General features: G+C 46.5%; 8 protein-coding genes and 2 long non-coding RNA genes across 10 annotated transcripts; 3 read left to right on the top strand and 7 right to left on the bottom strand.

Annotated features, from left to right (window-relative positions):
• Window positions 1-5221: 5221 nt before the first annotated feature.
• Window positions 5222-85881, bottom strand: LOC149441630 (uncharacterized). Its single transcript, XM_089657120.1, has 6 exons — window positions 85727-85881; window positions 85513-85610; window positions 85146-85433; window positions 83081-83222; window positions 80945-81724; window positions 5222-6765 (listed from the first exon to the last, which is right to left on the bottom strand). Exons 1-6 carry the CDS (start codon window positions 85809-85811, stop codon window positions 5222-5224), a joined length of 2937 nt encoding a protein of 978 aa, XP_089513246.1. The 5' UTR covers window positions 85812-85881.
• A 335-nt stretch (window positions 85882-86216) lies between these two features.
• Window positions 86217-90247, bottom strand: LOC149441629 (gastrula zinc finger protein XlCGF66.1-like). Its single transcript, XM_089657103.1, has 4 exons — window positions 90167-90247; window positions 87792-87920; window positions 86911-87078; window positions 86217-86824 (listed from the first exon to the last, which is right to left on the bottom strand). The coding sequence occupies exons 2-4, from the start codon at window positions 87885-87887 to the stop codon at window positions 86546-86548; spliced, it is 543 nt and encodes a 180-aa protein (XP_089513229.1). The 5' UTR covers window positions 87888-87920; window positions 90167-90247; the 3' UTR covers window positions 86217-86545.
• Window positions 90248-104321: 14074 nt separating this feature from the next.
• LOC149441628 (uncharacterized) lies at window positions 104322-113407 on the top strand. The gene is made up of 4 exons (XM_089657119.1): window positions 104322-104484; window positions 104571-104774; window positions 105267-105519; window positions 113172-113407. The coding sequence occupies exons 1-4, from the start codon at window positions 104389-104391 to the stop codon at window positions 113405-113407; spliced, it is 789 nt and encodes a 262-aa protein (XP_089513245.1). The 5' UTR covers window positions 104322-104388.
• Window positions 113408-122108: 8701 nt separating this feature from the next.
• Window positions 122109-242236, top strand: LOC149441625 (uncharacterized). The gene is made up of 5 exons (XM_089657118.1): window positions 122109-124664; window positions 135664-135832; window positions 144538-145513; window positions 214926-215686; window positions 240771-242236. Exons 1-5 carry the CDS (start codon window positions 122176-122178, stop codon window positions 241695-241697), a joined length of 5322 nt encoding a protein of 1773 aa, XP_089513244.1. The 5' UTR covers window positions 122109-122175; the 3' UTR covers window positions 241698-242236.
• Window positions 167289-173551, bottom strand: LOC149441627 (uncharacterized). The gene is made up of 3 exons (XR_016307321.1): window positions 173469-173551; window positions 167503-167589; window positions 167289-167386 (listed from the first exon to the last, which is right to left on the bottom strand). It is a non-coding gene; the product is annotated as an uncharacterized LOC149441627 (long non-coding RNA).
• Window positions 223994-226638, bottom strand: LOC149441626 (uncharacterized). Its single transcript, XM_089657106.1, has one exon. It carries the CDS (start codon window positions 226636-226638, stop codon window positions 225490-225492), a length of 1149 nt encoding a protein of 382 aa, XP_089513232.1. The 3' UTR covers window positions 223994-225489.
• A 9064-nt stretch (window positions 242237-251300) lies between the features above and the next one.
• Window positions 251301-252836, bottom strand: LOC149441624 (uncharacterized). Its single transcript, XM_089657100.1, has one exon. The coding sequence runs from the start codon at window positions 252510-252512 to the stop codon at window positions 251706-251708; it is 807 nt and encodes a 268-aa protein (XP_089513226.1). The 5' UTR covers window positions 252513-252836; the 3' UTR covers window positions 251301-251705.
• A 2913-nt stretch (window positions 252837-255749) lies between these two features.
• On the bottom strand, window positions 255750-260980 carry LOC149441623 (uncharacterized). The gene is made up of 6 exons (XM_089657117.1): window positions 260921-260980; window positions 257128-257331; window positions 256811-257038; window positions 256535-256741; window positions 256293-256434; window positions 255750-255844 (listed from the first exon to the last, which is right to left on the bottom strand). The coding sequence occupies exons 1-6, from the start codon at window positions 260978-260980 to the stop codon at window positions 255750-255752; spliced, it is 936 nt and encodes a 311-aa protein (XP_089513243.1).
• A 2629-nt stretch (window positions 260981-263609) lies between these two features.
• Window positions 263610-264343, bottom strand: LOC149441622 (uncharacterized). The gene is made up of 3 exons (XR_016307320.1): window positions 264278-264343; window positions 264117-264182; window positions 263610-263745 (listed from the first exon to the last, which is right to left on the bottom strand). It is a non-coding gene; the product is annotated as an uncharacterized LOC149441622 (long non-coding RNA).
• A 1116-nt stretch (window positions 264344-265459) lies between these two features.
• Window positions 265460-280751, top strand: LOC149441621 (uncharacterized). Its single transcript, XM_089657115.1, has 4 exons — window positions 265460-265484; window positions 276743-276840; window positions 276952-277093; window positions 277300-280751. Exons 1-4 carry the CDS (start codon window positions 265460-265462, stop codon window positions 278376-278378), a joined length of 1344 nt encoding a protein of 447 aa, XP_089513241.1. The 3' UTR covers window positions 278379-280751.
• The last annotated feature ends 7607 nt before the right edge of the window (window positions 280752-288358 follow it).

Here is a 288358-nt window from a genome sequence, read left to right as displayed (position 1 = left end):
CTTCTCCACTCACATAGTTTGCTTTTGTAAATGAAGTGAGTACAGAATTGAGGAAAGCGAGGACACCCGGCAACAATGGGATTCTGTCCTATCTCCTGCACCCGGAGCAAATGAACAACATGTACCAGCCTTCCCAGCCCCATCAATGTACACTGTGGAGGCATCTTGTATGTAGACTCTGGATTCAACAAACCAGCAGCCTGGCCATTCAGGAACGTACCATTGTTCAGCTCTGGGGGGGGAACAAACATCTCTCATGGAAAGGAGCTCTGGGGAGTCAACAGACCAATCTCTCATCTATACATATGTTTCCATCTCTCCACATCACTCCATTCTTTTTCTGGACAAAACCATTATAAATATCAGCGACAGATTTACAAATCTAGGATTTTACAATGAGAACACAATGTCACAAGGGATCTATAAAAGATTTTATCCGGACACAAGATCCCATTGTAAGAAAGGAATTCTGAATATGAACAGCGACTGTTATGTGGGATCCCATTATATTCAGTGCGGGGAAATGTATCTTTTATATTTTACTGAAACCTTAGATAATAAATTACATTTATGTCCCAGAAATTAACTTTACTGTATTTTTAACTGAAATTGTACCTTTCATAAATCATTGCACTAATATTGTGTAAAATAATAAATCATAAAACATCAGAACTACTAACAATTTATCCTCTAGTGTGTCTGCTGTTGTGAAGAAATATATATAATATTTGGGGGATTTAAGTAATTTTAAGGTAGAAATGGTTTCTAATACATGTAAAAAAAAATTAAAAATGTCTCCAGGACTCCATGGACCCCTTCATTCCACACAGTCTCCAGGAACCGGGAAACCACCGAGAAACCAAGTGTCCCCCGACTTCCTCTCCAGGCTGGGATGTCCCCCTGGTTGGGTGCCCCCTACAGTAGAAGAAGCAGACTGCACCTGCCTACATCTTCTTTATGTTTTGTCTGATCAGGATGGCGGTCATTTCTCCCTGAACACGGAGCGCCCTAAACATGAGGTAAACGTGGTGCAGCATTGAGCCCCGTCCAGCTGTAGTGTAGACTTTGACAGGCTGCAGGCAGCGGGGCTGGACGCTGTACCTGTGCCTACCAGGTGTATTATAATGCCAGCATTGCACCCACAGGGGCTGGACCCCCCATGTACAAGGGGCCTAAGAGATACCATCAGCTGGTGTCCCATTCCACCAGACCCCTATAACTGGAAGAGGACATGTTTGGGGGGATGTGTTGTAGAAGAACTCAGACCACGGTATTGTGTGATGAAATTATAATTCAACTTTATTAATCATATATATGTGACACTTTAACAACAGAAGGAAAGAGATAAATTGTTTACATTTCAAGGATCTATTTATACCATTTATATCATCTATGCTAAGAAACTGATTAACATATGACACACCCCTCATTAATACCAGCCCCGCCCACTTATGTAACCCTCTAAACATCCAAATCCCTGTAAATTCCCAGAAGACACTTTCATCTTTTATCCACAACAAGCTGATTGGGTACAAGAGAACCCCGAGCCCCTCCTGCTCATTCCCACACAAGTCCATGTCACCATCTACAAGGTGAGAGGACCTGAAGGAGAACAAGACCAGGACCACCAGGACCATCGCCTGACTGAAGCCATGATCACATTTCTTTCTAATGCTGCTTCTATGGTCTCCTCAGATACAGATTTGGCAGATGTACATTAGTGGAACCCTTTCACTCCGGCCAACGTAAGGTTTCCATCAGCAGCAGCACGGCCTTATAGCTACAGCACCCGGGGGTTGTCTATATTTGTTAGGCCAACTGTCAGCTTTCTGGTAGAAGTGATTCAGCCGCACTGAAAGTCCTCCCCCCCTGTCATGTATACCGGGCTCAGCTGTCCCTCCTGCAAGCCCAAGACAGGCATGGTGGGTGTCAGCGGTGAAAGCAGAAGGAGATCAGCAAACATCTGATCTCTGATCTCCCCTTCAGTGAATGGATGTGGGAGGTGGGAGATTATGTCATTTCTGGGTTCAGGGCTGTCATTCTCCAGTCACTATGGTTTGGGAAGGAGCTGATTAGGCATGATCTGTGCTTGAACATTTTTTTCTTGGGGTACAGAGGTGACATTAGGGTCTAATAATGCTCTGATGTCTCTTTAAAGAGGACCTGTGACCAGAAATATGTATCACGGGATGCTATCAACCCCCTATATGACAGAAGCCATGTTAGGTGAAAAAAGAGCTGAACAAAAATTAAAGTAACACTATAAAAAAAAAAAAAAAAACACAAAACAAATCACACGACACATTTTATATATCATTGCACAAGTGAGAGTGAGAACAATCATTCTAAGGCCATCGTTCACGGATAACTATCTGAACTGATAACCTATAAAGGCTCTTAAAGCGTCACCTTTGAACAATTTTTGGTACTGATGTTTGTCACCATTTCACAAGTTTGCACAATTTGTAAAGTTTGACATGTTTGGTATCTATATACTTGATGCCAGCCCCATATTTTATATTTCACCAAACAAATTGGGTCATATGTTGTGTTCTTTGTGCACTAACGTCTTTAGTGTTTTTTACAGAAAATATGTATTTGATAAACAGCTGTAATAATATTGTGACATGAAAAATGGCAACTACCACCATTATATTCTCCAGAGTCTCTGCTTTCAGATAATAAAAGAAATGTTTGGGGTTTTAACTAATCATATGGCCTAAAATGTGAAATTAGCTAAAAACAAAAGCAAAATAAACTCTGGCAGTGAAAGAAAATACAGCAATATATAACATTTCAAAACCAAAACTAGGATAGCAACTAATGGCTTAAGAAGCAAACCCACCATATTACTCAACCAGGTTCCAACTAAACCCACCCAAAACATTGGATCCCACCTCCTCCCACCCAGGTTCCTGTTGGAACTCCTTTACCTTGTGTAGATATCTCCTTCTGAGATCCTCATGATCTAATATAAATGTACAACACTCTCCATCTGACACCATTTGTAGACTCCACCTTGGTCTGCCAAGAGATAGTCAGCTGCCATGCAGTTCTGTGACACCACCTTAGGTGGTGGAGCCACTTCTGCTGTCAGCTCTGCTATAACATCAATGGTGTCATTGGTTATCTGATCCATGACTCCAGTACTCCGGTCCATCTTACTTATCTTAGATTCCCCATCCCGTCTATGAAGGGCTCACTGCATAAAGCATCTCCAATCCAGAGAAAATGTTTCTTCTCACTGGAAGGCCAGGGGAGTATTGGGAGAAATTGAGGCTTTCCCTTACAGATATGGGGGGGGCCAACATAACCTAAAGTACAGCTATGGGTGGAATTGAAGGGAAGACATTTTAGGGTGCTCCTTCTACAAAAGAAGCAAATGTTATCTGGAAGGACTAGGAATCCATTGGACCAATGGGGATTAATCATTCTGCAATTACATTGAGAAACCATGAAATGTTACTGGCCTGTGATTGGCTCTCCTATTGTTAGTGAAGTAAATGAGACTCCCTTTGTCGGTGCCATTAATGGAATTAAATGTTTCTTCCAAATCCAAAAAGGTGACCCCCTTGCATAAGTACCCATCCTACTATTCCTGATATGAGGTTGTAGTCCCTGCTACTACAGGAAACATGCGGGCAATCATTTACACCTTTTACAGCAGGACAGTAAATATCAGAACACAATTCAAACAGAAGACCAACAGCAGGAAGTCTCCTAACTGAATGTGTAATGCAATCTGTCATTAGCATTCCCAGAGTTCCCTCTGCAACATAGTTGTATCAGCTGTTGGTCCTGTCTGTAGATCTGTTATTTCCCCACCTTCTGTAACAGGGTGACAACCCTGATCATTCTGCAGGAACATTACACAGCAGTGTTGTCACCCTGTACAGGGAAGTCTTAGATAGATTATAAGTAAGACACACAACAAGTAAAGTCCAACTCCAGCTAACGCTTCTACAGCAGTTACAGCAACAGGATTTCTATAAGGTTTAACCCACCATATGAATGGAAGATGACAGCTGTAAGCACCCCCAGCAGTCTTATATGGTGTTTCCCAACCCCCCAACTTTCATTTTTGCCAAATAGCTTGGCCTTCTACAGGAAGCAGAAAAAATAAATCTACTGGGAGGGTAAACAGGTAATAAAAATGTTACGAGGGGAGACTCAGAAAACATAAAACATTTATGCTAATGACAGATTGCACCATTTATATAATTATTGATTTTGCCCGTTGTTACACTTTAGTGTCGATGTCTTAGCATTTCCAGGAATAATTAGCGCTCTTTGCACACTTTGCCCCAAAAAGGGACCCGTTCATTCAGAGTCATTAAGGTGAACCCCAATAAGAGGAATTTCAGTCCCCCAGAAGAAGTGGTAGGAATATGACCGCACACTTAGCACTTTGTAAGTTCAGATCTCTTGCAGTTGTACCGTGTGAATAGTTTATGGAGATGAGCAATAGCTGGACAGAAAAAAAAGATAACAAGAACATCCAATCATCACCTGATAGAATCCCTTTTGAGAAAACCAGATGAAACATAAGTGGTCAGCTGGGATTAGGTGGTACTGTTGAATATGTTCCCTAAAACAGCATTAACTCCATGTTGGAAGGCCTACACCAGCTTAAGAAGTTACTCTCTAACCAAACAGAGACGTCTATCTGGCTGGTATCTCAGCTACAGACCTGCCTGCAAAGATGTCATCCATGAGAGGAGATGGAACATGGAAAGGAGGCATTGATCATGGGAGAGGAGGTGGTACATGTAATGGGAGGTGTGGACAAGGTGGGCTTAGCTGGAGCCCTCAAGCCTAGCTTATGATGTATCAATTCTCAAAAGAACATGGAATTGACTCTCCTAATGAGGTTTCAGAGGCTTGGCAAGAAGCCATTGGACCCATCCTAGACTCTGGTACTGAGGCAATGTTGGTCATGTATTGGTTGGTCAGATTCTGGCAATGAAGAAAACACATGGGAACATAGCTCAGTGAATGATGAAAATGCATTACATGTTCAGTCAATGCTCCATAAAAAAGGATAAAGATGAGAATGATGAGGAATACAGTTCAGTCATTGCTGCTTATCTGAAGAAATGTCCAAAATATTCACAGGCCTTCTAGTTGTGTTTCTGATGGACATAATCACTAAACCCAATGAATCCGATCATTAGAGTCCTGTTTCTTCAAAGTTTTTTTTTTAAGTAGCATCATGTCTTCCCTAGTTTGTGGGAAGACATTGGGCCTGTGAACCTAATGGGACAGCTGCAACTTTTTTAATATTGCCCCTTCTTCTGGAGTTTCCTTTATGCAGCTCAAGCTTGTGAATCCTCTGGTGATAGATTAGCCCGGCATTACCTGTAAAAGCTTTGTCACATTCTGAACATTGATATGGATTCTCTCCAGTGTGAATCCTCTCATGTATGACAAGGTTTCCTCTCCATTTAAAAGTTTTATCACATTCAGAACAATGATATGGCATCTCTCCAGTGTGGACCCTCTGGTGTGCTATGAGAACTGACTTCTGTGTAAATGTTTTATCACATTCAGAACACTGATGTGGTTTCTCTCCAGTGTGGATCCTCTGGTGTGTGATAAGATCTGACTTCCATGTAAAAGCTTTGTCACATTCAGAACACTGATATGGCTTCTCTCCAGTGTGAACCCTCTGGTGTATGATAAGCTCTTTCTTGGTTAAAAAAGCTTTGTCACATTCAGAACATTGATATGGCTTCTCTCCAGTGTGAACCCTCTGGTGTGTGATAAGATGTGACTTCTGTGTAAAAGCTTTGTCACATTCAGAACACTGATATGACTTCTCTCCAGTGTGAACCCTCTGGTGTATGATAAGCTCTTTCTTGGTTAAAAAAGCTTTGTCACATTCAGAACATTGATATGGCTTCACTCCAGTGTGCATCCTCTGGTGTATGATAAGATATGACTTCCATGTAAAAGCTTTGTCACATTCTGAACACTGATATGACTTCTCTCCAGTGTGAACCCTCTGGTGTATGATAAGCTCTTTCTTGGTTAAAAAAGCTTTGTCACATTCAGAACATTGATATGGCTTCTCTCCAGTGTGCATCCTCCGGTGTATGATAAGATGTGACTTCTGTGTAAAAGCTTTGTCACATTCAGAACACTGATATGGTTTCTCGCCAGTGTGAATACTCTGGTGTGTGTTAAGACTTGACTTCCGTGTAAAAGTTTTGTCACATTCAGAACACTGATATGACTTCTCTCCAGTGTGCATCCTCTGGTGCCTGATAAGACTTGACTTCTGTGTAAAAGCTTTGTCACATTCAGAACACTGATATGACTTCTCTCCAGTGTGAATCCTCTGGTGTCTGATAAGATATGACTTCTGTGTAAAAGTTTTGTCACATTCAGAACATTGATATGGCTTCTCTCCAGTGTGAATCCTCTGGTGTATGATAAGATGTGACTTCTGTTTAAAAGCTTTGTCACATTCAGAACACTGATATGACTTCGCTCCAGTGTGTATCCTCTGGTGTATGAAAAGATTTGACTTGTGTGTAAAAGCTTTGTCACATTCAGAACACTGATATGGCTTCTCTCCAGTGTGGATCCTCTGGTGTGATACAAGACTTGACTTCCGTGTAAAAGCTTTGTCACATTCAGAACACTGATATGACTTCTCTCCAGTGTGAATCCTCTGGTGTATGATAAGATGTGACTTCCATGTAAAAGCTTTGTCACATTCAGAACACTGATATGGCTTCCCTCCAGTGTGGACCTTCTGGTGTGTGCTATGTTTTGCCTCCATTGTAAAATCTTTGTCACGTTTCAAACAATAAATCACTTGAAATGACTCCTCTTATGTATACATGGGTTGGACTTTACTGTAAAGCAATTGTCACTTCCAGAACACTGAAATGACTTTTCTCATGTTATCTTCTGAGGTTGGATCAGTGTTGAAGAGGACACAAAGCACTTATGACATTTAGAACACGGATATGACTTGTGTCTGTGTGACTCCTCCAGTGAACTGCAATAAAAACTTTCCATCAATTAAGACACCCAGATATTTGGTTTCCCATGTGACTGAGTTGTATTCATGAAGACCAGCATGACCAAAAATGTGATTCGTCAATCCACCTGTACAAAAAAAATAAAAATCAGAATTCTATATAAAGGGCTAAAGTTTTTTTTAATTTTTAATGATCATTATTAACTATATCTTATATATCATCGCAGGCTGTGTCAGCATTATGGTTGTCCTCAAAGGGCCAGTTGTAACTGTAAGACTAGATGTCCAGAGCACCTCACCCCCATTACATCAGATGCCAAGAACCCCACACCCTCCCTAACATCACCGTGCACCTCCTTTGGGGGCAGAGCGGGAAAGCAGAAAGTGCAGGGTCTGGAGGAGGACCAGAGGAGGAGTGGAGTAAATTACCAGAGTCTGCTGAATGCTGAGACCAAGGGAGGTGAGGATGAGGGGATGCTGCAGCTGCACTGAGAAGTACAGGATTTGGCAGAGGAGTTCTTTTCTCCTCTCTGCTGCCGACTCCTGAGACAAGGTGGGGGAGGAGACAAGGGGGTACCTGCAGGAGAGGTGCAAGGGCCACATGAAATAACCTGGATGGCAGGATCCGGATACAGGTGTTTGACACCTGTGTTATATATATAGAAAGCATATGTACATCATCATTTGTATATATATATATATCAGTGATGGCGAACCTTTTTGAGCCCGAATGCCCAAACTGCAACACAAAACCAACTTTTTTATTTCAAAGTGCCAACACTGGAATTAATCACTTGCCTACCGGGCACTTCTACCCCCTTCCTGCCCAGGACAATTTTCAGCTTTCAGTGCTGTTGCACTTAACAATGACAATTGTGCGGTCATGCAACACTGTAACCATATGCAATTTTTAGCATTTTTTTCACACAAATAGAGCTTTTTTTGGTGGTATTTAATCACCACTGGGTGTTTTATTTTTTGCACTATAAATGAAAAAAGAGCAAAAAATTAAAAACATAAAAGGTTTCCTTTGCTTCTATTCTAAAATTTTGCAAGCAGGTAATATTTCTTCTTTGATGTGCTTTGGTGAGGCTGCACTGATAGGCAGCACTGATGGGCATTATTGAGGCGGCACAGATAGGTAGCACTGATGAGGCGGCACTGGTGATGCACTGATATGAAGGAAATGATGGGCACTGATAAGCGGCACTGACTGATAGCACCAACTGGAGGCACTGACAGATGGCACTGACTGGCGGAACTGATGGGCATCATTGATGGGTGGCACTGATGGGCAGCACTGATGGGCGGCACTGACAAGTGGCACTGATGGGCAGCACTGATGGGCGGCACTGACAGGCGACACCGCTGGGCACTGATGGGTGACACTTCTGGGCACTGATGGATGACACTGCTGGGCGGCATTGCTGGGCCCTTCTGAATGGCACTGATAATCAGTGCCCTGATTATTAGTGCAGATTTCCCGTCACATTTGCTGGTTATCTGCAGTACTTTCTTCAATCTGTGACAGCGTGCAGCCGATAACCAGAAACTCTATTTACACTGTGATCAGCTGTGTCATTGGATAGAGTTGATCACGTGGTAAAAGGCTGCTGTGATTGGCCTTTTACCTTATCACGTGTTTAGCTGTATCCGTAGGACACAGCGATCACTGGCAGTGCAGGGTGTGTGCCACTGGGTTCGCGTTGTGGGACGCCCTCCCAGAACTAGACAACCGTGCTGTAGCCATCTTTTGGCTTTAGCATGGTTGGCAAGCAGTTAACCACTTGCCTACAGAGCACTTCTACCCCCTTCCTGCCTACCGGGCACTTCTACCCCCTTCCTGCCTACCGGGCACTTCTACCCCCTTCCTGCCTACAGGGCACTTCTACCCCCTTCCTGCCTACCGGGCACTTCTACCACCTTCCTGCCTACCGGGCACTTCTACCCCCTCCCTGCCTACAGGGCACTTCTACCCCCTCCCTGCCTACAGGGCACTTCTACCCCCTTCCTGCCTACAGGGCACTTCTACCCTCTTCCTGCCTACCGGGCACTTCTACTCCCTTCCCGCCTACCGGGCACTTCTACCCCCTTCCCGCCTACAGGGCACTTCTACCCCCTTCCCGCCTACAGGGCACTTCTACCCCCTTCCCGCCTACAGGGCACTTCTACCCCCTTCCCGCCTACAGGACAGTTCTACCCCCTTCCCGCCTACAGGGCACTTCTACCCCCTTCCCGCCTACCGGGCACTTCTACCCCCTTCCCGCCTACAGGACACTTCTACCCCCTTCCCGCCTACCGGGCACTTCTACCCCCTTCCTGCCTACAGGGCACTTCTACCCCCTTCCTGCCCACCGGGCACTTCTACCCCCTTCCTGCCTACAGGGCACTTCTACCCCCTTCCTGCCTACAGGACACTTCTACCCCCTTCCTGCCTACAGGACACTTCTACCCCCTTCCTGCCTACAGGACAGTTCTACCCCCTTCCCGCCTACAGGGCACTTCTACCCCCTTCCCGCCTACCGGGCACTTCTACCCCCTTCCTGCCTACAGGACACTTCTACCCCCTTCCTGCCTACCGGGCACTTCTACCCCCTTCCTGCCTACAGGGCACTTCTACCCCCTTCCTGCCCACCGGGCACTTCTACCCCCTTCCTGCCTACAGGGCACTTCTACCCCCTTCCTGCCTACAGGACACTTCTACCCCCTTCCTGCCTACAGGGCACTTCTACCCCCTTCCCGCCTACCAGGCACTTCTACCCCCTTCCTGCCTACAGGACAGTTCTACCCCCTTCCCGCCTACAGGGCACTTCTACCCCCTTCCTGCCTACCGGGCACTTCTACCCCCTTCCTGCCTACAGGACACTTCTACCCCCTTCCTGCCTACAGGACACTTCTACCCCCTTCCTGCCTACAGGACACTTCTACCCCCTTCCTGCCTACAGGACAGTTCTACCCCCTTCCCGCCTACAGGGCACTTCTACCCCCTTCCTGCCTACCGGGCACTTCTACCCCCTTCCTGCCTACAGGACACTTCTACCCCCTTCCTGCCTACAGGGCACTTCTACCCCCTTCCTGCCTACAGGGCACTTCTACCCCCTTCCTGCCCACCGGGCACTTCTACCCCCTTCCTGCCTACAGGGCACTTCTACCCCCTTCCTGCCTACAGGACACTTCTACCCCCTTCCTGCCTACAGGACACTTCTACCCCCTTCCTGCCTACAGGGCACTTCTACCCCCTTCCCGCCTACCAGGCACTTCTACCCCCTTCCTGCCTACCAGGCACTTCTACCACCTTATTTACCAGGCCAATTTTCAGCTGTCAGCGCTGTCGCACTTTGATTGACAATTGCGCGGTCATGCAAGATTGTACCCATATGAAATTTTTATCATTTTTTTCTTACAAATAGAGCTTTCTTTTGGTGGTATTCAGTTGCTGCTGGGAACTTTACTTTTTGTGCTATAAGCAAAAAAACTGCAAAAAAAATTGAAAAAAAAAAGTTTCTTTGTTTCGATTATAACATTTTTCAAACAGGTAATTTTTCTCCTTCACTGATGTGCGTTGATGAGGCAGCACTTATGGGCACTGATAGGCGGCACTGATAGGCAGCACTGAAGGGCACTGATAGGTGGCACTGATAGGCGGCTCTAATGAGGTGGCACGGATAGGCGGTACTGATAGGCAGCACTAATGAGGTGTCACAAATAGGTGGCGCTGATATGCGGCACTGATAGGCTACACTGATAATGGGTACTGATAGAGAGCACCGATAGGTGGCACTGACTGACATCACTGCTGGGCACTGACTGGCGGCACTGACTGGCACAACCACTGGGCATTGACTGGTGGCACTGACTGGCAGCACTGCTGGGCTGCACTGATGGGCACTGGTGGGTGGCACTACTGGGCACAGGTAGGCGGCACAGGAGGGCACAGGTGGGTGCATTGCTGGGCACAGGTGGGCGGAACTTGTGTGTGGCACTGCTGGGCACCGATAATCACTGATGATCAGTGCCCTGATGATTGGTGCTGATCCCCGCTCTGACAACTGCCGGTTTTCGGCAGTACTTTCCTCACGATCTGACACCGTGAGGAAAGTGCAGCCGAAAACCGGCATTTGCATTTCCCGGTGATCAGCGTGTCATTGGACACGGCTGATCACGTGGTAAAAGGCAGCTGTGATTGGCCTTTCACCACGTAACGTGATCAGCTGCGCCCGGTGCGCGCCCCTAGGGGCGCGCAGGAGAGCGCGTTCTGGGAGGACGTCATATTACGCCCTCCTAGAACTGGCCGGCCGCAGTGCAGCCGTCATTCGGCTATCTGCGGTCAGCAAGTAGTTAATCTCACCTCTGGCAGTATCTGTGTAGCTTCCAACCCAGCAGCTCATTCCCATCCACGCTGAACACGTCGCCCCTGGCCCGGAGCAGTGTGGGAGCCTCTTCCTCTCTTCCACGCCCATCCCCAGCTACATCACCCCTGGTGCCAGATCCGCATAGGAGCCGTTTCCTCTCATCCATGCCCACCCTGGCCCCAGAGACATGTGGGAGATGTAGTTCGATGGGGGTCCAGTGTGGACGAGATCTGGATGGCCGGTCACTGTGCGTGGTCCGTGTGTGCTCATCTTCCTCTTCTTCCTGGCGTGCCCACTGAGATGGCTCTGCGTGCCATAGGTTCGCCATCACTGATATATATATATATATATATATATATATATATATATATATATATAAAATATTTTTTTTTAATTAAACTAAATTGTATTATTTAAGTTTTTAAGTGCACACAGTATATCCAACATTCAGCCCAGACAATGGAGTCATACATTCTAATGTATAAGCAGTTGTGGCAATGTTACAGATCATACAGAACAATAACTTGCTTTGTCTCTGGTGTCACTTTTACTTTCTATAAACAAATGAAAAGAGAAAAAAGAAGCAACGTAGAACAATTCACCTGTACATGGCAAGTAACTCTCTCCAGTACATACATAGATAGCTGACACCGTTCAAGTAGGCCTGTGTCTACAGGATCATACACCAAGTATCGGCCTCCAATGTAGTTACCATTTAGTAGGGTACAATTGGCCGGGTCCATTTTTAGGGGCCTAAAAAAGTTAAACCTATAAAAAGCTATGACAAATGAAGTATGGGGAGTGAGTACCGGAGTATCCAGCCAGTTCTGCCAGAGAGCCATAAGTCTCCTAGGAGAAGTTAGGTTTTCATGTATTATTATGGGGTTCACCTGCTCAATCCATGCCTGGTGGGAGTATGAGTTGATAACCAGAATGCTTGGATTCGATTTGCAGGTTCGTTCAGAAAGTACATCTAAGGATCCAGAAATTACAAGCTTAATCTCAGCTAGGGAGAGACTTTGTTCAATTAAAAGAAAAACTTCAAAGACAAGTGAGAAAATGTAAATGAGCAGCTGAGAGAGGAGCTAAAAACACTAAAAATACCCCACAGATCTATCCTAGAAATTCAGTCTAAAATGTAACAATTACACCAAGAAAACCCTCAACTGAGGGAAGAGATAATGACACCAAAGATACAAATGGAGCTCAACAATCAGGAAAGAGAATCAAAGAGGATGATTTATACAAAGTACCCATCAAGGAACAACAGACCGGTGAGACCAATCAGCTTCCGAACTGTAACAAGACAAAGACCAGCAATAGCCAAGACAACTCTACTAATCCTGAGACCACAAATAGTGATGGCCGAACACCCCCCTGTTCAGGTCGCGGTCAAACATCCGAACCTACAGAATGTTCTACAGTGAATGTCGAACACGAAGGACTGAGAGGTGTCTTACCGCATCTGAGTATGAAGATCCCGCTCAGTTACTAATATCCGGCATGAGTTCTATGATGAAGTCACGCCGTATTTTAGTAGTGAGACATTCATTCATGCTCCTGGTGTCAGTGGGGTTTCCTGCCGACAGCTGAATGTCAAAAGAATTGTCAGCATTGTCCAACAATTAAAAAAAAAACAAGCCCATCGAGACTGGTATGGATTTTGAGAGGAACCTTCCATGACAATTTTTTTTTAACCATTTCCATATCGGACACTTTTCCCCCCTTCCTGTCCAGGCCATTTTTCAGGTTTCAGCGCTCTCACACTTTGAATGACAATTGCGCGGTCATACAACATTGTACCCAAACTAAAACGTTATCATTTTCTTCACACAACTAGAGCTTTCTTCTGGTGGTATTTAATCACTGCTGCGGTTTTTGTTTTTTTGCTAAATTAACGAAAATTTTTTTTGAAAAAACACATTTTTCTTTGTTTCTGTTATAAAAGTTTGCAAATAAATAATTGTTCTTCATAAATTTAGGCCGAGATGTATTCTGCTTCATGTCTTTGGTGAAAATAACCCAAATTAGGATGTATTATTTAGTTTTTAGGAAAGTTATAGAGTTTACAAACTATGGTATAGATCTGAATATTGATCAATCCTGAAGTACTGACAGCCAATCTAATTTCTTGAGGTCCAAGAATGTCAGGACAGGACAGATATCCCCCAAATGTCAGAACAGTACAGATATCCCCCAAATGTCAGGACGGTACAGATATCCCCCAAATGTCAGAACAGGACAGATATCCCTTAAATGTCAGGACAGTACAGATATCCCCCAAATGTCAGGATGGTACAGATATCCCCCAAATGTCGGGACAGTACAGATATCCCCCAAATGTCAAAACAGTACAGATATCCCCCAAATGTCAGGACAGGACAGATATCCCCAAAATGTCAGGACAGTACAGATATCCCCCAAATGTCAGAAAGGTACAGATATCCCCAAAATGTCAGGACGGTACAGATATCCCCCAAATGTCAGAACGGTACAGATATCCCCCAAATGTCAGGATGGTACAGATATCCCCCAAATGTCAGGACGGTACAGATATCCCCCAAATGTCAGAACGGTACAGATATCCCCCAAATGTCAGAACAGTACAGATATCCCCCAAATGTCAAAACAGTACAGATATCCCCCAAATGTCAGGACAGGACAGATATCCCCAAAATGTCAGGACAGTACAAATCCCCCCAAATGTCAGGACGGTACAGATATCCTCCAAATGTCAGGACGGTACAGATATCCCCCAAATGTCAGGATGGTACAGATATCCCCCAAATGTCAGGACGGTACAGATATCCCCCAAATGTCAGGACAGTACAGGTATCCCCAAATGTCAGAACAGTACAGATATCCCCCAAATGTCAGGACGGTACAGATATCCCCCAAATGTCAGGACAGTACAGATATCCCCCAAATGTCAGGACAGTACAGATATCCCCCAAATGTCAGGACGGTACAGATATCCCCCAAATGTCAGGACAGTACAGATATCCCCCAAATGTCAGGACAGTACAGATATCCCCCAAATGTCAGGACAGTACAGATATCCCCCAAATGTCAGGATAGTACAGATATCCCCCAAATGTCAGGACAGTACAGATATCCCCCAAATGTCAGGACGGTACAGATATCCCCCAAATGTCAGGACGGTACAGATATCCCCCAAATGTCAGGACAGTACAGATATCCCCCAAATGTAAGGACAGTACAGATATTCCCAAATGACCCCTTTTTGCAGAGTAGACAGTCCAACATACTTCATAAGAGGAATGGCGAGTTTTGTGAAGTTGTATTTTTTTGTCAAAATTTTTCAGAAAAGGAAAAAATGAAAAAAAAATTATTTTCACTATTTTTTTTTACATACTGTCACCAGTGCAGTACAGCGTCATCATATAACTCGCATGGCGGTGATCAGGGACACTGACTGGTGACAGTATGAAAAAAAATATATATATATTTTTTTATTATTATTTTTAATTTTTTTATTACTTTTTTTCTTTTTTAATATTTTTTTTATATTTCACTATGTCCAAAGTACTATAATGTTACCATAGTAACATTGTACTACTTTGGGGAAGTGATCAGTATTTTTTTTTGTTACACAATTTTCTTATAGCAAAGAATTACTTCCCTATAAGCAAGCATTTACCTGAATGACATCGATTCATTTAGGGGATTTTTTTTTGTGCTTAGCTGTGATTTGGCCACAGATAATCACATGACATGTGCATGTGATCGCTGTGACTAGAGATGAGCGAATCGAAGTATCCGAAGTGGAATTCGAGTCGAATATCTGAAAAATTTCGATTCGTGCCGAATCCGAAAAATAGCCTAATTCGGACGCGCGAATCGAAATTTTTCAGAAAATGGCGGCTGACATGTGCGGCGACGGAGCGGGGATGTCTGGGAAGGCGCGCAGACAAGGCGCGCTGACCCATAATGCATGCCTCAACTACATGTGATCGCATCAGCCTATCAGCAGCCAGCCAGCCAGCACTGTGTAATGGTCGAGCTATAAATAGCGGCCATTTTGGAATTCCTCATTTGCCTGCAGTTATTGAACAGAGGCAGACCGCTCTGTACTAGGGACAGGGACAGAGTTAGGGCCACAGAAACGATAATTGGGGACAGAGAAAAGTTACTTAGGGACAGAGAACCATTACTCAGGGACACAGACTTGTTAATGAGGGCCACAGAATCGTTATTTAGGGACAAAGAAACGCTAGTTAGGGCCACAGAATTCATAATCAGGGACAGACAGAATTGTTACTCAGTGCCAGAGAATTGTTACTTAGGGCCACAGAAACGTTATTAGGGCCACAGAATTGTTACTCAGGGACAGACAGAATTGTTACTGAGTGCCAGAGAATTGTTACTCAGGGACAGACAGAATTGTTACTGAGTGCCAGAGAATTGTTACTTAGGGCCACAGAAACTTTAATTAGGGCCACAGAATTTTTACTCAGGGACAGACAGAATTGTTACTCAGTGCCAGAGAATTGTTACTCAGGGACAGACAGAATTGTTACTGAGTGCCAGAGAATTGTTACTCAGGGCCACAGAAACTTTACTTAGGGCCACAGAATTTTTACTCAGGGACAGACAGAATTGTTACTGAGTGCCAGAGAATTGTTACTCAGGGACAGACAGAATTGTTACTGAGTGCCAGAGAATTGTTACTTAGGGCCACAGAAACTTTACTTAGGGCCACAGAATTGTTACTCGCACAGACACAGAATTGTTACTCGCACAGACACAGAATTGTTACTGAAGGCCACAGAACTGTTACTTAGGGCCACAGAATTGTTACTCGCACAGACACAGAATTGTTACTCGCACAGACACAGAACTGTTACTGAGGGCCACAGAACTGTTACTTAGGGACAAAGAAACGCTAGTTAGGGCCACAGAATTCATACTCAGGGACAGACAGAATTGTTACGGAGTGCCAGAGAATTGTTACTCAGGGACAGACAGAATTGTTACGGAGTGCCAGAGAATTGTTACTCAGGGACAGACAGAATTGTTACTGAGTGCCAGAGAATTGTTACTTAGGGCCACAGAAACTTTAATTAGGGCCACAGAATTTTTACTCAGGGACAGACAGAATTGTTACTGAGTGCCAGAGAATTGTTACTCAGGGACAGACAGAATTGTTACGGAGTGCCAGAGAATTGTTACTCAGGGACAGACAGAATTGTTACTGAGTGCCAGAGAATAGTTACTTAGGGCCACAGAAACTTTAATTAGGGCCACAGAATTTTTACTCAGGGACAGACAGAATTGTTACTGAGTGCCAGAGAATTGTTACTCAGGGACAGACAGAATTGTTACGGAGTGCCAGAGAATTGTTACTCAGGGCCACAGAAACTTTACTTAGGGCCAGAGAATTTTTACTCAGGGACAGACAGAATTGTTACTGAGTGCCAGAGAATTGTTACTCAGGGACAGACAGAATTGTTACGGAGTGCCAGATAATTGTTACTCAGGGCCCCAGAAACTTTACTTAGGGCCACAGAATTTTTACTCAGGGACAGACAGAATTGTTACTGAGTGCCAGAGAATTGTTACTCAGGGACAGACAGAATTGTTACGGAGTGCCAGAGAATTGTTACTCAGGGACAGACAGAATTGTTACTGAGTGCCAGAGAATTGTTACTTAGGGCCACAGAAACTTTAATTAGGGCCACAGAATTTTTACTCAGGGACAGACAGAATTGTTACTGAGTGCCAGAGAATTGTTACTCAGGGACAGACAGAATTGTTACCGAGTGCCAGAGAATTGTTACTCAGGGACAGACAGAATTGTTACTGAGTGCCAGAGAATTGTTACTTAGGGCCACAGAAACTTTAATTAGGGCCACAGAATTTTTACTCAGGGACAGACAGAATTGTTACTGAGTGCCAGAGAATTGTTACTCAGGGACAGAGAGAATTGTTACTGAGTGCCAGAGAATTGTTACTTAGGGCCACAGAAACTTTAATTAGGCCCACAGAATTTTTACTCAGGGACAGACAGAATTGTTACCGAGTGCCAGAGAATTGTTACTCAGGGACAGACAGAATTGTTACTGAGTGCCAGAGAATTGTTACTCAGGGACAGACAGAATTGTTACTGAGTGCCAGAGAATTGTTACTTAGGGCCACAGAAACTTTAATTAGGGCCACAGAATTTTTACTCAGGGACAGACAGAATTGTTACTGAGTGCCAGAGAATTGTTACTCAGGGACAGACAGAATTGTTACGGAGTGCCAGAGAATTGTTACTCAGGGCCACAGAAACTTTACTTAGGGCCACAGAATTTTTACTCAGGGACAGACAGAATTGTTACTGAGTGCCAGAGAATTGTTACTCAGGGACAGACAGAATTGTTACTGAGTGCCAGAGAATTGTTACTCAGGGACAGACAGAATTGTTACTGAGTGCCAGATAATTGTTACTCAGGGCCCCAGAAACTTTACTTAGGGCCACAGAATTTTTACTCAGGGACAGACAGAATTGTTACTGAGTGCCAGAGAATTGTTACTCAGGGACAGACAGAATTGTTACTGAGTGCCAGAGAATTGTTACTTAGGGCCACAGAAACTTTAATTAGGGCCACAGAATTTTTACTCAGGGACAGACAGAATTGTTACGGAGTGCCAGAGAATTGTTACTCAGGGACAGACAGAATTGTTACTGAGTGCCAGAGAATTGTTACTTAGGGCCACAGAAACTTTAATTAGGGCCACAGAATTTTTACTCAGGGACAGACAGAATTGTTACTGAGTGCCAGAGAATTGTTACTCAGGGACAGACAGAATTGTTACCGAGTGCCAGAGAATTGTTACTCAGGGACAGACAGAATTGTTACTGAGTGCCAGAGAATTGTTACTTAGGGCCACAGAAACTTTAATTAGGGCCACAGAATTTTTACTCAGGGACAGACAGAATTGTTACGGAGTGCCAGAGAATTGTTACTCAGGGACAGACAGAATTGTTACGGAGTGCCAGAGAATTGTTACTCAGGGCCACAGAAACTTTACTTAGGGCCACAGAATTTTTACTCAGGGACAGACAGAATTGTTACTGAGTGCCAGAGAATTGTTACTCAGGGACAGACAGAATTGTTACGGAGTGCCAGAGAATTGTTACTCAGGGACAGACAGAATTGTTACTGAGTGCCAGAGAATTGTTACTTAGGGCCACAGAAACTTTAATTAGGGCCACAGAATTTTTACTCAGGGACAGACAGAATTGTTACTGAGTGCCAGAGAATTGTTACTCAGGGACAGACAGAATTGTTACCGAGTGCCAGAGAATTGTTACTCAGGGACAGACAGAATTGTTACTGAGTGCCAGAGAATTGTTACTTAGGGCCACAGAAACTTTAATTAGGGCCACAGAATTTTTACTCAGGGACAGACAGAATTGTTACTGAGTGCCAGAGAATTGTTACTCAGGGACAGACAGAATTGTTACGGAGTGCCAGAGAATTGTTACTCAGGGCCACAGAAACTTTACTTAGGGCCAGAGAATTTTTACTCAGGGACAGACAGAATTGTTACTGAGTGCCAGAGAATTGTTACTCAGGGACAGACAGAATTGTTACGGAGTGCCAGATAATTGTTACTCAGGGCCCCAGAAACTTTACTTAGGGCCACAGAATTTTTACTCAGGGACAGACAGAATTGTTACTGAGTGCCAGAGAATTGTTACTCAGGGACAGACAGAATTGTTACGGAGTGCCAGAGAATTGTTACTCAGGGACAGACAGAATTGTTACTGAGTGCCAGATAATTGTTACTCAGGGCCCCAGAAACTTTACTTAGGGCCACAGAATTTTTACTCAGGGACAGACAGAATTGTTACTGAGTGCCAGAGAATTGTTACTGAGGGACAGACAGAATTGTTACTGAGTGCCAGAGAATTGTTACTTAGGGCCACAGAAACTTTAATTAGGGCCACAGAATTTTTACTCAGGGACAGACAGAATTGTTACTGAGTGCCAGAGAATTGTTACTCAGGGACAGACAGAATTGTTACGGAGTGCCAGAGAATTGTTACTCAGGGACAGACAGAATTGTTACTGAGTGCCAGAGAATTGTTACTTAGGGCCACAGAAACTTTAATTAGGGCCACAGAATTTTTACTCAGGGACAGACAGAATTGTTACTGAGTGCCAGAGAATTGTTACTCAGGGACAGACAGAATTGTTACCGAGTGCCAGAGAATTGTTACTCAGGGACAGACAGAATTGTTACTGAGTGCCAGAGAATTGTTACTTAGGGCCACAGAAACTTTAATTAGGGCCACAGAATTTTTACTCAGGGACAGACAGAATTGTTACGGAGTGCCAGAGAATTGTTACTCAGGGACAGACAGAATTGTTACGGAGTGCCAGAGAATTGTTACTCAGGGCCACAGAAACTTTACTTAGGGCCACAGAATTTTTACTCAGGGACAGACAGAATTGTTACTGAGTGCCAGAGAATTGTTACTCAGGGACAGACAGAATTGTTACGGAGTGCCAGAGAATTGTTACTCAGGGACAGACAGAATTGTTACTGAGTGCCAGAGAATTGTTACTTAGGGCCACAGAAACTTTAATTAGGGCCACAGAATTTTTACTCAGGGACAGACAGAATTGTTACTGAGTGCCAGAGAATTGTTACTCAGGGACAGACAGAATTGTTACCGAGTGCCAGAGAATTGTTACTCAGGGACAGACAGAATTGTTACTGAGTGCCAGAGAATTGTTACTTAGGGCCACAGAAACTTTAATTAGGGCCACAGAATTTTTACTCAGGGACAGACAGAATTGTTACTGAGTGCCAGAGAATTGTTACTCAGGGACAGACAGAATTGTTACGGAGTGCCAGAGAATTGTTACTCAGGGCCCCAGAAACTTTACTTAGGGCCACAGAATTTTTACTCAGGGACAGACAGAATTGTTACTGAGTGCCAGAGAATTGTTACTCAGGGACAGACAGAATTGTTACTGAGTGCCAGAGAATTGTTACTTAGGGCCACAGAAACTTTACTTAGGGCCACAGAATTGTTTCTCGCACAGACACAGAATTGTTACTCGCACAGACACAGAATTGTTACTGAGGGCCACAGAACTGTTACTTGGGGCCACAGAAACGTTAATCAGGGACACAGAATTGTTACTGAGGGCCACAGAACTGTTACTTAGGGCCACAGAATTGTTACTCGCACAGACACAGAATTGTTACTCAGGGACACAGAATTGTTACTCAGGGACACATAATCGTTTAATTAAAGAGTATGTCAGACAACATGCAGAGGAGTGGCAGAGGAGGCAATGTTTTAGGAGCGAGCAGACGTGGCAGCAGAGGAAGGGGTCGAGGCAGCACTATTCGCAGCCAGAGGCCAGTGCTCCCGGTGTCATCCAGCGGTCGTGTCTCCACCGACAACCCTGCCGTCGTCGATTGGTTGGCTCGGTCGTCTTCCTCTTCCCAGGTCACCTCTGACACCTACAGCCAACGGTCGGTGTGTACGTCAGACACAACTGTTAGTTGGCATGGCCCGGGACCAAGCCCACTGAAATCACGTGTCCTCTACCTGCCCCTGTCCTTTGGTGTTCCCTCACCAAGCGAAGTATCGCATGCTGTGGGCTCAGCCCCACTGTACAGTGAGGAAGAGCTAACAGAGGGCGGTCAGGAACGGGGGGAGACATCCGCCTTTTCAGCAGCCAGGCGAAGAAGTAGTGGCGAGGAGAGTGGCTCGGTAGCCGGTCTAGAGACAGGTCTGTCTCCTGACCCAGACGCAGCCGAGGGGGCTAGTAGTGAGGCGGAGACCCTACTTGATGATGAGGAGGTTGATCGCACTTGGCAGCCTCGTCGTCATCAGGCAATTTCTTCCGCATCATCAGGAGAAGAGGGTGGCAGCTTGGCAGCGAGCAAAACAGTCGGTGGGTTGCCCAGGAGACAGCAGCAGGGTCGCAGCAGTGTCAGTGGAGCCAAACGGCCACTGAGTAGAGCACCAGCTCCACTGCAGCCTACCACCACGGCCAGTAGTGGTGCCGGTGTGCACGGAGGAAGCAGCAGTCAGCCAGTGAGGAGTATCGGGGGCAAAGTTTCCTACTCGGCGGTGTGGCAATTTTTCGTCAAGCCGCCCGAGGAAGTAAACGTAGCCGTATGTCGACTATGTGGCCAGAAAGTCAAGCGTGGCCAGGGGGCCCATGTTGGGACTACAGCGTTGCGGCAGCATATGCAGCGTCGCCATTTGGTGGCCTGGGAAAACCGTGATAAAGATACGGCGGTTCTGCCCGCCCCAGCCCCCGCTCCATCACCCGCTCCGTTACTTGCTCCGTCACCCGACGTCAATCGCCCTCCATCAGCCAGTCAAGGCTCCAACACCTCTGCTGAGGGGAGTTGTCGCTCGTTGGCATCTTCCGCTCGTTCAGATGCTCCTTCTCCTGCTACTCCTCTTCACGGATTCCGTCGGCAGTCTTTCTTGGAATCCGTTTCCAAGAGACAACAGTTTGCGAGCACGCACCCGACGGTGCAAAAGCTGAACGTCCTCCTGTCCAAGTTGCTGGTGCTGCAGTCCCTCCCTTTCCAAGTGGTGGACTCAGCACCTTTCCGAGAAATGATGGCTTGTGCCGCGCCGCGGTGGAGAGTGCCAAGCCGTCATTTCTTCGCCAAAAAGGCAGTGCCAGCCCTGCATTCACATGTAGAAGAGATGGTGGGCCAGTCTTTGAGCATGTCGGTCTCTGCCAAAGTGCACGGCAGCGCCGACGTGTGGAGCTGTAACTACGGTCAGGGACAGTACATGTCATTTACGGCCCACTGGGTGAACGTGGTGCCGTCACAGCCGCACCAGCAACTTGGACAGGTCACGCCGCTTTTGCCTCCACGTTTGCACGTCCTTGGTCCGGCAAAGATGTCCGCCTCTACCACCTCTTCTTCCGCCGTGTCCTCAGCCGCCACCCCCGTGCCAAGTCCCATTACCCGACCGGCATATCACATGTGCAGGGCGCAACGGTGTCACGCTGTTCTGCACCTGGTATGCCTTGGCGAACGTAGTCACACAGGGGAGGAACTTCTGAGTGTAATGAACAGAGAAATCGACAGATGGCTGTCTCCGCGCAAACTGAAAATCGGAACCATGTTGACCGACAACGGAAAGAACATGGTGTCTGCTCTGCGTCAAGGAAGGTTGTGCCATGCGCCATGCATGGCTCACGTGTTCAATCTGGTTGTCAAGCGGTTCCTAAAATCCACCATCCCACTGCAAGACATCCTTAAAATGTCACGTAAACTTTGCATGCATTTCAGCCATTCCTACACCGCAAAGCACACCCTCCTTGAGCTGCAGCGGCAGAACGGAATTCCACAGCATCGCCTGATCTGCGACGTTGCAACAAGGTGGAATTCAACCCTACACATGTTAGACCGCCTTTACGAACAGCGAAAGGCCATCACCGATTTCCTGATGTTACAAGCGGATAAAGGTACTCCCCTGTGTAACTTAGATGTCAGCCATTGGCAGCTCATGCGTGACACCTGCCGCTTGCTCAGGCCCTTTGAGGAGGCCACGCTATTCGTGAGTCGGCAGGACTATGGGATGAACGACGTCATTCCTCTGTTGCACGTCCTTGAACAAATGCTGTTAACAATGGCTGGTCAGGGTGCGGTAGACGTGGCGCACAGATCTCAACGCCACATGACCCCTGTGGGGGCAGGACAGGAAGAAGAGGAGGAGGTAGAGGAGGACATTTGTGCTCAGGAATTATTGAGTGAAATGGGTGGTTTTTCCACTCAGCGGACAGGAGTGGAGGAGCAGGAGCATCTGGTAGAGGAGGAGGAGGAGGAGACAGAGGACCCAGACGCACCGTGGCAGTATGCTGTGGAGATGGAGGCAGGGAGTCCCTCGCATTCCTTGGCACAAATGGCCCATAGCATGCTCGGTTGCTTGCGTAGCGACAGCCGAATAATAACCATCAGACAGAGGGATGACTTTTGGCTGTCCACCTTGTTGGACCCTCGCTACCGTTCCAAAATGGTGGCCTTTTTCACACCTGCTGAGAGGGAGGCCAAAATAACGTACTATAAAAACCACCTATGTAGTCAGTTGGTCTCTGCCTTTGTGCGCCAACGTCCATCCTCAGACACTGTGGGCCCTGTGCGCTCGCGTTCCGCTGCCATGGCAGCAGGGGAGGGGTGGGGTGGTAGGAGCAGTGGCAGCTCCACCAGCAGCAGCTGCCTCAGTCTGCAGTCGATGATGAGTAGCTTTCTTCACCAGCGCAGTGAGGAAACTAGTAACCAGCCGCAGCAGCAGCAGCAGCATCAGGTGGACCTGGAGCAGGACCTCAAACAACAGGCTTGGGCCTACTTGGACAGCACCCTGCCAACCGAGGTAGACAATCCCCTTGACTACTGGGCAACGAAACTTGACCTTTGGCCCCAACTAGCTGAATTTGCCCTTGAAAGGCTGTCATGCCCAGCCAGTAGCGTGGCATCGGAGCGCGTGTTTAGTGCGGCAGGAGGTATTGTAACTCCGCGGAGGACACGACTGTCCACCCAAAGTGTGGAGAGACTCACGTTTGTGAAAATGAATCAGGCGTGGATTAGTCTGGATTTCAAACCACCAGTTCCTGACACAACTGACTAAATCCGCCATGAATCATGCCTCAAACATGTGCCACTTTGAGGTCTCCTCACACACTGCTGGTGTGTAGAATTTTTTGACATAGGGTGCTGGCAGATTATGGGCCTCCTATAGCTGCTGCCAGGCCCCTAATCTGCCATAGGCCCCTATATACCGCTTCCTCATGCTGCTGCCAGGTCCAGAGTCTCTCATGCCATGTGCCACTTTCAGGTCTCCTCACACTGCTGGTGTGTAGAATTTTTTTGACATAGGGTGCTGGCAGATTAAGGGCCTCCCATAGCTGCTGCCAGGCCCCTAATCTGCCATAGGCCCCTATATACCGCCTCCTCATGCTGCTGCCAGGTCCAGAGTCTGTCATGGGTCCCTGTACGGCCTCCCATTGCTGCTGTCTCCATCGCCACACTCTGCCATGTGCCACTTTCAGGTCTCCTCACACACTGCTGGTGTGTAGAATTTTTTGACATAGGGTGCTGGCAGATTATGGGCCTCCCATTGCTGCTGCCAGGCCCCTAATCTGCCATAGGCCCCTATATACCGCCTCCTCATGCTGCTGCCAGGTCCAGAGTCTGTCATGGGTCCCTGTACGGCCTCCCATTGCTGCTGTCTCCATCGCCACACTCTGCCATGTGCCACTTTCAGGTCTCCTCACACACTGCTGGTGTGTAGAATTTTTTGACATAGGGTGCTGGCAGATTAAGGGCCTCCCATAGCTGCTGCCAGGCCCCTAATCTGCCATGGGCCCCTATATACCGCCTCCTCATGCTGCTGCCAGGTCCAGAGTCTGTCATGGGTCCCTGTACGGCCTCCCATTGCTGCTGTCTCCATCGCCACACTCTGCCATGTGCCACTTTCAGGTCTCCTCACACTGCTGGTGTGTTGAATTTTTTGACATAGGGTGCTGGCAGATTATGGGCCTCCTATAGCTGCTGCCAGGCCCCTAATCTGCCATAGGCCCCTATATACCGCTTCCTCATGCTGCTGCCAGGTCCAGAGTCTCTCATGCCATGTGCCACTTTCAGGTCTCCTCACACTGCTGGTGTGTAGAATTTTTTGACATAGGGTGCTGGCAGATTAAGGGCCTCCCATAGCTGCTGCCAGGCCCCTAATCTGCCATAGGCCCCTATATACCGCCTCCTCATGCTGCTGCCAGGTCCAGAGTCTGTCATGGGTCCCTGTACGGCCTCCCATTGCTGCTGTCTCCATCGCCACACTCTGCCATGTGCCACTTTCAGGTCTCCTCACACTGCTGGTGTGTTGAATTTTTTGACATAGGGTGCTGGCAGATTAAGGGCCTCCCATAGCTGCTGCCAGGCCCCTAATCTGCCATAGGCCCCTATATACCGCCTCCTCATGCTGCTGCCAGGTCCAGAGTCTGTCATGGGTCCCTGTACGGCCTCCCATTGCTGCTGTCTCCATCGCCACACTCTGCCATGTGCCACTTTCAGGTCTCCTCACACTGCTGGTGTGTTGAATTTTTTGACATAGGGTGCTGGCAGATTATGGGCCTCCTATAGCTGCTGCCAGGCCCCTAATCTGCCATAGGCCCCTATATACCGCTTCCTCATGCTGCTGCCAGGTCCAGAGTCTCTCATGCCATGTGCCACTTTCAGGTCTCCTCACACTGCTGGTGTGTAGAATTTTTTTGACATAGGGTGCTGGCAGATTAAGGGCCTCCCATAGCTGCTGCCAGGCCCTTAATCTGCCATGGGCCCCTATATACCGCCTCCTCATGCTGCTGCCAGGTCCAGAGTCTGTCATGGGTCCCTGTACGGCCTCCCATTGCTGCTGTCTCCATCGCCACACTCTGCCATGTGCCACTTTCAGGTCTCCTCACACACTGCTGGTGTGTAGAATTTTTTGACATAGGGTGCTGGCAGATTAAGGGCCTCCCATAGCTGCTGCCAGGCCCCTAATCTGCCATGGGCCCCTATATACCGCCTCCTCATGCTGCTGCCAGGTCCAGAGTCTGTCATGGGTCCCTGTACGGCCTCCCATTGCTGCTGTCTCCATCGCCACACTCTGCCATGTGCCACTTTCAGGTCTCCTCACACTGCTGGTGTGTTGAATTTTTTGACATAGGGTGCTGGCAGATTATGGGCCTCCTATAGCTGCTGCCAGGCCCCTAATCTGCCATAGGCCCCTATATACCGCTTCCTCATGCTGCTGCCAGGTCCAGAGTCTCTCATGCCATGTGCCACTTTCAGGTCTCCTCACACTGCTGGTGTGTAGAATTTTTTTGACATAGGGTGCTGGCAGATTAAGGGCCTCCCATAGCTGCTGCCAGGCCCCTAATCTGCCATGGGCCCCTATATACCGCCTCCTCATGCTGCTGCCAGGTCCAGAGTCTGTCATGGGTCCCTGTACGGCCTCCCATTGCTGCTGTCTCCATCGCCACACTCTGCCATGTGCCACTTTCAGGTCTCCTCACACACTGCTGGTGTGTAGAATTTTTTGACATAGGGTGCTGGCAGATTAAGGGCCTCCCATAGCTGCTGCCAGGCCCCTAATCTGCCATGGGCCCCTATATACCGCCTCCTCATGCTGCTGCCAGGTCCAGAGTCTGTCATGGGTCCCTGTACGGCCTCCCATTGCTGCTGTCTCCATCGCCACACTCTGCCATGTGCCACTTTCAGGTCTCCTCACACTGCTGGTGTGTTGAATTTTTTGACATAGGGTGCTGGCAGATTATGGGCCTCCTATAGCTGCTGCCAGGCCCCTAATCTGCCATAGGCCCCTATATACCGCTTCCTCATGCTGCTGCCAGGTCCAGAGTCTCTCATGCCATGTGCCACTTTCAGGTCTCCTCACACTGCTGGTGTGTAGAATTTTTTTGACATAGGGTGCTGGCAGATTAAGGGCCTCCCATAGCTGCTGCCAGGCCCCTAATCTGCCATGGGCCCCTATATAACGCCTCCTCATGCTGCTGCCAGGTCCAGAGTCTGTCATGGGTCCCTGTACGGCCTCCCATTGCTGCTGTCTCCATCGCCACACTCTGCCATGTGCCACTTTCAGGTCTCCTCACACACTGCTGGTGTGTAGAATTTTTTGACATAGGGTGCTGGCAGATTATGGGCCTCCCATTGCTGCTGCCAGGCCCCTAATCTGCCATAGGCCCCTATATACCGCTTCCTCATGCTGCTGCCAGGTCCAGAGTCTCTCATGCCATGTGCCACTTTCAGGTCTCCTCACACTGCTGGTGTGTAGAATTTTTTGACATAGGGTGCTGGCAGATTAAGGGCCTCCCATAGCTGCTGCCAGGCCCCTAATCTGCCATAGGCCCCTATATACCGCCTCCTCATGCTGCTGCCAGGTCCAGAGTCTGTCATGGGTCCCTGTACGGCCTCCCATTGCTGCTGTCTCCATCGCCACACTCTGCCATGTGCCACTTTCAGGTCTCCTCACACTGCTGGTGTGTTGAATTTTTTGACATAGGGTGCTGGCAGATTATGGGCCTCCTATAGCTGCTGCCAGGCCCCTAATCTGCCATGGGCCCCTATATACCGCCTCCTCATGCTGCTGCCAGGTCCAGAGTCTGTCATGGGTCCCTGTACGGCCTCCCATTGCTGCTGTCTCCATCGCCACACTCTGCCATGTGCCACTTTCAGGTCTCCTCACACACTGCTGGTGTGTAGAATTTTTTGACATAGGGTGCTGGCAGATTATGGGCCTCCCATTGCTGCTGCCAGGCCCCTAATCTGCCATGGGCCCCTATATACCGCTTCCTCATGCTGCTGCCAGGTCCAGAGTCTCTCATGCCATGTGCCACTTTCAGGTCTCCTCACACTGCTGGTGTGTAGAATTTTTTGACATAGGGTGCTGGCAGATTAAGGGCCTCCCATAGCTGCTGCCAGGCCCCTAATCTGCCATGGGCCCCTATATACCGCCTCCTCATGCTGCTGCCAGGTCCAGAGTCTGTCATGGGTCCCTGTACGGCCTCCCATTGCTGTTGTCTCCATTGCCACACTCTGCCATGTGCCACTTTCAGGTCTCCTCACACTGCTGGTGTGTTGAATTTTTTGACATAGGGTGCTGGCAGATTATGGGCCTCCTATAGCTGCTGCCAGGCCCCTAATCTGCCATGGGCCCCTATATACCGCCTCCTCATGCTGCTGCCAGGTCCAGAGTCTGTCATGGGTCCCTGTACGGCCTCCCATTGCTGCTGTCTCCATCGCCACACTCTGCCATGTGCCACTTTCAGGTCTCCTCACACACTGCTGGTGTGTAGAATTTTTTGACATAGGGTGCTGGCAGATTAAGGGCCTCCCATAGCTGCTGCCAGGCCCCTAATCTGCCATAGGCCCCTATATACCGCCTCCTCATGCTGCTGCCAGGTCCAGAGTCTGTCATGGGTCCCTGTACGGCCTCCCATTGCTGCTGTCTCCATCGCCACACTCTGCCATGTGCCACTTTCAGGTCTCCTCACACACTGCTGGTGTGTTGAATTTTTTGACATAGGGTGCTGGCAGATTATGGGCCTCCTATAGCTGCTGCCAGGCCCCTAATCTGCCATAGGCCCCTATATACCGCTTCCTCATGCTGCTGCCAGGTCCAGAGTCTCTCATGCCATGTGCCACTTTCAGGTCTCCTCACACTGCTGGTGTGTAGAATTTTTTTGACATAGGGTGCTGGCAGATTATGGGCCTCCTATAGCTGCTGCCAGGCCCCTAATCTGCCATAGGCCCCTATATACCGCCTCCTCATGCTGCTGCCAGGTCCAGAGTCTGTCATGGGTCCCTGTACGGCCTCCCATTGCTGCTGTCTCCATCGCCACACTCTGCCATGTGCCACTTTCAGGTCTCCTCACACACTGCTGGTGTGTATAATTTTTTGACATAGGGTGCTGGCAGATTACGGGCCTCCCATAGCTGTTGCCAGGCCCCTAATCTGCCATGGGCCCCTATACCGACTCCTCATGCTGTGACGTTGCAACAAGGTGGAATTCAACCCTACATATGTTAGACCGCCTTTACGAACAGCAAAAGGCCATCACAGATTTCCTGATGTTAAAAGCGGATAAAGGTATTCCCTGTGTAACTTAGATGTCAGCCATTGGCAGCTCATGCGTGACACCTGCGCTTGCTCAGGCCCTTTGAGGAGGCCACGCTATTCGTGAGTCGGCAGGACTATGGGATGAACGACGTCATTCCTCTGTTGCACGTCCTGGAACAAATGCTGTTAACAATGGCTGGTCAGGGTGCGGTAGACGTGGCGCACAGATCTCAACGCCACATGACCCCTGTGGGGGCAGGACAGGAAGAAGAGGAGGAGGTAGAGGAGGACATTGGTGCTCAGGAATTATTGAGTGAAATGGGTGGTTTTTCCACTCAGCGGACAGGAGTGGAGGAGCAGGAGCATCTGGTAGAGGAGGAGGAGGAGGAGGAGACAGAGGACCCAGACGCACCGTGGCAGTATGCTGTGGAGATGGAGGCAGGGAGTCCCTCGAATTCCTTGGCACAAATGGCCCATAGCATGCTCGGTTGCTTGCGTAGCGACAGCCGAATAATAACCATCAGACAGAGGGATGACTTTTGGCTGTCCACCTTGTTGGACCCTCGCTACCGTTCCAAAATGGTGGCCTTTTTCACACCTGCTGAGAGGGAGGCCAAAATAACGTACTATAAAAACCACCTATGTAGTCAGCTGGTCTCTGCCTGTCTGCGCCAACGTCCATCCTCAGACACTGTGGGCCCTGTGCGCTCGCGTTCCGCTGCCATGGCAGCAGGGGAGGGGTGGGGTGGTAGGAGCAGTGGCAGCTCCACCAGCAGCGGCTGCCTCAGTCTGCAGTCGATGATGAGTAGCTTTCTTCACCAGCGCAGTGAGGAAACTACTAACCAGCCGCAGCAGCAGCAGCAGCAGCAGCATCAGGTGGACCTGGAGCAGGACCTCAAACAACAGGCTTAGGCCTACTTGGACAGCACCCTGCCAACCGAGGTAGACAATCCCCTTGACTACTGGGCAACGAAACTTGACCTTTGGCCCCAACTAGCTGAATTTGCCCTTGAAAGGCTGTCATGCCCGGCCAGTAGCGTGGCATCGGAGCGCGTGTTTAGTGCGGCAGGAGGTATTGCAACTCCGCGGAGGACACGACTGTCCACCCAAAGTGTGGAGAGACTGACGTTTGTGAAAATGAATCAGGCGTGGATTAGTCTGGATTTCAAACCACCAGTTCCTGACACAACTGACTAAATCCGCCATGAATCATGCCCCAAACATGTGCCACTTTCAGGTCTCCTCACACTGCTGGTGTGTTCCATTTTTTGTCATAGGGTGCTGGCAGATTACGGGCCTCCCATAGCTGCTGCCAGGCCCCTAATCTGCCATGGGCCCCTATACCGCCTCCTCATGCTGCTGCCAAGTCCAGAGTCTCTCATGGGTCCCTGTACGGCCTCCCATTGCTGCTGTCTCCATCGCCACACTCTGCCATGTGCCACTTTCAGGTCTCCTCACACTGCTGGTGTATTCCATTTTTTGTCATAGGGTGCTGGCAGATTACGGGCCTCCCATAGCTGCTGCCAGGCCCCTAATCTGCCATGGGCCCCTATACCGCCTCCTCATGCTGCTGCCAGGTCCAGAGTGTGTCATGGGTCCCTGTACGGCCTCCCATTGCTGCTGTCTCCATCGCCACACTCTGCCATGTGCCACTTTCAGGTCTCCTCACACTGCTGGTGGGTTCCATTTTTTGTCATAGGGTGCTGGAAGATTACGGGCCTCCCATAGCTGCTGCCAGGCCCCTAATCTGCCATGGGCCCCCGTACCGACTCCTCATGCTGCTGCCAGGCCCGTAATCTGTCATGGGCCCCTGTTGTCGCTTGTTGGCATATTCCGCTCGTTCAGATGCTCCTTCTCCTGCTACTCCTCTTCACGGATTCCGTCAGCAGTCTTTCTTGGAATCCGTTTCCAAGAGACAACAGTTTGCGAGCACGCACCAGACGGTGCAGAAACTGAACGTCCTCCTGTCCAAGTTGCTGCTGCCAGGCTTGTAATCTGTCATGCGCCCCTGTACCGCCTCCTCATGCTGCTGCCAGGTCCAGAGTGTGTCATGGGCCCCCGTACCGACTCCAAATGCTGCTGCCAGGCCCGTAATCTGTCATGGGCCCCTGTACCACCTCCCCATGCTGCTGCCAGGTCCAGATTGTGTCATGGGTCCCTGTACGGCCTCCCATTGCTGCTGCCAGGCCTGTAATCTGCCATGGGCCCCCCTACCGACTCCTCATGCTGCTGCCAGGCCCGTAATCTGCCATGGGCCCCTGTACCGCCTCCTCATGCTGCTGCCAGGTCCAGAGTGTGTCATGGGTCCCTGTACGGCCTCCCATTGCTGCTGTCTCTATCGCCACACTCTGCCATGTGCCACTTTCAGGTCTCCTCACACTGCTGGTGGTTTCCATTTTTGTCATAGGGTGCTGCATGGCCTCCCATTGCTGCTGCCTCCACCGCCACACTGTGGCTCCACACTCTGGTTTTGGCCCCGTGACTGGCCAAATGAGTGAAGTGTGCGGTGATTCTAAGATCGACGGCACTCATCTGCATGTCATACTGCCTGACAGTATTATTTCTCTTCCCCAGCAGACTCCAAGGGCATTTAAATTAAAGGTACAGTGTTCTGCACTAATATTAAGTCTCTCTGAAGCCTAGAAACACCCTTTTTTAAGTTAAATTCACAGCGAATATATTCGACTCGAATCGAATTTTTTCTACGAATTCGCCGAATCAGTCGAATCGAATTTTTGAATACTTCGCTCATCTCTAGCTGTGACCATTCACAGCTAGACACTAGTATACAATGAATGGCACGAATTAAGCCATCCATTGTATACAACTGTCATGTGACCTGCTGTGATTGGTCACAGCAGGTCACATGGTACCAGCAACGGGGGCTGGTACACAGATCTGTCATCGGCCATGTTCGAGGTACACGGCCAGTGACAGATCACGCTGCTGCGCACTCTGCAAGTGCGAAAACTGTGCATGTGTGGGAGGACGCCATATGGCTTCCACCCGGAAATCTACAGCCTTTTCCTGGCCACCAAACAGCTATTGGCCGGATGGCTATTGGTTAAAAATGGCATGGGGGTCCCCCCAAAATCCATACCAGACCCTTATCTGAGTATGCAGCCCGGCAGGTCAGGAAAGGGGTGGTGAGCGTCCCCCTTCCTGAACCATACCAGGATACATGCCCTCAACATGGGGGGTGCTTGGGTCGGGAGCCCCCCAAAGCACCTTGTCCACATATTGATGGGGACAAGGGCCTCTTTCCCACAACCGTGTCTTGTGGTTGTGGGGGTCTGCAGCCTGGGGGCTTATTGGAATCTGAAAGCCCCTTTTAACAAGAGGACCCCAAGATCCCAGCCCCCCGCCTATGTGAATGAGTTGGCGGTATATGATACTGCTACCCATTCACAAAAAAAAGTGTAGTGTAAAAAGTGATAGGACAAAGTCTTTGACAAGTCCTTTATTAAAAATAAACATTTAAAAAAAAGTCCCCCAAAGTAGATGCAACATCAATCACGATGCCGCCACCACCGCTACCCAAAAAAGGGGGAAAAAAAGCTCCGCTTGCGATACTGGCTCCCGGCTGTCTGACAGTTTTTATATACCCCACCCCCTTATGACATCACCACACACTGTGATTGGTCAAAGTATTACACCTGACTTGTGGTTAGGTGTATTGCTTTGTCCAATCACAATGCACTGTCAGGGCGCATTGCATTGTGGGGCATGGTGGGCAAACACCCCACTGAACACCCGTACTATTTGTGTTTGCCGAACACATGAACGGCCCATGTTCAAATCAAACTTAGGTTCAACTCGACCATGAAGCCCATCCCTACAAACAAACAATCATCAAACCACAAGAACAGCCAACAAACTCCGGATTCTTTTTGTTATTAATAGACTCCAATGGGAAATATCTAAACACCAAACGGCTCTTCCCAGGAACAAGAGACAACAAAATTCAAGTACAACAACTGAACAAACGATAGGAGTCATCAATGATCCGTATTTCACCAACCCCAAACATATCATCATACACACCGACCCAAACATATCATCATACACACCGACCCAAACGTATCATCATACACACCGACCCAAACATATCATCATACACACCGACCCAAACATATCATCATACACACCGACCCAAACATATCATCATACACACCGACCCAAACGTATCATCATACACACCGACCCAAACGTATCATCATACACACCGACCCCAAACGTATCATCATACACACCGACCCAAACGTATCATCATACACACCGACCCAAACATATCATCATACACAGCGACCCAAACATATCATCATACACACCGACCCAAACATATCATCATACACACCGACCCAAACGTATCATCATACACACCGACCCAAACATATCATCATACACACCGACCCAAACATATCATCATACACACCGACCCAAACGTATCATCATACACACCGACCCAAACATATCATCATACACACCGACCCAAACGTATCATCATACACACCGACCCAAACATATCATCATACACACAGACCCAAACATATCATACACACCGACACAAACATCCTCCAGGGACAAAAGGAAGCCTCTGAGAATAAACTATTACAACTAACAGAGACCGCACAACAAAAATGTCCTCACTCCAACATCATACTGTCCTCCCTAATTCCAAGGATGGACATAACAAACAATAGAAAACTCAGCGAATCAACACAGAGCTGGCAGATAAAACCAGGTCAGAGCCTACCATTCACCTGACACAACATCATTCCATCATGACCCAACACCTCTATGACTACAAACACCTCAACTAACAAGGGGGCAGTCAACTAGCAAGAGAACCCAAAGACATTGTACTGAATGGAACTCACAACCCGGGATCTGGCACAAACCATCTCAGATGGACACAATGGGGCTGATTTACTAACACTGGAGTGTGCAAAATCTGGGGCAGCTATGCATGGGAGCCAATCAGGGTCTGACTTCAGTTTGTTCAGTTAAGCTTTGACCAAAAACCTGGAAGCTGATTGGTTCCTATGCAGAGCTACACCAGACTTTGCTCTCTCCAGTGTCTCATTGTCATCACATGCTGTGTCCATAATGACCACCCATCCCCCTTATCAGCTGGCTTCAGTGTTATATCTCCCCTTGCTGCTAATGAGGGCAATGCACCTTTCTCCTCAATGGTCCCATTATTAGGATATGACCCCAGAGTTCCTGATCATAGACTGTCATACTTCACCATCTTTATCATCCACAGAAGAAACATTTCTGCTGCTGAATATGTAGTGGGTGGTGGAAACTTCCATTTTGTCTGTAAACCTCAGACAGACCTACTCAGTGGTGTGACTACAGAGGTTTCCTCAATATCACCTCTCCAAGAATAATGTCCCTTCAATCTAATATTCCTAAAACATCTATACAAGTCCTGTGCCAACAACAACTTCTTCATGATACCTTTAGGGCTAAAGCCCAAACCTTTCCCCAGAAGGTCCATCTTACCCGATGTCAGTCCAGCTGAGGAGAAGGTGAGAATTCCGTCTATTTCTGTTGATGATGAATCATCTGTTGGGATGGTTGGATGAGTGGGAGATCCCTTGTTGCAGTATTGATGTTTCCTACCTCCCCTGTGGCCGGATCTCTGCTGTTTCCTTGATTCTGATGTACAAAACGAGGTCGGTGTTGTCCCTCTATAGATCCTAATAAAGTGCCTCCAGCAGAGGAGGGAAGTGATGGGTCAGAGGCTGTAGAAGAAGCTCTAGTGAGCAGTCTAGATGGACGAGGTGAGTCTTGTGTAGGTGGTGCTCCAAGATTAGTAGATGGTTAGATGTTGGACTCCTTCAGCTGCTCGGCTGACAATGCAGACTGCAGTGTAGACTCCACCTATGTGATCTGTACAACCAGAGCAGCTTCTTCCTTCTGGAGAAATGAAGCTTGGAGAACAATGGAGCTTTTGTTTAGGACTTGTGTAAACAGACCACTGGACCCCTCCCTGTAGGCAAACAAAGCTGGGGTCAGTTTACCTCCTAGCCCCTTGGAATAGGCTGTGCTTTCTAAGATTCAGCTAAAGTTCTGCCATGTCACCCCAATGACCGTTGTTTTTTTTAGGAACTTCTCAGGAGGATTTAGATCTTGTGTTATTTACCCAAAAAACCCTTCCCCCTCCTCCACTAAGAAAACCCTTCCACAGAGGGCACCCCTCCCCCACTAAAGACACCCCTTCCCCTCTTTTCCTCCTCTGAAGACACCCCTCCTTTCCTGCACTGAGGACACCCCTCCCCTTCTGAGTACACTCCTCTCCCCTAGTGTTGACACCCCTCCCCCACTCAAGACACTCTTTCCACTGAGATCACCCCCTCCCCCTTCTTTCCTGAACTGAGGATCCCCCTCCTGCTCTTACATGGAGCTGCAGCCAGAGACAGACAAGAAGCTGAAGGAGAAATGTCTGGGGAGGTCAGGATGTGAGGAGCCATAGAGGGAGACTACTGGGGTGACAGCAGCTATTGTAGTGAGAGAGGAGAATCGTGGGGGGCAATGTGGAGTCACTCAGAGGTGAGGAGACAGGAACCATGGGGGGCAATGTGGAGTCACTCAGAGGTGAGGAGAGAGGAACCATGGGGGCAATGTGGAGTCACTCAGAGGTGAGGAGAGAGGAACCATGTGGGGCAATGTGGAGTCACTCAGAGGTGAGGAGACGGGAACCATGGGGGCAATGTGTAGTCACTCAGAGGTGAGGAGACAGGAACCATGTGGGGCAATGTGGAGTCACTCAGAGGTGAGGAGACAGGAACCATGTGGGGCAATGTGGAGTCACTCAGAGGTGAGGAGATGGGAACCATGGGGGCAATGTGTAGTCACTCAGAGGTGAGGAGACGGGAACCATGGGGGGCAATGTGGAGCCACTCAGAAGTGATGAGACGGGAACCATGGGGGCAATGTGGAGTCACTCAGAGGTGAGGAGACAGGAACCATGGGGGCAATGTGGAGTCACTCAGAGGTGAGGAGACAGGAACCATGGGGGCAATGTGGAGTCACTCAGAGGTGAGGAGACGGGAACCATGGGGGCAATGTGGAGTCACTCAGAGGTGAGGAGACGGGAACCATGGGGGCAATGTGGAGTCACTCAGAGGTGAGGAAACAGGACCATGTGGGGCAATGTGGAGTCACTCAGAGGTGAGGAGACAGGAACCATGTGGGGCAATGTGGAGTCACTCAGAGGTGAGGAGACATGATCTATGGGGGGGGCAATGTGGTGTCACTAAAAAGGGAGGAGAGAGGAACCATGGGGGGCAATGTGGTGTCATTAAGAGAGGAGGAGAGAGGAACCATGGGGGCAATGTGGTGTCACTAAGAGAGGAACCATGGGGGGTGTTGTGCTTTTTAAGAATTATTAATAATTCATCCAGCAGTGCCTCTAAAAATAGTATGTTCTGCCAGGTAATGCCTGGGCAAATAAAGTCAGCTAAAGGTGCTTGCAAATATAATAATAATTTATAAAATAATTTATCTGACTTAATAATTCTGAGTAATTTAGAGCCAACCAAAATCATTTAAAAACACAGATTAGATCAGTGGAAATATGGACTAAATGATTATTTATTTACAATAAGGGACTGCGAGACTGTGGCAGACATTCTGACACTGGGGGGGCTGACTTGGTGTCACTGACATCCCCAGTGACACCAATACATTTAAAAGCACTGACTCTGTACTAATAGCACTGGGCAGGAAGGGGTTAACATGAGGGGTGAACAAAGGGTTAACTGTGTGCTGGGAGTGTTTTACTAGGGGGCGGGGGTGCATTATTGTAAGCGCACTGTTCTGGATGGCTGTGCTGTGCAGTGTGCCCGAGCTGACAGGGAGGAGGATTGTTAGTAAACAAAACAGTCCTCCTCCCCATCGGAGATACTCGGTAATCACTGGGCGCCGGCGGATAATTACTGTCCGGGATCCGGTGACTGACAGCCACACACACTATTTCTATCGCTCCTGATTGGTGGGAGATATGACATCACACGCACACTATTTCTATCACTCCTGATTGGCGGGAGATATGACATCACACACACACACTATTTCTATCACTCCTGATTGGTGGGAGATATGACATCACACGCACACTATTTCTATCACTCCTGATTGGTGGGAGATATGACATCACACGCACACTATTTCTATCGCTCCTGATTGGTGGGAGATATGACATCACACACACACTATTTCTATCACTCCTGATTAGTGGGAGATATGACATCACACACACACACTATTTCTATCACTCCTGATTGGTGGGAGATATGACATCACACGCACACTATTTCTATCGCTCCCGATTGGTGGGAGATATGACATCACACGCACACTATTTCTATCGCTCCCGATTGGTGGGAGATATGACATCACACGCATACTATTTCTATCATTCCCGATTGGTGGGAGATATGACATCACACGCACACTATTTCTATCACTCCTGATTGGTGGGAGATATGACATCACACACGCTATTTCTATCACTCCCGATTGGTGGGAGATATGATATCACACGCACACTATTTCTATCACTCCTGATTGGTGGGAGATATGACATCACACGCACACTATTTCTATCACTCCTGATTGGCGGGAGATATGACATCACACGCACACTATTTCTATCACTCCTGATTGGTGGAGATATGACATCACACACACACTATTTCTATCACTGCTGATTGGTGGGAGATATGACATCACACACACACTATTTCTATCACTGCTGATTGGTGGGAGATATGACATCACACACACACTATTTCTATCACTGCTGATTGGTGGGAGATATGACATCACACACACACTATTTCTATCACTCCTGATTGGTTGGAGATATGACATCACACACACTATTTCTACAATCAGATACATTTCCCCGCACTGAATATAATGGGATCCCACATAACAGTCGCTGTTCATATTCAGAATTCCTTTCTTACAATGGGATCTTGTGTCCGGATAAAATCTTTTATAGATCCCTTGTGACATTGTGTTCTCATTGTAAAATCCTAGATTTGTAAATCTGTCGCTGATATTTATAATGGTTTTGTCCAGAAAAAGAATGGAGTGATGTGGATAGATGGAAACATATGTATAGATGAAAGATTGGTCTGTTGACTCCCCAGAGCTCCTTTCCATGAGAGATGTTTGTTCCCCCCCCAGAGCTGAACAATGGTACGTTCCTGAATGGCCAGGCTGCTGGTTTGTTGAATCCAGAGTCTACATACAAGATGCCTCCACAGTGTACATTGATGGGGCTGGGAAGGCTGGTACATGTTGTTCATTTGCTCCGGGTGCAGGAGATAGGACAGAATCCCATTGTTCCTGCACTGAGGTGTCCTCGCTTTCCTCAATTCTGTACTTGTCCAATAGATACTATATACATGACAATCAGAGGACAATCTCCTAGACTTCATGTGGGGAGAGATCCATTGTTCTAGATGAGCTCCATAAAATAGCTTTGTTTGCAAAAAAACAAAAACAAACAATGTAACTCTGACTATTGGGAAGGAGATTGTATCCGGCTGGAACTGACACCTGGAAGTCACTTTGGATATTTGGGCCTCTTCAGTGTAATACAATTCTAGTTGGAGAGATGATAAAATATCATTTCTCTCATAGAAATTCTGGCAGAATAAATGAGTTTCTGCTTTAGAAAGTTCACGCTGGAGAGTAAACTTCTGATGGTTATTATCCCATTTAAGATGGGCTCCAACAGAAATACATGGACCCCTAAAGAACATCTTGTGTGCCCCCCACAGCGTGTCCACCCTGTCCACAGTACCAGTGTTCAGTCTACACCATTCCTCCAAAGAAGCCTGCAAGTCATATTGGATTTCCGGGTGTTGAAGTAAAATGTCGATAAGCCGACAATAACATGTTCTACTAGACGTATCGGGAACCAGAAAATCCAATGATGTGGCCGTGTGATCAGACCAAGGAAATGATTTCAGAGGAGACGATATTCTTTATCCATGGAGCTGAGACAAATCAATCCAGTCCAGAGTGGACCCGATGACCCCCGGAGAATAAAGAATATTGTTTGTGGGGAGGGTGTTTGGTCCTCCACCAGTCATATAGGTGATATTCCTCGTAAGATCGGGAAAAGACATAGATAAAGCAATCAGACGTTTAGACGGTAATCCTCCAATGGCTGAAGGTCTGTCCCTATACAGGACATATGTGCATTGATGTCCCCACCAACCATAATATGTGGACTAGAAAACTGGTGGAGCTTTTCCAGGGTTGGCTATAAAACTGAATTTGTCCAGAATTGGGAGGACAGATAATCAGCAATATTATCATTTTGCCAGCGTAGGTGCAGTTCAATAAGATACAGTGGATATAAAAAGTCTGCACACCCTGCTGAAATGTCAAGTTTCTGGGATGTAAAAAAATGAGACAAAGATAAATAATTTCAGATTTTTCCACCTTTAACCACTTGCCCTCCAGAGGATTTACCCCCTTAATGACCACGCCTCTTTTTGCTACTCGGCGCTGCACTAATTCCACTGATAATTGCGCGGTCATGCAATGCTGCACCCAAACAAAATTTACGTCCTTTTTTCACACAAATAGAGCTTTCTTTCAGATGTATTTGATCACCTGTGCGCTTTTTATTTTTTGTGCTATAAACAAAAAAAATATTTTTTTTGAAGAAAAACAATTCTTTTTACTTTCAGTTATAAAAAAATATACAATAAACTCAAAGTTAGTCATAAATTTAGGCCAAAATGTATTCTGCTCCATGTTTTTGGTGAAAAATCCCAGTAATTGTATATTGATTGCTTTGTGTGATAGTTATAGCGTCTACAAACTATGGGATAGATACTGCAATTTACACCATTTTTTTGCTATACAGCGCTGCGCTAGTTTAACTGACAATTCCGCGGTCATGCAACATGGTACATAAATGAAACTTATGCACTTTTTTTACACAAACAGAGCTTTCTTTTGGTGGTATTTTATCACCTGTGCATTTTTAATTTGTGGCGCTATAAACAAAAAAATTTAGAAAAAAAAACGATTTTCTCATTTCTGTCAAAAAAAATCCAAAAAACTCAAATTTCATCAAATTTAGACCACAATGTATTCTGCTCCATGTTTTTGGTTAAAAAAACCCCAATAAGTGTATATTGATTGCTTTGTGTGAAAGTTATAGCGTCTACAATCTATGGGAGAGATAATGGAATTTTACTTTCTGACTGCCCATCACATTTCTTGAGGTGCTAAAATACCAGGACAGTACAAACACCCCCAAATGACCCCTTTTTGGAAAGTAGACACCCTAAGCTATCTACTGAGAGGCATGTTGAGTCCAAAGAAGATTTATTTTTTTTCCACAAATTTTTGGAAAATTACAAAAACTTTTTTTTTTTACACAAAGTTGTCATTTAAATTGTATATTTGTCACACAAGCCATGGGTATACACCGCGTTCCAAATTATTCTGCAAATTCTATTTAAGTGTCACAAAGAATAAATATGTTGTTTTTCAGTGTAACTCATGGATGGCATTGTGTGTCAGGGCTCTTTTGATCACTGAAAATAATCTTGGACATCTGTGATAATTAGATTGGCCGGTGAGCCCAATTTAAGGGAAAAAAACTAAAGGACGGCGTTCCACATTATTAAGCAGAGCGCCATTTTCAAGCAATATGGGGAAGAAAAAGGATCTCTCTGCTGCCGAAAAGAGTGAAATAGTTCAATGCCTTGGACGAGGTATGAAAACATTCGATATTTCATGAAAACCTAAGCGATTTGTGGCAGATTCCGAGTACAGATGGGTTGGTGCAGATAAAGGCACATTGAGGAAGATTTCTGCCAGATCCATGCATCGGATCAAGAGAGCAGCTGCTAAAATACCATCACATAGCAGCAAACAGATATTTGAAGCTGCTGGTGCCTCTGGAGTCCCACGGACATCAAAGGTGTAGAGTCCTCCAGAGTCCTGCAACTGTGCAGAAACCTTCTATTCGGCCACCACTAACCAATGCTCACAAGCAGAAACGGCTGCATTGGGCAGAAAAATACATGAAGACTCATTTTCAAACAGTCCTGTTCACTGATGAGTGCCGTGCAACCCTGGATGGTCCAGATGGATGGAGTAGTGGATGGTTGGTGGACGGCCACCCTGTTCCAACAAGGCTGCGATGTCAGCAAGGCGGTGGTGGAGTCATGTTTTGGGCAGGAATCATGGGAACAGAGCTGGTCAGCCCCTTTATGGTCCCTGAAGGTGTAAAGATGACCTCTGCAAAGTATGTGGAGTTTATGACTGACTACTTTCTTCCGTAGTAAAGAAGGAAGAACTATGCTTTCCGTAATAAAATCCTCTTCATGCATGACAATGCACCATCTCATGCTGCAAAGAATACCTCTGCATCAATGGCTGCTATGGGGATAAAAGGAGAGAAAGTCATGGTGTGGCCTCCATCCTCCACTGACCTCAATCTTATTGAGAACGTTTGGAGCATCCTCAAGCAAAAGATCTATGAGGGTGGGAGGCAGTTTACATCCAAACAGCAGCTCTGGGAGGCTATTCTGACATCTTGCAAACAAATTCCAGCAGAAACTGTCCAAAAACTCCCAAGTTCAATGGATGCAAGACTTGTGATCTGCTATCAGATAAGGGGTCCTATGTTACAATGTAACGTGACCGCTTCAAATGTTTACAAAGTTACAATGTTGTTAAAAGTTTGATTGAAATAGCTTTTGATTTCAGTAAATATGCTGCAAACACAACAAATGACAATTTTCAGTTCTTTACAACCTAGAAAGTGTTTTGAAACTTACTGTGCGGAACACAAATCCTGTTATCATTAGGAGGTTTGTTCAATAAAATGTGAATTGTACTCTTCTAGTTGTAACCTGTGAATTCTGCCGACTGTTTACATCAATTATTTAGGGAAATGAGAAAAATATCATTTGCATAATAATTTTGAACAGGGTGTATGTGGAATTACACCCCAAAATACATTCTGCTACTTCTACTGAGTATGGGGGTACCACATGTGAGACTTTTTGGGAGCCTAGCCACATACAGGAGCCTGAAATCCAATGACCACTGTGAAAGCCTGAAGGTGTGTAACTTCCTCATTACCTATCACAGTTTCAGAGGCCTTGAAATGCAAGGATAGCACCAACCCCCCCCCCCCCCCCCTCCAAATTACCCTTTTTTGGAAAGTAGACACCCGAAGGAATTTAAAAAGAGGCATGGTGAGTATTTTGCAGATCTCATTTTTTCTCACAAGGTTTTGAAATATAAAAAAATAGAAAAAATATGTTTTTGTTTTCTTCATTTTCCAAAGAATTGTTGCAATAAACGAGATCTGGAAAACACTCGCCATGCTTCATTTCCCAAAAACGTTTGGTAAAAAAATTAATTCTTCTATTGACTCAACATGCCTCTCAGAAAATAGTTTGGGGGTGTCTACTTTCCAAAAATTGGTCATTTTGGGGGGGTGGGGGCATTCTATGCCCAGCAGTAGAAGTTTATGCCACACATCATTCACTCTTCTAACCACCTGAAGACCAAGCCTTCTCTGACACTTTTGGTTCACATGAACCATATTTTTTGCTTTTTTTTTTGCATATTTTTTGCTAGGAAATTACTTTGAACCTCCAAACATTATACATTTTTTTAAAGCAGACAACCTAGTGAATAAAATGGTGGGAGCTGCAATTTTTTATGTCACATAGTTCTCACGCAGCGATCTTTCAAATGTAATTTTTTTAAAAAAATACACTTTTTTCACTTTTAATGCACAAAACAAAATATGTTTGGTAAAATATAAAAGATGATGGTATGCCGAATAAATAGATACCAAACATGACATTATTTAAAACTGCGCATCCCCTGTGCAATGGCGACAAACTTAATATCCATAGGCAATGCTTTAAAAGCCTTTACAAGTTACCACGCTCGAGGGGGCTTTTTTAAACGTTATTTTGATTTGTTTTATTATTTTTACATTGTCCCTTTCATTTTTTTATATCCCTTTTAATGCTATCACGGGTTCCCCTGATGGCACAGGACTGCCCAAGAAGACCGTGGAAGGAAGGGGCATCTACTCCACTGCTTGTAAAAGCAATCTTGCAGCTAATTAGCCACTAGGATTGCTTTTACATGAAGGCTGATTGCCGGATGAATAAAATGATACCAGGATGATGCCTGCCACTGTAGGCATCATCCTGGTATAACCATTCAAAGTCCTCTGATGTACCAGTACGTCTCTGGTCCTTGTTGGGTGTATATGATATGTTCTTTTTTATGTATGCAGCCTGTGGGCTGAATGAAAAATAGAGAAGAAATCTCTGGCAGAAAAAGTGTTTGGTGTGCCCACCATTAGAATATACCGCCCTGCATCCACCCACTTCTAATGGTGGGCACACATTAGGTCACATGGTGCCACATGTGCCAATTCCAAGATTGTACAAATGTCTAAATAGTGGCACGCTTGAATAAAAATTATCCACGTATAAGTGGTACCCCATATGGAAAAAGGATGACACCAAGTCCCAAACTATCTTGCCACTGCTCCCCATGTATTCTAGGCATCCGAGGGGCTCCATGTGACTATCTTTTCCCTCATAAATCTGAAACATATGTATATCCTGTTGTCCTCTCACAGGTCTTCTACATCGTGAGCCCATATCTGGCACGCTTGCTGGGGAGAAATTGTTTGTATGCAAGGCAGCCAGAAAAACGAATGAGGGACTCATCAACGCAGATGTTTTGCTGGGGAGTATAGACAGCTGCAAATTTTTGGTTAAGGTGATTTGCGAGGGGCTGAATTTTGTGGAGTCGGTCAAATTCAGGGTCACCCCGAGGATGATAGTGAATTGTCGTTGAAATGCATAAAACACATTATACTCTCATATCTATGCCTGGCCATGGAAGCAGAGAACACGGCATTTGATGAATCGGGTCTGCGGACCAATATAATCGCAATTCATTTTTTTAGTAATGCCCATGTTGAGGGTTAGTCCCAAAAAACTTTACATTCAGGAACTGTAATGGGTTTCCATGCGAATAGTCTGGCAAGGTTAGAATTTGGGTTGGAGGCCATATATTGTTGTGCATATAAAGTGCTTTGATCCACAATCATTGCATACAGATATTCCGTGAAAAACAGTTCCAAAAAATCAAGGGGAGGAGTTAAATTTGCTGTTTCCATCTTAATTCCAGGTTTGGCAGTGAATGGGGGAAGTACAGATGCTGCAGAATTTGTAGGCTGCCAATTGGGATTTGCAAGCACGTCCGGAAGGATACTAGGTGCTCTACGGGCCTGTGTGCAAATTCTTGGTGGTTGCAAGACAATACTTGTGCTCGTCACCGCACCAGCTTGTACTGCACTTATGGGACTCGCCTCATCACCAAGTGATACTGCAGTGCTGGTATAAGAGAGACCAGGATGTACTAGACTGCTGGTGCTCACCAGTTTACCAAAAGGTAGTGTGGCACTAGTACTGGCACTCTGCTGCATATGAGAGTCGTCATGCAATTGTAACATCTCAGCAACCTGAGAACGGGGTTGGGTATGCCTGACCTTAGTAGGGACCTCTTCCCCATTGTCTGAGCGATCTGTCAGGGTGCCGCAGCTGTCTACAGGTTCGTATTGTGAGACAGATTCCGTCAGTAAGTCTTCCCCTTCACTCTCATCTGACATACTAAGAATCCTGTAGGCCTCTTCACTAGTGTACCTTTTGTTGGACATATTGGACACTAAATTTATAGGTACCTAGTGTGACTCAAGGATAAAAGAGCACTTGGCTTTCAGGGACTGCATGAACCCCTACAAGCAAATGTACCTGCAAGTGCTAGCAGAGATCAGGCTTGATTCTGTGAACACTGCAGTTTTGTGTGCAATGTATCAAGTGACAGTGACCTACTGACACTGCACTTGCTGGGGGAGAAGGGGGGGTAAGTGTAGGGGCTAAACACAGATGCTGGCAGGTGTCAGGGCTGATCCCACTAATGCTTCATTTTTGGGGACACTATACTAATTTGAATGCTGGTATGGTGTTGATCTGATCAAAGATATTGATCCGTTCAGACACTATACTAGCAGCGGTGGTTTATTGTGTATGTGAGCATGTTCCTGGCAATCAAGGGGTTAAATGTGATGAGTGGTGTACTGACGGGCAATCTGACTCTATCTGAAAGGGGCACTAATGCTATGTGAAGTCGCCGGCGTCACTAACACAGCGATCAGCAAAAAGCTGTGTACTGTACTAATGACACTGGTGACACGACAGTGAAGGGGTTAACTGGGGGGGGGTCAAGGGGTTAAATGTGTCCTAAAATGTTCTAACTGTGTAAGTGTGCTGTTTTACTCACTGTCTGCTTTCTTCTCTCTCTGGGACGGAATGGGCTTCTTGTGAATCTCTTTTCACAATTTCTTTGTTGTTCTTGTGGGCCCTGGCACAATGCTGTGGTTGTTCTTGTGGGCCCTGACACAGTGATTGGGGTTGTTCTTGTGGGCCCTGACACAGTGATTGGGGTTGTTCTTGTGGGCCCTGGCACAATGCTGCGGTTGCCCTTGTGGGCCCTGACACAGTGATTGGGGTTGTTCTTGTGGGCCCTGACACAGTGATTGTGGTTGTCCTTGTGGGCCCTGACACAGTGATTGTGGTTGTTCTTGTGGGCCCTGACACAGTGATTGGGGTTGTTCTTGTGGGCCCTGACACAGTGATTGTGGTTGTCCTTGTGGGCCCTGACACAGTGATTGTGGTTGTCCTTGTGGGCCCTGACACAGTGATTGGGGTTGTTCTTGTGGGCCCTGACACAGTGATTGGGGTTGTTCTTGTTGGCCCTGGCAAACTGATGTGGTTATTGTGGCCCTGACATTTGCTGGGGTAATTTAGTAATGCTGCCACTGACACCAACAATGGGGCTTATTTTACTCCCACACTCTCTTCAGTGTACCCCAAGGACAAGCTGTTCAGTGTACCCCAAGGACAATCTCTTCAGTATACCCCAAGGACAATCTCTTCAGTGTACCTCAAGGACAATCTGTTCAGTGTACCCCAAGGACAATCTCTTCAGTGTACCCCAAGGACAATCTCTTCAGTGTACCCCAAGCACAATCTCTTCAGTGTACCCCAAGGACAATCTGTTCAGTGTACCCCAAGGACAATCTCTTCAGTGTACCTCAAGGACAAGCTGTTCAGTGTACCCCAAGGACAATCTCTTCAGTGTACCCCAAGGACAATCTCTTCAGTGTACCTCAAGGACAATCTGTTCAGTGTACCCCAAGGACAATCTCTTCAGTGTACCCCAAGGACAATCTCTTCAGTGTACCCCAAGCACAATCTCTTCAGTGTACCCCAAGGACAATCTGTTCAGTGTACCCCAAGGACAATCTCTTCAGTGTACCTCAAGGACAAGCTGTTCAGTGTACCCCAAGGACAATCTCTTCAGTGTACCCCAAGGACAATCTCTTCAGTGTACCCCAAGGACAATCTCTTCAGTGTACCCCAAGCACAATCTCTTCAGTGTACCCCAAGGACAATCTCTTCAGTGTACCCCAAGGGCAATCTCTTCAGTGTACCCCAAGGGCAATCTCTTCAGTGTACCCCAAGGGCAATCTCTTCAGTGTACCCCAAGGACAATCTCTTCAGTGTACCCCAGGGACAATCTTTTCAGTGTACCCTGAGGTCCTATTCCGCCTCTACCATAGCAATACACCAGAAGGGAAGGTGGCACCATACCAACCATACCATGTGAAGCAACACCCAGTTTACTGACTATGGCCACTTTTTCAGTCATGTCCACAAGCATGTATAGGAAGCATGCTATGCCAGCCAAATGTTTTCTTGCTAATACCTTACAAAGCAGTGGGCAGCAGCATGCATAGGGCACCACATTTCTCTTGTCAGTTCCTTCAAGGCGTTGCTCTTCATCCCATCAATGTTAGGGATGCTTTAGACAACTGCCCTCGGCACTCACCTAACAATATTCAAGAGGGACCGTCTTCTCATTGCACTGTGAATGGTTTCTACATAACATTGCTTTGTTCATTTCTGACTAAGCCTTTCCATGTATTCTCCAAGCACCAGCATAGCACCCCCCAAAAGATGCCTGGAGCCCCCCCCACCATGCACAAGGCTCTATGCTGCAGGAACCAACTTACATCTCCTGATCTGGAAATTCCACAACAACCTGCCAAGCCCTTTCCATTGTCAGCAATGTGTACCTGTAAGGTGAGCCCCTCCCCCCTTCACCAATCAAACATTTATCCCAAATGACTCCTATATTCTGTTCACTACACACCCTGAGAGAAACATGTGACCCCCCAGAGAGAAACATGTGACCCCCCCCAGAGAGAAACATGTGACCCCCCCCAGAGAGAAACGTGTGACCCCCCCAGAGAGAAACGTGTGACCCCCCCAGAGAGAAACATGTGACCCCCCCCAGAGAGAAACGTGTGACCCCCCAGAGAGAAACGTGTGACCCCCCCAGAGAGAAACGTGTGACCCCCCCAGAGAGAAACATGTGACCCCCCAGAGAGAAATGTATGACCCTTATAGAGAAACGTGTGACCCCCCAGAGAGAAACATGTGACCCCCCCAGAGAGAAACGTGTGACCCCCCCAGAGAGAAACATGTGACCCCCCCAGAGAGAAACGTGTGACCCCCCAGAGAGAAACATGTGACCCCCCCAGAGAGAAACGTGTGACCCCCCAGAGAGAAACGTGTGACCCCCCCAGAGAGAAACATGTGACCCCCCAGAGAGAAACGTGTGACCCCCCCAGAGAGAAATGTGTGACCTCCCCAGAGAGAAACGTGTGACCCCCCCAGAGAGAAACGTGTGACCCCCCCCAGAGAGAAACATGTGACCCCTATAGAGAAACGTGTGACCCCCCCAGAGAGAAACGTGTGACCCCTATAGAGAAACGTGTGACCCCCCCAGAGAGAAACGTGTGACCCCTATAGAGAAACGTGTGACCCCCAGAGAGAAACGTGTGACCCCCCAGAGAGAAACGCGTGACCCCCCCCAGAGAGAAACGCGTGACCCCCCCCAGAGAGAAACGTGTGACCCCCCAGAGAGAAACGTGTGACCCCCCCAGAGAGAAACGTGTGACCCCCCCAGAGAGAAACGTGTGACCCCCCCAGAGAGAAACGTGTGACCCCCCCCAGAGAGAAACATGTGACCCCCCCAGAGAGAAACGTGTGACCCCCCCAGAGAGAAACGTGTGACCCCCCCAGAGAGAAACGTGTGACCCCTCCAGAGAAATGTGTGACCCCCCCAGAGAAATGTGTGACCCCTAAAGAGAAATATGTGACCCCCCCAGAGAGAAATGTGTGACCCCTATAGAGAAATGTGTGACCCCCCAGAAACGTATGACCCCCTATAGAGAAACATGTGACCCCCCCAGAGAAAAAAGTGTGACCCCGATAGAGAAATGTGTGACCCCCCCAGAGAGAAATGTGTGACCCCCCCAGAGAGAAATGTGTGACCCCTATAGAGAAACGTGTGACCCCGATAGAGAAACATGTGACCCCCCCCAGAGAGAAATGTGTGACCCCGAGAGCTTCACTACCACAAATCTTCATCTACAGAGATACTTCCAGAGATAAAGAGACTGAAAACCACAAACATTCTTCAGGTAATACTGATCTCTGAGCACAAATACAGTTATATATACATATACCAGAGCGCTGTACAGAGAACACTGAGCCAGAGGAGCTTACACTCTAATGTCCCCCCCAAATCATATCAATCTCTGTACCAGAGGAGCTTACACTCTAATGTCCCCTCCCCCGCAGTCACATCAGTCTCTGTACCAGAGGAGCTTACACTCTAATGTCCCCTCCCCCAAAATCACATCAATCTCTGTACCAGAGAAGCTTACACTCTAATGTCCCCTCCCCCAAAATCACATCAATCTCTGTACCAGAGGAGCTTACACTGTTCCCTCCCCCACAGTCACATCAGTCTCTGTACCAGAGGAGCTTACACTCTAATGTCCCCCCCCAAATCACATCAATCTCTGTACCAGAGAAGCTTACACTCTAATGTCCCCTCCCCCACAGTCACATCAGTCTCTGTACCAGAGGAGCTTACACTCTGACGTTCCCTCCCCCACAGTCATATTAGTCTCCGTACCAGAAGAGCTTACACTCTAATGTCCCCTCCCCCACGGTCACATCAGTCTCTGTACTGGAGGAGCTTACACTCTAATGTCCCCTCCCCCACGGTCACATCGGTCTCTGTACCAGAGGAGCTTACACTCTAAAGTCCCCTCTTTCATGATCACATCAGTCTCTGCACCAAAGGAGTTGACACTATAATGTTCCCTCCCCCACAGTCACATCGGTCTCTGTACCACAGGAGCTTACACTCTAATGTCCTCTCCCCCACAGTCACATCAGTCTCTGCACCAGAGGAGCTTACACTCTAATGTCCCCTCCCCCACAGTCACATCAATCTCTGCACCAGAGGAGCTTACACTCTAATGTCCCCTCCCCCACAGTCACATCAGTCTCTGTACAGAGGAGCTTACACTCTAATGTCCCCTCCCCTGCAGTCACATCAGTCCCTGTAAAGGAGGAGCTTACACTCTAATGTCCCCTCCCCCACAGTCACATCAGTCTCTGTACCAGAGGAGCTTACACTCTAATGTCCCCTCCCCCGCAGTCACATCAGTCTCTGTACCAGAGGAGCTTACACTCTAATGTCCCCTCCCCCGCAGTCACATCAGTCTCTGTACCGGAGGAGCTTACACTCTAATGTCCCCTCCCCCACAGTCACATCAGTCTCTGCACCAGAGGAGCTTACACTCTAATGTCCCCTCCCCCACAGTCACATCATTCTCTGCACCAGAGGAGCTTACACTCTAATGTCCCCTCTTTCATGATCACATCAGTCACTGTACCAGAGGAGCTTACACTCTAATGTCCCCTCCCCCCACAGTCACATCAGTCTCTGTACCAGAGGAGCTGACACTTGAATGTCCCCTCCCCCACAGTCACATCAGTCTCTGTACCGGAGGAGCTTACACTCTAATGTCCCCTCCCCCGCAGTCACATCAGTCTCTGTACCGGAGGAGCTTACACTCTAATGTCCCCTCCCCCGCAGTCACATCAGTCTCTGTACCGGAGGAGCTTACACTCTAATGTCCCCTCCCCCGCAGTCACATCAGTCTCTGTACCGGAGGAGCTTACACTCTAATGTCCCCCCCCCACAAAATCACATCAATCTCTGTACCAGAGGAGCTTACACTCTAATGTCCCCTCCCCCACAGTCACATCGGTCTCTGTACCAGAGGAGCTTACACTCTAATGTCCCCTCCCCCACAGTCACATCAGTCTCTGCACCAAAGGAGTTGACACTCTAATGTTCCCTCCCCCACAGTCACATCGGTCTTTGTACAAAAGGAGCTTACACTCTAATGTCCCCTCTTTCATGGTCACATCAGTCTCTGCACCAGAGGAGCTTACACTCTAATGTCCCTTCCCCCACAGTCACATCAGTCTAAGTAACCAGAGGTGCTTACACTCTAATGTCCCCTCCCCCACAGTCACATCAGTCTCTGTAGCAGAGGAGCTTACACTCTAATGTCCCCTCCCCTGCAGTCACATCATTCCCTGTACAGGAGGAGCTTACACTCTTATGTCCCCTCCCCCACAGTCACATCAGTCTCTGTACCAGAGGAGCTTACGCTCTAATATCCCCTCCCCCGCAGTCACATCAGTCTCTGTACAGAGGAGCTTACACTTTAATGTCCCCTCCCCCACAGTCACATCAGTCTCTGTACCAGAGGAACTTACACTCTAATGTTCCCTCCCCCACAGTCACATCAGTCTCTGTACAGAGGAGCTTACACTCTAATGTCCCCTCCCCCGCAGTCACATCAGTCACTGTACCAGAGGAGCTTACACTCTAATGTCCCCTCCCCCGCAGTCACATCAGTCTCTGTACCAGAGGAGCTTACACTCTAATGTCCCCTCCCCCGCAGTCACATCAGTCTCTGCACCAGAGGAGCTTACACTCTAATGTCCCCTCCCCCGCAGTCACATCAGTCTCTGCACCAGAGGAGCTTACACTCTAATGTCCCCTCCCCCGCAGTCACATCAGTCACTGTACCAGAGGAGCTTACACTCTAATGTCCCCTCCCCCGCAGTCACATCAATCTCTGTACCAGAGGAGCTTACACTCTAATGTCCCCTCCCCCGCCGTCACATCAATCTCTGTACCAGAGGAACTTACACTCTAATGTCCCCTCCCCCGCAGTCACATCAATCTTTGTACAGAGGAGCTTACACTCTAATGTCCCCTCCCCCGCAGTCACATCAGTCACTGTACCAGAGGAGCTTACACTCTAATGTCCCCTCCCCCGCAGTCACATCAGTCTCTGTACCAGAGGAGCTTACACTCTAATGTCCCCTCCCCCGCAGTCACATCAGTCTCTGCACCAGAGGAGCTTACACTCTAATGTCCCCTCCCCCGCAGTCACATCAGTCTCTGCACCAGAGGAGCTTACACTCTAATGTCCCCTCCCCCGCAGTCACATCAGTCACTGTACCAGAGGAGCTTACACTCTAATGTCCCCTCCCCCGCAGTCACATCAGTCTCTGCACCAGAGGAGCTTACACTCTAATGTCCCCTCCCCCGCAGTCACATCAATCTCTGCACCAGAGGAGCTTACATTCTAATGTCCCCTCCCCCGCAGTCACATCAGTCTCTGCACCAGAGGAGCTTACATTCTAATGTCCCCTCCCCCGCAGTCACATCAGTCACTGTACCAGAGGAGCTTACACTCTAATGTCCCCTCCCCCGCAGTCACATCAATCTCTGTACCAGAGGAGCTTACACTCTAATGTCCCCTCCCCCGCCGTCACATCAATCTCTGTACCAGAGGAACTTACACTCTAATGTCCCCTCCCCCGCAGTCACATCAATCTTTGTACCAGAGGAGCTTACACTCTAATGTCCCCTCCCCCGCAGTAACATCAGTCTCTGCACCAGAGGAGCTTACACTCTAATGTCCCCTCCCCCACAGTCACATCAGTCTCTGTACCAGAGGAGCTTACACTCTAATGTCTCCTCCCCCGTAGTCACATCAATCTCTGCACCAGAGGAGCTTACACTCTAATGTCTCCTCCCCCGTAGTCACATCAATCTCTGCACCAGAGGAGCTTACACTCTAATGTCCCCTCCCCCGCAGTCACATCAGTCTCTGCACCAGAGGAGCTTACACTCTAATGTCCCCTCCCCCACAGTCCCATCAGTCTCTGTACCAGAGGAGCTTACACTCTGCACCAGAGAGGTTGTGCTGCAGTTGCTCTCCCTCTCCAGGCACTAGGGGGCCAGGCCTGCTCGCCTGGCCCCAGAAACATGGCCTCTTCTGGGCTAGGCTCAGGCCATGCTCCCCCTGAGGGACCCAGCTTGCCTTCCCATACTTTACCAGCACCTGAAGACCTTGGCTGTGGCCCTAAAAGTGGGGAATCCCTCCCTGTCTTTAGAGAGCGGGTTGCTGATTATCTGGTGAGAATCGCAAAGGAGGAGGAAAAGTTGGTGAGTCTGAAAACTGACTACAAGAAAAAGAAAGTTCTCCATGACAAGTCATGGAGCAGCAAGAGGCAGAGCATGAAGCCGGAGATGAAGGGTTTGGAGGACGTCATGGAGCAGCAAGAGGCAGAGCATGAAGCCGGAGATGAAGGGTTTGGAGGTCGCCATCAAGAAGCAGCAGAATCTGGTAAAGACGCTGAAGGAGAAGAGCGGAGCTTTCAGAGAAAAGTTCCGGAATGAGGAAAGGTTCCGGAAGATGAAGGGAGACTCCGGTAAGGATCCAGCATCGGCGGTGGCAGTACGGGTGGAGAGTGAGGAGGGGGTCCTGGATGCTGCCCCTGCTATCCCATCCACCTCAGGATCTGCTTCCCTGGAGGAAATGTCAGCCTCTGCCCCCCTCCCTCCACAGCAAGCTGGAGGAACAGCACAGGAGGTAGAGGAATATGGCGGAGGGCTGCTAAAATACATTGAGGAATTGGAGTCTTCCCTAATTGGAAGAACTTTCCGTTTTTCTGAGGACTCTGAGGATGAAGATGACGGTGAGGACTCTGTACCTGGTCCTGTAAAGGAGAAAAAAACAGAAAAGCCGCGCTTTATTAAAAGTGCCATTTTGGACTCCAGTGTGGACAGCCATGTGCACTGCAGTGTTTTGGAGGGAAATCCTCCTGTGTGTGCACAGAGCTCTGCAGGGAAGATGGCTGCTGTGCCTGCAGGACTGCACTCTGCTGGGACTGAGGACTCTGATACCAGGAACCCTGGGACTGTGGACTCTGCTGGGGGGAAGGTAAAGGGGGGATCTGAGACTATTGCTGGACAACCTCTGCTGATGGCTGCAAATGCAGCAGAAAATGGTGGGAGGGAAATTGTCAGCAGCACTCTGAAAGGGGTTGCTGAAACCCAGGGGAGAGTGACCAGGAGTGGAAGGCTTTTGCCTAAGAGGAGTATGTTGGGGGAGGGGGAGACAGGAGCATCTGCTGTGAGTGAGTCTGCTGGGAGCAGTAGTGCCACGAGTGAAAGGAAACATATGGATGATAAGAGTGCTTGCAATGCTGGAAAGGGGAATGCCTGTGTGTTGGTGGATGGAGGGACTGCTGCTGCCTCTGATGGTGGTCTGCAGAGCGGGGGCTCTGAGGTTCCTGCAACCAATGGGCGGGGTGCAGCTTTAAGGTCCACTACATCTAATGCTGCAAATAAGACCTATGCTGGGGCTCTGGCTGGGAGGAGGGGGTCACATCATGTTGTCAGCTCTGGGGGGAGGTCTGCTGCAGGTCTGCCATCTGCACCCCTGTCCTTCAGGAGGAGGAATTTGGTGCAGCTCAGATGGGAGGGTGGGGGTGCTCCCCCGGTCAGGATGTCGGTGGTGGACAGGATTTTGGAGATGGGGTTTAGGGCGGATGACATCTTCGCCTTGATCAGCCCTGTAGGATCCTATGAATATGACTTGTCCTTTGTGCGCCCCGAGTCTCTGGATATATTCTGGGAGAAGTATGAACACATGTATAAGGGTCTGCCGGAGTGGAAGGGACTCGTCCCAAAGGTTGTCTCACGCCAACCTCTAGTGAAGACGGTCACCATTCTAGTACGGAATGAGTCAATTCCTTCGGCTGACTTGGCTGTCTGGCTGAGGAGATTTGGGGAGCTACTTGCACCCCTGAGGAAGATTGTGGATGAGAGAGGGATATGGACTGGTGGGTGGTCGGTGCAGATGAGGTTGTATGTGTGTGGGAATGTGGTCCAGCATCTGCCCTCCTCAGCCTTCATTGGGAAGGACAGGATTGTGGTGTTCTACCCTGGACAGCCCAAGCTCTGCAATAAGTGCGGTTCTCGGGGTCACTTCGCCTCCTCATGTCCAGAGATGAAGTGCTCCCTATGTCAGGATCTGGGGCATCTGGTTCTCGGGGTCACTTCGCCTCCTCATGTCCAGAGATGAAGTGCTCCCTATGTCAGGATCTGGGGCATCTGGCTAAGGATTGTAATATCATCAGGTGCAATCTGTGTGATAAGGTTGGCCATTCGTACAACCGGTGCCCTGAGGCCATGCACAACCAGTCAGCTTTGGTGGAAGAGTTTTTTCATCTGGACATGGAGGAGGCAGAGGAGAGGGGGGCTGGGCCAGGGGTCCCCAATGTCTCTGTCCCTGTGGTCCCAGTGTCTGATGGTCCCTCTAATGTGTCATCTCCTTGTGTTGTGCCCCCTGAGTCAGTGTCCGTGGATGTTGTGTCTGATCCTCCTGTGTCAGTTTCCCCAGAGGTAGTGGGGGCTGTGGAGGGAACTGGACCAATGTGTATGGTTGCACCAACCCCCCCCTCCCCGGCGTCGGAGGGTCAGAGCGCGTGAGGCGCTGGGGGGTGGAGTGAATGATGGTGGGGGTATTGGGGTGAAGGTTGGGGGGACTGCTGTGGTGAGTGGAAAGAGTGGGGTGGATGATGTTGTTGGTGATGGTGGAAGGGAAGGGGAGGGGGCTTTGCGGTCCGGTTTATCAAATGATGATATGAAGTGGTTGGAGGCAAAAAGGAAGTCTGGGAAGAAGAAGCGGAAGAAGGATGTGCCTGTACCTGACCCTGGGAGGGTGGAGGTGTCAAACACTTTTGATGTGTTATCTGAGGTGGAGGATGAGGGATCTTCAGGTGATGAGTCTGTGGTTTCCATGGAGGAGGAATCACAGAGGACTATGAAGCGTGTAGGGTCTCCAAGTAGGGAGGGGGGTAAGCAGGCTAAGAAACGGGTACCTCGATCATCCTGATGGCGGTTCCCACTCCTTTGAAGGTGGCGACCATTAATGTCTCCAGCATAAAATCAGTAAGCGCTCGTAACATGGCCTTATTTTTGCTCAGCAGGTTTGATGCTGACATTTTCTTTTTGCAAGAGACCAGGTTGTCCAGTTTGGGGGATGTTCATATGGCGAAGAAGGAGTGGAGGCGCGGCCCCTCCTTCTGGTCTCTTGCGGCCAAGCCTTACACTGGAGTTGCGGTACTTTTTTCCGGCATGGTAACCTGTCGGCGGATTATTGAGGTAGAAATGGGGAGATGCATGGTCTTAGACGTCTCCATGGGGGGGCAGGACCTGCGCCTGATTAACATCTATGGGCCCCAGACAAAATGGGACAGGAAATGCCTCTTCATGAAGATCAAGCCTTTCCTTTTTACAGCCCAGCAAGTTGTCTTCGGTGGTGACTTTAACACCGTCACTAGGACTAAGGACAGGAGAGGGACCGGAGTCAGGCTGGACTGTGACGGGTTTTTTTTTAAACAAAATAGCTAGAGAGGCAGGTCTGGTTGATGTGCACATTCATTGCTGCCCAGACGACACGGGATTCACTTTTCAGAGAGGTTCCAGTCAGAGTAGAATAGATAGTTTTTTTTTAAAGGGGAACTCCGCCTTCTCGGCACCAGTGTGTCAGGCGGTGGAGTTTTCTGATCACTGTATTCTGTCTGTGACTCTGAGTGGCCCCGATACACCACCTAAGGGGAGGGGTACCTGGAAGCTGAATTCGGCACTCCTGGACGATGAGAAGGTGAGTCAATCCTTTGAGGATTTTTTTCAGGCACAGGTATCAATCATGGACGTTTGCAGCAGTAAGTCTGAGTGGTGGGAGCTTACAAAACGAAGGATCGTTGGGTTTTTCAAGGCCATAGGAAGGAATAAACAGCTTGATAAGTATGTCGCCTACCAGCGTCTGCGGAGGAAGCTCGATCGGCTTGTCTCGAATAATGGAGATCCAGAAGCGATCTCTGAGGTTAAACTCTTGCTCAGGCAGTGTCAATATGACAGGCATGCCTCTTTGGTTCTGGAAAGGGATTATGGGAAATATCACTCACCCGACCCTTACCAGAACTGCAAACAAGGTAGAGCAGTTAAGTCGGTTGTAGGCCTGGTTGATAGTACGGGTTCCCTGACAAAGTCCAAGTCAGGGATCCTGGAAACCTCCAGGTCATATTATGCTGACCTCCTGGGTAGGAGGGACCTCGATCGGGCGAGCGTGTCGGGTTTTCTGGACTCTACTCCAGGACTGGGAAATGGCAGTTCTCTTGTGAGTTTGACAGAGGACATCACGGCAGATGAGGTGGTGAAAGCTATTGATCAGCTTGCCATGAAGAAGTCGCCTGGGCCAGACGGATTGACAGCCGAGTTTTATAAGCACTTTAAGGTGACTCTGGCCCCATATTTGGTGGAGGTGTTTAATGGCTGTCTGAGAGAGGGTTCGCTCTCTCCCTCCATGCGACAATCTGCAGTGATTCTTCTGTCAAAGGGTAAGGATTCCTCGAGAATTGAGAATTGGCGGCCCATTAGCCTTCTCAATGTTGATAGGAAGATATTGGCAAAAATTATTTTCTGGCGTTTATCGTCTGTTGCAGGCAATTTACTTTCTCGCCATCAGCACTGTTCGGTTCAGGGAAGAAGCACTTTTTCAGCGGTGTTAGCTGTCCGGGAGGCCCTGGAGCGGTGCAGGGCTGCAGGCTGGGGAAAGTTCCTGCTGGCATTGGATCAGGCCAAAGCTTTTGATCGAGTCAATCATGAGTACCTATGGCTGCTTCTTGGCAAGTATGGCCTGGAGGGGGGCTTTATCGATTGGCTAAAGACCTTATACAGAGGGGCTGAAAGCTTCATGCTTGTGAATGGTTGGATTGGACGACCCTTTGGGGTTGGCTCAGGTGTGCGTCAGGGATGTCCTTTGAGTCCTCTGCTATATGCGTTTGTAATCGATCCCTTCATTCGGAGGTTAGAGAGCGGACCGTTGTGTGGAGTTCCTTTGGGCATTCCTGGGGAGCCCCCTCTGAGGGTCGTGGCCTATGCTGATGACGTGTCTGTTTTCATCTCCGGGACGCAGGAGGCGGAGGAGGTGGTCTCGGTGATGGAACAGTATGCTGAGGCAGGAGGCAGAGGAGGTGGTCTCGGTGATGGAACAGTATGCTGAGGCATCTGGCTCAAAGATCAATCAGGATAAGAGTGAGGTTTTCTGGATGGGAGAGGAAGGCGAAGGCTTTACCCTTCCGGACGCCTTCCCAGAGCCCCAGCAGGAAATTAAAGTTTTAGGCATCAGATTTGGTCCCGGTGATTACGGCCTTGCAAATTGGGTAAGCAGGCTACAAGATGCCGATGCCAAGGTGGCCAGCTGGAAGGATTGGAAACTCTCTTACAGGGAAAGGATTGACCTGATTAAAACTTACCTGATCCCGGTATTTCTGTATGTCAGCTTTGTCTGTGTTTTGCCAGTGTCTCTCTATGCGAGGATCTACAGTTGTTTCTTCCAGCTGTTATGGGGGCACAAACTGAACCTCATTAAGAGGTCTGTAACCTACCTTCCCAGGTGGATGGGTGGCCTAGGTATGGTCAACCCGGTGGTTTTCTTTTCTCTGATGTTTTTGAAACATAATTTTGGTAGCATGCTGGCAGAGGAACCGCCTGGGTGGGTTGGTATTTTTCAGTCCTGGTTTAGGCCTTTTCTACGGAGCTGGGAGAATGGTGGGCCAGTGAAAAGCCTGAGGGTCCAACATGGTAAGCTCCCGGCTTATGTTGCCCCGTGTCTGAAAATGCTTCGGCAATGGCGAGTGACGGCGGAGGAAATTAAATCTCTTCCTAGGAAGGCCCTGGAGAGGAGGGTTGTTGAATCTGCCTTTAGCGAGCCATTGGCCTTGAGGGATTGCCCAGGCCCGGTTATGAGGGAGGGATTGCCCAGGCCCGGTTATGAGGGAGGGTCTGCGTTTGATGAATCTGGAGAGAATCCCTTTAAAGTTTCGGGATTTGGCCTGGCTCTCGTTCCATGGCAGACTCTATGTGAAGGGCAACCTGAAGCATCGCTCTGCGGAGAACCGTGGTTGTCCAAGAGTGGAGTGCGGTGGGGTGGAGGAGACGATGGACCATTTCTTGCTTCAGTGCCCCTTCAATATAGAAGTCTACAAGCGGGTGGGTGGGGCTCTGGGGATCCCTTTCCTTTCCCGCTTGAGTTACGCGGAGTGGTCTTACGGAGCCTTTCAGACTCACCGGGATTTTGATTTTGAGACACGTTTTCTAGTTAGCTTAGTAGTCCGTTACATGTGGAATGCACGGTGTCAGGTTTCCATTCGCAAAAAAGTCCTTCCTGTCGAGGGGGTGGTGAACAACATTCTGGGTGAGGTTGGGAAGATTCGGGGTCTTGAGAAGGACAGGTGGTGGCCGGGAGCCTGGACAAAGGCGTGGAGGAATGTCAGGTCCCCGTAGCTGCTGTCTGTCAGTCTCTGGGGGCGTGGCTTCTCTTTCTGTCCTTTCACGTCCCCTAGATTTTGTAACATCAGATTTTTGAAGAAAGGCTGCATGCATGGGATTGATGTATGGGATCAATGTGTGGGATGAATGTTTAATCGTTTCTTAGCCTGAGGGGGTGTTTAGGTGACGGTCAGGATTTGTTATTTTGCTGAAGTAAGCTGGTTTTGTTTAATTATATATATTTTATTCTGTATATATGTAAATATGATTTTTATGATGTTTTTTGTTTGCAAGATTTTAATAAACAAAAAATTTACACTCTAATGTCCCCTCCCCCACAGTCACATCAGTCTCTCTACCAGAGGAGCTTACACTCTAATGTCCCCTCCCCCACAGTCAAATCGGTCTCTGTACCAGAAGAGCTTACACTCAAATATCCCCTCCCCCACAGTGAAATCGGTCTCTGTACCAGAGGAGCTTACACTCTAATGTCCCCTCCCCCACAGTCACATCAGTCTCTGCACCAGAGGAGCTTACACTATAATGGCCCCTCCCCCACAGTCACATCAGTCTCTGTACCAGAGGAGCTTACACTCTAATGTCCCCTCCCCCACAGTCACATCAGTCTCTGTACCAAAGGAGCTTACACTCTAATGTCCCCTCCCCCACAGTCACATCAGTCTCTGCACCAGAGGAGCTTACACTATAATGGCCCCTCCCCCACAGTCACATCAGTCTCTGTACCAGAGGAGCTTACACTCTAATGTCCCCTCCCCCACAGTCACATCAGTCTCTGTAACAAAGGAGCTTACACTCTAATGTCCCCTCCCCCACAGTCACATCAGTCTCTGTACAGAGGAACGTACACTATAATGTCCCCTCCCCCACAGTCCCATCAGTCTCTGTACCATAGGAGCTTACACTCTAATGTCCCCTCCCCCACAGTCACATCAGTCTCTGTACCAGAAGAGCTTACACTCTAATGCCCCCTCCCCCACAGTAACTTTAGTTTCTGTACCAGAGGAGCTTACACTCTAATGTCCCCTCCCCCAAAGTCACATCAATCTCTGCACCAGAGGAGCTTACACTCTAATGTCCCCTCCCCCGCAGTCACATCAGTCTCTGTACCATAAGAGCTTACACTCTAATGTCCCCTCCCCCACAGTCCCATCGGTCTCTGTACCAGAGAAGCTTACACTCTAATGTCCCCTCCCCGCAGTCACATCAGTCTCTGTACCATAAGAGCTTACACTCTAATGTCCCCTCCCCCACAGTCACATCAGTCTCTGCACCAGAGGAGCTTACACTTTAATGTCCCCTCCCCCACAGTCACATCAGTCTCTGTACCAGAGGAGCTTACACTTTAATGTCCCCTCCCCCACAGTCACATCAGTCTCTGTATCAGAGGAGCTTACACTCTAATGTCCCCTCCCCCCACAGTCACATCAGTCTCTGCACCAGAGGAGCTTACACTTTAATGTCCCCTCCCCCACAGTCACATCAGTCTCAACCAGAGGAGCTAACACTCTAATGTCCCCTCCCCCACAGTCCCATCAGTCTCTGTACCAGAGGAGTTTACACTCTAATGTCCCCTCCCCCACAGTCACATCAGTCTCTGTACCAGAGGAGTTTACACTCTAATGTCCCCTCCCCCACAAATACATCAGTCTCTGTACTAGAGGAGCTTACACTCTAATGTCCCCTCCCCCACAGTCACTTTAGTCTCTCTACCAGAGGAGCTTACACTCTAATGTCCCCTCCCCCACAGTCACATCAGTCTCTGTACCAGAGGAGCTTAAACTCTAATGTCCCCTCCCCCACAGTCACATCAGTCTCTGTACTGGAGGAGCTTACACTCTAATGTCCCCTCCCCCACAATCACATCAGTCTCTGCACCAGTGGAGCTTACACTCGAATGTCCCCTCCCCCACAGTTACATCAGTCTCTGCACCAGTGGAGCTTACACTCTAATGTCCCCTCCCCCACAATCACATCTGTCTCTGTAGTGACTTTTGGACTATTTATTAAGGAAAATTATATTATCCCAAAAAGGAAATTCTAAGCTGACTCTTATGGGTTAAAATAGTTGATGAACTTCAGGTGACCTTCCAGGAAGCCACCATAAACCATGAGTGGAGGAGATCTGTGTGACATACAATGGGGACCAAATACAGTATGTGAGGCCTGCAGATGATCAAACACAAGATACCGTACAATGACAATGGTGGGACTGAACCTTAGTGACTGGTTCTCACAGGACCTCGCAGATGATCAAACACAAGATACCGTACAATGACAATGGTGGACTGAACCTTAGTGACTGGTTCTCACAGGACCTCGCAGATGATCAAACACAAGATACCGTACAATGACAATGGTGGACTGAACCTTAGTGACTCTGGTTCTCACAAGACCTCGCAGATGATCAAACACAAGATACCGTACAATGACAATGGTGGACTGAACCTTAGTGACTCTGGTTCTCACAGGACCTCGCAGATGATCAAACACAAGATACCGTACAATGACAATGGTGGACTGAACCTTAGTGACTCTGGTTCTCACAGGACCTCGCAGATGATCAAACACAAGATACCGTACAATGACAATGGTGGGACTGAACCTTAGTGACTCTGGTTCTCACAGGACCTTGCAGATGATCAAACACAAGATACCGTACAATGACAATGGTGGGACTGAACCTTAGTGACTCTGGTTCTCACAAGACCTCGCAGATGATCAAACACAAGATACCGTACAATGACAATGGTGGACTGAACCTTAGTGACTCTGGTTCTCACAAGACCTCGCAGATGATCAAACACAAGATACCGTACAATGACAATGGTGGGACTGAACCTTAGTGACTGGTTCTCACAAGACCTCGCAGATGATCAAACACAAGATACCGTACAATGACAATGGTGGACTGAACCTTAGTGACTCTGGTTCTCACAAGACCTCGCAGATGATCAAACACAAGATACCGTACAATGACAATGGTGGACTGAACCTTAGTGACTCCGGTTCTCACAAGACCTCGCAGATGATCAAACACAAGATACCGTACAATGACAATGGTGGGACTGAACCTTAGTGACTCTGGTTCTCACAGGACCTTGCAGATGATCAAACACAAGATACCGTACAATGACAATGGTGGACTGAACCTTAGTGACTGGTTCTCACAGGACCTCGCAGATGATCAAACACAAGATACCGTACAATGACAATGGTGGGACTGAACCTTAGTGACTCTGGTTCTCACAGGACCTCGCAGATGATCAAACACAAGATACCGTACAATGACAATGGTGGACTGAACCTTAGTGACTCTGGTTCTCACAGGACCTTGCAGATGATCAAACACAAGATACCGTACAATGACAATGGTGCACTGAACCTTAGTGACTCTGGTTCTCCCAAGACCTCGCAGATGATCAAACACAAGATACCGTACAATGACAATGGTGGGACTGAACCTTAGTGACTCTGGTTCTCACAGGACCTTGCAGATGATCAAACACAAGATACCGTACAATGACAATGGTGGGACTGAACCTTAGTGACTCTGGTTCTCACAAGACCTCGCAGATGATCAAACACAAGATACCGTACAATGACAATGGTGGACTGAACCTTAGTGACTGGTTCTCACAAGACCTCGCAGATGATCAAACACAAGATACCGTACAATGACAATGGTGGGACTGAACCTTAGTGACTCTGGTTCTCACAGGACCTTGCAGATGATCAAACACAAGATACCGTACAATGACAATGGTGGGACTGAACCTTAGTGACTCCGGTTCTCACAAGACCTCGCAGATGATCAAACACAAGATACCGTACAATGACAATGGTGGGACTGAACCTTAGTGACTCTGGTTCTCACAGGACCTTGCAGATGATCAAACACAAGATACCGTACAATGACAATGGTGGACTGAACCTTAGTGACTGGTTCTCACAGGACCTCGCAGATGATCAAACACAAGATACCGTACAATGACAATGGTGGGACTGAACCTTAGTGACTCTGGTTCTCACAGGACGTTGCAGATGATCAAACACAAGATACCGTACAATGACAATGGTGGGACTGAACCTTAGTGACTCTGGTTCTCACAAGACCTCGCAGATGATCAAACACAAGATACCGTACAATGACAACGGTGGACTGAACCTTAGTGACTCTGGTTCTCACAGGACCTCGCAGATGATCAAACACAAGATACCGTACAATGACAACGGTGGACTGAACCTTAGTGACTGGTTCTCACAGGACCTCGCAGATGATCAAACACAAGATACCGTACAATGACAATGGTGGACTGAACCTTAGTGACTCTGGTTCTCACAAGACCTTGCAGATGATCAAACACAAGATACCGTACAATGACAATGGTGGGACTGAACCTTAGTGACTCTGGTTCTCACAGGACCTCGCAGATGATCAAACACAAGATACCGTACAATGACAATGGTGGACTGAACCTTAGTGACTCTGGTTCTCACAGGACCTTGCAGATGATCAAACACAAGATACCGTACAATGACAATGGTGGGACTGAACCTTATTGACTCTGGTTCTCACAGGACCTCGCAGATGATCAAACACAAGATACCGTACAATGACAATGGTGGGACTGAACCTTAGTGACTCCGGTTCTCACAAGACCTCGCAGATGATCAAACACAAGATACCGTACAATGACAATGGTGAGACTGAACCTTAGTGACTCTGGTTCTCACAGGACCTCGCAGATGATCAAACACAAGATACCGTACAATGACAATGGTGGGACTGAACCTTATTGACTCTGGTTCTCACAGGACCTCGCAGATGATCAAACACAAGATACCGTACAATGACAATGGTGGGACTGAACCTTAGTGACTCTGGTTCTCACAAGACCTCGCAGATGATCAAACACAAGATACCGTACAATGACAACGGTGGACTGAACCTTAGTGACTCTGGTTCTCACAGGACCTCGCAGATGATCAAACACAAGATACCGTACAATGACAACGGTGGACTGAACCTTAGTGACTGGTTCTCACAGGACCTCGCAGATGATCAAACACAAGATACCGTACAATGACAATGGTGGACTGAACCTTAGTGACTCTGATTCTCACAAGACCTCGCAGATGATCAAACACAAGATACCGTACAATGACAACGGTGGACTGAACCTTAGTGACTCTGGTTCTCACAAGACCTCGCAGATGATCAAACACAAGATACCGTACAATGACAATGGTGGACTGAACCTTAGTGACTCTGGTTCTCACTGGACCTCGCAGATGATCAAACACAATATACCGTACAATGACAATGGTGGACTGAACCTTAGTGACTCTGGTTCTCACAAGACCTCGCAGATGATCAAACACAAGATACCGTACAATGACAATGGTGGGACTGAACCTTAGTGACTGGTTCTCACAAGACCTCGCAGATGATCAAACACAAGATACCGTACAATGACAATGGTGGACTGAACCTTAGTGACTCTGGTTCTCACAAGACCTCGCAGATGATCAAACACAAGATACCGTACAATGACAATGGTGGACTGAACCTTAGTGACTCTGGTTCTCACAAGACCTCGCAGATGATCAAACACAAGATACCGTACAATGACAATGGTGGGACTGAACCTTAGTGTCTCTGGTTCTCAGAGGACCTCGCAGATGATCAAACACAAAATACCATACAATGACAATGGTGGGACTGAACCTTAGTGACTCCGGTTCTCACAGGACCTCACAGATGATCAAACACAATATACCGTACAATGACAACGGTGGACTGAACCTTAGTGACTCCGGTTCTCACAAGACCTCGCAGATGATCAAACACAAGATACCGTACAATGACAACGGTGGACTGAACCTTAGTGACTCTGGTTCTCACAAGACCTCGCAGATGATCAAACACAAGATACCGTACAATGACAATGGTGGGACTGAACCTTAGTGACTGGTTCTCACAAGACCTCGCAGATGATCAAACACAAGATACCGTACAATGACAATGGTGGACTGAACCTTAGTGACTCTGGTTCTCACAAGACCTTGCAGATGATCAAACACAAGATACCGTACAATGACAATGGTGGACTGAACCTTAGTGACTCCGGTTCTCACAAGACCTCGCAGATGATCAAACACAAGATACCGTACAATGACAATGGTGGGACTGAACCTTAGTGACTCCGGTTCTCACAGGACCTCGCAGATGATCAAACACAATATACCGTACAATGACAATGGTGGACTGAACCTTAGTGACTCTGGTTCTCACAGGACCTCGCAGATGATCAAACACAAGATTCCGTACAATGACAATGGTGGACTGAACCTTAGTGACTGGTTCTTACAGGACCTCGCAGATGATCAAACACAAGATACCGTACAATGACAATGGTGGACTGAACCTTAGTGACTCTGGTTCTCACAGGACCTCGCAGATGATCAAACACAAGATTCCGTACAATGACAATGGTGGACTGAACCTTAGTGACTGGTTCTCACAGGACCTCGCAGATGATCAAACACAAGATACCGTACAATGACAATGGTGGACTGAACCTTAGTGACTGGTTCTCACAGGACCTCGCAGATGATCAAACACAAGATACCGTACAATGACAATGGTGGACTGAAACTTAGTGACTCTGGTTCTCACAAGACCTCGCAGATGATCAAACACAAGATACCGTACAATGACAATGGTGGACTGAACCTTAGTGACTGGTTCTCACAGGACCTCGCAGATGATCAAACACAAGATACCGTACAATGACAATGGTGGACTGAACCTTAGTGACTCTGGTTCTCACAAGACCTCGCAGATGATCAAACACAAGATACCGTACAATGACAATGGTAGACTGAACCTTAGTGACTGGTTCTCACAAGACCTCGCAGATGATCAAACACAAGATACCGTACAATGACAATGGTGGGACTGAACCTTAGTGACTCTGGTTCTCACAGGACCTTGCAGATGATCAAACACAAGATACCGTACAATGACAATGGTGGGACTGAACCTTAGTGACTCTGGTTCTCACAAGACCTTGCAGATGATCAAACACAAGATACCGTACAATGACAATGGTGGACTGAACCTTAGTGACTCCGGTTCTCACAAGACCTCGCAGATGATCAAACACAAGATACCGTACAATGACAATGGTGGGACTGAACCTTAGTGACTCTGGTTCTCACAGGACCTTGCAGATGATCAAACACAAGATACCGTACAATGACAATGGTGGACTGAACCTTAGTGACTGGTTCTCACAGGACCTCGCAGATGATCAAACACAAGATACCGTACAATGACAATGGTGGGACTGAACCTTAGTGACTCTGGTTCTCACAGGACCTTGCAGATGATCAAACACAAGATACCGTACAATGACAATGGTGGACTGAACCTTAGTGACTGGTTCTCACAGGACCTCGCAGATGATCAAACACAAGATACCGTACAATGACAATGGTGGATTGAACCTTAGTGACTCTGGTTCTCACAGGACCTCGCAGAAGATCAAACACAAGATAACGTACAATGACAATGGTGGACTGAACCTTAGTGACTCTGGTTCTCACAAGACCTTGCAGATGATCAAACACAAGATACCGTACAATGACAATGGTGGACTGAACCTTAGTGACTCTGGTTCTCACAGGACCTCGCAGATGATCAAACACAAGATACCGTACAATGACAATGGTGGGACTGAACCTTAGTGACTCTGGTTCTCACAAGACCTTGCAGATGATCAAACACAAGATACCGTACAATGACAATGGTGGACTGAACCTTAGTGACTCCGGTTCTCACAAGACCTCGCAGATGATCAAACACAAGATACCGTACAATGACAATGGTGGACTGAACCTTAGTGACTCTGGTTCTCACAGGACCTCGCAGATGATCAAACACAAGATACCGTACAATGACAATGGTGGACTGAACCTTAGTGACTGGTTCTCACAGGACCTCGCAGATGATCAAACACAAGATACCGTACAATGACAATGGTGGGACTGAACCTTAGTGACTCTGGTTCTCACAAGACCTCGCAGATGATCAAACACAAGATACCGTACAATAACAATGGTGGGACTGAACCTTAGTGACTCTGGTTCTCACAAGACCTCGCAGTTGATCAAACACAAGATACCGTACAATGACAATGGTGGGACTGAACCTTAGTGACTGATTCTCACAAGACCTCGCAGATGATCAAACACAAGATACCGTACAATGACAATGGTGGACTGAACCTTAGTGACTCTGGTTCTCACAAGACCTCGCAGATGATCAAACACAAGATACCGTACAATGACAATGGTGGACTGAACCTTAGTGACTCTGGTTCTCACAAGACCTCGCAGATGATCAAACACAAGATACCGTACAATGACAATGGTGGGACTGAACCTTAGTGTCTCTGGTTCTCAGAGGACCTCGCAGATGATCAAACACAAAATACCGTACAATGACAATGGTGGACTGAACCTTAGTGACTCCGGTTCTCACAGGACCTCACAGATGATCAAACACAATATACCGTACAATGACAATGGTGGACTGAACCTTAGTGACTCTGGTTCTCACAAGACCTCGCAGATGATCAAACACAAGATACCGTACAATGACAATGGTGGGACTGAACCTTAGTGACTGGTTCTCACAAGACCTCGCAGATGATCAAACACAAGATACCGTACAATGACAATGGTGGACTGAACCTTAGTGACTCTGGTTCTCACAAGACCTCGCAGATGATCAAACACAAGATACCGTACAATGACAATGGTGGACTGAACCTTAGTGACTCCGGTTCTCACAAGACCTCGCAGATGATCAAACACAAGATACCGTACAATGACAATGGTGGGACTGAACCTTAGTGACTCTGGTTCTCACAGGACCTCGCAGATGATCAAACACAAGATACCGTACAATGACAATGGTGGACTGAACCTTAGTGACTCTGGTTCTCACAGGACCTCGCAGATGATCAAACACAAGATTCCGTACAATGACAATGGTGGACTGAACCTTAGTGACTGGTTCTCACAGGACCTCGCAGATGATCAAACACAAGATACCGTACAATGACAATGGTGGACTGAACCTTAGTGACTCTGGTTCTCACAGGACATCGCAGATGATCAAACACAAGATTCCGTACAATGACAATGGTGGACTGAACCTTAGTGACTGGTTCTCACAGGACCTCGCAGATGATCAAACACAAGATACAGTACAATGACAATGGTGGACTGAACCTTAGTGACTCTGGTTCTCACAAGACCTCGCAGATGATCAAACACAAGATACCGTACAATGACAATGGTGGACTGAACCTTAGTGACTCTGGTTCTCACAAGTCCTTGCAGATGATCAAACACAAGATACCGTACAATGACAATGGTGGACTGAACCTTAGTGACTCTGGTTCTCACAAGACCTCGCAGATGATCAAACACAAGATACCGTACAATGACAATGGTGGGACTGAACCTTAGTGACTCTGGTTCTCACAAGACCTCGCAGATGATCAAACACAAGATACCGTACAATGACAATGGTGGGACTGAACCTTAGTGTCTCTTGTTCTCAGAGGACCTCGCAGATGATCAAACACAAAATACCGTACAATGACAATGGTGGGACTGAACCTTAGTGACTCCGGTTCTCACAGGACCTCGCAGATGATCAAACACAATATACCGTACAATGACAATGGTGGACTGAACCTTAGTGACTCCGGTTCTCACAAGACCTCGCAGATGATCAAACACAAGATACCGTACAATGACAATGGTGGACTGAACCTTAGTGACTCTGGTTCTCACAGGACCTCGCAGATGATCAAACACAAGATACCGTACAATGACAATGGTGGACTGAACCTTAGTGACTCTGGTTCTCACAGGACCTCGCAGATGATCAAACACAAGATACCGTACAATGATAATGGTGGGACTGAACCTTAGTGACTCTGGTTTTCACAGGACCTTGCAGATGATCAAACACAAGATACCGTGCAATGACAATGGTGGACTGAACCATAGTGACTCCGGTTCTCACAAGACCTCGCAGATGATCAAACACAAGATACCTGACAATGGTGGGACTGAACCTTAGTGACTCTGGTTCTCACAGGACCTTGCAGATGATCAAACACAAGATACCGTGCAATGACAATGGTGGACTGAACCATAGTGACTCCGGTTCTCACAAGACCTCGCAGATGATCAAACACAAGATACCGTACAATGACAATGGTGGACTGAACCTTAGTGACTGGTTCTCACAGGACCTCGCAGATGATCAAACACAAGATACCGTACAATGACAATGGTGGACTGAACCTTAGTGACTCTGGTTCTCACAAGACCTCGCAGATGATCAAACACAAGATACCGTACAATGACAATGGTGGGACTGAACCTTAGTGACTCTGGTTCTCACAAGACCTCGCAGATGATCAAACACAAGATACCGTACAATGACAATGGTGGGACTGAACCTTAGTGACTGGTTCTCACAAGACCTCGCAGATGATCAAACACAAGATACCGTACAATGACAATGGTGGACTGAACCTTAGTGACTCTGGTTCTCACAAGACCTCGCAGATGATCAAACACAAGATACCGTACAATGACAATGGTGGACTGAACCTTAGTGACTCTGGTTCTCACAAGACCTCGCAGATGATCAAACACAAGATACCGTACAATGACAATGGTGGGACTGAACCTTAGTGTCTCTGGTTCTCAGAGGACCTCGCAGATGATCAAACACAAAATACCGTACAATGACAATGGTGGGACTGAACCTTAGTGTCTCCGGTTCTCACAGGACCTCACAGATGATCAAACACAAGATACCGTACAATGACAATGGTGGACTGAACCTTAGTGACTCTGGTTCTCACAAGACCTCGCAGATGATCAAACACAAGATACCGTACAATGACAATGGTGGACTGAACCTTAGTGACTCTGGTTCTCACAAGACCTCGCAGATGATCAAACACAAGATACCGTACAATGACAATGGTGGACTGAACCTTAGTGACTCTGGTTCTCACAAGACCTCGCAGATGATCAAACACAAGATACCGTACAATGACAATGGTGGGACTGAACCTTAGTGTCTCTGGTTCTCAGAGGACCTCGCAGATGATCAAACACAAAATACCGTACAATGACAATGGTGGGACTGAACCTTAGTGTCTCCGGTTCTCACAGGACCTCACAGATGATCAAACACAAGATACCGTACAATGACAATGGTGGGACTGAACCTTAGTGTCTTCGGTTCTCACAGGACCTCACAGATGATCAAACACAATATACCGTACAATGACAACGGTGGACTGAACCTTAGTGACTCTGGTTCTCACAAGACCTTGCAGATGATCAAACACAAGATACCGTACAATGACAATGGTGGGACTGAACCTTAGTGACTGGTTCTCACAAGACCTCGCAGATGATCAAACACAAGATACCGTACAATGACAATGGTGGACTGAACCTTAGTGACTCTGGTTCTCACAAGACCTTGCAGATGATCAAACACAAGATACCGTACAATGACAATGGTGGACTGAACCTTAGTGACTCCGGTTCTCACAAGACCTCGCAGATGATCAAACACAAGATACCGTACAATGACAATGGTGGGACTGAACCTTAGTGACTGGTTCTCACAGGACCTCGCAGATGATCAAACACAAGATACCGTACAATGACAATGGTGGACTGAACCTTAGTGACTCTGGTTCTCACAGGACCTCGCAGATGATCAAACACAAGATACCGTACAATGACAATGGTGGGACTGAACCTTAGTGACTCTGGTTCTCACAGGACCTCGCAGATGATCAAACACAAGATACCGTACAATGACAATGGTGGACTGAACCTTAGTGACTCTGGTTCTCACAGGACCTCGCAGATGATCAAACACAAGATTCCGTACAATGACAATGGTGGACTGAACCTTAGTGACTGGTTCTCACAGGACCTCGCAGATGATCAAACACAAGATACCGTACAATGACAATGGTGGACTGAACCTTAGTGACTCTGGTTCTCACAAGACCTCGCAGATGATCAAACACAAGATACCGTACAATGACAATGGTGGACTGAACCTTAGTGACTGGTTCTCACAGGACCTCGCAGATGATCAAACACAAGATACCGTACAATGACAATGGTGGACTGAACCTTAGTGACTCTGGTTCTCACAAGACCTCGCAGATGATCAAACACAAGATACCGTACAATGACAATGGTGGGACTGAACCTTAGTGACTGGTTCTCACAAGACCTCGCAGATGATCAAACACAAGATACCGTACAATGACAATGGTGGGACTGAACCTTAGTGACTCTGGTTCTCACAAGTCCTTGCAGATGATCAAACACAAGATACCGTACAATGACAATGGTGGACTGAACCTTAGTGACTCTGGTTCTCACAAGACCTCGCAGATGATCAAACACAAGATACCGTACAATGACAATGGTGGACTGAACCTTAGTGACTGGTTCTCACAAGACCTCGCAGATGATCAAACACAAGATACCGTACAATGACAATGGTGGGACTGAACCTTAGTGACTGGTTCTCACAAGACCTCGCAGATGATCAAACACAAGATACCGTACAATGACAATGGTGGACTGAACCTTAGTGACTCCGGTTCTCACAAGACCTCGCAGATGATCAAACACAAGATACCGTACAATGACAATGGTGGGACTGAACCTTAGTGACTCTGGTTCTCACAGGACCTTGCAGATGATCAAACACAAGATACCGTACAATGACAATGGTGGACTGAACCTTAGTGACTGGTTCTCACAAGACCTCGCAGATGATCAAACACAAGATACCGTACAATGACAATGGTGGGACTGAACCTTAGTGACTCTGGTTCTCACAAGACCTTGCAGATGATCAAACACAAGATACCGTACAATGACAATGGTGGACTGAACCTTAGTGACTCCGGTTCTCACAAGACCTCGCAGATGATCAAACACAAGATACCGTACAATGACAATGGTGGGACTGAACCTTAGTGACTCTGGTTCTCACAGGACCTTGCAGATGATCAAACACAAGATACCGTACAATGACAATGGTGGACTGAACCTTAGTGACTGGTTCTCACAGGACCTCGCAGATGATCAAACACAAGATACCGTACAATGACAATGGTGGACTGAACCTTAGTGACTCTGGTTCTCACAAGACCTCGCAGATGATCAAACACAAGATACCGTACAATGACAATGGTGGGACTGAACCTTAGTGTCTCTGGTTCTCAGAGGACCTCGCAGATGATCAAACACAAAATACCGTACAATGACAATGGTGGGACTGAACCTTAGTGACTCCGGTTCTCACAGGACCTCACAGATGATCAAACACAATATACCGTACAATGACAATGGTGGACTGAACCTTAGTGACTCTGGTTCTCACAAGACCTCGCAGATGATCAAACACAAGATACCGTACAATGACAATGGTGGGACTGAACCTTAGTGACTGGTTCTCACAAGACCTCGCAGATGATCAAACACAAGATACCGTACAATGACAATGGTGGACTGAACCTTAGTGACTCCGGTTCTCACAAGACCTCGCAGATGATCAAACACAAGATACCGTACAATGACAATGGTGGGACTGAACCTTAGTGACTCTGGTTCTCACAGGACCTCGCAGATGATCAAACACAAGATACCGTACAATGACAATGGTGGACTGAACCTTAGTGACTCTGGTTCTCACAGGACCTCGCAGATGATCAAACACAAGATTCCGTACAATGACAATGGTGGACTGAACCTTAGTGACTGGTTCTCACAGGACCTCGCAGATGATCAAACACAAGATACCGTACAATGACAATGGTGGACTGAACCTTAGTGACTCTGGTTCTCACAGGACCTCGCAGATGATCAAACACAAGATTCCGTACAATGACAATGGTGGACTGAACCTTAGTGACTGGTTCTCACAGGACCTCGCAGATGATCAAACACAAGATACCGTACAATGACAATGGTGGACTGAACCTTAGTGACTGGTTCTCACAGGACCTCGCAGATGATCAAACACAAGATACCGTACAATGACAATGGTGGGACTGAACCTTAGTGACTGGTTCTCACAAGACCTCGCAGATGATCAAACACAAGATACCGTACAATGACAATGGTGGACTGAACCTTAGTGACTCTGGTTCTCACAAGACCTCGCAGATGATCAAACACAAGATACCGTACAATGACAATGGTGGGACTGAACCTTAGTGACTGGTTCTCACAAGACCTCGCAGATGATCAAACACAAGATACCGTACAATGACAATGGTGGGACTGAACCTTAGTGACTGGTTCTCACAAGACCTCGCAGATGATCAAACACAAGATACCGTACAATGACAATGGTGGACTGAACCTTAGTGACTCTGGTTCTCACAAGACCTCGCAGATGATCAAACACAAGATACCGTACAATGACAATGGTGGGACTGAACCTTAGTGACTGGTTCTCACAAGACCTCGCAGATGATCAAACACAAGATACCGTACAATGACAATGGTGGGACTGAACCTTAGTGACTCTGGTTCTCACAAGTCCTTGCAGATGATCAAACACAAGATACCGTACAATGACAATGGTGGGACTGAACCTTAGTGACTCTGGTTCTCACAAGACCTTGCAGATGATCAAACACAAGATACCGTACAATGACAATGGTGGACTGAACCTTAGTGACTCCGGTTCTCACAAGACCTCGCAGATGATCAAACACAAGATACCGTACAATGACAATGGTGGGACTGAACCTTAGTGACTCTGGTTCTCACAGGACCTTGCAGATGATCAAACACAAGATACCGTACAATGACAATGGTGGACTGAACCTTAGTGACTGGTTCTCACAGGACCTCGCAGATGATCAAACACAAGATACCGTACAATGACAATGGTGGACTGAACCTTAGTGACTGGTTCTCACAAGACCTCGCAGATGATCAAACACAAGATACCGTACAATGACAATGGTGGACTGAACCTTAGTGACTCTGGTTCTCACAAGACCTTGCAGATGATCAAACACAAGATACCGTACAATGACAATGGTGGACTGAACCTTAGTGACTCCGGTTCTCACAAGACCTCGCAGATGATCAAACACAAGATACCGTACAATGACAATGGTGGGACTGAACCTTAGTGACTCTGGTTCTCACAGGACCTCGCAGATGATCAAACACAAGATACCGTACAATGACAATGGTGGGACTGAACCTTAGTGACTCTGGTTCTCACAAGACCTCGCAGATGATCAAACACAAGATTCCGTACAATGACAATGGTGGACTGAACCTTAGTGACTGGTTCTCACAGGACCTCGCAGATGATCAAACACAAGATACCGTACAATGACAATGGTGGACTGAACCTTAGTGACTCTGGTTCTCACAGGACCTCGCAGATGATCAAACACAAGATTCCGTACAATGACAATGGTGGACTGAACCTTAGTGACTGGTTCTCACAGGACCTCGCAGATGATCAAACACAAGATACCGTACAATGACAATGGTGGACTGAACCTTAGTGACTGGTTCTCACAGGACCTCGCAGATGATCAAACACAAGATACCGTACAATGACAATTGTGGACTGAACCTTAGTGACTCTGGTTCTCACAAGACCTCGCAGATGATCAAACACAAGATACCGTACAATGACAATGGTGGACTGAACCTTAGTGACTCTGGTTCTCACAAGACCTCGCAGATGATCAAACACAAGATACCGTACAATGACAATGGTGGGACTGAACCTTAGTGTCTCTGGTTCTCAGAGGACCTCGCAGATGATCAAACACAAAATACCGTACAATGACAATGGTGGGACTGAACCTTAGTGACTCCGGTTCTCACAGGACCTCGCAGATGATCAAACACAATATACCGTACAATGACAATGGTGGACTGAACCTTAGTGACTCCGGTTCTCACAAGACCTCGCAGATGATCAAACACAAGATACCGTACAATGACAACGGTGGACTGAACCTTAGTGACTCCGGTTCTCACAAGACCTCGCAGATGTGTATTATCTAAACAAGCACCATTGTCTATGGGAAGCCAGGAGATATCTGGATTAAAGTCAATTGTAGGTCTCCAGGAAACTCAATTATAGTGAGTCAAACTTCTCACTAATCTCCATCTGGATGTGTTCTCTAATGATCACACAATAGTTCTAGTACCTAGAGGCTTCCTATGTCATCTCTCCTGGAACTTTGCACTCGGCTCAAAAGAAAGATTTGCTTCATTTAATTACAAAAAAAAATTACAAAATAAGTGTGGCATATATCTAAACTGAAATATTATCCCAGGTATATACCCACACACCAAGATCCAGTTACCAAAGTTGGGTCCTGCATATCACTCAACTGAAGATCATGAAGTCATAGAATTTAAGTTTTTGGAAAATGACAAAATTTTTTTTTTTACATAAAATTGTCATTTAAATGATTTATTGCTCACACAAGCCATGGGTATACGTGGAATTACACCCCAAAATACATTCTGCTACTTCTCCCGAGTATGGGGGTACCACATGTGAGAGACATTTTGGCAGTCTAGCCAAGTACAGGACCCCAAAATCCAATAAGCACCTTTAGGCTTTTAAAGTTCTTTATTTCCTCATTACACTTCCAGACTACCTATCACAGTTTCGGAGGCCCTGAAATGCCAGGATAGCACCAAACCCCCCCCCCCCCCCAAATTACCCCTTTTTGGAAAGTAGACACCCCAAGGAATTTAATAAGAAGCATGGTGAGTATTTTGCAGATCTCATTTGTTGCCACAAGTTTTTATAAAATGAAGAAAAAAAACAAAAACATATTTCTTTTCTTTTTGAATATTTCAATACCTTGTGAAAAACATGAGATCTGAAAAATACTCCCCATGCCTCTTTTAAATTCCTTGGGGTGTCTACTTTCCAAAAAGGGTTCATTTGGGGTTGGGGGGTTTGGTGCTATCCTGGCATTTCAGGGCCTCCAAAACTGTGATAGGTAGTGAGGAAGTGAAATGAGGAAGTTACGCACCTTCAGGCTTTCAAAGTGGTCATTGGATTTCAGGCTCCTGTATGTGGCTAGGCTCCCAAAAAGTCTATATATATAATTCCACATATACCCATGGCTCATGCCAGAAATATATCACTTAAATGACAATTTTGTGTAAAAAAAATATATATTTTTGTCATTTTCCAAAAAGTAGTGGAACAAAAATAACCTTCCATGAACTCAATATATCTCTCAGCAGATAGCTTAGGGTGTCTACTTTCCGAAAAGGGGTCATTTGGGGGTGTTTGTACTGTCCTGGTATTTGGGGGTGTTTGTACTATCCTGGTATTTGGGGGTGTTTGTACTGTCCTGGTATTTGGGGGTGTTTGTACTGTCCTGGTATTTGGGGGTGTTTGTACTATCCTGGTATTTGGGGGTGTTTGTACTGTCCTGGTATTTGGGGGTGTTTGTAGTGTCCTGGTATTTGGGGGTGTTTGTACTATCCTGGTATTTGGGGGTGTTTGTACTCCTCTGGTATTTTAGCACCTCAAGAAATGTGATGGGCAGTCAGAAAGTAAAGCTGTGTAAATTCCAATATCTATCCCATAGTTTGTAGACACTATAACTATCAATATACACTGATTGGGATTTTTTTACCAAAACATGGAGCAGAATACATTTTGGCCTAAATGTATAACGAACTTTGAGTTTACTATATATTTTTTTATAGCCAAAAGTAAAAAATATCCTTTTTCTTCAAAAATTTTGGCTTTTTCTTGTTTATGGTGTGAAAAATAAAAATCGCACAGGTGATCAAATACCAATGAAAGAAAGCTGTATTTGTATGAAAAAAAGGACGTAGATTTCATTTGGGTACAGCATTGCATGACTGCGCAATTGTCAGTTGAAATAGTGCAGCGCCGAACAGCAAAAACAGGAAGGGGGGTAAATCCTCAGGATGTCCAGTGGTTAAATATATTTTAAAAATATTCTTCCAAAATGTATTGAAATACTACAATTTTGGTCATATGCAATATATTTCTAAAGATATTTCAATAAATATATATATATTGTATGTTGAAATGCATTTGTATTACAAAATATAGGAAACATATTTTTAAAAATACATTTACATATATACTGTATGCCTTTGTAAATACATTTAATCTACATTTTTGGAATGCATTTACAAATATATGTAAAAATATATGTTAAAGTTACTTTTTTATATGTTAAAAAAAATCTGAAGAATACATTTTAAAAATATATATTTTTAAAGATATTTTTAATATATTTTGGAATATATAAAAAACTCATTTTAACATGCAGCATATATATACGGCCAAAATTGTAGTATTTCAAATATATGTCAAAATATTGGGAAGAATATTTTTAGAATATATTTAAAATATATCTTACCTCCATGTGGGTATAAAGTCTTTAGCTGTTAATCTTCCCTTCATATACAGATTAATACCTGCTGGAGGGATTTCTGATTTTTTGACCAAACATCTAATCATGAAAATGTTAATTGCTGAAATGGACAATTGTTTCCCACCCTGGTCACCCAGGACAGCACAGTATACTATTCTCCATTGGACCCATTACCATTTCTCTCATTACAGTCACACAGATTCAGCTTGCCTTTTAAATAGAATTAGCACCAGAATAGTCCCCATAGTCTATCACTCTTCAGGAATTCCCTTTTAATATGTAAATGGACTTGTCACCAGTCTATGCATGGATATTCAGGACTGTGTGTGTATACGTTACCTTTGCATGTACTCTTTTTATTTCTTATAAAATTTGTTCCTGTTTATTAATTTTTCTTTTTTTATTATTTATTTCCATTACTTATATAGCGTCATCAATTTACGCAGCTCTTTACATATATCTTGTACATTCACATCAGTCCCCACCCCTCAAGGGACATACAATCTCAAGTCCTTAACTTACATTCATACACTATATTAGGGCCAATTTTAGACAGGATTCAATTAACTTGCCAGCATGTCTTTGGAGTGTAGGAGGAAACCGGAGTCCCAGAGGAAACCCATGCAGGCACAGGGAGAACATGCAAACTCCAGGCAGGTGATGCTGTGGTTGGGATTTGAACCAATGATCCTAGTGCTGCCAGGCAGAAGTGCTAACCATTTAGCCACTGTGCAAATATTTTTATTAAATGCAAAAAAAAAAAATGAAAATACCATTAAAAATTGTTCCTATTTATTCATTTTTTTTTTTTTATTAAATGCAACAAAAATTAATGTGTATGTACTCTCTATTTTTTTTCAAATTCTTTATTTATAGAGACAATTCCACACTCACAGAGCAGTTCAATATTTCCAGAGTACACAGATTAGAAATGGGTAACATGGGTAACATCCCCAATGCAGAAAAGTCATCTTGCAAAATACAGTCAAAGGTATAAACTTTAACACTGTAATAAAATGTGTTCCTATTTGTTCATTTTTCTTTGTTTTTTACTGAATGCAACAAAAAATACACTGTAAGTTTTTTTTTTACATCTGTGCACCATTGTGCAGATTTCCCTTCACTTCTTGTGTCAGCCAAACAGGAAGTGAGAGAAAATTCTTCCAAATTAAGGAAGTTCCTTGGTGACCACCAGAACCAGCGTCCCCATTGGAAGATTTCTCTTCTATTACTTTTCTGGGGACAACCCAAAGTGTGGGATTTTTTTTATGTTCACAATGAAAACAGGACAAATAGAGACAGTGAATCTCCCTAATGGGGACACAGACAGTAACCGCAATTTCTATTGGGCATAGCTATCATATACACATGATTTTGTGCAGGGAGTCCGCCCTGTGGCAGTATTTCTATTATAGGGGGGACTTAAAGTGGTTAAGGAAAGCTCGGCGCTGTATTTCTATTTATTGACATTTTTGCACATTTATATGAGTATGTTTAGGTGTGGGCAGCGTTGTTTTAGTTGAATTCACTGATAAGTTGGTTTATTGATTATTGATCACCTTTTTTAGCTGCTTGTGGGAATACTTTGTATTATTTGTGCTCCTCTTCACTAGTGTACCTTTCCAGTTCCTGTGTTTATAAATATGGACACAGAATGATCTCTGATTCTGTACAGGTGATCAGCAGGTCCAGGTGATCAGCAGGTCCAGGTGATCAGCAGGTCCAGGCCAGAAATCATTGGCCTGGACCTGATAATCGGCTTGTGTTGTACTGAATGACAGCACAGTCAGGGCGGTGGGCTCACACGTGTACATGTACTGTATGTGATCTGGAACAGAGGGGCTGCCCTGCCGCAGTATAAGTGTGGTGGTCGGTCCTGAACTGGGTAAAGTCAGATTGTTTGCCGATGATCTTTTACTTACTTTGGTCCAACCCAACACCTCCCTGCCAGTCCTATTCTCTGTACTCCATACATTTCCCTTTCCTCTGTAAAACAGAATGATGGTTTCCTTGGCCCACCTCCTACCTGGATTATTTGGGCATTCATCTCCCTCGCTCGTACAACACACTCCATGAGGCCAACTACATCCCCACTTTCAAATACTTGAGAGTCCTACTTCTGTCCTGGACTCATCTTCACCTCTCCTGGATAGGGAGGATCAGTGATGGAAAAGTGGCAATTTTACCAAAACTCCTTTACTTGTTCTGTACTCTTCCCCATCCCCACCCCCATCAATCCCCATCTCCTCCTATACTCTGAAATCTTTTTAAAAATCAGGTCTTGTGATTCAACTGAGCAGACAAAGGGCCACGAATCCCAAGACATGCTATGTATATACATAAGGAACAAGGAGGTTTGGGTGTTCCAAATGTTACTAAATATTTCTTGGTGCCCAGATTACCCCACTAACCTCCCTTTACACCACAATACATGGCTCCTTATGGGTGACTTAGAAGCATTGCTCTGTTCTCAAACTTCTCACCATTCACTCCCATGGAGTCCTCCTAAATCCAGACCTACGTCTATCAGCCTCTTGATGGGTCACACACTCTGCACCTGAAACTCTGATAAATATTCCAGCAACTTCATATCCCCTCACTTGCCTCTCTGTCCTCTTTTGGGTGATCCTAAAACGGTTACAAACGTTACTAATCTGCGCTCCCCCCGGAACCCTCGGTACATCTTAATGCCTTTGCAGCCCCCAGGCCTCACAAGTTCCCAATATAATTGTCACACATTCCATACCCTGGACTTTGTCTGCCCTTGTACTACATAGCTGGGGGGAGATCTAGAGGAGATTGTCCAATCAGATTGTATAGGAAGGTATTATAATGAGGGAGGTGTGGTCCCAAGCGGTGAACACGCCCTGTCACACCCCCTTCTGTGATGCAACAAGGAAGTGAAGGATTCTGGGATGTGGCCTACAGGAAGTGAATGCTAAGATATCATGGACAGGAAATGATGCAATCTGAAAATCCGTTCCAACGATCCAATAAACTGACAGACAAGTGATGGTCCTGTGGATGAGGGGAGAGGAAAGCCCATCGGGACGGCCGGGCCAGAGACGGCATCAGAGAACGCTTCTGTGTATTATGGGAGGGAAATTCTGCCCAAAAAGGGGAACTTCTCCTTCAAGTATGGACCAAACTGGTCACGTCTGGGTGAATGACGGCTCATTCAGTCAACAATTTATAGACTCAGCCAATCACAGGGCAGGACTCCATTGTTATTCTTCTCCTGCCATCAATGGGCAACCTGGTCCCACACTTCATCCATGGCTTTGGGGACCTCTGATCTCCTTATGAACTGTTCCTTCCATGATGAAGATCAGCCATGGAGTATATCTGAGGTGTATATCAGGGTGTGCTTCTTCCCCACATGAGAGCTGGGATGTCCAGCAACATTCATCTAGAAAACATTTCCCGCACTCAAGGCACTAATACACCTCCAGGGTTGTGTGGGACCCCTGATGTACAGGAAGGCAGGACTTCAGTGAGGAACATTTCCCTCACTCAGGAGAAGAAAGTGGCTTCTCCTCTGTGTGAGATTTCGTATGCCTAGAAAGATTGAAGCTCCTTGAAAAACATTTCTCAAACTCATGATAGGAATACGGCTTCTCCCCCGTGTGACATCTCTGATGTTTGTAAAGACTAGACTTGTCTGAAAAACATTTCCCGCACTCAGGACAGGAATAAGGCTTCTCCCCTGTGTGAGATCTCTGATGTACATAAAGACTAGACTTCTGTGTAAAACAGTTCCCACACTCAGGACAGGAAAATGGCTTTTCACCCGTGTGAGATCTCTGATGTCTGGAAAGAACGGACTTCTCTGAAAAGCATTTCCAGCACTGAGGACAGGAATACGGCTTCTCCCCCGTGTGATATCTCTGATGGCTGTAAAGACTGGATTTATGTGAAAAACATTTCCCACACTCAGAACAGGAATATGGCTTTTCCCCCGTGTGAGATCTCTGATGTGTGTAAAGATGGGACTTCTGTGAAAAACATTTCCCGCACTCATGACAGGAATTTATTTTTTCTCCTGTGTGCAGCTTTTGATGTATGACAAGATGTGATTTTGATACAAAACATTTCCCGCACTCAGCACAGGAATACGGCTTCTCACCTGTGTGAGATCTTTCATGCCTATTAAGTCTGGATTTATAACGGAATCCTTTCCCGCACTCAGTACAGGAGAAGCTCTTCCCTGTTGGAAGGCTGGCCTGGTCCCGCACAGTCTGAGGTTCCTCAGGATACGAGGAATCCGATGGTCCATCTACACTGGGTGGTGCCGGATGGACATTGGAGGGAGCCGGGTTTTCTCCTGGACTATACTGTGTGATGTCCTCATTTTCTACTTTCCAGTCTGGAGACAAAGTGAGACAATCCTCGGAGGTTTTCCTCATCTCCCGGCCATGGACTAAAATACAAAGACAAAGAGGATTACTAGACAGGAGCTGATTGGTTCCCCCAAACCAGGACTCCGCCCACATCAGGCAGCTTGGTCTCTGAGGAGCTTACAATTCCACCCTCAAGGGAACTAGGAAATGGCTCCTCTGATCTCCTACCAGGTCATTTCTTTATTCATGGACCTTAGTCAGAGAGTGAGGAAACAACCAGAACTGTCTTTTATAGGAGGGACAGTGATGAGGGGATTATAGGACGAGGGTCCCCACCCCCTCTATCACTCATCGCCATCTTCCCAACACAAGAAGTACTGCACTTCCTTATTTAGTCCATGATTTAGTCATGAAGAAAAGCGGGGCTGAGCCCCACCAGAGGTCAGAGAGTGAGGATGGGGGGAGAACAACCAAGATGAAGACTAGACTGATCCTGAAGACCACCATCATTGGGGGATTGACTCCTCCCTCATTATCACTTTCTGTTTAAGGGTCCAAAGTTGGAGGATGTTATCACATTATTATCACCATGTAAAAGTCTGTGCTCCAATCACATCGTCCGATATAAAATGTCCAGCTGGTAGAACAAAAGATAATCCATATTATGTGTATATATAGCAGTGGGGGGAGGGGGAGAGCAGAAGTCAGGACTATGGAATGTACAACATAGAGTATATAGTGCAGGGGTCAGGAGTATGTAATGTACAACATAGAGTATATAGTGCAGGGGTCAGGAGTATGTAATGTACAACATAGAGTATATAGTGCAGGGTCAGGAGTATGTAATGTACAACAGAGTATATAGTGCAGGGGTCAGGAGTATGTAATGTACAATATACAGTGTAAGGGTCAGGACTCATAATATTGGTATTCAGTAATCAGTGGAATATTAAATGTTTACTGTAGACAAGTTGCAGAGATCCCACACCGCTGCCTCCCATCTCCTGAGACTGCACTCAGTGACTTGGGTCTGAGACACTACAGACATATCCCTCCACCCGGCACAGCCAGCAGACCACAGAGCAAGGAACCCTGGGAGAAATGTTCTGTCAGAGATCTTAATAGATCTGGACATGAGGAAGGACACCCAATACACACACCCCAGGTGCCTAGGTCTAGTAACACTTATGGTGAAATGAACATTTTGCTGCCAGCTGAACCCCAGAACCTCCATAAATCCAGTCTAGAGACATAAATTGTGTCTGCAGCACAGAGAAGGAAGATTATCCGAGAGAAATCCAGGAATACAGGACGGGGAACACAGCTCAGGAAAGTGACCAGGGGATTACAGGCTGATATCACCCAGTCCCCGCCCTACTCTGGACCAATCAGTGAGCAGTATGGGTGGAGGAATGGATTTAGTGTTCATGACCCACCTGTGCTGATCTCTGTAGGAGTGTCCTCCTCTATAAATGTCCCCGTTATTCCATCCTCCTCCATAGACTGCTGATCATCCCTCACATACGCCTCTTCTTCTTCTGCTTTCACCTCAAATTCTATATCGATTGGATCTCCACTCTAAATCAAGGAAATGAGAGAAAATATCATCTGTAAAATGTAAGATTTATGATTGTGACATCACACACAAAATCCACACATTGTCTCCCTTCACAGAAGCAGATCACATGTGATATGTCGGTACATTTCCCCTAAATACCGCATGCCATCCTGAAACTGTCCATTTCCTATCCCGTGTTGCGGTATTGACCACAAACACTGAACACGCTCAGTAAATACCGCATGAACAGGCGTTACATTCACAGAAGGAAATAAAGAATGAAATGCATGCGGTCATTAATTAGTGGTGGAGACATGCGGCATTCAGGAAATATGTACTGCTTGGTAAAGAGTGGGCGGCCGCTGGCATCCTTAACAACCAGTAAACAACATGGTTGTTAGGGAGCGAGCGGCCGCTGCGTCCTAACCAACCGATAAATCACGAAAAAAAAAAAAAATTACCGGCAACAAAATATTAAGAAAATGTTGTAAGGTCCCCCCCCCCTGGGGTCTGGTAAGGATTTTGAGGTGGACCCCTTGCCTAAATGAAAGAAACACATACCAGACCCCTATCTGAGCATGCTGCTGGCAGGTCAGGAAAGGGGGGGATGAGCAAGCGACCCCCCTCCTGAAACATACCAGGCCACATGCCCTTAACATGGAGTGGATGCTCTGGGGCGGGGGGGCTTTGCTCCCCCAGAGCACCTTGTCCATGTTGATGGGGACAAGGGACTCTTCCCCACAACCCAGGCTAGTGGCTGTGGGGGTTTGCAGGCAGAGGACTTACAAAATGTAACAAGGGGGCCCTCAGATCCCTCACCCCATGTGAATGAGTATGGGGTACATGGTACCCCTAATTATTCACCCCCAAAAAGTATTCTGTTAAATAGACAGCAGGCAGTTTTTGACAAGTCCTTTATTAAAAAGCAAAACTAAAGCAAAATGTCCCCCCCGGTGTAGATCCATCATCAATCACGATGCTCACTGTCACCGCTGACTCGGAAAGAAAAGCTCCGCTCCCAATGAAGACTCCCCTCTGCCTGACAGCTCTGCTGCCTCCTGCCACTAAATATACTAAGTGACGGTGCCACTCGGTGACGTCACTGACCGGGGCATGTTGTATTGGTGATGTCACTGACCAGGGCATGTTGTATTGGTGACGTCACTGACCGGGGCATGTTGTATTGGTGACGTCACTGACCGGGGCATGTTGTATTGGTGACGTCACTGACCGGGACATGTTGTATTGGTGATGTCACTGACCGGGGCATGTTGTATTGGTGACGTCACAAGAAGGCAATGACAGCGAGTATCGTGATTGGATCATCGATGGATCTACATCAGGGGGATATTGTTCTTTATTTTTGTTTTTTCAAAAATTACTTCGTTTTCTCTTAAACTACTTTTTTTGGTGAATGAATAGGGGTACTATGTACTCTATACTCATTCACATTGTGGGGGGCCGGGATCTGGGGGCCTCCATGTTAAAGGTGACTTCTAGATTCCAATATGCCCCCCACAACCACTGGCCAGGGTTGTGGGGAAGGACCCTTGTCCCCATCGACATGGGGACAAGGTGCTTTTGGGAGGATAGAGCGTCCCTGCCCTGAAGCACCCACCTCATGTTGAGGATATGTGGCCTGGTATGGTTCAGGAGGGAGGTGGGCACTCACTAAGGGTCTGGTATTGATTTTGGAGGGGAAACCACGCCTTTATTTTTATTATTTTGGCATCGGGGATCCCCTCAAAATCCATACCAGACCTGTCACAGCTGTCAGCGGGGAACTTGGTGGCCGTTCGCTCCTTGTTTACTGGTTGCTGAGGACACTGGCGGCTGCCCTCTCCTTAACAACAAGCTATTTACAAGTGTTGCTATGGACACCAGTGGTAAATTCCCCGCAGGATTCACTACTAAAAAACAGAATGCAGCATCTTACTACATACTGGGATACGGGAAGATACCGCTTTGTGATTGGAGCCCATAGTCTCTACAAGTCCATGTTCTAGATTCTCCATCCCACCAACCTTGTAATAGTGAGGGATGGTGTGACCTCCCTGTGTGGAATCCCGGGAATACAGAGGACGGGGACATCTCTCTGGTGGGTTCCTGGTATTAGGTGGCTCCATCATATCCTTGTGTCCTTCTGAAAACTCCTCCATCACTCCATACTCCTCATCCTCCTCTTTATACTCTTCTTTAACATCAATATTATCATCCTCGAGGATTCCACTCTGAAAGATATAATAAAACATTCATTGTAACAAACATGCTGTGTATAAATCACAACTACCAATAATTGTCATCATCTACCTGATGATGGTGAGGGATGGTGTGACCTTCCTGTGTGGAATCCCGGAAATACAGAGAACGGGGACATCTCTCTGGTGGGTTCCCATGACTGGATCCATCTGTAGGAAACACACACACTGACTGAATCCATTGTTTCTATGTGTTTATCAGATGATGGGGGATCTAGGTGGATCCTCCGTACTGCTCTCTCCTTTACAATAAAGTCTCCTCTTACCCGGTGATGTGAGGGGCGGCTGATTGTCCATCATGACGTCCTTGTAGAGATCCTTGTGTCCTTCTAAATACTCCCACTCCTCCATGGAGAAATAGACAGTGACACCCTGACACCTTATAGGAACCTGACACACACAATGATACAGTCACCATCCAGACACATCCCTTGTCTGTTACTGGAGAATGTCCCAGAATTCCCGGCACCGCTCACCTCTCCTGTCAGCAGCTCCATCATCTTCTTGGTGACTTCTAGAATCTTCTGTGTCTTCTGTCTTGTAGGGATCAGGGATGGAGGTGGGGGGATGGTGATGGGATTCTGGATTCTCGAGGATCTTGTGGTCATACGATGAGATCTCCTTCTGGTGTCATTGTCGGTAGATTTCTTCATGACTCCTGTACAGTTCTATGCGATACAAAGATAAATCTCACTCTCCCATAATCCCTCACTTCTATGGTCAGCTCTAGATTTATTCTCCAGGGATTGGCCACAATGTGCCGACTCAGAAAAGGACAGACATCTCCATCCAATGATATGATGACAATGGGGTCAGATTTATAGCTCCTTCTAGAAGTCATATAATAGAGTCACTAATGGTTTACTAGTAAGGCTCACTGACCCACCAGGAAATGTCACCCATGGATTTAGTGGTCAGTGGGCGTGGCATGCTGGTAATCATGGGTCTCCCTGATTGGACTAAAGCTGAGATTGTTCTCTTCTATAACCAATGCCGCCATCTTGTGCTATAACCAAATCTCATAGAGTCCGGACACTTTATGTATTCATAGTACTTGTGTGGATGTCGTTATTGATTACAGATCATCAGAAGACTTCAAGTGACTCTGAATACCTCCCAGTGTACAGCCGAGTCAGATTTAACCCCTTCATTACACTCACCTCTCCAGTCAGCAGGCTGAGGATCTCCAGGGTGAGCTTCAATATCGTCTCATTCCGGGGAAATTCCTTCCTTACAATCTTCACAAAACCCAAAGTCTGCTGATTGTCCATCATGACGTCCTTGTAGAGGTCCTTGTGTCCTTCTAAATACTCCCACTCCTCCATGGAGAAATAGACAGTGACACCCTGACACCTTATAGGAACCTGACACACACAATGATACAGTCACCATCCAGACACATCCCTTGTCTGTTACTGGAGAATGTCCCAGAATTCCCGGCACCGCTCACCTCTCCTGTCAGCTGATGGACCATCCTGGTGGTCAGTTCCAGAATCTTCTGCTCTTTCTCCCTCTCAGCTATCAGAGAATGAGATGGAGGCACCATGGTGAGGCTCGGGGTTCTGCTCCATCCTCCTGAGATTGGCTCCCCACTAGACTTCTTCTTTACAACATAATCCTACAGATCAGGAGACAAATAAAACAATATCAACCACCTGACATCATCTAAATGTGTGCAAAAATAAAATGGTCTATTGACCAGAATAGACAAGAGTGATGTCATGTGACCTCCCAGAATCCTCCTCACCTCTCCGGTCAGGTCTGTGTTTTATTAATAGAGATGAGAGTGACGTCATGTGACCTCCCAGAATCCTCCTCACCTCTCCGGTCAGGTCTGTGTTTTATTAATAGAGATAGAAGTGATGTCATGTGACCTCCCAGAATCCTCCTCACCTCTCCGGTCAGGTCTGTGTTTTATTAATAGAGATGAGATTGATGTCATGTGACCTCCCAGAATCCTCCTCACCTCTCCTGTCAGGTCTGTGTTTTATTAATAGAGATGAGAGTGATGTCATGTGACCTCCCAGAATCCTCCTCACCTCTCCGGTCAGGTCTGTGTTTTATTAATAGAGATGAGAGTGATGTCATGTGACCTCCCAGAATCCTCCTCACCTCTCCGGTCAGGTCTGTGTTTTATTAATAGAGATAAGAGTGACGTCATGTGACCTCCCAGAATCCTCCTCACCTCTCCGGTCAGGTCTGTGTTTTATTAATAGAGATAAGAGTGATGTCATGTGACCTCCCAGAATCCTCCTCACCTCTCTGGTCAGGTCTGTGTTTTATTAATAGAGATAAGAGTGATGTCATGTGACCTCCCAGAATCCTCCTCACCTCTCCGGTCAGCAGGTAGATGATCTCCAGGGTGAGGTTTAGTATCTTCTCAGTCATGTGACTCCGGTCCTCCTCCATCCTCATTGGTGCCATCATGTGATCTATACAGGTCTCCTTGTAGACGGATAACTTTGGGAAATGAAAGTAAGAATGATTTGGATGGTATTGGTCACACAATAATAGGATGTGGATGTGAGGGGGGAATAGGAGGGTTGCTGGACATTGAAGAACTACTCCCCCCATGGGAAGACATTTTGTTTGGACTGTTTAGTGTTTACTACAATTTTGGGGTCCGGGGCCCCTTTTCTCTGTTGGGTTTGTTTGGTCTCTGAACTGGTTTTGATGAGTTTTAGATCTGCAGACAAGGAATGATAAATCTGATCCTTCCTATGACTAGTTTGCTCTGAGGCAGTGCTGTGAGGTCAATGTCGGCTCATCATGCAGGGATGGTCACTTTACATCACCCGACGCCCGGGACATGTAGTTCTGGGTGCCGGGCAAGTATTGTGTTTAATCTTTATCCCTGCTGAGGGCAAGCCGCAGGGCTCTCCTTTCAGGTGCCAGCCTCTGCCACCCCGTGTGTGTGAACCTCTCCTGTACCTACTATGCTTCCGCGGCTCTGCTTGCCCATCTGTGGGCCCAGGTCAGCGGGTGTCGGAGGGTAGAGGGGGTGGAGGAGAGCGGACACATTCACTCCCTTCTTGTCCTGACCCAGAAGTGACGTTATGACAGATTTCCCGACCATCGAGGACGGCAAAGAATGTAATGCGGTGCGATGTGCTCTACATTACATCCAATGGAGTACAGGGGAGACATTGGGGGTCTTTTAGACCTTGGATGACTCAATAAAGAGAACCTGTCATCAAACGTCATCTCATAGAGGACTTTGTCCCCTTAAGTAAAAATGTTTTTTTTAAATGCAAAGAATTAAAGTTATAACCAACTACATAACTCCTCCCTTTAAAAAATTTTAAGGCCCCCCCCTCCCCCACATATATGCACACCCAAACCTAAGAGCACACGCTGGAGCGCCTACACGTGATAACATTGATTGTGATACACGTTACATATCGCCGGTCACACCAGAATGAGAGGATAATTCTAGGAGCAGACCTCCTCCGTACTCTATACTGATGACCTAGAAGGGGCTATAAATGTGTCCCCTATAGATAATACCGGGGACTAAAGGTTGTCACCATTTCAGCACACACAACTTAAGGTTTGACATGTTGGATATCTATTTACTCGCTGCAACCTCGGCTTTTATATTTTTACACATAAATGGGTCATTTATTGCTTTTTTGTGCCCTGAAATCAGCTTAAGAGTATTTTTTACTGACATTTGGCATTTCATAGACTTTGTGATAATATTTTGTGACATAAAAATTAGAACTGCCACTATTTTATTCTCTAAAGTCTCTACTTTCAGAAAATTGATATTTTGGGGGTTTTGTGTCATCTTCAGGATAAAATGATTTTTTAAATGTGCAAAAAATGCCAAAATGGCTCTGGGAGTGAAAGGGAGAAAGGATAAACAGGACACTCCCCTTTCCTGAGGAGCAGCCAATCAGTTCTCATTACACTGCAAGGAATCTCCCCTCCCTGCTAGTCCCCGGGTGTGGTGCTGGAGACAGGCGGGGGAGGGGAGGAGGAGATAAACAGAACAATGTTACACATATGAAATGTTTTAGTCCCTATAAAGCCCCTTTCATTTTGGATACCCCCGGACATTCCTAAAAGTGCCTCAGATTTATATACATTTTCTGTTACAAAGGAATGTTTCCTTCCTCCTGAGCAGCAATGTAAGGGGCTCTATGCTCCATACTCCTGACCCCGGCACTCCATCATTGTGTTGGCTGCATAGTGTAATGATTGCCCATTGGCTGCCTGTGTAGTGTCATCATTGCCCTTTGTAGGCCATGTATGGTCAGGATGGTCCTTGTCTTGTCTATTTATTGTCAGTGCTGTTTGTTTAGAGGACCATATTACTAGAATTTATCTCCACAATGAGGAGAATGTTCCGGCCCCGGAAGTGGGGGAATGTTCTGCCCCTGAAGGGGTTCATCTGGGTTCCCACACTATATATGTGTGTATCATCATCTGCTGGAGATAAAAGACGTCACAGTGACTATGGAGGAAGAGGATGGACGTGACTATGGAGGAAGAGGACAGACATGACTATGGAGGAAGAGGACGGACGTGACTATGGAGGAAGAGGACGGACGTGACTATGGAGGAAGAGGACGAATGAGACTATGGAGGAAGAGGACGGACATGACTATGGAGGAAGAGGATGGACGTGACTATGGAGGAAGAGGACAGACATGATGGGGGGGGGGGTTACTGGGTGTAAATAGGAAATAACATCTTATTACCTCCTCTGCTGCCACTTCCACCAACGTCTCCAATCTGCTTCCTCCCAACTCACCTCTCGGAGTGTCCTGTCTGTACCTGACATCACTTCCTGTCTGTACCTGACATCACTTCCTGTCTGTATTCCATAGAGAAGTCCTGTCTAGGGAGAAATGAGATCACCATCTTGTGGAGTTCAGAGGAACTGCAGCCCCGAGAAGCGTCCCCTAATAACCATTCCTGCATTGTATCTACCTTACAGGGATACCAGGAAAGATCAAAAAGATCTAAAAAACAGTAAGAAACAATAAACCTAACTCTTATGCAACCAACTGTTTATATAATATATTTTACTACAGATAGAAAAGTTTTAAAGAGACAGAACACAAGATAAAAAGAAAATACCTAATAAAACAGAGACCTCCAAAACAGATCTTTTTGGGTAAAAAAAAATGCAAAAATACATCCTAAAGTATAAAAATATTTATCAATCCACTCATAATGAAGATGTTAGACATAAATGACAAGGATGTAATGGTCACAGAGGAATGGTGGTGGAGATCTCTCAAAGTAAGAACACTTCCTTGAATGGTTCTATAAATAAAGAATGAATCCTGGAGGGAATAAAGCTGTAAAGCAATAAATAATATATAAACTGGGCCATCCACTTCATCCATAAAGACATTGTGATTGAAGATCTTCTAGATCACATAGAAGGAGGACTCATCCATGATTTCATACATTTGTTTGGAAGGATAGAACAATCCTCAGAAGGGAACATGTAGGATGACAGGAAAGGCTCCTGACTGGTGAGATCCTCCAAACATAATGATGACATCCATGAACTGGAGCGAGCTCGTTGGGGTGATAAAGCCAATCTGGAAACACTGCGCAGACGTTCTCCAAGAACTCAGCACACTCCAGGTGTGGAGAAAGTCTCCAGGTGGGTTTAGCCTGTCATTTATCATAGGTAGAAATGTCCACACATGGACTTCCACAGGGACCCCCGAGACTACATATAGAACCTGTACAGTGTCCCCTGTAATGAACTGCTTCCCACCAGGCCTATAGCAGAATGACAGCTGAGCGGGATCTCTCCCATCCTGGGTGGACATCATATGAAGTCCTCCAAGTCTAGTGGCTCTGCTGTATCTTGATATGTCACCTGCTGTGTCCACCAGATGACAGATCATTGTACCAGGCCAGCCCAGTACCATGTGATTGCTGTGACCAATCACAGTGATCACATGACAGTTGTACACAATGAATGGCTTGCATTCATAACCATCCATTGTGTACTATTGTGATGATCTCTGTGATTTGTCACTGGCTCACTGCCTCTGCTGGAAGTTTACTCCAAGCATCAACTACTCTTTCAGTAAAATAATACTTTCTGAGATTAGTTGTGAACTTTCCTCCAGTTAGTTGGAGGTCATGTCCTCGTGTTCTTCATTTTGGTTTCATATTGAAAATCCTGCCCTCCTGAACCTTATTCACTCCCTTGTTGTATGTAAAGGTTTCAGTCATGTCTCCCCTTTCCCTTCTCTCCTCCAGACTGGACATGTTACGTTCCTGAAGTCTCTCCTGATATCACTATTTGTATTCCCCGTCTCTGGACTCGTTCTATCTTATCAATACCTTTATGTAAGTGAGGTCTCCAGAACTGGACACAGTATTCTACATGAGGTTGCTGGTGACCCCTCTAGTGATAGATCTATATAGAGGAATTGGGACCTCCTTCCTCCTGCTGGTGACCCCTCTAGTGATAGAAAGATCTATATAGAGGAATCGGGACCTCCTTCCTCCTGCTGGTGACCCCTCTAGTAATATAAAGATCTATATAGAGGAATCAGGACCTCCTTCCTCCTGCCGGTGACCCCTCTAGTGATATAAAGATCTATATAGAGGAATCGGGACCTCCTTCCTCCTGCCGGTGACCCCTCTAGTGATATATAGATCTATATGGAGGAATTGGGACCTCCATCGTCTCGCCAGTGACCCCTCTAGTGATATATAGATCTATATGGAGGAATTGGGACCTACTTTCTCCTCCTGGTGACCCCTCTAGTGATATATAGATCTATATGGAGGAATCAGGATCTCCTTCCTCCTGCCGGTGACCCCTCTATTGATATAATGATCTATAGAGGAATCTGGACCCCCTTCCTCCCACTGGTGAACCCTCTAGTGATATAAAGATCTATATAGAGGAATTGCGACCTCCTACCTCCCGCCGGTGACCCCTCTAGTGATATAAAGATCTATATAGAGGAATTGCGACCTCCTACCTCCTGCCGGTGACCCCTCTAGTGATATATAGATCTATATGGAGGAATTGGGGCCTCCTTCCTCCTGCCGGTGACCCCTCTAGTGATATAAAGATCTATATAGAGGAATCAGGACCTCCTTTCTCCTGCCGGTGACCCCTCTAGTGATATAAAGATCTATATAGAGGAATCAGGACCTCCTTCCTCCTGCCGGTGACCCCTCTAGTGATATAAAGATCTATATAGAGGAATCAGGACCTCCTTCCTCCTGCCGGTGACCCCTCTAGTGATATAAAGGTCTATATAGAGGAATCGGGACCTCCTTCCTCCTGCCGGTGACCCCTCTAGTGATAAAAAGGTCTATATAGAGGAATCGGGACCTCCTTCCTCCTGCCGGTGACCCCTCTAGTGATATAAATATCTATATAGAGGAATCGGGACCTCCTTCCTCCTGCCGGTGACCCCTCTAGTGATATAAACATCTATATAGAGGAATCGGGACCTCCTTCCTCCTGCCGGTGACCCCTCTAGTGATATAAAGATCTATATAGAGGAATCGGGACCTCCTTCCTCCTGCCGGTGACCTCTCTAGTGATATAAATATCTATATAGAGGAATCGGGACCTCCTTCCTCCTGCCGGTGACCCCTCTAGTGATATAAACATCTATATAGAGGACTCAGGACCTCCTTCCTCCTGCCGGTGACCCATCTAGTGATATAAAGATCTATATAGAGGAATCAGGACCTCCTTCCTACTGCCGGTGACCCCTCTAGTGATATATAAATCTATATAGAGGAATTGGGACCTCCTTCCTCTCGCCAGTGACCCCTCTAGTGATATACAGTCATGGCCGAAATTGTTGGCACCCTTGATATTTCTCCAGGAAATCATGTATTTCTCACGAAACGTATTGCATTAACACATGTTTTGCTATACACATGTTTATTCCCTTTGTGTGTATTGGGACAAAACAAAAAAAGGGAGGAAAGAAAGCAAATTCGACATAATGTCACACAAACCTCCAAAAATGGGCTGGACAAAAGTATTGGCACCCTTTCACAACTGCGGATAAATAAGAATGTTACAAGCATGTGATGCTCCTGTAAACTCACCTGGGGCAAGTAACAGGTGTGGGCAATATAGAAATCACACCTGAAAGCAGATAAAAAGGAGAGACGTTCACTTAACCTTTGCATTGTGTGTCTGTCTGTGCCACACTAAGCATGGACAACAGAAAGAGGAGACGAGAACTGTCTGAGGACCTGAGAACCAAAATTGTGGCAAAATATCAACAATCTCAAGGTTACAAGTCCATCTCCAGAGAACTAGATTTGCCTTTGTCCACAGTGCGCAACATTATCAAGAAGTTTGCAACCCATGGCACTGTAGCTAATCTCCCTGGTCGTGGACGGATGAGGAAAATTGATGAAAGATTGCAACGCAGAATAGTCCGGATGGTGGATAAGCAGCCCCAAACATGTTCCAAAGACATTCAAGCTGTCCTGCAGGCTCAGGGAGCATCAGTGTCAGCGCGAACTATCCGTCGACATTTAAATGAAATGAAACGCTATGGCAGGAGACCCAGGAGGACCCCACTGCTGACACAGAGACATAAAAAAGCAAGACTACAGTTTGCCAAAATGTACTTGAGTAAGCCAAAAGCCTTCTGGGAAAACGTCTTGTGGACAGATGAGACCAAGATAGAGCTTTTCGGTAAAGCACATCATTCTACTGTTTACCGAAAACGGAATGAGGCCTACAAAGAACAAAACACAGTACCTACGGTAAAATATGGTGGAGGTTCAATGATGTTTTGGGGTTGTTTTGCTGCCTCTGGCACTGGGTGCCTTGACTGTGTGCAAGGCATCATGAAATCTGAGGATTACCAAAGGATTTTGGGTCGCACTGTAGGGCCCAGTGTCAGAAAGCTGGGTTTGCGTCCAAGATCCTGGGTCTTCCAGCAGGACAATGACCCCAAACATACGTCAAAAAGCACTCAGAAATGGATGGCAAAGAAGCGCTGGAGAGTTCTGAAGTGGCCAGCAATGAGCCCAGATCTAAATCCCATTGAACACCTGTGGAGAGATCTTAAAATTGCTGTTGGGAAAAGGTGTCCTTCCAATAAGAGAGACCTGGAGCTGTTTGCAAAGGAAGAGTGGTCCAAAATTCCGGGTGAGAGGTGTCAGAAGCTTATTGATGGTTATAGGAAGCGACTGATTTCAGTTATGTTTTCCAAAGGGTGTGCAACCAAATATTAAGTTAAGGGTGCCAATACTTTTGTCCAGCCCATTTTTGGGGTTTTGTGTGACATTATGTCATATTTGCTTTTCTGCCTCTGTTTTATATTTGTTCCAATACATACAAAGGGAATAAACATGTGTATAGCAAAACATGTGTTAATGCAATACCTTTTTTGTGTGAAATACTTGATTTTCAGGAAAAATATCAAGGGTGCCAACAATTTCGGCCATGACTGTATAGATTTATATGGAGGAATTAAAAAGAGAACAATCCCCTGTGCTTGAATGGAAAAATCCCTACCCCTAAGCTGCTAACACCTCCCTTCAACCATAAAGTCTAAATAATCGATATATAATGGTGTAGCGCTAAATAAATACTAACATAAGTGACCAAAATCAGACTAAATATGATGAATAAACAATCATAAGTGAAAAAGTGTACCAATAATAAATTAGTGCACACACACAATCAATATAAAAGGATAACCCCAACTACAGGGACCAAACTAAGTGAATAACATAATTAGTGCATGTGTACAAAAACATCTGTGAAAATATTATATATATATCCACTAATAAAAAGTCCACACACTGTTCCAATAATGTTGATTAGTGCTCCACAGCAATAACTTGCATTTAAATAAATGTGAATCCAGTGCCAACAACTCGTGAATCCAAAAACATCCAAAGTGCCCCCTCAACTCCTAAAAGTGACCACAAGGGCCAGCTCGCTTTAGGGTAAGACACGCTTTCCCAGGAATAGCCTCGTCACCACCGGATGGACCCTCCTGGATATCCCACAGGCTTTTATCCTCCTGAGTCCTCCAATCCCCTGGTACTTGTAATAGTAGTTCACCCACACAGGATCATAACTCATTTGTGATCTCATACCTGAGAGCTTGGTGAGCACAGGGTCCACAGCATGTCACTCCACCTCCGATCACCGACCTGCACTCCCGATCCACTGCTGGCTGCACTCAGAGTCCCCGTACAAGCTACCCTGAGAGCCAGGATCCTATTCCTGGGAAAGCGTGTCTTACCCTAAAGTGAGCTGGCCCTTGTGGTCACTGTTGTGGACTTTTTATTAGTGGATAGATATATATATAATATTTTCACAGATGTTTTTGTACACATGCACTAATTATGTTATTCACTTAGTTTGGTCCCTGTAGTTGGGGTTATCCTTTTATATTGATTGTGTGTGTGCACTAATTTATTATTGGTACACTTTTTCACTTATGATTGTTTATTCATAATATTTAGCCTGATTTTGGTCACTTATGTTAAAAAGGTTGTGAGAACCACAATCGGGCTCAGGGTAGGATTTCTGCTGCTGTTCCTAATTTTGAGATATGGATTGCGTGCACGCCGGAAAATAATTACACGGACAACTGTCCAGTACAACCACTTTCACATCATCTCTGTTTATTGCAGGGCGGTGCTTAACCTTTTATACATAGAAAACAATAGAGTATACGTCACTATTACGTATATACAGTCACATTCTAAAAGGCAAATTTTGCTTGGCTGAAATATAGGAGAAATGTAGAAACTTGAAGCTTGCTTCTCGTCCCGTTATCTCTTCACCCCCCCCCCTCACATACTCAAAGCCTAAGTGAAATCCTCTCAGTGCGAAGGGAGGGGTTGAGAGCATCACTCTGAGCAAACAAGTTAAGGAGGACTGCAAAGCCCAGCAGACAAAAATATATACGCAGAACACATATATTTAGAAATATGAAAAAGTATAAAAGTAAATATGTATAAAATGTATATTTTAAACAGGAAACAGAATAGGCATTTTACCAAATCCATCAGAATGTTAGTATTTATTTAGCGCTACACCATTATATATTGATTATATGGAGGAATTGGGACCTCCTTCCTCCTGCTGCTGACCCCTTTAGTGATATATAGATCTATATGGAGGAATTGGGACCTCCTTCCTCCTGCTGGTGACACCTCTAGTGATATAAAGATCTATATAGAGGAATCGGGACCTCCTTCCTCCTGCCGGTGACCCCTCTAGTGATAGGATCTATATAGAGGAATCAGGACCTCCTTCCTCCTGCAGGTGACCCCTCTAGTGATATAAAGATCTATATAGAGGAATCAGGACCTGATTCCTCCTGCCGGTGACACCTCTAGTAATATAAAGATTGATATAGAGGAAACGGGATGTCCTTCCTCCCATCGGTGACCCCTCTAGTGATATTGAGATCTATATAGAGGAATTGGGACCTCCTTCCTCCCACCAGTGACCCCTCTATTGATATAAAGTTCTATATAGAAGAATCTGGACCCCCTTCCTCCTGACGGTGACCCCTCTAGTGATATAAAGATCTATATAGAGGAATCAAGACCTCCTTCCTCCTGCCGGTGACCCCTCTAGTGATATAAAGATCTATATAGAGGAATCGGGACCTCCTTCCTCCTGACGGTGACCCCTCTAGTAATATAAAGATCTATATAGAGGAATCGGGACCTCCTTCCTCCTGCCGGTGACCCCTCTAGTGTTATAAAGATTTATATAGAGGAATCAGGACCTCCTTCCTCCTCCTGCCGGTGACCCCTCTAGTGATATAAAGATCTATATAGAGGAATCAGGACCTCCTTCCTCCTGCCGGTGACCCCTCTAGTGATATGTAAATCAATATAGAGGAATCAGGACCTCCTTCTGTGGACCCCTCTAGTGTTATAAAGATCTATATAGAGGAATCAGGATTTCTTTCCTCCTGCCGGTGACCCCTCTAGTGATATAAAGATCTATATAGAGGAATCGGGACCTCCTTCCTCCTGCCGGTGACCCCTCTAGTGATATAAAGATCTATATAGAGGAATCAGGACCTCCTTCCTCCTGCCGGTGACCCCTCTAGTGATATGTAAATCAATATAGAGGAATCAGGACCTCCTTCCTCCTTCTGTGGACCCCTCTAGTGTTATAAAGATCTATATAGAGGAATCAGGATTTCTTTCCTCCTGCCGGTGACCCCTCTAGTGATATTAAGATCTATATAGAGGAATCGGGACCTCCTTCCTCCTGCTGGTAACCCCTCTAGTGATATATAGATCTTTGTGGAGGAATCAGGACCTCCTTCCTCCTGCCAGTGACCCCTCTAGTGATATGTAGATCTATATAGAGGAATCAGGACCTCCTTCCTCCTCCTGCCGGTGACCCCTCTAGTGATATAAAGATCTATATAGAGGAATCAGGACCTCCTTCCTCCTGCCGGTGACCCCTCTAGTGATATGTAAATCAATATAGAGGAATCAGGACCTCCTTCCTCCTTCTGTGGACCCCTCTAGTGTTATAAAGATCTATATAGAGGAATCAGGATTTCTTTCCTCCTGCCGGTGACCCCTCTAGTGATATTAAGATCTATATAGAGGAATCGGGACCTCCTTCCTCCTGCCGGTGACCCCTCTAGTGATATTAAGATCTATATAGAGGAATCGGGACCTCCTTCCTCCTGCTGGTAACCCCTCTAGTGATATATAGATCTTTGTGGAGGAATCAGGACCTCCTTCCTCCTGCCAGTGACCCCTCTAGTGATATGTAGATCTATATAGAGGAATCAGGACCTCCTTCCTCCCGCCGGTGACCCCTCTAGTGATATAACAATCTATATAGAGGAATCAGGACCTCCTTCCTCCCGCCGGTGACCCCTCTAGTGATATAACAATCTATATAGAGGAATCAGGACCTCCTTCCTCCTGACGGGGACCCCTCTATTGATATAAAGATCTATATAGAGGAATCAGGACCTCTTTCCTCCTTCTGTGGACCCCTCTAGTGAAAAATAGATTTATATAGAGAAATCAGGACCTCCTTCTGTGATGATTGTGTGCAATAGAGACACGGATGTTGTACATGACAGCCATCTTGTTCGTTCTCAGCCATATTCTCTCCTGTCCTCCCTTTTTCCATGGAATGCATAGCTGTATGTTGAACGGAGGTCAACAGGATCTCTTATCATAAATAAAACACAGATAGATCATCTCCAGGGCTGTAAACCATTAATTAGTCTGGTTCCAGGGGGTCTGCTGGAAAACCACTTTCCTCTGCTTGATCACAAAACAATAACTCAGTCATGACCTGTTAGGATATAAGAGATAGAGCGTGCTATAAAACGTACATTCCACAAGTCATTTTTCATACAATTCATAAACTTCAGCAGGAACTGGGCACATTAATATGAAGTATATATTCGTATAGATCATTTTAATATGAGTCACACAAGACCTTACATCACTATGTTAGTGCCTACAAGACAGAAGAAGCAGTCTCTTCCCTCCTGGGTGACAAGGGTTTGCCATGTTTGGTATCTTTGCATTTGGAATATAATTCTGAATATTAATCTGTCAGTTGCTAGGATGCTACCTGTACCTATTGGAGGTTATTGACTTTAGAATGAAATTGGAAATGGGTACTAATAGGATGCAGGAGATCCGCTGAGACATAGAAAGGGAAATGGGAGCTAATAAGCTGCAGGAGATCTGCTGAGAAAATGAAAAATTAAATGTGTATGAAATGGATGGATTTGCAGACACTTCCAGAAGATGATGTTCATTATGAGTGGATTGATATATATTTTTATACTTTAGGATGTATTTTTGCATTTTCTTCCCTGGAAGGATCAGGTTTGGTGGGATGTGTCTCATTAGCTATACATTTGTATTTTGTGTTTTGTGTTTGTAAAACTTTTCTATATGAGCTACCCCCTCATCACCCCTCTCCCTCGACACAACCCACAGGGACTTCATCACTGCTCAAACTCCCTCCAACCCCGTCCCCTCTCACACAGCTACCCCCTCATCACCCCTCTTCCACAGCCCCACCACTGCTCTGACCTCCACTTCCACCCCACCCAACATTCCTCATATTGAAGCCCCCTCAACACTCCACACCTTCGACCTTACTACCATCGAGCAAGTCTCCAAGGTCCTCTCTGATGCCCACCTCACCACCTGCCCCCTCAACCCTATCCCCTCACAACTCCTACGACCTCCCTCCCCCTCCATCCTACGCTCCCTCACCCACATCTTTAATCTCTCCCTCTCCTCCGGCACATTCCCCTCCCCTCTGAAGCATGCACACATCACCCCCATACTTAAAAAGCCCTCCCTGGACCCCAATGACCCGAACAACCTCAGACCCATCTCCCTGCTCCCATTCACATCCAAACTCCTTCAGCACCTAGTCTACACCCGCCTAAGCTCTCACCCCAATGACAACAACCTCCTCGATCCCCTACAGTCCGGCTTCCGTCCCCTACACTCCACCGAAACCTCCTTACTCAAACTCTCCAACGACCTGCTAACCGCCAAAGCTAATGGCCACTATTAAGTGCTCCTACTCCTTGACCTCTCTGCGGCCTTCGACACAGTCGACCACCCCCCTTCCTCCTCAAAAAACTACACTCCCTCAGCCTCAGAGATTCTGCTCTCTCCTGGCTCTCATCCTACCTGTCACAACGCTCTTTCAGTGTTACCTATAATGCTACCACCTCCCACTCTCTCCCCCTCTCTGTTGGGGTCCCTCAAGGCTCTGTCCTCGGGCCCCTTCTCTTCTCCATCTACACCTCCTCCATTGGCCAACTCATACACTCTCACGGCTTCAACTACCACCTCTATGCCGACGACACACAAATCTATCTCTCAACCCCCCACCTCACCCCCTCGGTCTCTGCCCGAATCACACACCTACTGAGCGACATATCAGATTGGATGTCGCTCCACTTCCTTAAACTGAACCTCTCCAAAACCGAGTTTCTTGTCTTCCCCCCAGCCTGGACACCACCCCCCATTGACTTCTCCATCACATCCAACAACGCCACCATCAAACCCGCCCCGCAGGCCAGAGTAGTTGGTGTCATTCTGGACTCCAACCTTTTCTTCCAGCCCCAAGTCCAATCATTAAGTAACTCATGCAGACTCCACCTCGCCAAAATTTGCACGTTCCTAACCCCAGAAACCACTAAACAGCTCATCCACTCCCTCATCATATCACGACTCGACTACCGCAACTCCCTCCTCACTGGTCTGCCTCACTGCTGGCTATGCCCGCTTCAGTCGATCCTGAACACGTTTGCCAGACTCATTCACCTTTCCAACCGCTCTGTTTCCGCCACCCTCCTCTGCCAATCCCTCCACTGGCTTCCGATTGCGCAACGTATCAAATTCAAAATCCTAACACTGATGTACAAAGCTGTCCACCATACTGCCCCGAACTACATCACCGACCTAATATCCAAGTACCGCCCAGCACGCACACTCCGCTCCTCACAAGACCTTCTTCTCTCTAGTTCCCTGGTCTCCTCCTCCCATGCCCGCCTCCAGGACTTCTCCAGGGTGTCACCCATCCTCTGGAACTCCCTACCCCAACCCATCAGACTATCACCTACTCTCCTCTCCTTTAGGCGCACCCTGAAAACCCACCTCTTCAGGGAAGCCTACCCCACCCCCTGCTAACTTGCCGATCTCCTCCGCTCTTCCTACCACTCCATCCCCCACAGCGATCTCCTCCTGTACCTCCATCCCCTCCCTCCTAGATTGTAAGCGCGAAAGAGCAGGGCCCTCAAACCCCTCATGTTTTGCATTGTATTGGTATTGTACTGTCACATGTTCTGTCCCCCTTTGTAATGTACAGCGCTGAGCGATCTATTGGTGCTTTATAAATACTGTAAAAATAATATATGTAATAAGAGATGTTTGTTGAACAGTTGGTTATATAAGAGTTACATTTATTTCTTCTTCCTTTATTCAGTAATGTTTAATCTCCTATAGTATCCCTGTAAGGTACATAATATACGGGAATGGGGATTATGGGTTGGATCTCGGGGCTGCAGTTCCTCTGAGCTCCACAAGGTGGGGATCTCACTTCTACCCAGACAGGAAGTCTCTCTGGAATGCAGACAGGAAGTGATGTCAGGTACTGACAGGATGTGATGTCAGGTACAGACAGGAAGTTCCAGATGAGAGGTGAGGCGGGAAGAAGTATAGAGGAGACGTTGGTGGAAGTGGCAGCAGAGGAGGTAATAAGATGTTATTTCCTATTTACAACAAATGTATATAAATCTGAGGCTCTTTTAGGAATGTTGGGGGCATTAAAAAATGAAAGGAGCTTTATAGCAACTTAAATGTGTAATATGTGTAACATTGCTCTGTTTATCTCCTCCTCCCCTCCCCCGCCTGTCTCCAGCACTGCACCCGGGACTAGCAGGGAGGGGAGAGACCTTGCAGTGTAATGAGAACCGATTGGCTGCTCCTCAGGAAAGGGGAGTGTCCAGCTTATCCTTTCTCCCTTTCACTCCCAGAGCCATTTTTTGCACACATTAAAAAAATCATTTTATCCTGAAGATGACACAAAACCCCCAAAATATCGATTTTCTGAAAGTACAGACTTTAGAGAATAAAATAGCGGCAGTTCTAATTTTTTATGTCACAAAATATTATCACAAAGTCTAGGAAATGCCAAATTTCAGTAAAAAATATACTTAAGTTAATTTCAGGGCACAAAAAAGCAATAAATGACCCATTTATGTGTAAAAATATAAAAGCCGAGGTTGCAGCGAGTAAATAGATATCCAACATGTCAAACCTTAAGTTGTGTGTGCTGAAATGGTGACAACCTTTAGTCCCGGTATTATCTATAGGGGACACATTTATAGCCCCTTCTAGGTCATCAGTATAGAGTACGGAGGAGGTCTGCTCCTAGAATTATCCTCTCATTCTGGTGTGACCGGCGATATGTAACGTGTATCACAATCAATGTTATCACGTGTAGGCCCTCCAGCGTGTGCTCTTACATTTGGGCGTGCATATATGTGGGGGTGGGGGGCCTCAACATTTTTTAAAGGGAGGAGTTATGTACTTGGGTGTAACTTTAATTCTTTACAATTAAAAAAAAAATTTACTTAAGGGGACAAAGTCCTCTATGTGATGACTTTTGATGAGAGGTTCAATTTATTGAGACATCCAGGGTCTAAAAGACCCCCAATGTCTCCCCTGTACTCCATTGGATGTAATGTAGAGCACATCGCACCGCATTACATTCTTTGCCGTCCTCGATGGTCGGGAAATCTGTCATAACATCACTTCTGGGTCAGGACAAGAAGGGAGTGAACATGATCGCTCTCCTCCATCCCCTCTACCCTCCGACACCCGCTGACCCGGGCCCACAGATGGGCAAGCAGAGCCGGGGAAGCATAGTAGGTACAGGAGAGGATCACACACACGGGGTGGCAGAGGCTGGCACCTGAAAGGAGAGCCCTGTGGCTTGCCCTCAGCAGGGATAAAGAATAAAAACAATACTTGCCCGGCCCCCAGAACTACATGTCCCGGGCGTCGGGCGATGTAAAGTGACCATCCCTGCATGATGAGCCAACATTGACCTCACAGCACTGCCTCAGAGCAAACTAGTCATAGGAAGGATCAGATTTATCATTCCTTGTCTGCAGATCTAAAACTCATCAAAACCAGTTCAGAGACCAAACAAACCCAACAGAGAAAAGGGCCCCGGACCTCAAAATTGTAGTAAACACTAAACAGTCCAAACTAAATGTCTTCCCATGGGGGGAGTAGTTCTTCAATGTCCAGCAACCCTCCTATTCCCCCCTCACATCCACATCCTATTATTGTGTGACCAATACCATCCAAATCATTCTTACTTTCATTTCCCAAAGTTATCCGTCTACAAGGAGACCTGTATAGATCACATGATGGCACCAATGAGGATGGAGGAGGACCGGAGTCACATGACTGAGAAGATACTCAACCTCACTCTGGAGATCATCTACCTGCTGACCGGAGAGGTGAGGAGGATTCTGGGAGGTCACATGACATCACTCTCATCTCTATTAATAAAACACAGACCTGACTGGAGAGGTGAGGAGGATTCTGGGAGGTCACATGACATCACTCTTATCTCTATTAATAAAACACAGACCTGACCAGAGAGGTGAGGAGGATTCTGGGAGGTAACATGACATCACTTTTATCTCTATGAATAAAACACAGACCTGACCGGAGAGGTGAGGAGGATTCTGGGAGGTCACATGACATCACTCTTCTCTATTAAAAAAACACAGACCTGACCTTAGAGGTGAGGAGGATTCTGGGAGGTCACATGACATCACTCTTATCTCTATTAATAAAACACAGACCTGACCGGAGAGGTGAGGAGGATTCTGGGAGGTCACATGACATCACTCTCATCTCTATTAATAAGACACAGACCTGACCGGAGAGGTGAGGAGGATTCTGGGAGGTCACATGACATCATTCTCATCTCTATTAATAAAACACAGACCTGACCGGAGAGGTGAGGAGGATTCTGGGAGGTCACATGACATCACTCTTATCTCTATTAATAAAACACAGACCTGACTGGAGAGGTAAGGATTCTGGGAGGTCACATGACGTCACTCTCATCTCTATTAATAAAACACAGACCTGACCGGAGAGGTGAGGAGGATTCTGGGAGGTCACATGACGTCACTCTCATCTCTATTAATAAAACACAGACCTGACCGGAGAGGCGAGGAGGATTCTGGGAGGTCACATGACATCACTCTTGTCTATTCTGGTCAATAGACCATTTTATTTTTGCACACATTTAGATGATGTCAGGTGGTTGATATTGTTTTATTTGTCTCCTGATCTGTAGGATTATGTTGTAAAGAAGAAGTCTAGTGGGGAGCCAATCTCAGGAGGATGGAGCAGAACCCAGAGCCTCACCATGGTGCCTCCATCTCATTCTCTGATACCTGAGAGGGAGAAAGAGCAGAAGATTCTGGAACTGACCACCATGATGGTCCATCAGCTGACAGGAGAGGTGAGCGGTGCCGGGAATTCTGGGACATTCTCCAGTAACAGACAAGGGATGTATCTGGATGGTGACTGTATCATTGTGTGTGTCAGGTTCCTATAAGGTGTCAGGGTGTCACTGTCTATTTCTCCATGGAGGAGTGGGAGTATTTAGAAGGACACAAGGATCTCTACAAGGACGTCATGATGGACAATCAGCAGACTTTGGGTTTTGTGAAGATTGTAAGGAAGGAATTTCCCCGGAATGAGACGATATTGAAGCTCACCCTGGAGATCCTCAGCCTGCTGACTGGAGAGGTGAGTGTAATGAAGGGGTTAAATCTGACTCGGCTGTACACTGGGAGGGATTCAGAGTCACTTGAAGTCTTCTGATGTTCTGTAATCAATAACGACATCCACACAAGTACTATGAATACATAAAGTGTCCGGACTCTATGAGATTTGGTTATAGCACAAGATGGCGGCATTGGTTATAGAAGAGAACAATCTCAGCCTTCGTCCAATCAGGGAGACCCATGATTACCAGCATGCCACGCCCACTGACCACTAAATCCATGGGTGACATTTCCTGGTGGGTCAGTGAGCCTTACTAGTAAACCATTAGTGACTCTATTATATGACTTCTAGAAGGAGCTATAAATCTGACCCCATTGTCATCATATCATTGGATGGAGATGTCTGTCCTTTGCTGAGTCGGCACATTGTGGCCAATCCCTGGAGAATAAATCTAGAGCTGACCATAGAAGTGAGGGATTATGGGAGAGTGAGATTTATCTTTGTATCACACAGAACTGTACAGGAGTCATGAAGAAATCTACCGACAATGACACCAGAAGGAGATCTCATCGTATGACCACAAGATCCTCGAGAATCCAGAATCCCATCACCATCCCCCCACCTCCATCCCTGATCCCTACAAGACAGAAGACACAGAAGATTCTAGAAGTCACCAAGAAGATGATGGAGCTGCTGACAGGAGAGGTGAGCGGTGCCGGGAATTCTGGGACATTCTCCAGTAACAGACAAGGGATGTGTCTGGATGGTGACTGTATCATTGTGTGTGTCAGGTTCCTATAAGGTGTCAGGGTGTCACTGTCTATTTCTCCATGGAGGAGTGGGAGTATTTAGAAGGACACAAGGATCTCTACAAGGACGTCATGATGGACAATCAGCCGCCCCTCACATCACCGGGTAAGAGGAGACTTTATTGTAAAGGAGAGAGCAGTACGGAGGATCCACCTAGATCCCCCATCATCTGATAAACACATAGAAACAATGGATTCAGTCAGTGTGTGTGTTTCCTACAGATGGATCCAGTCATGGGAACCCACCAGAGAGATGTCCCCGTCCTCTGTATTCCCGGGATTCCACACAGGAAGGTCACACCATCCCTCACTATTACAAGGTTGGTGGGATGGAGAATCTAGAACATGGACTTGTGGAGATGATATGTGGAAGTGTATGTGACCTTACATTTTACAGATGATATTTTCTCTCATTTCCTTGATTTAGAGTGGAGATCCAATCGATATAGAATTTGAGGTGAAAGCAGAAGAAGAAGAGGCGTATGTGAGGGATGATCAGCAGTCTATGGAGGAGGATGGAATAACGGGGACATTTATAGAGGAGGACACTCCTACAGAGATCAGCACAGGTGGGTCATGAACACTAAATCCATTCCTCCACCCATACTGCTCACTGATTGGTCCAGAGTAGGGCGGGGACTGGGTGATATCAGCCTGTAATCCCCTGGTCACTTTCCTGAGCTGTGTTCCCCGTCCTGTATTCCTGTATTTCTCTCGGATAATCTTCCTTCTCTGTGCTGCAGACAAAAGAATCCAGGACTTTCCTACAGCAATCCCCCCTTATCCCCCCTTATGTATTATACATGGAGATCATATCCCCCCCTTATGTATTATACATGGAGATCATATCCCCCCTTATGTATTATACATGGAGATCATATCCCCCCCTTATGTATTATACATGGAGATCATATCCCCCCCTTATGTATTATACATGGAGATCATATCCCCCCTTTATGTATTATACATGGAGATCATATCCCCCCTTATGTATTATACATGGAGATCATATCCCCCCTTATGTATTATACATGGAGATCATATCCCCCCTTATGTATTATATATGAAGATCATATCCCCCCTTATGTATTATACATGGAGATCATATCCCCCCTTATGTATTATACATGGAGATCATATCCCCCCTTATGTATTATACATGGAGATCATATCCCCCCTTATGTATTATACATGGTGTTCATATCCCCCCTTATGTATTATACATGGAGATCATATCCCCCCTTATGTATTATACATGGAGATCATATCCTCCTTATGTATTATACATGGAGATCATATCCCCCCTTATGTATTATACATGGAGATCATATCCCCCTTATGTATTATACATGGAGATCATATCCCCCTTATGTATTATACATGGAGATCATATCCCCCCTTATGTATTATACATGGAGATCATATCCCCCTTATGTATTATACATGGAGATCATACCCCCCCTTATGTATTATACATGGAGATCATACCCCCCCTTATGTATTATACATGGAGATCATATCCCCCCTTATGTATTATACATGGAGATCATATCCCCCTTATGTATTATACATGGAGATCATATCCCCCCTTATGTATTATACATGGTGATCATATCCCCCCTTATGTATTATACATGGTGATCATATCCCCCCCTTATGTATTATACATGGAGATCCAATCCCCCCCCCTTATGTATTATACATGGAGATCATATCCCCCCTTATGTATTATACATGGAGATCCAATCCCCCCCCCCCTTATGTATTATACATGGAGATCATATCCCCCCTTATGTATTATACATGGAGATCATATCCCCCCTTATGTATTATACATGGAGATCATATCCCCCCTTATGTATTATACATGGAGATCATATCCCCCCCTTATGTATTATACATGGAGATCATATCCCCCCTTATGTATTATACATGGAGATCATATCCCCCTTATGTATTATACATGGAGATCATATCCCCCCTTATGTATTATACATGGAGATCCAATCCCCCCCCCTTATGTATTATACATGGAGATCATATCCCCCCTTATGTATTATACATGGAGATCATATCCCCCCTCATGTATTATACATGGAGATCATATCCCCCCTTATGTATTATACATGGAGATCATATCCCCCCCTTATGTAATATACATGGAGATCATATCCCCCCTTATGTATTATACATGGAGATCATATCCCCCTTATGTATTATACATGGAGATCATATCCCCCCTTATGTATTATACATGAAGAGCATATCCCCCTTGAGATTTTTAATATCAGACCCAATATTGTTTATAAATATATTAATAAGTCGGGGTCCCAACACTGAACCTTGGGGTATCCCAAGTATACCACATCCACCGCCACCCCTCTGTCCAAGTATACCACATCCACCGCCACCCCTCTGTCCAAGTATACCACGTCCACCGCCACCCCTCTGTCCTAGTATACCACGTCCACCGCCACCCCTCTGTGCAAGTATACCACGTCCACCGCCACCCCTCTGTGCAAGTATACCACGTCCACCGCCACCCCTCTGTGCAAGTATACCACGTCCACCGCCACCCCTCTGTCCAAGTATACCACGTCCACCGCCACCCCTCTGTCCAAGTTTACCACGTCCACCTCCACCCCTCTGTCCAAGTATACCGTGTCCACCGCCACCCCTCTGTCCAAGTATACCACGTCCACCGCCACCCCTCTGTCCAAGTATACCACGTCCATTGCCACCCCTCTGTCCAAGTATGCCACATCCACTGCCACCCCTCTGTCCAAGGATTTGCTCACCTCCAATCTAACCTGTTTCATGATGGTTTAATCCCAGCTCACCTCTACATGTTGTCTACAGTAAACATTTAAGCTTCCACTGATTACAGAATACTAATACTGTGAGTCCTGACCCTTATACTATATAACTTGTATATTACATACTCCTGACCCCTGCACTATATACTCTATGTTGTACATTACATTCTCCTGACCCCTGCACTATATACTCTATGTTGTACATTAGATACTCCTGACCCCTGCACTATATACTCTTGTACATTACATACTCCTGACCCCTGCACTATATACTCTATGTTGTACATTACATACTCCTGACCCCTGCACTATATACTCTATGTTGTACATTACATACTCCTGACCCCTGCACTATATACTCTATGTTGTACATTACATACTCCTGACCCCAGCACTATATACTCTATGTTGTACATTACATAGTCCTGACCCCTGCACTATATACCCCATATTGTACATTACATCCTCCTGACCCCTGCACTATATATTCTGTGTTGTACATGACAACTCCTGAGCTCTGCACTATATACTTTGTTGTACATTACATACTCCTGACCCCCCCGCACTGTATACTTTATGTTATACATTACATACTCCTGATCCCTTGCAATATATACTCTATGTTGTACATTACCTTCTCCTGACCCCTGCACTATATACTCTATGTTGTACATTACATACTCCTGACCCCTGCACTATATACTCTATGTTGTACGTTACATCCTCCTGACCCCTGCACTATATACTCTATGTTGTACATTCCATACTCCTGACTCCTGCACTATATATTCTATGTTGTACATTACATACTCCTGCTCTATATACTCTGTTGTACATTCCATACTCCTGACCCCTGCACTATATACTTTATGTTGTACATTACATACTCCTGACCCTCCCCGCACTATATACTCTATGTTGTACATTACATACTCCTGACCCCTGCACTATATACTCTATGTTGTACATTACATACTCCTGACCCCTGCACTATATACTCTATGTTGTACATTACATACTCCTGACCCCTGCACTATATACTTTAAAGGCAAATTTGTCTTTTTTAGATTTTGGATCAAATCAAACATTACATAACAGGAAAATTATAAGAATATCAACAATAAAATGGGCAAGAATAAAGCACAATATAGGTAGTAGTATGATTCATGGGGATGGAGAAATACGTATCCAACCAGAGCTACAAAAGAGGTGTCGCCAAACAGGTGATATTCAACAATAACAAAATCATACCATAAAGCCTAGAAAATATACCCAATCAGAGAGCAAGGGAGAAAAGGGGGGGAGGGAAGGAGAATGGAGACATCAGATGGAAAGATATTGAAGGAAGAGAGGAAAGTAAAGGGAGAGAGTCAGGAGACAGGCATGGTGACAAGTGCAGACAAGGTGACCATCCATCGGTATCCCAGCAGGGTGATCCCACTGGTTGTACCCCAGCATGGACTACAGAGCCTCACCGAGGAACACACCAGGGGGAGTGGGGCACGACTCCATTAAAGCACAACAGGGGTACACAAGTCTCGGAGAAATGGGGCCAGACTGACCACAACAACTTGTGTTTATCGTATCATTAGCAAATGCCAGCATTTCCTCCATACACATGGTATCATTAAGTACCGAGACCCACAGGGGGAGAGGCGGGGGAGTAGCCGATTTCCAAAAGAGAGGTATCAATTGGCAGGTCGCGGATAGAAAGTAACACAGCAAATATTTCTTCTGCACAGCCAGTGAACCCGGTAAGATAGAGAGGAGAGCAATTTCCGGCGAGGGGGTCAAGGACTCACCATAAATCTTGTCATATAGAGCAAAGACCTGTCACCAGAAGGGTTGTATTAGGTCGCAGTCCCACCAGATATGGAGCTTTGGTACAGCCCCAGCATAGATTGGATGTACAAGGAACTATTCTGTGTAAAGAGACGGGGTCTCTGTACCATCGAGAAAGGGGCTTAACCATTTCCATACCGGGCAATTTTACACCTTCCTGCCCAGGCCAGTTTTCACGTTTCAGCGCTCTCACACTTTGAATGACAATTGCGCGGTCATACAACACTGTACCCAAACTAAAATTGTATCATTTTCTTCACACAACTAGAGCTTTCTTTTGGTGGTATTTAATCTCCGCTGGGGTTTTTATTTTTTGCTAAATTAACAAAAAAATCAAAACATTTTGAAAAAAACACACGTTTTTCTTTGTTTCTGTTATAAAAGTTTGCAAATAAATAATTGTTCTTCATAAATTTAGGCCGAGATGTATTCTGCTACATGTCTTTGGTGAAAATAACCCAAATTAGGATGTATTTTATAGTTTGTAGGAAAGTTATAGAGTTCACAAACTATGGTATATATCAAATATTGATCAATCCTGAAGTACTGACAGCCAATCTAATTTCTTGAGGTCCAAGAATGTCAGAACAGTACAGATATCCCCCAAATGTCAGGACGGTACAGATATCCCCCAAATGTCAGGACGGTACAGATATCCCCCAAATGTCAGGACGGTACAGATATCCCCCAAATGTCAGAACAGTACAGATATCCCCCAAATGTCAGAACGGTACAGATATCCCCCATATGTCAGAACGGTACAGATATCCCCCAAATGTCAGGACAGTACAGGTATCCCCCAAATGTCAGGACGGTACAGATATCCCCCAAATGTCAGGACGGTACAGATATCCCCCAAATGTCAGGACGGTACAGATATCCCCCAAATGTCAGGACGGTACAGATATCCCCCAAATGTCAGAACAGTACAGATATCCCCAAATGTCAGAACAGTTCAGATATCCCCCAAATGTCAGAACGGTACAGATATCCCCCATATGTCAGAACGGTACAGATATCCCCCAAATGTCAGGACAGTACAGGTATCCCCCAAATGTCAGGACAGTACAGATATCCCCCAAATGTCAGGACGGTACAGATATCCCCCAAATGTCAGAACAGTACAGTACAGATATCCCCCAAATGTCAGGACGGTACAGATATCCCCCAAATGTCAGAACGGTACAGATATCCCCCAAATGTCAGAACGGTACAGGTATCCCCCAAATGTCAGGACGGTACAGGTATCCCCCAAATGTCAGGACGGTACAGATATCCCCCAAATGTCAGAACAGTACAGATATCCCCCAAATGTCAGGACGGTACAGATATCCCCCAAATTTCAGAACGGTACAGATATCCCCCAAATGTCAGGACGGTACAGGTATCCCCCAAATGTCAGGACAGTACAGATATCCCCCAAATGTCAGGACGGTACAGGTATCCCCCAAATGTCAGGACAGTACAGATATCCCCCAAATGTCAGGACGGTACAGATATCCCCCAAATGTCAGGACGGTACAGATATCCCCCAAATGTCAGGACGGTACAGATATCCCCCAAATGTCAGGACGGTACAAATATCCCCCAAATGTCAGGACGGTACAGATATCCCCCAAATGTCAGGACGGTACAGATATCCCCCAAATGTCAGGACGGTACAGATATCCCCCAAATGTCAGGACGGTACAGATATCCCCCAAATTTCAGAACGGTACAGATATCCCCCAAATGTCAGGACGGTACAGATATCCCCCAAATGTCAGGACGGTACAGATATCCCCCAAATGTCAGGACGGTACAGATATCCCCAAATGTCAGGACAGTAAAGATATCCCCCAAATGACCCCTTTTTGCAGAGTAGACAGTCTGACGTACTTCATAAGAGGCATAGCGAGTTCTTTGAAGTTGTATTTTTTTTGTCATTTTTCAGAAAATTAAAAAAATTAGTTTCACTATTTTTTTTTACATACTGTCACCAGTGCAGTACAGCCTCATCATATAACTGGCATGGCGGTGATCAGAGACACTGACTGGTGACAGTATGAAAAAAAAAATATATTTTTTTTTTATTTATTTTTTTTTAAATTTTCATATTTCACTATGTGAAGTGATCAGTATTTTTTTTTTTTTTTTACACAATTTGCTTATAGCAAAGAATTACTTTGCTATAAGCAAGCATTTACCTGAATGACATTGATTTCAGTCAGGTTTTTTTTTTGTGCTTAGCTGTGATTTGGCCACAGCTAATCACATGACATGTGCATGTGATTAGCTGTGACCATTCACAGCTAGACACTAGTATACAATGGATGGCATGAATGAAGCCACCCATTGTATAAAACTGTCATGTGACCTGCTGTGATTGGTCACAGCAGGTCACATGGTATCGGTAATGGGGTCCGATACTCAGATCTGTCATCAGCTGTGTCTGAGGTACATGGCCGGTGACAGATTGTGCCGCTGCGTGGCTCTGCAGGAGTGCAATCTGCGCCTGTGCGGGATGACGCCATATGGCGTCCACCCAGAACGCTGATGACATTTGCCGGCCGCCATTCGGCCATAGGGCGGGGGGCAAATGGTTAAAGTTATTTTCTTGTGAATAACAAGAAATAGAGGTGAAATAGAATGACGTGGACCAGTCAGCCGCCAAGATGTCTTTATCGAGATCTCGCGCCCACGCCTTGGTGTAGGGAGGGAGATCGGAATAAAGAGCATTGTGTAGACCTTTATATAAGGAGGTTAGGGCATGTCTAGGCAGATTAAAGGGGGAGCATAGCCGCTCAAACTCAGTAAGCGGACGATGAATGTCGGAAGAAGAGTGTAGGAGTTTGCAAAATGTGGATAAGTGTAAAGTGGTCAACCAATCCCGAGATCCGCCCCGCAGGAGCGGAAGACCTGATTGAGGGCAGATGAAGTCTCGGGCTACGGGCCATATGGTGCGTGTAAAGGGACCAATGACAGAAGAGCCCAAGCCCTGAGGGAGAGCAGGGTTGTCAAACGGGTGATAAAGGAGAGGGATCAGACGATAAAAGAGCAACAATGTCCCGTTGGTACCACAATCACATTACAGCCACAGTCAATGGGGATAGGCCGAGAAAACGCCGGTGGTCTCGACTATAACCCCACGGCAAAGCCTGAAGATCGACCGGAGACAAATCTTGTTCAATCATACAAGAGGCTTTAAGGAAGGGCCTGGGAAACCAGTCAAGGATCCGGGCCAGCAGTATGGCTCTGTAGTATAGTTCAAAGTCCGGTAAACCTACTCCGCCACTGGACTTCGGGTATGAAAGCACCCTATACTTTAATCATGATAAACCTTGGCGCCAAATCTAATTGAAAGGGAATGTAGGGAGAGGAAGAAACTCTTAGGGACAGTAATTGGTACAGTCTGAGAAATGTATAGTAATTTCAGTAAGGTGTCCATTTTGAGGGTGTTGATGTGGCCGAACCAGGGCAACGCCAAAGCACCCCAGGATGCCAGATCCTTTTGGATATGAGAAAACAAGGGTAAGTGTGATGGAAGCATAAGGAGGACAGAACACACAAGGCAGATGGCAAACACTTAAAGCTTTATTAAAACAGACAACAGTCACTCAATGTGGAGTAGTGCAGGGAGAGAGAGTCCAAAATACTTGTAATCCAGCCCCGGTGGGAAAAGTTAAAGTCTCCACAGCAATTTGTAATCCAAGAGGCAGTTCATAAGCAGTCAGATAGCACAAGGGAAGCATACACTCACGCAGGGCTGATGCGGTGGTCTCAGGAAGAGCTGATATGGTGGTATCAGGAAAAGCTGACAGCATTTCAGGCAGGGCTTGTCAGGGCTCCCAGGTGTGACCAGAGATGTGTGACTGACGCAGGGAAACGCAGACCTCAGATATGTTATAAACAATATAATTTATTAACACTAACAATACAAACATAAACGCAGTGCAATACTAAAACATAATACAGTGCAAACAAACCAAACCACCCACAGATAACAGTACATACAAGCAAGCGTCGTCAGGCAGGCCGGGTCAATATCAATAGGGCAGGTAGGTACAGGGGGAGCAAGCGGAGATTGGTCAGGGTCACAAGCCAGGGATCAGAACAGGTAGCAAGCAGCGTGGTACAGAGGGTCAGACAGAGGGATGGTCAGGAGCGAGCCGGGATCAGAGCAGGAGAAGTCAGCAGCGGTTCAGAAACAGGATGCAGGTCAGAAACAGGATGCAGGACAGAAACAGGATACAGGGCCCAGGACAAACACACACCAAGGCAGAGTCTGTGGGTCTGGCCATCCCTTAAATACCCCAGCATAATCAGTTACAGGTGTTAGCTGGCTGCAAAGTTGAGTCTCTGATTGCTGGGAACACCCGCTGGCCAGCCCTGGTACTGCAGATCAAAAGGCAGGTGAGTCCCACCATAGCTGGCCAGTCCATTCCTGACAGGGCTGATGTAGCTTCAGGGGTCTCCCTTCCTTCAATGGGGCTCAGGCAGAGCCAGGGGGCCACTATAGTCCAGCCACAGCTGGACCCCTCAGTAGTTGCACAGCAGAAATGGCACACAGGAGAGACCAGCACTGACCTCTTAAACTCCCTGAGCAGGACGAGAGGTGGAGGGGGGTCATTAGCAGGATGGCAATGGAGGGACTGGCTTAATTGAGTTTAGGGACATTTTGGATGACACTGGAGAGAATGGACAGGAATGGAACTACAGTAATTTAATTTGTAGCTGTAAACAGAAAAGACTGGTTGGACAGGATGGACACTGAAACACAATTATTGAATTTGCAGCTGTAAACAGAAAGGACTGGTTGGACAGGATGGACACAATAATTGAGTTTGCAGCTGTAAACAGAAAGGACTGGTTGGTCAGGATGGACACAATAATTGAGTTTGCAGCTGTAAACAGTGTAACAGTGGGGAAAATACATTAATACAAAAGTAAGGCACTAATTAGTGGGGAAGATATTATAATTAGGCAAACGACTGGTTGGACAGGATGGACACAATGTAGGACATCTGGGCACAACACAATATTTAGATTTGTAGCTGTAAATAAGATAACAATGGGGGAGGATACACTAATTTAATTTGGGACCTTTGTGGAGGGGCGCGAGCCCAAACCTATCTGTTCTAAAGTAAGACGTAAGAAACGCTAATCAACGTGATTGAACGCTTTCTCAGCATCAAGTGAGAGGAGGCAATCCTTTAAGCCATGTCGCTTGATATAAGAGATGAGATGGACAGTTTTAGAGGTGTTATCCCTAGCCTCACGACCTGGGACAAAACCAACCTGATCACAATGAACCAAAGTTGGTAAAAAAGGTGAGAGGCAGTTCGCTAAAAGCTTCGCAAAAAGCTGAACATCTAGGTTAAGTAGAGAGATTGGGTGGTAGCTACCGCAGAGAGATGGGTCTTTATCCGGCTTCGGGATAACCGAAATGTTGGCCAACAAAAAGGCTGAAGAAGGCACATTCAGATCGTCGATGGTATTAAAAGCTTGGGCTAAAATCGGGGCCAGTGAGGCGGCAAAAAATTTGTAAAAGCAAGGGGTAAACCTGTCCAAGTCCGGGCACTTACCTGCCTTCAGGGCCTTGATCGCCCCAAGGACTTCCACAGTCGAGAAGGGCTCTTCCAGAGCCACTGCATCCTGAGTATCTAACACAGGCAGTGCCGTCTCCGTAATGTATTGAGACATAGCCGTAAGAGAAGAAGCAGGAAGAGTATCAGGATGCACTGCGGATAGGTTATAACGTTGAGAATAGTAACGCTCAAACGTGGATGAAATTCCTCGATTATGGTAGTTTTGTATTGGCGGGCGCCTTGATGTTGTGGATTGGACGATGGTATGGCCGGGGGTGGAGTACTCGTGCTAAGTGTTGACCACATTTATTTGTTAGGAAGTAGTAAGTGTTGCGTGCTTTGTCTCGTGCAATAAGAAAAGAAGAATCTAACAGTTGAAGTAAATCTCTGCGAGCATTAGTTATGTCCACCGCAACCCTCGGGTCTATCGTGCTCTTATGAGAAGATTCCAGGCACACAATGAGTAAGAACAAGCGAGGCATTTCTGCCGTTCAAGACTTTTTTAAACGAGCCATGCTTAGTAAGAACTCTAATAACACATTTAAGAGTCTCCTATTGATTAAGAGAGACGGTTGTGTCTGAGGAGTGATCAAGAACAAAATGTTGTATAGTCTGCAAAGCCTCTGTGGTACACAAAGAATCCTTGAGCAGAGTATCATTCAAGCGCCAAGAAATGTGGCGCAAAGATGATGATCGGTCCTGAATCGTAAGATGTATTGGGGCATGGTCAGACCACAGGAAGTGACCGATGGAGGAAGAAGTCGGACAATCAAGGAGAGACTGCGTCACAAAGAAATAGTCAATACAACTGTATGACATGTGAGCCACAGAATAATAACTATATTCGTGCTCCGAAGGGTGTTGGGTTCACCAAACATCCACAAGGTGTAGGTCATGCAGGCGCGACTTAATAAGGGATAAGATCGATGAAAGGTGAGAAGATTTACCCATGGAAGAGTCCAGGTCTGGAGAAAGAGCTATGTTAAAGTCCCCTCCAACAATGTAACAGGGACCCCCAAAATCGGACAGCTTAGAGAGCACCTTTGCAAGAAATGGATCATGATCTTGGTTGGTAGCATATACATTCGCCACCGTGAAAACAAAATCTTGGAACTTTAATTTGAGGAAGAGGTATCGACCCGCTGGGTCTATTAGTGAGTCCAAGACCTCCGGGCCAAAGGTATGATGTAAAGCAATCGACACCCCTAGAGATCTAGCCAGCGGGTTAGTACTATGATACCATTGAGTATAATAATGATTGTGGAGGACTGAGATACCATCGGAGCGGAAATGAGTTTCCTGAAGGAGCAGTATCTGCGAGCCATATTTGTGAAAATGATAGAGCATCTGACCCCGCATCTCCGGAGTGTTGAAGCCCCTACAATTAATAGAGGAACATTTAATTTGGAGTCATAGTCATTGGCAGTGGAGCAAATAGGAAAAAGACGCATCACAAACAACGCTGCGCAAAACCTTTCCCGAGCTCTGAGGAAAAGAAAGAAGAAGAAGAAGAGAAAGGATAAAAAGAGAAGGGAAAACAAGAAAAAAAGGGGGGGGGAGCAGAAAAAGAATGAAAAGCAGAAGAAAAAAACTAACAGACAGACAAGCTGTCTGAAAACACATACAGTGTGGTACAACACAGTACACTGAAGACCTAGGTGGGGAACGTCAAAGGTGCATGAATCTGATCCCGACCCAGGCCTCCCACAGGCAATTAGTAACTTCAGGGAGGGTCCCCCTCAGACAAGAATGACCCCCCTTATAAAACATATTCAATGAACCCTCAAACAGGCATGAAAAAATAGACACCTTCCTCAATAGATAAACATATACACATAACCAGGTGCAGATGAGGTGAATAGAGGGAGGGCCCAAGGGCCCTGAGACCATGGCTGGAGGCACCCCAGTCCACCACAGCAAACGGCGACGGTGTCACCCGAGAACAATCCTTGAGCCATGGCCCCAGGGCCCGGAAGGCAACAAGCACAAATATAAAAGTCACTGAACCAACAGGAGCAACCAAAAGAGGCAATCAACCCATAAAAAAATAGGAAAAAGGGTGCAAACGTCTCAAATTACTTAGACAGTAGATCATCTTTCTGGGAAGAGGACCTGGAATGCTTCTTTTGGACGGACCGCTGCCAGGGAGAGGGAAATGGGTGACCTGGTGTCGGGAGCTGAAAGGACCAGTCTGGGAGGGACACCTGAGGTAGCTCGAGCACACCTAGGAATGTGGGACAGTCTCCAAGAGTGCAGAATTGAGCGGATTTACCATGCTGTGAAGCTTGAAGTTGAAACGGAAATCGCCAATGATAGTGGATATGCCTTTCCAGCAACATCTGAGTGAGAGGACGCAGAGCCCTGCGCATGGCCAGAGTCTGGTGGGAGAGGTCAGGAAGTAGCATCACCGGCACTTCATTGAATACAATGGTATCCTGCAAGCTGGCTGCACGCATGATGGCGTCTTTGATCTTGAAGTAGTGAACCCTGCACAAGGTGTCATGAACAAAAGATGGATCAGGATTCCTGGTGCCCAGCGTGCGATGTACTCGATCCGGCTCTATAGGAGTGTCTTTAGGTTGCTGTAAGAGTTGATCGAAGATAGCGGTAACCACCGCGGCTAAATCTTTAGATTCAATGGATTCTGGGTGCCCCAAATCCGCATCTTGTTACGGCGGTTTCTGTTCTCAATGTCATCTTGTTGGTACATGAGATGTTGTATAGGGACCGTGTGGGAGTTAAGGGTCTCTTTGTGGGTTTGTAAGGCGTTAGTTATGCCATCAGCGGTACGTTCAATCCTTTCCAGACACGTACAAACGTCTTGTTTAAGAGCAGAAATGTCCTGTTTGTACGCTCAATATGTTTCACACATTGCTCAAAATCCGTCTTCATAGGGAGAGATTTGATGTAAGTGTGTAAGGATCGCATGTGGGACTGCAGATCCCAGCTATCCTCAGAACAAAGAGAAGCCGGAGAAGGGCTGCAGGACCCCTGTGTGTCCTGTGGTCTTAGTGTAGAAGAGGGGCTGTGGGACCCCTGTGTGTCCTGTGGTCTTTGTGTAGAAGAGTTGTGGGACCCCTGTGTGTCCTGTGGTCTTAGTATAGAAGAGGGGCTGTGGGACCCCTGTGTGTCCTGTGGTCTTAGTGTAGAAGAGGGGCTGTGGGACCCCTGTGTGTCCTGTGGTCTTAGTGTAGAAGAGGGGCTGTGGGACCCCTGTGTGTCCTGTGGTCTTAGTGTAGAAGAGGGGTTGTGGGACCCCTGTGTGTCCTGTGGTCTTAGTGTAGAAGAGGGGCTGTGGGACCCCTGTGTGTCCTGTGGTCTTAGTGTAGAAGAGGGGTTGTGGGACCCCTGTGTGTCCTGTGGTCTTGGTGTAGAAGAGGGGTTGTGGGACCCCTGTGTGTCCTGTGGTCTTGGTGTAGAAGAGGGGCTGTGGGACCCCTGTGTGTCCTGTGGTCTTAGTGTAGAAGAGGGGCTGCGGGACCCCTGTGTGTCCTGTGGTCTTAGTGTAGAAGAGGGGCTGCGGGACCCCTGTGTGTCCTGTGGTCTCAATGGTGAAGAGGGGCTGTGGGACTCCTGTGTGTCCTGTGGTCTTAGTGTACAAGAGGGGCTGTGGGACCCCTGTGTGTCCTGTGGTCTTAGTGTAGAAGAGGGGCTGTGGGACCCCTGTGTGTCCTGTGGTCTTAGTGTAGAAGAGGGGCTGTGGGACTCTTGTGTGTCCTGTGGTCTCAATGGTGAAGAAGAGGGGCTGCGGGACCCCTGTGTGTCCTGTGGTCTTAGTGTAGAAGAGGGGCTGTGGGACCCCTGTGTGTCCTGTAATCTCATAGCAGAAGAGGGGCTGTGGGACCCCTGTGTGTCCTGTAATCTCATAGCAGAAGAGGGGCTGCGGGAACCCTGTGTGTCTCGTAATCTCCGCATAGGAGAGGGGCTGCAGGACTCTTGCAAGTCCTGTGGTATCAGTACAGGAGAAGGTGGTTTTGCAGGATCCCCAGGGAAAGAGAGATAGAGCCCCGTGGGCTTACCTGCCCATCTTCCGGCAGCCCTGTGTATAAGAGGGATGAGGAGGGGAGAGCCATCAGTGCCATCTTTGAGGCCGGGGTGCCCAAGGCCTCGGCCGTGGATTGGGCCAGGAACCGGATTATTGTGCCACCAGACCGGTCCCCCGTTGCTCCCTGGGGGTCCAGTGTTGTTTCTTGCACATAAGGATGAATGTGGAGAGCCTGGGAGGAAGATAGGAGCCTGTGAAGGAGGTCCAGGCCAGGAGCTGTGCAGAAATGCTGCATAGATGGTCATGCGCCAAGCCACGCACCCCGCTCTATATACTTTATTTTGTACATTACATCCTCCTGACCCCTGCACTATATACTCTGTTGTACATTACATACTCCTGACCCCTGCACTATATACTCTGTTGTACATTACATACTCCTGACCCCTGCACTATATACTCTGTTGTACGTTACATACTCCTGACCCCTGCACTATATAATCTTTGATGTACATTGCATCCTCCTGACCCCTGCACTATGTACTCTGTTGTACATTTCATACTGCTGACCCATGCACTATATACTCTGTTGTACATTACATACTCCTGACCCTTGCACTATATACTCTGTTGTGCATTACATACTCCTGACCCCTGCACTATATACTGGCTGTTGTACATTACATACTCCTGACCCCTGCACTATATACTCTATGTTGCACATTACATACTCCTGACCCCTGCACTATTTACTCTATGTTGTACATTCGATACGCCTGACCCCTGCACTATATACTCTATTGTACATTATATACTCCTGACCCCTGTACTATATACTCTGTTGTATGTTACATACTCCTGACCCTTGCACTATATAATCTTTGTTGTACATTACATACTCCTGACCCCTGCACTATATACTCTGTTGTACATTACATACTCCTGACCCCTGCACTATATACTGGCTGTTGTACATTACATACTCCTGACCCCCGCACTATATACTCTATGTTGTACATTACATACTCCTGACCCCTGCACTATATACTGTATGTTGTACATTACATACTCCTGACCCCTGCACTATATACTCTGTTGTACATTACATACTCCTGACCCCTGCACTATATACTGGCTGTTGTACATTACATACTCCTGACCCCTGCTTTATATACTCTGTTGTACATTACATACTCCTGACCCCTGCACTATATACTCTATGTTGTACATTACATACTCCTGACCCCTGCACTATATACTCTATGTTGTACATTACATACTCCTGACCCCTGCACTATATACTCTATGTTGTACATTACATACTCCTGACCCCTGCACTATATACTCTATGTTGTACATTACATACTCCTGACCCGTGCACTATATACTCTATGTTGTACATTACATACTCCTGACCCCTGCACTATATACTCTGTTGTACATTACATACTCCTGACCCCTGCACTATATACTGGCTGTTGTACATTACATACTCCTGACCCCTGCTTTATATACTCTGTTGTACATTACATACTCCTGACCCCTGCACTATATACTCTATGTTGTACATTACATACTCCTGACCCCTGCACTATATACTCTATGTTGTACATTACATACTCCTGACCCCTGCACTATATACTCTATGTTGTACATTACATACTCCTGACCCCTGCACTATATACTCTGTTGTACATTCCACACTCCTGACCCCTGCACTATATACTCTATGTTGTACATTACATGGTACAGACTTCTTCTCTCCCCTCTCCCCCCACTGCTATATATACGCATAATATGGATTCTCTTTTGTTCCCCCCATTTCCTCCCAGCTGGACATTTTATATCGGATGATGTGATTGGAGCACAGACTTTTACATGGTGATAATAATGTGATCACATCCTCCAACTTTGGACCCTTAAACAGAAAGTGATAATGAGGGAGGAGTCAATACCCCAATGTTGGTGGTCTTCAGGATCAGTCCAGTCTCCATCTTGGTTGTTCTCCCCCCATCCTCACTCTCTGACCTCTGGTGGGGCTCAGCCCCGCTGTTCTTCATGACTAAATCATGGACTAAATAAGGAAGTGCAGTACTTCTTGTGTTGGGAAGATGGCGATGAGTGATAGAGGGGGTGGGGACCCTCGTCCTATAATCCCCTCATCACTGTCCCTCCTATAAAAGACAGTTCTGGTTGTTTCCTCACTCTCTGACTAAGGTCCATGAATAAAGAAATGACCTGGTAGGAGATCAGAGGAGCCATTTCCTAGTTCCCTTGAGGGTGGAATTGTAAGCTCCTCAGAGACCAAGCTGCCTGATGTGGGCGGAGTCCTGGTTTGGGGGAACCAATCAGCTCCTGTCTAGTAATCCTCTTTGTCTTTGTATTTTAGTCCATGGCTGGGAGATGAGGAAAACCTCCGAGGATTGTCTCACTTTGTCTCCAGACTGGAATGTAGAAGATGAGGACATCACACAGTCTAGTCCAGGAGAAAACCCGGCTCCCTCCAATGTCCATCCGGCACCACCCAGTGTAGATGGACCATCGGATTCCTCGTATCCTGAGGAACCTCAGACTGTGCGGGACCGGGCCGGCCTTCCAACAGGGAAGAGCTTGTCCTGTACTGAGTGCGGGAAGGGTTTCCAATATAAATCCGGTCTTAATGTGCATAAAAGGTCTTGCACAGGAAAGAAGCCGTATTCCTGTCCTGAGTGCGGGAAATGTTACCATTCTAAATCCAAACTTAATGTGCATAAAAGATCTCACACAGGGGAGAAGTCCTATTCTTGTACTGTGTGCGGGAAATGCTTTTCAGACAAGTCCAATCTTTCTGCCCATCAGAGATTGCATACTGGGAAAAAGACATTTTCCTGTCCCGAGTGCGGGAAATGTTTTTCAGTCAAGTCCAGTCTTTGCATACATCAAAGATCTCACACGGGGGAGAAGCCATATTCATGTCCTGAGTGTGGGAAGGATTTCCAGCGTAAATCAGATCTTAATGTGCATAAAAGATCTCATACGGGGGAGAAGCCATATTCCTGTCCTGAGTGCGGGAAATGTTTTTCACAGATATCCAGTCTGCATAAACATCAGAGATCTCATACAGGGGAGAAGCCGTATTCCTGTCCTGAGTGCGGGAAATGTTTTTCACAGACATCCCATCTTTACAGTCATCAGAGATTTCATACGGGGGAGAAGCCGTATTCCTGTCCTGAGTGCGGGAAATGTTTTTCAAATAAGTCCAGTCTTCATAAACATCAAAGATCTCACACGGGGGAGAAGCCTTATTCCTGTCCTGAGTGCGGGAAATGTTTTGTAGAAAAATCAAAACTTGACACACATCAGAGATCTCACACGGGGGAGAAGCCTTATTCCTGTCCTGAGTGCGGGAAATGTTTTGTAGAAAAATCAAAACTTGACACACATCAGAGATCTCACACGGGGGAGAAGCCGTATTCCTGTCCTGAGTGCGGGAAATGTTTTTCAGATTCGTCCAGTCTTCATAAACATCAGAGATCTCACACGGGGGAAAAGCCTTATTCCTGTCCTGAGTGTGGGAAATGTTTTGTAGAAAAATCAAAACTTGACACACATCAGAGATCTCACACGGGGGAGAAGCCTTATTCCTGTCCTGAGTGCGGGAAACATTTTTCACAGAAGTCCCATCTTTCCAGACATCAGAGATCCCACACGGGGGAGAAGCCATATTCCTGCCCTGAATGCTGGAAATGTTTTTCACTGAAGTCCAATCTTTACACACATCAGAGATCTCACACGGGGGAGAAGCTATTTTTCTGTTCTGAGTGTGGGAAGGGTTTCCGGCATAAATCAGAGCTTAATGTGCATGAAAGATCTCACAGGGGGGAGAAGCCGTATTCCTGTCCTGAGTGCGGGAAATGTTTTTCAGTGAATTCCAAACTTCATAGTCATCAGAGATCTCACACGGGGGAGAAGCCGTATTCCTGTCCTGTGTGTGGGAAATGTTTTTCAGTGAAGTTCAATCTTTACACACATCAAAGATCCCACAAGGGGGAGAAGCCGTATTCCTGTCCTGAGTGTGGGAAGGGTTTTTGGCATAAATCAGAGCTTAATGTGCATGAAAGATCTCACACAGGGGAGAAGCCGTATTCCTGTCCTGAGTGCGGGAAATGTTTTTCAGTGAAGTCCAATCTTTACACACATCAAAGATCTCACACGGGGGAAAAGCCACATTCCTGTTCTGAGTGTGGGAAGGGTTTCTGGCATAAATCAGTGCTTAATGTGCATGAAAGATCTCACACGGGGGAGAAGCCGTATTCTTGTCCTGAGTGCGGGAAATGTTTTTCAGTGAAGTCCAGTCTTTGCAGACATCAGAGATCTCACACGGGGGAGAAGTTATTTTTCTGTTCTGAGTGTGGGAAATGTTTTTTAGAGAAGTACAAACTTCATAATCATCAGAGATCTCACACGGGGGAGAAGCCGTATTCCTGTCCTGAGTGCAGGAAATGTTTTTCACAGATATCCAATCTTCACACACATCAGAGATCACACACAGTGGAGAAGCCATATTCCTGTCCTGAGTGTGGGAAATGTTTTGTGCGGCAGTCCCTTCTTCATAAACATGAGAGATCTCACAAGCGGGAGAAGCTCTATTCCTGTCCTGAGTGTGGGCAATGTTTTTCAGTGAAGTCCAGTCTTCACATACATCAGAGATCTCACACAGGGGAGAAGCCATATTCCTGTTCTGAGTGCGGGAAATGTTTTTCACAGAAGGGCAATCTTTACAAACATCAGAGATGTCACACAGGGGAGAAGCCATATTCCTGTTCTGAGTGTGGGAAATGTTTTTCACAGAATTCCAATCTTTACAGACATCAGATGTTTCACACGGATGAGAAGCCACTCTGCTGTCCTGAGTGAGGGAAATGTTCCTCTCTGAAGTCCTGTCTTCCTGTACATCAGGGGTCCCACACAACCCTGGAGGTGTATTAGTGCCTTGAGTGCGGGAAATGTCTTCTAGATGAATGTTGCTGGACATCCCAGCTCTCATGTGGGGAAGAAGCACACCCTGATATACACCTCAGATATACTCCATGGCTGATCTTCATCATGGAAGAAACAGTTCAAGGAGATCAGAGGCCCCCAAAGACATGGATGAAGTGTGGGACCGGGTTGGTCATTGATGGCAGGAGAAGATGTTTTCAATGTATTTTCCATCAATGGAAGACATTCTAGCAGCTCAGATGTGATCCTAATAACATTGGTTCCCCCATTCACACAGGAGGAATGGACATGAATTCTCACTGAGGGAATTGCTATACAAACATTCTATGAATAGACCCCCAAATGTCAGGAGACGTTTCTATAAAGACGGGAAGTATGGAGCAGAGAAATGAAGAGACCTCCCAGCAATGTTATTACCAGGCTGCAGCTAGGGGGAGCTCTAATGTCACCCCAGCAGAGGGATCCCATCTAGCCCACATTAACCCTCTCACTGCCAGAGCTGTTTCTGCATGATTTTGCACACATGGGAAAATGCAGATTTTGGTCCTGAAGATGAGATAAACCCCCAAACATCTATTCTGTGACATCAGAGGCCCTGGAGAATAAAATGGTGGTGATTGTTAAGGTGTTCCCCGTACACAGATTCCCCTTCATATCCGCCTTTATTTCCTCCTTTCCCCCATTTTCCATGTTGGGATCTTTTCTACAATACTTTGTTATAATAATGGAACACGTTGTGTATTGTATTGTACACCAATAATAATGACTCCGCCCCCACATTCCAGACAAGGGATCTTGACCAATCAGATTTCTTCCTTTGTTATTTCCTGATTCTATGATCACAATCTTGTTAAAAATATAATTACAATAAAAAGTTTATTGAATGAAAAAACAAAATTGTGTTGTGAGTGACAAACGTCTTCATCATAAATTGTTCATAGATGACACATTGAGAGCCTTCCCAGGTCATCAGCCTAGAGTGCAGTGGTCAGGAGTATGTCCTATACAGCCCTGTGTATAGAGTGCAGTGGTCAGGAGTATGTCATATGCAGCCCTGTGTATAGAGTGCAGTGGTCAGGAGTATGTCATATACAGCCCTGTGTATAGAGTGCAGTGGTCAGGAATATGTCATATACAGCCCTGTGTATAGAGTGCAGTGGTCAGGAGTATGTCCTATACAGCCCTGTGTATAGAGTGCAGTGGTCAGGAATATGTCATATACAGCCCTGTGTATAGAGTGCAGTGGTCAGGAGTATGTCCTATACAGCCCTGTGTATAGAGTGCAGTGGTCAGGAATATATCATATACAGCCCTGTGTACAGAGTGCAGTGGTCAGGAGTATATCATATACAGCCCTGAGTACAGAGTGCAGTGGTCAGGAGTATATCATATACAGCCCTGTGTATAGAGTGCAGTGGTCAGGAGTATGTCATATACAGCCCTGTGTATGGAGTGCAGTGGTCAGGAGTATGTCATATACAGCCCTGTGTATAGAGTGCAGTGGTCAGGAGTATATCATATACAGCCCTGTGTATAGAGTGCAGTGGTCAGGAGTATGTCCTATACAGCCCTGTGTATAGAGTGCAGTGGTCAGGAATATGTCATATACAGCCCTGTGTATAGAGTGCAGTGGTCAGGAGTATGTCCTATACAGCCCTGTGTATAGAGTGCAGTGGTCAGGAATATATCATATACAGCCCTGTGTACAGAGTGCAGTGGTCAGGAGTATATCATATACAGCCCTGAGTACAGAGTGCAGTGGTCAGGAGTATATCATATACAGCCCTGTGTATAGAGTGCAGTGGTCAGGAGTATGTCATATACAGCCCTGTGTATAGAGTGCAGTGGTCAGGAGTATATCATATACAGCCCTGTGTAAAGAGTGCAGTGGTCAGGAGTATGTCTTATACAGCCCTGTGTATAGAGTGCAGTGGTCAGGAGTATGTCCTATACAGCCCTGTGTATAGAGTGCAGTGGTCAGGAATATGTCATATACAGCCCTGTGTATAGAGTGCAGTGGTCAGGAGTATGTCCTATACAGCCCTGTGTATAGAGTGCAGTGGTCAGGAATATATCATATACAGCCCTGTGTACAGAGTGCAGTGGTCAGGAGTATATCATATACAGCCCTGAGTACAGAGTGCAGTGGTCAGGAGTATATCATATACAGCCCTGTGTATAGAGTGCAGTGGTCAGGAGTATGTCATATACAGCCCTGTGTATAGAGTGCAGTGGTCAGGAGTATATCATATACAGCCCTGTGTAAAGAGTGCAGTGGTCAGGAGTATGTCTTATACAGCCCTGTGTATAGAGTGCAGTGGTCAGGAGTATGTCCTATACAGCCCTGTGTATAGAGTGCAGTGGTCAGGAATATGTCATATACAGCCCTGTGTACAGAGTGCAGTGGTCAGGAGTATGTCATATACAGCCCTGTGTACAGAGTGCAGTGGTCAGGAGTATGTCATATACAGCCCTGTGTATAGAGTGCAGGGGTTAGGAGTATATCATATACAGCCCTGTGTATAGAGTGCAGTGATCAGGAGTATGTCATATACCAAGGCCTTCCTCTCTGCCTGGCAGTCAAGGAACTTTAGGTATGCCCCAGGAACTGTCTCCATGATGCATTTCAGGGCTTACTGCATCTGAGGAGAATCTCTACTGGTTACAGGCACTCTGGTGCTGGCCCACTCAGGTAGTGGTGTGAAGATAATATTTGATGATACTCCAGTGTCAGTCTCTGTATGCCCATCCTGCGAGGCCATCTCTGAGCCCCTGGGATCTGAGGAGGTGGGAACCCCATCATGGTCAGGTTCCCTCGAGTTCTGGTCTGCTCGGCTATCATGCTCCTGTAGGTGCCAAATCAAATCTTTACGAGTTTTGCAACCAATGTCCATTCCTCATGAGGCACATTCAGCACTCAAATTACTTTTGCTCATTTTCTTGCATTCTGCGTCACCAGGCATAATTGCAAGCAAAGATAGAATAGGAAGCAGAAAAAGGAAGGAGCTGTTGCTATATGTCTTTCTATATACAGTTGTGTTCAAAATAATAGCAGTGTGGAGTTCTATTAGTGACGTCATTCATTCTTTGAAAAACAGGTGGCAATTATTGCCCTTATTTAAGGAAGGAAGGCAGCAAATGTTGTACATGGTGGTTACAGTGCATTTCTCTCTGAAATTCTGAGGAAAATGGGTCGTTCCAGACATTGTTCAGAAGAACAGCGTACCTTGATTAAAAAGTTGATAGGAGAGGGGAAAACATATAAAGAAGTGCAGAAAATGATCGGCTGCTCAGCTAAAATTATCACAAATGCTTTAAAATGGCAACCAAAACCTGAAAGACGTGGAAGAAAGCGAAAAACTACCATTGGAATGGATAGAAGAAGAGCCAAAATGGCGCGGACTCAGCCAACAATCAGCACCAGGAAGATGAAAGAAGGTGTGACGTTCCCTGTGAGGACTGTTACAATTAGAAGACGCCTATGTGAAGCCAAGCTATCTGCAAGAAGCCCCCGCAAAGTCCCACTGTTGGGAAAAAGACGTGTGCTGAAGAGGTTACAATCTGCCAAAGAGCACATTGACTGGCCTAAAGAGAAATGACGCAACAGTTTGTGGACTGATGAAAGTAAGATTGTTCTTTTTGGGTCTAGTGGGCGGAGACAGTTTGTCAGACGACCCCCAAACCCTGAATTCAAGCCACAGTACACTGTGAAGACTGTGAAGCATGGTGGTGCAAGCATCATGATATGGGGATGTTTCTCATACTACGGTGTTGGGCCTATTTATCGCATACCAGGGATCATGGATCAGTTTGAATCCATCAGAATACTTGAAGAGGTCATGCTGCCTTATGCTGAAGAGGAAATGCCCTTGAAATGGGTGTTCCAACAAGACAACGACCCCAAACACACCAGTAAATGTGCAACATCTTGGTTCCAGACCAACAAGATGGACGTTATGGAGGGGCCAGCCCAATCCCCGGATCTTCATCCAATAGAAAACTTGTGGGGTGACATCAAAAATGCCGTTTCTGAGGAAAAACCAAGAAATAGAGAAGAACTGTGGAATGTGGTCCAATCATCCTGGGCTGGAATACCTGATCACAGGGGCCAGAAGTTGGGGGACTCCATGCAACACAGATGTACAGCAGTTCTCAGAAACAGTGCGACTACAACCAAATATTCATGAAGTCATTCAAAGGAAAGCAAAATCTTCAAACATTTCTCAGTTTATATAGTGAATGTTGGAGTTTGTAAAGAAGAATACAAACACTGCGATTTTTTTGAACCGTCTAATATTCACTTTTCTTTAAATTTTTTAGAGGAACAACACAAATTTGATGTATTTTTCTTCATGTTGTGATTTGGAATAGAATGTGCCGTGTTCCCAATGCATTTGTGTGGATGGAAATAAAAGCTATTAGAAGGATTTTCAGCTTTATTCACTTTTTTCAACACACTGATATTATTTTGAACACAACTGTATATGAAACATATGCACCGCTTGTCTCTAAGGACTGTTTCCACAAAGGTTACAATCCTTCAGTGCAGAGCTAATTCCTAACACTTCACCGAAGCTCTTAATGCAACTATCCCACATACGCTGCCATCCAATATGTGACGGGCGCGGCGTCAGACCCCTGACCTTCTCACCAAACTCATGACCAAAGGACTAGCCAATCTAAAACCGCGCTGTCATGTGCGTAACAATGTCATGCACAGCTGCACCCTGCACAATGATTTTCCAGCTCACTGGACCACAATCGATGTACCGGAAGCCTGAGCGATTGTTACTGGGTCAGGTTAATTACACAATTAACCATTCACACTGCCACCACTGCCTTTTTGTACAGAGAAAGAGAAAACTCGGCAATATCAGCAATAACACTAGGATGGTTGAATAATTGTCTGTACACCACTGTCACCGCAGGCAGGTTATACAGAGGGTTAAACACACACAGTAGCGCTCTTCAGAGGCAGGAATACATAGTTTGCATTAAAGAGCTTTAGAAACAGTTCAACACTTTCAGAAAGTAAGATTTATTACTAAAAGGTCAAAAGGGTGCAATAAAAATATTTACAGAAAAAGATGTAGCCAATATATATAAAAATATACAGAGAACAATAACAAAGCAAAGAGATAACGGAAAGGAGTTTAGAGGGATAAAGTACTTGTCAAAAGCCTTGGGTTAAGCAGCTTCAAGTTTTCTGAGCAAAAGGGCGTTTTTCCCAAAGTTGGTTCCAATGTTAAAGGGAGAATCTTCAACGCTCACCCACCTCAACTCAGCCTAGCTTAGCTTTTTCTAGCAACTCCACAGGGTGTCTGACTGGAGCAGTAAACCAATCGCCTCATTTGGGGAGGGAGTTGTAGGTGGAGACCTCAGGCTATGACCAAAGCCTGCAAAAATTATATTATGGTTCATAACTTATTCTGGATACATATCCACGAGTAGATTATTACGCAGAATCTTTGGCTGAACGGATAGATATGAAATATGAAATATCCACTGGAATGGTTAAGAAGATGTAATTTTCAGCTCTCCTGTATATGCCAGCTAGGGGTTGTAATATACCTGGAGAATGGTCTTAAATTAAGCTGTCCGAATATGGGCTCCATGTTTAGGTAATTATGTTCTATTTGAAGATATAAACTTATATGAAAAGTGAGTTTTTAAATGTAAGTCTGTTTTTACGACCCCTTGGAATGTGTTTTGAACTCAGTGAAGGACTTGGTTTATGGCTTTACGAGCCGAGATTGCAAAGTTAACAGACATCTAGGCCCCAGCTCAGTTGTGGGATTTATAGCCATGACGCCCTCCCATGGAGTTTGCTGCCTGTGATCTGCATCAAACAGACCACATGTCACTCAACAGAGAGGGAGGGGGGATGAGGAAAGCTGATTTGGGAGTAGAGATGATACAGCTTGGAAGATTCTTAACAAGATGGATGACCGTGTCCATCTCGGTGTGCACAATTGCTACAATGTGAAGTCATTTTACCTGCAGTATAAATTATTTTCGTTTCACTCTTCTGGGGAAGATTTATTTTAACCACCTCCCGCCCGCCATATAGTCCAATGATGGGCGCAAAGTGGTTCTCTCATTCTGGGAGGACATCATATGATGTCCTCCCATTCTCACCAAGCATGTGTGGCTCTGGGAGCGTGCAGCACGGCGATCGGCGGTGCGCTGTGTCCCTTGGAAAGAGCTGAAGATGTCGGCTTGGTCATGTGATCAGCTGTGTTCAATCACAGATGATCACATGTAAACAGGGAAATGCCGGTTATCGGCATTTCTCTCCTCACGAGCTGTCACGCTGACAGAGCAGAGGAGAGCCAGTAATCGTCATTCTGCAGAGGGGACATGTACACTGATCATCAGGGCACTGATGATCAGTGTCCCCTGATGATCAGTGTGGCCCCAGAAGTACCACCTGCCAGTGTCCATCAGTGCCAGCTGTCAGTGCTGAACAGTGCCACATTCCAGTGCCCATCAGTGCCACATATTTGCCTACCAGTGCACATCAATGCCACATATCAGTGCCCATTTGAGCTGCCTTTCAGTGTCACCAATCAGTGCCAGTCAGTGCCACCTATCAATCCAATCAGTGCCGCCTATCAATGCCAGTCAGTGCTGCCTATCAGTGTTCATCAGTGCCACCTATCAGTGCCAGTCAGTGCTGCCTATCAGTGCTATATATGAGTGCTGCCTTTCAGTGCCCATCAGTGCCACCTACCAGTGCCTCCTCATCAGTGCCCATCAGTGCAGCCTCATTAGCACACATCAGTGAAGGAGAAAAATCACTTACTTACAACATTTTATAACAAAAACTAAGAAAAAAAATTTTTTTTTCAAAATGTTCAGTAGTTTTTGGTTTGTTTAAGAAAAAATAAAAAACCCCGAGGTGATTAAATACCACCAAAATAAAGCTCTATCTATCAGAAAAAATGTCATATGGGTACAGTGTTGCATGACCGCTCAATTGTCAAAGTGTGACAGCGCTGAAAGCTAGAAATTGGCCTGGGCAGGAAGGGGGTAGAAGTGCCCGGTAGGCTGATTCTGGCTTCTAGTCAATGGTTTATCCGGATGTATACAGTATATATATGACAAGGTAGACTACTTCATGTAACATTACATCTTCATCTCAGATTGTAAGCGGATTGGATTGGCCTGTGTATGGGATTCCAGATCAAGTCATGGCAAGGTACACGTTGAGCGTTGAATATCTGGGTGTAGAGAGATCACGGGGGGGATTTGTATATCTGTTGTCACATGTTGCTGAGTTACTGATTTCTTACACGACATTTCCAGACAGTTGGATGTAATTCATTAATATTTGGCAGTAATTGCTGGCTTGTATTTCTCCCCATTATTGTGGATTAGATCATTGTACTGTTATCTTGTATTGTTTATTATTTATCATCACCTATTATATTTCATCCCCATTTTGTACTGATTTATATTATTAATAAATATATATTTTTGCACATTATTGCGTTTTATTTTGTCTTCCAATTATCACAAATACAGAACTGGGATGTCGGTTACTTTGTGAGAATTAGTAGGGAATCTCCTTCATTCCAGATCCCGCCTGTTTCCATGAATTGTATACGGATTATTTCCTCACAGATAAAGTTCTGACAATTTGTACCGTTCTGGTGTTTTTGATCCTCAGAAATGAGATCTGCCGTCATCAGACATGATGGATTTTCAGACATCTATCCCATAGTTTGTAGACTCTATAACTCTCCTACACACTGAATCATAGACACTGATTGGGGTTATTGTACCCAAGAAATGGCGCAGAATACACCTTTGTCTACATTTATAAGGAAAGACCATTTATTTGTAAAAACAAGAAACAAGAAAAATGGTAACAAGTGGTGTTTAATACCACCAAAATAAATATCTATTTGTGTGAAAAAATTACAAAAATATAATTTGGGTACAATGTTGCATGACTGTGTAATTGTCATTCAAAGTGTGAGAGCGCTGATAGTTACCAGTCAGCCTGGGCAGGAAGGGGGTGGAAGTGTCCGGTATTCAGGAGGTAGAAATATTTATTTTTAAAAAGACCTCCAAGTGTTTGTGAAATCTCCCACCACAAAATGTACTCAGCCAATCACAGGGAAGGACTCCATTTTTATTCTTCTCCTGCCATCAATGGCCAACCCGGTCCCACACTTCATCCATGTCTTTGGGGGCCTCTCATCTCCTTATCAACTGTTTCTTCCATGATGAAGATCAGCCATGGAGTATATCTGAGGTGTATATCAGGGTGTGCTTCTTCCCCACATGAGAGCTGGGATGTCCAGCAACATTCATCTAGAAGACATTTCCCACACTCAAGGCACTAATACACCTCCAGGGTTGTGTGGGATCCCTGATGTACAGGAAGACAGGACTTCAGTGAGGAACATTTCCATCACTGATGACAAGAAAGTGGTTTCTCGGGGCGTGTCCAAAATGGCGACCGGAGCGGCCACCTAATCCAGAGCTCCGGCGCCCAGGATTGTAATCCGCTGTCATCCGGGCAGCGGGGGCATCGTACGGGGTGCTGGAGGCTGCTGCACAGTCCCCTGCATCTGGAGGAGGGGATCCGGGCTGTATTGCCCATCTCCGTGATCGCGGACATCCACGGCCTAGTGCGGCTGCGGAGCCTTGGCCTCATCTCCGCTGCCATCTGGCAACCGCGGACCCATCCGAGTCACAGGGGGGCTCCCTCACTATCCTCTGCATTTGGGAGAGGGGATCCAGACTGAATTACCCCTCTCCACAACCGTGGAGGTCCGAGGCCTGGTGCGACTGCGGAGCCCCAGCACAGAATCCGCAGCCATCTTGGTGGAGGTGTACCCATCCGGGGCATCGGAGGCAGCTGGACCATTCCCTATATCTGGGGGGGGCGGCGGACCTTATTTCCCTCCTCTGAGGCGGTGGAGGCCTGTGGCCTAGTGTGACCTGCTCCATCCAGCCCTGATCCTGTCCCATCGGGATCGCAGTGAGTACAAGCAGTATAGTGGGGGCGGGTGCTGGTTTTCTGATCCCCCTCCAACGTTTGGTGGTCCGTGGCTCCCACTATCTGGTCCACGTGCTCCTCCCCCTGTGAATGTGACCCCTGCTGGGCCCAAAGGCCTCCTGTGGTGGGAATTGGAGCCAGCTCTTGGATCCTTGGTCTCGTTGGGGGGCCTGTTGCAGCCTATGTCCACTCTGCATTTCTGCGGCTTAACCACTTGCCTACCAGGCACTTATACCCCCTTATTTACCAGGCCAATTTTCAGCTTTCAGCGCTGCCGCACTTTGATTGACAATTGCGCGGTCATGCAACATTGTACCCATATGAAATTTTTATCATTTTTTTCTCACAAATAAAGCTTTCTTTTGGTGGTATTTAATCACCACTGGGTGCTTTACTTTTTGCGCTATAAATTAAAAAAGTGCAAAAAATTTGAAAAAAAAAAAAAAGTTTCTTTGTTTCTATTATAAAATTTTTCAAACAGGTAATTTTTCTCCTTCACTGATGTGCGTTGATGAGGCAGCACTGATGGGCACTGATAGGCGGCACTGATGGGCACTGATAGGCAGCACTAAAGGGCACTGATAGGCAGTACTTATGAGGTGGCACGGATAGGCGGCACTAATATGCAGCACTGATAGGCGGCACTGATAGGTGACACTGATGATGGGTACTGATAGACGGCACTGACTGGCATCACTGCTGGGCACTGACTGGCGGCACTGTCTGGCACAACCGCTGGGCACTGACTGGTGGCACTGACTGGCAGCACTGCTGGGCTGCACTGGTGGGTGGCACTGGTGGGCAGCACTGGTGGGTGGGCACAGGTGAGTGACACTGGTGGGCACAGGTGGGTGGCACTGGTGGGCACAGGTGGGTGGCACTGCTGGGCACAGGTAGGTGGCACTTCTGGGCACAGGTGTGTGACACTGCAGAGTGGCACAGGTGGGTGCACTGCTGGGCACAGGTGGATGCACTGCTGGGCACAGGTGGGTGATCTGCCGGGCACAGGTGGGCGGAGCTAGTGGGCGCACTGCTGGGCACAGGTGGGCGGAACTTGTGGGTGGCACTGCTGGGCACCGATCATCAGGGCACTGATCATCAGTGCCCTGATGATCGGTGCCGATCCTCGCTCTGACAACTGCCGGTTCTCGGCAGTACTTTCCTCACGATCTGACAGCGTGAGGAAAGTGCAGCCGAGAACCGGCACTTGCATTTCCCTGTGATCAGCGTGTCATTGGACACCGCTGATCACGTGGTAAAAGGCCGGTATGATTGGCCTTTTACCACATCTCGTGATCAGCTGTGTCCGTAGGACACAGCGATCACGGAGATCGCCGGGTGCGCGCCCCCTGGGGCGCGCAGGAGAGCGCGTTCTGGGGGGATGTCATATGACGTCCACCCAGAACTGGCCGGCCGCAGTGCAGCCGTCATTCGGCTATCTGCGGTCGGCAACTAGTTAATAATAATTTTTACAATATAACGATCCTGCTGATGTGCCTGACCGCATCCATGTGACTATCATCGTACCTGCTTAGGGCGTTATAGGTCTCCTGGGCCATCTAATTTTCAATTGATCACCCCCAAGGGACTTCCTATATGCCATCCACCAAGAAAAAGAAGGGACAAGCTCAAAAGTCCCTTACGACATACCTACTTAAAACGCATGAGATAAGCAACATGTCTCAAGATAATACAGAACGAGCATCTCCATCCGGTCCCACGCAGAATACCGTAGTTCATACATTAACTCAGGACACTGAATGTGCACAGCAACTTACCAAGGGGGACTTGGAATCTTGCCTGGAAACTATGTACACTAAGCTAGCTGCTAAATTCCAATCAGAACTCCACAAGAGCACGAATGTTCTATCCCAGGAAATAGCGGCATTGGGCTCCAGAACCGACCACTTGGAAACCAAACATGATGAACTCAGCCGGGCTCATGGTGAGCTTTCCAGGGATCACGATCATTTACAGACAGCCTTTGCACAATTGCAGGCACAGGTTGAGGATCTTGATAATCGTAACCGCAGGAATAATTTGCGAGTCAGAGGAGTCCCGGAGTCTGTGAGTGACCTTTCAAAAGCCATGACCAAGCTATACCAATCACTCCTCCCGGACCATGACACCGGGTCCTTTGCTTGTGACCGCATTCACAGAGCCCTGCGCCCAAAGCCTCCTAACGATAAACCACCTCGTGACATTGTCCTTTGTATGAAGGATTTCCTGAGTAAAGAAAACTCAGGGCTGCCCGCAATATCCCAACAATCATTTTTGAAAGCTCCGCTTTGCAAATATTCCCAGATGTCTCTCCGGCTACGTTGGAGAGACGCAGAAAAATGAAGGAAATTACGTCCACCCTTTATTCAGCTCGGATCTGCTATAAATGGGGCTTCCCCTTTTAGTTGATAGTCCCCCACAATGGAAGCACATACACAGCTACCTCTCTCCCTGAGGGCCAGGATATTTTGGCCAAATTGGGCTTGGTTGATCCTCCTTCTCGTCGACGTCCTCCTTCCACTCCTCGGGTATCTCCAATATGGCACACTCCATCTCCAAGAAGAGAACGGAGGAGAGTCAGACAAGAACCAGGATGAACCGTTATTGATGGATTTTGCTCGTTTGTGTCTCATACATCCTTTGGATGTTTTTCTTGGTCACTATTGAGATGTCTCTATATCCTGCATATTATGTTTGCGTTTTTGGTACTTATATCTGGATGTGTAAAGTTTAACTAAGGTCTTCGGACCTATATTACACCGCCCGTATGTTCATGATCTTAAGACTCTTGGACACGTGACCCCACCCTGCCGCTTGGCATGGCCGGAGATGTCACCTCCCGATTGTGGAGTGGCGGCTCTAGTTTCCATGCTTTACAGCGTCAGGGTTTGGGCCTGATTGGCCCTTTGATGTTTGATTTTTCTGTTTTTTCAGGTATGGCAAAAGGCCCACCTGATCCATGTTTTCTAGCTAACCTTTTAATTGTAGAAGTTCTTAAAACCTCACCTCTATTGCTTTCTATCTTTCTTCTTTATAAAGCCTTAGTACATGATAATGGTTTTGTGCTGATTTGTGGATGTCCTGGCGCCCACACCGGGGTCTGGATGTTCCTTAAATTGTCACTACAGATTATTGCTTTGTTGTGGATCTGCTGATTCTAATGTCTAGCCAAATAGTTTTTTAGAGATGTCCTGTCAATATGTACTTTTATGCCGATAGCTATTATTTCCGTGTTGCCATGGTTATTCAATGTATTTCGCATAATGTCCAGGGTTTCAATTCACCAAACAAGCGCAAAACAGCCTTTCTTCAATATAAGCGATTAGGGGCTAAAATTATTTTACTACAGGAGACCCACTTTGCAGCCGCAAAACACCCGACATATTTTCATAAATCCTACAGGCAGGGGTATTATACCTTACATTCCTCTAAAAGCAGAGGTGTAGCCATTTTTGTAGCATAATTCATTCCCTTTTGAGGTTCAACATAAGTACCGTGATCCGGACAGTAGGTTTATCATTCTTAAAGGCATCCTTTCGGGTCGTGAACTTACTATCGCTAATATCTATGCGCCTAATTCGGCACAAGCTTCCTTTTTTCCTCAATTTTTTAGCATTCTTGATAGGTTTTTATCCCCCCATCTATTGGTGGGTGGTGATTTTAACCTGGTAGCAAACTCACTTTTGGACCATAGCTCTCCCTCGCAATCTTCCCAAACTTTCCCAAAATCCCTCACTAAAAAACTGGATGCCCTCCAGTTGGTTGATACCTGGAGGGCACATAATGTGGGAGCCAGGGATTACTCATTTTATTCTCACCCACATGACTCTTATGTCAGATTATATTATATCTACTGTACCCCCATTTTACTATCTAATTCTAGGACAGTTTGTATTCACTTGAGTCCCTGGTCAGATCACAATATAATGGCCTTATCTATCACATTTATAGGATTGGCACCTACCCCCTTCTCTTGGAGACTTAATGACTCTATGCTCACTGATATTAACTCTCGCCAAGAGGTGGTTACATCTATTCTGGAATATTTTCAGTCTAATTCTACTCCTGATATATCTCCAGCCACACTATGGGTAGCCCATAAGGTGGTCCTACGTGGCCGCCTTATCTCCATGGCTTCTTCCAGAAATAGAAAACGATGGCAGCAAATTCTGCAACTTACCCGAGAATTAGAAACACATATTGCTAATCCATCTCTTCTTAATAAACGGTTACTATCTCAAAAGCGTTTAGAATTGAATACTCTGCCTTCTCAAAAGACTGAAAAAGCTCTCCGCTGGTCGAAGGCCTCGTTCTTGCCGCATAGCAACTCCGCATCCATTATGTTTGCAAGGAAATTGAATCACTCTCTGCGCCCCCCACATGTCTATAAGTTACGCACTAACTCGGCGCTATCTCATCTCTACCTCAAGAAGTTTTGGGTGTTTTTGAAAAATGTTATTCTAACCTACTAGCTCCTCCACAGTCGTTTACTAGGTGGTATGATCGATCTTTTATTAGATTATCTGATTTTCAAAGAGGAGGATCTTCTATTACTTTTGATATGCTGCGCGTGTTTTTTGATGTTCCTCTTCGTGAGTACCATCGTTACCGACAGATTAGACATTTGTTTAATTCATATTTTGGCCTTATACCCTCTTCTCCGATTTCATTTTTTGAACGTATCAGCCGTGTCTCTCCTAGGGGAAGGGGTCTTATTTCTGATCTTTATCACCAATCTTTGATCTGTTTTTCTCCTACACCCCCTTTGTATAGACGAAGATGGGAGGAGGATGGTGGTATCACTTTTTCGGATGAGGATTGGGATTCCATGGTGGATAACCTATGTAAGTGTTCTAGATCTCTTTCTGTCTGTGAGACGGCCCTCAAGGTTCTAACCAGATGGTATTATACTCCATCAAGACTACATGTATTGTTCCCTCAGGTGTCCCCTTTATGTTTTGGGGCTGTGGTCTCACAGGTACTTTGGTTCATATATTCTGGGATTGCCCAACCATATCTTTGATTTGGCGTAAGATATCTGAGGTGGCTACCTCACTGTCGGGTATCCCGGTACGATTGTCTATACAGACCTGTCTATTGGGGGCTCATAACCCGGGGGTCTCTGATGCCACTATGAGACTGATACATACTATTTGTATTGCCACTTTATGGGTCATTGCCTTACATTGGAGGTCCAATGCCGTACCCCTGGCCTCTGTTTTACACAGGGTTGATGCTGTGATGCTCATGGAACGTATTCATTATACCTTACTGGATGGGATGCACTTATTTGATATAAAATGAGAATCATGGAGGGATTGTAGACATTTATTGCATGATTAACAGCATTCCAAGTGAAGGTTGACTGGCATATACTGTTGACAGATGTATCATTCAACCTACTTTATTGTCTACATATTTCATGTACTTGCAATCTATTCTTTTCTATTTCTTCTCTTTCTTATGTTAATATACTTTTCTGTATTGTATTTTTCAAAAGTGCCTTGTTTTTGCTGTAAGTATCATTTGAAAATGTACTGTTTTACAGTCTACTTTTGCAAAATAAAACCGTTTGTAAACAACAAAATAAATAAATTTAGGCCAACATATATTTTGCTCCATGTTTTTGGTGAAAAAATCCCAATAAGTGTATATTGATTGCTTTGTGTGATAGTTATAGCGTCTACAAACTATGGGATAGATAATGGAATTTACGCCATTTTTTTGCTATACAGCGCTGCGCTAGTTTAACGGACAATTGTGCGGTCATGCAATATGGTACATAATGAAATTTATGTCCTTTTTTTTTTCACACAAATAGAGCTTTCTTTTGGTGATATTTGATCACCTTTGCGCTTTTTATTTTTGGCTCTATAAACAAAAAAAATTTTGAGAAAAAAATGTTTTTTTGAAAAAAACAATATTTTCTTGTTTCTGTCATAAACAATATCTAAAAAAACTAAAATTGCTTCATAAATTTAGGCCAAAATGTATTCTGCTCCATGTTTTTGGTTAAAAAAAATCCCAATATGCGTATATTGATTGGTTTGTGTGATAGTTATAGCGTCTACAAACTATGGGAGAGATAATGGAATTTACAGCTTTTACTTTCTGACTGCCCATCACATTTCTTGAGGTGCTAAAATACCAGGATAGTACAAACACCCCCAAATGACCCCTTTTCGGAAAGTAGACACCCTAAGATATCTGCTGAGAGGCATATTGAGTCCATGGAAGATTTATTTTATTGCCACAAGTTTCTGGAAAATGACAAAAACATTTTTTACACAAAGTTGTAATTTAAATGATTTATTTCTTGCACAAGCCATGGGTATATGTGGAATTACAGCTCAAAATACATTCTGCTTCTGCCACATATGTGAGACTTTTTGGGAGCCTAGCCACATACAGGAGCCTGAAATCCAATGACCACTTTGAAAGCCTGATCTAATTTTTTCTCACAAGGTTTTGAAATATAAAAAAAGAAAAGAAAAAATATTTTGTTTTTTTCTTAAATTTTCAAAAACTTGAGGCAACAAATGAGATCTACACTACCAGATGCTTCTCGGGGCTGCAGTTCCTCTGAGCTCCACAAGGTGTTGATCTCATTTCTACCCAGTCAGGAAGTCTCTATGGAAGACAGATAGGAAGTGATGTCAGGTACAGACAGGAAGTGATGTCAGGTACAGACAGGAAGTGACCTGGAATAAAGACAAAGTTCCATGTGGCACAAAGAAAAAGAGACATCGGTGGAAGTAGCAGAAGAGCAGGTAATAAGATGTTATTTCCTATTTACACCCAGTAACCCCCCGTCATGTCCATCCTCTTCCTTCATAGTCATGCCCATCCTCTTCCTTCATAGTCACGCCCGTCCTCTTCCTGCATATCACGTCCGTCCTCTTCCTCCATAGTCACGTCCGTCCTCTTCCTCCGTAGTCACGTCCGTCCTCTTCCTCCGTAGTGATGTCCGTCCTCTTCCTCCATAGTCACTGTGATGTCTTTTATGTCCAGCAGATGATGATACACACATATATAGTGTGGGAACCCAGATTAATCCCTTCAGGGGGAGGAGTTGATGATAATATATTTGCTCCCAAAGCTGGCCTACATGGTTCAGTTTTATCGTTCAGCCAGCGGGATGACCATAAAAACTGAAGTGATTCCCCCATCCACACATTGGAGGTGGAGGGGGGAATCCTCCCCGCTGCACTCTTGTATTCTGACAATGGGGGGACTCCTCCGCTCTCAGAATACACGGATCAGCACTGAAGCTATTGGCTGCAGCCGCTGGGGGAGTGGCTTTTATCCGGCAGTGGCCACACATGGATGGAAATGTGAGCGATCCCTGCTGAACCAGCTGAATATCCATGGATCTATGGTCACCTTCAGTGTCTTCCTCCCCTCCCCCTCATCTCCTTCATGATGGAAGTCATGCTGAGATCATCTCCCATTGGCTGAGCAATATTCTCATTTGTCTCTCAGCTCCTTCTTGCTATTCCTCGTCCTGCCTGTTGTTTCCTTGGATTGATTTTCTGTGTAGTGACCCCGGCTTGGTCTCTTGGATGCGCTCGTCTGTTGCTTGCCCTGACCTTTCTCCTGATTCCTGGATCTCCTCCTCATCTCTCCTCCATATCCTCTTACACAGCTTTTCTCCACACCTGCAGTGACCCTGGGGGGAGGAAACTTGGCACCAGCACGCCGCCAAATCCATCCCCACCATTAGGGGCTCTGGAGACAATTGTCTGCTATTTACACTCCGTTCCTCCGCACGTCACCTGATCACATGACAGCTTACTTCCACAGATTCCGGACAGATTTCTGGATGGTAAAGGTCAAAGTTCACTCTTCAGTTTAGGAGAGGTAGGACACACCCAGGAACTAGGATTTGGTTTATACGGGAGCCTCATTATAGAGGACACCTCAAATCTCCCCATCCAAATGTCCCTCCATCCAGAGTCTATATGTCCTATGACATCACACTGACCTCACAGCTCCTCCTCCCAATGTCCCTCCATCCAGAGTCGGAGAATCCTATGACATCACACTGACCTCACAGCTCCTCCTCCCAATGTCCCTCCATCCGGAGTCAGAGAATCCTATGACATCACACTGACCTCACAGCTCCTCCTCCCAATGTCCCTCCATCCAGAGTCAGAGAATCCTATGACATCACACTGACCTCACAGCACCTCCTCCCAATGTCCCTCCATCCAGAGTCAGAGAATCCTATGACATCACACTGACCTCATAGCTCCTCCCCCAATGTCCCTCCATCTGACTTTTCTGATGCTCTTAGGATGTGGGGCCCCTTGGTATCCTCACATGTAAAGTGGGACTGTTGGTCCTGCGTTGTATGTAATGACATCAGAATGCTGCAACAAGCCTATACCCTGCGTAGTGTGGGGGTCCTGTGGGGGGGAATTATACCTCAGCCTGAAGTGGGGCTTTAATAAAATGGAGACCTGAATGGAGAGGTGAGGAGGATTCTGGGAATATCATTTGATTTGACTATTTGTGTTCAGATGTAGAGTTTTCCTCCTGTGAAGTCTGGAGATCATATGACATCACATTGCCTCCACCTCCCTCCCTGATAGAAGAGAGAAAGAAGAAGAAGATTCTAGAAGTCACCAGAGAGATCACTGAGCTGCTGACAGGAGAGGTGAGCGGTGCCGGGAATTCTGGGACATTCTCCAGTAACAGACAAGGGATGTGTCTGGATGGTGACTGTATCATTGTGTGTGTCAGGTTCCTATAAGGTGTCAGGGTGTCACTGTCTATTTCTCCATGGAGGAGTGGGAGTATTTAGAAGGACACAAGGATCTCTACAAGGACGTCATGATGGACAATCAGCCGCCCCTCACATCACCGGGTAAGAGGAGACTTTATTGTAAAGGAGAGAGCAGTATGGAGGATCCACCTAGATCCCCCATCATCTGATAAACACATAGAAACAATGGATTCAGTCAGTGTGTGTGTTTCCTACAGATGGATCCAGTCATGGGAACCCACCAGAGAGATGTCCCCGTCCTCTGTATTCCCGGGATTCCACACAGGAAGGTCACACCATCCCTCACCATCATCAGGTAGATGATGACAATTATTGGTAGTTGTGATTTATACACAGCATGTTTGTTACAATGAATGTTTTATTATATCTTTCAGAGTGGAATCCTCGGGGATGATAATATTGATGTTAAAGAAGAGTATAAAGAGGAGGATGAGGAGTATGGAGTGATGGAGGAGTTTTCAGAAGGACACAAGGAGATGATGGAGCCACCTAATACCAGGAACACACCAGAGAGATGTCCCCGTCCTCTGTATTCCCGGGATTCCACACAGGAAGGTCACACCATCCCTCACCATTACAAGGTTGGTGGGATGGAGAATCTAGAACATGGACTCATTTAGACAATGTGTGGATGTTTTATGTGACCTTACATTTTACAGATGATATTTTCTCTCATTTCCTTGATTTAGAGTGGAGATCCAATCGATATAGAATTTGAGGTGAAAGCAGAAGAAGAAGAGGCGTATGTGAGGGATGATCAGCAGTCTATGGAGGAGGATGGAATAACGGGGACATTTATAGAGGAGGACACTCCTACAGAGATCAGCACAGGTGGGTCATGAACACTAAATCCATTCCTCCACCCATACTGCTCACTGATTGGTCCAGAGTAGGGCGGGGACTGGGTGATATCAGCCTGTAATCCCCTGGTCACTTTCCTGAGCTGTGTTCCCCGTCCTGTATTCCTGGATTTCTCTCGGATAATCTTCCTTCTCTGTGCTGCAGACACAATTTATGTCTCTAGACTGGATTTATGGAGGTTCTGGGGTTCAGCTGGCAGGAAAATGTTCATGTCACCATAAGTGTTACTAGACCTAGGCACCTGGGGTGTGAGTCTTGTATCTTTGTCCACATGCCCGGGTCTTGTAAGATCTCTGACAGATCAATTCTCCCAGGGTTCTTTGCTTTATTTCCTGGCTGTGCCGGGTGGAGGGATATGTCTGTAGTGTCTCAGACCCAAGTCACTGAGTGCAGTCTCAGGAGATGGGAGGCAGCAGTGTGGGATCTCTGCAACTTGTCTCGTGTAGACATTTAATCTTCCACTGATTACTGAATACCAATATTATGAGTCCTGATCCTTATACTATAACATTTATATTGTATATTACATACTGCTGACCCCCACACTATGTACTTCTTGTGTTGGGAAGATGGCGATGAGTGATAGAGGGGGTGGGGACCCTCGTCCTATAATCCCCTCATCACTGTCCCTCCTATAAAAGACAGTTCTGGTTGTTTCCTCACTCTCTGACTAAGGTCCATGAATAAAGAAATGACCTGGTAGGAGATCAGAGGAGCCATTTCCTAGTTCCCTTGAGGGTGGAATTGTAAGCTCCTCAGAGACCAAGCTGCCTGATGTGGGCGGAGTCCTGATTTGGGGGAACCAATCAGCTCCTGTCTAGTAATCCTCTTTGTCTTTGTATTTTAGTCCATGGCCGGGAGATGAGGAAAACTTCCGAGGATTGTCTCACTTTGTCTCCAGACTGGAAAGTAGAAGATGAGGACATCACACAGTATAGTCCAGGAGAAAACCCGGCTCCCTCCAATGTCCATCCGGCACCACCCAGTGTAGATGGACCATCGGATTCCTCGTATCCTGAGGAACCTCAGACTGTGCGGGACCGGGCCGGCCTTCCAACAGGGAAGAGCTTCTCCTGCACTGAGTGCGAGAAGGGTTTCCATTATAAATCCCATCTAAATATTCATAAAAGATCTCACACGGGGGAAAAACCATATTCTTGTCCTGAGTGCGGGAAATGTTTTTCACATAAGGGCAATCTTAACACATCAGCGATCTCACACAGGGGAGAAGCCATATTCCTGTCCTGAGTGTGGGAAATGTTTTTCACATAAGTCACATCTTGACACACATTACAGATCTCACACGGGAGAGAAGTTGTATTCCTGTCCTGAGTGCGGGAAATGTTTTTCACATAAGCGCAACCTTGACACACATCAGAGATCTCACACCGGGAATAAGCCATATTCCTGCCCTGAGTGCAGGAGATGTTTTTCACAGAAGTCCAGTCTTTACAAACATCAGAGATCTCACACGGGGGAGAAGCCGTATTCCTGTCCTGAGTGTGGGAAATGTTTTCCACATATTTCCGGCCTTTACAGACATCAAAGAATTCACACAGGGGAGAAGCCACATTCCTGTCCTGAGTGTGGGAAACGTTTCTCAGACAAGTCCCATCTTTACACACACCAGAGATCTCACACAGGAGAAAAGCCATATTCCTGTCCAGAGTGTGGGAAATGTTTCTCAGACATGTCCTATCTTTACACACATCAGAGATCTCACACCGGGGAGAAGCCATATTCCTGTCCTGAGTGCGGGAGATGTTTTTCACAGACGTCCAGTCTTTACAAACATCAGAGATCTCACACAGGGGAGAAGCCATATTCTTGTCCTGAGTGTGGGAAACGTTTTGCACAGAAGTCCCATCTTTACACACATCAGAGTTTGCACACAGGGGAGAAGCCGTATTCCTGTCCTGAGTGTGGGAAATGTTTTTCATTGAAGTTCAGTCTTTCCAGGCATCAGAAATCTCACATGGGGGAGAAGCCATATTCCTGTCCTGAGTGCGGGAAATTTTTTGCACAAAAAACAGATCTTGTCAAACATGAAAGGTCTCACACAGGCGAGAAGCCGTATTCCTGTCCTGAGTGTGGGAAATGTTTTTCAGAGACGTCCAGTCTTTACACACATCAGAGGTCTCACACAGGGGAGAAGCCGTATTCCTGTCCTGAGTGTGGGAAATGTTTTTCAGTTAAGTCCCATCTTTATAAACATCAGAGATCTCACACGGGGAAGAAGCCGTATTCCTGTCCTGAGTGTGGGAAATGTTTTTTAGACAAGTCCAATCTTAACAAGCATCAGAGATCTCACACGGGGGAGAAGCCGTATTCCTGTCCTGAGTGCGGGAAATGTTTTTCAGACAAGTCCAATCTTTCCACACATCAGAGATCCCACATGGGGGAGAAGCTGTATTCCTGTCATGAGTGCGGGAAATGTTTTTCACAGAAGTCCCATCTTTCCACACATCAGAGATCTCACACGGGAGAAACCATATTTTTGTCTTCAGTGCGGGAAATGTTTTTCACAGACATCCCATCTTTATAAACATCAGAGATCTCACATGGGGGAGAAGCCACTTTCCTGTCCTGAGTGAGGGAAATGTTCCTCACTGAAGTCCTGTCTTCCTGTACATCAGGGGTCCCACACAACCCTGGAGGTATATTAGTGCCTTGAGTGTGGGAAATGTCTTCTAGATGAATGTTGCTGGACATCCCAGCTCTCATGTGGGGAAGAAGCACACCCTGATATACACCTCAGATATACTCCATGGCTGATCTTCATCATGGAAGAAACAGTTCATAAGGAGATCAGAGGTCCCCAAAGACATGGATGAAGTGTGGGACCGTGTCGGCCATTGATGGCAGGAGAAGAATAAAAATGGAGTCCTGCCCTGTGATTCAGGCATCACCAGCAAGGCTCCCACTTTCCATTCATTACACATCTGCATCAGAGGCTGGTCATCAGCTCTGAGGAAAGGGATTCATCCCCGAAACGCGTCAGCCATTTGACCGCACTGACAGTGAGGACACCTTACCTGCCGTTGTGGCCATCAATGCTTTTTAGATTCATGCTTCGTCTGGAAGTGTTTTTATTTTGTAGTCCTTACAATAAACCTTGGATAATGCGCTAGGTGTTGCGCCTCCTGTTTTCTCTTTATCCTGCCCTGTGATTGGCTGAGTACATTTGTGGTGGGAGATTTCACAAACACTTGGAGGTCTATTATTGATACTTTGTGGACAAATGTTCCAAGCACTCATTAGGCTCACAGTTGGAGGTGAGGACAATACTTGCATGGTGGGGGATCACTGAAGAGGTGGGTGGTAATAAAATGTCCCAATTCTAGAAGAGTGACTGATGGTGTACACATGGAAGCAATGGAATTGTGTGTATACCGGGAATGAAGGAGTGATTGGTGAATGCACATATTGGGACTTTCCCGTGTCTTTCTCCATACATGTTTCTTCTTGTATGTTTCCCATGATACAAATGTCTGTGTATATGATCGGCACATGATGGTCTGTCTATGACAAACGTTTCATTGATCTGATCATTTCCATGGTGATTGTGGACACATTGTGATTGGTTGATGGGGGATGGAAAGCACAGAGAGCAGGAAGTAGAGCACCAACCTTTCTCCCTTTCTCTATTCCTAGTTCAGATTTGTAGCAGAAATCCCCAACATGTAGCAATACACGGGCAATTGATATCAGACAATGAGGCAGAGGAAGGCCAATCATGAAGCTGGGGGTGGTGCAGCATAGACTGGAACAGGGTCCTCCAGGAGTGCAGCTCACACTGCGGGCAGAACTCCTCCTACTGGGACATTCAGGCTTCACACAGCTACAGCTGCACTCCCGGGACTGCCACGCCTGGACTGTATATGGGGCGGGTGTGGAGGGATGAGGAGCAGGGATTGGCTAATGGAAAGTGGGAGCATCTCTGAGTTACCGATGGATATTCAGTATATGGAGATCAAGGAGAGTTCATCTTCTGCCGGCTATAGATGGGGCCCTTCAACAGTTGGAGTATAGGGGATGATAATGACTGGGTCAAATCTGCAGAGAAGATGGAGTAATGGGATCTCCTTGGATGAAGTGGGGTAGAGGTGTCTGCTAGCAGTGTCCACGTGTGAGAAGTAGAGCGGAAGTGGGGGAGGGTAGAGGTGTCTGCTAGTGGTGTCCACATGTGAGAAGTAGAGGGAAAGTGGGGGAGGGTAAAGGTGTCTGCTAGCAGTGTCCACAAGTGAGAAGTAGAGGGGAAGTGGGGGAGGGTAAAGGTGTCTGCTAGCGGTGTCCACGTGTGAGAAGTAGAGCGGAAGTGGGGGAGGGTAAAGGTGTCTCTAGCAGTGTCCACGTGTGAGAAGTAGAGGGGAAGTGGGGGAGGGTAGAGGTGTCTGCTAGTAGTGTCCACGTGTGAGAAGTAGAGCGGAAGTGGGGGAGTGTAGAGGTGTCTGCTAGCGGTGTCCACGTGTGAGAAGTAGAGCAGAAGTGGGGGAGGGTAAAGGTGTCTCTAGTAGTGTCCACGTGTGAGAAGTAGAGCAGAAGTGGGGGAGGGTAAAGGTGTCTGCTAGCGGTGTCCACGTGTGAGAAGTAGATGGGAAGTGGGGGAGGGTAAAGGTGTCTGCTAGCGGTGTCCACGTGTGAGAAGTAGAGGGGAAGTGGGGGAGGGTAAAGGTGTCTGCTAGTAGTGTCTATGTGTGAGAAGTAGAGCAGAAGTGGGGGAGGGTAAAGGTGTCTCTAGTAGTGTCCATGTGTGAGAAGTAGAGCAGAAGTTTGGGAGGGTAAAGGTGTCTGCTAGCTGCTAGCGGTGTCCACGTGTGAGAAGTAGATGGGAAGTGGGGGAGGGTAAAGGTGTCTGCTAGCAGTGTCCACGTGTGAGAAGTAGAGCAGAAGTGGGGGAGGGTAAAGGTGTCTGCTAGCGGTGTCCACGTGTGAGAAGTAAAGCGGAAGTGGGGGAGGGTAGAGGTGTCTACTAGCTGTGTCCACGTGTGAGAAGTAGAGTGGAAGTGGGGGAGGGTAAAGGTGTCTCCTAGCAGTGTCCATATGTAAGGCACAGAGTGAAGGTTGGACAATCTCCCTCCACCAATCATGACTGAAGATAAAACTGTGGTGCAGGAAAGGGGGGTGAACAGGCTCTGGAGCAGATAGGATGATGTGAAGAATGTACATCGGGCTGCAGTGGAAACCACTGATTATGGTCAGTATGGATGTCCCTGTGTCTCTGGCTGCTGGTGATGAATGTGGTTCTAGGTACCTGCCACTGGAAGGTGCGGTGTCACTGAACTGCTGGCTGCTTATGTAGGATGGTCACTGGAAGGTGCGGTGTCACTGAACTGCTGGCTGCTAACATAGGATGGTCACTGGAAGATGCGGTGTCACTGAACTGCTGGCTACTTACGTAGGATGGTCACTAGTAGGTGTGGTGTCACTGAACTGCTGGCTGCTTACATAGGATGGTAACTGGAAGATGCGGTGTCACTGAACTGCTTGCTACTTACGTCGGATGGTCACTGGAAGGTGCGGTGTCACTGAACTGCTGGCTGCTTACATAGGATGGTCACTGGAAGGTGCGGTGTCACTGAACTGCTTGCTACTTACATAGGATGGTCACTGGAAGATGCGGTGTCACTGAACTGCTTGCTACTTACATAGGATGGTCACTGGAAGATGTGGTGTCACTGAACTGGTTGCTGCTTACATAGGACGGTCACTGGAAGGTGCGGTGTCACTGAACTGCTGGCTGCTCACATAGGACGGTCACTGGAAGGCTGGATGTAGAACTCCTGTGTTGCTGTTTCTCTCCACAGAAACTAGCAGAAGGGCAGCAAACAACTGAACTCTCCAGAGCCCCCAGCACAAGACCCCGAGACCACCAATTACAGTAAGTTTATAAACTCTCCAAGGATCCCCTGTTGGTTTGGCTCTCAAGCCAGTTGTAGTCTCTGGGCTAATTCATTCTTCAGTAAGAGTTGGTTGAGGGACTACATGTCCCAGGATCCTCTGCTTTCAGGGTCAGTAAGAGTGGTCTCCCTCTAGAGCAAGGGTGTCAAACTGGTGGCCCTCCAGCTATTGCAAAACTACAAGTTCCATCACGCCTCTGCCTTTGGGAGTCATGCTTGTAACTGCCAATCTTGAAATGCCTCATGGGACTTGTAGTTTGGCAACAGTAGGAGGGCCATCAGTTTGACACCCGTGCTCTAGAGGCAGAAATGTGATGCAATGATCTATCCATGAACATAAGGGGAAATGAAACAACCTGTTGTGTACTCTGTAATGTCTCCTCCATCCCTTAGTACCCTGCACCTGACTACACACTCCCCCCACTAAGAATCTTTGGTCCCCAAAGATGGGACAGGGTCTTTTCTCTTTTCCATCCAAACAAGTGAGGTGGATGGGGGAATCCCCCCTTCCAGGACATTGTATTCTGAATATTCATCTGCCTGTTAGCACTGGGGAGGTCGGGGGGATTGAAGGATGGAAGACTTCAACTAAAGAGGAAGTCATCAGTACAAGGGGCATTCCATATTGACAGTAAGTACTGTCTGTTATGCTGTTTTTTGAAGAAATGTGTGACTAACCTTAGGCTTTAACAGCTTCAATGCCGCACTATATCAGAGATACAGCTACAGGGCGGTGCGGCTGTGCAAAATCATGTATATATATGTGTGTGGATTTGCAGTTCCGGGTAGGGGGTGTGCACGTGTGCCCTACCTACACTGCCATTCTTCTCAACCACTGGGTCCCAGCCGGTGATTCTTTGTTAGCACCCAGTGATTGCTGAGTATTACTGATGGGGGAGAGACCTGTGTATAAACAACACAGATCTCTCCCCTGTCAACTCCTGCACACTGCTTAGTATGGCTCTGCATAGGAGACCAATACAAAGCAGTGTACTTACAGTGACGCACACACACAGTTAACCCTTTTGATGGTTCCTCATGTTACCCCTTCCTGCCCAGTGCCATTAGTACAGTGTCAGTGCTTTTTATTAGCACTGATCACTGTATTGGTGTCACTGGAGATGTCAGTGACACCAAGTCAGCTCCCCCCCAGAGTCAGAATGCCAGCAGCAGTCCCACTATAGTACTCTGATCACCGCCATTACCTCACTTATTCCCTTGATGGTAAATATAATAAGTGATCACAACCTTTTGTCTATACATGAATTGAGCCAATCCTCATGCGGCTATTGCCAATATAATTTATACCAAATGATAACAACTGTGCAACAAATAAAGATCTGATTGGTTTACACAGAAAAGAAGCTTGCTATGAATGGAATATAACAAAATATAAAGGATATGATACACACAAACAATGATGTCACAGTCTAACATGACAGTCGTTGATCATACCTCCTCTGAATTCAGTTCCCGCAGGAAGATGGATGACAATCGCTGATCATTACTCCTCTGAATTCAGTTCCCGCAGGAAGATGGATGACAGTCGCTGATCATACCTCCTCTGAATTCAGTTCCCGCAGGAAGATGGATGACTGTCGCTGATCGTACCTCCTCTGAATTCAGTTCCCGCAGGAAGATAGGTGATAATCGTTGATCGTACCTCCTCTGAATTCAGTTCCTGCAGGAAGATGGATGACAATCGCTGATCGTACCTCCTCTGAATTCAGTTCCTGCAGGAAGATGGATGACTGTCGCTGATCATTACTCCTCTGAATTCAGTTCCCGCAGGAAGATGGATGACTGTCGCTGATCATTACTCCTCTGAATTCAGTTCCCGCAGGAAGATGGATGACAGTCGCTGATCATTACTCCTCTGAATTCAGTTCCCGCAGGAAGATGGATGACTGTCGCTGATCATTACTCCTCTGAATTCAGTTCCCGCAGGAAGATGGATGACAATCGCTGATCATTACTCCTCTGAATTCAGTTCCCGCAGGAAGATGGATGACAGTCGCTGATCATACCTCCTCTGAATTCAGTTCCCTCAGGAAGATGGATGACAATACTCCCTAGGAGGTGTTAGGAATGACGGGTCCGGGGCCTATTCCTTACATCAGCCAGGTGTCCATACTGCCATAAACCTCTACAGGAAATCTTCATGGGGGGGTGTTGGGTGATAAAACACATGGGAAATCTTATATACAGTCAATGTCCACTTAGAAAGTGCAGTTCTGGGAAGTTGCAGGAACTGAGACTGAGACTTCTATCAAAAGTTCACAATGATGGTAAAAATTATTGTAGGCCCAAAATATCTATCACACTAGTAACAAAAATACAATTCCAGTATCTATCCCGCCATTTGTAGATGGTGTAACTTTCACATAAACAGATTCATTCACACGGATTGGGATTTTATTTTTAGCAAAGACGAGGAGAATACACTTTGGCCAAAATTTATGACAAATTTTTTTTTTTCGCTGGACATGTTTAACCCCTTGCCCTCCAAAGGATTTACCCCCCTTCCTCACCACGCCTCTTTTTGATATTCGGCACTGCGCTAATTCAACTGAAAATTGCGCGGTCATGCAATGCTGCTCCCAAAAGAAATGTACGTCCTTTTTTCAAACAAATAGAGCTTTCTTTTGGTGGTATTTGATCACCTGTGCACTTTTTATTTTTCGCACTACAATCAAAAAAGGATTGAAAATTTTGAAGAAAAAATTTTTTTACTTTCGGTTATAAAAAATATATAGTAAACTCAAAGTTTATAAATTTAGCCCAAAATGTGTTGGTGAAAAACCGAATAAGTGTATATTGATTGCTTTGTGTGATAGTTATAGAGTCTACAAACTATGGGAGAGATAATGGAATTTACGCCATTTTTTTGCTGTACAGCGCTGCACTAGTTTAACAGACAATTGCGCGGTCATGAAATATGGTAAATAAATGAAATTTACGTCCTTTTTTCACACAAATAGAGCTTTCTTTCAGTGGTATTTGATCACCTCTGCGCTTTTTATTTTCGGTGCTATAAACAAAAAAAATTTTGAAATTTTTTTTTTTTAAAAAAACATTTTCTCATTTCTGTCATAAAAAAATATAAAAACAAAAACAAAATTTCATCATAAATTTGGGCCAAAATGTATTCTGCTACATGTTTTTGGTTAAAAATAATCCCAATAATTGTATATTGATTGCTTTGTGTGATAGTTATAGCGTCTACAAACTATGGGATAGATACTGGAATTTACACAGCTTAAACTTTCTGACTGCCATCACATTTCTTGAGGTGCTAAAATAATAGGATAGTACAAACACCCCCAAAGGAGCCCTTTTCGGAAAGTAGACACCCTAAGGTATCTGCTGAGAAGCATATTGAGTCCATGGAAGATTTTGTTTTCCACAAGTTTTTGGAAAAACTTTTTTTTTAACCCAAAGTTGTCATTTAAATGGTATATTGCTCACACAAGCCATGGGTATATGTGGAATTTCACCCCAAAATACATTCTGCTACTTCTACTGAGTAGCCACATACAGGAGCCTGAAATCCAATGATCACTTTGAAAGCCTGAAGGTACGTAACTTCCTCATTTCACTTCTTCACTACCTATCACAGTTTTGAAGGCCCTGAAATGCCAGGATAGCACCAAACCCCCCAAATGACCCCTTTTTGGAAAGTAGACACCCCAAGGAATTTAAAAAGAGGCATGGTGAGTATTTTGCAGATCTAATTTTTTTCTTACAAGGTTTTGAAATATTAAAAAAGAAAACAAAAAATATGGTTTTGTTTTTTTTTCTTCAATTTTCAAAAACTTGTAGCAACAAACGAGATCTGCAAATACTCACCATGCTTGTTATCAAATTCCTTGGGGTGTCTACTTTCCAAAAAGGGGTCATTTGGGGGGGGGTTGGTGCTATCCTGACATTTCAGGGCCTCCAAAACTGTGATAGGTAGCCAGGAAGTGTAATGAGGAAATAAAGCCCTTTAAAAGCCTGAAGGTGCTTATTGTATTTTAGGGTCCTGTACTTAGCTAGACTGCCAAAATGTCTCTCATATGTGGTGCCCCCATACTCGGGAGAAGTAGCAGAATGTATTTTGGGTAGTAATTCCACATATACCCATGGCTTGTGTGAGCAATAAATCATGTAAATGACAATTTTATCTAAAAAAAAAAAAATTTTTGTCAAACACCCTAGTGAATAAAATGGTGTGTGCTGCAATATTTTATGTCACATAGTGCTGAATTTTTTTATGTCACATTGTACTCGCGCAGCGATTTTTCAAACACAATTTTTTAAAAAAATACACTTTTTTTACTTTTAATGCACAAAAACACAATATATTGTCCAATTATTTGGTAAAATATAAAATATGATGGTATGCCAAGTAGATACCAAACATGACATGCTTTAAAACTGTGCATGCCCTGTGCAATGGTGACAAATTTAGATTTACAGAGGAGGTCTAATGTTAGAATTACTGCCCTTGATCTGATGTTCGTGGCGATACCTCCCATGCATGGTGCAATTGCTGTTTCCATACTGGCACAGGGTCAATGCTCACAAACGCAAGTGCGCGTGTGTGCTGGGGGGCGAGAGTACTTTTTTTGTAACTTATTTTGATTTTTTAAATTATTTTTACACTGTCCCTTTCATTTTTTTTTTATCATTTTTAATGCTATAACAGGGAATGTAAATATCCCCTATAACCTCAATGGGCATTGTCATATATTCTTTTTTGAGAAATCTGGGGTCTATCAGACTCTAGATATCTCCTCTGCCCTTACATTATCTAATCAAACCAAGATCGGTGATCAGATGCTTTCCCAATTTACAAATGGCGCTGTTTATATCCTGCAAAACTGAAGTGATGAAATGCTCGTATCTTCCGATTTCTTAGACTATAGAGATGATTGGCACCACTCTGGTCTCCAATCAGCTTTATGGTCAGCTGGCAGAAACACCGGCTGCATTCTCAGGTTCCCCCGATGGCACGGGACTGCCAAAGAAGGCCGTGGAAGGCAGCAGGGGAGAGGGGCATCATCTCCTGATGTTTGTTAAAGAAAACATGCAGCTAATTAGCCACTAGGATTGCTTTTACATGAAAACCAATCACTGGCTAAAAAAATTGATACCAGGATGAGGCCTGCAGCTGTAGGCATTATCCTGGTATAACCAAAGTCCAGTGATATACCAGTACATCGCTGGTCCTTGTTGGGTATATATACTATGTTCTTTTATTTTTGTATGCAACCTGTGGACTGAATGAAAAAAAGAGAAGAAATTTCTGCCAGAAAAAGTGTGTGGTATGCCCACCATTAGAATATACCGCCCTGCATCCACCCACTTCTAATGGCGGGCACACATTAGGTCACATGGTGCCACATGCCTCAATTCCAAGATTGTACAAATGTCTAAATAGTGGCATGCTTGAATAAAAATTATCCACGTATAAGTGGTACCCCATATGGAAAAAGGATGACACCAAGTCCCAAACTATCTTGCCACTGCTCCCCATGTAGTCTGGGCATCCAAGGGGCTCCACGTGACTATCTTTTCCTTCGTACATCTGAAACTTATAAGTATAGCCTGTTGTCCTCTCACAGGTCTTCTACATCTTGACCCCATATCTGGCACGCTTGCTGGGGAGAAATTGTTTAAATGCAAGGCGGCCAGAAAAATGAATGAGGGACTCATCAACGCAGATGTTTTGCTGGGGAGTATAGACATCTGCAAATTTTTGGTTATGGTGATTTGCGAGGGGCTGAATTTTGTGGAGCCGGTCAAATTCAGGGTCACTTCAAGGGCAACTCAGTGTATTATCATTGAAATGCATAAAACACATTATACTCTCATATCTATGCCTGGCCATGGCAGCAGAGAACACGGCATATGATGAATCGGGTCTGCGGAACAATACAACCGCAAATCATTTTTTTTTAGTAATGCCCATGTTCAGGGTTAGGCCCAAAAAAGTTTTAATCCGGAAACCGTATTGAGTTTCCATGCGACTAGTCTGGCAAGGTTTGAATTTGGGTTGGTGGCAATAAATAGTTCTGCATATAAATTGTTTTGATCCACAATCAATGCATACAGATCTTCTGAGAAAAACAGCTAAAAAAATCAAGGGGAGTTGTCAGGGTCCTGTCCGCGGCAGGAGTTCTGGAAGATCTGGAATTTCAGCCAATACTCTGCATGGCCACAGAAGTACACATCAGCCTCAGTCTGGTGCCAGATGGCCTTTATAAGGAGGCTCATCACTTCCTCTGGTTGCTGGATGATCTCTAGCTCCCCGTGCCCTGTTCCTGTATTTCTGATTTGTGATCTCCTGTTACCGACTCGGTTTGCTCCTGGACCTGTCTACTCTGATTTACCCCTGACCTGACCTCGGCTTGGCTTACGGATACTCTCTCTCTCACTCCTCTGTGAATGACCTTGGCTTTCCCATCTGTCTACGTCCGCTCTGATTCCCACTTCGTACCTGACCTTGGCTTGAACCGACTACTCCGTAAACATCCAAATCCCAGAAGGGCTTGCATACCACGCACAGGCACCTCCTGTCTGCAGACCTATCTCTGTGCACCAGCTGTGCTTCTGAGTGGACCACCAACCAGCACTCCTACAGGCGACCTGTGCCACTTTGGGCCTGACTCCCGCTGTCCCACTTTCAGGGGAGTCCGGAACTTATCCACAAGATAAGCCCTCTCTCCATTGGCCTCCATCACCAGGTACATGATAGGAGTAGTTACATTTGCTGTTTCCACCTGAATTCTGAGTTGGGCAGTGAATGGGAGAAGTACGGGTGCTGCAGAATTTGTGGGCTGCTAATCGGGATTTGCAAGCACATCTGGAAGGACACCATGGGTTCTACAGGCCTGTGTGCAACTTTGGTTGTGCTCGCCACTGCACCAGCTTGTACTGTACTTATGGGACTTGCCACATCACCAAGTGATACTGCAGTGCTGGTATGTGAAAGACCAGGATGTACTAGGCCGCTGGTGCTTGCCAGTTCACCAAAAGGTAGCGTGGCACTAGTACTGGCACTCTGCTGCACATGAGAGTCATCAAAATTTACCGGCAAGTGCTAGCAGAGATCAGGCCTGATTCTGCCAACACTGCGGTTTTGTGTGCAATGCATCAAGTCACAGCGACCTACTGACACTGCACTTGCTGGGGGAGAAGGGGGGTAAGTGTAGGGGCTAAATGCAGGTGCCGGGGCTGATCCCGCTAACGCTGCATTTTTGGGGACACTATACTAATGTGAACGCTGGTATAGTGCAGATCTGATCAAAAATATTGATCCGTTCAGACACTATACTAGCAATGGAGGTTTATTGTGCATGAGCGTCTTCCTGGCAATCAAGGGGTTAAATCTGATGACTGGTGTACTGACAGGCAATCTGATGCCATCTTGGAGGGGCATGAAAACCACGGGAGCACGAATCATGTATATATATATGTGATTTTGCGCACTTGTGCTGCCCTGTAGCAGTATTTCTGGCTAGGGTGGTTACAGAAGTGGTTTGTGTTACGGCGCTTCATTACTTTAAATGACAATTGCACGGTCATGCAACGCTGCACCAAAATAAAATTTACGTCATTTTTTCCCCATGAATTGGGCTTTCTTTTGGTGGTATTTGATCACCTGTAAAGTTTTTATTTTTTGCACTATAAAAAAAAAGTCTGACAATTTTGAGGAAAAAAAACTATATTTTGGACTATTTGCTATAAAACATGTCCAGTAAAAAAAATGTAAAATTTAATTTTGTCAAATTTGGGCCAAAATGTATTCTGCTCTGTGTCTTTGCTAAAAAAAATCCCAATATGTGTAAATTAATTGGTTTACGTGAAAGCTATAGCATTTACAAATGGCGGTATAGATACTGGATTTTTTTTTTATTTTTATACTAATAGCTGCGATCAGCGACTTATGGCGGGACTGCGGCAGACATTCTGACACTGGGGGGGGAACTGACTTGGGATCACTGACATCCTCAGTGACACCAATACAGTGATCAGTGCAAAAAAAAAAGCACTGACACTGTACTAATGGCACTGGGGAGGAAGGGGTTAACATTTTTAGGCAATCAAAGCGTTAACTGTGTGAGGGGAGTGTTTTACTAGTGGGTGGGGGGAGGTGTGCTTCACAGGAACACACTGATCCGGAAAACTGAAAGCTGCTTTCCAGAACAGTGTGCTGGAAATCGACAGGGAGGAGAGCTGCATTGAAAACAATGCATCCTTCCTCCCTGTCAATGTTTGCCGGCAATCACCAGGCTCTTGCGAGTAATCACTGGCCAGGACCCGCTGATTGACACCCGTGGCCATGATCGGTGCCGCAGGTAGGACGGTTGCATGCTGCGTGCCCCCTAGCAAGTAAACAGGATGACGGTTATAAACGTGATCCTGCGCACAGGGGCCGCTTTGTGGCAGTATATGTACTGTGGGCCGTCCCCTAGTGGAGTGATCACTGATAATCCCATACACTGTCACTGGACTAATGACACTGGCTGGGAAGGGGTTAACATGTAGGACCATGAAGAGGATCCATGTGTGTCATTATGTGTCACGTGTGTACAGTGTGCTGCCTTTACTAACTCATCTCTCATTATACATTGTGCTGATCCAACAATATTATCCCCATGAACCCCAATGCAGCATTCCCAATATGTCATTATTTATTATATGGGGATATATATATATACACAGACTATATGACCTCCTCATGTATATATTACACTGCCCTGCGTTTCTTACAGCTTTAATGCCGGTGAATGTTTCTAATGTCTCTTACTATACCTCTTGATGTGTAATGTATTGTTGTTGTGTGAGCATGTTGTGATGTCACCTTTGTCCCGCCTCCTTTCCTAGGACTGCCCAACCCAAGTGGGAGGGTCCAACCTCTGTCCCAGGGTATATATAGAAGAGGATTGTCATTGCCAAGTCAGGTCTGATGAAGAAGGGACTCCCTTCGAAACGCGCCAGCCTGACTCGGAGAACCTTCCCTCATGTTTAGACTCGGCTGGTCTCTGATTGGTCAGGTCTCACTAAGGACTTTACACGCTTGTTATACTTCTCTGTTTGTGAGGATATTTTCACATCCAATAAAATCACATTTTACTGAGGTAATGCACAAGGTTGGTGCACTTTTTGTTTCACTTTCCAGTATTGGTGGGGCTTCCCCAGCCTTGTTTAGAGCCGCACAACCTTTGATGCCTTGGTGGGGAAGTTCTTCAAGTTCCGGGTCCATCTATCCACCCTTGTTCTGGACCATAGAGGGCAGGAGGGGTTGTTTTGTGTTTACACCCCCAGTACCATTACTCCAGTCACTTTCCGGGTTGTTACCATCCCCCATTATTATCACTGTCCCAGCCCTTGCAGCCCTTTCCATCTGTGGGAGGAGCTGAGTCTCCACCCCCTCATTAACACTGGGAGGCCTATAACAAACTCCAATGATGACCTTTGTAGTACCGCCCCCCATGTGCAGTTCCACCCATAATACTTCAGCCTCATCACACTCTCCATCAACTAGGTCCTCTTTCACACTCGCTCTGAGATCACTTCTCACATAGAGACAGACACCACCACCTTTCCTATTTCCCCCGTCTCTCTGAAAGAGAACCTAGCCAGGAATATGAATGGCCCAGTCATGTGAGGAATGAAGCCAAGATTCAGCAATACCAATTCAATCCTAGTTCTCTTCATGCACCAAACCTTCCAACTCACCTATTGTGCTGGGCACACTTCTGGTATTGGGGAACAAACACTTTCATTCACTGACACCTCCTTCATTCACCGACACCTTGTCCATTCACTGACACCATGTCCATTCACTGACACCTTGTTCATTCACCGCCACCTTGTTCATTCACCGACACCTTGTCCATTCACCGACACCTTGTCCATTCACCGACACCTTGTTCATTCACCGACACCTTGATCACATGGATTTTGTGTATTTTTTATTTTCAAACAAATGGTACCAATTCCACTGGTTGTTTGTAACATGGGAACATTCTTATCATCTGCCATAGCCCTCCCCCCATCTTTCCCCATTCCACCCCCCAATAAGTACTGACCCCTGTCTGATCTGTCTACCCCGTTATAATCAAATTTTCCCTCCCCCTCCATCCTAGTTTATATACTCCTCCAGCCTTCCCGTAAACCTTTCCCCCAGCACAGCAGACCCCCTTCCATTTAGGTGCAAACCATCTCTAGCATATAGGCAGCACCCCAATGAGAAGTCAGCCCAGTGCTCTAGGTCAGGACTCCATTTTTATTCTTCTCCTGCCATCAATGGCCGACCAGGTCCCACACTTCATTCATGTCTTTGGGGGCCTCTCATCACCTTATCAACTGTTTCTTCCATGATGAAGATCAGCCATGGAGTATATCTGAGGTGTATATCAGGGTGTGCTTCTTCCCCACATGAGAGCTGGGATGTCCAGCAACATTCATCTAGAAGACATTTCCCGCACTCAAGGCACTAATACACCTCCAGGGTTGTGTGGGACCCCTGATGTACAGGAAAACAGGACTTCAGTGAGGAACATTTCCCTCACTCAGGACAGAAAAGTGGCTTCTCCCCTGCATGAGATCTCTGATGTTTGGAAAGATGGGGCTTCTGTGAAAAACATTTCCCGCACTCAGGACAAACATAAGGCTTCTCCCCCGTGTGAGATCTCTGATGTGTGTGAAGATTGGACTTGTCTGAAAAACATTTCCCACACTCAGGACAGGAATACGGCTTCTCACCTGTGTGAGATCGCTGATGTGTGTGAAGACTGGAAATGTATGAAAAACATTTCCCACACTCTGGACAGCAATATGGCTTCTCACCTGTGTGAGATCTTTGATGTGTGTAAAGAATTGACTTATTTGAAAAACATTTTCTGCACTCAGGACAGGAATACGGCTTCTCTCCTGCGTGAGATCTCTGATGTCTGTAAAGACTGAACTTATCTAAATAACATTTCCCGCACTCAGGGCAAGAATATGGCTTCTCTCCCGTATGACATCTCTTATGACTATGAAGTTTGGACTTCACCAAAAAACATTTCCCGCACTCAGGACAGGAATATGGCTTTTCCCCCGTGTGAGACCTCTGATGTCTGTGAAGATTGTACTTCTGTGAAAAATATTTCCCGCACTCAGGACAAGAATACGACTTCTCCCCCGTGTGAGATCTCTGATGTCTGCAAAGATCGTAGTTCTGAGAAAAATATTTCCCGCAGTCAAGACAGGAATATGGTTTCTCCCCCGTGTGAGATCTCTGATGCATGTAAAGATTGGACTTCTGTGGAAAATATTTCCCGCACTCAGGACAAGAATATGGCTTTTCCCCCGTGTGAGATCTCTGATGTTTGTAAAGACTGGACTTCTGTGAAAAACATTTCCCACACTCAGTACAAGAATATGGCTTTTCCCCCGTGTGAGATCTCTGATGTACGTAAAGATTGGACTTCAGTGCAAAACATTTCCCACACTCAGGACAGGAATACGGCTTCTCCCCTCTGTGAGATCTTTTATGCGTATATAGATTGGATATACAATGGAAACATTTCCCGCACTCAGGACAGGAATACGGCTTCTCCCCCGTGTGATATCTTTTATGCTCATTAAGTTTGGATTTATAATGGAAACCCTTCCCGCACTCAGTACAGGAGAACCTCTTCCCTGTTTTAAGGGCGGCCCGGTCCTGCACAGTCTGAGGTTCCTCAGGATACGAGGAATCCGATGGTCCATCTACACTGGGTGGTGCCGGATGGACATTGGAGGGAGCCGGGTTTTCTCCTGGACTATACTGTGTGATGTCCTCATCTTCTACTTTCCAGTCTGGAGACAAAGTGAGACAATCCTCGGAGGTTTTCCTCATCTCCCGGCCATGGACTAAAATACAAAGACAAAGAGGATTACTAGACAGGAGCTGATTGGTTCCCCCAAACCAGGACTGGCTGAGCCCCAACAGAGGTCAGAGAGTGAGGATGGGGGGAGAACAACCAAGATGAAGACTGGACTGATCCTGAAGACCACCATCATAGGGGTATTGACTCCTCCCTCATTATCACTTTCTGTTTAAGGGTCCAAAGTTGGAGGATGTTATCACATTATTATCACCATGTAAAAGTCTGTGCTCCAATCACATCATCCGATATAAAATGTCCAGCTGGTAGGAAATGTGTGTAACAAAAGAGAATCCATATTATGTGTATATATAACAGTGGGGGGAGAGCAGGGGTCAGGAGTATGTAATGTACAACATAGAGTATATAGTGCAGGGGTCAGGAGTATGTAATGTACAACATAGAGTATATAGTGCAGGGGTCAGGAGTATGTAATGTACAACATAGAGTATATAGTGCAGGGGTCAGGAGGATGTAATGTACAACATAGAGTATATAGTGCAGGGGTCAGGAGTATGTAATGTACAACATAGAGTATATAGTGCAGGGCTCAGGAGTATGTAATGTACAGCAAAGAGTATATAGTGCAGGGGTCAGGAGGATGTAATGTACAGCAAAGAGTATATAGTGCAGGGGTCAGGAGGATGTAATGTACAGCATAGAGTATATAGTGCAGGGGTCAGGACTATGGAATGTACAACAGAGTATATAGTGCCTGGGTCAGAAGTATGTAATGTACAATGTGGAGTATATAGTGCAGGGGTCATGAGTATGTAATGTACAACGTGGAGTATATAGTGCAGGGGTCAGGAGTATGTAATGTACAACATAGAGTATATAGTGCAGGGGTCAGGAGTATGTAATGTACAGCAAAGAGTATATAGTGCAGGGGTCAGGAGGATGTAATGTACAGCAAAGAGTATATAGTGCAGGGGTCAGGAGGATGTAATGTACAGCATAGAGTATATAGTGCAGGGGTCAGGAGTATGTAATGTACAACATAGAGTATATAGTGCAGGGGTCAGGACTATGGAATGTACAACAGAGTATATAGTGCCTGGGTCAGAAGTATGTAATGTACAATGTGGAGTATATAGTGCAGGGGTCATGAGTATGTAATGTACAACGTGGAGTATATAGTGCAGGGGTCAGGAGTATGTAATGTACAACATAGACTATATAGTGCAGGGGTCAGGAGTATGTAATGTACAACATAGAGTATATAGTGCAGGGGTCAGGAGTATGTAATGCACAACAGAATATAAAGTGTAGGGGTAAAGAGAATGTAATGCACAACATAAAATATATAGTGCCAGGGTCAGGAGTATGTAAAGTACAACATAGAGAATATAGTGCAGGTGTCAGAAGTATGGAATGTTGAACACAGTATATAGTGCATGTGCCAGGAGGATATAATGTACAACAAAGTATATAGTGCAGGGGTCAGGAGTATGTAATGTACAACAAAGTATATAGTGCAGGGGTCAGGAGTATGTAATGTACAACATAGAGTATATAGTGCAGGGGTCAGGGGTATGTAATGTACAACATAGAGTATATAGTGCAGGGGTCAGGAGTATGTAATGTACAACATAGAGTATATAGTGCAGGGGTCAGGAGTATGTATTGTACAACATAGAGTATATAGTGCAGGGGTCAGGAGGAAGTAATGTACAACATAGAGTATATAGTGCAGGGGTCAGGAGTATGTAATGTACAACAAAGTATATAGTGCAGGGGTCAGGAGTATGTAATGTACAACATAGAGTATATAGTGCAGGGGTCAGGGGTATGTAATGTACAACATAGAATATATAGTGCAGGGGTCAGGAGTATGTAATGTACAACATAGAGTATATAGTGCAGGGGTCAGGAGTATGTAATGTACAACACAGAGTATATAGTGCAGGGGTCAGGAGTATGTAATGTACAACATAGAGTATATAGTGCAGGGGTCAGGAGTATGTATTGTACAACATAGAGTATATAGTGCAGGGGTCAGGAGGAAGTAATGTACAACATAGAGTATATAGTGCAGGGGTCAGGAGTATGTAATGTACAAGTTATATAGTATAAGGGTCAGGACTCTCAGTATTAGTATTATGTAATCAGTGGAAGCTTAACTGTAGACAACATGTAGAGGTGAGCTGGGATTAAACCATCATGAAACAGGTTAGATTGGAAGTGAGCAAATACTTGGACAGAGGGGTGGCGGTGGATGTGGTACACTGGGACAGAGGGGTGACGGTGGACGTGGTATACTGGGACAGAGGGGTGACGGTGGACGCGGTATACTTGGACAGAGGGGTGGCGGTGGACGTGGTATACTTGGACAGAAGTTTAGTGTGATTAGTGGGGTACCCCGAGGTTCAGGGTTATTAGTGGGGGACCCCAAGGGTCAGTGTTATTAGTGGGGGACTCCAGGGTTCAGTGTTATTAGTGGGGTACCCCAAGGTTCAGTGTTATTAGTGGGGTACCCCAGGGTTCAGTGTTGGGACCCTTACTTATTAATATATATATAAACAATATGGGGTGTGAGATTATAAATCCCATTCCAGTCTTTGCAGATGACACCAAGCTGTGCCGGGGAATAACGTCCTTACAGGATGTCTCCAACTTACAAGCCGACCTCAATGCTCTGTGTAATTGGGGGACTATGGGGCCAATGAGGGCTAATGGTGATAAATGTAAGGTTCTGCACTGGAGGGGCTAAGAATATGAATGCATCATACATACTAGGGGGGTACAACTGGTGGGGGTCAATGGTGGAGAAGAATCTGGGGAGTCAATGGTGGAGAAGGATCTGGGGGGTCAATGGTGGAGAAGAATCTGGGGGGTCAATGGTGGAGAAGAATCTGGGGGGGTCAATGGTGGAGAAGGATCTGGGGGGGTCAATGGTGGAGAAGGATCTGGGAGGGTGAATGTTGGAGAAGGATCTGGGGGGCAATTGTGTAGAAGGATCTGGAGGGGTCAATGGTGGAGAAGGATCTGGAGGGGTCAATGGTGGAGAAGGATCTGGAGGGGTCAATGGTGGAGAAGGATCTGGAGGGGTCAATGGTGGAGAAGGATCTGGAGGGGTCAGTGGTGGAGAAGGATCTGGAGGGGTAGGGGTCAATGGTGGAGAAGGATCTGGGGGGTCAATGGTGGAGAAGGATCTGGAGGGGTCAGTGGTGGAGAAGGATCTGGAGAGGTCAGTGGTGGAGAAGAATCTGGGGGGTCAATGGTGGAGAAGGATCTGGGGGGGTCAATGGTGGAGAAGGATCTGGGGGGGTCAATGGTGGAGAAGGATCTGGGGGGTTTAGTAGATCACAAGCTTAATAATGGCATGCAATGCAAAGTTGTGGGTTCTAAAGCGAGCAAAATCCTCTCTTGTATTAGGAGAGGTATAGACTCCGGAGAGAGAGATATCACCCCCCCCCCCCCGGTACAAATCATTAGTAAGACCTCATCTGGAATATGCAGTTCAGTTTTGGGCTCCAATTCACAAAAGAACATTGGGGAACTGGAGGAAGTACAGAGAAGGGCAACCAAACTAGTCTCCATGTATAATACATAAGGGGGGATATGATCACCATGTATAATACATAAGGGGGGGATATGATCTCCATGTATAATACATAAGGGGGGGATATGATCTCCATGTATAATACATAAGGGGGGATATGGTCTCCATGTATAATACATAAGGGGGGGATATGATCTCCATGTATAATACATAAGGGGGATATGATCTCCATGTATAATACATAAGGGAGGGGGGGTATGATCTCCATGTATAATATATAAGGGGGGGGGATATGATCTCCATGTATAATACATAAGGGGGGATATGATCTCCATGTATAATACATAAGGGGGGATATGATCTCCATGTATAATACATAAGGGGGGATATGATTTCCATGTATAATACATAAGGGGGGGGATATGATCTCCATGTATAATACATAAGGGGGGATATGATCTCCATGTATAATACATAAGGGGGGATATGATCTCCATGTATAATACATAAGGGGGGATATGATCTCCATGTATAATACATAAGGGGGGATATGATCTCCATGTATAATACATAAGGGGGATATGATCTCCATGTATAATACATAAGGGGGGATATGATCTCCATGTATAATACATAAGGGGGGATATGATCTCCATGTATAATACATAAGGGGGGATATGATCTCCATGTATAATACATAAGGGGGATATGATCTCCATGTATAATACATAAGGGGGGATATGATCTCCATGTATAATACATAAGGGGGATATGATCTCCATGTATAATACATAAGGGAGGGGGGGTATGATCTCCATGTATAATATATAAGGGGGGGGGATATGATCTCCATGTATAATACATAAGGGGGGATATGATCTCCATGTATAATACATAAGGGGGGATATGATCTCCATGTATAATACATAAGGGGGGATATGATCTCCATGTATAATACATAAGGGGGGATATGATCTCCATGTATAATACATAAGGGGGGATATGATCTCCATGTATAATACATAAGGGGGGATATGATCTCCATGTATAATACATAAGGGGGGTATGATCTCCATGTATAATACATAAGGGGGGGGATATGATCTCCATGTATAATACATAAGGGGGGGATATGATCTCCATGTATAATACATAAGGGGGGATATGATCTCCATGTATAATACATAAGGGGGGATATGATCTCCATGTATAATACATAAGGGGGGGATATGATCTCCATGTATAATACATAAGGGGGGATATGATCTCCATGTATAATACATAAGGGGGGATATGATCTCCATGTATAATACATAAGGGGGGGTTGCTGTAGGAAAGTCCTGGATTCTTTCTTGGATACACAGAATATAACTGGATATAACATTTATAGGGAAAGTTGATCCAGGGAATATCCAATTGCCTCTCGGGGGGTCAGGAAGGAATGTTTTCCCCTGCAGGAGGAGAATGGATCGCGCTTTGCTGGGTTTTTGCTTTCTGGTGGATCAGCTGTGGGTGTCGGATTATAACTTTTATTTTTATTGGTACAACTAGATGGATGTCTTTTTTCAGCCAGACTAACTATGTAACTATGTAGGTCCCACACCGCTGCCTCCCATCTCCTGAGACTGAACTCAGTGACTTGGGTCTGAGACACTACAGACATATCCCTCCACCCGGCACAGCCAGCAGATAACAGAGAAGGTCCCCTGGAAGAGTCAGGCACAAGGCAGGAGACCCCAGTCACATGTCCTGGGTGCCTACATTATGCAATGCTTAGAGTAAAAATCCACATTTTGCTGCCAGCTGAACCCCAGAACCTCCATAAATCCAGTCTAGAGACATAAATTGTGTCTGCAGCACAGAGAAGGAAGATTATCCGAGAGAAATCCAGGAATACAGGACGGGGAACACAGCTCAGGAAAGTGACCAGGGGATTACAGGCTGATATCACCCAGTCCCCGCCCTACTCTGGACCAATCAGTGAGCAGTATGGGTGGAGGAATGGATTTAGTGTTCATGACCCACCTGTGCTGATCTCTGTAGGAGTGTCCTCCTCTATAAATGTCCCCGTTATTCCATCCTCCTCCATAGACTGCTGATCATCCCTCACATACGCCTCTTCTTCTTCTGCTTTCACCTCAAATTCTATATCGATTGGATCTCCACTCTAAATCAAGGAAATGAGAGAAAATATCATCTGTAAAATGTAAGGTCACATAAAATACCCCACACATTGTCTCTATGAGTCCATGTTCTAGATGCTCCATCCCACCAACCTTGCAATACTGAGGGATGGTGTGACCTTCCTGTGTGGAATCCCGGGAATATAGAGGATGGGGACATCTCTCTGGTGGGTTCCTGGTATTAGGTGGCTCCATCATATCCTTGTGTCCTTCTGAAAACTCCTCCATCACTCCATACTCCTCATCCTCCTCTTTATACTCTTCTTTAACATCAATATTATCATCCCCGAGGATTCCACTCTGAAAGATATAATAAAACATTCATTGTAACAAACATGCTGTGTATAAATCACAACTACCAATAATTGTTAATCATCTACCTGATGATGGTGAGGGATGGTGTGACCTTCCTGTGTGGAATCCTGGGAATACAGAGGACGGGGACATCTCTCTGGTGGGTTCCCATGACTGGATCCATCTGTAGGAAATACACACACTGACTGAATCCATTGTTTCTATGTGTTTATCAGATGATGGGGGATCTAGGTGGATCCTCCGTACTGCTCTCTCCTTTACAATAAAGTCTCCTCTTACCCGGTGATGTGAGGGGCGGCTGATTGTCCATCATGACGTCCTTGTAGAGATCCTTGTGTCCTTCTAAATATTGATGTGTATCATCTGCTGGAGATAAAAGACATCACAGTGACTACGGAGGAATAGAACAGACATGACTATGGAGGAAGAGGACGGACATGACTATGGAGGAAGAGGATGGACATGACTATGGAGGAAGAGGACAGGCATGACTATGGAGGAAGAGGATGGACATGACTATGGAGGAAGAGGATGGACATGACTATGGAGGAAGAGGACAGTCATGACTATGGAGGAAGAGGACAGACATGACTATGGAGGAAGAGGACGGACATGACAGGGGGTTACTGGGTATAAATAGAACATAACATCTTATTACCGTTTAATGACTATGGCCTGTGTCTGGTCTGTTTGAGAATCATCCCCCCCATTCATGTGATCCTTATCAGTTCCTAATTGGGGCGGAGATGAGTGCTCATTGGGCCATCTCCCTATAAATTTAGATCAGCTTATGGGGGGAGATCACTGATGGGGGGCACAGTCACTGATGGGGTGCTGCTTTTGAGTGAGTGCTGCGTTGATGGAGCGCTAAGAAGATGTTGAACTAAAGCAGAAGAGCTCGAGCAGCAGGAAGATACAACAACAAGAAACTCTCCTGCATGCTGGACAGACTGCAAGCAAACACCTCGGGAAACATCTCCTACAAGTCTGAGTCCCACTCCGTGTACATTTAATATGTCCCCTCTATGCCTCCTTTTCATATTACTTTCCTGCTTTCACAAAATCTCACTTCTTTACCCCTCTGCTCCACCCCAAAACTTATACATCTCCCCCTCACTGCTACCATCTCCCTACTACTGCTCTCATCACCTCCTGCTGATACTTCACTCCCCTGCTGACCCAAACACCAGGACTGGAAGGCATGTGCGCTCGTGTACATCCCGCCCCCATCTTACTTTCTGCACCCTCCTTCTCCTAACCTCTGGGGATATCTCCCCAAACCCTGTTCCTCCAGTATCTCACCCCCACACCAGGCACCCTCTTTCTCCTAACCTCTGGGGATATCTCCCCAAACCCTGGTCCTCCACTATCTCACCCCCACACCAGGCACCCTCCTTCTTCTAACCTCTGCAGATATCTCCCCAAACCCTGGTCCTCCATTATCTCACCCCCACACCAGGCACCCTCCTTCTTCTAACCTCTGGGGATATCTCCCCAAACCCTGGTCCTCCACTATCTCACCCCCACACCAGGCACCCTTCTTCTTCTAACCTCTGCGGATATCTCCCCAAACCCTGGTCCTCCATTATCTCACCCCCACACCAGGCACAGTCTTTCTTCCAGGAATAGTTGCAATCCCCTCAATTTAATATCAGTCCCCGTGCTCACAAAAACCACCCTCCCTTTTTCATGTGTGCTCTGGAATGCCCGCTCTGTCTGTAATAAGCTCACCTCTGTCCATGACCTTTTTGTCTCCGGCTCCCTTAACCTACTAGCAATTACAGAAACCTGACTCCAAGCAGCAGATCCTACTTCCCCCGCAGCACTTTCCTATGGAGGCCTCCTCTGGACCCACTCACCCAGACCCAGTGGTCAGAAAGGTGGTGGGGTTGGTTTGCTTCTATCCCCACTGAGCACCTTTCAAGTCCCCCCTAACCCTCCCTCTCTATCCTTCTCTTCTTTCCAGACTCACTGCATCTGGCTGTTTTCTCCCATTTCTCTGAGGATTGCAGTGATCTATCGGCCTCCTGGACCCGTGTCCTGCTTTCTTGATGATTTCTCTGCCTGGCTGCCCTACTTTCTCTCCTCTGAGCTACCCGCTATCATTCTCGGAGATTTTACTATCCCTATTAATGTCAACGACCCGGCTACATCCCAACTCTTCAACATAACCTCATCTTTTGCATTAGCACAATGCATACAGTCCTCCACTCACTCTGACGGACGCCGTCCTCCACTCACTCTGATGGGAATACATTAGACCTTGTTTTCTCCCATCTTTGCACTCCCTACAACCTCACAAACACCCCCTTTCCTCTCTCTGATCACAATCTCATCACCTTCACAGTCTCCTCATCTTCAAACACCTATCCCTCCAAGCAGCAAACAATTACCAGCAGAAACCTTCACAACTTGAACCCGGCTCCTTTCCACTCTGCAACTGACCAACTCTATGACAGAATCTCTCCCCTGTCCTGCCCTGACCTGGCCACTGCTGTCTACAACAGTTCACTGTCACCCACACTGGACTCACTTGGTCCTCTAACAACACGAAGCATCAGGCCCCGACCATTACAACCTTGGCAGACTGACCACACCAGACATCTTAAGTGACATAGTCGTGCGCTGGAGCGATTGTGGGGTAAAACCAAATCTCAGCAAGCATTCACCCGATATAACTCTGCTTTCTTCACATACAATTCCTCCCTCCATGCTGCCAAACAAGACGACTTTGTCACTCTCATCAATACCTTGTCATCCAGTCCTCGTCGTCTCTTCTCTGCTTTTAACTCTCTACTTTCTCCACCTCCACCCAGCACCTCACTCACTGTTCACGAGATTGCAAATCATTTCAAAAACAAGATTGATGCAATTCATAGGGGCCTCTCCTCTGCACAGACATCCATCTCACTTAGCATACCTTATACTAAACCTCCCTCAACATTTTCCTCTTCTGACCTCGCTATTACTGAAGAGGTCACTAAGGTTTCTCAGAAGCCCGTATCACCACCTGCCCCTTGGATCCTGTCCCCTCACAACTACTATGGTCACCCTCTTCCATCCTATGCTCCCTCACTCACATCTTCAATCTTTCCCTCTCTACTGGTGCCTTCCTCTCCCCTCTAAAGCATGTGCATATAACTCCCATACTTAACAAGCCCTCCCTGGACCCCACCGACTTGAACAACTTAAGACCCATCTCCCTGCTGCCATTTACCTCTAAACTCATAGAACACTTAGTCTACAATCACCTGAGCTCCCACCTCACCGACAACAACCTTCTTCACCCTTTACAGTCTGGCTTTCACTCACTACACACCACTGAAACTGCCCTACTAAACCTCACTAATGATCTACTAACTGGTAAAACCAATGGCCACTACTCCATACTCATCCCAACCAATGGCCGCTACTCTGTACAAACCCAACCAATGGCCGCTACTCTGTACAAATCCCAACCAATGGCCGCTACTCTGTACAAATCCCAACCAATGGCCACTACTCTGTACAAATCCCAACCAATGGCCACTACTCTGTACAAATCCCAACCAATGGCCACTACTCTGTAAAAATCCCAACCAATGGCCACTACTCAGTACTCATCCCAACCAACGGCCACTACTCAGTACTCATCCCAACCAACGGCCACTACTCCGTACTCATCCCAACCAAAGGCCACTACTCCGTACTCATCCCAACCAAAGGCCACTACTCCGTACTCATCCCAACCAAAGGCCACTACTCCGTACTCAGCCCAACCAACGGCCACTACTCCGTACTCAGCCCAACCAACGGCCACTACTCCGTACTCAGCCCAACCAACGGCCACTACTCCGTACTCAGCCCAACCAACGGCCACTACTCCGTACTCAGCCCAACCAACGGCCACTACTCCGTACTCAGCCCAACCAACGGCCACTACTCCGTACTCAGCCCAACCAACGGCCACTACTCCGTACTCAGCCCAACCAACGGCCACTACTCCGTACTCAGCCCAACCAACGGCCACTACTCCGTACTCAGCCCAACCAACGGCCACTACTCCGTACTCAGCCCAACCAACGGCCACTACTCCGTACTCAGCCCAACCAACGGCCACTTCTCCGTACTCAGCCCAACCAACGGCCACTACTCCGTACTCAGCCCAACCAACGGCCACTACTCCGTACTCATCCCAACCAACGGCCACTACTCCGTACTCATCCCAACCAACGGCCACTACTCCGTACTCATCCCAACCAACGGCCACTACTCCGTACTCAGCCCAACCAACGGCCACTACTCCGTACTCAGCCCAACCAACGGCCACTACTCCGTACTCATCCCAACCAACGGCCACTACTCCGTACTCATCCCAACCAACGGCCACTACTCCGTACTCATCCCAACCAACGGCCACTACTCCGTACTCATCCCAACCAACGGCCACTACTCCGTACTCATCCCAACCAACGGCCACTACTCCGTACTCATCCCAACCAACGGCCACTACTCCGTACTCATCCCAACCAACGGCCACTACTCCGTACTCATCCCAACCAACGGCCACTACTCCGTACTCATCCCAACCAACGGCCACTACTCCGTACTCATCCCAACCAATGGCCACTACTCCATACTCTTACTACTTGACCTCTCCGCAGCTTTTGATACGGTTGACCATCCTCTCCTCCTCAAAAAACTCCACTCTCTGAGTCTCAGAGACTCTGCTCTCTCCTGGTTCTCCTCCTACCTATCACAGCACTCCTTCAGTGTTATCTATAATGCTGCCTCCTCCTCTTCACTCCCTCTTTCTATAGGGGTGCCTCAAGGATCTGTCCTTGGACCCCTTCTCTTCTCCATCTACACCTCCTCCCTTGGTCACTTGGTAAACTCCCACGGCTTTAAGTACCATCTCTATGATGATGACACACAAATCTATCTTTCTACCCCTCACCTCACCCCTTCAGTCACCTCTTCACCTCACCCCTTCAGTCTCCTCCCGCATTACTAACCTACTAAGCGACATATCGGCATGGATGTCACTCCACTTCCTCAAACTCAATCTTTCCAAAACTGAGCTCTTAGTATTCCCCCCAGCCTGTGCCCCCTCCCCTGACTTCTCCATCAAGATCAATAATACAATCATCAGTCCCTCCCCTCATTCCAGGGTACTAGGTGTAATCCTAGACTCCCATCTGTCCTTTCAACTCAAAATCCAATCGCTGTCCAAATCTTGTAGACTTCACCAAGACAACATCTCCAAGATACGCCCGTTCCTAACCCCGGAAACCACTAAGCAACTTATTCACTCCCTTGTTATATCTTGCCTTGACTATTGTGACTCCCTCCTCATTGGACGACCTCATCGCAGGCTATCCCCTCTTCAGTCTATTATGAATGCTGCTGCCAGACTCATCCACCTTACTATACATTCTGTATCTACCACCCCTCTCTGCCAATCCCTCCATTGGCCTCCACTCAGTATCCTCCACCCCTCTCTGCCAATCCCTCTACTGGCCTCCATTCAGTATCCTCCACCCCTCTCTTCCAATCCCTCCACTGGCCTCCATTCAGTGTGCTCCACCCCTCTCTGCCAATCCCTCCACTGGCCTCCATTCAGTATCCTCCAGCCCCCTCTGTAAATCCCTCCACTGGCCTCCACTCAGTGTCCTCCACCCCTCTCTGCCAATCCCTCCACTGGCCTCCATTCAGTATCCTCCACCCCTCTCTGCCAATCCCTCCACTGGCCTCCCATTGCCCAACGGATATAATTCAAAACATTAACAATAACATATAAAGCCATTTATAACTCTGCCCCAAATAACCTCACCAATCTTGTCTCTAAATATCACCCAAACCGTCCTCTCCGCTCCTCGCAAGACCTCCTGCTCTCTAGCTCCCTTGTCTCCACCTCCCATGCTCATCTCCAGAGCCTCACCCATCCTCTGGAACTCTCTACCACAACTTATCAGATTATCACCTACTCTGTTTACTTTTAGGTGATCTCTAAAAACCGATCTCTTCAGGGAAGCCTATCCTGCCCTCAGCTAATAATGTAATCTTCTACTCTTCCAACCAGTCCATCCCCCAAAGTTACTACCTCTTGTACCACTAGCCCCTCCCTTTTAGATTGTAAGCTCCCAGGATCAGGCCCTTCTATCCCTCTTGTATTGAACTGTATTGTTGCTGTATTGCCTCCGTTATATTGTAAAGCAATGAGCAAACTGTTGGCGCCATAAATCCTATATAATAATAATAATTACCTCCTCTACTGCCACATCCACAAACCTCTCTGATCTCCTTCGGACCACATAGAACTTTGTGTCTTTATTTCAGATCACTTCCTGTCTGTTCCTGACATCACTTCCTGTCTGTATTCCATAGAGAAGTCCTGTCTTAATAGTAGAAATGAGATCACCATCTTGTGGAATTCAGAGGAACTGCAGCCCCGAGAAATGTCCCCTGATAACCATTCCTGCATTGTATCTACCTTACAGGGATACCAGTAAAGTGACAAAATACCTAAAAAAAAAAGTAAGAAACAATAAACCTAACTCTTATGCAACCAACTGTTTAAAAAATATATTTAATTACAGATAGAAAAGTCTTAAAGATACAGAACACAAGATAAAAACAAAGGTATACATAATAAAACAGAGAACTCCAAAATCAGACACACTACCCAGAATGTCCAATCCTCCATATCAGAGACCAAGACAGACTACCCAGAATGTCCCATCCTTCATATCAGAGAGAGACAGACTACCCAGAATGTCCCATCCTTCATATCAAAGACTGAGACAGACTACCCAGAATGTTCCATCCTTCATATCAGAGAGAGACAGACTACCCAGAATGTCCCGTCCTTCATATCAGAGAGAGACAGACTACCCAGAATGTCCCGTCCTTCATATCAGAGAGAGAGACAAACTACCCAGAATGTCCCATCCTTCATATCAGATAGAGAAAGACTACCCAGAATGTCCGGTCCTTCATATCAGAGAGACAGACTACCCAGAATGTCCCATCCTTCATATCAGAGAGAGACAGACTACCCAGAATGTCCCGTCCTTTCTATCAGAGAGAGACAGACTACCCAGAATGTCCCATCCTTCATATCAGACACCGAGACAAACTACCCATAATGTCCCATCCTTCCTATCAGAGAGAGGCAGACTACCCAGAATGTCCCATCCTTCATATCATAGAGACAGACTACCCAGAATGTCCCATCCTTCCTATCAGAGAGAGAGACAGACTACCCAGAATGTCAATTCCTTCCTATCAGAGACCGCGACAGACTACCCAGAATGTCCCATCTTTCATATCAGAGAGAGACAGACTACCCAGAATTTCCCGTCCTTCATATCAGAGAGAGAAAGACTACCCAGAATGTCCCGTCCTTCATATCAGAGAGAGAGAGACAGACTACCCAGAATGTTCCTTCCTTCATATCAGAGAGAGACAGACTACCCAGAATGTCCCATCCTTCATATCAGAGAGAGACAGACTACCCAGAATGTACCATCCTTCATATCAGAGAGACAGACTACCCAGAATGTACCATCCTTCATATCAGAGAGACAGACTATCCAGAATATCCCATCCTTCATATCAGAGAGAGACAGACTACCCAGAGTGTCCCGTCCTTCATATCAGAGAGCGAGACTCCCCAGAATGTCCCGTCCTTCATATCAGAGAGCGAGACTCCCCAGAATGTCCCGTCCTTCATATCAGAGAGAGACAGACTACCCAGAATGTCCCATCCTTCATATCAGAGACCGCCTACCCAGAATGTCCCGTTCTTCATATCAGAGAGAGAGACAGCCTACCCAGAATGTCCCGTCCTTCATATCAGAGAGAGACAGACTACCCAGAATGTCCCATCCTTTCTATCAGAGAGAGAGAGACAGACTACCCAGAATGTCCCGTCCTTCTTATCAGAGGGAGAGACAGACTACCCAGAATGTCCCGTCCTTCATATCAGAGAGAGACAGACTACCCAGAATGTCCTATCCTTCCTATCAAAGAGAGAGAGACAGACTACCCAGAATGTTTTGTCCTTCATATCAGAGAGAGACAGACTACCCAGAATGTTCCGTCCTTCATGACAGAGAGAAAGACTACCCAGAATGTCCCGTCCTTCATATCAGAGAGAGAGAGACAGACTACCCAGAATGTCCCTTCCTTCATATCAGAGAGAGACAGACTACCCAGAATGTCCCATCCTTCCTATCAGAGAGAGACAGACTACCCAGAATGTCCTGTCCTTCATATCAGAGAGCGAGACTCCCCAGAATGTCCCGTCCTTCATATCAAAGAGAGAGAGAGAGACAGACTACCCCGAATGTCCCGTCCTTCTTATCAGAGACCGAGACAGACTATCCAGAATATCCCATCCTTCATATCAGAGAGAGACAGACTACCCAGAGTGTCCCGTCCTTCATATCAGAGAGCGAGACTCCCCAGAATGTCCCGTCCTTCATATCAGAGAGAGACAGACTACCCAGAATGTACCATCCTTCATATCAGAGACCGCCTACCCAGAATGTCCCGTTCTTCTTATCAGAGAGAGAGAGACAGACTACCCAGAATGTCCCATCCTTCTTATCAGAGAGAGAGACAGACTACCCAGAATGTCCCATCCTTCATATCAGAGAGAGACGGACTACCCAGAATGTCCCGTCCTTCATATCGGAGAGAGAGACAGACTACCCAGAATGTCCCATCCTTCATACCAGAGAGAGACAGACTACCCAGAATGTCCCATCCTTCATACCAGAGAGAGACAGACTACCCAGAATGTCCTATCCTTCCTATCAAAGAGAGAGAGACAGACTACCCAGAATGTTTTGTCCTTCATATCAGAGAGAGACAGACTACCCAGAATGTCCCGTCCTTCATATCAGAGAGAGACAGACTACCCAGAATGTCCCGTCCTTCATATCAGAGAGAGACAGACTACCCAGAATGTTTTGTCCTTCATATCAGAGACCGAGACAGACTACCCAGAATGTCCCATCCTTCATATCAGAGAGAGACAAACTACCCAGAATGTCCCGTCCTTCATATCAGAGAGAGACAGACTACCCAGAATGTCCCGTCCTTCATATCAGAGACCGAGACAGACTACCCCGAATATCCCGTCCTTCATATCATAGAGAGAGACAGACTACCCAGAATGTCCCGTCCTTCATATCAGAGAGAGACAGACTACCCCGAATATCCCGTCCTTCATATCATAGAGAGAGACAGACTACCCAGAATGTCCCGTCCTTCATATCAGAGAGAGACAGACTACCCAGAATGTCCCATCCTTCATATCAGAGACCGAGACAGACTACCCAGAATGTCCCATCCTTCATATCAGAGACCGAGACAGACTACCCCGAATATCCCGTCCTTCATATCATAGAGAGAGACAGACTACCCAAAATGTCCCGTCCTTCATATCAGAGAGAGACAGACTACCCAGAATGTCCCGTCCTTCATATCAGAGAGAGACAGACTACCCAGAATGTCCCGTCCTTCATATCAGAGACCGACTACCCAGAATGTCCCATCCTTCATATCAGAGAGAGACAGACTACCCAGAATGTCCCATCCTTCATATCAGAGAGAGACAGACTACCCAGAATGTCCCATCCTTCATATCAGAGAGATACAGACTACCCAGAATGTCCCGTCCTTCATATCAGAGACCGACTACCCAGAATGTCCCGTCCTTCATATCAGAGACCGACTACCCAGAATGTCCCCTCCTTCATATCAGAGAACGAGACAAACTACCTAGAATGTCCCGTCCTTCATATCAGAGAGAGACAGACTGTCCAGAATGTCCCGTCCTTCATATCAGAGAGAGACAGACTGTCCAGAATGTCCCTTCCTTCATATCAGAGACTGTAACATACATGTAAGATTTGAATGGATAGAATAAAGATTTGCTCAGTAGAAATATGGAATCGTAGCCATAACAGGTTGAATGGATAGGATATGATGAATAGGCTGAAAGCCGGGCTTCTGGGATGTGACACATTTTGTGTTAATGTGACATGAAGGTACAGACTGGAGTAGATTTGATGAGGCCACGCCCTTTCATTGTAAAGGTGTGTTCAGGAACAGTCTGGTCATTAGGGATGTATATTGAGCCCCTGGGCAGTAGGGAAATGAATGGTCATCCATGGATCTGGGATACAGATGTGTATGTATACACAATTACTCCATCGGCCTTACAGACTCAATCATCAATTAGCATTAATTAGTCTAAAGCCCCACCTCCTGGAGGTGACACGTTTTGTGCTTCAATCAGGTTGTCTCTTTCTGGGAAAACAGGTTTGGAGGGAAGGACAGCAGACAGACTTTCTGCCTGATGTGGAAAGCTCTATAGGTATAATTCACATCAAAGAAGGATGTTTCATCTCTCATAAAAGCTAAAATATTAGTTGCAGAGAGGTGAACATACTCCCTTCTTGTAGGCCATTCTGTGCGCTGCACTTGTGTATGAAAACCATAGTTGTGGCTTGGGGAGGAAGCCAGGAAAATGCAGGAAACGGTTAGGTGACGCTGGGTCACGACCATCGAACAGTGTTTGGTACTGTCGTGATCGGGCTGATGCGCGGGTGTCAGAAATCCAATCCCCAACCTGGTGTTCAGGCCAGTCTTGGCCCAATTGGACTTGGGCAGGTCAGCATCCACAGCATATTGTGGGCGGATGCAGGAGCCGCCCCCCATGGTCAATTGGCCAAAGACCAATGCCCCGCCCATGTCCTAATCCCAATAAATTGAGTACACGGACAACTGGACATTGGTGATTCGTACGGAGCTGGTTCGTTTGACCAATGGATTGCTGATTTTCTGGCTTGCTCCAGCCGCAGGGTAAAAGTGTTATTCTGTCTTTTATTCCTTTTTATTTTATAGTAATTAGTCATTTGTGTGCCTTCTTATATCTTTTGTATTTTCTGTAACCTTTTATATTTGTACATTTTTTATGCACTGCCCACTTTGGGAAATTAAATCTTAAAATTAATTAGTGAACTTCTGTGTATTTAAGCATGTGCTCATATCTTCAGAGAGACTAGATCGGAGAGATTAGATTGGGTTAGATTGTATTGTATTTTAATGCCTTTAAAATGCTCGGTTAAGCTCATTGTCAATAGGTATGCAATTGCTATTGCGTGCAGATTGTAAAAGATAACAGATCGGCCAGACGGAGATCTGTGTGTGTGGGGTGTCTCAACAGACCATTCTGTGGATAAACTGTTGGGTGGTGGCAGGCTACCTTTTGTGGTGTGTCTGGTGCAGGGGGGTGTGGACAGTGGAAGGGTTATCAACACCGGGGTTCAAGCTAGGATAGCTGGAAATATTTTATTAGATAAAATCTTACAACCAGCAACACAATTTTCTTACAAAAAGGTATAAAATACATATATACAAAATAAATAAATACAAAAAACCCTACATCTGGTTATAAACAAAGAAAAACCCTATCTGGTTACAACATCCTCCTAAAACAAAAAATATCAAAAAAAAAAAAAAAAAAAAAACACACCATACTACTAACAAACACACAGTAAAGGCCAAGAAACATAGATCTTCAGATGCACATAGCCTTTCTTCAAAAAGCTCTTGTCATCAAAATCTAAAGGAGTGAAAACACAGAGGAAAAAAGAACAGAATCCTCACCCAGAGTTCAACAGACCACGGCTACAGACCGGATATTCCTCCACGCCTCTATCCAGGTCCTTCGCCGCTGCCTGTCTCTCTCAAGACCCCAAATTTTCCCAACCTCACCAAGGATGTCATACACCACCACCGAGACAGGAAGAATTTTCTGCCGAATGGAAACCTGACACCGTGCGTTCCAAGTGTAGTAACGGACCACTAGACAAACTAAAAAAAGAGTGTCAAAATCAAAATCCACTTGTGATTTGAAGGCCCCATATACCCACTCTGCATAAGACATGCAGTGCAGGAAGGGGATGTCTAGAGCCCTCCCCACCTCTTTGTATACCTCTATATTGAAAGGGCACTGAAGCAAGAAGTGGTCCATAGTCTCTACTTCACCCCCACACTCCGTCCTCGGACAACCACGGTTGTCCAGAGAACAGCACTTCAAGTTCCCTCTCACATATAGCCTGCCATGGAACGCGAGCCAGGCCTGGTCCCTAAACTTTAAGGGAATCCTTTCCATATTTATCAAATGTAGCCCCTCCCGCAGACTATGGCCTGGGCAATCCTTCAAGGCCAGCGGTGCATGAAAGGCAGTGGCCACGACCCTCTCCCTGAGGAATTTCCCAGGAAGCGATCTGACCTCCTCCACAGTCACACACCACCGCCTAAGTATTTTCAAACTCTGGGCAACATAAGCCGGGAGCTTACTGTGCTTGACTCTCAGGCTTCTCACTGGCCCGCCACTCTCCCAACAGCTCAGAAAGGGTCTAAACCAGCAATGGGCAAACTACGGCCCAGCGGACCTTTTAATCCGGCCCGCGGAGCGTGGCAAACATTGGCTGTCAGGATGTAGGTGGGGCAGCGTGACGAACTCCTCTCCTCTCACAGTCCACCCTGAAGACCGGAACGGCGCAGCAACACAGCGAGAGGAACGCGCGGAGCAAAGGTAAGTGAATTGACACAATATGGGGAATTAATTACTATAGGGGGGATGAATTACTATTGTCATGGAAATTTTGTATTGTTGGTCGAACTTTAAATGTGTCATATATTCGTGTTATTCATATGTCTCTCGTGTGGCTTAATTAAAGCTCTGAAGGCTGCAATTGGGCCATGCACATGTACAATGTATGTATTACAGTACTCAGCTTGGTAATGGATGAGATGGCAGATCTGCGCTTATAGACCGGCGTATATACCACCACGGCATTCCATGCGAATGCTGCTGTCAGTAGACCGTGGGCCTGTATCCACATATCAGCAGCATAGTACCACGTGGGCTTCATAACGCAATGCGCAAGCGGTGTGAACTCCACGTGTAGGCTTATGCATATCTTACAACCCATTACTAATCTGAACTGTATCTTGGATGGATGTGTTTTAATAAAGATCGTATCGGGCCCATCCAGGTACAGACTGATATTTTTAGGAGATGCTTGTGCAGAGAATTTACATACCAATAGAAGCTAGTAGGACAGGAAATATGACCTCAGATGGCTCATAGGGGGGAAGGGGAGGAAGTCTGCTGACCTCAGAAGACTCATGGGGGAGGACCAGTGATAGATAATAGCAAAGGCTATGCTCCAATTGGAATTTACATCCTCTGTATAGGTACTCCCCATTGCATTGTTCGGTGGGAGGGGATTGACTTTATTCATATGGGGGGCATGTGTGTATTTTTAATAAAACAGAGAGCTGAGCCTGAAGCCGGCTTTATGTGGATTGCAACCATCCTTAGAGTGTCGTGTGATCATTCTAGGGTAACGGAGCTCCAATCACCTACATTTCAACAGAACCAAAGTATTTGGATGGGCAGGAATCGTGTAGTTTAGCTGCAGTCGTGGTAAGCGAGATTCGCACAGCTTTATGGGGGATTTCTGCGCATCCAACTGCGAGTACTCACGGTAAGGAGAAATTCGTTAAAGCGAATTTCCAAGACAGTTTGGCGAGCCTGGTGGATACTAACGCGTATTCTTGCGTAGCTAACCAAGAACGAGGGGGGAATGAACTATCATGAACTAGCAAAAAGTATGCCGGCACATTTCAGGTCTCTCTGCCATTAAGAGGATCGCTTTTTGCGTGTTCGTATGGCTGATTTCGCTCTCTGTTAGCTAACAAGAAATACCGCTTAACAAGGACCTCGTTTTTTGTCCTAAACTCTTGATTTGTGGGTGAAAGACAAGGGTTTGTCTCTGCGGAGAGCAGCAGAGGGGTGGGTTTGGTTGGCTGGATTTGGTCAAGTTTAAAAATCTTCCAACCAAAAATTAAACGGGTATATGTTTTAGTGGGTAAAAGTTGTTGCATAGTGTTAGGTAAGTATTTGCGGGTTGTAGGTACTGTGGTGATTGCTTTACCCCCCTCCACGTGAGGTCATTATTACAGTGCTGAAAGGCTTAGGTTAATTGTTAACTGCTGTAAGATCTGTGTTATGTAGTCTGTACAATGTTTTGTGGTACTACCGCTCCCAGCAAGCATGCAGCAGGGGGTCCTTTCTGTTACATGTGCATGTTAGTGTGATATGTTGGTGTTTTATGTCTGTTCTGTGATCGTGCCAAATTGTGTTGTATGTGTGCTTCATATTGTTGTGTAATTGTCCAGTGTATGTTCTGTCCAAACGTCTGTTTTATGTAAGAGGCAATTTTGAGGCTAGAGTCTGCCGTGTGTTTCCCTGTGGGGGGTCATTCTAGTATCTGCCATGTGCTCCTCTGTGGGGGGTCATCTTCTTGACAAACCACATGGACTCCTTTTGTTTGGTGGCCATTTTGTTGGCTACCAAATGTGCAGTAATCTCTATGCAATGTGCATGAAGTTTCCTATATGCATTTGACCCATATTGTGTTTTTAATCCAAATTTTTTACAGTTTCATTTGTTTGCTTTTAGCTTTAAATTTGCGTATTGCCAGCCAATTTAAAGTGTATTAAGCGAGTTTTCCCTTCACGTGTTCCACATTTAATGAGCGCGGTGTAGTCTGGGTTTTTGCACATAGATTTCTTGTATAGTGATTATGTTTTTCTTGTGTTTTTCCTGTTAAAAGTAGTTCCTTATTGTAAAGCGGGTTTGTTTTAAGCTGCTGTGTCGCGTGTTTCACGTCCAGCAGACTTTTTGTGTAAACGGTTCTAGGTGGTTGCAGTAAAGATTGCGTGTGTAGCGCAGATCGTTTAGCGGTGCTGATAGGAGTGATTTTTGCGTCAGCAACAAGGTTACTTTTAGCGCAGTTTTTCGGTTTACCTCTGTGTAATTGTTTTACTGTGAAACGTCCCGTGTTTTTCATAAGGATCCACTTTGTCCTTTTTAACAGTTTTTCAGGTTGAAAAAGGGTTTTTCTGTGTGTATTAGGAAAGTTTTTTTCTTTACACAAATTTCCTAAAGGTCAGTTAGCAGGTTTCTGCCCAACCAGTGACCCCTAAGTAACATCCAAGAACCCCTCTTTTTGTTTTGACTTGTGTTAGCTACTGTGTGCAGGGAGAGAAAAGCCACTTTCATCATTGTGCGGTGTGGCCTGCCAAACACAGTGGGTGATGAGAACCACATAAATTACGCTGTGCGAGTGGGCGGTCCAGGGAAGTCCTGGTCACCACAAACACTTCGGGTGGTCAGGATCACACAAATTGCGCTGTGGGAGTGGGAGGTGTGCTCTCAGTCTGACCGCCACTTGATGCGCTTCGGGTGATCGATAAGTATCACATAAATTACGCTGTGCTGGGAAAGTGGTGGAATCAGGCCTCTCGGTAGGATCCCACCGAGTGCTCCAGGGGGTAAACAGGTACCCGGACGCGGGATATATACCAGTGACTAGTCACGATGGGCAGTAGTCAGTCCATGAAGAGAGAGGGGGAAGCAGCCCTCTTCAGGGTAAGGACAGCTGCACAACTGATGAAGGTGAGTTTGGGGGGGAAGTCTACAGAACCCCTCAAAAGGTGGAATAAATGGTCGAAGGGTACCAGATGGGAAATTCCCCGGGAAGGTACATTTGACGCATGGAGGTGGGAAAAATTCATCTCTGAATTTGAACCACGGATGCAGGCGTCAGAACTAGAGATCGCACAGCTATGGCTTCACAGGTCAATCCAATTAGGGAGGCAGGGCATACATAAACTGGTGTCTGTCCGGAAGAACCAGGTGATGTATACCTGGCCTCCAGAGGGAATAAAACAGGAGGATCCAGTGTCAGAGGTGGAAGAAGCTCTTTCAGGGCTGACTCTACTAAGGCAGGCAGGATCAGGGTCTGCTGGGGTTCCCCAACAACCAACAGTGGCTGAGAGAAGTATAACTGCACCTGTCTCTTCTGTTAGTGACGTCACTCTTGATGTACCTTCTGTGTCTTCTGTCTCTATGCCTCAGCCTCTACCTCTACCTCTCCTTTCTTCCTGCTTCACCCCAGCTCCTTCTGTTTCCAACTATGAAGCCTTCTCAACAACCGATTTGCAGACTATCTGTGAATCAAGGGGAGTAGACACCCGGTTAAAAAACAGGGCGGATTGCATCAAAGCGCTACGAACCACTGATCAGACCCCTGCCCCCCAGCTATACCCTGATCTGAGGGACCTCAAACCTGAAGGTGCAGTAAGCGAGGTGGTTAATCTAAGCCCACCGATGAAGCTGGGTCAGCCCTTGCACTCTTCCCGGACCGAGGCCTATCCAGTCAGGGTGCAGCAATTTGAAGGTCCTCCCAATGCACGGGGGGAACGGACTTTAGGGGAACGGGTAGTTTGGCATGTCCCTTTCACCCCGGCAGAGATCCGCACTATTCTGGCTGAGCTCCCGGACTATCGAGTCAATCCGAGAGGATTTGCTCGAATGTTTGGACAAAACCAGTTCAGCTATGGTATGAGCGGGTCAGATTGTGCACAGATCCTACGGGCAAAGGTGGGCATGGAAGTGGCCAGTACAGTGATTGCAGGGTGCTCTATAACCACGCATGAGGAGATGACTTCAGGGGGCAAAGAGTTCTGTACACAGCTAAAGGCAAAGCTTCCAGAAATGTATGGTGCTACCTCTACTACGGACATGATGAAGCTCACCCAGGGTCCTAATGAGGAAAGCGCCTGCTTCTGGCGCCGTCTCAAGCAGACGGCACTGGATGCAGATCTGGAAGTTGGACCTGATGCTCCAACTGAAGGGGTAAAGGTGACCGCGACGCACATTCTGTTGCGGGCCAAATTTTTGGAAGGCATCAATATTAAAATTCGGGAAAGGCTGGTTCTGGCCCGACCCGAATATAATGAGATGTCTATCCCTGCTATCCTTTCCACTCTTGCGGCAATAGAGAGGGAAATGGATAGAAGAAAACAAGACAAGGCCAAAGTTCTTATGTCCCAGACCCCACACGAAAAACCAAGGGATCTGGGTCACAGGAAGGATAGGCCCCCACCCAGGTGCTTCCAGTGCCACCAAACGGGGCACATGAGGAGGAGCTGTCCCCAATTACCTAAAGGTCGGTGGCAGTTCATTCCTGATGAGTCCCCCGCCCCTATGACCACCATGGTAAGTAACTCCTATGAATCCTCATAGGAAGTTGGCAAATCGGTGTCGGCCCAGATCCATCTTTTTCTCGAGGAATTAAAATATCCCCTCCCTTGCCTCATCGACACCGGTGCAGCCAGAACAGTCTTGCGAAAACAGGACATCCAAGGCAAGGTACCCCTCTCAGGGGCAAACACACCGACGGTAGGTCTCACAGGTCAAACAGTGTCTCTACAGTCCACCAAACCACTCCATTTCAGGTTAGGTCTGCACACTGAGGCTGTCAGGTCAGTGCTGGTCTCAGATGACGTCCCCATCAATCTTTTGGGAGCGGACATCTTGTCAGACATTCAAGCTGTCATTGAGTTCACCCCATCGGGTGTTGTGGTGAGTAGTGCCCTGTCGGAAGAAAGACTGTGCACATTGTTGGCCCTACCTTATCTCACCGAGGCTACATATTGTCTGGAGTTGGACGTATTGGCTGAAGTTGACCCCAAAGTTTGGGCAGCAGATAAATATGATGTGGGTCTCTTGCCGGTACCTCCAACTACAGTCAACATCAGACCAGGAAGCGTGTTACCACAACTACCACAATATCCTTTAAGTGTAGCTCAAATGGACAGCCTAAAAACCCAGATCGACCATTATCTACAGATAAAGGTCCTCACCCCAACCCAGTCGCCATGTAACACACCATTATTCCCAGTAGCAAAAAAGACAGCACCTGGTCAACCGACCACCTACCGGCTGGTACATGACCTGAGAGCGGTAAACAAAATCATCATCAGTGATGCCCCTTTGGTGCCCAATCCACACACCCTGCTGGCAACCGTACCACCCAATGCAAAATTTTTTACCGTCATTGATCTGTCAAACGCGTTTTTCTCGGTACCCCTGGATCCCCAGTGTCAGTACCTTTTTGCCTTCTCCTTCCAGGGCCGACAACTTACCTGGACCCGTCTCCCCCAGGGAGCAGTAACCAGTCCCTCGGAATACAGCTGCAAGCTGAAAATCGTGTTAGATCAGTGGACCCCAATGAATCCAGAGGTGGTGTTGTTACAGTATGTTGATGACTTGCTCCTCTGCTGTCCCACTAAAAAGGATTGTTATCAACATACTGTTTCATTACTCAACCATCTGGCGTCAACGGGCAACAAGGCCAGCAAGGAGAAATTACAACTCTGCCAGGAAAAAGTCATCTTCTTGGGGCATTGTATTTCTCAGGGCACCAGGCACCTAACAACCCAAAGAGTGCAGACATTGCAAGACCTAAAGAGACCCAAAAACCACCGTCAGCTGAGAGCCGTCCTCGGCCTTATCAACTACTGCAGAGATTGGGTCCCCAACATCTCGGACAAACTTGGTCCCCTGTATGAGCTGACATCCAAAACACCATTTCAAATGTCAGATGACGACTGGTCAACTCTTCAAGATTTGACTCAGGAACTCTCAATAGCACCAGCCCTAGGTCTACCCAACTATGACCTACCTTTCTACCTTTTCTGTCATGAAAGTCAGGGCCATGCAACCGGAGTACTAACCCAACTTCACGGAACCAAATACCGCCCCATCATGTACCTATCGACCGCTCTGGACCCAGTCATCAAAGGGTCCCCGGGTTGTGTGAGGGCAGTGGCTGCTTGTGCTGTCCTTGTCCAAAAAGTGGGTGACATCGTTTTGGATTCACCCCTCACACTCTACACTCCGCACTCGGTGCAAGAAATCCTAAACCAGGTCCAAACTAAACATCTCTCTGCAGCAAGATTGACCAAATACGAGGTAGCCCTCCTAACTCCTACTAACCTCTCTATCAAACGATGCACTATTCTTAACCCAGCTTCTCTTCTTCCTGTGTTGGAAGACGAGAAAGGGGGGGAGGACAACAACGACGGTGCTGAATTTTGCAACCCGACTAACAATACTAACACCTCTTCTACTAACATGTCTTCTTTGTCCACTACTAACCTCTCTTCCAAAGGACACAACTGCATTTCTTTGATGGAACTGGAGTCAGCAGCGATCAGCCCAGTGAAGGAAACGCCAATACCGGAAGCGAAAAATCTTTTTGTCGATGGGTCCAGGTACTACACCCAAGACGGTAAGCCACACACTGGTTACGCGGTCACGACGGAAAGTGACGTTGTGGAAAAGGGCTCTCTGAACGCACATATGTCAGCTCAGGAAGCTGAGCTGTGGGCACTGGCCAGGGCATGTGAGTTACATGAAGGTCAGAGGATTAATGTTTATACGGATTCGAGGTACGCGTTTGGTATTGCACATGACTTTGGTCCCATCTGGAAAGCGAGGGGATTTCTCACAAGTTCAGGTAAACCGGTGAAGCATGCAGAACTGATTGACAGGTTGTTCATTGCCTTCGGCCTGCCACGGGAGATTGCTGTTCTTAAGGTGAAAGCTCATACCACTGAGACTAGTGTGGAGGCATGTGGAAACGCTTTGGCAGATCGGTCCGCAAAGGCCGGTGCACTGGTTCAGGAAACGGGGGTTCTGATGCTGGCCATCCCTTCAGAGGTTTCGTTAGACGAGTTTAAAAAACTGCAATCGCAGGCGGGTTTGCAGGAGAAGGCTAGATGGACAGCAGCAGGAGCCTCCCAAGGGTCGAATGACATTTGGTGCCTGAACAAAAGATGGTGTTTGCCAAAGTCCCTTTTCCCCATGATGGCCCACTTGGCTCACTACCCTGGGCACCAATCTAAGACGGCTATGTGTGCGTTGGTAGACGAGCATTGGATTGCACCTGGGTTCAGTACTGCTGCAGCTACCTTTGCAGCTTCTTGCCTAGTCTGTGCCCTACACAACCCTGGCAGAACGGTAGTAATACCCCAAAGGCACTCACCAAAACCTGAACGCCCCTTCCAACGCATCCAGATCGATTACATCTCGTTACCAAAGAGTGGGCCGTACGAATACGCCTTGGTCTGTGTAGATATGTTTTCAGGCTGGCCTGAAGCGTGGCCCGTCACATGTGCCAACGCTAGTACCACGGCGAAGAAAATCCTGTCTGAGGTTGTGTGCCGCTGGGGTCTACCTGAAACCATCGAGTCCGATAGGGGGTCACACTTCACTGGACAGATCTTTGCAGAGGTATGTAAAGCCCTTCACATCAACCAAGGGCTACACACCCCGTATCACCCCGAGAGTAGCGGTAAGGTTGAACGTCTCAACGGAATCCTTAAAAACAGGATCTCCAAAATCATGGCCGATACCAAAAAACCTTGGCCTGAGTGTCTCCCCATTGCCCTCTATTCCATCCGGAATGCCCCTCGGCAACCACATGGGCTGTCACCCTACGAGGTGTTGTTTGGGGGACCTCCCAAAACAGGGTTGTACTTTCCTCAACAGTTGTCGTCTTTGCATTCACAGCTTACAGGTTATGTGCAATCTCTGCAACGGGAGCTGCAGAAGATACACCATCGGGTTCGCGAATCGCTCCCCGATCCAAATACAATAACAGGTGTTCTTTCTATTGAGCCAGGTGATTGGGTCGTCCTAAAGAAACATCAAAGAACCGGACTCGAGCCACGGTTCACCGGACCATACCAAGTCCAGCTGACGACACCTACCTCACTCAAACTCGAGGGACGAGACAACTGGGTGCACGCAAGCCACTGCAAGAAGCTTTTCAGCTACACCAGAGAATGAGGGGTGTCATTTTCCTTTTTCTTTTTGTTTGTATGTCATACATGTGTGTGAACGGAGGAAAAGACGGCAGATACCCCAACCTTTTATTTAAAATGCACCTGCGTTTAGCCAGAACCGCCAACAAAACCAACTGTTGGGTATGCTCTAAGCCCCCACCCAGTCATCACATGTCCGCAATGGCCGCTGTTCATGCCCTATATGACATCCGCGTCGGCATGAAAAAGCAAGGGACCCCTGGTCAGCCCCCACGTAGACATTTGTCGGTAGAACTTAATGACACATTTTTAGCAGGTAACATCAGTTTCAGCACCAATATTAGCTCTAGCTCCTGTAGGGCCCTCGTCAGTCCATTATGGGTAACTGGGCAGCTAGGCAGCCCTCAGGTGTGCTTTAACATCAGCTTTGGCACAGGTAACAAGTTTGTTGGGACTACCACCTGTGAGGGAGGTATAACTGTCAATCTGACTAACCAGACTTCCCTTCTGAGTAACCACACTGACCGACCAGACCACGTGTGTTGGAAGGACGGATGTGATGTGCAGACTGAGGGAGCAATCCCCCAGTCTGTGCAACTGTTGCTCAGTACCAGAGGCCGAACGAGGAACTCCTCCTGTTCTGCTCTGACAGGTCCATACTATTTTCTGTGTGGTTCGGCAGCCTATAGAACATTTCCCCAGAACGCGAAAGGTTCGTGTGCCCTCATAAAGCTAGTCCCCGCATCCTATGTAGTGATGGACCATGAAGAGTTGATGGTCCACAAGAAGGTAAGGATGGCAGGGAGAGTTCGCAGGGAGCTGTTCTCTGAGGGCGACCAGGCATGGGCTTGGTTCCCCTCATGGACAGGATGGGGAATAGAACTTATGAAGCGCCTGAACAATTTTTCTGTCATCGTGGATAGTATGTTTAACGAGACCGTAGAGGCTGTCAGAGAAATTGCCCAAGAACAACGGCAGATGGGAATTTTAGTGCTTCAGGAGAAGATGGCCCTCGATTATCTTTTAGCCGCCAAAGGGGGGTTCTGTGAGTTCATCGGAGAGGATTGTTGTACTTGGATAGAAGACACCGATGACAAGGTCCAGGCCCATATGGACAAAGTTAGTGAACTACAGGGAAAAGCTAGAGCTATAGCTAGTGAGGGTTGGAATCCGTTCAAGGGTTTGGGAGGATTGGGAGATTTCCTGTTCTCCATCGGATCTTGGTTGAAGGAAGTGGGAGTGTATATCCTGATGCTTCTCTTTTTCATCTGCCTTTTATATGCCGCGGTGAGATGTTCCTGTTGCCTCATCGACCGTGTAAGCCAAGCTCGGGCAGACGACCACATCTCCATGCCCGCTCCGGGGATCCCACTCCAACCACTGATCGGGGGAAGACCTCACCAACCAACCACCTTCTCTACAGATTACGTCCTGGCTTCCCTCTAATTTATCTCTCTGAAGACCACATTCTCCAAGACCTTCAAGCAAGCTTCAAGCCTCATCATTGTTTGTGTCTGCGATTTGGAAAACTGTCTGGGTCGAGACCAGCCTTGTGTGGCCCCGTCTGCAGGGGCAATTTGAGAATCTGTTGCTGGATCTCCCCAGACCACCGTGGGATCACAAGCTTTATTCATACCACAAGTCTGTTTGTGGTTTTTGCAAGAGCCTTCCTGTAGTGAAGGTTCCAACGCTCTTGAGGATCATCGCTTCAATCAAGCCTGTTTGCGTCGAGTCTGCGTCGGGTCTTGTTGTTTCAGGTACCCCGTGGAGCTTTATTCTCAGGGACAACTACAGGAACTCTTTGAAGTTTGAGACTACACCCATCAAGCTGAAGAAGATCAAGAAGGGACACGAGGAGAATATGATAAAACAGGAGGGAATGTCATGGAAATTTTGTATTGTTGGTCGAACTTTAAATGTGTCATATATTCGTGTTATTCATATGTCTCTCGTGTGGCTTAATTAAAGCTCTGAAGGCTGCAATTGGGCCATGCGCATGTACAATGTATGTATTACAGTACTCAGCTCGGTAATGGATGAGATGGCAGATCTGCGCTTATAGACCGGCGTGTATACCACCACGGCATTCCATGCGAATGCTGCTGTCAGTAGACCGTGGGCCTGTATCCACATATCAGCAGCATGGTACCGCGTGGGCTTCATAACGCAAGGCGCAAGCGGTGTGAACTCCACGTGTAGGCTTATGCATATCTTACAACCCATTACCAACTTGAAACTGTATCTTGGATGGATGTGTTTTAATAAAGATCGTATCGGGCCCATCCAGGTACAGACTGATATTTTTAGGGAGTGCTTGTGCAGAGAATTTTACATACCAATAGAAGCTAGTAGGACAGGAAATATGACCTCAGATGGCTCATAGGGGGGAAGGGGAGGAAGTCTGCTGACCTCAGAAGACTCATGGGGGAGGACCAGTGATAGATAATAGCAAAGGCTATGCTCCAATTGGAATGTATATCCTCTGTATAGGCAATCCCCATTGTATTGTTCGGTGGGAGGGTTTGACTTTATTCATGTGGGGGGCATGTGTGTATTTTTAATAAAAACAGAGAGCTGAGCCTAAAGCCGGCCCTTATGTGGATTGCAACCAGCCTTAGAGTGTCGTGTGATCATTCCAGGGTAACGGAGCTCCAATCACCCACAAATTCAACAGAACCAAAGTATTTGGATGGGCAGGAATCGTGTAGTTTGGCTGCAGTCGTGGTAAGCGAGATTCACACAGCTTTATGGGGGATTTCTGCGCATCCAACTGCGAGTACTCACGGTAAGGAGAAATTCGTTAAAGCGAATTTCCAAGACACAATGAGTAACAATTCTGTGTCCCTCAGTAACAATTCTGTTTCCCTGAGTAACAATTCTGTGTCCCTGAGTAACAATGAGTAACAATTCTGTGTCCCTCAGTAACAATTCTGTGTCCCTGAGTAACAATTCTGTGTCTGTCCCTGAGTAACAATTCTGTGTCCCTGAGTAACAATTCTGTGTCCCTAAGTAACAATTCTGTGTCTGTCCCTGAGTAACAATTCTGTGTCCCTGAGTAACAATTGTGTGTCCCTGAGTAACGATTGTGTGTCCCTAAGTAACGGTTCTGTGTCCCTAAGTAACGGTTCTGTGTCCCTGAGTAACGGTTCTGTGGCCCTAAAGTTTCTGTGGCCCTAACTCTGTCCCTCAATACAGACAGGTCTGTCTCTCTTGAATGACCGGAGGCTAATGGAGAATTCTAAGATGGCCGCGATTTATAGCTCCACCATTACACAGTGCTGGCTGGCTGGCTGCTGATTGGCTAATGCGATCACATGTCATGAATGAATGCATTATGGGTCAGCGCGCCTTGTCTGCACGCCTTCCCAGAGATCCCCGCTCCGTCGCCACACATGTCGCCGCCATTTTTGGGAAAATTTCGATTCGCGCGTCCGAAGTTGGCTAATCTTTGGATTCGTCGCGAATCGAATATTTCCCAAACTTCGAAACGAATTCCACTTCGCCATGTTCGATTCGCTCATCTCTAATTCTGAACTTCAGGGAAATTTGGTGCGTGGAGTTTTAGGAGCGAGACTAATGGATTCTCGGCTCGGGGAATAATACCAGGACACACCTGGCACAGCACTTTGTATTATTTGTAAAAAGTGTGTTATTGTTGTTTTTTTGTCTTGTTTGTTAGTTTACTAATTTACTGCTATGGGTAATTCCTCAGGTAAGGAGGAAGGTCCCCGTCATGTGCCGCCACTAAAGTTGATTACGTTGCTAAGAAAAACTAGAAACCTGAGGGAAAGAACACATCTACCTCAAATGAAACTTGTAAAGAATATGTAGCAAGGGTATCCCCTTCTGATATGTATTATGTTAATCCCTGGGTGGATAATTTAGTGGGATGGTCAGACTGGGTGGATAATTTAGTGGGATGGTCAGACTGGGTGGAGCTAGTTTTCCTTGTGAAGGGGGAAATGACACTATGTGTATGGATATGATTAGAGGAATGTGTTTGCATGAACAGCCTCAGGTAGGTATCTGGGGGACTGGAAATCCAGATTGGGACAAGAATTCTATGTATGAAGGGGGTAAGAATTGGTTGAAGTATGCACCAGGCTATAAGACTCTAATTGTAGCAAATGATTTCACACCACCACCGCCATACAAACACAGCGAGGCACGTCCTGCCCCTACAGCTCCACATGCAGCCCCATCACACCCAGCACTCCCACAGGTAAAACAAGTAGATGAAGATGAAGAGGTTCTTATTGCTGCTTCCCAGATATATACAGGGGAGTCAGAAGAATCTGGCTCAGATGGGGAAACTGGGAGTGTTAGTCGTTACTTTTGCATGTACTCTTTTTATTTCTAATAAAATTTGTTCCTGTTTATTCATTTTTCCTTTTTTATTATTTATTTCCATTACTTATATAGCATCATCAATTTGCGCAGCGCTCTACATATATATTGTACATTCACATCAGTCCCTAACCCTCAAGGGACATACAATCTAAAGTCCTTAACTTACATTCATATACTGGGGCCAATTTTAGACAGGATTCAATTAACTTGCCAGCATGTTTTTGGAGTGTGGGAGGAAACCAGAGTCCCAGAGGAAACCCATGCAGGCACAGGGAGAACATGCAAACTCCAGGCAGGTGTTGCTGTGGTTGGGATTTGAACCAATGATCCTTGTGCTGCTAGGCAGAAGTGCTAACCATTTAGCCACTGTGCAAATATTTTTATTAAATGCAACAAAAAAAAAGAATACAAATACCATTAAAAATTGTTCATATTTATTAATTTTTCTTTTTTTATTAAATGCAACAAAAAATGAATTTGTATGTACTCTATATTTTTTTTCAAATTCTTAATTTATATAGACAATTGCACACTCACAGAGCAGTTCAATAGATCCAGAGTACACAGATTAGAAATGGGTATAAAATGTGTTCCTATTTGTTCATTTTTCTTTGTTTTTTTATTGAATGCAACAAAAAAAAATACACTGTCCGTTTTTTTTTTACATCTGTGCACCATTGTGCAGATTTCCCTTCACTTCTTGTGTCAGCCAAACAGGAAGTGAGAGAAAATTCTTCCAAATAAAGGAAGTTCCTTGGGAACCACCAGAACAAGCGTCCCCATTGGAAGATTTCTCTTCTATTACTTTTCTGGGGACAACCCAAAGTGTGGGATTTTTTTACGTTCACAATGAAAATGCTAAACAGGACAAATAGAGACAGTGAATCTCCCTAATGGGGACACAGACAGTAACAGCAATTTCTATTGGGCATAGCTATAGTGAATGGTGGCTCCAGTGTGAAGGCTGATGGTTCCAGCCAATCATTGTGATCAGAGAGAAAGGAAGACAGAAACAAATCAGACAAAATGTTACAATATTCCACCATTCAGAATGAGGCCACCAATGTCTAGACTAGATTTTTCCCATCTCCCTTCAGGCCAATGATATAGATGAATGCCAAACACCCAACGCAGCACAGAGGGGCTCGGTGAAGGTGTGGAGGTGACGGATGGGGTCACACATAGAAGGAGATTTGCCCGGCCTCATAATCCAGATATACCCGGAATCGTTTCTCATTATCATCATGCACCACTTTATACCTTTTACCCCTCCTGACCAAAGCCCAGGACACGTCATTATATCCAATCAAGGAGTAAAACCGGCCCTGTCTATACTGTTGTAGCACATCCCGATTCTCCAGTTATTGGTTCTATGGACATCTACTTCCCAGTAATGTCTCCCTGAGAAGAAGCCTTGGCTGCCTAAAACTTGATAAAAATCCATAAATCTCTCCTCAGTATATGAGCGATGCCGGTATTCTCTCAACTGGGTTGCAGTCGTCTTGTCAGAAGTGATGCATACATTAATATGAGCTGTGTCCTCATCCAATAAAATGTCTAGAGCTGTCTGAATATAGACTCCCCCAATGACACCAGTGATTAGATCTGAAAAACCTGTGCTGATCATATGGAAAATCACCCCCACATCCAGATCCCTTCCATCATGTCTCTCTGTGTCCTCCTCATCTCCATCCTCAGTATCACACCAGTCACCTGTGTCTGATTGCTGTAGGACATTCAATGGATCCATCTTGGGTTGCATCTTCCTGGACAGCTCCTCCATCTTGAATTCCAAGCACTGGATCAGATCATCAATGGGGCTTAAGATCCGCTCTGCCTTCCTGGAGATCTCACGCAGGACTTTCTTCTTCAGGTCTTCCTGATGTCTCCTGAGATCTCTGAACAGGACAGTGACACTCTGTTTCACCATCTGCTTTGTCTTGTACTTTCCCCTGAGTTCCTGCAGACTCCGGACTCTTTTTTCTGTCTTCTCTCTCTTATTAATCAGTTTGTGAAGATAGATTGTCATGTTCCTCTTCTTTAAAAAGACTTCCTGCAGTGTCTCCACCTGGTGTCCCTGATGTACTCCAATTATAAAGCAGGAGGCACAGAAGCAAGTAGAGTCCTCAATGCAGTAATACTCCAGGGTCTTCTTATGGACGGAGCATTTCCTGGTCTCTGGGGTGGTGGTGGGGTCACACAAGACATGTTCTGGTGACTTGTGGTGGACTCTCAGATGGATGTCACATAGAGAAGACTCACAATGCAGGCAGGACTTCACAGCAGGTACAGAGGTGTGGACACAGTAAGTACTGTGATTTGCAGAAGCTGTGTCCACATTTCAAGATGACAGGATCCAAATAAACGTTCAGGCAGATGGAACAATCCAGCAGAGCTCTCACATCGGAGGATGCCATGGCTGATAGAAGACAGAGAAATCAACAAAGCTCCTTATCTCCAGAACCAATGGTCCAAGTGAGGGAGGTTCCTCCACAGAGCAAGGCTAAGAATTTGTGAGCACAAAGGAAATGCAAAGCTCATAAAACAGCTGAAAGACAACTGGAAAAAAAATCAATAATCCCACCCAAAAAGCCAAACAAAACAATGGAGGCTCAGCCAGGACTGGTTCTCTTTGACCACCCTCCCCCCCAGGCCAATTCTCACACTTACACATACCAGTAAAAATTAGCTTTTTTTTTTGCTAGGACATTACTCAGAACCCATAAATATTAGACAGTTTTTGAAAGCGGAGACGCTGGAGATTAAAATATTGGGTGTTGCAATTTTTGTAAGGTGAACTATATTTGCGCTGACATTTTTAAAACACAGTTTTTTTGGAAAAAAGCACATTTTAATGAATTTTAGTGCACACAGACATAATAGAATGCCCAATTTTTGTGGTAAACTATAAAAGATGATGTTATGCTGAGTAAATAGATACACAACATGTCACTTTTTACAATTGCACATGTCTGTGGAATGGAGACAAACTACAGTATCTAAAAATCCTCCACAGGCAACGCTTTAACAGCCTTTCCAGGTTACCGGCTTGGAGTGACACAGGAGATCTGGTGCTAGAATGATTACGCTCACTCTGATGTTTGCACCGATACCTCACATGTGTGGTGCGATTGCCGCTGCCGTATGCTTGTGAGACTTACATGTGCTTTTGCATTTGTCCGCGAGCATGGGGAGGGTGCTCTAAATTTGTATTATTTTATAATTTATTTAAAATTTTATTTATATTTATTAATTTAATATTTTATTATGTATTTTATTTTTTTTAAATACATTGTCCCTTTACATTTTTTCTTTATCGACTTTATTGCTATCACAAGAGATGAACAATATCCCTTGTGTAGCATGGGCCGTGCCAGGTCCTCTTTATGGAGAGCTCTAGGCTCTATTAGACCCCAAATCTCTCGTTAAAATTGAATTTATATTTATTAATTTAATATTTTACTAAGTATTTTATTTTTTAAAAATACATTGTCCCTTTAAATTTTTTTCTTTGATCAACTTTATTGCTATCACAAGAGATGAATAATATCCCTTTTGATATCATAGGCCATGACAGGTCCTCTTCATGGAGATCTCTAGGCTCTATTAGACACCATATCTCTCCGCTGGCCTCCAAAGCATCTGATTAAATGGAGATTGGTTTGTCGGATGCGATATCAGCCGGTAATGGCTTGTGAACCACAAACTGAAACCGGAAGTGACACAATCCTCACCATTTCTGGTTTCCTATATGAGGGGAGGCAGGTATGGATGAACATGCCTCTCCTAAGCACACTGAATGGCGATGATCCCTGGCCCCCCCCCCCCCGATCGCTCAGGAGAGCCCGGTAATGGTGGAAGGAAGCAGCCAGAGGAAGACCCCCATCCATGCTCTGCAAAAGTGTATAGCCGCTCGGATCACTTCTAAAAAGGTGGCCATAGATGGGTGGAAAAATTGCTCAAAAGTTCATTTGAAAGCCTCAATCATTTGCCTTTCTAAATGTGTTTGGGCTCATATCTATTCTCAAAATGCAAAGATTTATGGCAAACCCCCCTCCCCCGAAATGCTGGAAATGCCCGGAAGGCGACGTGTGTGAAGTCACTTTTGGGTCACCTTCTCTAGCATAGCCAAGCAGCAATGTATGGCATCGCAATACATTGAGTGGATCCCAGAGGAGACATTGGGGATCTTTTAGACCCTGCATGTCTCAATAAAGAGAACCTGTCACCTAAAAATCATCACATTAACTTGTTGCCGACCGCAGATAGCCGAATGATGGCTGCACTGCGGCCGGCCAGTTCTGAGTGGACGTCATATGACGTCCCCCCAGAACGCGCTCTCCTGCGCGCCCCAGGGGGCGCGCACCCGGCGATCTCTGTGATCGCTGTGTCCTACGGACACAGCTGATCACGTGATGTGGTAAAAGGCCAATCACAGCGGCCTTTTACCACCTGATCAGCGGTGTCCAATGACACGCTGATCAGAGGAAAATGCAAGTGCCGGTTCTCGGCTGCACTTTCCTCACGCTGTCAGATCGTGAGGAAAGTACTGCCGAGAACCGGCAGTTGTCAGAGCGGGGATCGGCACCGATCATCAGGGCACTGATGATCAGTGCCCTGATGATCGGTGCCCAGCATTGCCACCCGCAAGTTCCGCCCACCTGTGCCCAGCAGTGTGCCCACTAGCTCCGCCCACCTGTGCCCAGCAGATCACCCACCTGTGCCCAGCAGTGCACCTACCTGTGCCCAGCAGTGCACCCACCTGTGCCACTCTGCAATGTCACACACCTGTGCCCAGAAGTGCCACCTACCTGTGCCCAGCAGTGACACCCACCTGTGCCCACCCACCTGTGCCCACCAGTGCCACCCACCTGTGCCCACCAGTGCCACCCACCTGTGCCCACCCACCAGTGCTGCCCACCAGTGCCACCCACCAGTGCAGCCCAGCAGTGCTGCCAGTCAGTGCCACCAGTCAGTGCCCAGCGGTTGTGCCAGTCAGTGCCGCCAGTCAGTGCCCAGCAGTGATGCCAGTCAGTGCCGTCTATCAGTACCCATCATCAGTGTCACCTATCAGTGCCGCCTATCAGTGCTGCATATTAGTGCCGCCTATCCGTGACACCTCATTAGTGCTGTCTATCAGTGCCGCCTATCCGTGCCACCTCATTAGTACTGCCTATCAGTGCCCTTTAGTGCTGCCTATCAGTGCCCATAAGTGCCGCCTATCAGTGCCCATAAGTGCCGCCTATCAGTGCCCATCAGTGCTGCCTCATCAACGCACATCAGTGAAGGAGAAAAATTACCTGTTTGAAAAATTTTATAATAGAAACAAAGAAACTTTTTTTTTTTTTTTTAAATTTTTGGCAATTTTTTATTTATAGCGCAAAAAGTAAAGTGCCCAGTGGTGATTAAATACCACCAAAAGAAAGCTCTATTTGTGAGAAAAAAATGATCAAAATTTCATATGGGTACAATGTTGCATGACCGCGCAATTGTCAATCAAAGTGCGGCAGCGCTGAAAGCTGAAAATTGGCCTGGTAAATAAGGGGGTATAAGTGTCTGGTAGGCAAGTGGTTAAGGGACTTTGAGTTCCCTCTGTGATTGAAAAAAAAAGTTATTTTTTTTTTTTTAAAAGTAAAAAATAAAGTTACACCCAAGCACACAACATACCCACCAAACAATTTTGAGCCACACATATACCCATGTACGAACGTAAACGCACATATTATTATTATTATTATACAGTATTTATAAAGCGCCAATAGTTCGCTCAGCGCTGTACATTACAAAGGGGGACAGAACATGTGACAGAACAATACCAATACAATGTGATACACGAGGGGTTTGAGGGCCCTGCTCTTTCGAGCTTACAATCTAGGAGGGAGGGGATGGTGGCACAGGAGGAGATAGCTGTGGGGGATGGAGTGGTAAGAAGAGTGGAGGAGGTTGGCAAGTTAGCAGGGGGTGGGGTAGGCTTCCCTGAAGAGATGGGTTTTCAGGGTGCGCCTAAAGGAGAGGAGAGTAGGTGATAATCTGATGGGTTGGGGCAGGGAGTTCCAGAGGATGGGTGACACCCTGGAGAAGTCCTGAAGGCGGGCATGGGAGGAGGAGACCAGGGAACTAGAGAGAAGGAGGTCTTGTGAGGAGCGGAGTGTGCGTGCTGGGCGGTACTTGGATATTAGGTCAGTGATGTAGTTCGGGGCAGTATGGTGGACAGCTTTGTACGTCAGTGTTAGGATTTTGAATTTGGTCCGTTGCGCAATCGGAAGCCAGTGGAGGGATTGGCAGAGGGGGGTGGCGGAAATGGAGCGGTTGGAAAGGTGAATGAGTCTGGCAGCCGTATTCAGGATGGACTGAAGCGGGGATAGCCAGTGGCGAGGCAGGCCAGTGAGGAGGGAGTTGCAGTAATCGAGTCGTGATATGATGAGGGAGTGGATGAGCTGTTTAATGGTTTCTGGGGTTAGGAACGTGCGGATTTTAGCGATGTTGCGGAGGTGGAGTCTGCACGAGTTTGTTAGTGATTGGACTTGGGGCTGGAAGGATAGGTTGGAATCCAGAATGACACCAAGTACTCTGGCCTGCGGGGCGGGTTTGATGGTGGCGTTGTTGGATGTGATGGAGAAGTCAATGGGGGGCGGGGTCCGGGCTGGGGGGAAGACAAGAAACTCGGTTTTGGAGAGGTTCAGTTTAAGGAAGTGGAGCGACATCCAATCTGATATGTTGCTCAGTAGGTGTGTGATTCGGGCGGAGACCGAGGGGGTGAGGTGGGGGGTTGAGAGATAGATTTGTGTGTCGGTTGCATAGAGGTGGTAGTTGAAGCCATGAGAGTGTATGAGTTGGCCAAGGGAGGAGGTGTAGATGGAGAAGAGAAGGGGCCCAAGGACAGAGCCATGAGGGACCCCAACAGAGAGGGGGAGTGAGGGGGAGGTGGTGGCATTATAGGTAACGCTGAAAGAGCGTTGTGACAGGTAGGATGAGAGCCAGGAGAGAGCAGAATCTCTGAGGCCGAGGGAGTGTAGTTTTTTGAGGAGGAGGGGGTGGTCGACTGTGTCGAAGGCCGCAGAGAGGTCAAGGAGTAGGAGCACTGAATAGTGGCCATTAGCTTTGGCGGTTAGAAGGTCGTTGGAGAGTTTGAGTAAGGCGGTTTCGGTGGAGTGTAGGGGACGGAAGCCAGACTGTAGGGGATCGAGGAGGTGGTTGTCGTTGAGGTGAGAGCATAGGCGGGTGTAGATGAGGCGCTCGAGGAGTTTAGATGTAAATGGGAGCAGGGAGATGGGTCTGAGGTTGTTCGGGTCATTGGGGTCCAGGGAGGGCTTTTTAAGTATGGGGGTGATGTGTGCATGTTTCAGAGGGGAGGGGAAAGTGCCTGAGGAGAGGGAGAGATTGAAGATGTGGGTGAGGGAGCGTAGGATGGAGGGGGAGGGAGGTCGTAGGAGTTGTGAGGGGATAGGGTTGAGGGGGCAGGTGGTGAGGCGGGCATCAGAGAGGATCTTGGAGACTTCCTAGATGGTGGTAAGGTCAAAGATGTGGAGTGTTGGGGGAGCTTCAGTATGAGGAATGTAGGGTGGGGTGGAAGTGGAGGTCAGAGCAGTGGTGGGGCCGTGGGAGAGGGGTGAGGAGGGGGTGGCTGAGGGAGGGGGAACGGGGTTGGAGGGAGTTTGAGCAGCGACGAAGTCCCTGCGGGTTATGTCGAGGGGGAGGAGGGATGAGGGGGTAGCTGTGTGAGAGGGGACGGGTTGAGAGAGCATGTGAGTTGCGGCAATGTGCTTGCGAATTGTGTCAATCTTGTTTTTGAAGTGATTGGCAATCTCAAGGGTGGTGAGTGAGGTGCTGGGTGGAGGTGGGGGTGGAGAGTAGAGAGTTGAAGGTGGAGAAGAGTCGGCGAGGATTGGAGGAGAGGGTCTTGATGAGGGTCAGGAAGTAGGCTTGTTTGGCTGCGTGGAGGGAGGAGGTGTAGGTGTGGAAGGCAGATTTGTAGCAGGTGAAGGCTTGTTGGGATTTGGTTTTGCGCCATAGTCGCTCCAGGGCACGACTGTGTCATTTGAGGGTTTTGGTGTGATCAGTCTGCCAGGGCTGGAGCGGTCGGGGTCTGATGTTGCGTGTGGTTAAAGGCGCTAGTGAGTCAAGGGCTGTTGACAGCGCGTTGTTGTACTCCGTAGGAGAGTGCAGCAGGGGAGGTAGAGTCAGTGGGCTGGATCCAGGTTTCTGTGATCGCTAGGAGGTTGAGGGAGCGGGAAACAAAGAGGTCGTGGATGGCGGTAAGCTTGTTGCACACCGATCGGGCGTTCAGGAGTGCACATGAAAACGGGGGGGAGATTTTAGGGAGCAGGGGGACAGATACTAAGTTGCGGGGGTTGCGGCAGGACGTGGAGGCAGGAGGGTGTTGTGCAGGTGAGGGAGGTGGTGGAGGGCCAGGATTCGGGGAGATGTCTCCCGCGGCTAGGAGGAGGAGAAGGGTGAGAAAGGTGGCATGGGAGCGGGATGTGCAGGAGCATGAGAAACTACTAGTGGAGGTGTTTGGGTCAGTGTGAGAGTGGAGTAATAGGAGGAGGTGGTGGGTGCCTACATATCAGGGCGCCTACACGTGAACATCGATTGTGATACACGTTACATTCACCGCGCACACTGTAGTGACAGCAATAATTCTAGCGCCAGACCTACTCCATAACGTTAAGCAGATTGTGACTTAGACCCCACGCCCTGAAGAACCCCGCGCTGTGGGTTGCTAGAGACTCTGCCAGGCGGTGCATGACAGATATCCCCCAAATGTCAGGACGGTACAGATATCCCCCAAAATTTCAGAACGGTACAGATATCCCCCAAATGTCAGGACGGTACAGATATCCTCCAAATGTCAGCACGGTACAGATATCCCCCAAATGTCAGAACGGTACAGATATCCCCCAAATGTCAGGACGGTACAGATATCCCCCAAATGTCAGGACGGTACAGATATCCCCCAAATGTCAGCACGGTACAGATATCCCCCAAATGTCAGAACGGTACAGATATCCCCCAAATGTCAGGACGGTACAGATATCCCCCAAATGTCAGGACGGTACAGATATCCCCCAAATGTCAGGACGGTACAGATATCCCCCAAATGTCAGAACGGTACAGATATCCCCCAAATGTCAGAACGGTACAGATATCCCCCAAATGTCAGAACGGTACAGATATGCCCCAAATGTCAGCACGGTACAGATATGCCCCAAATGTCAGCACGGTACAGATATCCCCCAAATGTCAGCACGGTACAGATATCCCCCAAATGTCAGAACGGTACAGATATCCCCCAAATGTCAGGACGGTACAGATATCCCCCAAATGTCAGAACGGTACAGATATCCCCCAAATGTCAGCACGGTACAGGTATCCCCCAAATGTCAGAACGGTACAGATATCCCCCAAATGTCAGGACGGTACAGGTATCCCCCAAATGTCAGGACGGTACAGAAATCCCCCCAAATGTCAGGACAGGACAGATATCCCCCAAATGTGAGAACGGTACAGATATCCCCCAAATGTCAGGACGATAGAGATATCCCCCAAATGTCAGGACGGTACAGATATCCCCCAAATGTCAGGACGGTACAGATCCCCCAAATGTCAGGACAGTACAGATATCCCCCCAAATGTCAGGACAGTACAGATATCCCCCCAAATGTCAGGACAGGACAGATATCCCCCAAATGTCAGGACGGTACAGATATCCCCCAAATTACCTCTTTTTGCAAGTAGACAGTCCAACGTATTTCATAAGAGGCGTGGCAAGTTTTTTGAAGTTGTAATTTTTTGTCATATTTTTTCGGAAAATGAAAACAAATAAAAAAAATTATTTGCACTATTTATTTTATTACATACTGTCACCAGTGCAGTACAGCGTCACCATATAACTGGCATGGCGGTGATCAGGGACACTGACTGGTGACAGTATGAACAAAAAAAATTATACTTTTTTTATTTTTTTATTAGTTTTAATTTTTTATTACACTTTTTTTATTTTTTTTAGATTTTTTTCATATTTTACTATGACCAAAGTAGTATAATATTACCATAGTAACATTGTACTACTTTGGGGAAGTGATCTATATATTTTTTTTTTTACACAATTTGCTTATAGCAAAGAATTACTTTGCAATAAGCAAACATTTACCTGAATGAAATCGATTCATTCAGGGTTTTTTTGTGCTTAGCTGTGATTTGGCCACAGCTAATCATATGACACAGCTGGGCTGTGATTGGCCCAGCTTGTGCATGTGATCACTGTGACCATTCACAGCTAGACACACTTGTATACAATGGATGGCGTGAAAGGAAGCCATCCATTGCATACAACTATCATGTGACCTGCTGTGATTGGTCACAGCAGGTCACATGGTACTGGCAAAGGAGCACATATCTGTTATCAGCCGTGTCCGAGGTACACGGCTGGTGACAGACTGCACCACAGCGTTGCCCTGCGGGCATGCGCAATACACTCTCCGGGAAGGACGCCATATGGTGTCCACCCGGAGTGACGAGTTATTCGCCCGGCCACCATCTAGCTATAGGTTGGGTGGCAACGTGTTAATCTGGAGGGAATGATCTCAGTGGAAAGAGTGTCTTGAGTGGGGGAGGGGTGACAACACTAGGGAGAGAGTGTCCTCAGAAGGGGAGGGGGAAAGGTGTCCCCAGTGCAGAAAAGGAGAGAGAGGGGTGTCATCAGAGGAGGAAAAGAGAGGAAGGGAGTATCCTCAGTGGAGAGGGTGTTTTTAGTTGAGGAAGGGTGTCCTCTGTGGGGGAGAGGGTGTTCTTAGTGGAAGAGGGGAAGGGTTTTTTTTGGGTAAATGACACCAGATCAAAGTCCTCCTGAGAAGTTCCTAAAAAAAAACCTGTCTTGTCTATGTAAAAAAGATAACTTTAGCTGAACATTAGAAAGCACAGTGTATTCCAAGGTGGCTAGGAGGTAAACTGACCCCAACTTTGTTTGCCTACAAGGAGGAGGACAATGGTCTGTTTACACAAGTCCTAAACAAAAGCTCCATTGTTCTCTGAGTTTCATTTCTCCAGAAGGAAGAAGCTGGTCTGGCTGTACAGATCACACAGGTGGAGTCTACACTGCAGTCTGCATTGTCAGCCGAGCAGCTGAAGGAGTCCAACATCTAACCATCTACTAATCAGGCGTACTCTTGGAGCACCACCTACACAAGACTCACCTCGTCCATCTAGACTGCTCACTAGAGCTTCTTCTACAGCCTCTGACCCATCACTTCTCTCCTCTGCTGGAGGCACTTTAATAGGATCTATAGAGGGACAACACCGGCCTCATATTGTACATCAGAATCAAGGAAACAGCAGAGATCCGGCCACAGGGGAGGTAGGAAACATCAACGCTGCAACAAGGGATCTCCCACTCACCCAACCATCCCAACAGATGATTCATCATCAACAGAAATAGACGGAATTGTCACCTTCTCCTCAGCTGGACTGACATCGGGTAAGATGGACCTTCTGGGGAAAGGTTTGGGTTTTAGCCCTAAAGGTATCATGAAGAAGTTTTTGTTGGCACAGGACTTGTATAGATGTTTTAGGAATATTAGATTGAAGGGACATTATTCTTGGAGAGGTGATATTGAGGGATCATCTGTAGTCACACCACTGAGTAGGTCTGTCTGAGGTTGACAGACAAAATGGAAGTTTCCACCACCCACTACATATGCAGCAGCAGAAATGGTTCTTCATTTGGATGATAAAGATGGTAAAGTATGACAGTCTATAATCAGGAACTCTGGGGTCATATCCTAATAATGGGACCATTGAGGAGAAAGGTGCATTGCCATCATTAGCAGCAAGGGGAGATATAAAATTGAAGCCAGCTAATAAGGGGGGATGGGTGGTCATTCTGGACACAGCATGTGATGACAATGAGACACTGGAGAGTGTAAAATCTGGTGCAGCTCTGCATAGGAACCAATCAGCTTCCAGGTTTTTTGTCAAAGCTTAATTGAACAAGCTGAAGTCAGAACCTGATTGGCTCCCATGCACAGCTGCACCAGATTTTGCACACTCCAGGTTTAGTAAATCCGCCCCATTGTGTCCATCTGAGATGGTTTGTGCCAGATCCCGGGTTGTGAGTTCCATTCAGTACAATGTCTTTGGGTTCTCTTGCTAGTTGACTGCCCCCTTGTCCCTTGTTAGTTGAGGTGTTTGTAGTCATAGAGGTGTTGGGTCATGATGGAATGATGTTGTGTCAGGTGAATGGTAGGCTTTGACCTGGTTTTATCTGCCAGCTCTGTGTTGATTTGCTGAGTTTTCTATTGTTTGTTATGTTCATCCTTGGAATGTCCATCCTTAAATCTGATGAGGCTAAGATGGCAGTCAGAGCAGCCGCATGACCCAGAGCTCCGGTCGCCCCCAAACTCCATCCCACTCCCACCAGCTAAACTGACTTAACAGCGGCCACCCCGACCCTCCTTGACCCCCCCTGTACCTGGAGAGGAATCCACCAACGTGCCCTATCCGCCACCTCTGCCACGCTGGTCCCATCACCACATGGCCTGAATCTCTGCCGCCGCCGCCATGCTGGTCTCATCACCACACGGCCCGGTTCTTTGCCGCCGCCGTCACCGATGGCCACATCCAAGCTCCTCGGGCCCTGGACACACCAGGAGAGGGGAAGCCACCACCCTCTAAGAAGTGAAGCCGCCGCCCAAGCCTCCACGGTGCCTGTCCCTGCAGCCCCGCCCAGGCCTCCCGAATCCACCGGCCCTCCAGACAAACCACCCACAACCTGATCAGCTGCACACAAGCAGCCTGCATATAAGCTAACGCTGGGTAGCAGCAGGCAGGGGGCAAGCATTGGTGCCCCCCAGCCCTACCTCTGCCACCAGGGCCCTATAACTGCCCAGGACTAGTGCAGCACTCCAGCACCCAGCCTCGCATGGCCTGCTGTGGCCCACCAATGTGCACCCCCCATGACACCTACAGGGAGCCTGCACGGCAGCACCACCACCCGCACGGCCACCACCACCAAAACGGGCCACTGAGAACCAGGATGCCTCCTCTCCAGCCCGAGGGGTTAAAGACACTTCCACCACCCCCACCCTGTGAGGGAAATCCACCACCACCAACATGGACAGGGTAAGCCACCACCACCAACTCAGCACCCCTGCTCCCCACCATGTGCTACAAAGCCGCCCCCGTGCCCCGCCACCGCACAACCCCATGGCCCATCATGCGAGCCTGCCACGTGGCCTACAGCACATGCCGGGCCCTACAACACCTATAGGTGCCAGACCCTGCCGCTCCCACAGACGCCGGACCCTACGGCACCCACTAACGCTGGCACACAGCGCCCACAAGCACAGTTGAGAGAAGGCAAAACTGCCATCACCTCCGGGATGCTGCCACACTGCCGTTTTTCTCCACAATGAGGGGAAGCTGCCATCACCCCCAACAAAGCTTCCACCACAAACCCAGGGGATACCACCAGAACCTAGAGGGCCACAGGAGCACACAATTCTCCAAGGACAACCACAGTCAACCCACACACCAGCACCACCACCCTGGGACTTCCACCTGGACCCTGAACCCTGCCAAGCATGTCTCCACAAGAGCACACGCAAGTTGCAGCCACACATCACTCCTGACCTGATCACCCTGACAGCACTCACACCGACCCCAACCCAGCTCAACCCAAAGGACAAGTAACAGCCGCACAACTATCCAGATCCTTCCACCCAGGGACTACTCACACCAACCCCCATCTCTGCTCGACCTAAAGACACGAACCCTTGATGTAAGACACCACAACAAGAGACCCCACTGCTCACCAGACTGTCTACAATCAAGCGCCCCTGGAAACCATCCATCCTCACCCATTCCCCCCTCCTTACTCCCCTACACCCCAGCTACTAGAAGCCACAGCAACAAGATACGCCACTGCACACTGGACTATCGACAGCCAAGCCTCCCACCACTCCTATCTGCCACCCTTAAATGCCTCTTCCACTCCTTCTCATATTCCTCTCCTCCGTTCCCAAAATCTATTCTCTATATCACTCTGCTCCTCCCAGACAATTGTATATTGTGTCCTCACTGCTTCCTTCGCCCCTCTATGGAACCCACCACCTCCTCCTAACACTCCACCCTCCCACAGACCCGAACACCTCCACTGGCAGATTTGCTCGCTCCTGTACATCCCGCTCCGATGCCATCTTTCTCACCCTTCTTCTCCTCCTAACCTCCGGGAACATCTCCCCGAACTCTGGCCCTCCACCACCTCGCTCACCCACACAGCACCCTCCCGCTTCCACGTCCTGCCGCAACCGTTGCAACTTAGTATCTGTCCCCTTGCTCCCTAAAACCACCCCCCCATTTTCATGCACACTCCTGAACGCCCGATCGGTGTGCAACAAGCTCACCACCATCCATGACCTCTTTATTTCCCACTCCCTCAACCTCCCAGCGATCACGGAAACCTGGGTCCAGGCCACTGATTCTACCTCCCCTGCTGCGCTCTGCTATGGAGGTCTCACCTGGACCCACTCACCCAGGCCCAACTGTCATAAAGGTGGTGGGGTTGGTCTGCTCCTGTCACCACAGAGCACCTTCTGAGTCCTCCCAAACCCCCCCTCTCTATCCTTCTCCTCCTTCCAGTCCCACTGCATCCGACTATTCTCCCCAACCCCCCTGAAGGTTGCCATTATCCACTGGCCTCCTGGACCTCTATCCTGCTTCCTGGATAACTTTTCCTCCTTACCATTCTTCCTCTCCTCCGAGCTACCCACCATCATCCTTGGGGATTTCAACATCCCTGTCAACGTTGACAACCCGGCCACATCCCATCTCCTCCACTTAACCTCCTCTTTTGCACTTGCACAGTGCATACAATCCACCACCCACTCTGACGGAAATATCCTGGACCTTGTCTTCTCCAACCGCTGCGCTCCCCACAACCTCACAAACTCCCCCTTCCCTCTCTCTGACCATAACCTTATCACCTTCTCTATCTCCTCGTCCTCCAATGCCTACCCCTCCAAATATCTTACCACCACCAGTCGCAACCTCCGCAACCTGAACCCTGCCCCCCTCCAATCTGCAGCTGATCAACTCCACGACAGCATCCTCCCCCTGTCCTGCCCCGGCTTGGCTATGACTGCCTATAATAACACGCTATCAACAACCCTTGACTTACTAGTGCCTTTAACCACACGAAACATCAGACTTCAACCGCTCCAGCCCTGGTAGAATGATCACACCAAAACCCTCAAATGACACAGTCGTGCCCTGGAGCGACTATGGCACAAAACCAAATCCCAACAAGCCTTCTCCCTCTATAAATCTGCCTTCCACACCTACACCTCCTCCCTCCACTCCACCAAACAAGCCTACTTCCTGACCCTCATCAAGACCCTCTCCTCCCATCCTCGCCGACTCTTCACAATATTTAACTTCCTACTCTCTCTGCCCCCACCTCCACCCAGTTCCTCACTCACTGCCCCTGAGATTGCCAATTACTTCAAAAACAAGATTGACATTATTCACAAGGACATCGCCGCAGCTCACACTCCCTCCAAACCTTCGACTTTACTACCATCGAGGTGGTCTCCAAAGTCTTCACTGATGCCCACCTCACCACCTGCCCCCTCAACCCTATCCCCTCACAACTCCTACAACCTCCCTCCTCCTCCATCCTACGCTCCCTCACCCACATATTTAATCTCTCCCTCTCTTCCGGCACATTCCTCTCCCCTCTGAAGCATGCACACATCACCCCCATACTTAAAAAACCCTCTCTGGATCCCAATGACCTGAACAACCTCAGACTCATCTCCCTGCTTTCACTCACATCCAAACTCCTCGAGCGCTTTGTCTACACTTGCCTAAGCTCTCACCTCAACGACAACCACCTCCTTGATCCCCTACAGTCCAGCTGCTGCCCCATACACTCCACCAAAACTGCCCTATTCAAACTCTCCAACGGCCTCCTAACAGCCAGATCCAATGGCCACTATTCTGTACTCCTACTCCTGGACCTCTCCGCAGCCTTCAACACAGTTGACCACCCCCTCCTCCTCAAAAAACTACACTCCCTCGGCCTCAGAAATTCCGCTCTCTCCTAGCTCTCATCCTACCTATCACAATGCTCTTTCAGCGTTACCTATAAGGCTACCACCTCCCCCTCACTCCCCCTCTCTGTTGGGGTCCCCCAAGGCTCTGTCCTTGGGCCCCTTCTCTTCTCCATCTATACCTCCTCCCTGGGCCAACTCATACACTCTCACAGCTTCAACTACCACCTCTATGCCGATGACACACAAATCTCTCTACCCCTCACCTCACCCCCTCAGTCTCTATCCGAATCACTAACCTACTGAACGACATATCAGACTGGATGTCACTCCATTTCCTTAAACTGAACCTCTCCAAAACCGAGCTCCTTGTCTTCCCCCCAATCCACACACCACCCCCTACTGACTTCTCCATCACATCCAAAAATGCCACTATCAGACCCGCCCCGCAGACCAGAGTACTTGGTATCATTCTGGACTCCAACCTTTCCTTCCAGCCCCATGTCCAATCATTAACAAAGTCATGCAGACTCCACCTCCGCAACATTGCCAAAATTCGCACGTCCCTAACTCCAGAAACCAATAAACAGCTCATCCACTCCCTCATCATATCACGACTCAACTACTGCAACTGCCTCCTCGCCACAGGCTATCCCCATTTCAGTCTATCCTGAATTCGGCAGCCAGACTCATTCACCTTACCAACCTCTCTGTTTCCGCCACCCCCCTCTGCCAATCCCTCCACTGGCTTCCGATTGCCCAATGGATCAAATTCAAAATCCTAACACTGACGTACAAAGCTGTCCATAATACCACCCCAAACTACATCATACATACACCTAATATCCAAGTATCACCCTTCACGCACTCTCTGCTGCTCTCAAGACCTCCTTCTCTCTAGTTTCCTGGTCTCCTCCTCCCATGCCCACCTCCAGGATTTCTCCAGGGTGTCACCCATCCTCTGGAACTCCCTTCCCCAACCCATCAGACTATCACCTACCCTCCTCTCCTTTTGGCATGCCCTGAAAACCCACTTCTTCAGGGAAGCCTACACCACCCCCTGCTAATCTTCCTACCTCCTCCACTCTTCCTACCATTCCATCCCCCACAGCTACAGTATCTCCTGTACCACTTTCCCCTCCCTCCTAGATTGTAAGCTCCAAGGAGCAGGGCCCCCTCATGTATCACATTATATTGTGTTGTATTGTTACTGTTTTGTTTGTTGCTTGTTCTGTCCCCCTTTGTAATGTACAGCGCTGAGTGAACTGTTGGCGCTTTATAAATTCTGTATAATACTAATAATTAGGGAGGACAGTATGATGTTGGAGTGAGGACATTTTGTTGTGTGGTCTCTGTTAGTTGTAATAGTTTATTCTCAGAGGCTTCCTTTTGTCCCTGGAGGATGTTTGGGTCTGTGTGTATGATGATATGTTTGGGTCGGTGTGTATGATGATATGTTTGGGTCGGTGTGTATGATGATATGTTTGGGTCGGTGTGTATGATGATATGTTTGGGTCGGTGTGTATGATGATATGTTTGGGTCGGTGTGTATGATGATATGTTTGGGTCGGTGTGTATGATGATACGTTTGGGTCGGTGTGTATGATGATATGTTTGGGTCGGTGTGTATGATGATATGTTTGGGTCGGTGTGTATGATGATATGTTTGGGTCGGTGTGTATGATGATATGTTTGGGTCGGTGTGTATGATGATATGTTTGGGGTTGGTGAAATACGGATCATTGATGACTCCTATCGCTTGTTCAGTTGTTGAACTTGAATTTTGTTGTCTCTTGTTCCTGGGAAGAGCCGTTTGGTGTTTAGATATTTCCCATTGGAGTCTATTATTAACAAAAAGTATCCGGAATTTGTTGCCTGTTCTTGTGGTTTGATGATTGTTTGTTTGTAGGGATGGGCTTCATGTTCGACTTGAACCTAAGTTTGATTTGAACATGGGCCGTTCGTGTGTTCGGCAAACAGAAACGGTACGGGCATTCAGTGGGCTGTTTACCCTGACAGTGCATTGTGATTGGACAAAGCAATGCACCTAACCACAAGTCAGGTGTAATACTTTGACCAATCACAGTGTGTGGTGATGTCACAAGGGGGCGGGGTATATAAAAACTGTTGTCATGGGCACAGCTGTCAGCCAGGAGCCAGCATCGCAAGCAGAGTTTTTTCCCCCCTTTTTTGGGTAGCGGTGGTGGTGGCATCGTGATTGATGTTGGATCTACTTTGGGGGACATTTTTTAAAATGTTTATTTTTAATAAAGGACTTGTCAAAGACTGTCTCCTATCATTTTTTACACTACACTTTTTTTGTGAATGGGTAGCAGTATCATATACAGCCTACTCATTCACATAGGCGGGGGGGTGGGATCTTGAGGCCCCCTTGTTAAAGGGGGTTTCCATATTCCAATAAGCCCCCAGGCTGCAGACCCCCACAACCTCAGGCTACGGTTGTGGGAAAGAGGCCCTTGTCCCCATCAATATGTGGACAAGCACCCCCCCATGTTGAGGGCATGTGGCCTGGTATGGTTCAGGAGAGGGGGTGCTCGCCTCCTGATATGGATTTTTGGGGGACCCCCATACCATTTTTAAAAAAATGATTGGCATAGAGGGTTCCTCTCAAAATTCATACCAGTCTCAAAGTGCTTGGTGTGGATGAGAGGGGGGACAACAAGTTTTTTTTTTTTTAATTGTTGGGCAATGCTGACAATTCTTTTGACATTCAGCTGTCGGCAGGAAACCCCACTGACACCAGGAACATGAATGAATGTCTCACTACTAAAATACGGCGTGACTTCATCACATAACTCATGCCGGATATTAGTAACTGAGCGGGATCTTCATACTCAGATGTGGTAAGACAGCTCTCAGTCCTTCATGTTTGACATTCACTGTAGAACATTCTGTAGGTTCGGATGTTTGACCGCGACCTGAACAGGGGGGTGTTCGGCCATCACTATTTGTGGTCTCAGGATTAGTAGAGTTGTCTTGGCTATTGCTGGTCTTTGTCTTGTTACATTTCGGAAGCTGATTGGTCTCACCGGTCTGTTGTTCCTTGATGGGTACTTTGTATAAATCATCCTCTTTGATTCTCTTTCCTGATTGTTGAGCTCCATTTGTATCTTTGGTGTCATTATCTCTTCCCTCAGTTGAGGGTTTTCTTGTTGTAATTATTACATTTTAGATCGAATTTCTAGGATAGATCTGGGGGGTGTTTGTGTTTTTAGCTCTTCTCTAAGCTGCTTATTTACATTTTCTCACTTGTCTTTGACATTTTTCTTTTAATTGAACAAAGTCTCTCCCTAGCTGAGATTAAGCTTGTAATTTTTGGATTTTTAGATGCACTTTCTGAACGTACCTGCAAATCGAATCCAAGCATTCTGGTTATCAACTCATACTCCCACCAGGCATGGATTGAGCAGGTGAACCCCATAATAATACATGAAAACCTAACTTCTCCTAGGAGACTTATGGCTCTCTGGCAGAACTGGCTGGATACTCCGGTACTCACTCCCCATACTTCATTTGTCATAGGTTTTTATAGGTTTAACTTTTTTAGGCCCCTAAAAATGGACCAGCCAATTGTACCCTACTAAATGGTGACTACATTGGAGGCCGATACTTGGTGTATGATCCTGTAGACACAGGCCTACTTGAACGGTGTCAGCTATCTATGTATGTACTGGGGAGAGTTACTTGCCATGTACAGGTGAATTGTTCTACGTTGCTTCTTTTTTCTCTTTTCATTTGTTTATAGAAAGTAAAAGTGACACCAGAGACAAAGCAAGTTATTGTTCTGTATGATCTGTAACATTGCCACAACTGCTTATACATTAGAATGTATGACTCCATTGTCTGGGCTGGATGTTGGATATACTGTGTGCACTTAAAAACTTAAACAATACAATTTAGTTTAATTTAAAAAAAAATATTATATATATATATATACAAATGATGATGTACAGTTGCAAGAAAAAGTATGTGAACCCCTTGGGATTACGTGGAGTTTTGCATGAATTGGGCATAAAATGTGCTCTGAACGTCATCTAAGTCACAACAATAGAAGAACACAGTCTGCTGAACATAATACTACACAAACATTAGATGTTGCCATGGTTTAATTGCACATAACATGTAAACATTCACAGTGCAGGGAGGAAAAAGTATGTGAGGCCCTAGCTTAATGACTTCTCCCAGAGCTAATTGGAGCCAGGAGTGAGCCAACCTTGACTCCAATCAGTGTGATGATATTGGATGTGTTGCTGACAGCTGTCCTGCCCTTGAAAAACACACACCTGTTTTGGGTTTACTGGTTTCAAGAAGCACTGTCTGATGTGAACCATGCCTCGCAGAAAAGAGCTCTCAGAAGACCTACGATCAAGAATTGTTGACTTGCATGAAGCTGGAAAGGGTTACAAAAGTATCTCCTTGAGCCTTGATGTTCATGTGTCCATGGTAAGACAGACTGTCTACAAATGGAGAAAGTTTAGCACTGTTGCTACTCTCCCTAGGCGTGGTCGTCCTATAAAAATGACTGCAAGAGCACAGCGCAGAATGCTGCATGAGGTAAAGAAGAATCCCAGAGTATCAACTAAAGACCTACAGAAATCTCTGGCACATGCTAACATTTTTGTTGACACATCTACAATAAGGAAAACATTAAACAAGAATGGAGTACATGGGAGGACACCACGGAGGAAGCCATTGCTGTCCAAAAAGAATATTGCAGCACGTTTGAAGTTTGCAAAAGAGCACCTGGATGTTCCACAGCCCTACTGGCAAAATATACTGTGGACAGATGAAACCAAGATTGAGTTGTTTGGGAAGAACACACAACACTATGTGTGGAGAAAAAAAGGCACAGCACACCAACATCAAATCTCATCCCCACTGTGAAACATGGCAGATGGAGCATCATGGTTTGGGGCTGCTTTGCTGCCTCAGGGCCTGGACGGATTGTTGTCATTGATGGGAAAATGAATTCCAGAGTTTATCAAGACATTTTGCAGGAAAACGTACGACCATCTGTCCGCCAACTGAAGCTCCGCAGAGGATGGGTGATGCAACAGGACAATGACCCAAAGCATACAAGTAATTCAACAAAACAATGGCTGCAACAGCACAGAATACGCCTTCTGGAGTGGCCCAGTCAGAGTCCTGACCTCAACCCGATTGAAATGCTGTGGCATGACCTTAAGAGAGCGATTCACACCAGACATCCCAAGAATATTGCTACACTGAAACAGTTTTGTGAAGAGGAGTGGTCCAAAATGACTCCAGATCGTTGTGCAGGTCTGATCTGCAACTACAGGAAACGTTTGGTTGAGGTTATTGCTGCCAAAGGAGGGTCAACCAGTTATTAAGTCCAAAGGTTCACATACTTTTTCCTCCCTGCACTGTGAATGTTTACAAGTTATGTGCAATTAAACCATGGCAACATCTAATGTTTGTGTAGTATTATGTTCAGCAGACTGTGTTCTTCTATTGTTGTGACTTAGATGACGTTCAGAGCACATTTTATGCCCAATTCATGCAAAACTCCACGTAATCCCAAGGGGTTCACATACTTTTTCTTGCAACTGTACATATGCTTTCTATATATATAACACAGGTGTCAAACACCTGTATCCAGATCCTGCCCTCTAGGTTATTCCATGTAGCCCTTGCACCTCTCCTGCAGGTACCCCTTGTCTCCTCCTCCACCATGTCTCAGCAGTCGGCAGCAGAGAGGAGAAAATAACTCCTCTTCCAAATCCTATACTTCTCAGTGCAGCTGCAGCATCCCCTCATCTCCGCCTCCCTTGGTCTCAGCATTCAGCAGACTCTGGTAATTGACTCCACTCCTCCTCTGGTCCTCCTCCAGACCCTGCACTTTCTGCTTTCCAGCTCTGCCCCCAAAGGAGGTGCACGGTGATGTTAGGGTGGGTGTGGGGTTCTTGGCATCTGATGTAATGGGGGGGGGGTGAGATGCTCTGGACATCTAGTCTTACAATTACAACTGGCCCTTTGAGGACAACCATAATGCTGACACAGCCTGCGATGATATATAAGATATATTTAATAATGATCATTAAAAATAAAAACCAACTTTAGCCCTTTTATATAGAATTCTGATTTTTATTTTTTTTGTACAGGTGGATTGATGAGCCACGTTTTTGGTCATGCTGGTGTTTGTGAATACAACTCAGTCACATGGGAAACCAAACGTCTGGGTGTTGTAATTGACTGAAAGTTTGTATCGCAGTTCACTGGAGGAGTCACACAGGACACAAGTCATATCCGTGTTCTAAATGTCATAAGTGCTTTGGGTCCTCTTCAACACTGATCCAACCTCAGAGGACAACATGAGAAAAGTCATTTCAGTGTTCTGGAAGTGACAATTGCTTTACAGTAAAGTCCAACCCATGTATACATAAGAGGAGTCATTTCAAGCTATTTCTTGTTTGAAACGTGACAAAGATTTTACAATGGAGGCAAAACATATCGCACACAAGAAGGTTCACTCTGGAGAGAAGCCATATCAGTGTTCTGAATGTGACAAAGCTTTTACATGGAAGTCATATCTTATCAGACACCAGAAGGTTCACACTGGAGAGAAGTCATATCAATGTTCTGAATGTGACAAAGCTTTTGCACATAAGTCAAGTCTTAACACACACCAGAGGATTCACACTGGAGAGAAGCCATATCAGTGTTCTGAATGTGACAAAGCTTTTGCACATAAGTCAAGTCTTAACACACACCAGAGGATTCACACTAGAGAGAAGCCATATCAGTGTTCTGAATGTGACAAAGCTTTTTTAACCAAGAAAAAGCTTATCATACACCAGAGGGTTCACACTGGAGAGAAGTCATATCAGTGTTCTGAATGTGACAAAGCTTTTGCACATAAGTCAAGTCTTAACACACACCAGAGGATTCACACTGGAGAGAAGCCATATCAGTGTTCTGAATGTGACAAAGCTTTTTTAACCAAGAAAAAGCTTATCATACACCAGAGGGTTCACACTGGAGAGAAGTCATATCAGTGTTCTGAATGTGGCAAAGCTTTTACACAGAAGTCATATCTTATCACACACCAGAGGATTCACACTGGAGAGAAGTCATATCAGTGTTCTGAATGTGACAAAGCTTTTACACAGAAGTCAAATCTTACCACACACCAGAGGATTCACACTGGAGAGAAGTCATATCAGTGTTCTGAATGTGACAAAGCTTTTGCACATAAGTCATATCTTATCACACACCAGAGGGTTCACACTGGAGAGATGCCATATCAATGTTCTGAATGTGACAAAGCTTTTGCACATAAGTCAGATCTTATCATACACCAGAGGATTCACACTGGAGAGAAACCACATCAGTGTTCTGAATGTGATAAAACTTTTAGACAGAAGTCAGTTCTCATAGCACACCAGAGGGTCCACACTGGAGAGATGCCATATCAGTGTTCTGAATGTGACAAAGCTTTTACAGGTAAGGCCGGGCTAATCTATCACCAGAGGATTCACAAGCTTGAGCTACATAGAGGAAACTCCAGAAGAAGGGGCAATATTAAAGAAGTCACAGCTGTCCCATTAGGCTCACAGGCCCAATGTCTTCCCACAAACTAGGGAAGACATGATGCTACTTAAAAAAAAAAAACTTTGAACAAACAGGACTCTAATGATCGGATTCATTGGTTTTAGTGATTATGTCCATCAGAAACACACCTAGAAGGCCTGTGAATATTTTACCTTTGGACATTTCTTCAGACAAGCAGCAATGACTGAACTGTATTCTTCATCATTCTCATCTTTATCCTTTTTTATGGAGCATTGACTGAACATGTAATGCATTTTCATCATTCACTAACTGAGCTATGTTCCCATGTGTTTTCTTCATTGCCAGAATCTGACCAACCAATACATGACCAACAATGCCTCAGTACCAGAGTCTAGGATGGGGTCCAATGGCTTCTTGCCATGCCTCTGAAACCTCATTAGGAGAGTCCATTCCAGGTTCTTTTGAGAACTGATACATCATAAGCTAGGCTTGAGGGTTCCAGCTAAGCCCACCTTGTCCACACCTCCCATTACATGTACCACCTCCTCTCCCATGATCAATGCCTCCTTTCCATGTTCCATCTCCTCTCATGGATGACAGCTTTGCAGGCAGGTCTGTAGCTGAGATACCAGCCAGATAGAGGTCTCTGGTTAGAGAGTAACTTCTTAAGCTGGTGTAGGCCTTCCAACATGGAGTTAATGCTGTTTTAGGGGATGTATTCAACAGTATCACCTACTCCCAGCTGACCACTTATGTTTCATCTGGTTTTCTCAAAAGGGATTCTATCAGGTGATGATTGGATGTCCTTGTTATCTTTTTTTTTTGTCCAGCTATTGCTCATCTCCATAAACTATTCACACGGTACAACTGCAAGAGATCTGAACTTACAAAGTGCTAAGTGTGCGGTCATATTCCTACCACTTCTTCTGGGAGACTGAAATTCCTCTTATTGGGGTTCACCTTAATGACTCTGAATGAACGGATCCCTTTTTGGGGCAAAGTTAGCAAAGAGCACTAATTATTCCTGGAAATGCTAAGACATCGGCACTAAAGTGTAACAATGGGCAAAATCAATAATTACATAAATGGTGCAATCTGTCATTAGCATAAACGTTTTATGTTTTTCCAAGTCTCCCCTCGTAATATTTTTATTACCTGTTGACCCTCCCAGTAGATCTGTTTTTTTCTGCTTCATGTAGAAGGCCAAGCTATTTGGCAAAAATTAAAGTTGGGGGGTAGGAAACACCATATAACACTGCTGGGGGTGCTTACAACTGTCATCTTCCATTCATATGGTGGGTTGAACCTTATAGAAATCCTGTTGCTGTAACTGCTGTAGAAGAGTTAGCTGGAGTTGGACTTTACTTGTTGTGTGTCTTACTTATAATCTATCTAAGACTTCCCTGTACAGGGTGACAACGCTGCTGTGTAATGTTCCTGCAGAATGATCAGGGTTGTCACCCTGTTACAGAAGGTGGGGAAATAACAGATCTACAGACAGGACCAACAGCTGATACAACTATGTTGCAGAGGGAACTCTGGGAATGCTAATGACAGATTGCATTACACATTCAGTTAGCAGACTTCCTGCTGTTGGTCTTCTGTTTGAATTGTGTTCTGATATTTACTGTCCTGCTGTAAAAGGTGTAAATGATTGCCCACATGTTTCCTGTATAGCAGGGAATACAACCTCATATCAGGAATATTAGCATGGGTACTTACCCAAGGGGATCATCTTTTTGGATTTGGAAGAAACATTTCACATGGTTTCTTTCCATTAATGACACCGATAAGGGGAGTCTCACTTACTTCACTAACAATAGGAGAGCCAATCACAGGCCAGTAACATTTCATGGTTTCTCAATGTAATTGCAGAATGTTTAATCCCCATTGGTCCAATGGATTCCTAGTCCTTCCAGATAACATTTGCTTCTTGTGTGGAAGGAGCACCCTAAAAAGGCTACCCTTCAATTGCACCCATAGATGTACTTTAGGTTATGTTCCCCCCCCATATCTGTAAGGGAAAGCCTCAATTTCTCCCAATACTCCCCTGGCCTTCCAGTGAGAAGAAACATTTTCTCTGGATTGGAGCTGCTTTATGCCAGGATGGGGAATCTAAGATAAGTAAGATGAACCGGTGTACTGGAGTCATGGATCAGGTAACCAATGACACCACTGATGTTATAGCAGAGCTGACAGCAGAAGTGGCTCCACCACCTAAGGTGTTGTCACATAACTGCATGGCAGCTGACTATCTCTTGGCAGACCAAGGTGGGCTCTACAAACTGGTGTCAGATAGAGAGTGTTGTACATTTATATTAGATCATGAGGATCTCAGAAGGAGATATCTACACAAGGTAAAGGAGTTCCAACAGGAACCTGGGTGGGAGGAGGTGGGATCCAATGTTTTGGGTGGGTTTAGATGGAACCTGGTTGAGTAATATGGTGGGTTTGCTTCTTAAGCCATTAGTTGCTACCATAGTTTTGGTTTTGAAATGTTATATATTGCTGTATTTTCTTTCACTGCCAGAGTTTATTTTGCTTTTGATTTTAGTTAATTTCACATTTTAGGCCATATGATTAGTTAAACCCCAAACATTTCTTTTATTTTCTGAAAGCAGAGACTCTGGAGAATATAATGGTGGTAGTTGCCATTTTTCATGTCACAGAATATTAGCACAGCTGTTTATCAAATACATATTTTCTGTAAAAAAAGATAATGTTAGTGCACAACGAACACAATATATGACCCAATTTGTTTGGTGAAATATAAAAGATGGGGTTGTCATCAAGTATATAGATACCAAACATGTCAAACTTTACACATTGTGCATACTTGTGAAATGGTGACAAACTTCAGTACCAAAAATTGTTCAAAGGTGACGCTTTGAGCCTTTATAGGTTATCAGTTCAGATAGTTAACCGTGAACGATGGCCTCAGAATGATTGTTCTCACTCTCGCTTGTGTAAATACGTAAAATGTGTCGTGTGATTTGTTTTATGGGTTTTTATAGTGTTACTTAAATTTTTTTCATCTCTTTTTTCACCTAACATGGCTTCTATCAGATAGGGGGTTGATAGCTCCCCGTGATAAATATTTCTGGTTACAGGTCCTCTTTAAAGAGACATCAGAACATTATTAGATCCCTAATGTTACCTCTGTACCCCAAGAAAGATGGTCAAGCACAGATCATGCCTAATCAGCTCCTTCCCAAACCATAGTGACTGGAGTATGACAGCGCTGAACCCAGAAATGACAATCTCCCACCTCCCACATTCATTCACTGAAGGGGAGATCAGAGATCAGATGTTTGCTGATCTCCTTCTGCTCTCACCACTGACATCCACCATGTCTGTCTTGGGCTTGCAGGAGGGACAGCTGAGCCCGGTATACATGGCGGGGGGAGGACCTTCAGTGCGGCTGAATCACTTCTACAAGAAATCCGACAGTTGGCCTAACAAATGTAGACAACCCCCGGGTGCTGTAGCTATAAGGCCGTGCTGCTGCTGATGGAAACCTTACATTGGCCGGAGTGAAAGGGTTCCACTAATGTACATCTGCCAAATCTGTATCTGAGGAGACCATAGAAGCAGCATTAGAAAGAAATGTGAGCATGGCTTCAGTCAGGCGATGTCCTGGTGGTCATGGTCTTGTTCTCCTTCAGGTCCTCTCACCTTGTAGATGGTGACATGGACTTGTTGTGTGGGAATGAGTAGGAGGAGCTCGGGGTTCTCTTGTACCCAATCAGCTTGTTATGGATAAAAGATGAAAGTGTCTTCTGGGAATTTACAGGGATTTGGATGTTTAGAGGGTCACATAAGTGGGTGGGGCTGGTATTAATGAGGGGTGTGTCATATGTTAATTAGTTTCTTAGCATAGATGATATAAATGGTATAAATAGATCCTTGAAATGTAAACAATCTATCTCTTTCCTTCTGTTGTTAAAGTGTCACATATATATGATTAATAAAGTTGAATTATAATTTCATCACACAATACCGTGGTCTGGGTTCTTCTACAACACATCCCCCCAAACATGTACTCTTCCAGTTATAGGGGTCGTGGTGGAATGGGACACCAGCTGATGGTATCTCTTAGGCCCCTTGTACATGGGGGGTCCAGCCCCTGTGGGTGCAATGCTGGCATTATAATACACCTGGTAGGCACAGGTACAGCGTCCAGCCCCGCTGCCTGCAGCCTGTCAAAGTCTACACTACAGCTGGACGGGGCTCAATGCTGCACCACGTTTACCTCGTGTTTAGGGCGCTCCATGTTCAGGGAGAAATGACCGCCATCCTGATCATACAAAGCATAAAGAAGATGTAGGCAGGTGCAGTCTGCTTCTTCTACTGTAGGGGGCCCCCAACCAGGGGGACATCCCAGCCTGGAGAGGAAGTCGGGGGACACTTGGTTTCTCTGTGGTTTCCCGGTTCCTGGAGACTGTGTGGAATGAAGGGGTCCATGGAGTCCTGGAGACATTTTTAATTTTTTTGTTTACATGTTTTAAAAGCCATTTATACCTTAAAATTACTTAAAACCCCCAAATATTATATATATTTCTTCACAACAGCAGACACACTAGAGGATGAATTGTTAGTAGTTCTGATGTTTTATGAGTTTTATTATTTTACACAATATTAGTGCAATGATTTATGAAAGGTACAATTTCAGTTAAAAATACAGTAAAGTTAATTTCTGGGACATAAATGTAATTTATTATCTGAGGTTTCAGTAAAATATAAAAGATACATTTCCCCGCACTGAATATAATGGGATCCCACATAGCAGTCGCTGTTCATATTCAGAATTCCTTTCTTACAATGGGATCTTGTGTCCGGATAAAATCTTTTATAGATCCCTTGTGACATTGCGTTCTCATTGTAAAATCCTAGATTTGTAAATCTGTCACTGATATTTATAATGGTTTTGTCCAGAAAAAGAATGGAGTGATGTGGAGAGATGGAAACATATGTATAGATGAGAGTTTGGTCTGTTGACTCCCCAGAGCTCCTTTCCATGAGAGATGTTTGTTTCCCCCCCAGAACTGAACAATGGTACGTTCCTAAATGGCCAGGCTGCTGGTTTGTTGAATCCAGAGTCTACATACAAGATGCCTCCACAGTGTACATTGATGGGGCTGGGAAGGCTGGTACATGTTGTTCATTTGCTCCGGGTGCAGGAGATAGGACAGAATCCCATTGTTGCCGGGTGTCCTCGCTTTCCTCAATTCTGTACTCACTTCATTTACAAAAGCAAACTATGTGAGTGGAGAAGGTGATTGTATCCGGCTGGAGCTCAGACCTGACAGGGACTCGGGATTTTGGGCCTCTTACGTCTAAGACAAATATAGTCTGAGTTGGAGAGAAGATAAAATATCATTTCTTCTCAGAGACATTCTGAGGGGTTTTCCACAATTTGTAATTGCTGACAATTCTTTTATGGACATTCAGCTGTCAGTGGGGAAACCTGCCGACAGATGAGGAGTCATCGGTTAGGGGTGTGGCCACCTGATTTCCAACCAATCATTAACAACCAGATATATTTCACACAGAATTCAGATAAGTCCATCAATTGTCAACAGATGAGAATTCTAGAGAATTCAGAGAAAGCTCCACCCTCATTACTTCTCCACCAATCAAGGATCTCACTCCAGTTACCCACTCACCTTGGGCCTGATTTCCATTGGTGTCAGTGAGATAAAATAAGCTCCATTATTGGTGTCAATGAGAATAAAGTGTACCACCAGCCCAGCATTGGTGGTCAGTGGTTTTACTTACCTGATCCCACCCTCCCTCTGCCTCTCTGCTGATGTCACAAATATACTTTCACTGTAGGAAAGGAGATAGTGGCTCCCAGCAGTCGGGTATAATTGCAGTGCCTGGTGATGGAACCCAGAGAGTGTTCCGGAGTCATCACCTCACTGCCACTCTGAAAAGTCCTGGAACCTGCCAGACATGGACATGGACATTCCAGAACACTTGGAAACAACAAGATTCAAACTATGAGACATTTCTTGAAGCTGCAGTTCCTCTGAGCTCCACCAAGTGATCTCCCTTCTATCCAGAGAGGAAGTGATGTCAGGCACAGACAGGAAGTGATGTCAGGCACAGACAGGAAGTGATGTAAGGTACAGAGGGGAAGGATGTCAGGTACAGACAGGAAGTGATGTCAGGTACAGACAGGAAGTGATGTCAGGTACAGACAGGAAGTGATGTCAGGTATAGACTGGAAGTGATGTCAGGTATAGACTGGAAGTCATGTCAGGTACAGACAGGAAGTGATGTCAGGTACAGACAGGAAGTGATGTCAGGTATAGACTGGAAGTGATGTCAGGTATAGACTGGAAGTCATGTCAGGTACAGACAGGAAGTCATGTCAGGTACAGACAGGAAGTGATGTCAGGTACAGACAGGAAGCTCTGGCTGAGGTGAGTTGGGAGGAAGTAGAGAAGAGACATTGCTGTGTCTCCCAGCAGACAGAAGATGTCAGTAATGAGGCTCCACCTGATGCTGGCTGCTGGGAAGGTATATAATCCCCCCCCCCCCCCGTAGTTTTCATCAGTGCCTCAGTGTTCTGCCTGTGAGCCGCTTCCCTGCTGGATCCTGTATCTTGTATACTTTCCCCTGATTCTGGTTTCCTGCATCCTGTTCCCCATCTCTGCTCCCCTGATTCCCAGTCCTGCCCGGTGTATGTCAGCTTCCCTCCATTTGTACACAGTGTATTATAGTCAGGTTGTTGGGTCGGTTATTTGCTGTCACATTTATTTGTCACTTTTGCTTTGTTTATGGTCTGTGGGTGTCGGAGGGTGTCGTGTCCATTAGTAAACGAGACTTAAAGTGATTGTAAAGGCAATTTTTTTTTCTTTTAAAACAAACATGTCATACTTACTGCTGTGTGTGATGGGTTTGCACAGAGCAGCCTGGATCCTCCTCTTCTCGGGTCCCTCGCAGGTGCTCCTGGCCCCTCCCTCCTGCTGAGTGCCCCCACAGCAAGCAGCTCATTATGGGGCATCCAAGCAGGCTCAGGAGCAAGCCGCTGCTCTGTGTATCCACAGAGCCCCCTCTCCCTCCTCATTGGCTCACTGGCTGTGATTGACAGCAGCAGGAGCCAATGGCCCCTGCTCCTGTCTCAGCCAATAAGGAGTGAGAGTGCTGAGAATCTTGTGCACATTGTTGGATCAGGATGGGGCTCAGGTGAGTATTGGGGAGCTGCTGTACAGAGAAGGGTATTTACCTTCATATATAGAATGCATGGAGGCAACAAACCTCCTGACTTTACACCCCCTGTAATCACACTCCTCCTACTCATCTTATTCCACATTTCTTAGGCATAGCCCACCGATCTGGTCCTCCCTGCTGTCACTGGATACCTGCATTCCTTACAAGGGTTTATATTCCTCACCAGTGTACTCTGTATACCGGGCTGTATACCACAAAATCCTGACCATTGTACTATGCATGCTGGGCAGTATATGACATACTCCTGACCACTGCGCTCTGTACACAGGCCTAAGATATACTCCTGACCACTGCGCTCTGTACACAGGGCTGTATATGACATACTCCTGACCACTGCGCTCTGTACACAGGCCTAAGATATACTCCTGACCACTGCACTCTGTACACAGGCCTAAGATATACTCCTGACCACTGCGCTCTGTACACAGGCCTAAGATATACTCCTGACCACTGCACTCTGTACACAGGCCTAAGATATACTCCTGACCACTACACTCTGTACTCTGGGATGTAAATCACATACTCCTGACCACTACACTCTGTACTCTGGGATGTAAATCACATACTCCTGACCACTACATTCTGTACTCTGGGATGGAAATCACATACTCCTGACCACTACATTCTGTACTCTGGGATGGAAATCACATACTCCTGACCACTGCACGTTGTTTGCAGGGCTGTATGAAGTAGTCTCCTGACCCCTGCACTCTGGGCCATTATTCATGGTGAACCACAAACTGGATGACCTGTAAAGGCTTGTAAAGTGTCTTCTGTGAGAAATGTTTGGCCCCCAAAGATCCCCATCATGGCCCCGACACACACAATTCTTTTCACTCAAATTATTTATTATAGTTTTACTTCTAACAAGATTGTAATCATAGAATCAGGAAATAACAAAGGGAGGAATCTGATTGGTCAGGAAGATCCCTTGTCTGGAAGGTGGGGGCGGAGTCATTATTATTGGTGTACAATACAATACACAACGTGTTCCATTATTATAACAAAGTATTGTAGAAAAGATCCCAACATGTGACATGGCTGAATGAATGCTGGTCATAGTAGTTCATCTATTCTCTAAGTGGGGCGGTAACTATTGGGCCAATCCCTTTTACAAACCACACATAATATCGCCCTTCAAAGTGAAAACAGAAACGATTTGCACAAAATCAAAGAGTAGAAATATTTTCCGGTGGATCCCCTCTACCCAGACCCCATATGTAGACATAGAACAACAAGCGGTGTTCCCTCTCGTGCCGCACTCCTCCAACCACCCAAACCCACACAGAAGCCAAGGGAAATAATGAGAGGAAAGTTCCCCCCTAGTTTGGGGCGGAGTTCTCCTTCCCTCCTGTTGGGGGATGGGAGAAGGATGGACTGAAGACAGAGAGACGCTTCGGGGTCACCACTGTTCTGTAGAGCCTTGAAATGAAGGACATCAACTTCAGAAGTTCTTGTTGTCTGTGTAAAGTTCCCCGATAACGAGATCTGGGCTCTCCCGGCTTCTAGCTCTGTAACCCGCTATATCATTATCAGGAAACGCAACTCCGACACCCAAGAAGGGCTGAAGTTGTGTCCTTCATTTCCAGGATCTACTGACCACTCTGCACCCCGACATTTACTGCACTTCATCCATGTCTTTGGGGGCCTCTCATCTCCTTATCAACTGTTTCTTCCATGATGAAGATCAGCCATGGAGTATATCTGAGGTGTATATCAGGGTGTCAGAAGGGGACAGGAAAGAGCCCCTCTAAGTGTAGACTCACTAATAAATATATTGGTATACAAGGTCAGCAACAAACAGTAAACAGGCTCATCAGTAAAACATCCCCGGGAAGAGGTCCAAGCTCCTTGAGCACACATGACTGTTACAGACATTGCACATGCTCAGAAACATGTTGCGTTCTTCCCAGGCAACATCATCACGCCAGCACTGCGGTCCACACTGCATTCCAGCCCTGATTTCCAGCTGTGGGATGTCTGCTGGCCAGCTTCCTCCCCCATAGACAGCGGCACACACCGATCACTCTGGAGTCCTTCTTCCCGGTGATGTGTTACTGATGAGCCTGCTTACTCTGACTTTATGGGAGGGGTCTGCCTTGTACACCAAGAAATGTATTAGGGGGGCTACACTTAAAGGGGCTTTTTCCTGCCCCGATTGTCTATTCATTGCAGCCAGTGTCTGCTCCAAGGACAAGCTTGTCCTCCCTGGATGGACTCTCAAAGACGGACATTTCCCGCACTTAAGGCACTGATACACCTTGAGGGTTATGTGGGACTCCTGATGTACAGGAAGACAGGACTTCATTGAGGAACATTTCCCTCACTCAGAACAGGAATATGGCTTATCCCTCGTGTGCAATCTCTGATGCCTGCAAAGATCAGAGTTCTGTGAAAAACATTTCCCACACACAGGACAGGAATACGGCTTCTTCGCCGTGTGGCATCTCTGATGTTTGAAAAGACCGGACTTGTCTGAAAAACATTTCCCACACTCAGGACAGGAATAAGGCTTCTCGCCTGTATGAAATCGCTGATGTGCATAAAGATTGGACTTCTGTGAAAAACATTTCCCGCACTCAGAACAGGAATACGGCTTCTCCCCCGTGTGAGATCTCTGATGGATGTAAAGAATAGATTTCCTTGAAAAACATTTCCCACACTCAGGACATGAAAATGGCTTCTCCCCAGTGTGAGATCTCTGATGTGTGTAAAGATTGGATGTCTTTGAAAAACATTTCCCACACTCAGGACAGGAATACTTTTTCTCCCCCATGTGAGACTCCTGATGTTTGTAAAGACTGAACATTTCTGAAAAACATTTCCCACACTCAGGACAGGAATATGTCTTCTTCTCCATGTGAGATCTCTGATGCCTGTAAAGATTGGACTTCAGTGAAAAACATTTCCCGCACTCAGGACAGGAATATGGCTTCTCCCCAGTGTGAGATCTCTGATGTGCATAAAGACTGGATTTGTCTGAAAAACATTTCCCACACTCAGGACAGGAATATGGCTTTTCCCCTGTGTGAGATCTCTGATGTGTGTAAAGATTGGTCTTCTGTGAAAAACATTTCCCACACTCAGGACAGGAATATGGTTTCTCACCTGTGTGGAGCCTCTGATGTATTTGAAGATTGGACTTTCGTGAAAAACATTTCCCGCACTCAGAACAGGAATACGGCTTCTCTCCCGTGTGAGATCTTTTATGAACATTAAAATTGGATTTATGATGGAAACCCTTCCCGCACTCAGTACAGGAGAAGTTCTTCCCTGTTGGAAGGCCGGCCTGGTCCCGCACAGTCTGAGGTTCCTCAGGATACAAGGAATCCGATGGTCCATCTACACTGGGTGGTGCCGGATGGACATTGGAGGGAGCCGGGTTTTCTCCTGGACTATACTGTGTGATGTCCTCATCTTCTACTTTCCAGTCTGGAGACAAAGTGAGACAATCCTCGGAGGTTTTCCTCATCTCCCGGCCATGGACTAAAATACAAAGACAAAGAGGATTACTAGACAGGAGCTGATTGGTTCCCCCAAACCAGGACTCCGCCCACATCAGGCAGCTTGGTCTCTGAGGAGCTTACAATTCCACCCTCAAGGGAACTAGGAAATGGCTCCTCTGATCTCCTACCAGGTCATTTCTTTATTCATGGACCTTAGTCAGAGAGTGAGGAAACAACCAGAACTGTCTTTTATAGGAGGGACAGTGATGAGGGGATTATAGGACGAGGGTCCCCACCCCCTCTATCACTCATCACCATCTTCCCAACACAAGAAGTACTGCACTTCCTTATTTAGTCCATGATTTAGTCATGAAGAACAGCGGGGCTGAGCCCCACCAGAGGTCAGAGAGTGAGGATGGGGGGAGAACAACCAAGATGAAGACTGGACTGATCCTGAAGACCACCATCATTGGGGTATTGACTCCTCCCTCATTATCACTTTCTGTTTAAGGGTCCAAAGTTGGAGGATGTTATCACATTATTATCAGCATGTAAAAGTCTGTGCTCCAATCACATCATCCGATATAAAATGTCCAGCTGGTAGAAAATGGGGGGAACAAAAGAGAATCCATATTATGTGTATATATAGCAGTCGGGGGAGGGGGGAGAGCAGAAGTCAGGAATATGCAATGTACAACATAGAGTATATAGTGCAGGGGTCAGGAGGATGTAATGTACAACATAGAGTATATAGTGCAGGGGTCAGGAGTATGTAATGTACAACAGAGTATATAGTGCAGGGGTCAGGAGTATGTAATGTACAACATAGAGTATATAGTGCAGGGGTCAGGAGTATGTAATGTACAACAGAGTATATAGTGCAGGGGTCAGGAGGATGTAATGTACAACATGGAGTATATAGTGCAGGGGTCAGGAGTATGTAATGTACAACATAGAGTATATAGTGCAGGGGTCAGGAGGATGTAATGTACAACATAGAGTATATAGTGCAGGGGTCAGGAGTATGTAATGTACAACATGGAGTATATAGCGCAGGGGTCAGGAGTATGTAATGTACAACATGGAGTATATAGTGCAGGGGTCAGGAGTATGTAATGTACAACATGGAGTATATAGTGCAGGGGTCAGGAGTATGTAATGTACAACATAGAGTATATAGTGCAGGGGTCAGGAGTATGTAATGTACAACATAGAGTATATAGTGCAGGGGTCAGGAGTATGTAATGTACAACATAGAGTATACAGTATAAGGGTCAGGACTCATAATATTATTATTCATAAATCAGTAGAAGATTAAATGTTTACTGTAGACAAGTTGCAGAGATCCCACACCGCTGCCTCCCATCTCCTGAGACTGCACTCAGTGACTTGGGTCTGAGACACTACAGACATATCCCTCCACCCGGCACAGCCAGCAGACTACAGAGCAAGTAACCCTGGGAGAAATGTACTGTCAGAGATCTTACTAGACCCGGACATGGGGCAGAGGATCAAAATCACACACCCCAGGTGCCTAGGTCTAGTAACACTTATGGTGAAAATGAACATTTTGCTGCCAGCTGATCCCCAGAACCTCCATAAATCCAGTCTAGAGACATAAATTGTGTCTGCAGCACAGAGAAGGAAGATTATCCGAGAGAAATCCAGGAATACAGGATGGGGAACACAGCTCAGGAAAGTGACCAGGGGATTACAGGCTGATATCACCCAGTCCCCGCCCTACTCTGGACCAATCAGTGAGCAGTATGGGTGGAGGAATGGATTTAGTGTTCATGACCCACCTGTGCTGATCTCTGTAGGAGTGTCCTCCTCTATAAATGTCCCCGTTATTCCATCCTCCTCCATAGACTGCTGATCATCCCTCACATACGCCTCTTCTTCTTCTGCTTTCACCTCAAATTCTATATCTATCAGATCTTCATCCTAAACCAAGAGAATGATAGAAGAGGTCAGCTGTAAAATATAAGATTTATTATTGTGACATCACACACAAAATCCACACATTGTCTCCACAAGTCCATGTTCTAGATGCTCCATCCCACCAACTAGGTCTGGACCTGGCCAATAAAATTGTCCCAGGCATTTTAGACTGAGCAGCCCAGTGTAATCCTCCGCACAATGTAGAAAAAGAAAACTTTCCACCCACATATCTCCATCTCTGAGGCACAACACTGCCGGGGGGTGTAGGTGAGGCAGACACAGGAGGAGAGGGAGGAGGAGGAACAGAACCAGCTCTCTCTCTCAACTCCTGTCCATGTGGGAAAAGGGGGGATGGCACTGCTACCTCTGGGCTGTAAAAGAGAGACACTTTCAGCTCATAGCCCTGCAGCCACTGGGGAGCCACAGTCCAGCCTCCTGGGGCCCCTAACAATAGCATCAGAGCAGCAAGGTCACCTTGCCCCCTGGCTGTCCTCCATGGCTCCGGGGCTCCGGAGCTGTTTGCCTCTGCCTCACTCCCTGCTCATGCATTTCAGGGTACTAAAGAAATGCAGCAGAGTTCCCAGAGTTTTGGCCCTGTCCAGAAGCCCCTGTCCACCAGGGAAATACCCAGTGTGCCCTAAGACCAGTCCGGGCCTGCCACCAACCTTGTAATGGTGAGGGATGGTGTGACCCTCCTGTGATGAATCTAGGGAATACAGAGGACAGGGACATCTCTCTGGTGGGTTCCTGTAGCTGGATGACTCCACCATGGTGTCCTGGTGTTCTTCTGGAATCTCTGACTCCTCCATCACCCCATCCTCATCCTCCTCCTCTTTTATCTCTTTTTTAACCTCAACTTTAGGATCTCTCAGGTTTCCACTCTGAATATATAATAAAATGCCATCAATGGTAACAATGCAGATAATGTACAGATCCTAATGATACTATCAGTGATTGTTCCTCATCTACCTGATGATGGTGAGGGATGGTGTGACCTTCCTGTGTGGAATCCCGGGAATACAGAGGACGGGGACATCTCTCTGGTGGGTTCCCATGACTGGATCCATCTGTAGGAAACACACACACTGACTGAATCCATTGTTTCTATGTGTTTATCAGATGATGGGGGATCTAGGTGGATCCTCCGTACTGCTCTCTCCTTTACAATAAAGTCTCCTCTTACCCGGTGATGTGAGGGGCGGCTGATTGTCCATCATGACGTCCTTGTAGAGATCCTTGTGTCCTTCTAAATACTCCCACTCCTCCATGGAGAAATAGACAGTGACACCCTGACACCTTATAGGAACCTGACACACACAATGATACAGTCACCATCCAGACACATCCCTTGTCTGTTACTGGAGAATGTCCCAGAATTCCCGGCACCACTCACCTCTCCTGTCAGCAGCTCCATCATCTTCTTGGTGACTTCTAGAATCTTCTGCATGTTGTGTCTCTCAGGGTTTAGGGAGTCACATGGAGGCACTGTGATGGTCATATGATCACCTGACTTCAGAAGAGGAAATCTCTGTATTGAGGAACCAATAGGAATATCATGTTAGACTCCCAGAATCCTCCTCACCTCTCCGGTCAGGTCTGTGTTTTATTAATAGTGATGAGTGATGTCATGTGACCTCCCAGAATCCTCCTCACTTCTCCGGTCAGGTCTGTGTTTTATTAATAGAGATAAGAGTGATGTCATGTGAGCTCCCAGAATCCTCCTCACCTCTCCGGTCAGGTCTGTGTTTTATTAATAGACATGAGAGTGATGTCATGTGACCTCCCAGAATCCTCCTCACCCCTCTGGTCAGTCTGTGTTTTATTAATAGAGATGGGAGTGATGTCATGTGACCTCCCAGAATCCTCCTCACCTCTCCGGTCAGGTCTGTGTTTTATTAATAGAGATGGGAGTGATGTCATGTGACCTCCCAGAATGCTTCTCACCTCTCCGGTCAGGTCTGTGTTTTATTAATAGAGATGAGAGTGATGTCATGTGACCTCCCAGAATCCTCCTCACCTCTCCGGTCAGGTCTGTGTTTTATTAATAGAGATGAGAGTGATGTCATGTGACCTCCCAGAATCCTCCTCACCTCTCCGGTCAGGTCTGTGTTTTATTAATAGAGATAAGAGTGACGTCATGTGACCTCCCAGAATCCTCCTCACCTCTCCGGTCAGGTCTGTGTTTTATTAATAGAGATGAGAGTGATGTCATGTGACCTCCCAGAATCCTCCTCACCTCTCCGGTCAGCAGGTAGATGATCTCCAGGGTGAGGTTTAGTATCTTCTCAGTCATGTGACTCCGGTCCTCCTCCATCCTCATTGGTGCCATCATGTGATCTATACAGGTCTCCTTGTAGACGGATAACTTTGGGAAATGAAAGTAAGAATTACACTCACCGGCCACTTTATTATGTCCACCTTGCTAGTTCCCAGAAAATCTCCCCCCCACCATGACACCACCAGCCTGAACCGTTGATACAAGGCAGGATGGATCCATGCTTTCATGTTGTTTAGGCCAAATTCTGACCCTACCATCTGAATGTCACAGCAACCAGTCTGCCCATTCTCCTCTGACATCAACAAGGCATTTTCCTCCACACAACTGCTGCTCACTGGGATATTATCCCTTTTTCGGACCATTCACTGGAAACCCTAGAGATGGTTGTGGGTGAAAATGCCAGGAGATCAGCAGTTTTTGAAATACGCAGACCAGCCTGCCTGGCACCAACAACCACACCACATTCAAAGTCACTTAAGTCCCCTTTCTTCCCCATTCTGATACTCAGTTTGAACTTCAGCAAGTTGTCTTCACCACGTCTAGATGCCTAAATGCATTGAGTTGCTGCCATGTGATTGTGTTTGTATTACCCAGCAATTGAACAGGTGGACCTGATTGGGTGGGCAGTGAGTGTATTTGGATGGTATTGGTCACACAATAATAGGATGTGGATGTGAGGGGGGAATAGGAGGGTTGCTGGACATCTAACCACCTCAATACCGGACACTTCCACCCCCTTCCTCACCAGACCACTTTTCAGATGTCAGTGCTGTCGCAGTTTGGATGACAATTATGCGGTCATATACAGTACTATTCTAGGTGCTGCCTAGTCTGGGCAAAAATTGTGTCCCATTCCCAACGTGTCCAACTGCATGAAAATCCATCCAAATTCAATATAAATCCCTCATAAATACTGAATAGAAAAATAAAATCATCAATATTAATAGTTCTTTTATATCAGTTGATGTGCTTGTGCCTCTCCAATCACACTGCGCCAACCAACCGTGCGGAATAAAGTGCCTTGTGCCTCTCCAATCACACTGCGCCAACCGACCGTGCGGAATAATGTGCCTTGTGCTCCTCCTTTCATCAAAGTGCAGATCTTGTTCTCCCCTCCAGTGCCCCCCTCCAGTGCTCCCCTCCAGTGCCCCCCCCTCCAGTGCTCCCCCTCAGTGCTATCCCCTCCAGTGCTCCCCTCCAGTGCTCCCCTCCAGTGCCCCCCCCTCCAGTGCTACCCTCCAGTGCTATCCCTCCAGTGCTCCCCTCCAGTGATCCGCTCCAGTGCTCCCCTCCAGTGCTCCTCCTCCAGTGCTCCTCCTCCAGTGTAACCCCTTCCAATACTCCCACCTCCCCCACTACAGGATGTGGACTCTTACACTGGAATAGGATTCCTATGTGCTGTGTCATGGTCCTGGTTAGTCTGGAGCTTGTAGTCCTCCTGGATGATTGTGTACAATTCCCCCCCCAATATATCATACAACTGATGGTTCATCTCATGATGTATGCAGGGAGGAGATAACAACAATCACCCACATGGTGTCATTCCATTTATTACAAACTTCCTTTACAGCAAACCATATACACTCACATTTGTATATAATATACAAGCAAAATGTCCGACCGAAAGTGGCCCATCCACATGAGTCTCACCATTCGGGAATTACATCACCGCAGCTGTCACTGACGCATTTCCCCTCCTCTAGGGGGCTGTAAGAGGATTGGCTGCTGGTGGTAGATGGTCTTATTTATACTGTGTGTCTCCATATCTCCGAGCCCACTTCTCCTTCCTGTCCTAACCCGGTGTCACCTCCGTGTCCTCCCGTGGCCTTGCGTGGTCATGCAACACTGAACCCAAATGACATTTGTAACATTTTTTAGACAGATAAAGCTTTCTTTGGGTGGTGCGGTATTAATTCACCACTAACGGGGGTCATTTATTGCTAAACAAACAAAAAAAGAACAATAATTTTGAAGAAAAAATTTTTTTCTTTGTTTGTTATAAAATTTAGCAAAAAAGCTATTTTTCTCCTTCACTGAATGGCACTCAAGTAGCTGCATTGATGAACAGGCACTGATGGGCACTGATATGCTGCACTGATGGGGATGCAATGATGGGCACTGATGGGGATGCACTGATGGGCACTGATATGCTGCACTGATGGGGCTGCACTGGTGGGCACTAATAATCACAGTAAATGTCCCCTGTCACAGGAAAGCCGGTTATCGGTTTCCTTTCCTCAGACAGTGACAGCGCTGAGGACAGCAAATGCCGATAACCAGCTTTTGTTTACATGCGATCAGCTGTGATTGGATACAGCTGATCACATGGTAAAGAGACAACATCATTGGATCTTTTCCCTGATCAGGGATGTGTTGAGCTCCCCACCAATCACCATGCTGCATCCCCCTCCACCTGCACAGCAAGAGTGGGAGGACATCATACAACCTCCTTCCAGAAGGAGAGAGGTCCTGTCCGCCATCATTGTACAATAGGCCGGGTGGGAACCAGTTCAGGACTTCTGTCCTCCTGGAAACACATTTACTTTGGACTGTTTAGTGTTTGATGCATATTTGAGGTCCCGGGACCCTCTTGTCCTGACAGATCAGAAATCCCCTTTTCTCTGTTGGGTTTGTTTGGTCTCTGAACTGGTTTTGTTGAGTTTTAGATCTGCAGACAAGGAATGATAAATACGATCCTTCCTATGACTTGTTTGCTCTGAGGCAGTGCTGTGAGGTCAATGTCGGCTCATCATGATGTCCAGGAAGGGGAACTTGATGACTTTTGGATGGAGTTGCCTGATAATCAGGATAATTGGAAGAACTCCGCCTGCAAGGCTCCAATCTCTGGCAGCCTGCTGACTGACAGGAGTGATGTCACTGTCACTCTCTGCAGTAAGAGAAGAGATTGGATTGGATAGCAGGAGGATGGTGCTGGTGGAGTAGAGAGCTGTGGGGGAGGAGTCTGTTCTCTTCCCTCCAATGGCAGCCCAGTGTGGGTAGGAGGACAATGGGGGGTTCTCTTGGTTCCCAAGTATTCTCTGGACATTGTACAGAGTGGCGGTGGGTTCCTGGGGCTCTGAATTCCAGCACCGGGCACTGCCAGAGCCTGTGGCATGGGAAGGTATTGGAGTGTCTCCTGAAGATGTTCAGCACTGACCCCTGACTACCTTTTAGGCAATGCTGCAGAAACTGACCTCCTCTAAGAAGAGTGCCCACCAAGGGCCCAGAGTCCTTTAACTACTCTTCCTCCTTAAGGCCCTGAGCTCCACTACCCTTCAGGGGCCCCAAAGTTCCTTTCCTGTAGTACCCCCTGAGAGAATCCTCAGCTCCCCTTTATCCATCAGACCCCTCAGTATTTCCCTCCCTCTGACACCAATGATGGAACATATTCTTCATGGCCGGCTGGGGAATGTTTCCTTCCTCCTGAGCAGCAATGTAAGGGGCTCTATGCTCCATACTCCTGACCCCGGCACTCCATCATTGTGTTGGCTGCATAGTGTAATGATTGCCCATTGGCTGCCTGTGTAGTGTCATCATTGTCCTTTGTAGGCCATGTATGGTCAGGATGGTCCTTGTCTTGTCTATTTATTGTCAGTGCTGTTTGTTTAGAGGACCATATTACTAGAATTTATCTCCACAATGAGGAGAATGTTCCGGCCCCGGAAGTGGGGGAATGTTCTGCCCCTGAAGGGGTTCATCTGGGTTCCCACACTATATATGTGTGTATCATCATCTGCTGGAGATAAAAGATGTCACAGTGACTATGGAGGAAGAGGACGGACATGACTATGGAGGAAGAGGACGGACGTGACTATGGAGGAAGAGGACGGACATGACTATGGAGGCAGAGGACGGACGTGACTATGGAGGAAGAGGACGGACGTGACTATGGAGGGAGAGGGCGGACGTGACTATGGAGGAAGAGGACGGACGTGACTATGGAGGAAGAGGACGGACCTGACTATGGAGGAAGAGGACGGACCTGACTATGGAGAAAGAGGACGGACGTGACTATGGTGGAAGAGGACGGACCTGACTATGGAGAAAGAGGACGGACGTGACTATGGTGGAAGAGGACGGACGTGACTATGGAGGAAGAGGACGGACGTGACTATGGAGGAAGAGGACGGACATGACTATGGAGGGAGAGGACGGACGTGACTATGGAGGAAGAGGGCGGACGTGACTGTGGAGGAAGAGGACAGACAGACAGGGGGTTACTGGGTGTAAATAGAAAATAACATCTTATTCCCTCCTAGATTGTAAGCTCCGAGGATCAGGCCCTCAAATCCCTCTTGTATTGAACTGTATTGTCTCCCATTATATTGTAAAGCGCTGAGCAAACTGTTGGCGCCATAAATCCTGTATAATGATAATTACCTCCTCTGCTGCCACTTCCACCGTCTCCTCTCTACTTCCTGTCTATACCTGACATCACTTCCTGTCTGTTTTCCATAGAGACTTCCTGTGTGGGTAGAAGTGAGATCCCCACCTTGTGGAGCTCAGAGGAACTGCAGCCCCGAGAAGCATCTGGTAGTGTGACCCCGGCCTTGTGCTGGGTGTGTATGGACTGTAGATCCTTATAGAGGGGTCACCTCCACTCCCACCAAGGGGGACAGAAATATATGACTGCTCGGGGGAGGGGTTTTGGCCCCTTTGATTTTGCAGTAACGTTGATTGCAGATTTAGTCCTGTAGAACATCTGGTATATGGATACAAAGCCCCCCAGCTGGGAGTAAAGGGTGGAAATGGCTGGTGACCCCCAGATTTGGGCAATGATGTCATCACTATAAATGGATAAAACCCGCGCTATGTGTAACAACTCCAAACCTACAAAAACCTTCTAGCGGACTGCTGCTGTAACAAAGGGAAGGATTCCCTGTCATCTAGAAGAGCATTATGTGTCACAGCGCTGTCCTATTGTGTGTGCACAGAAATCATCACAAATACACTACAAATATGTGGAGACATTCAGAGATAAAGAGCTCGGGGCTCCAAATCCTATTCTCTGCACATCCACTGCTTCCACTTTACACCCACTTCATTGGTCTTATGGGGTTTATCAATAAATGAAGGAAACTGAACCGTGTGCAAATCTATCCACAACATAAAGTGCTTTGTGCTCAAGATGCTGCTCCCTGCAGATCCACTGCTTCCACTTTACACCCACTTCATTCATCTCATCAGATTTGCTGCTATAGGAAATCATCTCAAATCCTGTGCAAATCCATGGAGACGGACAATATTGTGTGCTCAGTATAGTGTTCTCTGCAAGTCCACCGCTTCCACTTTGCATCTACTTCAATCCACTTATTTTACTCTGAAAATCCACCAATCAGTGAAAAGTTGATAAGGTGTGAAAGTGCTCCGCCCTCCAAACTGTGTCAGCTGTAGTGTAGCCCCGCCTTCTTCCACCTCTTGTACGCGGGATGGTGAGGGCGCCCCCTAGTAGTTCTTCCCCCTCACCACACCAATAGGACTCCCAGCTTTTCAGCTCCCAGAGTCACAAACATCCTTCACACTCTCCTCATCTCCGATGGTAAAGGAACCGGATCCTCCTCGCTCACTCCTGCAAGTCTGCTGCGGGTTCTGTCAGTCTCCCTCCTAGACTCCGCCTTCAACCGCCATTCCAGCAGGAGCTCCGCCTCTAAATACACACTCAGGGAGGAGAGAAAGGGGAACCCGACATCATGTGACACCTTTTATTACATGGAAATACGAAAATCAACGGGACTAATGCAATCACATTTACTGCAAAATCAAAGGAGCCAAAATCCCTCCCCCGAGGAGTCATATATTTCTGTCCCCCTTGGTGGGAGTGGAGGTGACCCCTCTATAAGGATCTACAGTCCATACACACCCAGCACAAGGACGGGGTCACACTACCAGACGCTTCTCGGGGCTGCAGTTCCTCTGAGCTCAACAAGGTGGGGATCTCACTTCTACCTAGACAGGAGTTCTCTATGGAAGACCGACAGGAAGTGATGTCAGATTAAGACAGGAAGTGATGTCAGGTATAGACAGGCAGTTCCATTAATGAGGAAGTAGATAGAAGACATTCCTGAATCTGACAGCAGAGGAGGTAATACGTAGATGAACCCCTTCAGGGGGAGGAGTTGATGATAATATATTTGCCCCCAAAGCTGGCCTACATGGTTCAGTTTTATCGTTCAGCCAGCGGGATGACCATAAAAACTGAAGTGATTCCCCCATCCACACATTGGAGGTGGATGGGGGAATCCTCCCCGCTGCACTCTTGTATTCTGACAATGGGGGGACTCCTCCGCTCTCAGAATACACGGATCAGCACTGAAGCTATTGGCTGCAGCCGCTGGGGGAGTGGCTTTTATCCGGTAGTGGCCACACATGGATGGAAATGTGAGCGATCCCTGCTGAACCAGCTGAATTTCCATGGATCTATGGTCACCTTCAGTGACTTCCTCCCCTCCCCCTCATCTCCTTCATGATGGAAGTCATGCTGAGATCATCTCCCATTGGCTGAGCAATATTCTCATTTGTCTCTCAGCTCCTTCTTGCTATTCCTCGTCCTGCCTGTTGTTTCCTTGGATTGATTTTCTGTGTAGTGACCCCGGCTTGGTCTCTTGGATGCGCTCGTCTGTTGCTTGCCCTGACCTTTCTCCTGATTCCTGGATCTCCTCCTCATCTCTCCTCCATATCTTCTTACACAGCTGCTGTGACTCTGGGGGGTGGAAACATCACACTGACCTCACAGCTCCTCATCCCGATGTCCCTCCATCCAGAGTCAGAGAATCCTATGACATCACACTGACCTCACAGCTCCTCCTCCCAATGTCCCTCCATCCGGAGTCAGAGAATCCTATGACATCACACTGACCTCACAGCTCCTCCCCCAATGTCCCTCCATCTTGTCTTTTTCCCTGATGTTCTTAGGATGTGGGGCCCCTTGGTATCCTCACATGTAAAGTGGGACTGTTGGTCCTGCGTTGTATGTAATGACATCAGAATGCTGCAACAAGCCTATACCCTGCGTAGTGTGGGGGTCCTGTGGGGGGAATTATACCTCAGCCTGAAGTGGGGCTTTAATAAAATGGAGACCTGAATGGAGAGGTGAGGAGGATTCTGGGAATATCATTTGATGTGACTATTTGTGTTCAGATGTAGAGTTTTCCTCCTGTGAAGTCTGGAGATCATATGACATCACATTGCCTCCACCTCCCTCCCTGATAGAAGAGAGAAAGAAGAAGAAGATTCTAGAAGTCACCAGAGAGATCACTGAGCTGCTGACAGGAGAGGTGAGCGGTGCCGGGAATTCTGGGACATTCTCCAGTAACAGACAAGGGATGTGTCTGGATGGTGACTGTATCATTGTGTGTGTCAGGTTCCTATAAGGTGTCAGGGTGTCACTGTCTATTTCTCCATGGAGGAGTGGGAGTATTTAGAAGGACACAAGGATCTCTACAAGGACGTCATGATGGACAATCAGCCGCCCCTCACATCACCGGGTAAGAGGAGACTTTATTGTAAAGGAGAGAGCAGTACGGAGGATCCACCTAGATCCCCCATCATCTGATAAACACATAGAAACAATGGATTCAGTCAGTGTGTGTGTTTCCTACAGATGGATCCAGTCATGGGAACCCACCAGAGAGATGTCCCCGTCCTCTGTATTCCCGGGATTCCACACAGGAAGGTCACACCATCCCTCACCATCATCAGGTAGATGATGACAATTATTGGTAGTTGTGATTTATACACAGCATGTTTGTTACAATGAATGTTTTATTATATCTTTCAGAGTGGAATCCTCGGGGATGATAATATTGATGTTAAAGAAGAGTATAAAGAGGAGGATGAGGAGTATGGAGTGATGGAGGAGTTTTCAGAAGGACACAAGGAGATGATGGAGCCACGTAATACCAGGAACCCACCAGAGAGATGTCCCCGTCCTCTATATTCCCGGGATTCCACACAGGAAGGTCACACCATCCCTCACTATTACAAGGTTGGTGGGATGGAGAATCTAGAACATGGACTTGTAAAGATGATGTATGGATTGTTTATGTGACCTTATATTTTACAGATGACATTTTCTCTCATTTCCTTGATTTAGAGTGGAGATCCAATCGATATAGAATTTGAGGTGAAAGCAGAAGAAGAAGAGGCGTATGTGAGGGATGATCAGCAGTCTATGGAGGAGGATGGAATAACGGGGACATTTATAGAGGAGGACACTCCTACAGAGATCAGCACAGGTGGGTCATGAACACTAAATCCATTCCTCCACCCATACTGCTCACTGATTGGTCCAGAGTAGGGCGGGGACTGGGTGATATCAGCCTGTAATCCCCTGGTCACTTTCCTGAGCTGTGTTCCCCGTCCTGTATTCCTGGATTTCTCTCGGATAATCTTCCTTCTCTGTGCTGCAGACACAATTTATGTATCTAGACGGGATTTATGGAGGTTCTGGGGTTCAGTTGGAAGCAAAAATGTTCATTTTCACCTTAAGTGTTACTAGACCTAGGCACCTGGGGTATATGGTTTGGATCTTCTTCCCCATGCTCAGGTCTAGTAGGATCTCTGACAGAACATTTCTCCCAGGGTTCCTTGCTCTGTGGTCTACTGGCTGTGCCGGGTGGAGGGATATGTCTGTATAGTCTCAGACCCAAGTCACTGAGTGCAGTCTCAGGAGATGGGAGGCAGCGGTGTGGGATCTCTGCAACTTGTCTACAGTAAACATTTAATCTTCCACTGATTACTGAATACAATATTATGAGTCCTGACCCTTATACTGTAACATTTATATTGTATATTACATACTGCTGACCCCCACACTATGTACTTCTTGTGTTGGGAAGATGGTGATGAGTGATAGAGGGGGTGGGGACCCTCGTCCTGTAATCCCCTCATCACTGTCCCTCCTATAAAAGACAGTTCTGGTTGTTTCCTCACTCTCTGACTAAGGTCCATGAATAAAGAAATGACCTGGTAGGAGATCAGAGGAGCCATTTCCTAGTTCCCTTGAGGGGGGAATTGTAAGCTCCTCAGAGACCAAGCTGCCTGATTTGGGCGGAGTCCTGGTTTGGGGGAACCAATAAGCTCCTGTCTAGTAATCCTCTTTGTCTTTGTATTTTAGTCCATGGCCGGGAGATGAGGAAAACCTCTGAGGATTGTCTCACTTTGTCTCCAGACTGGAAAGTAGAAGATGAGGACATCACACAGTATAGTCCAGGAGAAAACCTGGCTCCCTCCAATGTCCATCCGGCACCACCCAGTGTAGATGGACCATCGGATTCCTCGTATCCTGAGGAACCTCAGACTGTGCGGGACCAGGCCGGCCTTCCAACAGGGAAGAGGTTCTCATGTACTGAGTGCGAGAAGGGTTTCCATTTTAAATCCCATCTAAATATTCATAAAAGATCTCACACAGGGGAAAAACCATATTCTTGTCCTGAGTGCGGGAAATGTTTTTCACATAAGGGCAATCTTAACACACATCAGAGATCCCACACGGGGGAGAAGCCGTATTCCTGTCCTGAGTGTGGGAAATGTTTTTCACATAAGTCACATCTTGACACACATTACAGATCTCACACGGGAGAGAAGTTGTATTCCTGTCCTGAGTGCGGGAAATGTTTTTCACATAAGCGCAACCTTGACACACATCAGAGATCTCACACCGGGAATAAGCCATATTTTTGCCCTGAGTGCGGGAGATGTTTTCCACAGAAGTCCAGTCTTTACAAACATCTGAGATCTCACACGGGGGAGAAGCCGTATTCCTGTCCAGAGTGTGGGAAATGTTTTCCACATATTTCCGGCCTTTACAGACATCAAAGATTTCACACAGGGGAGAAGCCACATTCCTGTCCTGAGTGTGGGAAACGTTTCTCAGACAAGTCCCATCTTTACACACACCAGAGATCTCACACAGGAGAAAAGCCATATTCCTGTCCAGAGTGTGGGAAATGTTTCTCAGACATGTCCTATCTTTACACACATCAGAGATCTCACACCGGGGAGAAGCCATATTCCTGTCCTGAGTGCGGGAGATGTTTTTCACAGACGTCCAGTCTTTACAAACATCAGAGATCTCACACAGGGGAGAAGCCGTATTCTTGTCCTGAGTGTGGGAAACGTTTTGCACGGAAGTCCCATCTTTGCACACATCAGAGTTTGCACACAGGGGAGAAGCCGTATTCCTGTCCTGAGTGTGGGAAATGTTTTTCATTGAAGTTCAGTCTTTCCAGGCATCAGAGATCACACATGGGGGAGAAGCCATATTCCTGTCCTGAGTGCGGGAAAAGTTTTGCACAAAAAACAGATCTTGTCAAACATGAAAGGTCTCACACAGGCGAGAAGCCGTATTCCTGTCCTGAGTGTGGGAAATGTTTTTCAGAGACGTCCAGCCTTTACACACATCAGAGGTCTCACACAGGGGAGAAGCCGTATTCCTGTCCTGAGTGTGGGAAATGTTTTTCAGTGAAGTCCCATCTTTATAAACATCAGAGATCTCACACGGGGAAGAAGCCGTATTCCTGTCCTGAGTGTGGGAAATGTTTTTTAGACAAGTCCAATCTTAACAAGCATCAGAGATCTCACACGGGGGAGAAGCCGTATTCCTGTCCTGAGTGCGGGAAATGTTTTTCAGACAAGTCCAATCTTTCCACACATCAGAGATCTCACATGGGGGAGAAGCCGTATTCCTGTCATGAGTGCGGGAAATGTTTTTCACAGAAGTCCCATCTTTCCACACATCAGAGATCTCACACAGGGGAGAAACCATATTTTTGTCTTCAGTGTGGGAAATGTTTTTCACAGACATCCCATCTTTATAAACATCAGAGATCTCACATGGGGGAGAAGCCACTTTCCTGTCCTGAGTGAGGGAAATGTTCCTCACTGAAGTCTTGTCTTCCTGTACATCAGGGGTCCCACACAACCCTTGAGGTGTATTAGTGCCTTGAGTGCGGGAAATGTCTTCTAGATGAATGTTACTGGACATCCCAGCTCTCATGTGGGGAAGAAGCACACCCTGATATACACCTCAGATATACTCCATGGCTGATCTTCATCATGGAAGAAACAGTCCATAAGGAGGTCAGAGATCCCCAAAGACATGGATGAAGTGTGGGACCGGGTTGGCCATTGATGACAGGAGAAGAATAAAAATGGAGTCCTGCCATGTGATTCAGGCATCACCAGCAAGGCTCCCACTTTCCATTCATCACACATCTGCATCAGAGGCTGGTCATTAGCTCTGAGGAAAGGGATTTGTCCCCGAAACGCGTCAGCCATTTGACCGCACTGACAGTGAGGACACCTTACCTGCCGTTGTGGCCATCCATGCTTTTTAGATACATGCTTCGTCTGGAAGTGTTTTTATTTTGTAGTCCTTACAATAAACCTTGGATAATGCGCTAGGTGTTGCGCCTCCTGTTTTCTCTTTATCCTGCCCTGTGATTGGCTGAGTACATTTTGTGGTGGGAGATTTCACAAACACTTGGAGGTCTATTATTCATACTTTGTGGACAAATGTTCCAAGCACTCATTAGGCTCACAGTTGGAGGTGAGGACAATACTTGCATGGTGGGGGATCACTGAAGAGGTGGGTGGTAATAAAATGTCCCAATTCTAGGAGAGTGACTGATGGTGTACACATGGAAGCAATGGAATTGTGTGTATACCGGGAATGAAGGAGTGATTGGTGAATGCACATATTGGGACTTTCCCGTGTCTTTCTCCATACATGTTTCTTCTTGTATGTTTCCCATGATACAAATGTCTGTGTATATGATCGGCACATGATGGTCTGTCTATGACAAACGTTTCATTGATCTGATCATTTCCATGGTGATTGTGGACACATTGTGATTGGTTGATGGGGGATGGAAAGCACAGAGAGCAGGAAGTAGAGCGCCATCCTTTCTACCTTTCTCTATTCCTAGTTCAGATTTGTAGCAGAAATCCCCAACATGTAGCAATACACGGACAATTGATATCAGACAATGAGGCAGAGGAAGGCCAATCATGAAGCTGGGGGTGGTGCAGCATAGACTGGAACAGGGTCCTCCAGGAGTGCAGCTCACACTGCGGGCAGAACTCCTCCTACTGGGACATTCAGGCTTCACACAGCTACAGCTGCACTCCCAGGACTGCCACGCCTGGACTGTATATGGGGCGGGTGTGGAGGGATGAGGAGCAGGGATTGGCTAATGGAAAGTGGGAGCATCTCTGAGTTACCGATGGATATACAGTATATGGAGATCAAGGAGAGTTCATCTTCTGCCGGCTATAGATGGGGCCCTTCAACAGTTGGAGTATAGGGGATGATAATGACTGGGTCAAATCTGCAGAGAAGATGGAGTAATGGGATCTCATTGGATGAAGTGGGGTAGAGGTGTCTGCTTGCAGTGTCCACGTGTGAGAAGTAGAGCAGAAGTGGGGGAGGGTAAAGGTGTCTGCTAGCGGTGTCCACGTGTGAGAAGTAGAGTGGAAGTGGGGGAGGGTAAAGGTGTCTGGTAGCAGTGTCCACGTGTGAGAAGTAGAGCAGAAGTGGGGGAGGGTAAAGGTGTCTGCTAGCAGTGACCACGTGTGAGAAGTAGAGCAGAAGTGGGGGAGGGTAAAGGTGTCTGCTAGCTGTGTCCACGTGTGAGAAGTAGAGCAGAAGTGGGGGAGGGTAAAGGTGTCTGCTAGCAGTGACCACGTGTGAGAAGTAGAGCGGAAGTGGGGGAGGGTAGAGGTGTCTGCTAGCAGTGTCCACGTGTGAGAAGTAGAGCAGAAGTGGGGGAGGGTAAAGGTGTCTGCTAGCAGTGACCACGTGTGAGAAGTAGAGTGGAAGTGGGGGAGGGTAAAGGTGTCTGCTAGCGGTGTCCATATGTAAGGCACAGAGTGAAGGTTGGGCAATCGCCCTCCACCAATCATGACTGAAGATAAAACTGAGGTGCAGGAAAGGGGGGTGAACAGGCTCTGGATCAGATAGGATGATGTGAAGAATGCACAGCGGGCTGCAGTGGAAACCACTGATTTTGGTCAGTATGGATGTCCCCGTGTCTCTGGCTGCTGGTGATGAATGTGGTTCTATGTTCCTGCCACTGGAAGATGCGGTGTCACTGAACTGCTTATGTAGGATGGTCACTAGAAGGTACGGTGTCACTGAACTGCTTGCTGGTTACATAGGATGGTCACTGGAAGGTGTGGTGTCACTTGTCTGGTTGCTGCGTACGTAGGACGGTCACTGGAAGGCTGGCTGTAGAACTCCCGTGTCGCTGTTTCTCTCCACAGAAACTAGCAGAAGGGCAGCACACAACTGAACTCTCCAGAGCCCCCAGGACAAGACCCCGAGACCACCAGTTACAGTAAGTTTAAAAACTCTCCAAGGATCCCCTGTTGCTTTGGCTCTCAAGCAAGTTGTAGTCTCTGGGCTGCTTTATTCTTCAGTGTTAGCTCAGGGACTACATGTCCCAGGATCCTCTGCTTTCAGAGTCAGTAAGAGTGACCTCCCTTTCAAAGCAGAAAGATGATGCAATGATCTATCCATGAACATAAGGGGAAATGAAACAACCTGTTGTGTACTCTGTAATGTCTCCTTTCCTCCATCTCTTAGTAGTCTGCACCTGGCTACACACTCCCCCCACTAAGAATCTTTGGTCCCCAAAGATGGGACAGGGTCTTTTCTCTTTTCCATCCAAACAAGTGAAGTGGATGGGGGAATCCCCCTTCCAGGACATTGTATTCTGATTATTTAATACACTGATAAGTGGCTGCAGAAGACAGGATACCCACCATTGGACTGATGATGGAACTCATCATGAATGCCACCTACTGTATGCCCACTCTTCCCACCCCCTACTCCATTAACAGAAGTCAGTACTATAGCTTTTATAAATGGAAGACAATCTATGAATGGAGGAGGCATACCTTGCATTCATTTACCTGTTACCACGGTGGGGGTAGGGGGATTGTAAGATGGAGAACTAAAGAAGAAGTCATCAGTACAAGGGACACTTTGTAGTGACAGTAAGTACTGTCTGTTGTGCTGATTTTGTAAAGAAATGTTTGGCTAACCTTAGGCTTTATATTAATGACAGATCCCGGGGGCTTTGTTCTGTTAGTAAACAAAGGACCAAAGATCCCCTTCATCTATACCAGACGAGAATCTACTATAGATGTTAATGGGGGACCTTAAAAATGGTATTGTGTTCCCCCTAAAAACACATAGCAGACCCTTATCCTAGATGAGAGTCTACTATAGATGTTAATGGGGACCCTAAACATGGTATTGTGCTCCCCCTAAAAACACATAGCAGACCCTTATCCTAGATGAGTCTACTATAGATGTTAATGGGGGACCCTAAAAATGGCATTGTGTTCCCCCTAAAAATACATAGCAGACCCTTATCCTAGATGAGTCTACTATAGATGTTAATGGGGGGACCCTAAAAATGGCATTGGGTTCCCCCTAAAAATACATAGCAGACCCTTATCCTAGATGAGTCTACTATAGATGTTAATGGGGACCCTAAAAATGGTATTGTGTTCCCCCTAAAAACACATAGCAGACCCTTATCCTTGATGAAGATCTAATATTGATGGTAAGTTGACTCCTCACAAATAAATGGGGTAGGCCCTCAAACTGTCATACCGGACCCTTATCTGAGCATGCAGCCTGGCAGGACATCCAACAGGGAAAAGTATGAACCCCCCTCCCTCCTTCACCATACCAAGACACATGCCCTCAACTTGAAGGGTCCCTGGCAAAGCACCTCGTCTCCATGTTGGTGAGGACAAGAGACCCTTCCCCCAACCCTGGCCTGGTAGTGGTGGGGGCCTGAGTAAGGGGGACTTGTAGGAGTCTGTAGAGTGCCTTACAAATAAGGGGATCCAAGGATACTGCCCCCCCCCCCCCCACACTTGAATGAGTAAGAGGTACAGACATATCACCCCACTCATTCACAAACAGTAAACAGGAAATAAACATGAACACAGCTTTGTACAATTCCTTTAAAGTGTTACTGAACACCCCCCCCCCCCCCCCCGCAGTACAATCAGTCTGTAGATGCAGTAAAGCATGCTTGTTATACTCACTGTGGACCCTAAGGGGTTAATCCTCTGCATTGTGTAAAAAGGCTGTTTGATCCTGTCTTCTCTGTTCCTCCCTTTTTCAAGTGACCACCTCTTATCTCCTGATAAGACAGACTGAATCAGACATTTGCACATGCTCAGTTTAGTGTGTATTGCTAGAGAGGTTTTTTCTTTCTTGGGAGAGTGCATGTGATCAGCACAGGGCCAATCAGCACTATCCAGTCTGAGGGTTAGGGGGTTTATATCCTCCTAGAGAAGAAAGAAAACTCCTACAAGCTTTAGCTAGTGCTCTGCTGGACACTGATAGAAGTCACAAGACTGCTATATACTGCTGATGAGAAAAGAGATTTAGCAGTTTATATTTACTAAAATAATTGCATTTCCATGTTGTGTGTACTGTGGGAGACCAGATGTAGTGAATGTGGGGTCCGGGGAGAGTGAATATAGTGAATGTGGGGTCTCCAGGGTGATGTCATTACCCAAAATGAGCATGTGACACTTTTTGTTTAGTGATGTCATGATATCCCCGCCCCTTTACTTACATGGCTGGGGCCGGGTGACATCACTGGTTGCCATCCGCTGGTTTCTTACCACCAATGACAGGAAGGAAGGTGTTCTGTCTAGAAGTGGTGGACAAACAGCTACTATATATCAGCAAATAGTCCGCCATTTGGACAAAGAACAGAACAGGAAAAGTTCAGTCCGTACTTCGATCCCCTCCCCATTGCCGGCTGTAAAAGCTGCAGATTGACATTGAATGGAAGTCTTGTAGGATGATTGGGAATGGTCTCTCCTCCTGGGAGGACGTTATTCATCATCCCGCTACTCATACACACCATTCGGGTTATGATGACCATACACTGATTTAATGTGGTGGATTCACCAAAGACCAACCCAACTCCTCTCTGCAATCCCTTCACTGGCTGCCACTCACCCAACAAATTCAATTCAAATCACTAACAACTTACAATGCCATCCACAGCTCAGCCCCCACCAACATCACTAACCCGGTCTCAGAACACCAACCAAATTATTCTCTTTGTTCCTCCCAAGACCTCCTACTCTCTAGCTCCTTTTTCCCCTCCTCCCATGCTCGTCTCCTGGACTTTTCCCAAGGCTCTCCCATGCTATGGAAGTCCCTACCCCAATCTGTCTATCTTCCACTCTGTGCACTTTTAGATGATCCCTGAGAACCCTTCTCTTCAGAGAAGCCTATCCTGCCCCCACCTAATATCTGTACTTTTATTTTCTCCATCAGCCCATCCCCCCAACTATTACCTTTTGTATCAGGTTACCCTCCATTTTAGATTGTAAGCTGTAACGAGCCGGCCCCCTGATTCCTCCTGTAATGAATTGTATTGGAATTGTCCTGTCTGCCCTCATATTGTATGTAAAGTGATGAGCAAACTGTTGGCTCTATATAAATCCTGTATAATAATACATTCCGCTCCGTGTGTGGCTGTTCTCCTACAACAAACGTTGGTTGTTTCTGTCTCAGGGATATGATGGGAAATGTTTGTCAATCAGCGTCTGCAGCCACCAATCAGTGTATTCCCAGTGGGAGGGATTCCTCCGTTCACCTTGTTTGTGTGGAAGGAGAAATCTGAACAAAAGAACTAACAGTGTATGATCAGCTATAGATTGTTCTGTTCTCTGGATCCAATCAACTGTGGAAGGTTTCCCCCATTCATGACCAGGCCGTTTTTACTATTCAGCACTGCACTATTTCACCTGGTAATTGCTCGGTCATGCAACGCTTTACCCAAACAACATTTATATCCTTCTTCACACAAATAAAGCTTTCTTTTAGTGGTATTTGCTCAGCACTGGGTGTGTTCCATATAAATGAAAGACCAACATTACAAAAAAACTATATTTTCTGTTATAAAAAATATCCAATAAACTAAAATTTCTTCATAAATTTAGGCCAAATTGTATTCTGCTCCATGTCTCCGGTAAAAACAAAATCCCAGTAAGTGTATATTGATTGGTTTGGTGATAGTTATAGCGTCTACAGACTATGGGATAGATAATGGAATTTACACAGCTTTTACTTTCTGACTGCTCATCACATTTCTTGAGGTGCTAAAATATCATTGCAGTACAAAGACCCCCAAATGACCCCTTTTTGGAAAGTAGACACCACAAGGAATTTTCTGAGAAATGTTCAGTCCATGGAAGATTTTATTTTTTTGTCACAAGTTTTTAAAAATGGCAAAAACATTTTCCTTTTTTTATACAAAGTTATCATTTAAATGATATATTTCTCACACAAGCCATGGATATATGTGGAATTACACCCCAAAACACATTCTGCTACTTCTCCCGAGTATGGGGGCACCACATGTGAGAGACATTTCGGCAGTCTAGCTACACACAGGACTCCAAAATCCAATAAGCACCTCCAGGCTTTCAGGGCGTATTCCTTTATGTTGCTAATGATGTCACATGGGGTGGGGTCTCATGCATGACCTGGGTGGCCCCGCCCCCTATATATTAAAGAACTGTCAAGCCACCTCAGAAGCAGACGTCTGGAAGCCATCGTCGGGAGCAGAGCCTGTTTTTAATCGTTTTTCTCAGGTGTTGGTGGGCATTGTGATTTACGTTGGATCTACTGCGGGGGGGACATTCTTTTTGTTTTCTTCTTTTAATAAAGGACTTGTCAGAGACAGACTCCTGTCTTTTTTCACACTACATGTTTTGTTTTTTTATGAATGTGTAGGGGTACCATGTATACCATACTCATTCAACTAGTGGGGGGGCCTGGATCTGGGAGCCCTCTTGCTAAAGGGGGCTTCCAAATTCCGATAAGACCCCCGCCCACAGACCCCCTACAACCACTGGCCAGGGATGTGGGGAAAGGGCCCTTGTCCCCATCAACATGAGGACAAGGTGCTTTGGGGAGGGAAGCCCTCCTTGCCCCAAAGCACCCCCCCATGTTGTGGGCATGTGGCCTGGTATGGTTCAGGAGGGGGGGCTCGCTCATCCCCCCTTTCCTGACCTGCCAGGCTGCATGCTCGGATAAGGGCACACACAGGAGACGCAATCGAGTGCCGTCTGTCAGATGACTCCACACTGAGATTTACTATTGAACAGTGTCTAAAAAGAAAGCGCCCACGGCAGACGGCTAAATTGTGTCCTGCACATGCTCAGTTCTATCCGGCCATAGACCTTGGAAAAGCGTCTAGTTCTTGACTTTCATGAATTCCTTTAAAAAAACTTTTTTTATCCACTGAAAAATTTGTTTAAAAGGAATATATTATTTAAAGTGAAGTCCAGATATTTGGGAAAGCAGATTTCAACGTGAACATGTCTCTGCAGTGATTGTTCGTTCAGTTAGACGTGCTTCTAGGACATCTGCTTTCTTAGACGGATTCCTGTATTGTGCCTATTTAGTAAATTCACTTTCACGTCTATTTGTTAGACTCTTTCTTTAGTAAATGTCTTTGCCACCTAAAAGCAGATGGATTCCAATGAAAAGTAGACTTTAGCCCACGGAAATGCGCCTAGACGCCATCTAGTGTCACATATTCTTCTAGCATCAGTACTTACCATTACTAGACACTGGAAAAAAGACTCCACCCCTTCTCTAAAAGACGTCATTGAGCGAGTCCAGACCCACTTCATCTATGAGAAATCTTTAGCAGACCTAAATATGACCAAATCTGACAAAGCTTGGACTCCCCGGTCCACCGGGTTCAGAACCGGAACCTCAGATATTATTATGTTTAACCTTTTCTTGGATACTCTAAAATGATTATTTCCTGGAACTAGAAGGATTGTTAGGAATTATTCAATATTTATTTTTTTCTCTTTCTTAAACTTTAACGCAGCACCTAGACTGTGATATTGTGTCGCTTTTCACTGTACAAATTTTGTTTTTTTGTTGTTGTAACTATATTTGTAAAACCAAATAAAAATGTATTATGGAAACAAAAAATACTGCAAATCTAAATGAATCCCAATTGTTTTTGACATTTTTTTTCAATTGTTTTAAATGTTAGAATTTTTTTAAGTTTTTACAATTTTTTCACAATATATTTTTTGGGGGCATTTGTGAACCACTAGGGGTCTAAACAGACCCCCGATGTCTCACTTCTGAGATGGAGAAAGGGATTGGGAACATTCCTTAATCCGATTCTCTGTATCCTCAGATGTACTGCAGAATGAATGAGCAGGGGCCAGCTACAGACTCCTGTTCAATCATAGGCTGAAACCAGGGAAATAATATGTAGTATGCTTCAGTTATGGATGGACACAGCCAGTGCGCTCATTCTGAAAAGGAAGAGGCCTGTAAATGAAATATTTAATGACCCCTTCCCCCACTCTCCATCCTGAAACATCCCGTGTGCTTGTAGCAGCCAGTGGTAGGGGCAGGAGGGATGGGAGGGAAAGCCAGGCAGCGTTTGGGAGGAGGCAGATGGGGTAGAGGGGGCTGGAAAACAGGATAAATCGCATGGCAGACAGTAGCATGCAATCAGTGTGGTGGGGATGAGGGGGTACAAGTACAAGAACCGATCCTCGGCCCATCTCTCCCCTCAGCCACTAAAAGCCGGCAGTAGGAAGAAGAGGGGGAGCTTTCAGCGGATGCAGGGAGAGATGGACAGGAGATCAGTTCTTATAATTGGCCCCCTTCCCCCACCTTACTGATTGCATGGGGGAAAGGAGGAAATAAAGGCGGATATGAAGGGGAATCTGTGTACGGGGAACACCTTAACAATCACCACCATTTTATTCTCCAGGGCCTCTGATGTCACAGAATAGATGTTTGGGGGTTTATCTCATCTTCAGGACCAAAATCTGCATTTTCCCATGTGTGCAAAATCCTGCAGAAACAGCTCTGGCAGTGAGAGGGTTAATGTGGGCTAGATGGGATCCCTCTGCTGGGGTGACATTAGAGCTCCCCCTAGCTGCAGCCTGGTAATAACATTGCTGGGAGGTCTATTAATTTCTCTGCTCCATACTTCCCGTCTTTATAGAAACATCTCCTGACGTTTGGGGGTCTATTCATAAAGAATGTGTAGAACCATTCACCTGGTGAAAGTGCATGTCCATTCCTCCTGTGTGAATGGGGGGAAAATGGATGTTATTAGATCCGCTTCTTGAATGTTTTCCATGATTTAATATGGAAAATAACACATGTGCCACTAGATGGCGCTAATTGCTATTATACTTAGCGCCATCTAAAGGCCAAGTGTGGTATTTTCCATGTTACATCAATGGTTGGTGTCATTGACTTGTGTGCTGCAGAGTCTACTGTACTCATGCGTGTCGGAGTGTGATCTCAGGGATGAGGATGAAGCCCTGTCTGACCAAGGAAGATAAGGGGGCTATTTATAGAAAATTACATTATGGCCACTAGATGGAGGCAATGTTCATAGAAAATAAATACAGCCAGAATGTTGGTCACATTTGTTCCTCGATTTATTTTTTTTAGACCCCTACATGGTTACAAATTCTTCCACCACAAAATGTACTCAGCCAATCACAGAGCAGGACTCCATTTTTATTCTTCTCCTACCATCAATGGCCGACCCGGTCCCAACACTTCATCCATGTCTTTGGTGACCTCTGATCTCCTGGGATGTCCAGCAACATTCATCTAGAAGACATTTCCGGAACTCAAGGCATTAATACACCTCCAGGGTTGTGTGGGACCCCTGATGTATGGGAAGACAGGACTTCAGTGAGGAACATTTCCCTCACTCAGGACAGGAAGGTGGCTTCTCCCCCATGTGAGATCTCTGATGTCTGTAAAAACTGGACTTGTCTAAAAAAACATTTCCCGCACTCAGGACAGGAATACAGTATTTATACGTGAGACCTTTGATGTTTGACAAGTACCGTTTTTCGTACAAAACATTTCCCACACTTGGAACAGGAATATGGCTTTTGCCCTGTGTGATACATTAGATGTGTGACAAGTTCCGATTTTCGTACAAAGTCTTTCTCACACCTAGGACAGGAATACGGCATTTCACCTGTGTGTAGTCTCTGATGATTTTTAAGGCTGGACTTATCTGAAAAACATTTCTCGCACTCAGAACAGGAAAATGGCTTCTCCCCCGTGTGGGATCTCTGATGTATGTTAAGATTGAACTTCTGTGAAAAACATTTCCCACACTCAGGACAGGAATACGGCTTCTCCCCCGTGTGAGATCTTTTATGCACCTTAAGTTTGGAGTGAACACGAAAACACTTCCCACACTCAGAACAGACATATGGCTTCTCCCCCATGTGACTCCTCTGATGTGTAACAAGTTCTGATTTTTGTTCAAAACATTTCCCACACTCAGGACAGGAATACAGCTTCTTGCCAGCGTGAGATCTCTGATGTGTGGAAAGATGGGAGATCTTTAAAAAACATTTTCCACACTCAGGGCAGGTATATGGCTTATTGATCTTGTGAGATCTCTGATGTTTGTAAAGATTAGACTTTTGTGAAAAACATTTCCCACACTCAGGACAGGAATGTGGTTTCTCACCTCTGTGAAACTTCTGATGTATTTGAAGATAGGACCTACGTGAAAAACATTTCCCACACTCAGGACAAGAATACGGCTTTTCTCCCGTGTGAGATCCCGATGTCTGCAGAGATGGGACTTCTGTGAAAAACATTTCCCACACTCAGGACAGGAATACGGCTTCTCTCCTGTGTGAATTCTGTTATGCACCTTGAGATCATATTTAAAACGGAAACATTTCCCGCACTCAGTACAGGAGAAGCTCTTCCCTGTTGGAAGGCCGGACCGGTCCCGCACAGTCTGAGGTTCCTCAGGATACGAGGAATCCGATGGTCCATCTACACTGGGTGGTGCCGGATGGACATTGGAGGGAGCCGGGTTTTCTCCTGGACTATACTGTGTGATGTCCTCATCTTCTACTTTCCAGTCTGGAGACAAAGTGAGACAATCCTTGGAGGTTTTCCTCATCTCCCGGCCATGGACTAAAATACAAAGACAAAGAGGATTACTAGACAGGAGCTGATTGGCTCCCCAAACCAGGACTCCGCCCACATCAGGCAGCTTGATCTCTGAGGAGCTTACAATTCCACCCTCAAGGGAACTAGGAAATTGCTCCTCTGATCTCCTACCAGGTCATTTCTTTATTCATGGACCTTAGTCAGAGAGTGAGGAAACAATCAGAACTGTCTTTTATAGGAGGGACAGTGATGAGGGGATTATAGGACGAGGGTCCCCACCCCCTCTATCACTCATCGCCATCTTCCCAACACAAGAAGTACTGCACTTCCTTATTTACTCCATGATTTAGTCATGAAGAACAGCGGGGCTGAGCCCCACCAGAGGTCAGAGAGTGAGGATGGGGGGAGAACAACCAAGATGAAGACTGGACTGATCCTGAAGACCACCATCATTGGGGTATTGACTCCTCCAGCAGGAGGAGCAGGAGGGCATGGGAGAAGTGGAGAGGACGGTTTGGGTGATATTTGGAGACAAGATCGGTGATGTAACTTGGGGCAGAGGTATAAATGGCTTTATATGTTATTGTTAATATTTTGACTTTTATCTGTTGGACAATGGGAATCCAGTGGAGGGATTGGCAGAGAGGGGTGGAGGACACTGAATGGAGGCCAGTGGAGGGATTGGCAGAGAGGGGTGGAGGACACTGAGTGGAGGACAGTGGAGGGATTGGCAGAGAGGGGTGGAGGACACTGAATGGAGGCCAGTGGAGGGATTGGCAGAGAGGAGTGGAGGACACTGAGTGGAGGACAGTGGAGGGATTGGCAGAGAGGGGTGGAGGACACTGAGTGGAGGACAGTGGAGGGATTGGCAGAGAGGGGTGGAGGACACTGAGTGGAGGACAGTGGAGGGATTGGCAGAGAGGGGTGGAGGACACTGAATGGAGGCCAGTGGAGGGATTGGCAGAGAGGGGTGGAGGACACTGAATGGAGGCCAGTGGAGGGATTGGCAGAGAGGGGTGGAGGACACTGAATGGAGGCCAGTGGAGGGATTGGCAGAGAGGGGTGGAGGACACTGAATGGAGGCCAGTGGAGGGATTGGCATAGAGGGGTGGAGGACACTGAATGGAGGCCAGTGGAGGGATTGGCAGAGAGGGGTGGAGGACACTGAATGGAGGCCAGTGGAGGGATTGGCAGAGAGGGGTGGAGGACACTGAATGGAGGCCAGTGGAGGGATTGGCAGAGAGGGGTGGAGGACACTGAATGGAGGCCAGTGGAGGGATTGGCAGAGAGGGGTGGAGGACACTGAATGGAGGCCAGTGGAGGGATTGGCAGAGAGGGGTGGCAGATACAGAATGGTTAGTAAGGTGGATGAGTCTGGCAGCAGCATTCATGATAGACTGAAGAGGGGATAGCCAGCGATTAGGTAGGCCAATGAGGAGGGAGTTACAATAGTCAAGGTGAGAGATATTAAGAGAGTAGTTCAGGATCAGGATGTACCAATATTGGTGTAGAAATGCAAAATAAACTTTAGCTTACTAAAAGCAGTGTGTGCCTCAGGTGACCATACAAAGGGCACTCCTTTCTGTCAGCTCTGTAATTGGTGCGATTACCTTAGAGATGTTTCTTATGAATTTCCCATAAGTTGGCAAATCCAACAAATTGTATTTCCTTCACGTTTCCAGGTACAGGACAATCCACCACTGCCTTGATCTTCTCGGGATCCATGCTCACTCCTTCTGAAGAGATAATAAATCCCAAGACCTGGATCTGGGTTTGTTCAAACTCACATTTCTCCAGTTTGAAGTCGGTTCTTCCTTAATCTTTCGAATACAGTGCAGACACGCTTGAGATGATCCTCCAAGTTATCGGGAAGGATGAGAATATCATCAGATATACAATAACAAACTGGTCCAACAGATGTCAAAACACATCATTGATGAAGTGCTGAAAAGTCGTGGGAGCGTTGCATAGGCCAAAAGGAATAACTAGGGACTCGAAGTGCCCATATCTGGTTCTAAAGGTGGCTTTCCATTTGTCTCCTTGATGAATGTATACCAGGTTATATGCCCCCGTAAGTCAGGTTTTGTAAAGACTTTAGCAGTGCGGAGTCTTTCCAGAATTTCAACGATTAATGGGATTCTTTTGTGCTGCTGGGTTCCAGGTGGTATCTGAGATCAATCATCAGAATTCATCTGTGTACTCAGAAACAGAGCGTCTACCCTGCAGTAAACTATGCAGCTTTGCTTCAGCAGTAGCACAATGGTTGGGATCATCAAAGACCTGGTCAATGCGGTCTTGTTCTATATGGGGGGAGGCCCAAGCTAGGGCTTCCTCAGTCAGGAGGTTTATAACAAACAATACTTTCTATTTCTCAGAATTAAATGCAGCAGGTTGCATCTGGAAAAAAATGTGGCATTGGTTAAGGAAACCTCTGTAATGGCGTCGGTCTCCATTGAACTTGACTGACAGAGGCATACCTGTGTTAGCAACATCGCGGGAACATAAGTCCAGCAATCGTCTTTGCAGAGCATGGATTTCCGCCTGTTGCCCCTTTAACACACTTTCCAGAACATTTTTCTTGGTAGGTAACACCGAACTCTTGCAGTTCTGAAAGTTGCTGCCTGAAAGCAGCCACGGCATTTGCTATAGCGGCCTCCATGTTTGGGTCAGATTTTCCTGTGCCGGTCAGAGGTCAGGCTCAGAGACCAGTAGTTATAGCAGAAGACCAACCAACAGGATAGGTATACAGGCAGGTCACCCTGACAGATGACATGGGCTCACCTGAGGTGCGGGGTCTAAGCACTAACCAGTATCACCAGAGCTCCAGATGGTGGGTATGGGTTTTGCTGCGTTAGTACCAGGTCACAGTAGTAGTAGTCAATAAACAAGCCAAGGGTCAGTAACAAGTGGCTGCAGGTTGGGATGAAGCAGAATCATAGCCCAGGAACAAGACAAAGGTCAATAGCAAAGCTACAGACGGTAGCAGGAGAGACAAGGGCAAGATATTGGATGGAGAAGGCACAAAAATCTGCCAAACAGGAAGTGCAGAGACATGGCTTAAATCAGGAAGTTCATGGGAGGAGCAGAGAGTTCAAGGCTCAGCAGAAAACACAGCAATGGATAAGCAGAGTGCCGTCCATTATATCAGGTAGTTCAGTGAGAAGAGTTTCTGCCAGACACAGTAGAGTTCCTGGGTTCAAGTCCAGGTTCTGACAGGTGCCTAGGTGTAGCAGAGGCAATGAATTAATATTTAGCTGAACCCCAGAACCTCCATAAATCCAGTCTAGATACATAAATTGTGTCTGCAGCACAGAGAAGGAAGATTATCCGAGAGAAATCCAGGAATACAGGACGGGGAACACAGCTCAGGAAAGTGACCAGGGGATTACAGGCTGATATCACCCAGTCCCCGCCCTACTCTGGACCAATCAGTGAGCAGTATGGGTGGAGGAATGGATTTAGTGTTCATGACCCACCTGTGCTGATCTCTGTAGGAGTGTCCTCCTCTATAAATGTCCCCGTTATTCCATCCTCCTCCATAGACTGCTGATCATCCCTCACATACGCCTCTTCTTCTTCTGCTTTCACCTCAACTTTTACATTTATTAGATCTTCATCCTAAAATAAGAGAAAATAATATCTGTAAAATATAAACTAACATGAAAAATCCACAAATTGTCTCCACAAGTCCATGCTCTAGATGCTCCATCCCACCAACCTTGTAATAGTGAGGGATGGTGTGACCTTCCTGTGTGGAATCCCGGGAATACAGAGGACGGGGACATCTCTCTGGTGGGTTCCTGGTATTAGGTGGCTCCATCATATCCTTGTGCCCTTCTGAGGACTTCTGCATCACTCCATACTCCTCATCCTCCTCTATAAATTCTTCCTTAACAACAATATTATCATCCCCGAGGATTCCACTCTGAAATAAATAAATTATTGTAACAAACAAAACTGTTATAAAGCAGAACTTCAGTTGTCAATCATCTACCTGATAATGGTGAGGGATGGTGTGACCTTCCTGTGTGGAATCCCGGGAATACAGAGGATGGGGACATCTCTCTGGTGGGTTCCTGTAGCTGGATGACTCCACCATGGTGTCCTGGTACAGATCTTTGTGTTCTTTTAGAAGCTCTGACTCCTCCATCCCCCCATCCTCATCCTCCTCCTCTTTTATCTCTTCTTTAACCTCAACTTTAGGATCTCTCAGGTTTCCACTCTGAATATATAATAAAAATGACATCAATGGTAACAATGCAGATAATGTACAGATCCTAATGATACTATCAGTGATTGTTCCTCATCTACCTGATGGTGAGGGATGGTGTGACCTTCCTGTGTGGAATCCCGGGAATACAGAGGATGGGGACATCTCTCTGGGGGGTTCCTGGTATTAGGTGGCTCCATCATATCCTTGTGTCCTTCTGAAAACTCCTCCATCACTCCATACTCCTCATCCTCCTCTTTATACTCTTCTTTAACATCAATATTATCATCCCCGAGGATTCCACTCTGAAAGATATAATAAAACATTCATTGTAACAAACATGCTGTGTATAAATCACAACTACCAATAATTTTGGTTAATCTATATGTCCTATGACATCACACTGACCTCATAGCTCCTCCTCCTAATGTCCCTTCATCCAGAGTCAGAGAATCCTATGACATCACACTGACCTCATAGCTCCTCCTCCTAATGTCCCTCCATCCAGAGTCAGAGAATCCTATGACATATAGACTCTGGATGGAGGGACATTTGGATGGGGAGATTTGAGGGGTCCTCTATATTAGGCTCCCATCTAAACCAAATCCTAGTTCCTGGGTGCGTCCTACCTCTCCTAAACTGAAGAGTGACCTTTGACCTTTACCATCCAGAAATCTGTCCGGAATCTGTGGAAGTAAGCTGTCATGTGATCAGGTGACGTGCGGAGGAACGGAGTGTAAATAGCAGACAATTGTCTCCAGAGCCCCTAATGGTGGGGATGGATTTGGCGGCGTGCTGGTGCCAAGTTTCCTCCCCCCAGGGTCACTGCAGGTGTGGAGAAAAGCTGTGTAAGAGGATATGGAGGAGAGATGAGGAGGAGATCCAGGAATCAGGAGAAAGGTCAGGGCAAGCAACAGACGAGCGCATCCAAGAGACCAAGCCGGGGTCACTACACAGAAAATCAATCCAAGGAAACAACAGGCAGGACGAGGAATAGCAAGAAGGAGCTGAGAGACAAATGAGAATATTGCTCAGCCAATGGGAGATGATCTCAGCATGACTTCCATCATGAAGGAGATGAGGGGGAGGGGAGGAAGTCACTGAAGGTGACCATAGATCCATGGAAATTCAGCTGGTTCAGCAGGGATCGCTCACATTTCCATCCATGTGTGGCCACTGCCGGATAAAAGCCACTCCCCCAGCGGCTGCAGCCAATAGCTTCAGTGCTGATCTGTGTATTCTGAGAGCGGAGGATTCCCCCCATTGTCAGAATACAAGAGTGCAGCGGGGAGGATTCCCCCATCCACCTCCAATGTGTGGATGGGGGAATCCCTTCAGTTTTTATGGTCATCCCGCTGGCTGAACGATAAAACTGAACCATGTAGGCCAGCTTTGGGAGCAAATATATTATCATCAACTCCTCCCCCTGAAGGGGTTCATCTACGTATTACCTCCTCTGCTGCCAGATCCAGGAATGTCTCCTCTCTACTTCCTCATTTATGTAACTTCCTGTCTGTACCTGACATCACTTCCTGTCTTCCATAGAGACTTCCTGTCTGGGTAGAAGTGAGATCCCCACCTTTTAGAGCTCAGAGGAACTGCAGCCCCGAGAAGCGTCTGGTAGTGTGACCCCGGCCTTGTGCTGGGTGTGTATGGACTGTAGATCCTTATAGAGGGGTCACCTCCACTCCCACCAAGGGGGACAGAAATATATGACTCCTCGGGGGAGGGGTTTTGGCCGCTTTGATTTTGCAGTAACATTGAATGCAGATTTAGTCCTGTAGAACATCTGGTATATGGATACAAAGCCCCCCAGCTGGGAGTAAAGGGTGGAAATGGCTGGTGACCCCCAGATTTGGGCAATGATGTCATCACTATAAATGGATAAAACCCGCGCTATGTGTAACAACTCCAAACCTACAAAAACCTTCTAGCGGACTGCTGCTGTAACAAAGGGAAGGATTCCCTGTCATCTAGAAGAGCATTATGTGTCACAGCGCTGTCCTATTGTGTGTGCACAGAAATCATCACAAATACACTACAAATATGTGGAGACATTCAGAGATAAAGAGCTCGGGGCTCCAAATCCTATTCTCTGCACATCCACTGCTTCCACTTTACACCCACTTCATTGGTCTTATGGGGTTTATCAATAAATGAAGGAAACTGAACCGTGTGCAAATCCATCCACAACATAAAGTGCTTTGTGCTCAAGATGCTGCTCCCTGCACATCCACTGCTTCCACTTTACACCCACTTCATTCATCTCATCAGATTTGCTGCTATAGGAAATCATTTATAATGATGTCCCATCTCGCTGTTTGTAAAAACATTTCTGCAGCTAATTGGCCACTAGGATTACTTTTACATGAAAGCCGCCCTCCAGCTAATAAACCAGCACTAGAATGGTGCCTGTAGCTGCAAGCATCCTCCCGGTATAACCAGTCCAAGTCCAGCGACGTTCCAGTACATTGCTGGTCCATGTTGGACATATATGTACCAGCAGAGAACACGGACATACAATGAATCGGGTCTGCGGACCAATATGACTGCAATTCATTCTTTTCTGTAATGTCCATGTTGAGGGTTCGGCCCAATAAGTTTTAATTTCATAAACGGTGATAGAGTTCCATGTGAATTGTGTGACAAGAGCTGAATTTGGGGGGCGGCCATGTATTGTGGTGTATAAATTGCCTTGGCCCACAATTGGTACAAATCTTCTGTGAAGAACAGTGGAGGGGCTGAACACTAGTGCTGGCAGTGACCGGGCCGATCCGGCTAACACTGAGTATTGGGGACACTATACAAAGCCGGCACTAGTATAGTTCTGTTCATGATCAATATATTGATCCGTACAAACACTATACTAGTAATGGCGGTGATCAGCGACCTATAGCGTGAGTGCGACAGTGTGCGGCCAATCTAACGCCAGCTGACCCTGGCTGGGAGGGGCTTACTGACCCTGACACTGTCTGATGTCACTAGTGGCAGGAATACAGAGATCAGTGAAACATTCTATATACTGACACTGTACTAATGGCACTGGCTGGGTGACGGGGCCATCAAAGGGTTAAATGTGCTAATCTAACGTGTGTATACAATGTAGTGGTGCTTTTACTCGGTGCCGTGTTCTCTCTTCTCTCCCTGGACTGACCGGGGGGGCAGTGGGGGGGCGCAGGCGCATTGACACCCCAAAACAGGAAGCGATGCAGATTATGTCACTTTGCCAAGAGCTGCTGCTCGCCCACAAAATGCAGGTAAGTGGTTGGCAAGTAGTTAAAAAAAAAAACCTTAAATAAATTTAAAACAAAATTCTCAATATGGTATTTAACTTTTTTTTTTAATACTTTTATCAGAATAGTAGGATGTTACCATAGTAACCATTGTACTACTGTGGGGGGAGGGGGGTGATCAGGGATTTTTTTTTCACATTTTTCTTTGCTGTAGAAATAATGGTCATTTCTCCTGCAATGCAAAGCTTGCTGTCAGAACTGAACTCATTCATCAACTGTCATCAGTGAGTTAGATTTTTGACAGCTCAAGATAGTGATCTGTGATTGGCTGGAGCTGGTCACATGGTACAGGGTGCTGTGATTGGCCCCATGTATCATGTGACAGCTGTGGGCCAATCACAGCTCACTAGGAGGAGAAGCAGAGCTGTTATGAATGAGATTGATTCATAATAACTGCTTACATTGGGATCACCTAGAGATCACATGATCACCGGGTCACAATCACTGGGATCTTCATTCCGCTGTATCCACCAGACACAGCAGTCGGGGGAGGGGAGTGCTGTGTGCCGGCTCGGGTGTGTGGTGTGCCTCCTGTGTTAGTACAGCCAGAGTGACGTACAAGTACATTGCTTTGCCTGTAGCTGCCGCCTGGCCACAGTACATTGCGGGTGGGAAGCGGGTAATCTAGGACTAAGGATTCCAAGCTCACTCCTTGGGCCATGATATCATCCAGGAAAGAAATGTAAGTTCTGTGTTCCAATTATGAGGTGACAACAGCATAGAGTGCTTTCAGGATAATGGACAAAGGTAGACAAGCATTGCATGCTGTTGTTGTGTGAAGCAAGTCTGTCTCCTTTTTTATTACAGATAATACATTTTGTTTGGCTTTTTCTACATTGTTCCCCGATCCTGACATTCGTGGCCTCCTGGACTGGATGTGCCGCTGGATCCAGGCCCTGGAGCAAGCCCTGGAGGTGGAACCAGACGAGGACCAGCCCAGCCTTGGAGCCTATTTCAGGCAGCAATTTTAGTTTAGTTACAATTTTTTATGATGTTTTATAGTTTTCTATTGATTGTTGGTAATAAATGTTCTATTTATCTTGGACAGTGCCCTGTGTTGTAGCCTTCTTCAGCCTTTGCAGGTCGGCAATCTTCTTCATTGCAGTTGGAGCTGATCTGCATGTCCCTAAAGCATTGCAGGACTCTGCTAGCTCCAGCTGCACTGGACAATCTTGCTTACCTGGAATTTCTGGTAATGTCCAAACGAAGTGTTTTCTGGCAAGTCCAGCTTTAGGACTGTAGCAGATAGGATTGCATGTTTCCGAGAGGTAAACCAGCTCCTTCAATCCTAAGCTGGGATTCATAAAGATTGAAGTTGTCTGCTTGCTGTCTGCAGCTACTCCCAATCTTGGTTTGCTTCCTCTTGTGAAATGCTGCAACAGTTTACACAGAACACTCCATTCACGTTACATTGTTCACGTTTGGAGTAGCTCTTCATTCCATCCAGGGACTTCTACATAGCTTGGTGGAGTGGAGTTGTGTAGACTGCCAAAAGGGGGGTGCAGCCAAGTAGACAATGTGGGGGGATCCTGTGGCCCAACTCTGTCAAGATGTCTCCCATCACCTCATCTCTAGTTGGGATTGGCATTACACAGAAGTCACATGACTTGAAAGCTGCTCTTGGAAGGACTATCAGTTATGGATGAGACCAGTTACATGCAATGTCCCCCAGAGAAGAAGGGGCCCTAATGGGCAAATTGTCTATCTGCTCCACACATACCACTTGGATCCAACTTGTTGCTCATTCACATGTCAGTGTTTTGGCAACAAGAGGTGGGGAGGGAATGAAGTGAGGAACAAGTGTCCACTGGGCACATAAATTCCATAGGCACACACGTCTAGAATCAGGCAGCTAAAGATCCTATGCTCCCCAACCAATCTCGGGGCAAGATGTTACACGGGGTGTAAAGCAAACTTAGTCTGGGTCCAGTTAGTCCAGCATAATGATAGTCCAAACAACAGAAGGCCTTCTTCTTATTCTCCCAACTTTTCTGTGTCTCTAGCATTCCTTGGCAGGCTTACTGTGTGTAAGTTGTGTCCTGGTGTCACGCCTGGTGTCCTGGATATTACACACTTCTTGTATAGTGTGTGTCAATGAAGTAGTACAGGGAACATATTTGGACAGCAGTGTCAGTCTCTGGGGAGGTGAGTGTTCCATACAGGAGTCTTGGCCAAAATCAGCACCCCAAAAAGACAAAAGCTAGCCGACACCTAGAACACAAGCTGCAATATTGTGTGTTCCCATATTGGGGAACGTTAGCCTTGCCCACAGAGTCCACTGATAATTCTAAGCTCCCTTGGGACAGCCAAATGGTTAGCAGATAATGGCCAACCGCTACATGTGCCAGAGAACTTGTGTGATGGGGAACAGCTAAAACTATTTGCAGGACAGACCACCAGGTGAAACCAGCAGAAAGGCCAAAGAGTCTAACCACCAATGCCTCTGGAAGGTCACCTTTTAGTTTTCTTTCTGAAGTGCTGCTTTTTTAGTGTTCGCTATTTGGAATTATTGGTAGCCATACTCAGAAAAGCACCTGTGTTGGATTCCCTACATGACCAAGCCACCATTATTACCCCAAACGCATTTCTGACAATTTGAAAGACACGTTCTGCTACTTTCCAAATAATGTTTATTACAAAAAACATACAAAATTAATGGGGAGGAGGAGGCTGCTGCTGCAGAGGGGGAGGGTGTGAGGGTTGAGGGGGTACAGTGTGTGGGGGGGCTGGGAAAGAGTGGTGGGGAGGGAGGGCTGGGGGAGAGGTTGAATGGGGGGAATGGAAGACAGGGAGAATGTAGGGAGGGGCATTTGAGGGCTGAGGAGAATGGGCAGGACATGGAAGGTAAGGGTGGAAATGGGATTGAAAGGAGGGGCATGTAGAAACAAGGGGAGGGGGTGTGAAAGTGGGGGTGTGGTCAAGGGGCAAAGTGGAGTGTGAGGAAGGTGCAGAAGAGGGATCCATGGGGAAGGAGGCATACTGGTCTTCCGGTGGGGTTTCTTGAGGGGGCTGCTCCAGAGTGGGTAGTTCCAGAATCGGCACCTCCAATGCTTGTTCCCCTGCTGATTCCCCGGCACTTTCTACAGGGGAACTCTGTGGCAACCTTGGCATTGGCCCCAAACTACTACTGCACAGGGGTTGGGAGCCTCTGGCCGAAGGTGCATTTTGTTCAGCCCCTGCTTGACATAAGGCCCAGATATCATGACTAAGGTCCTGCAGCGCTGTAGTCTGATCCCTGACCACGGTGACAAGTCCAAGCAGGGCTTCATGTTGGAGCCCCAGTAACCTTTCTATATTACTGGATACATTAGAAAGCCTCCTTTGCTCCCATAATCTCTCCATGTTGAACACCAGCCTTTCCCCAAGCTTGAGAAGGGGGCTGGGTCCAGGTGGACGGGGTGCCAATCCAGCTGCATCCAATGTTGGCTGCAAGGAGAAACAAACAAAAAATGAAAGCGTGTAACACACAGCACAAGGGTACAGTAGGACAGGGGGCTCGTCTGACACCAAACACTAGATCATGTTCTTGTCCCACCCCTAGGACCAGGTATTGGTGAATGCCTTTCCCTGACACATTACACTGGATCAGCATTTGACTGAAATGAATGGTTTGGCATCTTTCCCCAGACTGATACCTTCCTGCTGATTTATCACATGCACATCACTCCCTCCAGCTCCTGACTAAGCAAGGATCCAAAAAAAGTTACACATCACGGTGCCAAATCCTGCCCAGCCAGGAACGGAGTTATACTCTAAATGGGTGACTCATTAGGGAGAACATCTTTAGCATCTCTTACCGGATGTTCAGGCAACTCAGGTGGAGGTGACGGCATTTCACACAAGTTTGGAGTGCCTGAACTTCCCTGCACCACAAAACAAAAAAAAGTGCATGACATTTCCCAAATACACATGTAACATGCATTTGTACCTCCCCACCCCATTACAGCAGTTCCCGTACCCCAACATCAGATGCAGATTCTTCTCCCACTCCAACAGCTGGGGCCTCCAGGGGCAAAACATGATCTGCAAATAGAGTTCAAGATGATGATTAGTAACAGATACTAGTTAGGCTGTATGTATGATGTGACATTTGTGACCAAGGTTTGAGGGATTGCTCATTGGTATGTTCTTCACTCCAGTTTATCCAGACAAATAGGACACTGGCAGCCACAGCCCAGGAGACGGTTTGGGAGTAGAAAGAGGCATGATAATTCTCAGGAGCAGGGGCCACAAGAATGAGGGGCCACCTTTCCTGCCAAACAAGGAGGCAGATGTGTTAGGATGGCTCCATTATGCCCATAAGCTACTGCAGCCATTTTGACCATGGGCTTCAAACATTAAAGCAAAATATATAACATTTGTTGTCAAGCCAACATTCCAAAAAGGATTCAATAGGTTATAGAAGGGTCACCCAGGGGGAAAAATGGGTCAAATCAAATATAAACATTCCCCAAAATATTTCCAAAGCCAGAGAAACGCATGTAAATGCACCCAAAAGAATTGTTGATATAACTGTTGATCTGAAGAGACCAAGAGCAATGCATCCAAAACTCCTTTAATCACTTTTAAACCGCAGGTCTCCTGCAAACTCAATGTGAAAAAGAAAATAAGTAATTCTTGTGGCAATCTCAGAATATCCAAAAACATTAAACAGCCTTTCCAGATGATTGGAAGCTGAGCTACAAAGGGCGGGACTACTCAATATTGAACCCTACGGACTAAGACTGGGATGTCATTGAAGTTCATGTGTGCGGAAAGGAAGTCATCCCAGCAGTGTTGGCAATATAGTGTATTTGTATAGTGTTGGCAATATAGTGTATTTGTCAATAAACTATAGATTAGTCTTTATGATGCCTTTTGGGCTTTAGATGACTTAAATTCCAAGATTCTCGGTGGATAAGTCTGACAAAGGAACACTGTAGATCTTCCTGCTAGTCATGTGATGTGCCAAAATGAAGCAGTCTAATTATTGGCCCCAAGTTTACATGAGAGGCCCAAAGCATTAGTTAGATTCCATTTTTTGGGGGGGAGGAACACTTTAAAATGATTTGCCCTTGGAGATTCCTTTTTCAAGAATTAGAAAATTGACATTTTTGTGTGATTTTATTTGGATCTGGCTGGGTTTTTGGACTCCGGGAAAATGGCCCCAAGAATACTCAGTCTTGGTATGTATTTGTTTTGGCCTTTACATTTTGAGCAATGGGAAAATGGTTGCTGTCACTTGGAACTTGACAATTGGGTGAGTAGCTACATTTCTTGATGTTGACCTCAAGTTTTACTATGCTGAAGTTCCAGATCACATGCTTCTGGTAGATCCCTACCTGCCATATCTTCTACTGGTTCCTGGCTTGCTCACTTCCTGGTGAGATGATCCTGAGAACTGTGACCTGGTACTAACATGCAGCAAAATCCATCTCCACCATTAGGAGCTCTGGTGATACCAGTTAGTACTTAGACCCCGCACCTCAGGTGAGCCTGCGTCATTCCCAGGGGGACCTGCCTGTGTACCTGTCCTGCTGGTTTCAGGTAAGCCTTACACTGCCGGTCTTTGATCCTGACCCCTGATCGTGACAACGGAAATAGATCGTATCCATAGAGCTCTGGTCTTTGATCCTGACCCCTGATCGTGACAACGGAAATAGATCGTATCTATAGAGCTCTGGTCTTTGATCCTGACCCCTGATCGTGACAACGGAAATAGATCGTATCCATAGAGCTCTGGTCCCTGTAAAACTGGATGGGCCTCCTCAAGACATAATCATTAAACCCCATTTTTTTAAATTAAGGAGGCGGTGATGCGATACGCCAGGGAACATCCAGATTTGGAAATCCATGGGCACAAGATTCAAGTCTTTGCAGATATTTCTCAAGCTACTATCCTGAAATGGAGGAAGTTCAATCTGTTGCTTTCATCTTTAATTCAAAGGGACATTCGTTATCAATGGAAATATCCATTTTGCTTACAATTTACTTACAATGGCAAATCCTACGCCTTTTCTACATTTTCTGAAGGAGAGAAACTTGCTGAATCTGGGCTTTATTTCCCTTAGTCCCTCCCCACAAAACCAGCCCAGGGTTGACAGCCCTCCTCCCCCCGCTTTCACCTCTGTGGTCCCCCTCTTCAAGGAAGAAGAAACCTGCTACTCCATGTTAGGTCCCTTGAGGACCCTGCTGGCTACTAGCTGTTTTCTATCGGGCGGGGACCTCTACATGGTCTTGTTATGGGACATTGGCCTCCACCCTTGTTCTTCTTTGAATTGTTATTCCAAATATTATGTTTTTAATTTTATTGCTTTTTACCTGTTTACTGGCTAGATTGGATATATGTCAGGTATTCTATTTCTCTGGGGTTAGGAACCTTTCTTATACATGTCTGTTACAGACCCCATGGTGTCGGGAAGCATCTATGTGCTCCTCCTAATTGGAAGACTCTCCCCACTGCTATGCTTTGGTGGAGACTCTTCCAGTCCTTGACCTTGTGTCTGGGTTATTTGGTGTTTTACTGTTTTATGCTGCATATTGTTGTTTTACCACTTGAACTGACGATAGCCATTTTCTGGGCTCGGTGTCTTTTGTCTCTCCCCTATTTCTTTCTTATTTCCCTCACTTTTTTAAATTGTTTTTCTTTGAGGGTCATCTCGGGAATTTTTATTTGGTCCTGGATTCTTGATCTCCCCTACGGGGGGATGTGTGGGTCTCCCCATCACTGTCTTGCATTTTTCTATGTCCACCTTAAGACCTAATAGTGTTGTTGTTCCCTTACTCTCCCATAATGTGCAGGTTTGGGATCCCCTCTAAGCGTCTCAAGGTTTTTTCTCGTTATAAGTTCCTGGGAGCTGATATAGTTGCTCTGCAGGAAACACATTTTGTCTCCTCTTTCACACCACGTTATCTTAGAGATTTCCCTGTGTGCTTTTTTGCTAATGCATCTGAGAAAGAATGAGGGGTAGCGCTCTGTTTGGCCCGACGGTTATCATTTACTGAATCTAAAGTGATACGGGACAAGGAAGGGCGATATCTATTGGTTAAAGGCCACTTGGGGGGAAACTTAGTGACTTTCCTGATTTACTACGCCCCTAATGTGAATCGATTAGACTTTTTTCGATCCCTGTTTAAATCTTTAGCTCCGGAACTGGAAGGCGATGTCATTTTAGTGGGGGATTCGAATTTGGCTTTAGATCAAATGCTTGATAAATCACGTGCAACCAAACTTGTGTCCCCCCGAAACAAAGTCGCAAATTTGCTCAACCTTTATATGGCTATAATTTGGTGGGTGCATGGAGAGAGGCCAATCCTACTTCTAGAGACTACTCTCATTTCTCTAGAGCTCACAACCATAAAGCTTCTATCAGAGGTTTTTGTATCCAACGAGCCTCTAGACTAAAGCAATCTCGTGAAGAGTCGATCTCTGCCAAAACTAAGGAATACGAGGCTTTACTAGCCCAACGTAAAATGACTCCAACCCCCGACTTGTTACTTAAGGTACAACAGGCTTGTTTGGAGCTTAATCTTTGTCTCGCCACAAAAACGGAAAAACAGCTACGATGGAGGAATCATAAATTCTTCACATGGCGAGACAAACCAGAGTGTTGAGAGAGACTTGGAGTGCTGCCCAGGGGCGGACTGACCATTTGGAAACTTGGGCACTTCCCGAGGGCCCGGGGTCAGTAGGGGGCCCCATGAGATGCCCCTGGTACCTTTTTCATAGGCTTTTTTGAGTTTGGGCAAGGACACAGAGGCCCCATGATCGCCTATTGCCCAGGGACCCCATGAGTTGTCAGTCCACCCCTGGTTCTGCCCATGTGCTGAGAGCTGCCAAGTAGCCAGAGATGAACTGGGCTAAACTTGGGGATGATGGAGTCATGAGATGTTTGCCTAAGGATTGGAACCCCGTCTGTAACATACTGGAGTGAGAGTCCAGAGAGTGACTACAACACTGGAGTGACAGTCCGGGGAGCGACTACAACACTGGAGTGAGAGTCCGGGGAGCGACTACAACACTGGAGTGACAGTCCAGGGAGCGACTACAACACTGGAGTGACAGTCCGGGGAGCGACTACAACACTGGAGTGACAGTCCGGGGAGCGACTACAACACTGGAGTGACAGTCCGGGGAGCGACTACAACACTGGAGTGACAGTCCGGGGAGCGACTACAACACTGGAGTGAGAGTCCGGGGAGCGACTACAACACTGGAGTGACAGTCCAGGGAGCGACTACAACACTGGAGTGAGAGTCCAGGGAGCGACTACAACACTGGAGTGACAGTCCGGGGAGCGACTACAACACTGGAGTGAGAGTCCAGGGAGCGACTACAACACTGGAGTGACAGTCCAGGGAGCGACTACAACACTGGAGTGAGAGTCCAGGGAGCGACTACAACACTGGAGTGACAGTCCAGGGAGCGACTACAACACTGAACTGACAGTCCAGGGAGCGACTACAACACTGGAGTGACAGTCCAGGGAGCGACTACAACACTGGAGTGACAGTTCAGGGAGCGACTACAACACTGGAGTGACAGTCCAGGGAGCGACTACAACACTGGAGTGACAATCCAGGGAGCGACTACAACACTGGAGTGACAGTCCAGGGAGCGACTACAACACTGGAGTGACAATCCAGGGAGCGACTACAACACTGGAGTGACAATCCAGGGAGCGACTACAACACTGGAGTGACAGTCCGGGGAGCGACTACAACACTGGAGTGACAGTTCAGGGAGCGACTACAACACTGGAGTGACAGTCCAGGGAGCGACTACAACACTGGAGTGACAGTTCAGGGAGCGACTACAACACTGGAGTGACAGTCCAGGGAGCGACTACAACACTGGAGTGAGAGTCCAGGGAGCGACTACAACACTGGAGTGACAGTCCAGGGAGCGACTACAACACTGGAGTGACAGTCCAGGGAGCGACTACAACACTGGAGTGACAGTCCGGGGAGCGACTACAACACTGGAGTGACAGTCCAGGGAGCGACTACAACACTGGAGTGAGAGTCCAGGGAGCGACTACAACACTGGAGTGACAGTCCGGGGAGCGACTACAACACTGGAGTGACAGTCCAGGGAGCGACTACAACACTGGAGTGAGAGTCCAGGGAGCGACTACAACACTGGAGTGAGAGTCCAGGGAGCGACTACAACACTGGAGTGACAGTCCGGGGAGCGACTACAACACTGGAGTGACAGTCCGGGGAGCGACTACAACACTGGAGTGAGAGTCCAGGGAGCGACTACAACACTGGAGTGACAGTCCAGGGAGCGACTACAACACTGGAGTGACAGTCCAGGGAGCGACTACAACACTGGAGTGAGAGTCCAGGGAGCGACTACAACACTGGAGTGACAGTCCAGGGAGCGACTACAACACTGGAGTGAGAGTCCGGGGAGCGACTACAACACTGGAGTGACAGTCCGGGGAGCGACTACAACACTGGAGTGACAGTCCGGGGAGCGACTACAACACTGGAGTGACAGTCCGGGGAGTGACTACAACACTGGAGTGACAGTCCAAGGAGCGACTACAACACTGGAGTGACGGTCCAGGGAGCGACTACAACACTGGAGTGACAGTCCGGGGAGCGACTACAACACTGGAGTGACGGTCCAGGGAGCGACTACAACACTGGAGTGACAGTCCGGGGAGCGACTACAACACTGGAGTGACAGTCCAGGGAGCGACTACAACACTGGAGTGACAGTCCGGGGAGCGACTACAACACTGGAGTGACAGTCCGGGGAGTGACTACAACACTGGAGTGACAGTCCGGGGAGTGACTACAACACTGGAGTGACAGTCCGGGGAGTGACTACAACACTGGAGTGACAGTTCAGGGAGCGACTACAACACTGGAGTGACAGTCCGGGGAGCGACTACAACACTGGAGTGACAGTCCAGGGAGCGACTACAACACTGGAGTGAGAGTCCAGGGAGCGACTACAACACTGGAGTGACAGTCCAGGGAGCGACTACAACACTGGAGTGACAGTCCAGGGAGCGACTACAACACTGGAGTGACAGTCCGGGGAGCGACTACAACACTGGAGTGACAGTCCAGGGAGCGACTACAACACTGGAGTGAGAGTCCAGGGAGCGACTACAACACTGGAGTGACAGTCCGGGGAGCGACTACAACACTGGAGTGACAGTCCAGGGAGCGACTACAACACTGGAGTGAGAGTCCAGGGAGCGACTACAACACTGGAGTGAGAGTCCAGGGAGCGACTACAACACTGGAGTGACAGTCCGGGGAGCGACTACAACACTGGAGTGACAGTCCGGGGAGCGACTACAACACTGGAGTGAGAGTCCAGGGAGCGACTACAACACTGGAGTGACAGTCCAGGGAGCGACTACAACACTGGAGTGACAGTCCAGGGAGCGACTACAACACTGGAGTGAGAGTCCAGGGAGCGACTACAACACTGGAGTGACAGTCCAGGGAGCGACTACAACACTGGAGTGAGAGTCCGGGGAGCGACTACAACACTGGAGTGACAGTCCGGGGAGCGACTACAACACTGGAGTGACAGTCCGGGGAGCGACTACAACACTGGAGTGACAGTCCGGGGAGTGACTACAACACTGGAGTGACAGTCCAAGGAGCGACTACAACACTGGAGTGACGGTCCAGGGAGCGACTACAACACTGGAGTGACAGTCCGGGGAGCGACTACAACACTGGAGTGACGGTCCAGGGAGCGACTACAACACTGGAGTGACAGTCCGGGGAGCGACTACAACACTGGAGTGACAGTCCAGGGAGCGACTACAACACTGGAGTGACAGTCCGGGGAGCGACTACAACACTGGAGTGACAGTCCGGGGAGTGACTACAACACTGGAGTGACAGTCCGGGGAGTGACTACAACACTGGAGTGACAGTCCGGGGAGTGACTACAACACTGGAGTGACAGTTCAGGGTGTACTCTTTAAAGGCTTGTTATTACTCTAATGAGGGTAATTGTATGCATTTCAGCTATTTAGAAGTGTTCACAATTTATATCATTTTATTTATTTATTTCCTTTATTTTTTTATTTATTTTAATTTTATTTATTTTTTTGTTTTATGAGTGTACACTGATTGTTCACATTTATATATATTTATAGTGTACACGGAGTGATTTCACGATTCACGTGTTGCTCACGATTTGAATCTTGTTTTTATTTTATTTTGTGCATATTCTGTTAAGTATATATTATTGTTGGTAAAGTATATACCAGATGATATTGAAGGTAATACACTATTTTTAGTTTTTCCATTTTTTTTGAGGTACACATCTTATCTGGATTTATGAGGAGGTTGAAGTTGGACACGGAGGATTCAGTTATTTGGACTTTAATTTATTTGGACTATAATTTTGGATTTTAAACATTGACTGGCACAAATACGATTTTTCTATAATGTCTGATAGTTACTAGATTTTGGACCCACATGTTTAACCTTATCTATAGGGTGATGGGGGTTAATGTTGGTAGGGCCCCGGAAACGGCCCTCTTCCATAAATTTCCACTTACAGTACCAAAAGAAGACCCTTAACCACTTGCCAACTGCATATAGGCAAATGATGGCTTCATTGTGGCCGGCTAGTTCTGGGAGTGTCATATGACGTCCTCCCAGAACACGCCCTCCCGCATGCCCTTGGAGGCACGCACTCTGTGACCTCCATGATCGCTGTGTCCTACGGACACAGCTGATCATGTGATGTTGTAAAAGGCCAATCACAGTGGCCTATTACCACGTGATCAGCTGTGTCCAATGACACAGCAGATCACCAGGAAATGTAGTTGCCAGTTATCGGCTGCACTTTCCTCACACTGTCACAGCATGAGGAGAGTACTGCTGATAACCAGCAATTGTCAGAGGAGGGATCAGCACCGATCATCAGGGCACTGATGATCAGTGCCAAGCAGTGCCAGTCACCTGTGCCCTGCAGTTCCGCCCACAAGTGCCCAGAGGTGCCCACCATTGCCGCCCAGCAGTGCCACCCAGCAGTGCTCAGCAGTGCCGTCAGTCAGTGCCACCTCTAAGTGCCTATGAGTGCTTCCTATCAGTGCCCAACATTGTTGCATATCAGTGCATCATCATCAGTGCCGCCTTTAAGTTCTGCCTATCTGTGCCACCTCATCAGTGCCCATCAGTGCTGTCCATCAGTGCTGCCTATCATTGCTGCACATCAGTGCTGCCTATCAGTGCAGTCTCATCAGCACACATCAGTGAAGGAGAAAAATTAACTGTTTGCAAAATTTTATAATAGAAACAAAAAAAAACTTTTTTTTTCAAAATTTTTGTTTTTTTTTTGTTTATAGCTCAAAAAATAAAACACTCAGCAGTGAGTAAATACCATCAAAAGAAAACTCTATTTGTGTGAAAAACAAATGGTATAAGTTTCACATGGATACAGTGTTGCATGACCGCGCAATTGTCATTCAAAGTGCGACAACGCTGAAAGCTGAAAATTGTCCTGGTCAGGAAGGGGATAGAACTGCCCGGTAGGCGAGGGGTTAAGTGTCTTCTATGCTGTTAGCAGCGAGAATCACTATTGCTGAATATTAGAAGAGATCAATTATTCCGCTTCAATATGTTCACAACAAATGAGATTGGATCCTGATTAACGACAGACTCACCTGTGTTTTACATCATAATACCAACGTGTGTGATAAAACGTGGGATCCGTGGAGTCCATACATCTCCGTGCCCTAGTACTTCCTGATTTGGCTCTCTTCTCCTTCCCTAATCTCCTCTTCTCCCCTCTTCTCTCCTCTTCCCTCCCCTCTCCTCTCCTCTCTCCTCTCCCCTGCACTCCCCTCCCCTCTCCTCTCCTTTCCTCTGCCGTCTCCTCTTCCCTCCCCTCTCCCCTCCCCTTTCCCCTCCCCTCTCCTCTACCCTCTCCACTCCCCTGCGCTCTCCTCTCCCCTGCTCTCCCCTCTCCTCTCTTCTCCCCTCCCCTCCTCTCCCCTCCCCTCTACTCCCCTCTCCTTTCTTCTCCTCTCCTCCTCCTCCCCTCTACTCTCCTCCCCTTTTCCCTACCCTCCCTCTTCTCTTCTCTCCTCTCCTCCTCCTCTCTTCTCCTCTCCCTCTCCTCTCACCTGCCCTGCCCTCCCCTCTCCCCTCCCCTCTCCCCTCTCCTCTCCCTTCTCCTCTTTTCTCTTCTCCCCTCCCCTCTCCTCTTCTCCTCCCCTCTCCTCCTCTCCTCCTCCTCACTTCCCTTTCTCCTCCTCCTCCCCTCTCCCCTCCCCTCTTCTCTTCTCTTTTTTTCTTCTCTTTTCTCTTCTCTCCTCTCATTACTGTTACCCTCTTTTCTTCCTTTCTGCTGTCTCTTTTATTTTCCCATGTTCTGGTGCTAGTGTAGTTCCATGTTGTATGTGTTGTGCACTATGTGTGGTGTGTATGATGAATGCTCTGTGTGATCCATATGTCTCCTATTATTGCTTCCCCTGTACAAGGTGGACTTAATGCTGGGAATGTTCTATGTGACGTCTCCAGTCATTATTGCACACATTTCCTGCTTCCCTGCGGGATGTCTGTTGTTTATTCATCCGCCTGTTTGTTGGGGAGATTTCATACCTTATAACATGACACTTGTCTATTACATTTTCTGTAACTTGAAACATTTCAATAAAATATTGGAAAATAAATAGTTGGTTGCATAAGAGCTAGATTTATTTTTTCTCAGTTTTGTTTAGTTATTTTTGATCTTTCATGGAAACCACAGAAACGGTTATTTTAATGTTTCTCAGGGCTGCAGTTCCTCTGAACGCCACAAGGTGGTGATCTCACTTCTATCCAGAAAGGAAGTTATTATAGAGCACAGACAGGAAGTGATGTCAGGTACAGACAGGAAGTGATGTCAGGTACAGACAGGAAGTAATCTGCAATAAAGACAGGAAGTTCCATACCATAGGAAGCAGCGCGGAGACAGTGGTCGAAGTAGCAGCAGAGGAGGTAATAAGATGTTATTTTCTATTTACACCCAGTAACCCTCGTCATGTCCGTCCTCTTCCTCCATAGTCACGTCCGTCCTCTTCCTCCATAGCCACGTCCCTCCTCTTCCTCCATAGTCACGTCCGTCCTCTTCCTCCATAGTCATGTCCGTCCTCTTCCTCCATAGTCACTGTGACGTCTTTTATCTCCAGCAGATGATGATACACACATATATAGTGTGGGAACCCAGATGAACCCCTTCAGGGGCAGAACATTCCCCCACTTCCGGGGCCGGAACATTCTCCTCATTGTGGAGATAAATTCTAGTAATATGGTCCTCTAAACAAACAGCACTGACAATAAATAGACAAGACAAGGACCATCCTGACCATACATGGCCTACAAAGGGCAATGATGACACTACACAGGCAGCCAATGGGCAATCATTACACTATGCAGCCAACACAATGATGGAGTGCCGGGGTCAGGAGTATGGAGCATAGAGCCCCTTACATTGCTGCTCAGGAGGAAGGAAACATTCCCCAGCCGGCCATGAAGAATATGTTCCATCATTGGTGTCAGAGGGAGGGAAATTCTGAGGGAAATAGAGGAGCTGAGGGGTCTCTCAGGGGTTACTGAGGATGAGGGACTTTAGGTCCCCTAAGGGGTAGTGGAGCTCAAGGGCTTTGAGGGGGGAGAGTAGCTGAAGGAATCTGGTAGGATAGGGTTGGCGGGGAGCAGGGCTCTGAGGGAAGAGAAGGTTGTAGAGCTCAGGGGAACTCTGAGGTAGGGAGGGGGGCTCTTGGTCTCTGGTTGTCCTCTTACCTGCACTTACTTTCCAGACCTTCTTACAGAACTCCTACCAGGAAAGGAAGACAACCTTCACCTTCTTACCATCTCACTGGTCAAATAATATATTCCACGATACCAAGTGGAATGAAGGACAGTCCTTCACCCCTTGGTGGGAACTTATTCTTAGAGGAGGTCTGTTGGTGTATTATCGACTAAAAGGTAGTCAGGGGTCAGTGCTGAACATCTTCAGCAGACACTCCAATACCTCCCATGACACAGGCTCTGGCAGTGCCAGGTGCTGGAATTCAGAGCCCCAGGAACCCACCACCACTCTGTAAAATGTCCTGGATGCTACAGTATACTTGGTAACCAAACCTGTCCCCCTCCTGTCCTCCTTCTACCCATACTAGGCTGTCATTGGAGGGAAGAGAACAGGCTCCTCCCCCACAGCTCTCTACTCCACCAGCACCATCCTCCTGCTATCCCATCCAAGCTCTTCTTTTACTGCAGAGAGTGACAGTGACATCACTCCTGTCAGTCAGCAGGCTGCCACAGATTGGAGCCTTGCAGCCGGAGTTCTGCCAATTATCCTGATTTTCCAGAAACTTAGGCCAAAAGTCAGTAAGTTCCCCTTCCTGGACATCATGATGAGCCGACATTGACCTCACAGCACTGCCTCAGAGCAAACAAGTCATAGGAAGGATCGTATTTATCATTCCTTGTCTGCAGATCTAAAACTCATCAAAACCAGTTCAGAGACCAAACAAACCCAACAGAGAAAAGGGGATTTCTGATCTGGCAGGACAAGAGGGTCCCGGGACCTCAAATATGCATCAAACACTAAACAGTCCAAACTAAATATCTTCCCATGGGGGGAGTAGTTCTTCACTGTCCAGCAACCCTCCTATTCCCCCCTCACATCCACATCCTATTATTGTGTGACCAATACCATCCAAATCATTCTTACTTTCATTTCCCAAAGTTATCCGTCTACAAGGAGACCTGTATAGATCACATGATGGCACCAATGAGGATGGAGGAGGACCGGAGTCACATGACTGAGAAGATACTAAACCTCACCCTGGAGATCATCTACCTGCTGACCGGAGAGGTGAGGAGGATTCTGGGAGGTCACATGACATCACTCTTATCTCTATTAATAAAACACAGACCTGACCGGAGAGGTGAGGAGGATTCTGGGAGTCTAACATGAAATTCCTATTGGTTCCACAATATAGAGAGTTCCTCTTCTGAAGTCAGGTGATCATATGACCATCACAGAGCCTCCATGTGACTCCCTAAACCCTGAGAGACACAACATGCAGAAGATTCTAGAAGTCACCAAGAAGATGATGGAGCTGCTGACAGGAGAGGTGAGCGGTGCCGGGAATTCTGGGACATTCTCCAGTAACAGACAAGGGATGTGTCTGGATGGTGACTGTATCATTGTGTGTGTCAGGTTCCTATAAGGTGTCAGGGTGTCACTGTCTATTTCTCCATGGAGGAGTGGGAGTATTTAGAAGGACACAAGGATCTCTACAAGGACGTCATGATGGACAATCAGCCGCCCCTCACATCACCGGGTAAGAGGAGACTTTATTGTAAAGGAGAGAGCAGTACGGAGGATCCACCTAGATCCCCCATCATCTGATAAACACATAGAAACAATGGATTCAGTCAGTGTGTGTGTTTCCTACAGATGGATCCAGTCATGGGAACCCACCAGAGAGATGTCCCCGTCCTCTGTATTCCCGGGATTCCACACAGGAAGGTCACACCATCCCTCACTATTACAAGGTGGGTGGGATGGAGCATCTAGAACATGGACTTGTGGAGATGATGTGTGGAGTTTTTTTTATGTGACCTTATATTTTACAGATGATATTTTCTCTCATTTCCTTGATTTAGAGTGGAGATCCAATCGATATAGAATTTGAGGTGAAAGCAGAAGAAGAAGAGGCGTATGTGAGGGATGATCAGCAGTCTATGGAGGAGGATGGAATAACGGGGACATTTATAGAGGAGGACACTCCTACAGAGATCAGCACAGGTGGGTCATGAACACTAAATCCATTCCTCCACCCATACTGCTCACTGATTGGTCCAGAGTAGGGCGGGGACTGGGTGATATCAGCCTGTAATCCCCTGGTCACTTTCCTGAGCTGTGTTTCCCATCCTGCCTGTTGTGGGCGGAGTCCTGGTTTGGGGGAACCAATCAGCTCCTGTCTAGTAATCCTCTTTGTCTTTGTATTTCAGTCCATGGCCGGGAGATGAGGAAAACCTCTGAGGATTGTCTCACTTTGTCTCCAGACTGGAAAGTAGAAGATGAGGACATCGCACAGTATAGTCCAGGAGAAAACCCGGCTCCCTCCAATGTCCATCCGGCACCACCCAGTGTAGATGGACCATCGGATTCCTCGTATCCTGAGGAACCTCAGACTGTGCGGGACCGGGCCGGCCTTCCAACAGGGAAGAGCTTCTCCTGTAATGAGTGCGGGAAAGGTTTCCATTATAAATATCATCTTAATGTGCATAAAAGATCTCACACGGGGGAGAAGCTGTTTTCCTGTCCTGAGTGCGGGAAATCTTTTTCTAATAAGTCATATCTTTACACACATCAAAGATGTCACATGGGGGAGAAGACATTTTCCTGTCCTGACTGTGGGAAATGTTTTCCTCAAAAGTCCAATCTTTACAGACATCAGAGATGTCACACAGGGGAGAAGCCGTATTCCTGTCCTGAGTGCGGGAAATATTTTTCACAGAAGTCTAATCTTTACACACATCAGACATCTCACACGGGGGAGAAGCTCTATTCTTGTCCTGAGTGTGGGAAATGTTTTTCACGGAAGTCCGATCTTTACATACATCAGACATCTCACACGGGGGAAAAGCCGTATTCCTGTCCTGAGTGCGGGAAATGTTTTTCACGGAAGTGCAATCTTTACACACATCAGAGATCTCACACGGGGGAGAAGCCGTATTCCTGTCCTGAGTGCGGGAAATGTTTTTCACAGAAGTCCGTTCTTTACACACATCAGAGATCTCACACAGGGGAGAAGCCGTATTCCTGTCCCGAGTGCCGGAAATGTTTTTCACGGAAGTCCAATCTTTACACACACCAGAGATCTCACACACGGGAGAAGCCATATTCCTGTCCTGAGTGCGGGAAATGTTTTTCACAGAAATCCCATCTTATTGCACATCAGAGATGCCACACGGGGGAGAAGCCGCATTCCTGTCCTGAGTGCGGGAAATGTTTTTCAATGAAGTCCAATCTTTACAGACATCAGCGATCTCACACAGGGAAGAAGCCACTTTCCTGTCCTGAGTGAGGGAAGTGTTCCTCACTGAAGTCCTGTCTTCCCATACACTAGGGGTCCCACACAACCCTGGAGGTGTATTAGTGCCTTGAGTGCGGGAAATGTCTTCTAGATGAATGTTGCTGGACATCCCAGGTCTCATGTGGGGAAGAAGCACCCCCTGATATACACCTCAGATATACTCCATGGCTGATCTTCATCATGGAAGAAACAGTTGATAAGGAGATGAGAGGCCCCCAAAGACATGGATGAAGTGCAGTAAATGTCGGGGTGCAGAGTGGTCAGTAGATCCTGGAAATGAAGGACACAACGTCGGCCCTTCTTGGGTGTCGGAGTTGCGTTTCCTGATAATGATATAGCGGGTTACAGAGCTAGAAGCCGGGAGAGCCCAGATCTCGTTATCGGGGAACTTTACACAGACAACAAGAACTTCTGAAGTTGATGTCCTTCATTTCAAGGCTCTACAGAACAGTGGTGACCCCGAAGCGTCTCTCTGTCTTCAGTCCATCCTTCTCCCATCCCCCAACAGGAGGGAAGGAGAACTCCGCCCCAAACTAGGGGGGAACTTTCCTCTCATTATTTCCCTTGGCTTCTGTGTGGGTTTGGGTGGTTGGAGGAGTGCGGCACGAGAGGGAACACAGCTTGTTGTTCTATGTCTACATATGGGGTCTGGGTAGAGGGGATCCACCGGAAAATATTTCTACTCTTTGATTTTGTGCAAATCGTTTCTGTTTTCACTTTGAAGGGGGATATTATGTGTGGTTTGTAAAAGGGATTGGCCCAATAGATACCACCCCACTTAGAGAATAGATGAAGTAATATGACCAGCATTCATTCAGCCATGTCACATGTTGGTCTTTTCATACAGTGATTTCCTATGATCATTGGCTCCATCTAGTGGTCATAATGCGGTATTGAACTGTTTTTCCTGACTGAGGTATTTTGGAAGTAATACATCATTATGGCCACTAGAGGGAGCTGACGATTATAGGAAATAGCTGAGTTTATTAAAATATGGCCAGAATTTGTCAAGGCTGGACACATGCTTGTCACACTCCCCAACATATTTTTTGCATAGACCCCTTAGTTTACTGTGTCAGGGGTGGTTTCAGTACAGTAGACATTGAAGACATAAATTACATAAAACCACAGAATTAAACTATCCATTGATTTTAAACCAAAAATACCTCAATTGGCCTTTAGATGACGCTAGTATCCTAGCAATTAGCACCATCTAGTGTCCAAATTGTCAGGGAACACCCGAACAATTGATTTAGTCAGCCAAATCAATCAAATCACAGTATCTCCAATACAAAAAAATTATTTATAAAAATAATTTAACTGACTTAATTATTCTGAAAAATTCTTTAAGAACTCAAAGATCTGTGTAGGTATAGACTGCAGAGTATGAAAATCAATATTTATTTACATACGTCACTTACAAACACCATAAACAATAGTCAGATTGTGATTTACATTGACACTAAGATGTTTCTGTAAAAGCTCTAAAATAGAATGAATTAAATTCAATAATCAGTCTCCCTGTAAACAACATAACCAATGAAAATGGACAATAATCTGTCTCCTGCAGAAGGAATAAACTATGCAGAATTGTCCACCAGTATGGCCTAAGAACAGGAACATTTTTATAAATGACTTAACTTGAAGTGATGTTATCATGGGGAGAGTTATTAGGTTACACAAAGGAATGTGGCAATTAACTTACTAGTCTAAGCAAGCAAAATCAACAGAAAATATGTAATTAGACTCCAAGTATCAGGTAATCTTTTACAGAACTGATGATCAGACTCAAAGATAGCTGCTGATTAATGGTTGGGGTTGAGCTTCCACAAAATGGCATCTCTTCTTCAGTTGATGAGTGTCTTTAGATGATCTGAGTCTGAGATGATGTCTACCTTCCAGATGGCTGTGTAGATGGTCCTCCCTCTGTGAGTGTTCCTGCCGGTTTTATCTAGTTATGACTTATACACTCATCAAATGTGAATAAACCTGGCCCAGAAGGAGGAACCTTCTCTGTGATTGGGGAATCTGATTCTCTAACCCATGTTTACTCAAGCATTACCTCCCATGGCCACTGGGTGTCATCCTTGGATAAGAATTGTCTGGTCTGAGTTTATTTGGGGATGGAAGTAACTAATCTGTGATCAGGAAAAATGAATATTTCACTATAACAGATTGGCCCTTGTGAAATCTATAGAATGCCTTGGAGAGTAGATATTATTCCTCATTTACAATCATTACGTTTTGGTGTAACAGTGATTAAATGGAGAATTGTAACTATCAGGAGGTTGGATTACATAAAGCGATTAGAATAATAGTTGTACACACAGAGGAGAGATAATAAAAGAATAATTTGTATACTGATCTACTGATTGATTACGGCTTTGGTAGCATGCATACAATATTCCTAACAATACCGATAAACTCCAACATACTAAATATATATCATGGGATTACAAATCAGCAAACATACCATAATATACGTCCTACATTCTTATGAGACAATCTGGTATTTTATCCCCATCACGTCTTTTTGTATAATCTGAAATATATGGAAATGGAGGTTTCTTTTTGTACCTTTTCACCAAAACGAAATGAGTCTCAGCAGTGTTACTGGAGTCACCTTGTTACATAGTTACAGAGTTCATCTGGATGGAAAAAAGACACCAATCCATCCAGTCCAACCAACAGAAAAAACAAAACACACAAATAGAACATTACATGAGGAAATGCACATCTTACTGTAAAGGTCTCAGTAATCTATAAACAGAAGAATCCAGAAAAGAACTCTCACAGATCTGCAGCTTTGTAGAGTTAGCATTCATAATACACGGCTCAAAAAATGAAAGGAAGACTTATTAATCAGAGTCTATCATCAAGTCAATGAGACTCCTGAGATATTGATCTGGTCAGTGAAGTCGCAGAGGGGGCTGTTAATCAGTTTCAGCTGCTTTGGTGTTAATGAAATTATCAACAGGTGCACTAGATGGGCAACAGTTAGACAACCCTCAAAACAGGAATTTACAGGTGGAGGCCACTGACATTTTTTTCCCTACTCATCTTTTCTGACTGTTCTTCACTAGTTTTTCTTTTGGCCAGGGTCAGTGTCACTACTGGTAGCATGAGGTCATACCTGGACCCTACAGAGGTTGCACAGGTAGTCCAACTCCTCCAGGATGGCACTTCAACACTTGCCATTGCCAGAAGGTTTGCTGTGTCTCCCAGCACAGTCTCAAGAGCATGGAGGAGATTCCAGGAGACAAGAGCATGGAGGAGATTCCAGGAGACAAGAGCATGGAGGTGATTCCAGGAGACAGGCAGTTACTCTAGGACAGCTGGAAAGGGTCGTAGAAGTCCCTTAACCCACCAGCAGAACTGTATCTGCTGCTTTGTCCAAGGAACTTCATGAGGGTGGCCTGAGGGCCCAACATCCTCTAGTGGGCCCTGTGCTCACTACCTGGCACCATAGAGCTGGATTGGCATTTGCCATTGAACACCAGAATTGGCAGGTCCAACACTGGTGCCCTGTGCTTTTCACAGATGAGGGCAAGTTCCCTCTGAGCACATGTGACAGACATGAAAGGACGTAGCATCTGAAAGGACAGAGCAGCTTCTAGGCTAGAGGTGTCACCTGGATGCCAATACAATGTTGTCACCTATGTAGCCAGAGTTTGCCACCTTCTTGAACCTAGAAGAAGAATCCTAGTCATTTCGGCTACAAGAGTCAGCAGGAGACCATGAGAAGGCTCCGAAGTGTCTGTCAGCTTTGATTTATATCCACAAATCAAAGGAATGTATTTCATCTCATAAAAGCTAAAATATTTGTTGCAGAGAGATGAAAATACTTCCTTCTGATTGGACACACTGTAGGCTACATCTGCATGTAAAACTGTATTTGTAGCCCCTGTGGAATCCCAGAGAAACACAGGAAATGGTTATATGGTGCCTGATTGCAACAGCTGAACAGCGATTGGTTCTGTTGTGTTCGGACTAACACACTGGTGTCGGAAATTCTATCCCTGACCAAGTGATCCAAACCATTCCTGGCCCATTCAGCTCTGGGCACTTCAGAACCCAGAACATCCTATGGGCTGCTACAGGAACACCCCCCAGGGTTGATTGGCCAAGGGCTAATGTGCAGCCCACATCCATATTTCAATAAATTGAGGACCCTGAGATATGGACGGGGTGATTTGTACGGAGTCGGTTCCATGTGACTGGTGAATCGTGGACTTTCTCTGACTTGCTCCAGTCTCAGGATAAATCTTGGTAAAAGTTTTATTTCTGTTTTTATTCCCTTTTATTTTATTGTGAATAGCCAATTGTGTGTCTTTTTGTATTTTCTGAAACTTTTTTTTCTTTGTACATATTTAATGCACAGCCCACTTTTGGGATATTAAATCATAAAATGAATAAGTGACTTCTGTGTACTAAGCTCGGGCTCATATCTCTGGAGAGATTGTTGTAGTGTCTATGTGCTCGGTCTAAGTTCATCGCCAATCTGTATGCAATTGTACTGTGTGTTGGCAGATTGCCTGCAGATTGTAACATAGCAGATCTGCCAGACAGAGATCTGTGTGTGTGTGGTGGCCCAGTAGACCAGTCTGTGGACAAACTGTTGGGTGGTGGCAAGCTACTGTGTGTTGTGTGTCTGATGTGGGGGTCTGTGGACAGTAGAAGAGTGATTAACACCGGGGTTCTAGCTTGTAGGATAGCTGGAGGAATCCTAGAAGGGTGTGCCAATTGCTAGACTGCTCAATCCTTAGCGTGCACCAGATTATATATAAGATTCATATCTGCCTGTGTGTGGTCAGCCAGCTGGAGTGGAGTCTCCCTCTAATGGTGGCCAGAGGTAGTGCGGGCTGTGAAAGGGTATCCTGACCAGTCTTATATGCTGAAAGTCCCCCTCATTCCCTCTTTATCCCAAGTCATGGGCTACCACGCCTTGGTTAGCTAGTCGTCATGGGCGTGAATTTTATCCGTGACACAGTGTATAATCCATGATGTGTGACTTCTCTTGTCCTCATTACATTGGAGGACAGAAACTCTTCTATTGTGACATTTATTCCCGAGATCTCCCAGAATCCCTCAGCTTGGAATAATGGCCCCTGTGTCTGCAGAAACGTAGAGAATACTTCCATATACCGCGTCTCTTCATCTTGTTCATCCTTCTCGTTGGCAGAACAATGACATCTCAGCTAGACTAGAGGATGTGGGGACCACCACGGGATTATTTGGTGTTTGTAATCACCTCCCCCCTTGTTCCTGCACTGAGGGGTCCCGGCTTCCATACCTTCTCTATACACAGAACTAAATACTTCAGTTGGGGAAAAGTGTGTCCCTTGCGGGACTTGAGACCTGAAAGTGACCCTTGTGTATTATTTGGTATAATAACTCCCATGGTTCAACCTGAGGAAACAATGAAAATATGATCTTCCTCATAGAAATTCTAACAAAAGGCAACATTTTCCATTTTAAGTCAAAATTCATTTTAAATAGTTTCCCATTCACACAGAAGGAATGTACATGCTTTGTCACTGAGCGCACTGCTAGACAAATGTTTTTTATGAATAGGCCCCTAAATGTCAGGAGATATAATATATTCTATTATATTGTATTATGTTATGTTATGTTAAATTATATAAAGACAGGAAGTATGGAGCAGATAAATGAACAGACCTCCTAGTAATGTCATTACCAGGCTGCAGCTAGGGGGAGCTCTAATGTTTGGAGTGTTCCCACAGGAGAGTGATTCCTTCTAGCTCACATATACTTTTTGTATATCTAGTAAAATTGGACTTTTGAGGTAGAAGATTATACATTGTATCGCCCTCCTAGTTCAGCCAGGGGGATCTAGACCCTAATGGTTGGTCAGAAGCTGATTAGCAGCTGAGGTGTGATAGCCAGAGGGGTCAAAATGTGGTCAGGGCTGAGAGACTCTGCAAGCCAGCCCCTCTGGAATTTCCCCCTGCTCTAAGGCTTTTGGAAGAGGGTCTTGGAGGCAGTGGGTGGATCTGAGGAGTGGCTGACTGCAGTCTTGAGGGACATAAAACATACATAAATAGTGTTGTGCTAACTCATATAGATACAATAGTCCATAAACAGATTCAAATGTGATAGTTCAATCAAAATATGAAATATAAATATACATATAAAGTGCTTGAATGGTGAACATCTAATGAGGTGCTTGAATGGTAAAGAATCACTACGATGTGCTCCGAATAAATAAAGTCTATTTGATAAACACGGTGCTCCACCTTAACTCAATGTTCCTCCACCTAAAAAAATGTATGGATGGCCGTTCTCCTCCTACCATGGACCTATGAATGAATACAGGTCAACCAAGCCTGGTCATTCCAATGCTCTAGATGTCAGCAGATGACAGGCACCACCTTCCATAACAGGGTAAAACGGAATTCTTCTCACATGATAGAAGCAGTAACATAGTGATTTGCATTTCAAAACTCCCGCAATGACGTCACTAGGTTCCCTCCCCCACGCGTTACGCCACCAACCACGTGGCTTTGTCAGGTAAACCATCTTGGTAACCATGACTACTGTTCCTGCTTTGTTCTGAAGAACCTGCAACATCGCTGGATGTCACATTTCACATGGAACAAAACCTTTTTATCATGATACACCAATAATCCGACCTACATTTATTATACAACAATATTATTCAAATAAAAACTTTAAAAAGATTGGAAAAAAGTTTTAAAAAATCCTGTGATTTTGTACAGCCCCATTTTGTGGTCAAAAAGAATAACATCACCCAAGTAAAAATTCATTATAAATCATACTTAACACTAATCATATTATTAAAAATGAAAAATAAAAATATTAAAATAATTATTATATGGCCTATAAAACAGATAAATCCCACATTAATAATTATTTATAAAACTATTTAGGCAAATTCTACATTATGTCCTGATGGATAAAATGTCTGCATTTCGTATATCCAAAAATATTATTATTATTATACAGGATTTATGGCGCCAACAGTTTGCGCAGCACTTTACAATATGAGGGGGGCAGTACAATTACAATACATTTCAGTACAGAAGGAATAGGAGGGCCCGGCTCATGGAGCTTACAATCTGAAGGAAGGGGGAGGGGATACAAAAGGTGATAGCTGCGGGGGATGATCTGGTGGAGGTGATTCAAGTACAGTTCTTAGGTGGGGGTGGGGTAGGCTTCCCTGAAGAAGTGAGTTTTCAAAGATTGCTTAAAGGCAGACAGGGTGGGGGCTGACCAGAAATGCTGTGGTAGGGAGTTCCAGAGGATGGGAGAGGCTCTGGAGAAGTCCTGGAGGCGAGCATGGGAGGAGGTGATGGGGGAGCTAAAGAGGAGGATATCATGGGAGGAGCAGAGTGGGCGATTTGGGCAGTATCTGTGGATGAGGTTGGTGATGTAGCTAGAGGCAGTGTTGTGGATGGCTTTGTAAGCTGTGGTTAGTATTTTGAATTTTATATGTTGGGTTAGTGAAAGCCAGTGGAGGGATTGGCAGAGAGGTGCAGCAGTCGCTGATCGGTTGGTAAGGTGTATGAGTCTGGTAGCAGTCGCTGATTGGTTGGTAAGGTGGATGAATCTAGTAGCAGTCACTGATCGGTTGGTAAGGTGTATGAGTCTAGCGGCAGTCGCTGATCGGTTGGTAAGGTGTATGAGTCTAGCGGCAGTCGCTGATCAGTTGGTAAGGTGTATGAGTCTAGCGGCAGTCACTGATCGGTCGGTAAGGTGTATGAGTCTAGCAGCAGTTGCCGATCGGTTGGTAAGGTGTATGAGTCTAGCAGCAGTCGCTGATCGGTCGGTAAGGTGTATGAGTCTAGCGGCAGTCGCTGATCGGTTGATAAGGTGTATGAGTCTAGCAGCAGTCGCTGATCGGTCGGTAAGGTGTATGAGTCTAGCGGCAGTGGCTGATCAATTGGTAAGGTGGATAAGTTTAGCAGCAGTCGCTGATCGGTTGGTAAGGTGTATGAGTCTAGCAGCAGTCGCTGATCGGTCGGTAAGGTGTATGAGTCTAGCGGCAGTGGCTGATCAATTGGTAAGGTGGATAAGTTTAGCAGCAGTCGCTGATCGGTTGGTAAGGTGTATGAGTCTAGCGGCAGTCGCTGATCGGTCGGTAAGGTGTATGAGTCTAGCGGCAGTCACTGATCGGTTGGTAAGGCGTATGAGTCTAGTGGCAGTCGCTGATCGGTTGGTAAGGTGTATGAGTCTAGCAACAGTCACTGATCGGTTGGTAAGGTGTATGAGTCTAGCGGCAGTCGCTGATCGGTCGGTAAGGTGTATGAGTCTAGCAACAGTCGCTGATCGGTTGGTAAGGTGTATGAGTCTAGCGGCAGTCGCTGATCGGTTGGTAAGGTGTATGAGTCTAGCGGCAGTCGCTGATCGGTTGGTAAGGTGTATGAGTCTAGCGGCAGTCGCTGATCGGTTGGTAAGGTGTATGAGTCTAGCGGCAGTCGCTGATCGGTTGGTAAGGTGTATGAGTCTAGCAGCAGTCGCTGATCGGTTGGTAAGGTGTATGAGTCTAGCAGCAGTCCCTGATCGGTTGGTAAGGTGTATGAGTCTAGCAGCAGTCCCTGATCGGTTGGTAAGGTGCATGAGTCTAGCGGCAGTCGCTGATCGGTGGGTAAGGTGTATGAGTCTAGCAGCAGTCGCTGATCGGTCGGTAAGGTATATGAGTCTAGCGGCAGTGACTGATCAATTGGTAAGGTGGATAAGTTTAGCAGCAGTCGCTGATCGGTTGGTAAGGTGTATGAGTCTAGCAGCAGTCGCTGATCGGTCGGTAAGGTGTATGAGTCTAGCAGCAGTCGCTGATCGGTTGGTAAGGTATATGAGTCTAGCGGCAGTCTCTGATCTGTCGGTAAGGTGTATGAGTCTAGTGGCAGTCTCTGATCGGTTGGTAAGGTGTATGAGTCTAGCAGCAGTTGCTGATCGGTTGGTACGGTGTGTGAGTCTAGCAGCAGTCGCTGATTGGTTGGTAAGGTGTATGAGTCTAGCAACAGTCGCTGATCGGTTGGTAAGGTGTATGAGTCTAGTGGCAGTCGCTGATCGGTTGGTAAGGTGTATGAGTCTAGCAGCAGTCGCTGATCGGTTGGTAAGGTGTATGAGTCTAGCGGCAGTCGCTGATCGGTTGGTAAGGTGTATGAGTCTAGCGGCAGTCGCTGATCAGTTGCTAAGGTGTATGAGTCTAGCGGCAGTCACTGATCGGTTGGTAAGGTGTATGAGTCTAGCGGCAGTCGCTGATCGGTTGGTAAGGTGTATGAGTCTAGCGGCAGTCGCTGATCGGTTGGTAAGGTGTATGAGTCTAGCAGCAGTCTCAGATCGGATAGTAAGGTGTATGAGTCTAGCAGCAGTCGCTGATCAGTTGGTAAGGTGTATGAGTCTAGCAGCAGCATTTATAATAGACTGAAGGGGGATAGCCTGTGTTACGGTAGACCAGTGAGGAGGGAGTTGCAGTAATCGAGGCGGGATATAACCAAGGTGTGGATAAGTTGTTTTGTGGTGTCATTGGTCAGGAAGGGGCGGATTTTGGAAATGTTCCGGAGGTTGAGGTGGCAGGATTTAGCCAGTGAGTGGATGTGGGGCCCAAAGGAGAGGTCATAGTCTAGGATTACACCTAGCACTCTTTCATGAGGGGAAGGACCAATGGTTGTGCTGTTGATCTTAATGGTAAAGTCATGAGTGGGGGATCGGGGAGGAGGAAATATTACAGCTCTATTTTTGAAAGATTAGTGGTGGCGGTAGTGGTGTGACATCCATGCTGATATGTCGCTCAGTAGATTTGTGATATGTGAGGAGATTGAGGGGGTGAGCTGGGGAGTGGAGAGATAGATCTGGGTGTCATCAGCATAGAGGTGGTATTTGAAGCCATGGGAGGTTATCAGATGGCCCAGGGAGGAGGTATAGAGAAAAGGAGGGGTCCAAGAACAGAGCCATGGGATACCTCAACAGAAAGAGGAAGCGAAGTG

Source organism: Staurois parvus, unplaced genomic scaffold (genome assembly GCF_062004578.1).
Source record: "Staurois parvus isolate SC_StPar_1 unplaced genomic scaffold, SC_StPar_1.0 ptg000965l, whole genome shotgun sequence".
Classification (NCBI taxonomy): domain Eukaryota; kingdom Metazoa; phylum Chordata; class Amphibia; order Anura; family Ranidae; genus Staurois; species Staurois parvus.
This window is presented reverse-complemented; position numbering and strand designations above follow the sequence as displayed.

What these genes read in the sequence shown, in the direction of transcription:
- LOC149441623 (XM_089657117.1), bottom strand. Translation starts at nt 260,980, where the DNA reads ATGGCCCAAGGAGTGAGCTTGGAATCCTTAGTCCTAGATTACCCGCTT. An exon ending in CCATCCCTCACCATTATCAG is followed by an intron (nt 256,742 to 256,810) that starts GTAGATGATTGA and finishes TATTTATTTCAG; the next exon opens with AGTGGAATCCTCGGGGATGA. An exon ending in TCCTACAGAGATCAGCACAG is followed by an intron (nt 255,845 to 256,292) that starts GTGGGTCATGAA and finishes CCTGTTTGGCAG; the next exon opens with ATTTTTGTGCCTTCTCCATC.
- LOC149441630 (XM_089657120.1), bottom strand. Translation starts at nt 85,811, where the DNA reads ATGGAGGAGTGGGAGTATTTAGAAGGACACAAGGATCTCTACAAGGAC. An exon ending in CCATCCCTCACCATCATCAG is followed by an intron (nt 85,434 to 85,512) that starts GTAGATGATGAC and finishes TATATCTTTCAG; the next exon opens with AGTGGAATCCTCGAGGATGA. An exon ending in CGGTATCTTCCCGTATCCCA is followed by an intron (nt 83,223 to 85,145) that starts GTATGTAGTAAG and finishes TCCTTGATTTAG; the next exon opens with AGTGGAGATCCAATCGATAT.
- LOC149441626 (XM_089657106.1), bottom strand. Translation starts at nt 226,638, where the DNA reads ATGAGGAAAACCTCCGAGGATTGTCTCACTTTGTCTCCAGACTGGAAA.
- LOC149441624 (XM_089657100.1), bottom strand. Translation starts at nt 252,512, where the DNA reads ATGTTTTTCACAGAAGTCCCATCTCTGCAGACATCGGGATCTCACACG.
- LOC149441629 (XM_089657103.1), bottom strand. Translation starts at nt 87,887, where the DNA reads ATGATGGCACCAATGAGGATGGAGGAGGACCGGAGTCACATGACTGAG. An exon ending in TCTACCTGCTGACCGGAGAG is followed by an intron (nt 87,079 to 87,791) that starts GTGAGGAGGATT and finishes CCTGATCTGTAG; the next exon opens with GATTATGTTGTAAAGAAGAA. An exon ending in TCCATCAGCTGACAGGAGAG is followed by an intron (nt 86,825 to 86,910) that starts GTGAGCGGTGCC and finishes TGTGTGTGTCAG; the next exon opens with GTTCCTATAAGGTGTCAGGG.
- LOC149441621 (XM_089657115.1), top strand. Translation starts at nt 265,460, where the DNA reads ATGGCCCCAAGAATACTCAGTCTTG. An exon ending in CCCAAGAATACTCAGTCTTG is followed by an intron (nt 265,485 to 276,742) that starts GTATGTATTTGT and finishes TGTTTCCTACAG; the next exon opens with ATGGATCCAGTCATGGGAAC. An exon ending in TCCTACAGAGATCAGCACAG is followed by an intron (nt 277,094 to 277,299) that starts GTGGGTCATGAA and finishes TTTGTATTTCAG; the next exon opens with TCCATGGCCGGGAGATGAGG.
- LOC149441625 (XM_089657118.1), top strand. Translation starts at nt 122,176, where the DNA reads ATGAGGAAAACCTCCGAGGATTGTCTCACTTTGTCTCCAGACTGGAAT. An exon ending in CTGTCCTGAGTGTGGGAAAT is followed by an intron (nt 145,514 to 214,925) that starts GTTTTTCAGAGA and finishes AATGTGACAAAG; the next exon opens with CTTTTACATGGAAGTCATAT. An exon ending in CTGAATGTGACAAAGCTTTT is followed by an intron (nt 215,687 to 240,770) that starts GCACATAAGTCA and finishes TCCTGTCCAGAG; the next exon opens with TGTGGGAAATGTTTCTCAGA.
- LOC149441628 (XM_089657119.1), top strand. Translation starts at nt 104,389, where the DNA reads ATGGTGCCTCCATCTCATTCTCTGATACCTGAGAGGGAGAAAGAGCAG. An exon ending in TCCATCAGCTGACAGGAGAG is followed by an intron (nt 104,485 to 104,570) that starts GTGAGCGGTGCC and finishes TGTGTGTGTCAG; the next exon opens with GTTCCTATAAGGTGTCAGGG. An exon ending in TCAGCCTGCTGACTGGAGAG is followed by an intron (nt 104,775 to 105,266) that starts GTGAGTGTAATG and finishes TGTATCACACAG; the next exon opens with AACTGTACAGGAGTCATGAA.